Source organism: Anas acuta, chromosome 16 (assembly GCF_963932015.1).
Source record: "Anas acuta chromosome 16, bAnaAcu1.1, whole genome shotgun sequence".
Taxonomy (NCBI): Eukaryota; Metazoa; Chordata; class Aves; order Anseriformes; family Anatidae; genus Anas; species Anas acuta.
This window is the reverse complement of record NC_088994.1, coordinates 15386651-15624515: the sequence shown is the minus strand read 5'-3', so window position 1 is coordinate 15624515 and position 237865 is coordinate 15386651. Positions and strand designations below refer to the sequence as shown.

The 237865-nt window shown below is 49.7% G+C and overlaps 10 protein-coding genes across 31 annotated transcripts; 5 read left to right on the top strand and 5 right to left on the bottom strand.

The window, feature by feature from the left end:
• Positions 1-226: 226 nt before the first annotated feature.
• Positions 227-24258, bottom strand: HELZ2 (helicase with zinc finger 2). Of its 5 annotated transcripts, none has more exons than XM_068701063.1 (20): positions 24240-24258; positions 16934-18071; positions 16668-16851; positions 16122-16229; positions 15109-15626; positions 14130-14762; positions 12343-13126; positions 11825-11900; positions 7038-10545; positions 6133-6218; positions 5605-5739; positions 5202-5369; positions 4813-4954; positions 4214-4330; positions 3453-3645; positions 2559-2693; positions 2086-2307; positions 1638-1794; positions 1066-1233; positions 227-558 (listed from the first exon to the last, which is right to left on the bottom strand). In XM_068701063.1, the coding sequence occupies exons 2-20, from the start codon at positions 17932-17934 to the stop codon at positions 422-424; spliced, it is 8472 nt and encodes a 2823-aa protein (XP_068557164.1). In that variant the 5' UTR covers positions 17935-18071; positions 24240-24258; the 3' UTR covers positions 227-421. The 5 variants fall into 5 exon arrangements, with proteins under 5 accessions (XP_068557164.1, XP_068557165.1, XP_068557162.1 ...); XM_068701064.1 differs by lacking the exon at positions 24240-24258 and adding an exon at positions 22875-23065 and having other exon boundaries at positions 5605-5736; XM_068701061.1 differs by lacking the exon at positions 24240-24258 and adding an exon at positions 22875-23064.
• A 3153-nt stretch (positions 24259-27411) lies between these two features.
• Positions 27412-44531, bottom strand: GMEB2 (glucocorticoid modulatory element binding protein 2). 4 transcript variants are annotated; one of them, XM_068701066.1, is made up of 10 exons: positions 44308-44531; positions 41469-41649; positions 37242-37339; positions 36388-36518; positions 35367-35470; positions 32667-32824; positions 30930-31001; positions 30256-30393; positions 29458-29580; positions 27412-29329 (listed from the first exon to the last, which is right to left on the bottom strand). In XM_068701066.1, the coding sequence occupies exons 2-10, from the start codon at positions 41597-41599 to the stop codon at positions 28695-28697; spliced, it is 1590 nt and encodes a 529-aa protein (XP_068557167.1). In that variant the 5' UTR covers positions 41600-41649; positions 44308-44531; the 3' UTR covers positions 27412-28694. The 4 variants fall into 4 exon arrangements, with proteins under 4 accessions (XP_068557167.1, XP_068557169.1, XP_068557168.1 ...); XM_068701068.1 differs by having other exon boundaries at positions 36388-36515; positions 44308-44528; XM_068701067.1 differs by lacking the exon at positions 44308-44531 and adding an exon at positions 42763-42783.
• Positions 44532-49245: 4714 nt separating this feature from the next.
• STMN3 (stathmin 3) lies at positions 49246-63388 on the bottom strand. Its single transcript, XM_068700508.1, has 5 exons — positions 63071-63388; positions 56302-56397; positions 55757-55932; positions 54623-54814; positions 49246-54282 (listed from the first exon to the last, which is right to left on the bottom strand). Exons 1-5 carry the CDS (start codon positions 63087-63089, stop codon positions 54223-54225), a joined length of 543 nt encoding a protein of 180 aa, XP_068556609.1. The 5' UTR covers positions 63090-63388; the 3' UTR covers positions 49246-54222.
• A 4501-nt stretch (positions 63389-67889) lies between these two features.
• RTEL1 (regulator of telomere elongation helicase 1) lies at positions 67890-113912 on the top strand. Of its 6 annotated transcripts, none has more exons than XR_011102027.1 (37): positions 67890-68016; positions 68266-68386; positions 69297-69495; positions 69868-69961; positions 70844-70925; positions 71568-71628; positions 72102-72177; positions 72898-72982; positions 73337-73402; positions 74189-74342; positions 74645-74683; positions 75393-75471; positions 76022-76119; positions 76586-76641; positions 81559-81633; positions 82622-82700; positions 86169-86301; positions 86461-86574; positions 88860-88900; positions 89339-89424; positions 90175-90252; positions 90719-90796; positions 92564-92707; positions 93433-93548; positions 94322-94445; positions 95573-95726; positions 96680-96843; positions 99689-99784; positions 101424-101634; positions 103915-104052; positions 104532-104648; positions 106562-106804; positions 107748-107924; positions 108443-108631; positions 109162-109265; positions 109986-110167; positions 112960-113912. XR_011102027.1 is itself a non-coding variant. In XM_068700820.1 (36 exons), exons 2-36 carry the CDS (start codon positions 68285-68287, stop codon positions 113029-113031), a joined length of 3924 nt encoding a protein of 1307 aa, XP_068556921.1. In that variant the 5' UTR covers positions 67937-68042; positions 68266-68284; the 3' UTR covers positions 113032-113912. The 6 variants fall into 6 exon arrangements, 4 of the variants coding, with proteins under 4 accessions (XP_068556921.1, XP_068556922.1, XP_068556923.1 ...); XR_011102026.1 differs by having other exon boundaries at positions 67937-68042; XM_068700820.1 differs by lacking the exon at positions 109986-110167 and having other exon boundaries at positions 67937-68042.
• A 2869-nt stretch (positions 113913-116781) lies between these two features.
• On the top strand, positions 116782-125810 carry TNFRSF6B (TNF receptor superfamily member 6b). 3 transcript variants are annotated; one of them, XM_068700829.1, is made up of 6 exons: positions 116809-116921; positions 118987-119091; positions 119964-120151; positions 120643-121021; positions 123099-123296; positions 125056-125810. In XM_068700829.1, the coding sequence occupies exons 3-6, from the start codon at positions 120110-120112 to the stop codon at positions 125343-125345; spliced, it is 909 nt and encodes a 302-aa protein (XP_068556930.1). In that variant the 5' UTR covers positions 116809-116921; positions 118987-119091; positions 119964-120109; the 3' UTR covers positions 125346-125810. The 3 variants fall into 3 exon arrangements, with proteins under 3 accessions (XP_068556931.1, XP_068556930.1, XP_068556929.1); XM_068700830.1 differs by lacking the exon at positions 118987-119091 and having other exon boundaries at positions 116782-116921; XM_068700828.1 differs by lacking the exons at positions 116809-116921; positions 118987-119091 and having other exon boundaries at positions 119673-120151.
• Positions 125811-137739: 11929 nt separating this feature from the next.
• ARFRP1 (ARF related protein 1) lies at positions 137740-148625 on the bottom strand. Of its 2 annotated transcripts, none has more exons than XM_068700831.1 (8): positions 148489-148625; positions 147517-147616; positions 147033-147120; positions 146456-146538; positions 145897-145978; positions 145376-145446; positions 140153-140253; positions 137740-138633 (listed from the first exon to the last, which is right to left on the bottom strand). In XM_068700831.1, exons 2-8 carry the CDS (start codon positions 147607-147609, stop codon positions 138546-138548), a joined length of 606 nt encoding a protein of 201 aa, XP_068556932.1. In that variant the 5' UTR covers positions 147610-147616; positions 148489-148625; the 3' UTR covers positions 137740-138545. The 2 variants fall into 2 exon arrangements, with proteins under 2 accessions (XP_068556932.1, XP_068556933.1); XM_068700832.1 differs by lacking the exon at positions 148489-148625 and adding an exon at positions 148148-148453.
• A 132-nt stretch (positions 148626-148757) lies between these two features.
• Positions 148758-155580, top strand: ZGPAT (zinc finger CCCH-type and G-patch domain containing). The gene is made up of 6 exons (XM_068700825.1): positions 148758-149559; positions 150475-150608; positions 151311-151469; positions 152489-152620; positions 153403-153820; positions 154255-155580. The coding sequence occupies exons 1-6, from the start codon at positions 148922-148924 to the stop codon at positions 154391-154393; spliced, it is 1620 nt and encodes a 539-aa protein (XP_068556926.1). The 5' UTR covers positions 148758-148921; the 3' UTR covers positions 154394-155580.
• Positions 155581-156096: 516 nt separating this feature from the next.
• On the top strand, positions 156097-162921 carry LIME1 (Lck interacting transmembrane adaptor 1). Of its 2 annotated transcripts, none has more exons than XM_068700826.1 (6): positions 156097-156954; positions 160754-160908; positions 161256-161307; positions 161401-161488; positions 161593-162014; positions 162378-162921. In XM_068700826.1, the coding sequence occupies exons 2-6, from the start codon at positions 160790-160792 to the stop codon at positions 162774-162776; spliced, it is 1080 nt and encodes a 359-aa protein (XP_068556927.1). In that variant the 5' UTR covers positions 156097-156954; positions 160754-160789; the 3' UTR covers positions 162777-162921. The 2 variants fall into 2 exon arrangements, with proteins under 2 accessions (XP_068556927.1, XP_068556928.1); XM_068700827.1 differs by lacking the exon at positions 156097-156954 and adding an exon at positions 157657-159048.
• Positions 162922-166909: 3988 nt separating this feature from the next.
• Positions 166910-171608, top strand: SLC2A4RG (SLC2A4 regulator). The gene is given in 9 exon segments (XM_068700612.1): positions 166910-167046; positions 167955-168118; positions 168850-168959; positions 169058-169176; positions 169179-169304; positions 169609-169709; positions 169806-170061; positions 170145-170266; positions 170370-171608. Coding segments are annotated over 8 exon segments (1023 nt in total). The 5' UTR covers positions 166910-167046; positions 167955-168041; the 3' UTR covers positions 170482-171608.
• Positions 171609-175715: 4107 nt separating this feature from the next.
• Positions 175716-229427, bottom strand: ZBTB46 (zinc finger and BTB domain containing 46). Of its 6 annotated transcripts, XR_011101941.1 has the most exons (12): positions 229300-229427; positions 222418-222545; positions 220557-220695; positions 218633-218789; positions 212067-213036; positions 196767-197048; positions 190998-191170; positions 189841-189892; positions 189442-189753; positions 182718-182893; positions 182423-182548; positions 177129-177268 (listed from the first exon to the last, which is right to left on the bottom strand). XR_011101941.1 is itself a non-coding variant. In XM_068700607.1 (11 exons), exons 4-11 carry the CDS (start codon positions 218690-218692, stop codon positions 176879-176881), a joined length of 2415 nt encoding a protein of 804 aa, XP_068556708.1. In that variant the 5' UTR covers positions 218693-218789; positions 220557-220695; positions 222418-222545; positions 229300-229427; the 3' UTR covers positions 175716-176878. The 6 variants fall into 6 exon arrangements, 5 of the variants coding, with proteins under 5 accessions (XP_068556708.1, XP_068556711.1, XP_068556709.1 ...); XM_068700607.1 differs by lacking the exon at positions 182423-182548 and having other exon boundaries at positions 175716-177268; XM_068700610.1 differs by lacking the exons at positions 182423-182548; positions 218633-218789 and adding an exon at positions 214019-214130 and having other exon boundaries at positions 175716-177268.
• Positions 229428-237865: the final 8438 nt, after the last annotated feature.

Below are 237865 nucleotides of genomic sequence, written 5' to 3'. Positions count from 1 at the left end.
AGAAGCTTTGGTCCCATATGGCAATTCAGTTTGCTGTGCAGATCTGCCACGTGCAGTTATTCCACCTGCAGTGAAAGGGCCGTGTATTTGATCCCCAAAGCACATCTGCACTGACAGATAGGATGGTGGCTCCACTGAGCATCTTTCATTTAAAAAAAATATCATTAATAAAGTCACACGCCCACCTACCCACTTCCAAGTGCTTTTTGGTTTGCTAGAGCTGAAAATTCCTGTCCAACGTTGCAGTAATATAAAAAGAAAAGACACCAAAGCTCACACTGAGGCTGAGCTGTCAATGTGCAGGGAAAGACGCTGGCTCCCCCAGTGCATTTGGCTCAATGGTTCATGTTCAAATAATGGAAAGATTTGCGTCCTTCCCAAGGCACGCGTAGCACAGTTTTGGTGGAGACGGACGAGCGTATTAAGACGTAACCGTCCGGCGCACGGCTGACATCTTCCTGACAGAAATCTCCTGGGCTGTGGTATAGCAGTTACGCTTCATGTAATGCTGAAGCAGTCTCCTCCACAAGGGGTTGCACTCCAGGAGGTACCGGTTCCCTGTTGGCACAGGGATGGGAGGCAAGAGGTTAGTAGCCAGAAGAGGCTCACACGACACCATCACAGACCAGTAAGAGACACTGTGGCCTAACATTGCTAGCTTGATGGTGCTGGGTAGCTTGCAGGGATATTCTGTTCAGCCAGAGCTCTGTGAAACCACAGCTCCTTTTTCAGTGCTGCCACATTTGCGAGCAGCTTTCCTACACATCACAGCCTACGTCTGCACAAGTAGTAGGAAACAGAAGCAAAATTCTGCCAGGAGAGAGCTCTAAGATGCAAGTGATGGCAACAACATGGTCCAAACTAAAGAGAATATACATGCTGCACATGAGCCACACATGCTCTCTGCTTTGTGCAGATTGCCCAGATAAAAATCACAAAATCACAGACAGTCTGAAGGGCAAAAGAATAAAGCAAGCCCCTCGGTTGTACCAGTGCAGACCTCCATCCCTTTCTCCAAAGCACCCCGTTCCCCTGCAGGCTGGAGCACGCTCCCAGCTTACCCACCTAAAATGCAGAGTCCTTCCTGAGCTCGGGTGATGGCGACATTGACCTGGTTTGGGTCGGTAACGAACCCCAGGTGCTTCTTCTGCCAGCTCTTCGTGGGCTTCCTGTCGATCTCAGATCGAGGGCAGGAGCGTACAGTCGACAGGATCACGTACCTCCATTCGCTTCCTAGAAAGCACGGACGACCACACTGTTTAGAAGGAAGCATCTGGCCACCCCATAACACACTCATTTCTCTACAGCAAGACCCACAAAACTGTCAGCCACAGTCTGGATTCCTCCAGCGTTGGAGGCCATCCAATTCCCAGCTGTTGCTTTCTAAGGAGCACTTGCTGCAGCAGTTCTTTGACACCCCCTTCAGGCATCCTCCAAATAAACCCTTCCTATCTTCACCAGCCTCACCCTACCTGGGCACTCCAAAAGGTTTATCATAATCCCAAATCACTCTGAATCCAGGCCCAGGGATGCTTCCCGCAGGGCTGAACCAACCCTGCTATCAGATTTATCTCCGAGAAGTTGTTTTTGTCCTCAGGAGAGGAGAGGAGCAACCCAAGCCGCCCTCCTAGCCTCACCTTGACTCTTCATGATGGTGCAGACGGTCACGTCGCAGATGCCCTCTTTCAGCAGGCGCTTGTTGATTTCGGATGCCTGGGCGTTGTAGGGGCTGAGGATGGCGATGCTCTCCGGATGGATGGTGCCATCTAGTGTCAGCTGCTTCGCCAGCCTCACCTGGGGAGAACGGGGTCCTGCTCACCTGGGAAGGCGGCCAGAGGCAGTAGGCCTCAAGAAGGCTGCCCCAAGGGCAGTAATGGTGCCTGGGTCATGGTCCCACACAACTGCTTCTGACCAGAAACAGCACGGCCAGCACGCTGTAGACCCGAAGAGGAACTGCACCCTGCTGATCTTCGTCCTGTCTCATCACTCAATGTAACCTTCCTTCCACAGTCCCCATACCACCCCCCCCCCCGACACAACATCCTCCCTTCTGCAACTCCAGCAATTCCCCAGCACCCTGCTCACCGCCTGCTCCGCTTCTTCTGGGTTAGCTTTGGAGTTCTCGTTTCCTTCCTCGGTAGAGATCACGAGGCTCTGCTCCTTCCCCTCTACGTGCCCAAAAATGATTGGGCAGCAATCATTTTTGTCTCTGTGGTAGAAAACGCTGTGTTTGTGTTGAAGCTGGGGGCACGTTTTCAGCCGATGTTCATAAAACTCCTGGGATGGGAACTCACAGATGTTTTTGTGCTGGCAGAAAAGAAAAAAAAAAAGAGAGAAACTGAGGTGAACAAATTAAAACAAAGAACTTCTCAACCGGCAGCATCATTTTAGGTAGGTTTCATCTGTGATGCCAGCATGCTAGAGCTGGTGCTGGGCGAGTACCTGACTCGTTACTAGGAAGAGAAATGGGGAATATGTTTCCTGGTGGCTTGGAACAGACCCTGACAGCAACATTTTCTGTTAAAGAATAAAGATAATCAACCTGAGGAAAAGCTCACCATGCGGTACTGGGTATCCAGCATCCACGCCTGTTCCCGGTAGCGCTCAAAAAGCGATGTCTCCATGCCAAGAGACTTGCAGAAGTCGTTGTTGACCACAGGCCGCAGCTGTTTGTGATCCCCAAGCAAAACAACCTGGAACAAAGAATGGACACCTCAGCTGGGAGGGTGGTGAAGGCCATCAGCTCTGTGTAAGGCTATTTGTATTCAGGCATCTCTTGCTATTTATTTATGTTAGAGTTACAGCAACCTCGATCAGGGACCGTGCTGGGTGTTATATAACGATCCTGACCCAGATACTGCAGAGCCTAGCTCCCATCTGGCAGGAGAAAGTTGTCACATAGCAAGTCTGCTCCATGCTTCTTGTCACACTGACACGTTGTACCCAGGTCAGCGCATATTCTGGTGGCAGTGATGCCCACTCTGCAACGAAGCACCAAAGCCACATCCACACCACGTATTTTCCCCTACAGAAAGTGCAAGTTCAGAGGAGACCATATGGGTGTAACTGAAGACAGGGAGCTGAGCTGATCCAGCAGAGCAGCAAGTAGATGCAATAGTTCTCCACTGTAACTTTCATGCCTGCAGCAGGTCTTAATGAGTCTGCTTTAAGCGACACAAACAGATAACATAGCTCATGTGCCTGCTGAGCATCCTCATGCACTTTGTGTACCTCTCTGTGCCTCAAGACTTTAATTATAGCTGGCAGAGTTGCACACCAGAGGAAAAGACTGCCTCGAGGCTGAAAAATTGGTACGCCACCACAGATACTACCAAGAACAACCTAAAAACTGGCCAGACTTGGAAGAGCACTGTGGTAAAAGGTGGAAGGTGTGTAGAGACTCAAGAGCTCTGAGCAGCTCTCCTAGAGACAGGTCTTTGGAAGGAACTTACCTTCTCAGCACGCGGATGGCTGACCAAGGGGATGAGGGTCTCAGGCTCTGTGGACATGGCACACTCGTCGATGAGTATCTGCTTGACATTGAGGTCCTCCAGAGAGTTGGAAGACGCGGCGGAGCACGTGCACAGGATGACATCGTGGCGCTCCAGTTCGTATTTACGAGCTTCTGTCAAGTCACGTTTGTAGCTGATGGTCAATGAAGAAGATACCAGGTTATGGACAGGAGAAACATCTCCAGGTTCCCAAGCAGGAACCAGGCAGAGGCTATACTTTCCTAAATGCCTCTGGCTCTATTTTCCTCCCCAGAAAGAACTCATGTTCCCTAAAAAGGGCTTGGGACAGAGAGCAGAAAATGCATTTTTTTCTGAATTCAACAGGGCAGAGGCTCAGGGTGTAGGATGCAAGTGTCACAGACATACTGTGACGTTCAGACCAGAAGGCCTACAGCACTGAGCAGAAGTGATGCTGAGGCTCTGCACTGTAGCACTAACCCTGAGCTAATCGCTGTTTATTATCATTCTAAATGCACAGCTTATTCACCTTTTTAAATGTTTTTACCTGACCTTGGTTTGCGTGAGGCAAGGCAAAATTGCTGACTTTCACAGAGCTCTACCAGCTTGCATCAGTTGAGGCCTCAAAACCACAGCCCAAACCTCTTCTCACAGGGAAAGAGCTTTCTGCACTGTGATACTTCAGGTGGTGGTGGCACATGGGCAGACTCAGACATCTCTCACCAAGGTCTCTTTCTACTCACCTCTTTATTTCGGCTTCTGTTATCTCCTTTCCTTCCTTCACTCGAGTGTCAAAGCTACAGATAACTTGCCAGAAAGGGTTTTGTGGCCGTCGGATTCGATGATGCAGGATTATCTCCCTGAATAAAGAGACAATACATAAATATCTTCCCCACAGAGACCCAAGCAATTTCTTCTCCAGTGCAGCACACCACACATGTCTACATGGAGAAGTCACATTAGCTAAAGAAGTCAAAGCCAGACTTCTCCATCTTTATAGACCTGACACTTAGTTCACCCTTGAGGACACAAAATATAGCAACCGCCTGTTAACAGCTGCAAGCAGGAATGACGTCTGAGATGTTTAGGGCAGTTCGAAAAAAAAAAAAAAAAAAGAGAGATGAAAAAATGTAGGATGTTTTCAATCACTGGGGTTTCTCAATTAGGTGCTATGTTAGACTATAAACCCTTAGTTGAAAAAAAATAAGTACAAAGCAGGTCATTAGTGCTGATCGGCAGCAGTGTAGTGAAACCCACGTTTGTTCTGGCTTGCTCAGCTTTATGGGTTCAGCAAGCATCACTCCCCAGCGCTCGCACAGCCTGGGGTGCCATGTCGTCCTACCTGAGCTCAGGCTTTGATTTTGCATCCCGCAAGGCTTTGCGGGAGAGGTGCCGGTTGCTCCCTGGGTACGGGTATTCCAGTGTCTCTATGGCCTCCCCATAAACTCTCAGGGGTTTCAGGTCCTTCATCTTCAGCAGCATCTCTGGGGAAGGAGAACAAGTCTGCTCAGACAGCGCCAGGTGATGCTGAGAAACCCAGCGTTCACCATGCAAAACCCCTTCCTTCTCCCCACCCCTCGCTCATCAACCCCACCGTTACTGGTCCTCACCCCGCAGTGAGGAGTCTTCTGTGAGGACCAGACCCCATTTTCTGTCTCTCCTAGCCTCCTGCTCACAGCCTTTCCCTTCCACCGGTATGAGATACTTCAAGGGCTTAGAGCAGATAATTACCAGCAACAACATCAACAGACTTGTTGGACGGGCCACAGTACAAGATGCACTTTCTCTTTTGGGGCTTGTTTTTATCAGAGGGAGGCGATTGTTCATTCTTGCTGGTCTCCTCATTCAGCTTATGGAACCAGTAGACAATGTGACTTCCAACAACAGTTTTCCCTGTACCTAGAAAGACAAGAATGCTGCTCAGAACACTTCAACAGGGACACCCTTGCTCTAGATCAGTATCCAAATGACCAGCCCTGAAAAAATTCAAGGACCAAGGGGACTGCCCTGAACAGCCCTAGGCACTGCCAACCTGCGTGACCTTTGCCTGTCTCACTGAGGGTCCCGTGGAAAGTGACAGACAAGGTCCCAACTCCAAGGTGACCGTGTACACGTGCTGTCCCCACTGCCCTACCTGGTGGGCCTTGGATGAGCGTGAAGGGTTTTTTTAGAGCATTTAGAATAGCTTGTCTCTGACTGTCGTTGAGCTTCCTCTTGCTGCCAGGGAGATCAAAGGATTTTTGCTGCAGGAGTTTGGACTTTGTCACTGCTACAGCAAAGAGACAAGAGAACAAGTTTAGAGAAGGTTACTGGAGAGAGCACACAAGCAATTCAACAGGAGGTACCAAGCGACTGCGGCAAGTACCAAGCAATCACAGCCCAGCGACAAGACCGCCCAAACGTAACCCTTGTCCCATGCCAAGAGGCTCTGCCCCTGAGGCTTCTCTGTGAGCCCTGGGGATAAAATCCAGGCTGCACCCACTCCAGCAGGACAGCCTGCACCAACACCACCTACACGCCACCGGGCTAGCAGCTCTTCCCTCCCCTTGGCAGGGAAACCTCCTGTTTTGGCAGCAGGATCCCCATGGAAGGGGCCCGCAGAGGCTGCCAGGTCACCAGCCTGGCTAGAAGCACGTAGGCAAAGGAGAATATTTGCACCTACCTTTTTTTGGAGGTTCATGGCCTAAAGCGATGCTTTTAGCAAGTTCGGAGGCATGCTGGAGCCTCCAAATTGCGTTTTCTTTCCGTCTGTCAGACAAGGAAAAATAAGAGTGAGTGAAGTGCAGCATAAAGTAGTAAAGACAGTAACACAGCTTTGTACAACTGTCTTGTTTATTCTTTCTCCTTTGGTGTTGCATTAAATCCTCTCACAAAGAACTTAAAACAATTTTCATACAAGTCCTATTCTGCTTTTTGTGCCTCTCTGAAGAGCTGAGCCTGCAAATATGTTGAGAGCGAGGAGCACAACTTCTGTCCCAACTCAACTTTATTATGTCCCAACTCCATTTTATTGGATTAACTTTCAATTTTTCCTAAAATTTACAACAAACAAGGAAGCACATTCTGCCCTGGAAAAGCTACAGCAGTCACAGATGCAATTAGCAGTCTGCACTGTGAACAGAGAAGGGCAACCGGGTCATCAGCTGTGCTTTGGTAAGTGCAGGTCATGCTTCACAGCAACACAGGAGGATGACTGGAACATCAGGGAGCACATGTTTGCTCAACAAACCCTGATCCAGTGCTTCACGCTGCCTTTTATGACACATATTGCAGCAATTCAGGAACGTAAGAAACAGATGTTCAGTGAAACCTCACCATGGCACCCTTCCTCTACCTCCCCAGCCCCATCCTCGAGGTCCACCAGCAAGGAACCACCTGGAGGACAGGTGGGAGAAATGCCACCACCCCCACCAAATGGCAACAGCCCAAGGGCATGGCCGGTTGGAGCTGAGCAATGACAGATTTTTGGGCAAAGCAAAGCCTGCTTGAGTCTAGCAAGGGGTCCCCTGGGAAACCATTACGCTGCACTGGCAGGCTAACGAGAGCATGAGCACAAAGCACACTTACATGTCTGGCAGCATCTTGGGTATGAGCTCCACTGTGAAGCTGGCAGAAGGCTGTGAGATTTCTGCGGGGACGTTCTCCATGGACATATAGTTGATGTAAAAATTCAAAGTATTCAGACCAGTCCTGTCTGACTTCTGGTTGTCGCTGAACAATTCGGTGACCCCATGAGCCACCCAAGTGTACGTGTCTGGATCGACCACAAGTCTGTTTTCTGATTTGTCCTTGTTATTCAAAGACATGTTCTGGAGGCCATGGCTAAGGCATTCCTCATCGTTTTCAAGGCTCCTAACCTTCAGCCCACTTAGGCGAATGCACAAGTAACAGTGGTTAAAGTCCACCTCAATGGAGCACTCATCCAAAAACCTTTTGTTTAGGCAGAAAGTCCCTTGCAGCTGCCCTTTGCTTGTCCTTTGCTTTGCCCAGGTGATTTTGACATCGTGGAGGACAATAGAGTCATTCTCAGCCACAGCACACGAGGCAGACTCCATGGCACTCATCGGCATCCACACCTTGCTGTACTCCGCCGTGTGCTTGTACTTGTCTTTGGACGGCAGGGTGGCGTACGCAGAGAAGCAGTCGATAGGCTTCTCCGTGTGCTGCAGACAGACGTCGAAACCCGGTGCCACGCACCACAGCTGCACGAAGGGCACCAGGAAGCCCCTAAAGACGTCCGTGGTGAGCTGGAACTGCAGCGTGTCGCCAGCGCTCAGCTCCAGGGTGATCTCCGCGTAGTGTGAGCACTCGCTCTTCCTTACCCAGCCCACCCGCCGCTTGTAGAGCTTCTTGCTCTTCTGCAGAAGAGTGGCCAGGCTCTCAAAATTCTCACTTCTGATGGCTGTGAGCATGTCCTGCCACATCTGGGTCTCGAAGAGGGTGATGCTATGGTCATGGAGAGTGCCTATCTGCAGTCTGTGTTCCTTCATCGTCTCCACAGAATACATCCTCCTCTTCCACGTCAGCCTAACACTCTTCTGCTTCTGCAAGAACATGGGCTGCTCTATCAGCTGAAGAGCCCTGTAGCTGATTACCTGCGGATCTGGAAGACTCTCTTTATTCAGTGGAAACAGGGCTTTAAAGTACCTGTCCATCCCTTCGATATCCACCACAAAGGCGATCTTCTGCAGGACTTGGCTCTTCAGCTGGGTGGCCATCTGCATGGAGCGGGCTCTCTTCTCGTAAATCATCGCCTTGGAATTCTTCCTGTTGAAGTCATGACAGAGAAACTCGATGTCATCAGAAGAATAGGTGACGGGCTTCTTGCGGAGGACAGAATGAAGGTGCCGCTGGATCACGACGTCCATGTACCGGCGGATGGGAGAGGAAGCCCAGGTGTACGAGTCAACATGCAGGGAGTAGTGGCCCATTTTCGACAGGACAGTGGAGTTGGAGCGACTGAAATAGGAGCGGCTGAGCAGTCTCCTGAACTCCAGGACCACAGGGGCCAGTTTTGGGTGGATGTCATCAGTAACGATAAGGTCTAGCATCTTATGGAGGTTACATTGATGTGCAGCTGACTGTAAATGCTCCCAGATTGGGCCCAGGAGACTGAACTGCACATTTTTAGGGGACTCTGGATTAGGAGATGCAAATCTCAGGTGGTGTGAGAGATGGAGGGACAAAGGGATGATATGGCTGTACTTGTCTTTCATGACTGAAAGCTGCTGAGAGCTTGGCTCGCTCTGACACCGGAGAGGAGTGACGTTTCTGGTGTTCTCCTGGTTGGTGAGGAACTCAGCCACGAAGCTGTTGAACATGATCATGAACTCCTCTATCATCTGATGGGAGCCCCTGTTACCTGGGGAGCTTTCCTCATCCAGCTGGTCATAGAAGCAATCCTCCTGCAGCCGAAACTTGCGGTGGATCCTGGAGAAGTGATAAGCCACAGCTATGCAGTCCTCCAGGGTATCGAAACAAAGGGCATCCCCACCTCCCTTGTAGTGCTTCTTAATGCAGAGCTCTGCCTCGCTGTAGGTCAGCTGCCTGTCTGACTGGATCACAGAGAGGGCGAAGATTCCCTTCATCACCATGTCGGTCTCCTTTTCTATGGTGATGAACAAGGAGATCGCACGGCGCTCTTTCTGTGGCAGGAGGCTGCAGATGTCTTCACTGATGCAGGGTGGGAACATGCACACAGGCTCCTGGTCAGGGGGGTAGTAGGTGACACCGCGCCTCTTTGCTTCCAGGTCCAAGGCGCTGCCTTTGGGAATGATGCCAGCCACATCCGCGATGTGGATCCCAATCTCGTATTGATGTCCGAGATCCCTGACGCTGACAGCATCGTCCAAATCCTTAGCACCTTCAGGGTCAACAGTGAAGGTCAGGTAACTCCGACAGTCCCTCAGATTCTCCTTGGTGAGGTTTGGTTTGCTGGAGGTGTATTGGGAAAGCTCCCTGGTAACATCATCTGGGTATTGCCTCTCTAAGGCATACTCCAAGTTGAGGATCTTTAAGCTTTCTTCCAAAGTCAAGGCCACACGCAAAATCGCAGTTACTATCCCCAAAGGGTAGTAAAAACCTTCCCGCCAGGAGATAATCTGGACACAGAAGACTTGGCGTCTCCTTGTGTCCTGGCTGATCTTCTCGCAGCTGACCACCCTGAACTTCCCATTAACAAACCTGCGGATGGGAATGACGTTGGGTTTCTCTTTCAGGCCTGGGACAAATATTTTGGTGACGGTGGGATCGATGGGTATCATCACCCGGGGGTCGAACTCATCCATCCTGCAGATGAAGGTCCGTTGGCTCTCCGCACGCTTCAGGATGCCCACCACCTTCCCCTGCGGGCGGAGGCCGCTGCTGTCATCCGTGCTGTCCTTCAGGATTTCCACGAGCACTTCGTCGCCAGTGAAGGCCGTCCCGCAGTGAACCCTGCCTTTGATCTGAATGGTCATGGCAGGAGAGTCGTTGAGGGTGATGGCAGAAGCCCTGTCAAACCCTTCTTTGACCAGCTCGCACCTCTTGTACACATTGGGGTCCGTGCGCAGATATTTCTGCATCACCTGAGAGGAGAAGCTGACGTACTCCTGCCTATCTTCGCACCGGTTTGAAGTCTCAGGCTTCACATTCAGCAGCCCTTCTTCGGACACCGTCACCAGCATGTTCTTGCTCTCATCTAAGAGCTCCTGGAGGATGGGATCGTCGGGATTCAGGCTGTCGGCCTCAGAGCTCCCGGAGTCCGTGTCACTGTCCTCGTCGTCCTGTTGTGGGCTCCTTCTCCAGCTCTCGTTGTCATACGCGGCCTGCTTGATCTGCGCCATCGTCAGGTCCTCCGGGAAGGCGCTCTTATTCTCGATGCACTCCTGGATGAAGCGCTTCCACACCTTGCTGCACTGGCCGTGGGAGCACAAGGCCACCGCATCCCCCACTGCAATGACCTGCGACTGAGCCCTGGTCATGATGGTGTTGAGCACTCGGGCTTCGTTGAAGAACTCGTGGTTGTGGGAGGCCGAGATGCGCAGGCTCTCGCTGGTGTGGACGGTGCTGATGATGATGACTCGGAACTCCCGCCCTGCACGGGAGGGGACAAGGCACAAATCACTCAAGGGAACGCTCTCGGGGATCGCGACGGCCTCCAGGCACGAGCTGGGATGGACGCCGCCGGTCACCGTCACCCACACACCAGGGAGGGAAGGGCGGTGTGGAGACAAAATGGCAGAGCACAGAAGCAGCCCTGTGGGCCTGGTGGGGATGAGGACAGTGACCCTTGACAAGTGTCCCTCTACCCTCAAGGACAGCGCTGCCGGCTGATGGCATGACAAATAACAAACAGCAAGAGGCACCCTGGTGATTTCGGAGCTGGGAAGAGAATGTAAAGAAAGGGTGTGGAGAGCAGAAACACACCCCAGGGGTCGGTTAATTCTCACCACGAGGAGTCCCAGCTGTACAGTAAAAAATAATAATAATAATATTAAAAACATGGATGAGTCATAAACTGGAGAACAAAAACAGCCCTATCTCTCTCTCATCATCCAGAGCAGCGGACTCCTCCTTCAGCGAAGTGCTCTGCAGTTTTGGCTGCAGTGGGTACCCACGGGGCACGTTAGTTTCAATTCCCTTCTACTCCTGGCCTCCCCTGCTGGTACGTGGGGCTTCCTTCACGCGATTCACACGTGCTGACATCTCTGGGACGGCACTTCCAGGGTCTCCACCCTCCCACCAAGCAACATCCCTATGTTTGAAACGACTTGACAGTTGGGTGCAGATTTAATTCAGTGTGAAATCGTATTCACGAAGGCAAGGGTGAACTCCAAGAATTACCAACCAGACGGGGATGGCAATCAGCCAGAGGATTTCCAGGAGCTCCCTCCTAGTCAGCGCCATGTGGGCCGCATGGGGAAGAGCAGGGAGCTCTGCCTGAAAGCACCCCAGGCATTTTCCCAGAGGGTATTTTGCCGTGAGACCACCCTGGGTATCTTGCAGGGAAATGCATGCATGGGCACTCACTGAGTGAGCTTTAGAGAGCCCGGTTATCTGGCGTAAGAGATGCACACAAATGCTGTATAGCAGGCACAGCAAGCAAAGGCAAACCACCCTGCCCACCAGCCATGGGGAAGTGCCCACAAAACCCACTTGCTCCATCAGCTCAGCCCTGGGCATTTTAGCAAGGAGGACAATGTCAAGATGTTTTCTTCTCACCACCCAGCATCTCTTCCCCCTGTTCATTACACAGTGGCAGTAGCTGTGATCGACTCTCCTGTCCACAGATGTGACTGGAAAAGTCCTCCCTAGCACGCAGGAGACCTCAAAACACAACCACACATTATTCAACTATTGCAAAGGGCACATACCTGGCAAGTTTTCATAGTTTTCCACCATCACTTCTTGTAGTTGCTTCTTCCTCAGCACTTGCCGTATTGCAGAAACCTGGTAAGGAAGAAAGAGGCATAACTGAGCCCAGTTTCAGCTCAGGAACGTGCTCCCCCAACTCCAAGGTCCCTCACCCTTCTCAGCTGCTGGTTCCCCAACAAGGTTACTCAACAGCCATCTCACATCCTGGGCTGACTTCAGCCAGTGCTCCCAGTCTGCCCTCCAGTTAACCCGCTTAGAGGAAGCTGAAAGACATCTTCGACTAAAGCACCCCACCACGAGGCATCTCAGGCGTAGCCACCCACTGCACACTGCTTTACACAGAGAGCACCTCGATTAAAAAGTGGTGGCATGCAAGACCCCAGGTTCCCCCTCTTTGCTAACACAAGAGATGGGTTTATCATAAGCAGAGCCCAGCGTTTATTAGGAAGGGTTTAGGGAGTAGTCAGCAGCTCATACACACTCCTCCAGCTAGGGAAAGCGTGCTTTGCCTACATACCTGTCCACCGTGGGAGACCACACAGATCTTCCTCAGATCTTGGGCACCCCACTCATCTGGCCACCTCCAATAAATCTCCTCCACTTTCTCAGTCACTTGTGTTATCTCGGAAGCATTCTGCCACGAAATCAAGGACATATCCTTTTCGGCCACACCAGGAACATGGCAGAACACAAGCGGGTAGATTTCAGGGTGGGGGGGAATGTTCCCACTGGCGTGGATAGCATTGCCTTTGCCAACATAGAAGTGCTTGGACACAAACTCAATTATGCCTGCAGTAGAACGATAATTCTCATTGAAGATGATCCTGCTCTTCATGGCCACGTCGTGCTTCTCTTTCTGGTAAAACTTAAAGAGTCTGTTCAACATGGTGTGATCCGCGGACTGTGCCTCCCCAACACAGAACAGCTTTGGGGTTATCTGCATGTGGTCCCCAGCGAGGACAATCCGGGTCCCAAGAGTGGCATACGAGAGTGGGATCAAAGCTTCACATTCCAGCATCTGAGCGGCCTCATCGATCATGATGTGGGTGAAGTGACCCGGGGAGACCTTCAACTTCTTGGATAACATGGAGGTGGTAATAATTATGCGGTGCCTGTTGAGATCTGTCTGCGTGGGGTGCCGGAAGGAGCGCCGGTCTTCAGAGAGGCAGCAATACTTCTGAACAATGGGGTCAGTCCCGTTGACGGACCGGTCAGTGGAAATAATCCTCAGGGGAACATCCTGCAGACGCCCGTTGATCACGTAGTTGTGGAAATACTCCCGGATGTAGATGTCAGCAGCGCTGGAGGGGAACAAAGGTGGAAACTATCAAGGGACTGTAAGTGGTGCTCCCAGTGCTGTGACCATTATCCCAGTCTTCTCTTATCACCCACCCACCAGCAGCCAAACCCTCCCCAAGCTGTGGCTGACAACACACCCTTCACAAGAGATAACCATGTACGTGCAAAGAAGTCGGTGTTTACTCAGCCACCAAGTCCAAGCATATTTTGAGAATATGGTTTAAAGTATGATCTGATACACGAGACCAAGGCATCAATCAATGCTGATACGGAGAAATCATTTCAAATGCAGCGTGCCCAGCTAAATCCGTGGCCCTGCTTCTCCCTGGAACCAAATCACACAGCCGTGAGCTGGCACACCTCTCCTCTGCTGACCTCCCGGCATCCCCAGCCCAGGCGGATGATGCAAGATCTGCACAAAAAGTAGTTTCAGGGCGAGCAGGCAGCCTGAAACAGGCTAAGATTAGAAGTCATACATTTATTATACATTGCAAACTAAGGCAGTAACAGCCTGCAGGATTGGACGTGGACACCTCTCAGCATAACTGCGCTAATTTTAACAAGCTTGGCCTGGATTCTCTGGAGGCAGACTCAACAGCAGTCAGACCAGATCCTGCATTTCCCTTTCCCCAAACTCCCCATGGAAAAGTCAAAACAATGACATATGCATAGAGCCTTCAAGGGCTCCACTCCATTTCTTCCAGTACACGTTCAAGGCTAGAAATACTGCTCTCTCCATCCCCACTTCATAAAGGAGCAGGAATGTGCTACCTCTTCCGCCAACACTTCCACCCGTGCCAGGCTTCTTCCTAGCAGGAGTGCCAGAGCAGTTTAAGACATATTAAACGCAAATGAATTATTTATTTAAACAAGTAATTGAGACGCATACTTAAAAAAGGCCAGCTCAGCTCCCTCTCGTGGACTCTGGCTCCCTCTCATCACACGAGGCAAGCACTGGCCCAGTGCAGGAGCCTGTGGCTGCCTTTTCCCTCGTCCCCTGCTAACCTGTTGGTGTGGGTGCAGATCAGCACCCGTGTGTTGGGCTGCCTGATGATCTCCAGGGTGGCCATGGCCAACGTGAACGTCTTCCCCGTGCCGAAAGGTCCGTAGATGAGAAGAGGTGGGACCTGCCGGCTGCTGGTTACCTGGCCAGTGATGAAGGAGATGGCGAGTTTCTGTTTGCTGTTTCCTTCCCGGGGTTGTCTGAGGCAGTAGGGGATAGTGCAACTGGCGACATCAGGTAGGACCAGCCTCTCATCCAGCAGGCTTTCGACAGCCTGATGCCACTGCCGGAACTGCAGCTGGTCAATTTGGAACTGGATCTCCACGTTGAGGGAGGTTTTTGGCTTCAAGTTCAGCTCTGAGCAGCATCTCTTTGGTATCAGTAGCCAGATAGTGTTCTCCGTGGTGGCTTTATTGCACACGCCAACCTCGTAAACCCGATTGTCTACAGGTGGGTCGAGTGCCAGGAAAGCGGTGGGCACGGACCTGTTCAGCAGATACCCCTCATCTGTGTCCGGCGAGAGGTTGTACGGGGTAGGCACTTTAGCAAACAGCTCACCAGGCGGGGCAAACTCCATCCCCACGGAGAGGCTTTCGATCACGTTGTTCAGCGAGATGAGGACCCGCAGGCTGAGTCTGAAAGGAGGAAAGACCCGAATTAACAGAGAACCAACTCGTCACTTACTTCATCAGCAACCGCCCTCCCCTCTGCAAAGAGGGGATTGTCACCTACACCCTGAGCACAGGGACAGGAACCGTGCTTTGAGCTGATCCACAGCCACGGGACACGACACAGCCCTTCCCCTCGTATCACAAGCCCTCTCGCTTTCCTTTTTTTTTTTTTGGAGGGTTTCACAGGAGCCCGAGGACCCAACCCAGAAGAGACAGGGACTTCACCAGCAGCACGGCCCCAAGGATGGGGCTAGCAATGGGTGCATGGTCCACAGCTAGGAGGACTTTTGGCTCCACGCCTGGCACTTACTTGGCAATCACAGCCTGTTCGGCTTCTTCCTCGCAGAAGAGGAAGCTGTGCATCCTCTCACGGTAGTTGAGCCGGGTGATGGCAGCGTTCACACCGCCCTCAGGCCGGTAGTCCAGCGAGAGCGCCGCGGGTTTGTATTTGGCCAGCAGATCCATGTCTTCGCTCGTCCTTGGCACGCTGTGAACGATGATCCGGTTGCCTCGGTCCCACCGCACGAAGTCGACGGGGCGGCTGGTGGCGGCGGGGACGTGCTGGGGGCCATCCCGCCGGCCAACCTTCACCTTGATCTTCTGCAGGAGGACGGGGCGGCTGCCGAAGTCGAACACCACCCACTGCTCGAAGACGCCCAGCGTGCAGCACTCCATGGAGACCTCCACCAGCGCCGTGGGCGGCGAGGTGGGCAGCGTGGCCACGTGCTCCCCGCGGAGGTAGTGGAGGCCCCGTGCCAGCCCGTTCCCCGAGAGGTAGAAGTTGGCTCCTGGATCCCGTTTCAGCAGCGCCACGTGCTGCAGGGGCATCTGCCGAGTGAGGAGAAAGGAATATGGTGAGGGAGACCCAAGGCATGAGCTCGAGGTGCTACCGAAAGCTGCTGCAGGAGCCGAGTGCCACCCTGGACCCAGTGTTCCTGAAATTCTCCTGAAAGGAGCTTATTCCTCGTGCAACCCCAGAGCGATTTCTTTAAGCTTTTAAGAACCTCAGGTCGCAGTTTTATAGAGTGTCTGCTGTAAGCTTGGCAGAGGGGAATTAGACCTGGCCTCTTGCTCCCAGTGCCCACACAAAATTCAGGGCAGGAAGGTGGCTGAACGTCGTTATTTGTGATGAGAAGCAGGAGGCGCTGAGAGCAGCCAGGTGCACACCAGCCCTGCTGCAGGAGACACGGTGGCTGCACAGCCACTGCCAAATACCCGACGCACATCCCCTCTCAGACACCCCCAGATTCCTGTCCTGGAGCCGAGAGCCTCCTGCAGGGGTGGGCAGGCTCTCAGCCTTCTGTTACACGGAGGTGGGCTTACCTTGGAGTGGACCCTGAACTTCCACTGGTGTTTAAACCGCTTGTTCTCCGACTCCACGTGCAGGGGCTGCGGACACACAACCGTAACGCCCTCGACGTACTCAGACATCTGCAGGAGAGGCATAAGAAGGGGGGGATGAAGGCAATAACCCAGGGACAAGCTCCAGAGCCCACCACGTTGCCATCTCCATCCTTTGCCATCCTGCTACCTGCACCATAAATCCTCACACTCAGCCCCCAGCGCTGCTGCTCAGCGTTCCCGTGCAGCACCCTTGGGAAATAAAATGTCCCAGGGCAGAGCAGCGCGGTTGGGTACCTGGAGCAAGCTCCTGGTGCTCAGGCTGCCTCAAAAGGGGAGAAGAAACAGGGATGCTACAACGGTTGGACTTGGTCTTAGAGGTCTTTTCCAACCTGAATGATTTTATGATCCCTCTCTGCATCACCTCTGGCGATGAGACTGTTGGAGGCTGAGGGCTTCCTTCCCAAGCTCAGAAAACACACCGGGCTACCATAAACTAATGCTCCCACCCTGCCGCCCACGACTTACAATCAACACCTCGTTGGAGCACTCCCGATACTCAGCAATCAGCCGGTCCTGGTAGGACAAAAGCCCTTCCTTCATGGCCTGCTTCTTTTTCTTGGCGGCAACCTTCACCCTCTGGATCCACTCCTGCAGCTCCTCCACAGAGTGCGCCTTGGTGCAGCTGCTCCCCATTTCGCACAGCTCCGCTCTGTCGGGAGAGAGCCGTCCCAGGTGCTGCCCGTGCCCGCTGCCCACGGCCACCCTTTCCCGGTGCCGGCATGGCCCCTTACCTGCTGCACAGCGTGAAGTTCTTCAGCCCGAGCGGTGGCGCACGGTGGACCCACTGGACGGAGGTGTCGACCGAGAGCATCTGCACGTGCTCGACGGAGGAGCAGTGGTCCTCGAAGCTCTCCTGCGAGCTGAAGGTCACCAGGCAGACCCGGCAGTAGAAGCTCACCGGCGCGGGTGCCGCCGGCTTGCCGTTTTCGGCACACAGCCCCGCTGCCAGCAGCAGGTCGGAGCGCAGCAGGCCCTGCTCCCTCTCGGCCTGCCAGACGGCCATCTCCACGTCGCTGTGCGCGAATTGGCACCGCTGTATGCTGTGCCGGCAGGGCTGCCCCTTGGAGACGAAGTAGCAGTAGTTGAGGGTCGGCATGGACTCGGGGCAGGGGCGGATGGCGATGTACTGCTTCTTCAGCCGGCTGTCGGACACCACGTGCACCAGCAGCGGGTCCCATTTGCGGTGGAACTCGCAGAGCCACGCCTGGCCGCCCGCCGAGATGCGCTGCGGGCAGCCGAAGAAGCATTTCTTGCAGATCTCCTGGAATTGCCCCCCAAACTCGCTCAGGATCTCGCCGGCGGCTGTGGCCATGGCGGGGAGGTGAGCGTCAGAGCCGCCCCCCAGCTGCGCCTGCAGCACCGCCGCCTTCAGCTGCCGCCTCTCCAGCTGCTGCTCCTTCTCGAAGTTCCACACCATGGCCTCCTCCGGGCTCCAGGCGAACGTGCACTGGTTCCCGTGCTTGCTGCAGCCCAAGCCCACCCTGTAGTACCTGCAGACGGCGTAGCGGGCTGGGTTGGGGAATCCTGGCCGCCTCGATATCTTCCTCCAGGCTGTGCTGTGCCGGCTTCGGCAGCGGGCCAGGAGGATCTCGTACATGCACTTGTGCTCCACCTGCCGCAGCTGGTAGGTGATCTCGTTCTCCTTCACGCTGCACTTGGAGCACACCAGGAGCAGCTCCACGTGCTGCTGGAGGGTGCCCAGCGGCACCGCGGGGCCGTTCGCCGTGGGCATTGTCAGCGGTGGCTGTGTGGAGCGAGGTGACCCCAGGGAAGTTCCTAAAAAGCGATGCGGGGCGGAGGAGGTGCCATGGAGCCGCTGTGTCCTAGCTCGCTACGTACCTGCCGGCCATCGGTGCGAGTTCCCAGAGCCTGACAAAGAAACAAGCAACGAGTGACTTAGCAGGGAGCATTAGCTGGTCTCTCTGCTGCACATGAGCTGAGGCATCAAAACAAAGCCTCCTGCGACTAGCCAGGAGCCTCAGCCTGCAGCAAAACTCAGCCGGAGCCATGCTCGCCCCCAGCACCCAAACGCTTGGGGTCTGCTCCTGACTTGCTCGGTGGCTGAGTGGGTCCCGAAGGACCGCATCCCATAAGGGGAGGCTGCTGAGCTGCAGGGCACCAGGAGGCTGAGCGCAATCCTCAGCGTGCTGCAGGCTGCAGACCTTCATCCTGTCCTGCACAGGGCAGGGGAGCTGCTTGTGGCAGAGGCTGTCCCAGAGGGTGGATGGCACGGCACAGCTCGGCTTGGAAGGGTCCCTGCAGCGGCCACTGACCTCCCAGAGCAGAGCCCAGCAATCTGACTTCCTCTTCCCTCTCCCAACACCTCCCCCATCTCCGCTTCCTCCCTCCAGCTTTCTCTTTTTTTTCCCTGCTCTCTCCACCCTGGGTCATGCTGGGGCACGGCAGTGCAGCCCCATCACCGTGCCGAGCGCCAGAACCCCCGGCCTTGCCCCCAGCCCTCCTTCCCGTGGCGCACGAGATTAATTGGGATTAATCAACACAACGACCGCCCTCCTTCCTCCCTGGCTCCAGCAGCCAAGGCCAGGAGCTGCTTGCTGGGCATACTGGAGCGGGGAGCCCGCCGGCATCTCGTCCCGTAAACATCCGGCTCCAGATGCGGGGACGGTGACTCACTGCTCCGAGCCCGTCCCCGTGCCATGGGCGAGAGCATCTGCGAGCAGTTTCCTGGGTAACCAGGGGCAGGGAGCATCCCTAGAAATGCTGCTGTGGGGTTTCGGGGTGTGTGCAGGCGCCGGGGCTGGCTGGGTTGCGATGCTCGGGGCACAGGGTGCGCTGCCAAGCAGAGCCACCAGCCTCGTGCTGAGCGTCTGCCTCGGGAACCCAACCCACAGCCACGAAGGAGCAGGGGAAGAACTGTATTTACGGCTGAGGTCCGACAAACAGCAGAGCAGGGCTCAAACTTTGTTCTGCTTCTGCTTAAATCCTTTTCACTGAGATTCCTTTGCCTCCCTCTGAGTGAAGGGGATGAGGAACAGCGAGGTGCAGCCAGCTGGGTGCTGGTGCTGCCTCTTGGGCTGGGATTGTGGGCAGCAAAACACCAAGCAGGGATGGCAGCAACCAGAGCATCACCATGCACCATCAGGGAGCAACCAGCATCACATCCCCGTGCCAGCAGGAATAAATCACCTCCTCCTACCTCTCCGCCACGCATCGGGCTGGGCACACGCCCGGTGGATACACACGAGCCCTATTTATCTTCCCAGGTCTGGCAGCAAGCCCGGCTCCGTGCACCGCTGCCACTTGCTGTTTCCCTAAACTGCAAAGCTCCCCATCCCAAAAAGGGTCTGGCGAGCACGGGAGCTGGTCAGGAGCGCGTTCCTGAGCGTGCCGGGATCAAGGCTAACATCCGTGGCTTTTGGCCCACTTTGGTTTCCCTCTGATAGCAGTTTCACCTTCCTTCCTCTGGAAGCAAATCCTCGGGGGGGGGAAGCGCTCACGTCCAGGCTTTGTGCAACATCTGGCATGGAGGAGACTCGGTCATGGGCGAGAACTCCAAAAGAGCTCAGTAACACAAAATCGAGCTGAAACCTGATCGCTGGTTCTCAGCTCGGTCAGGGCAGCGCAGGAGGAGCGCAGCTCCCCGCTCCCAGCACGCCCCCAGCAGCTGAGCCCAGCAGGGAGCAGGACAAGGTCCTGCAGCGCTGCAACGACTCCGACACCGACCCACTCCGTGAAGCAGTTTAGGAACTACTAATAAAGAGCGCACGGGGAAGCCGGGGCGTTACTGGAATTCATGCCAAAGGCAGGACATCCCAGCTTAAAAAAAGCCACGAGGGAGTATTCTGGCTTTAAAGGGTCAATTCTGCTGCTGTTTATTTTTTTAACAAAGTGTTTGATTTTCAGCAAGCTCTTGGAACAAGCTCCCTGTCCGGGTCTGTAAGTAGGAGGGAAGAGGAAAGGGAAGTGCATCCCCCTCTTAAAGTCTCCGTGGATCACCAGCATTAAAGCCAATTCAAAGCTTTTTCATCTCCACAACCACCTTACAGCAGAACAGGGAGGAGGAGAAAAGAAAAAACGCAACAGGAGCTTTTGAAATCCAAAAGCTGGTGGAGGAGAGATGTGTGGCACAAGGAAGTTCAAGGAAGGTGCCCCACAAACCAGCCTTCCTGCTGACAATAAAGCTCTGATGTCAGCAGGGCAAAATCCACGTGGCCTCGAGGATGGTGGCAGCTAATCAGGAGGAACAGATACCTGCGAGCCACAGACCGCAATTTGCAAGTCGGATTTTGTACATTTTCCAAACCCCCCTTCCTTGCACGAGCCCCGAAAAGCACAAACTGGGGCTTAAAGCCACTTGCAACCCGCTGATGGGCGAAACGAGTCGCTCGAATGGCATGGACTGGTACACACCTGCTCTGGAGCCCAGCTCCACCAGGAGCATCTGCTCCTCTTCCAATTCCTCGTACCCTCAGCTCCACGAGCACCCTCTGCCCAGCACCGCTCTGACCTCTGAAAACCAAAGCGAAGCACGCCACCGCCTCGCCAAAAACATTTCCTCCATGCTCAGGAAGACAAACACTTTGGGTCAGGGCTAGGGCTCGCTGCATCCGAGCATCATCTCCTGCCCTCGGCGGCCGCCTCGCAGGGCTGTGCTGACGCGCGGGGTAATCACATTTCCCTGGGCATGGCGAGCAGAAGCGCGGCCGCCTGCCTGGCTGCAGCAGAGGAACGCTCGGCGTACCCGCGCCGCTGGTCCTGCTCGCACCCGGAGCAGAACTGGGGGAGGAGGGCGGCTTTTTTGTCAGATCTCGCCTCAATTAATTATTGACAAGAAATTAGGCAACCCATCACACTGGCGTGAGCCAAATGCCCCTCGGTCGCAGCAAGCAGGGTGGCTCAGAGTGCCAGGACTGCCCCCTGCATCTCCCCACTGCCAGCGGACATGCGCGCCTCGGGGGACTCTGGTCCTGCACCCCGGTCATCCGTCCCAGCCAAGGTTTGGGCACCCCAAGACTTTGTCTTCTCACAGCTGAGGATGCTCTGAGGAGCAGGGCGAGATTCGTGCAGCATCCCTGAGCACCCCACAAATGGGTGGCACAGCTGGGATGCCGGGAAGGGTTTGCACCGGTGCTGCCCCACGGGTGCTGCTCCGTGCCGCTTGCTTCCCCATCCAGCTGCGCTTATCCTCGCAGCGACACCGGGCTGCCCCCTCCCCTGCATTTCCCTCCTGAGCAAATCCAACTTTTGTAGCTGCAAACCTCCTTTTCCCGGCCGCTTTTACCACGCCAATTCCCTCCGCGTCCCAAAGAGCCGGGGGGATGGAGGGCTGGCACTCTTCTCCCAGGGGGGAGCCCCCGGGGTGCGCACAGCCCCTCGCACGCCGGTGCACGGTTGCACGGAGCCCTCGGCATCTGCAGCCACAGCCACCGCGTTTGCCTTACCCAAACAGGAAAAGTTCACCACGAGCTGCAGACCACATCCCCGAAGCTCAATGAAGAGGAACCGGGGGGCTGCTGCCGGGGGTGGGGGGGACACAGAACGCCCCTGCCAGCCCGGCTGCTCCCTGCCACCCCCGGCCAGGACTTTGCACCCCAAAAGCCGCACCTTGACCACCATCCCCTCCTCTCCGCCGGGGCTCCCGCACGGGCAGGGAGATGCTGCGAGCTCAGGGGGCTGGAGGGGGGGGGCTGCGCACCCTGCATCGCCCCCACGAGCACCCCCGGAGCACCCCAGGGCCCCCCTGCGCCCGGCATCTCCCCAGCGCGCACCCAGCCCCGCGCTGCGTGCCAAAGGGATCCCGCAGCACCCAGCGCACCCCGTGCCCCCCCCGGCACCCCCAGCACCCCGGGGTGCCCCCCAGCATCCCGCAGCACCCCGGGGCACCCCGCAGAGCCCCCGCTCCCCCCAACCCAGCGTCGCTCTCACCGTTGCCGCGGCCGGGGATGGTGGGGGGGAGCCCGGGGCGGCCGCCCTGCGCTCGGGGCTCCCCTCCACCGCCGGTGGTTTCGTTTCTGGGGCCTCCCCGCATTCAAAGAGGGGCCGGACTTCGCGGAAATTGCATCACGGCCGCCCCGCCCCGCCCCTCCCGCCGGCACCGGGGGGGAGCCGGCACCGGCACCGGAGCGGGGGGAGCCGGCGGCGCCCGGAGGCAGCGGGGCGCGGGGAGCCGGCGGCACCGGGGGGGGATGCACCGGCACCGGGGGTGCATGCACAAGCACCGGGGGGGGATGCACCGGCACCGGGGGTAATGCACCGGTACCGGGGAGCATGCACAAGCACCGGGGGGGCATGCACAAGTACCGGGGGTTACGCACAAGCACCGGGGGGCATGCACCGGCACCGGGGTTCATGCACAAGCACCGGAGGGGGATGCACCGGCACCGGGGGGGGATGCACAAGCACGGGGGGTCATGCACAAGCACGGGGGGGGGATGCACAGGCACCGGGGGGGGTACCGCAAGGCGCTGCCTGCACGGGACACCGAACAGGAGGGGAGCGCCCTGCCCGCCCCCGCTCCCTCTGCACCCCCGGGAACCGGGCTGCTGCGTCTGTCTGTCTGTGTGTCTGTCCGTCTGTCTGTCTGTGTGTCCCGCTGCCGGTCCCGGTCCCCGTCCCCTTGTCAAAGCCCCCCCAGTCCCTCCTCCTGCACCCCGGGGGCTGCTCCCGGCCGCCAGCCCCCCCTCTCCCCAGGTTGCCCCGGCCGCTGCTCACCGGGTCCAGCAGCCGCTCCGCGCCCCGGCGGCTCCGGCAAACAGCGAAGGAAAGGAGGGGGTCGTGGCGGGGGTCGTGCAGGGGTGGCCCCGGTCCCCAGCCCGGTGAAGGTTTGCCGGGAGGGAACCCGACGGCCTCTGTTTTTAAAGGGCTTCCGGGAGGGGCAGGGCTCGTTCGTTTCCTTTCTGTTCATCATCCCGGCAGTTTCATTTTCCATTCCTTTCCCTGCCTGGTGAGGTGCACCCAGCCACAGGAAGTTCAACCTCGAGCCAAAAAAAAAGAATCCAGCCCCAGAAGCGAGCGCGCTCGGAGCTGAGGATGGGATCGTTGGCTCTGTGCAACGCGGTGGCTGCGCCAGCACCCGGGGCAGCAAGAGCCCAGGGCACCATCACCTGGACCTCAGCACCTGCAGTTCAAGGGCTGCTCGGCTTCCCAGCCTTCCCCATCCCAGTTTTGCCCCTTCCCCGCTCCCTCGCAGCTCGCCCAGCCGAGCCAAAGCAGCTCAGGACGTCCCCAACCCAGCTGCGGTTTCATCCTCCCGCTGCACCATTGGGTGCTGCCAAAAGTCAGCAGCAGCCTGCACGGGTAACCGGCGAGCAGAGCCTGCCCTGCTGACCCTGCTGACACCCCAAAACCACACAGACCCAATGGAAAGGCCAAGGAGGGTCCCCCAGGAGGCTGCCCCAGAGACAGCCCCCCTCCAGCCTCACCAGCCTGGGCAAGAGGCTTCAGGGCGCACCGGCACGCACAGCGGCTGGTGCACGCAGGACAACGTGGCCAAGCCCCAGCCCCGGCTTCCCCAGCTAATAAAATGATCTCTGTGCCAACACCCAGCAAGTTCTGGAAAGCAGCCGGGCAGAACGAGCACGCCCAAAAAGTGAGGGGCTGTAAAAGGTTGCGGGCACGGGAGGGTGAGGCTCAGAGATGGCAGCGGTGGTGTTAAAGCCGGCCGTCACGGGCTGTGCATCGTGCCCGGTGCCTGCGCTGCAGCTGGTGCCACGCAGGTGCCCAGATGCAAGCTCTCATGGTGAGGGGAAGAGGGGAGCTTCCTCAAACAAGCAGGAGCTGGAAATGCAAAGGAGCCCACAGCCAGCCCGCCGCACTGGCGGCAGAGCAGATGGAGAAGGAGGGGCAGAGGCTGTTTTCTGGAGTGTTTGTCAACACGGGAAGGAGAAGGAGGAGGTGGAGGAGGAGGAGGAGCTGTGCTTTCTGCTTTCTGCTTTCTGCTTTCTGCTTTCTGGCCTTGTGTGGTCGCACCCTGGGTGCCTTGGAGGGAACCCCAGCCTGGCCAGGAGCCCCAACCCCACAGCACACAGAGGAAAGAGGCTCTCACACTGGGGATGGGGGCAGTGGAGAGATCCTTACCCAAGCAGCAGGTCCTGGGGTCAGCGGAGATGCCTCGTCCGTGTGCCAAAACCCAGTCACCACCAGACCCACGGCGCGATTGCTGCTGGCAGTGGGGCCACAGCTACGGGGCCAGGCTCTGCTCTGCGCATCCCCAGCAAAGAGCAGGGCTCAGGTGGCAGCAGGAGAGAGCCCTGGGAGCTGAGAAAGGCATCAGTCCCCATCCCAGGGGGGCTGCGCTGCCTGTGGGCACGACTCCTCTGCCTCCCCGCAGCACTTGGCTGTCACTGCCCGGCACGTGGCGAGCTCTGGGAACTCCCCCAGGCGTTATCGCCAGCGAGGAAACAGCAAAACCCCAACAATTCCCCTGCAAGATGCCACAGCCTGGGCAGCCCTCAGGCAGGGCTGGCTGCGCTCTGAGCTCTCTTTCTGTTACAGGGGGGCTCTTTGGAGGTTTGGCTTGAGCTGATTTTACAGGTGAGATCCACAGAGACACAGCTCCGGGAGCCACGGCGAGGAGAAAGTGGCTTTCAGTGCCTTACAAAGCTTCTGGTCCTGCTCGGCTTGCATAAAGAGGGGACAGAAAAGCAGCAGAACCCCAGAGGAGCAGCCGGCGTTTGGCTGTTACCTAACATCAGCCCAGCGGAGGGGAGGGAGCGCGAAACTGCGTCACCGCATCAGCAGGGAGAGGGCGAGGGGAGAGCGAAACCAAGCGTTTGCTGATTTCAGACAAACAAACCCAGCCGCAAGCCCCGACTTTCGCTTTCCGTTCCTCTCAGCAGCTCCGCAGCGCTTCCACGGGAAGCTGCTGGGGGGGGGGAATTGGCTCATCCACAGCCCCCACACACAGCCAGGAGCCTCCCGCCTGCACCAGGCTTGCTGCTTTTGTGCTCATTGCAGCTGCTGGGGGCCAAGCTCCAGCCTTGGGGGAGTCTCTGTGGGGCTGGAGCATCTCCTGAGCTGGCAGCTCCTGCGGCACCATGGAGGTGCTTGGGGACTGCGGAGGGGCTCGGGGGTCCCCCAGGAGCTGGCCAGGAGCGGGCTCAGCTCTGCGTGCTCACACCAGGAGGAGAAAAAGACCCAGGGACCGTGCGTGGGTCACCCACAGCCCTTGGGGAGGTCGGCCCCGGAGGCGAGCCCTGCTCTCCTGCAGCAGCGCAGCCCCCAGGGTGGCTCCCCCCAAAAACACCCAGGCAGGGAAGGGGACGTGACCGAGCACCCAGCGGGGACGGGGAGCGCAGCACCGGCAGCGTGGGGCTGGCAGAGCGGGTGGCTCTGCCCAGCTGGTGGGGGGGCTGCCCCCTGGGATTCACCCCCATGGTGCGCTTTTGGGGCACAGGAACCCTGGAGCAGCCCCAGAGCCCCCTCCCCAGCTGTGATGAAGAGCCCAAAGGCGAGGGCAGGAGGCAGGGACTGCAGCAGAGGCCCTTGCTTCTACTTCTCAAGTCCCAAACCCAGCCCTGTCGCAGCTCACCAGGGCCCTGCCCAAGCCATGTCCAAGCCTCAGCTGCGCAAAGCCCCCGGATGCCCGTGACCCCTCTTGGCAGTGAGGGGAGACACCAAGGGGCTCCCGGCAGCGAGAGCTTTTGGGGATGGGGCTCTGCTGCTGCGAGAAAGGCATCGGTCCCCATCCCAGGGGGGCTGCGCTGCCTGTGGGCACGACTCCTGTTGCCTCCCCGCAGCACTTGGCTGTCACTGCCCGGCACGTGGCGAGCTCCGGGCACTCCCCCAGGCGTTATCGCCAGCGAGGAAACAGCAAAACCCCAACAATTCCCCTGCAAGATGCCACAGCCTGGGCAGACCGTGGCAGGCTCAGCCAGGCAGGGCTGGCTGCGCTCTGAGCTCTCTTTCTGTTACAGGGGGGCTCTTTGGAGGTTTGGCTTGAGCTGATTTTACAGCAGAACCCCAGACGAGGCAGCCTTCCCCTTTTGGGGATGGGGCTCTTCTGCTGCAGGACGGGCACACACCTCGCCGAGAACAGGCTCGTGGACTGTTCTCCTGGGGACGATGTCCAAGGCTCGCTGCCCCCCCAGGTTCTCCCTTTCCAACACCCCGAGCTGACCCCTTCAAACCACGTCCCCAAGCCCATGGGATTGTGCAAGGCAGTGGTGGCTGCAGGACCCTCATCCTGCTGCACCCTGGCCCCGTGCCACATGGGCAGGAGAAGCCAAGGGTTATTGCACCTCTCCGTTCCTCTCTGGTGTGACACGCTGGGGCTGTCCCAAGTACAAAGATAGCCAGAAAGCAATTAGTGCCCTACCTTAATGACAGGCAGCCTTGGAAGGGAAAAACCTCTGATTAGGAGGGACGTGGCAGCTCCTGGAGCTGCGGCCCCGGGTTCAGACTCAGCTGAAAGTGAACAGAAGCTGATACCGCGGAGGGATGAGCAACTCCTCCTCACGGTCGCCTGCCCTAACTCCTGCAAACAGCTCGGTGAGCTCGCTGCTATCGGGCAGAGCACACGGGGCGCCGAGCAGAGCTGGAGCCGTGCCACACACAGTGCGGCACGTGGCCTGTCCCAGCTTAACGCCCCAAGAGCAACGAAAGCAGAAAGGGCTCGGCACAACTAACCAGCTGCCCGCTGCGTTATCACCTGAAAATTAAGGCTGGTGCTTCGGGCAGGACATGGCTGGTGCAGGAGCATGGCCTGTGCCAGGGTAGCAGGCACCCAGGGTCAGATTTGCTGCTGGAATCAGAGGTGGCAGCAGGAAATGTCAGGTTGGGGACGCAGGAGGTGCAAACAAACCCCAGGAAAACACCCGGCTGCAACTGCTTGGGTGCCTGCACCAGTGGCTTCTCCTCCCAGCACCAGGAGCCCCTCTCCCACTCCAAGCTGCTGTTCATGCCTTCCTTTAATGAACCCGTGAGGTTTTTCCTTGAGCTTCACACCGCTCGGTGTTTTACCACACCAACACACCCAGATAGAGCCAGACTCACAGCACACAGCTTTTATCTGTCCCAGGATCACAGCCCCCAGCTGCTCAGAGGAAAACCACAGCACAACCCCGATCAGCTCCTTCAACACCCAGACATCACCCTGTGCCCACACTGCTCGAAGGATCTGGAGCAGCTCTTTGTCCCGGCGAGCACACAGCAAACACACGTGGCTATTTGGTTTCGCTTCACTCAGCGTGTGCCTGCCCTGGTTTGCAACCCTAGCCGTGACAGCCAGACGCAATAAACCAGCCAGAGACTCTTTCAAAAAAATATTTATTAGCTCCTTGAAGTGACCTGTCATTGCTGCTGCCAGATCGAGTTCATAGAAAACCCCACACTTCAAGCCCCCAGCTCCTCCCAGCCGGAGACGGTGTAAACACGGCCGCACGCAGCCGGCGCGCGCCTGCACACGGGAACAGCGGGGAGACTCGCAGCAAGTTGAACCCTCAAAAGGCAGAGCTGAGCTGAACACCCCCCTTCCCGCAGCCCCCAGAGCACCTTCTTCCTAGCAGGGGGGGGAAAAACGACAGCAGGGCCTGCAGCAGAGACACCCGGTGGGATAATGCTGGGCTCTGGGCACCGGGCTGCAGCCCGCTCAGCGCCGTCGCTGAACTCCTCTGCTGCACCCGACCCCCCCTCCTGCCTGAACGTGGTGCCGTGGTCACAGCCAGGAGGGCTGTGCTTAAAAAAAAAAAAAAAAAAATCCCCCTTTGAGTAAAAAAAAAAAAAATAATAATAATAATCCCAAACAATGTTTTTTTTTTCTCTTTTCTTGAAGAAAAATAGAAAGAGACCCCTAAGTCCTCAGAAGCTACAGCTCTTCCCAGCCCTCTGCGTTCCTCGGTTCCTTGGGGGATCACAACCTGGGACAGGTCCCTCCCCTCTCCTTCCCTGCTCAGGCCCTTGCTGTGGCCGCAGGGTTGTTCGCAGCGCCCGCACCCTGTGCCGAAACCAGGCTCTGGCTCGGGCTCACGGCCACACACCGAGGGCGGCCCCAAACTCACGGCTGCAGGTGACCCACGGACAAAGCCACCCCTGCTCCGCTCCCACAGGGGAGGGAGAGGGAAAGCAGCCGGCTCCCTGCTCAGCCCATCACTTCCCGCCGGGCCCTCAGCAGCCAGATTTGTGCCTGCTCAGCACTTTTGTGTTTCCTTAATCTCCCTCCTGCCGCCTTCGCCTCCTCGCCCTGAGCCCCTGCTCCTCCGACACAGCTGCTCCAGCCGCGGCCGGGCTGAGAGGCGTGGAATAATTATTCCAAGAGAGCAGGGAGGGAAGCTTTATAAAAACTTCAGCCTTTTTTTTCTTTTCTCCTTCCTCCAAACGGGGCAGAGCGTTTTGCCTCCCTTCTCCGGGCATCCTTCCTCCCCCCCCGCCTGACCTGCACACCTCCTCGTTCCCAGCTCCAGCCGCTCTGAGTCTCGTTAACCCGTGCCGCTCGTTACACCGCTCCTCTCCCTGCAGCGCAGACAGAGAAAAAAAAAAGGCAGTTCCACCCAGAGCGCCGCGACGAACGTCCCTCCAGGCAGGTCCCCCCCCTTTTCACTTCTGCTCCGCCTCGTCGGCCAGCGCCGTCACCTCGATGGTGGCAGCGGCGTGCTCGGCCACGGGGCCCTCGGGGGGCACGGTCAACACCGCGCTGCCGCCGGCTGCGGCCACGTGCGTCACGTTCTGGATGGCGGTGCCGAGCCCCGGCAGCGTGAGCAGCTGGAAAGGGCTGACCACCTTCACCACCGTGCTGCCGTCCTGAGCCGCCGCCGTGCTCAGCACCGTCAGGTTGGGAGCGTCCGGGTGGATTTCCACCGCGCCGGGGAAGGAGGTGCCGGAGGAGGCCAGCACCGTGTAGCCACCCAGCAAGGGGGACGCCGGGGAGCTGGCGGCGGGCGGTTGGGACGGGCTCTTCCCCAGCACCGAGGGCGTGAGGGTGGAGACCACTTTGCCGAGAGGGAGGCTGGCGAGCTGGGACACGGTCGGGGTGACGGCGATCTGCGCCGGCTGGGAGAGGACCTGAGAGGTGATGGCAGCTGGTCCGGAGGTGGCCCTGGTGAGCCGGGGGCGTTTTAAAGGCGCGGGGACGGAGACGGGAGTGAGAGTCATCAGCACGTTGTTGAGGTGCTGCGATTTGTGCTTCAGCTCCTTCGCCCGCTTGCGGTGCTCATCACACTGCTGCTCCAAAGCTGCAAGGAGACGAGGATCAGCGGCACACCCCAGGGCGAGCTGCCCCAGGGCTCTGCCACTAGCCTCAGCTTTAACACAAAGCCTTAGACAAAAAGGAAACACCCCATCAGACATCCCTGGGCTGTACCTGCCAAATCCCGCGTGTACTGCTCCCTCGAGCGATCCATCTGGCACTTGTGGCTGGCCAGGACCTTCTTGACCAGATCCAGCATCCCGAAGTTCTGCACGACGTTGTTGAGTAGGACGGCGTCTTGAAAAGAACACACAGGTCTTTGAGGAATGCAAGATTCCCACTGCCAAGTATTTATGGTTTTTGTAAGAAGCCAAATGAAAGCAAAGACATTCAGCCGAGACTGCCAAAGTCTGCACGAGGGTAATGCGAGAGGCTGGGCAGGAGATGACAGAAGACATAAGAAAGGTCTCTAGCAGATAAGCAGCCCTCTCCTACTTAGCAGGGTTTGATAAGAAATCTGGCACGGTAGCTGCCTGCTGTGTTGTTATTCCAATGGCCTCAATTCCCACTTCAGTTCCTCAGCCAAAGATTTGTCTGGAGACCTCAAGCCAGCGGATAGGAAACCCCAGAGTGCCGGGGGAATTCTGACCACGAGGCTCGGAGCCTGCCCGCAGCCACCAGAAGCGAGCAGCTGTGGCAGGAGCCATGCAGCTGGCAGCCTCGCTCTCCCCTCCCACACCTGCAGCGAGCTGAGGGGGTCATTCCAGCCTGCATTTATGAGAGTGATGAGCTAGAATGAAATTAAATGCGTTTCCTTTTTATTTCACTTTTGATTTCTCTGCAATCTGATTAAATTATGACAAACTGCCTCCCTCTAGTGTCATCCAGGTGTCTCCAAGGGGAAAATCCACCAGCCCCTCTGCTCAAATGTCTCTTCCCGGCACAGCCAAGAGCCCAAGACCTGCTCCTTACCACCGAGCTGCAGCGGGGGATCCTGCGCTCGCTGCTGCAAGCCCTTCATGGTCTCCACTAGCTCCTGGTGGAACTCATGGATGATGTCGTCCAGAAGACCCACGTCCTTCAGGCCTTGCCAGAAAGCAAACGTGTCATCTGGAGAAAGACAAAGCAAGGGAGACCCACAAAACCCTCAGAGATGGGAACGGGGGTTTTATGGCTCTCTCAGAAAAAGGGGCTGCACGTCACAAGCCTCCAAGTGATAGCGATTTTCTCTGCAGGACAGGGGTGCTGTGAAGCCCAGCTCCTTCTCCAGCTCAGGATTCAAGCTGGGTGTGGGGGCAAGCGAGAAATGAAGCAGGAGCCCCTCCTGCCTGGGTGCCACATCTGCTTCCTCAGCTCAGATTACACCAGAGGAGCACAAGAAGCATTTTACAGCCACTCTGACTCTTCCTTCCCTAGAGCCACACCACGGCTGGACATTTCAGTGCTCAGAAACAATTTCATCTCAAGCCGACGCCGCGGTCAGACCGCTGGGCACTGGTGAGCAGCAAACAAATAACCCCAGGGGAGGTTCGAGCAGGGCTGCTCCTGCCAGAGGCTTCCTGCTCCTGGTCCCTGCCGTTCCCCTCCTCTCCCAGCATCGCCTCCAACCTCTGCCCCGGATGCTTTGCGCCGAGCTGAGCCGTTACCTCCGATGCTGGTGGTCCAATCGCTGGCATCCTCGCACGTTTCTATGGTAATCGTGGCTGGGGACCCGTTGACTGCAACCAATAGCAAGAAAAGAGAAGAAAAAAAAAAACAAGTCCTGATTTTTCTCTGCGTTTCTCAGGGGCTGGTTGAGGGATGCGCTCCCTCGCTGCGCTGCTGCGACTGCTCTGTTGTTATTGCAGCAGGGACGCTTTCATCTGATCCTTGCTCTCCAAGCCGAGCAGAGAGGGACGCCCAAGGGGCTTGCTGTGCCTGCAGGACTTATTTTTCCACCCTGAGCGTAATGCCACAGAGATTACTTCTGCAAACCTTGCGCAAGACGCAAGGCGCTCTCCTCCCAGTCCCCTCTGCACACACGCTGTTGTTGCTTAGAGCAAAAGTCAGATTTTGAGCCCGATTTCCTTGCATCCCTTCTGGGCAGCTCACTGCTTGCCAGACCTGCATGCCCGTGGGGTTTCCAGAGCCTCGCAGGGACCGGCTCCCTCCTCGCTGCCCACCAGACCTCGGGGATTTGTGTCCCCAGAGCCTGGCAGCCGGCATTGTTCCATGCACAGGAGCTGGGGATGGGGAATCTGGGCCAGAGACGTGGCCGTGAGCGCCCTGGCAGCGCTCAGCTGCTGACACCAAATCCAATTACTCTCCCTTTCCTCCGCAGCCTGCAGGGCTCTGTTTATTCCAGCACACCAAGCGCAGGAAGCACCCCCTCGTTAGCCAGCTGTTAATCATGGTGCTGGATTTTAGGAGGGCTCGGAGCAAGCTGCAGCTCTGGAGCCCAGGCAGGCTGTGCCATGCACTGAAATCAGCATCAGCTTCCCCAGCTGCCGCCACCAAAGCGCCAGGCTCGGCCACGGCAGGCTCCCTGCAGGGCACAGGCACTCTGCTGCCAGCACCCTGCCCCACGGGCACCATCAGGAGCCCTTGGGGGGCATTTCTTAACTCTCAGTAGCCAAAAGAGCTAGAGGAAAAAAAAAGAAAAAAAACCTACATTGAAATTTAAAAACTTTCTAATATAACAGTTACCTGTAACTATAGGTCAAATTAAATCTAGGGCTAAAGCTACGCAGCCACAAAATCATTTACGTCCAGTTTTATAAACTACATGCACGAGGGCAGATAAAAATCTGTTGTATTCCCTGATTCTCTTTAATCTTTCAGCAGACAAAACCAATAAATAATTCAGGCAGGGAGCGTTAAATGAAAGCCCATGAATTATTCAGGCCAAAGTCAGTTTACAGCTGGGAGAGGCGCAGGAGGACTCCTGCCCCAGCACCACTGCGCAGCCGGGGGCCGCGCAGACCCCAGCTCCTGCAAGGAGCAGGACACGGCACCGACCAGCAGCTGGGACGGGGGTGACTTCATCAAGCAACGACTATTGTGCTCTTACAGATTAATTGCGGTCTTCTGCTTCAGCTACACAGTTTGGGGCAAGCCAGGATGGCAGAAGGGCGGCTCTTCAGGTCATGCAGTGTTACAGAGCAACTAGGTGAGTTATTACATCTCTGCCAGGGTGCACTAACAACGACTCTGCCTAGCTCTGCTATGGGGAATCCTGCAACAGAGCAGGGAGAAAAAAAAAAAAGCAGAGAATAAAAACAACCCACAAAGCATAAACTAATAAAAAAATAGAGGCAATGTGAGGGGCGGTCGGTACGCGGCGTTTGTTACGCTTTAATTCTTCAAAGCCCCTGCTGCAAGGGTGCTCGGATCGCTGCACCTACCATCTGCAGAAGCGGGAGTGAGAGGAATGTACTCTGTTGAGGTCTGGCTGGTCAAAGACACCCTGGCTCCAGTCAGGTCGATTTTGGTGCTCCGGCAGGTGTTGGAGCAGACCTTAGTGTGCTGGTAGAAATCCAGCTCCCCCGAGTCCATGATCTTCCTGCAAGAGAGAAGCAAGAAGGGGAACACGCTCACGTCAGGAGCTGGAGGAGCAGCTCCTGACGGGGACAACCCGCGGAGCATCTCCCCAGACATCTCAGCACCCCGGGGCAGAGCAGCTGCCAGGCTCTAACACTCAGCTTCTGCCTTCCTTTAACACGATGCCTGCCAGCAGGATGGAGAAGGAGGGAGGAGCATTACCCTGGGGACAGTCAGCTCGATGAATGAGCTCCCAGGCTTTGCTCAGCACACCAGCACGAGCTGGAGCAGGCAGAGGCAATGGGCTGAGGCCCCTTGCCAAGTTCTCCTGTCCTTACAGGCAGCATTAACAGTCCCTTACAACAGCATCCACAGCCTGTGTCATACTGGCCACATGCACAAATCCAACCACTTCTTGGTGCTCCAGTGGTGGGGAAGCCTTCAGGAGGCCAGGGTGGTGAGGAAGAGCCCCATCGAACACATCGTGCTGCATCTCAGGTGCAGAGATGGCACCAATTGGATTTCCAAGCCCTCCTCTGCCACATCTCAGAGCCTCCTGCCCAACCGAACTGCCATCGGAGCTTCTTTGACACAAACAGATCTGAGAAGTGACGAGCACGTGGCTGCTCCTCCCAAAGACCACAGCATGGGCAAAGAGGTCATTAACCACTTCAGCAAAACACTGCCTCGTGAAAGCGAAGGGAACTTGCTTGCTGGCAGGCTGACGGCTTTCAAAGAAAAATTTACTCAACAGCTAGAGTGAGGAAAGAGGAAGGACCAAAAAAGTAATCACTCCTCCCAGAACACCACTTGGCCTTCCTCTTTTTCATAGCTGCACACAGAGATTCATGTGCAGAAGGGGAAGACAGAGCCGGGTGAATTTCTGGTGACCTCCAAGGAAACGTTTTCTTCACTCAACTTGGGCTGGGAGCCTGAAGATGCACACGAGCTCTTTCCTAAGGATATATTCCTGTAAAACTAAGAACGTCCTTAGAAGAATTGGGACAAATCTGCTCCCAGCAGATCTTCTGCTTGGTAGAAGCAAGCCTTCAACATTAAGAGCCCAAACACTGCCATTCCCCTAACAGCTGTGAGTAGAGAGACCTTTCCCTGCCACCTCGGGCAATGCTCTGTTTTGATCAGTCAATGATCAGTTTTGATTCCTCTGTGACGCTGAGCATCCTCCTCCTCTCCCCAGAGCTCCATGGGCTCTGCTGCCCTGCTCTGAGGGCATCCCCACCTCTGGACGAGCTCACCAAGAGCACCCACTTGCACCCCTGAACATGCCCCCGTAGGAAGCAGAGCTGCCTGTCCCACTGCTCCTCCACGTGCCAGGAGCAGGGCAGCACTTGGCCTCCAGACAAGCTTGCCTGGGAGCTGGTCCCACCTCCTGAGCAGATTTTTCAGCACGGGGTTTGTGGTTTTAGCCAGGGACCCTCGCTGGTCTGACAGACGCCTGGTTCATGCAGGGAGGACAGAGAAGAGAGGTCCCAGCCTGGTCCCGTGAGCACCCACCCCATGCACGCACACAGACTGCAGCAGAAAGGAAATCTCAGCTCGGAGCAGAGATAGCAGGAAGCCTGCTCCTTCCCCTTTTTCACTCGAGAGCACATAAAAAGAGATGGGACATTAACTGAGGCTTCCAATTTTAGTTTATAAGTAGGGTTAAGCAAAGGATGTGGCACCACTGGTGTACATCATCTCCCCTTAGACCGCCCTGAGTCGAAGCAAGCTGCTGGCCAAGCACAACCTGAGCTTCCTAAGATTTGTCTCCATGGGCTGCCTGGCTTGCCTTCAGACATTCCTCGTGAAGATTGTTTTTTGTCCCTTGAAAGACCTGCCTTGCTGAGGCATAAGCCTATTATGCAAAAACCTACGTGGAGCAAAAGCTGCTTAGAAGGAGTATGAGGGATGCCTGCACTGAAGCAGAAGAAACCAGGCAAATGCAGCGTCACCCTGTGACAAGGCCAGGAAAACACTGACAATTCCTAGGGAAAGAGGTGATGCCTACAGGCAGAGAGATGGATTTTAATTGAACCAACATCAGGCTGGTGTTAAAGACAACCATAGAAGAATTCAGTAGCTGTAGAACTGCAGAGAAAATAAATGCTTGTATAAATAAGCTTTAAATAAGCCCTTGGGGGAAAAAATGATATAAAGCAGACATAATGCAGTAGGAGTGTTGGTTCATGACCAGACTGACAGTGAGCAGCTCACACTGAGAACCAGTACGCAGCGCAGCTGGACCACCAGGGGCCACTAAAATTTTCACTGACCTTATGGCAGCTGGGAACCCAGCTTGGTTTGAGTTCTAAGAACCCAGGGAAACACGTGCTGCCCAAAATTCTTCCCTATGCACAAGGATACTCAAATTCTTTGGATGGGTAACACCAGGGCCAGGCTGTTATTGAGACAAGTGTTCAGCAGCACACTCGTGCTCTCCACAGAAAAAAAAAAAAAAAAAAAAAAAAGCAAAAACAAGTGTTGAAGGCTCCGTCCCACCCCACCGTTCTCTACCAGAGAACAGAAATTGCTGATGTTGCTGCATACAAACAGAGACTGACCGGAGCATGATCCCATTCATCCGGATTGCCCGCTTCCAGTCCTTCAGGGTCGACTTGCCCGCCAAGTGGACAAACTCCTTGGGACTAATGAGGCGATCGTTGAACTGCAGGAGGGAGAAATGCAACGTCAGTGGGAATTGGCCCCCTTTTTTTTTTTTTTTTTATTGCCCTAAACACCCAGCTCGAACTGAACCCGTGAGCTGAACTTAAAGCAACCTCCAGAATGAGGAAGCTCTCTAAAGAATTGTTTTATGACCAGTCTTAGAAAGTGTTTCCCAAGTTCAGGTCTCTTTTCCATCGATGTTAATCAATGTTATCATGAGCACTCTCATTCACAATTACTGCACAAGAAACTGCTTCTCTTTAGCAAGCGCATGGGTTTCAGCACAAAGGTTGGTTTCAGGTAGCAGCAGAAGCAATCACCTGCACCAGTAGCTGTTCTCCTCTCCTACGAAGGAGGAGGAACATCTTGTGGAAAGCCCTCGTGCAGCCCAGCCCAGCACAGATGCTACCCCAGCAGGGTGCTGTGTAGTCAGCGTGTAAATGCCACGGATGCCTTACTACAGCATCACACACAGCACGTTCCTGGAAATGAAAGTTTGGCCCTCCTCCCCAGATCCATGCAGGTTTTAACCATGAATCCTCCAGAAGAGGGGAGCGACCGTTCAATGTTTTATTAATTTCTCAACAAATCCTCAGTTTCTCTCAAACTGAACTGACAGGGAAGTTCCCAAACTCTCCAGTAATGCAGTTAAATTGGGACAGCATCTCTCGAGCAGGTCGGATCAGTTTGGCCAAGCCAACACGTACCAGGTACTAATATCCCAGAAATTTCTCCCTCTCCCACCATGACATGGTTGCAATGCAAAAAAAAATTGCCAAAGCGTACTGAGAGGGACCAAACCGAGAAAAAGGCATGCAAGGCTGCGATGCTGTCACAGGAGCGCTCAAATCCTTCATTTGGGAGCACATCAGGGACGCTCCCCACTCGTGTCACAGTGTCACAGCCCACCACCCTCACCTGCACACACTTCACATTGATCCCAGGGCAGACAAATTTCCTCCAGATGAGGTTGGCTTTGCTGTCTCCGCAGGTGATGGGGTACACAATCTCTGCCTCCAAAGTGTCCTCATCTTCAGCCATCTTCACTTCTCACAGGGAACAGAGGAAGGGACAGATCAAAAAGAAACGTGAGCCACAGCCCCCAGCTGGCAGCACACGCAGTGCTAAAGCTCAGCATCAAAAAACACTGATAATGCACACGGGGTAGGGGTGGGAATGGGGTTTTGTGGCCACAACTCACTTGCATGTTTCTACTAAAGCATCCAGCTACCCTGGGAATTAGTGCAGAAAAATTTACAGCAATCCAGCCCCAGCTGAATGCACAGAAATCAGTGGCCAGGGCTGAAAATCCAGTTCTTGGTAACAATGAAAGGAATGGTGTTGGTAGGGCAATTACACATTCACCCGTGTTTTCAGAATACAGCTGATTTTAAAGGCATGTCCAGCCCCACCTTGCTCACTGAATTCATTTTTGCTTGTAGCCAAAGCAGGTGGCAAAAACAAAATCCCTGCTTGTGCTGGGTGGGAAAGCAAGAGCTGGAGAGGGCAGACAGCAGGCACACGGGTCTCAGCCTGCACCAGGAGAGGGCAGCAACGCTCCAGCAAGCATCACCCAGCCCCAGGCTCCTTCCCAAGCCCAGCACAGAATCCCTGCTGGGGGGCAGCCCAGGGAACACCCCTGGCACAGGGCAGCGATGCAGGTGTGCCCACAGAATCCCCCTGGCTCTCACCAGTCCCCTCCCCGAGCCCCACGCTGCAGCAAGCAGGGCTGGCTCCTGCTGCCAGGGGGCTGCAGCTCGGGCTGAACCTACCTAAGACCGCTTCCTTCAGGTGTGTAGATGCTGTGAAGGCAGCGGCGGCCGCAGCAGCCGCATTTTCCGTCTCCAGAGTGTCTTCATTTATGTCACCGCTGGTAAGAAAGAGAAAAATACACAAAATTAAGCGACGTGGAACTGCGACCTCCATTCTGATGTTTTGAGGAGATGCGGCTCCAGAAGTCATCCCTGCTATGTCATGCCTGCTATGTTCTCCCACCAAACTTGGTGCTGGTTTTGAGAGGCTCGGCTGTTTTCCTTTACAAGGACAAGAAGCTGCCACCAGCCCGGGAGCAGCAGCCGCCTGTCTCAGCTCTGTGATCCCGGCCCCATGGCACTGACACCGACACAGCCCACGGCACAAGGTCCTGTGGGTGCAAAGGAAGGAGACACAGAGCTGCCACCACAACCGGGGTTTGGGTCAGGCCCTCCCTTACGAGTCTCTGCCAGCTTTGTCTAAGAAAACTCCCCAGAAAAACCTGTGTGAGGTGCGCGTGCTGCCCCCCTGGAGCAGGACCTCAGGGAGCGACACAAGCACCGTGCCAGAGCTCATCAAGCCTCGACAGCAGATCCATGAACAGAGATAACCCAACACAAGCTACAGACCCACCGCTGCACTCTCTCCTCCTCTTACAACCCCATCTACATATAATATTAATTAAACCAGATCTGCTTCCAGCAGTGAAGACCGCTTTCATCTTCCCTGCGCCAGAGCCCTGAGACTTCACTCGGAGCTCTGCTGATGGACTCAGAGCCGGTTCCTCACCACACCACATCCTTCCTATGTGCCTGACTCAGCTGCAGAACACAGCCAAAAGCCCTGGACCCTCCATGGGACATGCTCCTCGCCACCAAGGCTTCCCAAGTGGTCACATCTGCAGGCACGGCGTGCGTTGGAGCTTTCCTGGAGGGGTTTAATGGGGACATTTGTTAGTGGAGACATCTGATGGCTGCAGGAAGCTTGCTGGGCCTCTGGGGTCCTGCAGGAGGGAGAAGGGTGGAAAAAAACTCTTCTTGCCACATGCTTCCATGTGTTAACTTCCCAAGAAAAGCTGTCTGGAGAACCTAAGCCTGAAATCTGTCCTCTTTGGGGTGAATTAAAATAATAGCCCCAGTGACTCACCAGCAGCTGCGCTTCCCACCTCCGGTGCCACAGGGACCAGTTCAAGAGCAACTGGTTTTTCAGTCCTGGCCTCCCAGTGCAGGGCTTCGGGGCAGGACTGGGGCTTCAAAGGATCGCTCCCCTGCTCCAGCCTGGGGGCGAGCAGGGCACAGGAGATAAGGAGCCCACGTGGGCGGCATCTGCAGCACCCGGTGAGTAAGCTGGGAGATCCACAGATCGGGCTGCAGTGGGGTGAGAGCACAAGGAGTGGGAGATGGGGCTGGTTTGGGGAAGGGAGGCACCACGGGGATGGTCCTGCTGTCTCTGTGGAACACCTGGAAACCATTCTGATAGCTGTAAAGTGATGGATAATGCAAAAGGGTGCTGAAGGGTAAATCCTGAGCTAATGTGCCTGCACATGGGTTAATATTACAGAAGCAGCAGTTTGATGCAGGAAAGTGAAGAGTTTTAACCTGTTTTTTTCATTGTTTTGCTACTTGGTTTTTCGTTTCTCCAGGTTCCTTCAGGGAAAAGCCAGAAACGCCACTTCTACAGCACCCTGGGGCAGCAAGAAGGGCAGCAGCCACTCCAGACACACAAAAACCAGTGCTGCCCAGTCCTGATCCTGACCTTCCTCTGCCTGCAATCAGGTAAAAAACTGCCTTATCCACCGACTGATCTACCAGAGTCACCCTGGCAGAAAGTCAGCTTCTGAAACACAGAGCCTCCTGCAGGGCTTCGCTGCACTCACACCACTCCTAAAATGACCAAAAATTGTTATTTGGTTGGGAGAAATAACCCGGCCCACATCCTCAGTCCCATCCTTCAGAGACAAAACAACCAACTTCAGCAGCTTAGAAGAAAAAAACCAAGCAACTACGAAAGTCTGTCAGCTCAGGAGACATAACTAGAGGAAAAAAAGGAGAAAAGCAACACAAAACAGGGTGGTTTCTCCACCCTGCCTCCCCCCATCCTGTTCTGGAGAGCCTCGGGCAAACGCAGGAGGAGCAGGAGACCCGAGGTACCCCCACGGTGCATCCCACCACTCCGGTCACCATGACAAAGCCGTGGGATGCAGAGCCCTGCTCACATGCCATGGGGAGGCTCCGCTCCTCAGCACCCGGGGAGAATCCACAAACCAGAGGGGAGAAGGCAGAAAAAGTGCAGGGAAAGCCATGGCCTTGACTCCCCTTTCTCCTCCGCTCCTGCCTCCCCTGGAAACTTGGGGAAAAAAAAAGAGAGAGGTCTCCAAAACACTGCAGCAGGAGCGCTCACCAGAAACACAAGCAACGCATCGGGGCACGGGAGCCCAGCCCTTTTCCAAGCAGCTCTGAAAGCAAAGCTTCCCGCTGATTATTAGTTTCTCCATTTCCCCCCTCTGCCTTTTCCAGTCAATACTAAAATGCTGGAGCTAATTAAGCTCCCAAGCCTTGCCCGTGTTACTTTTCCAAGCAGCGAAAGCAGACCCAAAAGAGCACTGGAGAAGTGCACCAAGCCCCAGCTCTGTCGGGCTGGGCTTGGCCACTCCTGCAGCCTCAGGGGCTCCAGCACCACATAAGAGGAGTGAGGAGCTCAAAGCCTCCCTCGTGCTCCTGCCACGACCGAGAGGAACCCCAGCTGCTCTCCCTGCACCAGCTGGGGCTGGAGAGGGAAAATAAGAGGGTGAGGAAGCCAAAGCCAGCTGCTGAGGCACCCCAGGAGGAGCAGGAGCCCAGCAAAGGCAATCCTCTGACTTGAGGAGCCCAGGGGTGGCTCCTTCTGCGACACAGCCTGGCCACCAGCACAGTAGGAGCCTCATGGGTCAGGCTGTACGAGCCTGAGGTCCAAGCCTGTCCCACAGCCCTGCAGCGATGCCCCAGTATGCCAGAACCAGGGTTTGGGATGCTTCAAAAAGCCCCCGAGGAACCTCCTGGTGCCTGCAGAGATTTGCTGTGCTCGTAGGCACAGCTACAGGAGACATCACCTCCTGCTGTACAGCGCTGCTCCAGCCACATGGGGAACACTGCGGGGTGAGGAGAGGTTTCTGAAGAAAAATAGGAGGAAAAAAAAAAAAAAAGAATTAAAAAAAACAAACCAACCAAGCCAGTCCCTGCCACAGCTCGCGTTGCAGACAGCGTGGTGCTGCGAAGACTCATAGCCACATGACAAACAGCAGCCGTGCTGCCTCCAAAGAGAGCCACAGCCCCAATTTCATGTCTGGCTGCTGCTCTGCCAGGGAAGCTGAGAGTCACTGCTGGCAGAAGTGTCCGGGAAGCAGGAGGGGCTGAGCTGCCCTTCCCCAGGGCCCCAGCGGGGAGGGAAGGGGCTCTTGGAGGGCAGCAGAGCAGGGATGTGGCGGAGAGGGGCCGCGCGTGGCATCGGCCCCGCTGCCAGCAGAGCTGAGCCTGCTCAAGTTTGACAGGCGCCGCAGCACAGCGGCCGTTTTGTGTTCTAAAAGCTGAAACATGATGCCCCTCCCCAGCGCCGTGACACAGAAATAGCAGGGCATATTTGAGGAAAGGACACAAACGTGCTTTGTGGAGAGAGCAAAACAGAGCCGCTCGCTGCCTGCTGGTTTCAAGCCTGGCAACACCTGAACGAGGCAAACCTGCCCAGAGCCAGCTCCGAGGGGGAGCGAGGATTTTGTACCTGCTCAAAGAGCTCTCGGAGCACTGAGGAGCGCTTGGGTACAGACCAGAGAAGGACAGGAGACAAAGTAAACAGCCCACTGCTACGTGGGCTTTCCTGGGACCCCAAACATGACCGAGCTGCTCCGAATAGAGCAGGATGAAACAAGGAACAGGCCCCAAAACCAGCAAGCAGGGTAGGAACTGGGCACGGGCACACTTTTAAAAATCACAGAGGCTCGCTGCTTTTGGAGAATTGTCACCCATCCAACACCACGGTGTTCGAGGGGAATCTCTGCCATTTATGTGCACACGAGCCTGACCCCAAAGCTCAAACCTCACTGCACTGAGACCGCTTGGAGCTCGATCAATCAGCCGTGAAAGAAATAATGGAAAAAACAAACAAACAAACAAACAAAAACCATTGGTTTAGTTCCTGGTGTCCTACTGGGACCCCAGTCGGGGCTGTTCCAACAGGTTGGCTCCTCCACACGTGTGCTGGAAGCCGTCTCTTACCCGTGCTGGGACAGGTTGGTGGTCACCAGCACCGTCTTCACCTCTTCCACCCCGCTGCCATCCACGGCGTTGTCCGGCGTTGTCACCACCACCACCTCCTCCATGTGCACGCTGACGTCCGGCGTTGCCATCGCTGGGACGGGGCCAGCCGGAGGTGCAGGGACCCTCGGGGACCGGTGGTCTGCGGAGAAAGGGCAGGGAAGGAGAGGTGAGGAACAATTCCCACTAGGAGCAGAGGGGCTGCAGGAAATCCTGCTGCAAGGGGAGGAGGAGCACCCCCCGAGCACCCAGCCTGAATGAACTTTGCAAAGCCACCGAGGGCGCAGGAGGAGGTGGGGTGGGATCAGGGTACGGGCAGCAAGAGCAGCGTGTCCAGGTGGGAAGAAAATAATAATTAAAAAAAAAAAAAAAAGAGAATTGGCCCACCATTCACCAAAAAGCTACGTGAAGAGACACAACACGAAGCTGTGCTTCCCAACGCATTTCACATCATCTGCTAGAAGGCCACGAGCTCCTGGAAGCTCCCCCCAGCCTCACCCACATCGTTGCTGGGCCGTCCCCGCAGGAACAGGGGCAGCGGGACGAGGGCTGCTCCCCCAGAGCCACGCACAAGCACGACACCGACCCGAACCCAGACTTTGAGCCGGCAAAAACACGGCGACATCCGAACGTTATCTGAGGAGCACGTTTCTGAGAAGTCAGCAGTAGATTTAAGATTGTGTTTACAACTGGCTTCAGCGCTGGCACCTCTCCACGGAGCTGCTGTCCCCATCGGGACACGGACAGGGACCTCCCCAGGAGTTTCTGGTGCCCAGCCTTGCTCGAGGCATCACTAGGAACGTCCCCAACCCCAATGCAGCGCTGCACGTTGCAAGAAGTGGCCTGGAGACAACCCCCAGATGACCAGAAAAGCAGCCCTCACTGGTCCCAGCACCGAGCCACTGGTGTGAGAGGAGAGGAGAGGAGAGGTAAGAAACAAAATTAAAGGCGGCCTTCAGCAACGCCCAAGCACCCTCCGTTGGCGTTATCACCAGCGACAGCGCGCTGCAGTTGGCACATGGAGCCCCCGAGCACACCTCCAGCCCCAAGCAGCACCCGGGTCACCGCTCCGATGTGACCACCAGCACCGGGAGCAGCTTTGGGCACCGCGTTCCTCCACCAAGATCCCTTCGTCCAAGCCCAGGCTGGGGCCGAGCCCCGGCCAAAGCTCCTGCCGTGCTCCCAAATTTTTTGCTTTCGGCGCAAAACTCCAGGAGCAGAAACCCCGCTGCTCCCCCGCAGGACTCTTCCTTACCCCGCTCCACGCCAAGAACCGCCTCGTACAACGCTTTTGTCGCACGGGGGAAAGAAAGGAAATTAATTTTGGCAGCAGCGAGGTACAAGGCGCGCGGGGCCGAGCGGGCAGGAAGAGAGGAAGGGGAGCCCTTACCTGCCACAGTTTTTTTTTGGGTGACCCCTCTCCCTACACCCCCATCCTTTTGGGGTGACCCCCCCAGCACCCCAGGGAGCAGCACCAAGCTCACAGCTTCCCGCTGCCCACGGTCTTTTTTTTTTGGGGGGGGGGGTTCAGGGGGCGAGGTGGGCTGGGGGGGCGCCGGGCCCAACATGCCAACAGCCATTGCAGCACCTTTGCTGCTTTATTTTTATATTTTTATATTTTTATATATATTTTTAATTTTTTATATTTTTATATATATTTTTTAATTTCTGGGGGGTGTTTTCTCCCCCAGACCACCAGCACGACCTCAGCCACCCTCCTGCTACCTGTGGCACTGCAGACCCTTCCCCCCCCCCCCCCCCCCCACCCCAAAGAGCAGCCCTGGGGGGGACAAGGCCTTGCTGGGGGGGGGGGGGCACTGCACCACCCTGAGAGGAGGGAGAGGGTTTGTTTTTTGGGGGGGGGGGGGCTTCTGCACAGGATAGGGGGGGAGAAAGCAAAGGTGGGGGTACAGAGAGGGGCATGGCAGCAGGGGGGGCACAGACAGGGGGCTGGGGGGGGTTGTGTGGGTGGGGGGCAGGGTAAAGGGGGGGTTGCAGAGGTGGGGGGGGTGAGGAGAGAGAAAATAGGAGGGGTACTGGGGGGGGGGCACCACATTGACGTGAGGGGAGTGCTGAGGTGAGGAGGGGGGGGTGAGGATGAGGAAGGGGTGTCTGAGGGGGGTGAGGATGAGGAGAAATTGCCCCGGGGGGTGACGATGAAGAAGGGGGGGGGGCTCGGCTGTGACAGGACCCGTGCTAGGGGTGGGGGGGGCACCGCAATGACGTGGGGGGGGCTCTGAGGTGAAGGGGGGGGCCCTGAGGTGAAGGGGGGGCTCTAAGATGAAGGGGGGGCCCTGAGGTGAAAGATAGGGCCTAGGGTGAAGGGGGTCTCTAAGATGAAGGGGGGAGGCCTCTAAGAGGAAGGGGGGGCCCTAAGATGAAGGGGGGGGCTCTAAGATGAAGAGGAGGGCCCTGAGGTGAAGGGGGGGCCCTGAGGTGAAGGGGGGGCTCTAAGATGCAGGGGGGGGCCCTGAGGTGAAGGGGGGGGCGCGTGGGCAGCGCCTCCAGCGCCGGCCAGGAAGGAGCGAGGGCCGGAGAGGGAGGAAGAGGAGGAGGAGGAGGAGGAAGAGGAAGGCCGTGAAGGGTGTGTAGGGCGGGGGGGGGGGGCAGCCGGGTGCCGTCCCCGTTCCCCCCCCACACCCCCCTCAGCCCCCCCCCCCCCCCGCCGTAACGTCCTGACGCTCCGCGGGGAGGGAGGGGAAGGAGGAGGAGGAGGAGGAGGAGGAGGAGGAAGGGGAAGAAGAGGAGGGGGGGGTGGGGAGGGGGGGGGAGGCCCCGCGGCGCCGGGCTCGCCGCTTACCTCAAGAAGCCGGGAACGGGATGGGGTGAGGAGGTGGTGGGGGGGGGGGGGGAGGCGCCCCCCCCCCCCCGGGCGGCTGCGGCTGAGGGCGCCGGGTGGGTGCGGGAGGGGGGGTGGGGAGGGGGGAGGGGGGGCAGAGCGGGGCTGCGCCGCGCGCGCGGCTCTCGGCCCCCCCCCCCTCCTCCCCTCCCTCTTCTTCCTCCCCCCCCCTCCTCCTCCTCCTCCTCCTCCCCCCGCCCCGCCGCCACCACCGACGCTTCCGCGCAAGCGCGTTGAGGGTGGTTTTTTTCTTTTTTTTTCTTTTTTTTTTTTTTTGGGGGGGGGTGAGGGGGGGCCCCGGGATTTATTTCGCGAAGCCGCCCGTGAAAAGAAGTGCCCCGGCCGCGGCACTGCGCGTGCGCGGAGGGCGGGGGCTGGGAAGGGAGGGGGGGCAGAGAGGAGGGCCCTGCGTGGTCGTGGGGGTCCCCACGGGCTTTGTACGGCCCCCCTGTGCCCCCCCCAGGCCTTTTATATCTCTTCTATGTCCTTCAGTGTCCCCCCCGTGTTCCTCAGTGCCTCACCATATCCGTCAGTGCCCCCCCGTGTCCCTCAGCGCCCCCCGTGTTCTTCAGTGTCCCTCAGTGTCCCCTCGTGTTCTTCAGTGCCCCCCCCGTGTCCCTCAGTGTCCCCCATGACCCTCAGTGCCCCCTGTGTCCCTCAGTGTCCCCCCATGTCCCTCAGTGCTCCCTCATGTCCCTCAGTGCCCCTCCGTGTCTCTCAGTGCCCCTCATGTGTCCCCCCCACATGCACACCCCCAAAAGGCAGGGCTTTTTGCACCTGCCTTTGCCATTGGGACACCACATCGTTCCCCTCCACATTTCTGGGGGGGCTTTCTGCACCTGCCTTGGTCATGGGGACACATCTCGTCAGTCCCCACCACGTTTTGGGGGGGCTTTCTGCACCTGCTTGGCCATGGGGCCACACCACGTCAGTCCCCACCGCATTTTGGGGGCTTGGGGTTGCACCTTCCTTTGCCATTGGGACACACATCAGTCCCCACCACATTTCTGGGGGGCTTTCTGTGCCTGTCTTTGCCATGGGGACACACCGTGTCAGTCCCCACCGCATTTTTGGGGGGCTTTCTGCACCTGCCTTGGCCATTTTGGACCCCACCTCATTCCCCTCCACATTTCGGGGTGTCCCACACCATGCACAGCCTGAGGTGTTTGTGCCCCCCTTTGCCAGGCCGTACATGCTGCCCACGCTGCTGCGGGGCCGCAGGCTGTCCCCGAGGTGCCATCGGTGACCTCCCAAGGTCCGGGTGCCGGGGCTGGCCCCGCTGCAGGCAGCTGGTTCCCAAAATTCGCTTCACCGATGTTCGCAGTGCATGCAGCAGGCCTGCAAGAGCCCTGCAGTGCTGCTGTGCCACCGATTCAAAGGCCCAATAAACGCTAAAAGAGATAAAGCAGCTCTCTGAGGATGCTTTTACTGTCCTTATCAGCTACGAATTATAAAAGGGGAGAGAGAAAAGTGTGTTTTGCAGCTGGAGGAGAAAGGGGCCATGTCTGTGGCCGTGCTAAGACTCCATGGCCGTTCTCATACTGCCCAAGAGCACTGTGCACAGCTGGGCCTTTCCTCGGCCACGGGGGACACCTCCCTCGAAAATCTCTGTGCTGGGGGGTTCCCTGGGGGCCTGGGGGCTTGCATGGTGCTCGGGGGGGCTCGATCCATGGCAGTGTTTTGCTGTTTGCATTGCTGGAGGCAGCCCACGGTGCCAGGAGCTGTGTGGTAGCTGGGCCCGATGGCACCACACGTCGCGTCCCACCCTGAGCTTGGGGCACAGGCAGAGCCCAGGAGCCGTCCCTGAGCCGCTCGCAGGTTTTGGTGCAAATTCTGCTATTTCTGGGCCTCCCTGGCTTGTGACAGCCGGGGTCTGCAGAAGCACTCAGGGATTTTCCGGGGAGGGCTCTTGAGCAGTCTCGCTCCATCTCGGTTTTTCTGCTGGTGGGTGGGTGACACGTTCTGAAAAAGCCACGCCAGGGGCTGTGAAAGTCACAACCCGCTTCTTGAAGCAGTCTCGGTGACTTTTTGTTGTCGGCTCTTCCCAGCTGCTTGGCAAATGGCATTTTCTGCCTCCCGGTCCCTGCCGCGTTCAGGTGACGTGGCCGTCTGTCTGTTCGCATTTGGCCTGGTGAGCTGTGTTTTTCACACAAATTTCTGATGAACCCCTCTGATGGCTTTGTGGTGGTTTATTTAGTGCTTATTTTGTCCAACGCTCTTCCTTTTTCCGTCCTCCCCATCCAGACCATGGCTGCCAGATAACTGGCTGCCAAAATGCTGCTTCCCTCGCATCCCTTCTCGCTTTCCAGTTTCCTGAAGCTAATTCTCATTAACATGATATTGCATGAGGAGATATATTTCTTTTGCTTCTCCTCCTGAATAACCAAATATAACCAAGCAGCAATGTTAATTCACTCACTAGACATCACGAAGCCCTTTTCCATGGGATCCTGCCTGTATTTCTACCAACCCACGGGCAGCAGCAGCCCAGGTTGCTGTTCCACCAGCTGCACCACCAGACCTGAGCGTGGATGGTTGGGGCAGATAAAAATTCCCTCTGCCACCCTATCAGTCCCTGATACGGGAGAGGTGTAACGAAGATGGTAAAAGAGGGCAAACCCACAGCAGCGCTTCTCTGCATGAGTGCTCCTGGCACTCTGTGCCCTATTGGAAAGCAAAATCTTCCTTTTTGTGCCAGAGCTGGACACCAGGAACCCCCCAGCTCCTCCCAGGGGACCACAAGGGCTCGCTCGGTGCCTCTTGCTGCCTCCTTCCCCAGCCACCGGGCTCTCATGAGTGCCCACAAGGCTACTGCTGCAGCACCTACAGCTGCTTTTCAAACCATAGCAAATTGCTAAAATAAAACAAAGTGTTTTACATTCATCTGCCAGAGCTGCTGTTCTCTTCCCTTCCCCCTGCTCAGACACAACTTGAGTGTTTTGTAGGGATCCTCCAAGTTGCTCGCATTTTATTTATTGGCCAGGTTTTGACCTTTACAGAATCACAGAATCACAGAATCACAGAATTTTCTAGGTTGGAAGAGACCTCAAGATCATCGAGTCCAACCTCTGACCTAAAACTAACAGTCCCCACTAAACCATATCTCTAAGCTCTACATCTAAACGTCTTTTGAAGACTTCCAGGGATGGTGACTCCACCACCTCCCTGGGCAGCCCGTTCCAATGCCTCACAACCCTTTCAGTAAAGAAATTCTTCCTAACATCTAACCTAAAACTCCCCTGGCGTAACTTTAGCCCATTCCCCCTCGTCCTGTCACCAGGCACATGGGAGAACAGGCCAACCCCCACCTCGCTACAGCCTCCTTTAATGTACTTATACAGAGCAATAAGGTCACCCCTGAGCCTCCTCTTCTCTAGGCTGAACAAGCCCAGCTCCTTCAGCCGCTCCTCGTAGGACTTGCTCTCCAGGCCCCTCACCAGCTTCGTCGCCCTTCTTTGGACCCGCTCAAGCACCTCGATGTCCTTCTTGCAGCGAGGGGCCCAAAACTGAACACAGTACTCGAGGTGCGGCCTCACCAGAGCCGAGTACAGGGGGACGATCACCTCCCTAGCCCTGCTGGTCACAGTGTTTCTGATACAAGCCAGGATGCCGTTGGCCTTCTTGGCCACCAGAGCACACTGCTGGCTCATATTCAGCCGACTGTCCACCATCACTCCCAGGTCCTTCTCTGCCTGGCAGCTCTCCAACCATTCCTCTCCCAGCCTGTAGTTCTGCTTGGGGTTATTGCGCCCCAGGTGCAGGACCCGGCACTTGGCCTTGTTGAACTTCATACAGTTGACCTCAGCCCATCGGTGCAGCCTATCCAGATCCTCCTGCAGAGCCTTCCTACCCTCGAGCAGAAGAGTTTGGACAAGTGATGTGGCTGGTCCAATACCTCAGGATCGTGCCTTTGAGCAGCCCTGGTGCTGCCAGCAGCTTGGTGCTGTGTGTGGGTGCCCTGGGAGCACCCCACCAGCCCTGCACCAACGCATCCCACCCCTCTGCTGTTTGCTCCTTCAAATCACACCGGGATAAAGGATCTGGCCTGGAGAGGATGGCCACGCTTGGTCTTTCTGATATAATTTTTATTATTTTATTTTATTTTATTTTATTTTATTTTATTTTATTTTATTTTATTTTATTTTATTTTATTTTATTTTATTTTATTTTATTTTATTTTATTTTTTGTGGCAGAGAGGCAAATGCAGAGGCTCAGGTTACCGGGATCACTTTGTTAAGAGTTCCCAAGCCTGGGTTTGCAGATGGCGAACGTCTGAAGAAAACCGAGCAATGTTGTGTTCCCAGTAAGGATCTTATCTTACGAACCACGAAGGTCACGCTGCAAAAATAGAATTCCTGTTTGTGCAGGCAGCGGCATCCTGCACACACGTGGGAAGAGCATCGGTGCCGGGCGGTGCCTGCGCAGCATCGCTCCCCCTGATCCTACAAAAACCTGCCCGGGATGAGGGCCCTGCTGGGTAAAACCCCATCTGCCCTCCCTTCGGGTCAGCTTCTCCTACACCGCCTTGTAGGGTCACAAAATGCATCTCAGTCCATAAGGATGCTGCTTTTTAAATGTTCCTACAAGGACGGTGGGGCTGGGGACACAGGCAGGTAGGGCCAACTGCTGCAGCTGCTATGGAAATGGCCACACGCCTTCCCTTCGGGTGTCTTTAGGGGGTTACAGACCCTCCTGTTGCAGGTTTTGGGGTGTTTTTGTGCATCGTGGCCCAGGGAAATGTTGGCCAAGGCTGAGGCAGTGTCCTTTTGGGGCTGTTCTGGGGAACCCAACCCCGCTCACCCCCACCCGGCCCCGGGGGGGGAAGGCCGTGCAGCTGCTGGGAAATCAGGAACACAGGCACAGGGTTTCTATTAAAAGAAAAAGAAGAAGCTCACAAGTTTTCCAGAACTGGATTTATTGTATTTGCAATTGTCTTATATCTTTTTTTGATCCTCCTCTGTAAAGACGTTGCATGCCCTCGCCTTTCTAACCACAAGGCTTGGTAGTGGTGCCTCCATTCAAGCGTTTTATTATTATTATTTTTTTTCCTCTGAGAATAGTGATAAACGATGGGTTTCTGCATCTTTTATATTGGGTGCAAAGTACTTACTTAACATACAGAGGCTTAAATTCTGCTTTGTTAAATCTTTAGGTCAATTCAATGCATTTTATTGGTATTCTCACAATACAAACAGGAGCCTTAGAACTCAAACAATCTATTTATGGAGAGATGGACACACATGGTTTCATACCAAGTTTTTTTTTCTTTTTTTTTTCTTTTTTTTTAAACTCATTTTTCATCATCACTTCTTTTTGCACAACGACAACCTCAAGCTGACAATGAAATGCACGCGGGAGAGCCACGGGAACCAGACCGGGCTCTGCTAGGGATGGGGAGCCCTTCGCCACCCCGCTGCCCCGTCCCACCAGAGCCACGGCGGGTGGCGATGCTCAGCCCCGAGCAGCTTTTGGGGACAAGAGCATGGCTGGGAGGTGACAGCTCACCCGAGGGTGCCGTGCCACCTCGACTGTCCCCGTGCTTTGGTGCTTCCCATTCTCAGAGCACTTGGCACCTCTGCCCTACAGCTGACTGTGGCGGTGGAGGTTACTGGCCTTACTGCATCGTCTCGTCCCTAGCATGGGTGGTGAGAAGTCTCTAGCACCATGAACAGCCGTTCCCTGACTCGTTTCAAGTGGTAGGAGGAGTGGATGTGCATAAATGGTCTCCACCTCTGCGTTTTGGTGTGGGGTGCCCAGCCCAACGGGGTGAGACGAGCCGTGCCAGCCAGGCGCAGGGCCGGGGAGCCAGCTGGGCTCAGCTAAAGCGAGCTGAAGTTTGCCTGGCAAGAGGGGCAGCAAACCAGCTGCCCCCAGTGCAGGATGCCTGCGTGAACGGCCGCTGTCCCCAAAAGTTAACTCAGAAGTAACCCCACATTTGCTTACAGCATGTTCATGGCTCACGATTGATAAGACAAGGGAAAGGCGCAGCTCAGAAGCAGTCTGAGCATCCTTGAAAGCCCCCATGTGCAGACAGAGCTGAGCACTTTGCCACAAAGGATAACTGTGCAGAGCTGGAATTGGGGCTCTCAGGCCCCTTGTTGCAGCTCTCGCACAGACCCACTGATTACCCAGCAGCTAATTTAGCTTCAGCTTTCCTGCCTTGCTTGAATCAGAGGCTCTTCAGGAGAGCTCTGTGCAAGGTGCGTGCACACCAAGGAATTGCCACCACCTCATTTTCCTCCCTCGCACAGCCACGGGTCCTCTGTCAGCTCGAGGAGCCTCGAGGAAAGGCTCCTACCGAGCACAAAGTCCCGTGTCTGCCTCTGCAGAGCTCGGCTACGGAGCAGCCATGGGAAGCAGGGAAGAACCCGGCCCTGCCACCAGCACCATCGCCCTGGGGACTGCGACCACGGGGTGTGGGAATGGTGGGGAAGTCACAACCAGACAGACAGGGGATGGGGCTGTGAGGCTGTTAATGAGGACACTTAATTAGTTGCAGCTGAGGCAGGAAGGATGCTGCAGCACACAACCACCGGCAGCCCCAGGAGCAGGAAGATCCCGTGCTCACTGCGGGCGTTCCCCCGATAGTACCCATGGCACGGGGTGAGGATCGGGGTCCCCTTGTGTCCCTCATGCGTTCACCTCCGTGTCACCAAGCACATCCAGCCCTATATGACATTGCACGGCGGTGACAGTGCCAGTCCCCGATGTCACCAGCACAGAGCTCAGCCCAACACATCCCTGCTTGAATTTCCCCCCGCAGCAACACATCTGCCAGCCACATCCACTGAACCTCACGGCACCAACCCAACAGAGGCGAGAAAAATGGGTTTCCCAGGGCCTACATCCCGGGTTCCCCGCTTGCCAGGTCATTCTCTGCACTCCCTGCGGGACTGACTGCCAGGAAAACCTGCAAGAATAAGCCTCCACCCGAGGCCAAGGCTGGCCTTAGGTGGAAGAGGGCAGGCACAAAGGACTGAGCTGCAAGACCAGGCAGGGACCGAGCCAGGGGCTCAGGCACCGTGGGGAGGGGGGCTCTGACCCAGTACCAGGCTCTGCTTTTGTACCCCAAGCCTCACCCTCGTGCAGGACCTCACGCTACGTTAACCGTACCTAAACACAGCACACATCCCAAACATCACCTTCATCCCATCCCTCTGTCCTCCTCCTCCTCCTGGTACCCGCAGCACCCAGCCCGGGGCTGGATGCGGGCGGCTGCCCCCATCCCTGCTCCCCACCTCCAGCCGCTCGTGCGCCCCGCTGACAGAGGGACAGGGGTCGTTTCTCTCCTTCTAGACTCCTGCTCATGAGTACATTTCTGAGAAGAATAATAATCATAGTACTAAAAACAGTATTTACAACAAGCTCCAGGTCAGAATTACACACCAAGCAAACACTCAGCACCACAGAGAGCAGGACGGGGTTAATATCTTGCAGATACCTTCTCAGATCCCGCCAGCGCGGGACACAGACATTAGACAGCTTCAACCATTTCTTACACACAAACATTTCGTTTAAATTACTTTGTAAATTCTTTTTTTTTTTTAAACTTTTTTAAAATTTCTTGTCACTATATGAATGAGGTGATGCTGGCGGGGACGCCGCGCTCTACACAGATGCTTATCTAAGACAGCTGCTACTATAAACTGATCGTTAGCTACTGATTAAGAAATTCAACCCTCAGTTTCCGCTCCTTTTCCCTCTCTGCCCAAAATCACGTTTTGTCACTGGCCGGGGCCGGGGCTCGCTGATAACCCCTGGCAGAGGGGCTGGGTGGGAGGCAGCCCTTCCTTCCAGGAGCAGAGCCTTCCCCGGACATCGAAACGTGCTGCGGCCACGGAGGGGTCGCTCCCAAATCTGGCCAGGACTTCTGGGGGATCAGCAAAGAGCCCAGGGATCTGATTTCCAGCAGCTGCTCTTTGGCTTTCTGTCGGGTTTCTGTGGCCGCCCGATGCTTACTTCAGGCCCTAACGAATTCTTTGCACGAGTAAAGCACAGGGTAGGCTGAAAACATCAGCTTCTGAGCAGACTCAGCCGTGGTTTTCAAGAGGGGGGGAGAGGCAGGCGAGGCAGCTCCTGGTGGACCATCCTCACCCGCTGCCATCCCTCACCCCAGCCCCTGTGCCCGCTCCCTGCAGCATCTTCCCCAAGGACTCAAAACCCAGCGCAGGCATCTCCCATCTCCCCCCCCAGCACAACACGTTGGCCACACGCCGTGCAGAGGGCACCACGGCCCTGAATTAGATGTCTCCAGCCCTCGCATGCCCCTTTCCTCGTGCTGAGACAGCAGCCAGGGAGAAGGGGAAGGATGCCACTGGTGCCGTGCCCCAAAACCACCGCTCTGCTCTATCCAAAGCGCACCACCACGGCGATTTGTAAGCTCTGCTCAGAGGGGAGTTCTCACTGCCCTCTGCCCCAAACAAACGCAGCCTCCACCATCCGTCTCCTCCACCAAATCCTGCCCCGAAACCGTGCTCACACAAGGACTGACCGCTCTCATGAGGCCCCACAGCGACCGGGTGGCGATTCCCGCAGGGCGTCAGATGCAACGTTGCCTCTTTTTCAGTTTTTTCGAGCCAAAAGCAGAGCGGGCACAGGGTGGGCAGCGCTGCGGGTGGCAGCCCCCGCAGTGTGCTTGGTAAGCGGTGCCATTGCAGCTCAGGAAGGCTGTGACAGCCACCTAGCCAGGTGACGTTACCGTCAGCTGCTAACGCCACGCTTGCATGTTCCCTGCTCATCTCTACCTCCACGGAGAGACGGAGTTGGCTTAAAAATAGGCCTTGGAAAGCTAAAGATAGACAAGAAACGAGCATGGGAACATCTCTTCCCCCTTCCTGCAGAGCTGCTCCTGCTCAGCTCTGCCTCACCGGAGGCAGCCGGGTGGAGAGGACCCCGCAGGAGGGTGGCGTGTCCCTGCCCTGCCATGCTCTGGGGCTGTGCCCGGTGCTCCCTGGCCTCAGCATCCATCCCACAATGGCACCGAGGAGCCACGTGCATCACTGGGAAGAGGGAAGGGTGGTTATCATCTCTGCCATCTCACCATCCTGCCCTGTCCCTGCTGGAGCTGTGTTCCTACGGAGAGAGGTCTCGGGAGCACCGGGCAGCTGCAGACCCCACGTCCCCTTCACCCCCGTGCTGCCTGTCCAAGGCTTCTGCCGAGGCATCAGCCAGCACCCATGGGGACAGGGACAGTGGGGACGTGGTTCTGAGCTCTGGGAGAGCCCCTCAGCTGTTTCCACACAGGCTACCAAAGAAAAACCCAAATATGAGGATTTTTGGGTTGCTGCCTGCCTGGGCTTGCCTCGGGTAATGGCCAAGAGCCGGGGGCTGCATGCCCCCACTGCCACAGCCAGTCCCTGCCTCTCCCACACCTCTCCTACCGCTGGCAAACACGGCTCTACTCATTGCTCCACTACACACACAGAAATCATCACTTCCTTCCCATTATCCTGAAACTGAGATTTGGCTCAGAGCAAACACCGAGAGTACTAAAAGCCCCGGATAAGAAATCCGTATCTCCGTGACACTGCTGGTTGAATTTATTAACATCTTCGTTTTTACATTAGTTTAAGAAATATTTTTTTAAAAAAAGGACAAACCCTCCGAAGAAGCTGATTGATCGACTGATCCACTGATTCTCTATTTCGTGTGAGCTAGTTGCTATTCTGCTTAGAGGTCCCTATCATCTGTGAACCCCCACAAGTACCGAACGATTTAGGATGCAGAGATAGAGAAGCGTGTAGCTGGGGGACGAACACCAGGGGATGGGGGGGATGGAGAACCAAACGCTGCATCTAGACAAACAAAATAAAATGTGTTGGTTGGTTGGTTGGTTTGTTAACAGGAATCAGGTGCTAGGTGTGTAGAAAAGCCCTTTATCCAGAGATCTCCTCCCGCTGTTCCTTGTTCCTGCGCACTTCGGCTGCGTGCAGTTCCTGCAAAGACAGGAGAGGGGACACCAGGCAGGTGAATCTTTAGGGCAAGCCAAGAGCTGGGGGTGTCTCTCGACAGTTACAGGCTGACAGTTTCTGCTCTTGCAAGCTCTGTTTTCCTCCTGTCCTACACACAGCATTGGCACCAGCCAGAAGAAAAGCACCCAGAGCAGTTTCACGCCCATTGCAGCCCCGGGGTCTGCAGCCTGCAGCACCCATGGGTGCTGGAGCCACAGGCATTAACCTGGAGCCCTGTGCATTTCCCTGGAGCCCCACACATTTACCCAGAGCCCCACACATTTCCCTGGAGCCCCACACATTTCCCCGAGCCCCGTGCATTTACCTTCTCGCGGAGCCGCTCCCTCAAGGCGGCGAGGTGCGCCTCGCGGATCTCCCTGCTCAGCTCCATCTTGTAGTTGAGCTTCTCCTCGGCCAGGCGGCTGAAGTTGTTGTTCTCCTCCAGCGCCTTGTGCAGCACCTCCCGCTCGTGCTCCCGCTTCTCCGCCAGCTGCTTCAGCACCTGCGCCTCCTGGGTCTGGCGAGGCGCCGGGAAAGGCGCGTGAGCCGACGGGAGAGCCTCTTCCAGCCTCCCCTCAGCCTCCCCCGAGATGTTTGGTCTCCAGCCTATTTTCACCTCCCTCCAGCCCATAATATTCTGCCGGGAAGGCGCTCGGAGCAGTTGCCTCCTCACTGGGATGGGGCAGTGTTAGCTCAGCCGGGTGCCGGGGGCCCTCCCGTGCTCAGCCGCATCACGGGGGTAGGCATGGGGGGCACAGAAGCCCCCTGCCAGGTTCCCCTTGGTCTTTGGACAATTTCAGCTTTCCTCCTGCCCACCACCCTTTAGAATTATGAGGGTGAAAAAGACATCAAAGACCACCAGGTCCAACCCAGCGCCGAGCCCCTCACGGAGCCACGTCCCCGAGCACCCCACCAGAGTACCTCCAGGGACGGTGACTTCCCTGGGCAGCCTCTTCCAATGCCTCCCAACCCTTCTGGGGAAGAAATGTTTCCTAATATCCAACCTAAACCTCCCCTGGCACAGCTTGAGGCCCTTTCCTCTTGCCCTAACAATGATCCTGTGCCTTACTCTGCAGTTTTTCTCCTTTTCCGTATTTTTCACCGGAAGATATTTCATGGTAAAAGGTAGAAAGTAGCATAGGCAGCTGTTAGAAAAGCGAGGTTTGAAGCTGAACTCGGGTGAGCAAGAGCTCTGTCACAGCCTGGTCATGCCCACGAGGTCAGACAGGGCTCCAAACAGCTCTGCAGTTGTAGGAACAGAACAACCATGGACACCGAGCCCAATTTCCTGCCCAAAACAGGCTGCAAACCTTCATCACCCCCATGTCTTACCTGACTATTTACAGCTGAGTAATGCTAAGGGTAAGAACACTAATGCTGGCTGGCTTAGATTGCTCCTGAGAAGCCTGCTTTAGGGTTTGGTGTGATCGGTACCCTCCTAAAGGCCCCGTCTCGTTACCTTCCTCCTCTCCTCTGCAGCCTCCAGCCTCCTCTGCAGCTCCTCCAGGGACAGGTCCTTCTTCTTGGGGGGGGAGGAAAGGATGGGGCTCTCGGGAGATAAATCTGAAGGCGACTTCAGGATCACCTCGAAGCTCTGACCTGATGCCCTCTTGTCCAGCTGCTTCACCTCCATATCTTGGGGGAAAAAACAAGAGTTCTGTGACTGTGACACCCAGGAGAGCGTTGGCCTGAGGGCACTGGGATCTTCACGTGGGAATAAGGTGTTAATTCCCCTGTCCTGACCTGGGTGGTTTTGGTTTATCCCCAGAATTTCCTGATTAGTTGGCTTCATCCCCCCCCCCAGGTCAATTCAATTATTTTAAATTCCCAGCATGTCTTAATGAAATTAACTGGGAAGGAGGCTAAACTGAAGGGCCCGGGCTGAGATGTGGATTGCTGCCCTAGGAGGGGATGGGGGGGGTACTGGTGAGCTCCCACATCAACCAAACTGCCAGCAGGGGCATTTGGGAACAATTTTGCAGCCCACAGGAGCAGGTTACGTACCTCCATACTGGTAGATGGTGTTAGGGTGCGGCTGGGTGTGGAAGCAGGAGCAGATGAGGGAGAGCAGAGACAGCTCCTTCATTTTCTCCTTGTAGGCTGAAAAATAAGGAAGAGCAATGAGGAGGGAGTCTAACGGCAACGGGAGCTCTTTTTTCATGGAGAAAGGAAGCAAGTGGAGGACAAAAAGGACCAGGAGGTCTGTTTGTAGCTACCAGACTCTGTGGAGGCTTTGCCAGGCTGCCACAGGTTGCCAAAAAGTCCCCAAGAGGTATCTGCTCTAGAGTAGACTAAATTAGAGACCAGTGTAGCAGCATCATGGGAAGATATTAGGATTTTACCACGTCTGGAGGTGTAAGTTCCCCCGGAAGATTTTCCCTCCAACAGATCTGACACACTCTTGGCTGCTCTGGCAGAAAGAACGGTGCTTCCATACGCCTGCTTCATCCTCACACTTATTTTTCCTCCTAGGCACAGAACTGCATCCCAATTTACACCCCCCTTGGGCCAAGCAGCAGCCCCTGCAGCTCAGATTTTTACCGAGCTGATTTTTTTACTGATTTTTACATTTCTGTTTGCCCCACATTCTGGTTTCAGCACCCTTCCCAGTTCCGTGGCTGTGTGTATACCCAACAGGGGCGGTTTAATCAGCGATGCAAGCCACAGGGCAGGACATTTCGATTCTGTTCCTGGTGACAGGGACTTCGGAAAGCCTCTGGGAGCGCCGCGTTGTGCTGGGCTGGTGACGTGCAGCAAGAAGCTGGTGCCTGGTGCTGTGCTGCCAGAGCCCAGAGGGGGGATCCCTGGCCAAAATGGGAGATGTGAACACTTAGCAGAAAGCACTGAGGTCCTTTCTTTACCATTTCGGCTGGTTTTGGTGTAACCAAGACGTTAAGCAGATGTGCCACATCCCCGACCCACCAGGCTGTCTCCTAGCACTTGCTGCAAACCCCAGCGCTTTGGGTTTCAGTCCTTGAACTTTGGCAGCTGTCCCCAGTGCTGGTTTCATGGTTCCCTGCGTAGATGGGTGCAGCCCTGCCTTCCTGGAGGTCTGCTGTAGGGATTTCATTTGGTAGCAGCTTCCTTAATCCCACCAGAATCTTCCAGGATCTGGCAGGATCCAGCCCCATCCCGGTGGTGCAAAGCTGTCCCTTCAGCACCGCCACCCCCAGCCCTGCCAGGTGCCACAGCGGGGGCTTGGGGACAAAGGGGGGCAAAGGACCCAGCCCTGGGAAACAGCTGAGCACTGGGAAAAAATGATCCCGACCCCTGGGAAAAAAAATGACCCCAAACCCTGGGAAAAAACTGACCCCAGCCCCTAGGAAAACAACTGCCCTCTGGAAAATAATCGACCCTGGAAAAACATCCGACCCCTGGGAAAAGAGATGACCCCTTGGAAAACAACCGATGCCTGGGGAACAACTGACCCCTGGGAAAAAATCGACCCCAATTCCCACCCCAAAAAATTAATCACTCATGAGGGGCAGCCCAGAACAGCCCCCAGCACTGCGAGCCAGCAGCAGCCACCCTGCTGCCCCCATCCTCATGCACTTTTTGATCTGACAGGCTCAGTGACAAAAGAGAGGTGGCCAACACACCATTAGCGGGCTCAATAAGCACAGGCGTCCTGCAAGGAGAGGAGGGTCCTGGCTTTGTACATTTGGGTCTGTCTGGGGCTGTACAGGCTGGGAGCAGGACAAGGAGCAGTGGCTGGGGGTGGGAGCGGTGCTGAGCAAAGGGAACCACGTCCCATGGGGTGGTGAGACCACAGGGCTCACCAGCTCCAGCCCATCACCACCCAAAAAGTTTGGTTCTCTGCTTCCTAACCAGATAAATCAAGCTGAGCAGATGTCTTTTTGCGAGGTGTTTTAGGATGTCCAGCAAAACATGGGCTGGTAAGGCACCACACCACTGCAGGGTGATTCGGGAGGAACCAGAGGCACAGCGAGGCTCATTTGTGTGAATCCAGACAATTAAAGGGATGGGACCGAGCGTGCTACATCTGGTAGCAAGGTCAAAGGAAGGTTGTTACAAGAAAATCGCTGGTTTTGCAAAGATAACTTTGGAGAAGTAAAAATTGCTTCCATAAAGCATGAAAATGTATTTTCATTTGTACCATGAAAAGACGAGAAGAGTCCAATTATAAATGGAGCCAAAGCACAAACCGAAGGTAAAGGAACCAGAGAGATGGGGACTGGGGCCCTGCAGCACAAATTCTGCCAGGCCACAGACACAAGAAATGAAGCCACAGTCCCCGAGGAGCCTTCAGAGCACAACAGAGTGCAGATGCTATCACCTGGTAAGAATGCTGCCATGAAGATGACAGAATCACAGAATCAATCCCAGAATCACAGAATCCCAGAATCCCAGAATCCCAGAATCGCAGAATCCAGCCCGTTGTCTCAGAATAACTCATTTCCATCTTCCTGCCCCACAACATCCACCAGCACAAGAGCTCACGCAACCACAAGAGGAAGGGGAACCAGTGAAACCAGTGGGATCCAAAAAATAGGAGCAATACAGCTCCATTGGTGTTGAAAAGGGACAACAAAGACCAGGAATTCACTGGAGGGATCGTGCAGATGAGAAGTTGCACCCCACGCTGATGCCAGGCAGCATCTTGGAGATGCGATGAACTTGGACCCATTTGGAGCCATCCCTGAGGACAGGCAGATGTGAGGCTCACTTTGCCTTCTGTGGGACATCTTCTGAACCACCCCCCAGCAGGGGTTTCCAATCACCTGGCTCATTCCCTCCTAGGTTTCATTTGCAGCTCGTGTCCACCCCATCAAGCCACATTACAGGCGGCCAAACGATTGGCAAATCACTCAGGCTCCGAGGCTGGAACATGTGGGGTGCCTGCAGGAAAATAACCCAGGCAATCTCCCCTCTTCTCTCTCAGCAGGACAGCAGGGGCCAAGCCGGGCAGCAGAGACCCAGCAGCCTGGGCTTGGTCTTTGATGGGTCGCCAGGAGGGAGAAGCACAGGCTGGGTGCTTGATAAAGGACTGGAAGGAGCCGAAATGGAGGCAGCAGTCCCAGTGTGTTTATGGGTTTGGGGCAAATACAGATTTGGGTGGTCAGGTTTGGATGAGACAAAGAGGAGATGGGAACAGGATAAGGATAAGGATAAAAGTTCATCGGTGCTGTGTGACACCAGGCAGACATTTGGTCCCTTTGGATCTCGGTTTCGTTTTCATTTCCTGAGGGTTATTGCACTTGTCCATTATGCCAAATAGATTTTATTATTCATATATTTATTTATTTATTTTTATAAATACACGCAGAGAATGCAAAATTCTCCACGATGGCACTAAACATGTAGAGGTACTTCAAACGCATAAAAGGGCTGTTTGAAGATATGCTGAGCAGCTCTTCACCATTTGAGGCATGCCAACGTGCTACGGCACATACCCATGGTCTTTCATCTAGCTCTTTTGTATTTCTAAATCATATATATATATATTCTTACTTATTATTATTTTTTTTTATCATAGGTTTATGGCTGGAAGAGTAAGGCCCATGTCACTAGGGCATCAGGGAGGAAAAGGCTCGGAGAGAAGGGGTGAGGCAGGAATGTTGCTGCCAATTAATTAGCAGAGGATGGTGTGGAAGTTTTAGTGAGCTTCAGGTCCCTCTGCGTATTGCCATCCATAACCATCAGCCCTGCTCACCCCAATACAGCAAGAAGTTACAGTCCACACTGCTGCCCCAAAGGCCTCATCTGCAAGCCTTCGACCTGCCACATCAGAGCACTAAATCTCAATTTTTCCTTTGCAGAAGGAGAACACAACACACTCATCTGGCAAACAACACGTCCACCAGCTCTGAACCAACACCAGTGTACTCCAAGGAAGGGCTCTTCTGAGATATCTGAGGGATCATCACAGTGTCTACACGCTGCCATTAAGGACGATATGGTTCATATTTTAGAAAAAAAAAAATAATCAAGGATTTAGATGCCTTGTTTGGGTACATTGGTAGGAGTATAAAAAGACCTAAAACAGGTTCTTTTGGCATGTACAACTGAAGTCCCAATAAAGGTACCATAAACATCCAAGTCAGGCCATATGCACTCTACCAACAACTGAAGAGAAGGAATATTAATAGTGTATATTATTAATAGTATTAATATTACTGTTTCTTGATAACAAGGTGATGGAGAGGCTGGGTGGAAAGGGGTCTGACTGTGTCCAGCACCAGCCATAGAAATGGTGTGGGACAGCACTGAGCGGTGTCCACCAGCCCCAGAAAAGGGAGGCAGAGGTGACCCCAACCCACAAAAAGCCATCCTGCCCCTGCAGCTCAGTGCAGGAAGGGGAAAACCCCAGGATCCATCCGGACACCTCTACCATCCCCTGCTGCGAGGCCGGGAATGACAAACCCGAATTCCCTCCCGGCTCCACCTTCCCAGCCACACCAGCAGGAAAAAAGCCCCACGAGGCTTCCTCCGTACCGCATCATTTCATAACCTCCATGCCTGCTGCTGCTCAGATCTCTACGTTGAGCCCCAACACCCATGGGTGGTGGGAAAAACCCCCTTGGGGCTTCAGCCCCCGGGGCTGCCTCCCGTTTTGGGGTGCCCGACGGCACCAGGGCTTTGTCCAGCCGTGCGGGGAGGAGGCGTGAGGGCTCTGCCCTGCAAGCTGTGCCCGTGCAGCACGGCCAGCACCGCAGCTGAGCCTGCACTGAGCATGTGCTGCTGCTTCCTCCGCTGCACACACAACGGCCACGGCCGGGGGGAAACGCCTGCGGAGGAAGGTGGGAGCCGGAGATGGCTGCGGGGTTGAGGGAAGCAAGCCCCCCCGGCTCTTTTTTTTCATCCCCGGGGGATTTGGGGGGTTGAACAAAACCCAGGGAAATCTTCCCAAGGTGGGGATCATCGCCCCCCCGGGCAGCAGCTGCAGGCAATTAGAGCCGCTCTCCTCTCAGCACGGATTTGCTTTTGCTGGGGATGGAGCAGAAAATAGGGAACACGAGGTTTTTTTCCTTAATTCAAGGATCTGCTTGCCTTTTTCCTCCGTGCCCGTGGCTGAAGGCAGTGGCTGAGGGGCGGCTGCTCCCTGCAGAGCTGGGCGAGGCTCAGCATCGCTCCTACCCTGCTCTGCCTCCCCCTGCCTCAGCCCTCATTCCCCTTCACATCCTCCCCCTTCACGTCGCCCTCTCGGCGTGGAGGGAGCCACAGGGAAGCGTGGTTCCCCTAAACTGAACGCTTCGTGATCCCCTTTGACATGAGAGCAGCATCTTCCTGCAGGTGGAACATCCCAGCTGGGCTGGGAGGGCGAGGATGCACCAAAAGGAGCCGCGTTTTGTGCCCCCACGCCCCTCATCCACCACCTCGCCCCCATCACATCCGATGCAGCCTCGGTTTCGGCAGCTGGGAGCCCTGCTCTGTCCCCAAAATAGGGACGGGGGGGCAGCAGGGTGGGCCCACACGGGGACACTCGTACAATCGCTGCGGGTTGCCTGTCTCCGAGACGCATTTTCACGGCGCTGCTTCACCATTTTTTCTTAATGCAAAGCCCCCTCGGGATCTGCTGCACCCTCACCCGCCCCGCGGCACCTCCCATCTTTCTGTCCCTTTCTCCGCTGCCTTTTAAAAAGGAGAAAGGGATGGAAAATGCATGGAGGAGACACGGGCACAGGCCAGTGAAAGGAGCAAGGGATGCTGCCTGGTCTCCTTCTGGCTGGTTCTGTGGCTGGGAGGGGGCACAAAGCACTCCCCACTTCTTTTTGTCTTTTCTTTATATCCAGACCTACATCCTGACCCTTTAGGATTCAGCTTCACACCCCCAAGCCCCTCTTTATGCACTGAGAAATGAAGAGCAGTTTCAGGATAAAACTCCTTTTATTTTGAAGGGAAAGAAGCAGAGCCCCCAGCCCCACCCCCTTCTCATTGTATCGTTCCTGGATTTTCTCCTTCACCCGAGTTCCCAGTCCCAGCCCTTTGAATTCCCACTCTTCACTTAAAAGGGGCAAAACTCGTCTTTAGGAAGCAGTTTGGATGAGGAGCATCCTCCCTGCAGCCCGGGATGCTGCAGCCAAAGCAGCAGGCTCCCCGGGCTACGCTATTATTCCCATTATTACTGCAGGGGGGAGGAAGGGCTTCCCTTGCAGCATTTGGTTTCACTCAACGCCATCAGAGGACCGCTCCCCTGAAGCATCTCCTGATGGAGAAAAAGCGAGCTGTGAAAGACATGCAGGGCTGGGGAGCTCTGAGAACGCACTGAAACCCACCCAGGTTTTTCTGGTTGGGCGTGAGGGGGGATATTTTAGGGCATTACCATCAGCATCTTGTCCGCATCTTTTTTTTTTTTTTTTCCCCCAATATCCATTTAGGAAATCTATCACCTTCACACAATAAAATGCATTTTCTAATTTCTCTGCATCCAGCTACACAGCAAGCACATTTTAAATAGGAGAAAAAAAAAAAAAAAAAGCTGCATCACGCTACAAAAATAATTATTAATTGGCATGCAGCAGCATCTTCCGATGGTGCACCGTAATGACAGCAATATTTTAAACCGGCAAGTTTATCGCCTGTGCATTCGTATTAAAATAAAAAAGCCCACCTGCTATCTTGCATCAGAGGGGTGTGTGCCTGGGGGAGGAAGGGGAACAATGCTGCCGTGGCAGCTGCCGCCTCATCGAACTCCCCCGAAATGCAAGGAAAAAAAAAAAGAAAATAAAAAAATAAAAAATAAAAAATATATAAATGAGAATAAGGATAAAAAGGAGCCGGGCAGCGTGGGGCTGACCAGGTCTTGCCCTACCTGAGACGGTGCTGGCCATGCTGCCGTGGGGCTGCAGTGGTGGTGATGGGGAGCGGGCTCGGCACCCGCGGCGGGGAGGTCGGAGAGCCCGCAGCACGGAGCAGGTGGAAGGAGAAGGAAGGGTCACGGGCTTGGGAATGGCACTGAGCGGCTCAGGCCTCCTTTCCTGGGTGGCTTTGACGCCGGGTCCCTCCCAGTCGGACTGCCTGCCAGAAATGCAGCCCCACCGGGGAGGGGGGAGGCGAGCAGACACACCCAGCCGCACGCCAGCAGAAGATGGCTTTTTCCTCCTCTTCCTCCCTTTCTTGTCTGCTCCACACAACTCGGCTGCTTCTCCTTCCTTGGCCCTTGAAAGCAGAAAGGAGCCGATTCTCTGGGTTTTATTGTTGTTTTCCTCAAAGCTTCCCCAGGCGGAGGCAGCCGGGGGCTGCGGCTGGGCTGTGGCTCAGCGAGGCAGGGCTGCAGCCCCCAGACCCAAATCTTGCCGCATTTTCAGCCCCGTGCTGTAGGGAGGAGGGGGCCCAGCAGCTTTTGGGCTCTTGTCTTTTGGGGCACAACAGGGGCAGCAGGCAGGGGGTGACGGTGCTGAGACAGACAGGGAAAAGCAGAACACAGCCTGCTGGATTCAGTGGCACTTTTCTGTATTTATTTATTTTTTTTCCAGGACATCTTTTCTTTTTCTTTGATTTCCCATTTTCTGTCATTTCGCCATTCGTGGCTGCTGCTAGAGGCTGATACCTCTGTGCTTTTGAAGTAGGTATCGCAGCACCTTCAGGACCAGGGAAGCCCCCCCATTTCGTGCTGACAGCAGCAGCAGCACCCCAGTGTCACCCCACTGACCAAAACTGCACAAACCCACCTCGTTTCTCATCGGACACACTTTACACGAGACTCCCATGCAATCCCCCAGCCGTCAGCATCCCCCCCGGCTGCCAAACCCCGAGTTTCCCAGCGCGCTGCAATGCAGACGCTGCCAAACCCTTCCAGCAGCTGCAGGGAGCCATGGGCTCAGACAGGGCTGGAAGCAGCATGCTGTGCCTACCACATTCACTTAAGAAGTCAGAGATTTCCCTTTTTTCCTATTTTTTTCCCCTAATCTCTTAGTGTCCTGTTCCCTCAGCACTGTGCGTAAAATGGAAAAGCCTTATCACAGAAAAAAAATATATATAGAGAGAAAATAAGTCTGATCAGAATAATACTAGCAGTATGTGTCCCAGTGGAGTACGCTATACAAGAACTGGTGAGCAAACTAGATTTATGTGTGCAACACATCACACACTTCAGCTCTGGTGTTGTTCATACTTCCTAGATAATCTGTCATATAAATAACTTTAATATAATTAATTCTGGATCCGTCTATAACACCACGAGATATTTCTTCCCTGTTTTAAGCTTAACTGTCTTTTTGAGTTCCCTCTGGTTTTTACTAGGGAGCTTCTGAAAGCATTGGTTGTTCTTCTCCAAGATGGGGATTAGGGAAAATTAGTGACTATTTGGCTAAATCGTCCTCTGCCTGACATCTAACCAGGCAGGCTCTCAGGAAACAACAGATTTTCATGGAGAATCAGCAAGGAAGTTAATTTTATAGCACACACTTCTTTCACTACTCCTTTGTGATTTTTTTTTCAGCATTTTAAGCAATCAAACATTCGTAGATGTCTTTTAACATAGCAAGGGCTTCTGCCAATAACTCTCGCTGTCAAAAATGCTGAAAAAATGCAAGTCTACAACAGTATGGCTGTGCATACCACTAAAGGCAGCTCTTCTGTTAGCTCTGAAGCACGGGAATGTCCTTTGAATAAAAATAAAAATAAAAATTCCAACCTGACAGAAAAAAATCTCTCTTTAATACCCCCAAAAGAGGGACTCGTAGCAACCCTCCCATTTCATTACAGGACACCGTCATCTAGAGCAGCTGAGAGGAAGATTTACAAGTTGTGGTTGTTACCAAGAGGGTCGCAGGCCTGGCACACTTCACATTGCTCTTTGTGGCTGCCAGCCTGAGAGAAGTGTGGCTTGCAATGAGAAATATTTGGAGAGTAATTTTACCTAGTGACTAATAAAGCCATTTGGAAAGTTACTGGTCTAAAAGGAAGAGATTGAACTGCAGTACAGGAGACAAATACCTTACCAGGCAATACTGTAGTCATGAGACCTTCCAGCACCATTGGCAGCCTGAAGTTGGGAGAAGCTGCCTTAGTTGGCAACAAATAATAAAAATTCCAGATAGGGCAGCAGTAAACCCCCTGAAATTGTTAAATAATACAAGGAGAAAAAGAATTGAGAGAGAGAAACCTGTGACAACACCAGCACTAAATCAGGAAAACGATTCCCTGAAGGCAAGGGAAACAACAGGGTTAGTCTGAAGTTTCCTCTTTAGTATCTATCATGTGCACTTGAGAAATGAGGTCAAGTTGTACAAAGGGTCTGGATGGGGAAGAGGAGTTGTGCTAATTCAGTCGCATAAAGGTGTAAGGCAAGCCACGAATTCAGGTCACCCCGGGGTGCTCAGCTCCAACTGGCAGCGCGTGTACAAAAGTTAGCAGCGCAAAGGCAGATGGCTGAGCAACTACAAATGGTGAAGAAGAAATTTTGAAAACATGAAGCCGTGAGCAATGGTCTAGTGATTGCCATACAGCTTCCACCAGATCACGAATCCCATCCGCTTCAGCTTGCGGAACGGGCATTTACTTACTTTCCTAATGACGGGATGATTGTGTGAAAATTGGAGCATCAAAGAGGAAAGCAGTTTTGTTGTTTTCCAACAGTGGAGAGACAGCAAGGCTCTGGATTATCTGGACTCAAAAGAACCCAATAATTATGTGGCCAAACAAAAGTTTTAGATGGTTTCTATGGGAACCATCACATATGCCCAGAAGGACAAGGCATGGCAACTCAATCCTCTCCTATCTGAAAGGAGAAAAACATCCTTCCCACCAAAAGCAGCACTTTTATGGTCAGTTGCTGCTGCTCTTCAAACTCTCTTGCCCCATTCCTCAAGATTCTTGCTTGTCTGGGAAGGGAAATCCTGTATGGGTGGCCTCTGAACAGAAATGAGGATTATCCCCTTTGTACTCCTGCTCTGTACAAGCCTTCTGCCTGCAGGACTCTCTGCAGTTCAATCACTCACACACCCACTCTCCTACAGAGTTTCAGGATCACCTTTTCCAAGGTTTTTCTTTTGTACATTTCTTTCCTTGACGGCACAACTTCAAATGAAAAATGTTCATCCAAGATCACCATCCCCTAATTTGAGCAAGCAGGGAGGAACCCCAGTAAGCCTGTATTTCCTTGTCTTAGCATGTAGAGACTGCTAGAGGTGTTGGGACTGGCCTGCCGTATAATCACCGTTCTGACCTTTCTTTTCACTTTAAAACCTTCCTTTTCTCTCTCTTCCTCCTTCTCCAAACTCTTGCTTTGGATTTTGTCCTAGGGAGCCAGACACCAGCGTGACAGTCTAGGTATAAAACCAATGCCTTTACTTGCCCTGTCTGTGTCACAAAGTAAAGAGTTTCAGTAAACCTTCACAATTCTTCAGCAAACTTAATTGAGAAAAAAAATGTATCTCTCTAAACTCGCAAAATCTTTTCTCTCTAAACTTACAAGATTTTTTCTCTTAGTTTTCTGAATGGTTGGGTGCAGCACTGACAGACAGGCTTGCCGGTGCCGGCACTGCAGACTTGGTCAAGTAAGGTAAGTGGTGCAGAGAAACCACCCTCCAGAAGGATAAGGAGCACTCAGCCAGTGCTGACTCATTTGCCCCTGGACACCGGCACATCTGCTGACTCACGCTCCTTTTTGGGCTTGGTCGCCTTCCAGCTCCTCTCTCTAAAGGTAATATTGCTTAAATCAACATTACTTAAATAGCAGTTAAAATAATCAGATTTGATGCAGTACTGATATTATGCTTCAGCATAGTAAAGCTGTGTTTAAAGGAAATAATGACAATATTCCATGTATCTGTGATCAGTTTTACACCTTTATTCTCCATGATAAATCTCATTCACTCTCATGGCATTTTACAGTTTTTACGAAGTCATTTCATTTGCAGCTTTATCTGGCACGATGGGTATCGAGTTAAAGAGTTCACACGGTCAGAAACACGAACAAAATCAGTTGTTACATTAGCACGGAGCGCCGTGAAGCATTGAAAAAATAGCTCAAAACTCTGTAGCCCATTAGCTATGATTAAAGACAATTTTCAAGCCAGGCGAGTTCAGCTCAAGGAATTTAAAGGCTGCTAACCAAAACACACCAGCAAACCTGCAACTGAACAGAGGGAAAACACAGAATATACCAGAAACTTGAGAAAGAGATCAGATTATGTAATGCTTGCATTTAAGGTCTGCTCCTTTTAATGGACAATTTTAAATATTTGAACACTTTTGCATACAAACGCTACCCTTAGCAGGGGGTAGTGTTTTTTGGTTTTTGTTTTAGTAGTGAAAATCACAGTAAAAACAAGCCGCCTCCTGTTCTTCATCTCTTCATGTTCTTCGTGTGAGGAGCTGCGCTGACACAGCCGGGCAGGAGACATTGGCTTCCCACCTCCCCCCCCCCTCACAAAACCCTGCTTTTGTAAACCCGGGGACACCAACACCCTGCTCCTAAGAATTTATTCCCACACTGCGCGCTTTGCTGGACCCCTACACGCACAAAAACCCTTCGACGGCCTCAGAGAGGCCGTGGGGCTCGCAGCAGAGCCCGGCGGGACGAGAAGACCCCGGGATGGGCCGGCCCCGAGCCCCCAAAACCCCCGACCCCAACCCCTCAGGGCCCAACCAGCGCCCCCCCCCCCCCCCCCCCCCCCCCCCCCCACAAGGCCCCGTTGCCATGGCAACGGCGCATGCCGGGCGGCGGCGCCCCGCCGGAAGTGGCGCAAGGACGCACGGGCCGGAAGTGGAGCCGTGAGGCAGGCGCGGGGATTCCGAACGGCGGAGCGGGGGGTGAGCGGCGGGCGCGGCGCTTCCGGGTGCGTTGCCATGGCAACCGCGATGGGACCGCGACCGGGGACCGGGAATGGGGATCGAGAACGGGAATGGGGGTTGGGGGGTGGTAGAGGGGGTCCTGGGGCTCTTGGCTGCACCGGCCCGGCCCGGTCCCGGGTGTCCGCGCTCCCCCAGGGCAGGCCCGGGGCTCAGGGCCGGGCCCGAGGCGGGGCACGGGGCGGGTGACGAGGCTGCGCTCCGCTGCAGGCCCCCCTCTTCGGTGAGGATGCCCAGGATCACGCTGAACGGCGTCCCGGTGGATTTCCCCTTCCAGCCGTACAAGTGCCAGGAGGTGTACATGACCAAGGTGCTGGAGTGCCTGCAGAAGGTGAGTTCTGCCCCCAGGAGTCACAGAATATCCCGAGCTGGAAGGGATCCACAGGGATCATCGAGCCCAGCTCCTGGCACCCCACAGGTCAACCCAAAAATTCAGATAATGTGACAAGTCTCGGTGCCTGCCCGGGTCGCAGGGCAGCTCCACAGCATTTTGCTTCCTTCATTGGTTCATCTGCTAAAAAAACTCACTATTCAGGTTTCCTTTCTGTTGTCTGTATGATGCCTTTTTAAAGCCTTCTCTGACTATTTTACTTCTCCTGCATACCACCTTTTTAAAATCGATTTCACTCCTACTTTTATTTTAGCATACAGTTATTAAATGCTCAGCAATGTGCAACTGATGGTCACTATAATCTTAGCTAGGATATTTCATCCTAACCCGGAACGGTAAGGGAATACTAAGTGAGTAGTATTGTAAACTGTAACATTGCTTTGCACTTTAAAATTGTAATGTTCAGTAAGATCAGGTGTTTAAAAATGGACCCGCTTGCAAAATGCTCTGCCTAAGCTGTGACGTGAGGCGTAGTCTTCATTCTAATGGAAATAAGCAGTCTGCAATCTGAGCTGTTTCTGGGTTTTGCAATAGCATCAAATACCTTCATGTCTTTTTAGCTGAAATATAATTCATTCTAGTGGCTCCAGGAGTGGAGAGTTCTTCTGCTAAATAGAGGTTAATAGGTTGGGCTTTACAAAGTTGATTCTAATCACCTGCAGGTTGGGCATTTATAAAAGCTCTGTGTGAAGTACGTATGTTTCTTTTGTGTGGTGTAGTTTACCAGGTAGTGATTGCTCTTTTACTGAGGAAAACGTAGTCTAGCACAACAACATGTTCTGGCTGAATCTCGTGGCTAGTTATTCATTATTTTTTCTTTTTTTATTTCTTTTATTTCTCTTCAATACAGAAGGTAAATGGCATTCTGGAGAGCCCTACGGGCACAGGAAAGACCCTCTGCCTGCTGTGTTCCACCCTGGCCTGGCGGGAGCACTTTAAAGATACTATCTCAGCCCGCAAAATTGCCCAGCGTATGAATGGAGTCGAGCTCTTTCCTGACAGGCCCATGTCATCCTGGGGTAACGCTACCACGGATGCTGATGTCCCAAGTACGTACTTTGTCTTTTATGCTCAGCGGGAATGATGCAGGAATATTAATGAATGCTTGCTTTTATCTGTCACTCCTAGAAAGTATGGAATTATAAAAGCCATGGGGGCATTGTTCAGCAGCTGCAGTGCTGTTTCACACTTTTACAGATTTCAAAGGTGTTCTGTGTTTTTTTTTTTAATTTTCTTAGAGCACTAGAAATCCATTTAGCTCATTTTGTGTGTGTGAATAGTTGTATGACAAAAGTTCTTGCTGTCTCTACAAGGCAAATTGTTACCAATAGCACCAGCTGGGAAGGGAGACTAATAGAATCTTGTGTTCTTCTTGGTGTGTTAATAATGTTTTTCTGATTTGTTTCCCCTCTGTTTGGCAGCTTATTACACGGACATTCCTAAAATAATTTATGCATCCAGAACGCACTCACAACTTACACAGGTCATTAATGAGTTAAAGAACACAGTCTACAGGTAATTACAATTTAGGATAATGCTGCTTTTCAAAGAGAAGGTGGAGAAAATCCCTGTTTTAATTGTTGTCTGAATATATGCACATATAAATTTATGAATGTATAAAAAAAACAATACTCACTGAAATGTAGTTCTGTTAACATGCATGTGTACAACCTGGAGTTCTTTGATTTATTTTTTTTCTCATTCAATCCTAGAATTTCCTGAATTCATTCTGTTTTTGTTTATTTCACACATTTGCTTCTAACATTCATTTTTTTTCCCCATTTTCAGATGGGGGAAGATAGTGGGAAGCCTATTACAAAGTTGAACTCAAGAATGAAGTAAATTCAGGAAGAAATTTGTTTTGTTGTACCAATGTCTGTCACAGCATTCAGCTGTTGGCATGAATGACAGAGTGCAACTGAGCTTTTTGGATCTGCAGAAATAATTGGTTTATATGCTCCTTGTGAAGATACAACCTTGTAATAAGGAGGGAAAAAAAGTGTTATGAATGATTATTGCAGGAATTATTGCTCTATAATCTTTTTATAACAGTGACTGCTGCCTCTTGAATGGCTTGTAATAGGTGACAGCCCCAGCTTATTTGGCTGAACTGTCATAACAGAACCCAGATTCTACAGTGGATGATGTGAGCTGCTACTCGTTACCTCCCACTGTTACCAGGAGAAATATAGTACCATAAAATCAAATAAACATATATATATATAGCTGTTACAAACATGCTCTTATTGATTCTGATTCTGACCCTTGTTTTATTGCTCGTCTATTTCTCGTGAACTTTTCACACTTGAGCTATTAAACTCAGTCTAGACATGTACAACTGTGTTCTTCTTTCTTGCTCTATTTTTAATATCAATTTTGTGTATTCTGTTTGAACAGGCCAAAGGTATGTGTTTTGGGTTCCAGAGAGCAGCTTTGCATCAATAGTGAAGTGAAACGACAAGAGAGCAACCACGTGCAGGTGAAAATAAGCATAATAAGAACATGTGATTCTGTTTGTTTTTGTTTGTTTTATTATTATTGTTATTTATTTATTGACATAAAGCGTGTAATTTCTAACTGTGACATTCTTTTATTACACTGTTTTTATTATTAGGCTGTAGTGAATTGTTTTCCATGCATTTGGAGGAACTTGCCATATCTATTTTTATTAGTGCAAAATTTAATTCTACACTTTTGGTAGCATTTTCCATCCAGAGGACAATGTGATTGTATAGAACATGAGAGATGATTAATAGTTTGCAGTTTACTGGTCTACCACTGAAGTGTTTTTCAATGACAGTAACAATTTCAAAGTAATGCTTCGGTGATTGCTTTGCTTGTTATTTTTACCAGTAATATCAAAGACTACTCTTGTGAAAAATATTTGTGGCAAAATATAACCAAATTCCCTCCAAGCTTGTGAGTGTTCTGCGCCACATAAAAAAAGAATGTAACTTTTAATGTGAACAGAGGGATTCATATTTTTGAGACTAAAGAATTGTGACTACCATATATTTATTAGCTGGCATTATAGAAAACCAATAGCTCTTTATCCCTTAACTTGCTTTTCAACACTTGGCAAGCTGTGCTACTCTTGGATAAAATATGTGATATTTTACAGATCTATATGTGCCGAATGAAAGTGATGACTCGTTCTTGTCATTTTTATAACAATGTAGAAGGTGAGTTTGGGTGTGGAAATAAAGCCCTATTTTTTGGAGAGGGAATTATTTGCTAGGCAGGTAGAGAAGTTTGAAAGAGTTGGCATAGTCTGCATTTGTGTGTGATATACATGCGTGTGTGAGTTTTGCTCTGCATTGATGTCTTTCAAGAACCAAATAGTAAGAAGTGGATGAATGTGGTAACAGGTAACAACAAATCTTTGTGTGATATTGTCATGTAAAGAAAAAGGTTCTTTGCTGAGAGGGTGGTTGGGCACTGGAACAGGCTCCCCAGGGAAGTGGTCATGGTAGCAAGACTACTGGAGTTCAAGAAGTGTTTGGACACTCAAACATGATTTTTTGTTGTTGTTTTGTTGGATGGGTCTGTGTGAAGCCAGTAGTCAGACTTGATGATCCTTTTGGATCCCTTCCAACTCGGGATATTCTATGACTTTTATTTAAGTTTGTGGTTGTAACGTTATAACTTTTCACAGAAAAGAGTACAGAGAAAGAACTGGTCAACTCAATCATGGATATTGAAGACTTGATTAAAAATGGAAACAAACATAGGTAAATGTTCCCTCTGACTTTCATCCTTCTCGTTGATGAAAACTGTTCATCAGATTAATTTTATTAATGCCTTGGTATGAACTGGACATCCACTAAAGTAGCAGAGCAGCAATAAGAGCAAAGTGAAGCGGATAAATAAAAGCACAATAAATAAATAAAAAAGCACAGAGACAGCTTCCGACAAAATCCTGTCTACATTAGAGCTGTTTTCATCACACAGCAGTTTATTTCAATTCTTACTTCTGTAAAGACTGAGTCAGATCAGCGTCAGGCTCACCAGTATTTTAATTCTCATTTGAGTAGAGGCTGCCAATATTATCTGATATGACAAATATTGCAATTGCCTTTCAGACTTAAGAGGATGAGATGACTGACTTGTTGAGATAAAATAATCTAGCCCAGCATTTACTTTTAGCTTTCACGGTTGAAAGGATAATGGAGTAATGAATGCCACTCTTTTTTCTTTAATTTCTTTTTATTCTCTTTGTTTTTCTGAGCTGTATGCACAACTAGGCGTTATTTTCTGTGCTTCTTTTTAGATAAGTTGTATGAGTAGAGCTAATCATTTGCCCTAAAACCAAGCATGTCAGTTTCAGTTCTTGTAGAAGCTGATCAGAAATCACTGAGAGCATGAAACATAAAACAGGAATGTTGGATGCATTCTAATATTTCTGGAAGTATTACCTAATAACTTGTGCTACTTTTTTTTTTCTTAAACAGAGCTTGTCCTTATTATCTCTCTCGAAGCCTGAAGCAGCAGGCGGATATTATTTTTATGCCTTACAACTATTTATTAGACTCAAAGGTAATGTATTAAAATGTGTTTTTTTTTTCATATATTTATTTCATATTGGCTTTTAGTGGATAAGCTGTGAAGAATGGATGCATAGCAAGCAAGTGTATTGCACAAATGTTTTCTTCTTTATTACAATTTCAGTTTTAACCTCTACGAACTTTGATGTGATGCATTTTATCACCTTCATTTCTGGATTAAGTGGTTCTGCGGATTGTATTTTAGGTAGCCACAACAATTTGCTGTTTTCTTAAATAAAACAGAACAAAAAACAAACCTATACCTTGAGCTACTTTCTTAGTTAATCAAATCTGTATTTCTCTGTGGCCTTTATTTCCATTCCTTCATTCTCTTTCTTATCTTCAGAGCCGGAGAGCACACAACTTAGACCTGAAGGGGACTGTGGTAATACTTGATGAAGCTCACAATGTGGTAAGTTGTTTCTTCTCTGTTAACCATTTTTCAAGCTTCATCCAAAAAGAAAAACAGACCACTGCTGTATTACAAATAGTCTGTAAAATCTGTACCCAGCTATTTCTGTTGTTAACGTCAAATATCTTGAATATTTCTTGTTTCAATTACAGTTAAAGTTTTGTAGTTTAATTAACAGTCCTTTGACACTACTGTGATTTTTCTACAAAGTGGTAGTTTTTTCCTGAAGGGTAGATCTCCAGATTTATATGGGTGCTCATTTTCTTGTTTAAAGAGTTCTTGAGGGTGTAAGAAGACATAGAAGCTCATTCTTAAAGCTCAACCACATCAGTTGTCCAAGTGCAGTAGATGACAAGCACGACTCTTGTCGTATTTCCAAGTCTTCATTCCTGGAGACAAAAAAAAAGAAGTGCTGCCTTCTGAGATCTTCCTCTTTGTTGGCTCAAAACTTGACATCAAGGGATGTCAAGAAAAATCTATGAGCAGCAATGTTAAGGACATAAAGGATGTGAGGCCTATTAAAACCAAAAGTGATTCTGATGGTGCTGATTTGCTGCTATGTGGAAGATGTACAACTATCAGTAATGCAGAAAAGGGAAAAGTGTTTGGCAAAAAGGATGCCTAGTAGTAATCAGTCTTCAGGTATTGGAAAATGTCCTCTGGCCTGAGCTGGAGATCAGAAAGGAAGTCAAGCCTGGTCATCTATTATCTATTTATCTTTGTAATTGCCTGAGCAAACAGCACATTGTGCAGTCCAAGTAATGCCTCCATTCCTTGATATTTTAGGAAAAGTTGTGTGAAGAGTCATCTTCTTTTGACTTGACAGCCTACGATTTGGCTTCAGCAATTGATACTTTAAATATACTACTGGAAGAACAAGCCAAAGCAGTTCAGCAGAAAGAAGTAAATGCTGAGTTCAATATGGAGATGGACAATTCAGGTGTGTTGACAACCACGAACCACTGCTTCTCTGGGAAGCTAGAAGTTTCTGGAAAACTGACTCTCAGTAGTAGATAAATTATTGTTCATTACTAATGTCAGACAAACATGTAAAGCTTTGGCCAAACCAATGTGATGTAAGGGGTCTTTCACGAGAAAGAGAGCAGTGAGAGGAATACAGGAGATGTCTTTCTGTATGCACAGACCTCAACTTCGTATCCATAATTTTTGAAAAGGCTAAAAGAAACTAGGAATGAAACAGGCATGAAACATCCTTTTTGAAACCTTTCATTTCTTTACCAGGGCTGAACATGGAACTTGAAGATCTAGCAAAGATAAAAAGTAAGTTTCCTTTTTGTGTGTGTGTTGTTAAAAATCGTTGAAACAATTTCAAAAGGTGATTTGGTCAACTATAATCAGGTTCATGTAAGTTTCTGTTGACATCTGCACATAACTGAGAAATTCATGTAAGTTTTAAGTTGTCTCTTTTTTTTCTGAGCATTTGGTGGAATGTTTAGTTGCAGTCATTTCCACTGAAGGTGAGAGCATTGCCAAATGAAGGCATCACTCCTTTCTTTGCCAGAAGTTCCCTTATTTTCTAATCTTGTCAGTGTGCTGGCAATATATTAGTTGCACTCTTCTGCTGTAAGAATGTGATGCTAAGTAGCAATCATAGCGAGAGCTTGAGATGTCTCATGTTTGCAAAGCATTTCCACAAACAACTTTCCCCATCTATGGAGAAGAATTTAAAATGTAGCTGACAACTGTATTTTATGAGTATCACAGGCAATTCAAGAGTTGAGGTCATAAGAACTTGTTAAAGTTCTGTAAAGTATTTAGACCTGATATCTAGGAAATTGCTCTTAATCATCTTGATTTGTTTTCAGCATCAAGAAAACAGCTAGGTTGCTGTCTCTAAGGCAGTTCTCACTTGTTTCGGTAGAGGGAGCCAATAACTTTTGTAATAAAGTCTGATTGAAAAAGGGGTTCAGATGAATCCCTAAAGTGAGTTTATGAACCCTAATTTTTTTCTCTTTTCATTCCCTCAAAGAAATTCTTCTTCAGCTGGAAAGTGCTATTGATGAAGTGGAGTTGCCACCAAATAAAAATGGAGTCACCAAAAATGGAAGGTAACTTCATCTCAGTAATATGTTTGCATCTTAAAAGAACAATAAATTCTAAACAAAGATTAAACTTCAGTCTAGTGTGAGCTTCTTGCCTATGAAAGTAGTTCTTTGTGTTTACACAAAGAAATGATTTAAACTGAGGTACTAATGCTGCAGTGATTTGGTTTGAGGTATCCCAGAGCTCTGTAAGTCCACTTCTTTACAACGTACTACATGCATTAGTTTAGAAATTGTAGAAATTGCATGTAAACCTTATTCTAATTTAATGTATTGTAGTTAGTTAATTAGATCATTAATGCATGAGTTGTAGATAAATCTGAAAAATGTGAAGGATGTGGTCAGTATGCCTTCTGTCATGTCCATGTTATCTGCTATCTTTATAACCAAATACTTATTTACATTCCCATAGTTTTTTCATTTTTACAGAGAGACAAGAACATGTTTTGCTACTACATGGTGAAATTGTTCTAGCTGTAAAAGAATAATAGTAATTGTGTCCATGTGATTATTTACAATGTTTACTGATTTGAGCCTTTTTCTTTCTAAATTGCAGCTACATCTTTGATCTGTTTGCGAAGGCCCAAATAACATTCCAGACCAAATCCTCACTCCTGGAGTCACTAGAGCAGATTTTACAGTTTCTTTCAAGCCGTAAGTATAAATTTGTTCGTCATTTCACTTGGACTTTACTCTCTAACTTAAGTAATTGGAAGCTTGTATAGTTTGGGGGGAAGAGAATAAAGTCATCATTGGATTTAAATTATAAAACTCTTAAAAACTAAAATCTGACCCTGAGGACCTCTGTCATTTTATTAAGTTTGGCTGCTAGGTCCTTTTTTTTTTTTTGGGAAATTTAAGTCTGTTCACTCAACAGAATTTTAAGAAACTGAGTTTAGTTGCCTAATATGGAAGAAACATGAAACTTACTGTGGAATGCCAGTTTTACGTTTCTTCTTGCATCTGGAATAATGATGAAAAACTTGAAATAATTTATTTGCTTCAGATAATATTTTCAAGTTGTGTTCACCGGGAGCTGTGCTATTTAGATACGTGCATTTGTATATATCCATACGGTATATTTGTGTTTTAAAAGTGATCATGGTGTTCTTCTCTGCAGGTACTGGGGTATTTGTCAATACATCTGGACTGCATAAACTTTCAGATATTATCCAGGTAAATAACTAATGTTGCAGCTACATATTCCTGAAAGATATAAGAGTTGGTTTTAAAAAATGTGCAATATCATTAAAGAGATCAATTTTATTCTTGATTATATGTATTTCTGAGCACTGATGGAAATGTACAGGTTTTTAGTTGCTGCCTAATGACATGATCTACTTTGATTTTTACCAAGGTTATTCTTTTTGTAGTTCTGAGGTCCGTTAAATTTATCTGGTTTTAGCAACCACCAGGTGGAGCTGTACTATTGAACAGTGCACATTTGAGCAGCAGCGTTTGGGAATGTGAGATCTTGTAAAAGATCAAGACAGGCTAAGGTAACAAAGCAAACAAAAATTGTTGTTTTTTTTCTCCCACTTAATTATTAAATTAAAGGATCAGTAAAATAAAACTCCTTTCAGTGCCACAGGAACTGAACCTTCAAAGTGTGTGGGTACATGTATGGTGCTGTCAATACTCTCACTATTGTGCAATTAAAAACCATCAATTATGGGGTCCAGTTTTTCACATAAAGTGAGAAAGTGCAATGGACCAGTGGCCTGAAGTTCAATTTCTGGTTTTCCTGTGAAGCTGATCAAAGCTCTGATGTTTTTGAGTCATTCTTGAGCAATAAAGTTTGGAGAACTTAACATTCAAATAGCATTTTAGCTATACCGTTGCATATTAGAAAATCTGCTGACATTTGGATACAGTTGACCGTATTCCCGCAACTTGGTAATTTTAGAGCCTGAAATCTGTCACTGCCTGAGTCACTGGCGGTCTTCGGTTGAATTAGACATTTCCTAATAAGTGAAATAAGACCTTTTCTTTCCAATAACTTGTGTTTCTTTTGGATCAAAAAGGTCTTTCTTCCCTTAACTTGAATAGGTAGGTCACAATAATAATAATGACATTTTAATGTGTTTTTTCATTGCTCTTCTGTCTTGGTTTAATGTTTGTTTTTTTTTTTTCTCGTTTGGTTCGGTTTTCCTTATTAAAAATTATAATTGATACAAGAAATCCCAGTCTTCAGAGACTGTTGTGGCTGTCAATATTCAGTCTCCTTTTTTTGTAGTTCCCTGGTTTTGTTCTGTTTTGTTCTGTAGCCTGCTGTCGTGGTTCCGCTCGAGTGGGCAGCCGAGCTCCACCACAGCCGCTCTCTCACTCCCCCTCCTCAAAGAGGAATGGGGAGAAAATATGTGAAAGGGGCTCAAGGATTGAGATAAGGACGAGAAAATCACGCAATAATTAGTGTAACGGGCAAACCAGACTCAGCATAAGAAGACAGATAGTAAGATTTATTGCTCATTACTAACAAGCTAGAGAAGTGAGAAACAAAGGAAAGAAACCAAAAGCACCTTCCCCCCCATCCACCCTCTTCCACCTCCTCCCCCCCGAGCGGCGCAGGGGAACGGGGGAATGGGGGTTATGGTCAGTCTACAGCACTTCTTCTCTGCCGCTCCTTCTCGGTCACTCTCGTCCCCTGTGCTGTGGGGTCCCACCCACGGGATGCAGTCCTTGACGAACTGATCCGGCGTGGGCTTCCCACAGGCAGCAGCTCTTCCAGAACTGCTCCAGATATGGGTCCGTACCACGGGGTCCATCCCTCAGGAGAAAACTGCTCCAACCTGGCTCCCCTACGGGCAGCAACTCCTGCCAGATCACCTGCTCCTGCGTGGTCTCCTCTCCACGGGCTACAGGTCCGGCCCGGAATCTGCTCCGGCAGGGGTCTTCCACAGGCGGCAGCCTCCGTCGGTGCAGGGCCACCTGCTCCACCGTGGTCTCCTCCACGGGCTGCAGCGTGAAACCCTGCTCCACCGTGGTACTCCATGGGCTGCAGGGGGACATCCTGCTTCACCATGGTCCTCACCACAGGCCGCAGGGGACTTCTGCTCCGGCGCCTGGAGCACCTCTCCCCCTCCTTCTACACTGACCTTGGCACCTGCAAGGCTGTTTCTCACTCCCTTGACTCTCCCGGCTGCTGTGTGGCGCAGCGTTTTTTTCCCTGTCTTAAATATGCTCTCACAGAGGCGCAAAACAACATCGCTTATTGGCTCAGATCTGGAAAACAACGGGGCCCTTCCCAAACATGGGGCGGCTTCTAGATCTTTCTCACAGAAACCACCCCTATGGCCCCCTGCTACCAAACCTTGCCACGTAAACCCACTACACCTGCCTAATAGGTTAGCTGACGGACTTCCAGAAATACCTCATCTTGTAGATCTTTCTGCTGGAAAATATGCTGCTTAGAAGTGTAATCTGTGTTCCCTGTAAACACAGAAGTGACAAAAATGGTGATAAAATAATGTAAATACAGGCAAAAGAAGAGTGAAATCTGTGACAGCAAAATGAGGAAAACCATAGCAATTTATTAAATCTGAAAATTGAATTACTTCTGTGTCCAGCCCTGCACTCAGCAGCATGCAAATGAGCTCTTGCTTAATATCCTTACTTATTTTCAGAATACCTAAAAAACTTGCTATGTAATTATTTTCTCTCTCGGTGCACTAGCAACTATGTACTTCAATTTTCCTTTTTTTTGCTGAAGGATTTATAACATTCCCACATTTATTTCCCTTTATACTTTCAGATTTGAATTTAGCCACATTCTCTAAAAGTTCTAGCACGATACTGGATTTGTATTTATTTATTTTGAATGACACAGCTCAGGTTTGTCATTTGTGCCAAAATGTACTGATAGCATCCATGTTGTCTTCCTGGTGATTGCTAGGAAATCTTACAAGGAGTGAGTTACACAGCATTTAATTTGTTGCTTTTCACCTAAGATTTTACTTGCTTAGCTGAAATGTGAATCCTTGTTTTCACGAATTGAAGGTTAGTAGAAAAGAGTAATCTTTAACCTTTAAAATTTTTCCAAAAAACATTATTAGGCACTTGCAGGAGAACAGTCAGACAGTGAACTTGTTAGCAAAGTAATCCAATAGATGATTCACTTTTTTACTTAATAAGATTTGCTGAGCTCTTTCTCTCCTGGTGGTATATGGAGTCATGCTCCAGCCAGCTGTGCAGTTGGAGACAACACTTGTCCAAAAGGAGTTGCCTGTTACCAGATTCCAAAAACGAATCCGCAGAATTACACCCATGAAAAACTACGAAGTAGTTGAAGAAGTGCATTCAAACTTTGCTGCTTTCTGAAACCATCACTATCAAAGCAATCCCTGCTAGTTTAACTGGTGTGGCTGGCAAATGCCTTGTTTTCCTGGCTTTCCCCAGGTCACTTGGAGGTCTCAGAATCCTCCTTATCTCTGAGCAGCATGTGTATGTGGTCTGCCCTGGCAAGTTCAGTGCTACTACAGGGTGTGGATTTTTTAACTTCAGTGCCATAGGAATGGGTCTTCTAAGAAATTTTGGAATGTTCTAAAAGAATTCCGGTCAAAAGAGGTTATAGAAGAGAAATCGCAGTTGCATTTTTTGTTCTTTTTTTTTTTTTAATCACAATCCTTGTGTTGTGGGTTGATCAGATTCATTACTGTCACCTGAAATATCTCTTGGAATTTCTTGGCACTGTGCTTTATCATATTCTAGAAGCTAATAAGAGTTACTTCTGCTTTTGTATGTATTCTGCTGCTCCAGATATGTTTGTCTCCGTGGTTATCTCTGGATTTTGTTCACCAAAACTTCTTACATTTTAGAAGTTGACACTGAAATCAGTGAATCAGAAAACGTTTGGTTCTTTCATGGGGAATGGGAGGTACCCTTAAATTTAAATTAGTTTTTTGGTGTTTCAAAGCTGCAAGGTGATGAGAGTCAGCAGTAGAAGCCAAATGCTACTGACTGGAGCCTACAGATTACAGGGCACTACGGGGCCAAAGGTAACTGTGTGTGCTCTTCTAGCTTGTGATAGATGAAAGATTATTTGAATTGGATGGTACATCTTTCAATGAAAGCTGAGATCTCTTCATCTGCTGCTGAGAGTGTGCACATGGACAGTTACTGCCAAATCATCTGGCACATACAAATATCTCAAGATAACAACTTGATAACAAATTAACACTATGATTAGGTTACAGTCAATGTCTTGCTTGGTAAAACAGCATTTTCTTCTTACAGAGCTCTGACTTCAACAGTTAACTTTGTACCAGCCTTTTTATTATTATTATTTTTCTTTTAGAAGAACACTTAATAAAATCTTTCTTGTACATAATGTCTTTGGCTATATTTTAGAAGTTTGTTTTTCCAGGAATTCTGTTTTTTTTTCTGACTAGTGGAGAACATCATTCTGATTGTAACTAGCTAATATTTTTGTGAGCTTAGATAATTCCTTTTAGAAGTCTGAAGAAATTTTGTTTAGAAAAATTAACAGAAGTTATAAATATTTGAGAAACACAGCTGTTTTCATGAAATGCCATATGTTTGAAAGATCATCATCCTTAGTCATAAGACATCATGTACAGGAAAAGATAAGAAGCATAATTCTGTTCAGGACAGTTGTTAGATTTCTTTTTCATTTAAATTATGGACGATTAAATATGCTCACAACTTGATTTTTCTCTAGGAAGAATATTGTTAATGTAGGGTATCATGAATGAAATTTTTAACTGAGGGAATTCTAAAAGTTCTTTTACACATGGTTGTGACTCTGATCTCTTGAGCATGCAATGTGGTTATGTTCATCAACAGCCAGGAGTCAAGTACAGTGTGAATAATAACACTGTCATTTGTATGGTTTCAATATATATTTAGATACTGGTTTGTATTGTTTGGAGTAATGAGAAAGTCAAGTGGTTAGCAGAAATTGCCTGTAAAAATGTATTCAATATTTTCCACTTTAATTAGTTTACAGAAGCAAGGAGATATATTTAGTTATCCCTACAGTGATTTTTCTGGAGATACTTCTCATTACAAAGATATGTTAGGGATTTTGTTGGCAACAGTTGTTAAAACTTGTGTTTCTTTATGTCTGTTTTCCAGATAGTATTCAACATCGATCCTCCAGAAGGCACAACAAGTTTTGTGCCACCTCAGTCGATATCCAGATACTATAAGGTATGGAAAGCTGTGTGAGTCCTGCCTTTTTCCATGGTGGCATTTCATGCTTGTGCTTAGTGTATTCAACACTGAGAAAGACGCGGACAGTATTGCAAATTATGGTGTTGGCTACAAGGAGGGTATGTAAGTTCTTCCAGGAAAAAAAAAAAAAAAGGAAATGTGGTTAGTTTAGGTTCTATGGAAAAAGGGGATCTACACAGCAAATTTTAAATAACCTTTTTTTAGTTTTACCTAAAATGAAATAAGAAGTGCAGTAAATGTGAATTATTAAAATGTTTATACTGCAAATTATGCAAGAATCAGTGTATTCTGCCAGCAAATTGATTTCTCGGCTGACTCATATTTTGCAGTACCATTTTTGAAGGAGTTCTTCATAAGGCTTGAGTGAAATTTCCTCCTTTTTTCTCGATAAAAATAATCAGAGTTTGAAAAATTATTTGACTTTAACCTAATACCAACCAAGTACAGTACAGCCATTCAAAAAAAACCAAACCCAAAGTCCTTATTTAGATAGAGTTTGGGACTCAACAACTGTGGTGCTATAACGAGTTTAGGAACAGATCTTGTTTTAAGTTAAAAGTAAATTTCATCTTAAGTTGGAGACTTGAGGCTGTTTTTGTTGTCAGATAAAGGAAGTCTTTCTAGTGCCATAATACTTTCTCTAGCTTACAAGTTATAACCTGGTAGACAATACCCAAGTAATTGTGGTGTTTGTTTTTGTTCAGGGCAGCCCATGACATACTGCTTCCATAAACTGACTGAAAATGGCTGTTTGTCGTGATATGCTTCTGTGCTCCTTGTCAGGTGCATTATGACAGACTAGAAACAAAACGTGAGAGACAGATAAGAAGTTATATGACCTTATTACCATAAAATGGCATTAATTACATTAACTACCCTTAACATAACCTAGCTTTTTCTAGGGATGAAGTGTAAGTTTGTTTCTGCAGCAGTCTCTAGGAATGTCACTGTTATTTTCCTTCAGGTACACATTCATCTGGAAAACAGTAATCAGAAGAAGCAAAAGACGAATGTCTGGGATTCATCAGCTGCAAAAAAACAAGGTATAGGACTCGTACTCTGGCAGGCTTATGCAAAAGCTACATTGAAAACTACTCAACTGCTCCTTTTGATTCCAATAAGGGAACGCAATTGATGACATCCTGATCTGCGTTTTAGTCATTTACTGTAATACAAGGAGACCTGGGGCATTCGTGTTGTCCTGGAGCTCTCTCTCTCTAGAGCAGGGTAGATTTTTAAGGCTTTGCGACTTTGATAAGTTTGAAGAGTTTTAAGATTGCTTCAGCATGTTACTTTCCAGTTTTCTAAGTACGGCTCTGCTGTGGATATGATGACTCTAGGAGGCACTTGTCACTTGTGTGGTTACTTCTGAAGGCAAGGTGACGTAAGCAATCTCAATATAAAATACACCTCTACCAGTGCTGCTGTGTGCACTTTGCATTGGAGTTCTTCTAGTTCAGTTATTCCAATGAAAGAAAATAATCTTCATTATGGAACAGCTGATTGAATGAGTGTAAAGAAGGTCTTCAGACCTGTGTAAGAATAGGAAATCCTTGAGGATCAACATTGAAGTTTAGGAAATGTTCTGAGACCCTCATATGAGCTATATTTCTCTCTATTACTGTGTTGTGTTAAATGCAAAACTAGTGTTGCTAAGGCTGTAACTACCTTTTTACAAGAAGAGCCATGCATAAATATGGTACTGAAAATGTGTGCCAAAGGTTTTATATGAGTAAATTCACTGAAAGTTCTTAATTATTGAAAGTTCTCTGTTGAAATTGTTCAGATATAGTGGAGGAGCTATAGTTGGTTGGCTTATTCTGAAGCTCTGTAACAAAGAGCTTTGTGTTTTTTTTAGTAGTAGTAGTAGTATGTATTTTTAATTTTTGTTAATAAATAGTTGTCTGGAAAACATTCATAAACCATTTCCGAAGGATTTTCTGATTAAAGAAGAGAGATGCAGATCCTTTTGCCTAAGCCTTCTTTAACAGAATACTCTCCAAGGACCTTTGTAAATACCTTGCCCCATTATCTACCTAATTATTCAGTGAAATGCTGTTGAGAACGTATTTATTCATTTCACAGAAGTCCTTTCATAAGTGCAAAAGTGACTTTTTCAAAGAATGCTTTTCCAGATTTTTTTTTTCCATGTAATGTCCCCATAAGTTTTTCCACAGCGTAAGTGCTCCCTTCACTGTTCTGAACAGAGAAAGTGCTGTTTGGTAATCTGCAGATACCATTTTCCTGAGGTATTGCTTAATCAGAGTTTCAAGTTACAGGAATAATTTTAAGTAGACTTTTCGAAGTATGTGTGCAGGGAAGGGCTAAGAGAAACACTAGACTTAATGCATAATTGGGAGGATTTTCAATCAAAAAGAAGTGACACAGTTCTTCTGTAATCTAGCAAGCACATACGGATATCTCTGCTTTTCAAATCCAAACAGTATTCACAAATCCATACGCAACAGCTAGCAATGTGTTGAGACTTGAATTATATACAGAGGACATCCAGGACTGATCAGATCCCATTTCCCTGTAGTGGTGTAGGAGACCCTATAAGAATGCTGCAAACCTCTTCAGAATAGCTCTTTTTAAGGGATTTTATACAAATGATGCCCTTGGGCCTAATTCTCTATAAATTGTGACTGATGAGGGAAAATGACATAGCTTGGGATAGTTAGAAACATCCAGAGTCCTAGCTACCTGTCCTGGCTACTGATGCCACTTAAAAACGTGATACTGAACTGCATTTGTACATTAAAATAAAATGCTTTTACTTCTGGTTTGCTCTAAATCACCGTGTCATAAACTACTCACAAATCATTTATCCCTGGATTAACTGTCCTTGTACTAGGAATGGAACAAGCTGCTGCAGAGATCTACCTTGTGTAGCATCCAAGCTTCCTGGTAGTGATTGGGACTTCGAAAAACAGTTTAACATTGTTAACCTTAAAGACATAATAGGAGAGCACCAGGCTGAAAAATGTACTGCAGTTCCAGCTTCCCCAACAACTGGGGAATTGATGCCTGGCAGTCCTCTTGCAGGGTTGTAGAGAAGTATATTTCAAATCGAGTGCTGGTGAGGCAAATGTGAGTGGTTGGTGTTCTCTTTTAGGCCATCCCATACCAGTTGCTTTTATGCTGGAATTTCTTATGCTTCTGACACTTCTTATGCTTTCTGTCCTGGAGCGTGTCCAGAGAAGGGCTACGAAGCTGGTGAAGGGGATGGAACACAAGTCCTATGAAGAGCAGCTGAGGGAACTGGGGTTGCTTGTTCTGGAGAAGAGGAGGCTCAGTGGAGACCTTATTGCTCTCTACAACTACCTGAAAGAAAGATAATCAGTGATAGGATTAGAGGGAATGACCTCAAGTTGCACCAGGGGAGGTTCAGGTTGGAAATGAAGAGACATCTGCCTGGCTTTGTCCAAATGAGATGGGAGGATAAAGCTTTAGCTTAAAATAAATGTTCTCCGTTGTAAATCTAAGCAGTAAGTGACTCACTGGGGACATATTACTGGGGATTTCCTGAAGCTGTCAGCTCCTTGTTGGAAATAGTCTTTGGAAGAAGCATGTATATATTTAAATGACACACACATGATACGTGGATACTGGATTTCTTACTGAATTTAGCTTTTGGATTCTGTTTTACATGATTAATGTTTCATTTGTGTGCTCTTGTTCTTGACGTAGGTGATCATTTCCTTTTTTGGTTCTTTTGGATGTCTCTGAAAAGCTGATGCTAAGTTTTCAGCAGAGCCACCAATTGTACAGCTATAAGATGAGCAATGAGAAAAAACAGTAGTAGGGTTAACCTGCTTTTCTTTATATCCTTTGTGTTGATAATTTATAGTATGCCAGATTTTCAGTGTGGCACATATTTCTATATCCGTATCCCACAAAAGATTTGAGCAAAAGTTGAAGGGTTTGGTAGTTGGGTGTGAGAAAATGGAAAGGCTATGGAAAGACTATGTGAAAACTTTAGCCTTTGGAAATTCCTGATGAAGAAAGATTTCTTTTCAACCAAGTGCAAGGGTGGAAGTATTTTTGAGTAACTTCGGTCATTTGTCCTTTATCCCAGTATTCTGCAGTTCTCCCACCATGCTTCCACTTCCAGTTGTCAGTGACAGCAGGAGATGGATCAGTGGATGGAGGATGAAGTAGTTTTATCTACTCAGTCTGCCTATTGCTTTCTGACAGAATGCTCTGATGCTCTGTCTTTTCTATAACAATCTTCTGACTAAAATGTAATCTACTTAAGGTGTGAATGAGCAATGATCTTGTAAACTATTTTGTGAATTGCCATAATAATTAAATTTGAAAAGAGCAAAGCAAAGCACACAAACATCTGGAGTTTTAGCTTCATATGCTGGTCTTTTTAGTTTTAGAAGTTCGGATGCTGCTGTGTGCTATATCCATAGAATTAGTCATGAATTATAATATGACTAATTCATATTCATGATTTTTCCTCCATACAGTCTTGCTTCTTAGTGTTTTCTCTTTATTTGATACAGGAAAGACCTTAAGCTATTGGTGTTTCAGTCCTGGATATAGCATGCATGATCTTGTTCGACAAGGAGTCAGGACGATTATCCTTACTAGTGGGACTCTCTCTCCACTCTCATCATTTACAATGGAAATGCAGATGTAAGTACCTAGGTGTGTGAACAGTTATAGTACTGAAAATGCATCATTTGAACTCGTGATTTTTTGTTTTCTCTTAGGATTTCTGAGTGTTCTGGACTGGTAGCTAGTAGGGAATCATAGAGTGAGTATGACTTGGGTCTCATTTTCCTCTTTCTTCAGCCCTTTTCCTGTTAGCTTGGAGAATCCTCATGTTATTGATAAACACCAGCTCTGGGTTGGAATCATTCCCAAAGGACCTGATGGAGCTGTGCTCACTTCTACCTATGAAAGGAGGTAAAGCAGGATTCCACGTAGTTCACTGGGGTCATGGGTTCTTACGGTTTTGGTTCTTGAAGGAAGACTCTAGTGAAATAAGTGATCTCTGTAGTTGTTTTCTTAGATAAGCACTGTGCTGAATAACAACATCATTTAACCACTACTGTAGCAAGTTTAGAAGTGGAAGGCTGGAAGGGACTGAGCATCAGGGCACTGAGTGCACTAAGAGTCCTTAATGGCCCTGATCAGCCTTGAGGGGCCTCCACCCACAGATCAGGAGTGGAGCGTGGGCTTAGGAGTTCCACTTAAGTTCAGGCCAAGGCCTTCGGTCCATGCCCACGCTGCTGTAGAAGTATGTCTCCAGCTCTGTCATAACCACACCTGGCTGTCAGCCCTACTGATCTGACCCTGACTTGCTGATTGACTTCCTGACCTTGTCCTCCTTGTCACTGGACCTTTCTCACCATCACAGGACTGTGACAGTCATTGGACCTGATCCTGGTTTACTGACTTCCATTCCTGGCTTGACCTTGGACCTTCCCCATCACCATGACTTTGCCTGATGATCTGGATTTGAGCCTAACTACTTCCTCTGAGTCTTTCCTGCTTGCCTTGCTCTGTTAGTGTGGCAGGGCCCCTGCCCTGCATGCCTTCATATTGTGCTCAGGTGCCACCTTCATTCCTGTTACAGAGCAGCCCACACTCGCTGACATGAGTCCCTATTCTAAATTTATTTTCTGAAAGCTTAATTGACTTGAAAAATGGCTGGCCTTTGTGACAACTATTTTTGTATTTAAAGTTTGTTGTCATGATCAGTCTCCACCTCTGCAGTGCTTCCTAAAGAAAAACATATCCAAATTGTTGTCAAGCTTTTCATCATTTTTTCTTTCTTTTCTCTGGTCTTTCATCATTTTGTCCATGTCTTTCTTTTCTTCATAATAAACTGCTTCTTCTTCTGCAGCTTTTGCTTTTTCCATAGAAGAAACAAAAATGCTGCCAGTGAGGAATGCCAGAGCATATAAGTTCATTGTATATTGACTCTTGTTCCATAATGTAATGATCTCATTGGCATCTCAGCATATCATTTTAAGATGTAGCTTCATGCTTTGCTGCACATATTAGACGGTTCTGCGCTCTGACATTACTGAAGAGCGACATGGCCTTTGAGCCAGTGCTGTGTTTAGGGTTGTCATCCTTCTATAGTACTTTGAAATGAGGATAGTTCCCTCCGTGTGATATACGTGTTCTTCCATTTAATTTTCTTCCTATTTTTTTAAGATATCACATTCGTAAATCTCTTCCAGTTTCGACATTATACCTAAAACTCTGCCTGAGAATTCTGTAATTTTGCCTGCTGCAGGCCTGACTTGCTCTTTTTCAGCAGTATAGAGAAATCCAAAAATGGATCTAAAAAAAGTTTTTACTACAAAAAAGGGAAAAAATCCCAAATGTTCCACAGAAGTGGAAAGGGACTCAACAATTATAACTGATTTTTCACAGAGAAGCAGCAGCAGTCTGGAAAACCCTTAGATTGTCTGTTTCATTTGCAGAATCTTATCATGACATTTCATTTAATTTGCTGAAGATACTGTCTCTTGAGTGGGAATGGCTGGGGAATGCACAGTGTTAGGTGTGTCTTGACAGCAGCTGTTTGGTGATATTGGTATTTACAGCTCTTGCAAACATAAATCTGTGTTTTTTTTTCCTTGCATATTTAAGTTTCCTGGGAAAACCAAAAAAAAAAAACGTATGCAGATTTACGTGGAACTAAAAAGAAAAAAATGTAGAGGCATGAGGGAACAGGTGACATTTTAGTCAGGACTGGAAGAAACAGATAAATCCTACTCGTTGTAGAGCAATACATTAAATGATTCACTCTGCTTATACCCCAAGTAAACAATAACCATAGCAACCAAATTCACTCTTTTTGCCCCCCCAAGCCTCACCACACCTAGTTCACCAATAATTATTTTTAATAGCTGTAATGGTAGTCAGGCTTCAGAGCATCTACAGACTTTTCTGGCAGAACTTTCACTCCTAACGTTAGTATTAATCATAAAACTCGTATGGCTGCACGTTTCAACTTGTTAGATGTTGAATATTGAAGCTTAGATCATCTTCAGTGCGGAGGATAAAATTTATAGTAATAGCATCGTGTAGCCAGTATTACTAATACCGTGTGTTTGGCATGGGTGATTGGGAGTATGGATGTGCTATTTTAGATGAATATCAGGAAGTAAATTTGCATAAAAAAATGGAGAGGAGGAAATACAATGATGGTGCTTGACTGTTCTTGTTTGTAGGTTTTCAGAGGACTATTTATCTTCTCTGGGGAAAACAATTGGTAAGTGAGGTGTGTGGATTTCAGAAACAGACTGTTGTACAGCATTTCTAGAAAATTATTGGAATGTGTTTGAAATGTTAAAGATCTGAAAATAGGTCCTGCTGTTGCATTTGAAAATACAGCAGGTAATGTTGTATCTCTTTGTCTAGGCTTTTGTTGTACTTGTAACATCTTTTATCCTGTTAAAGCTACACTTTAGAAAACCTGTAACACTGACTTTTGCAACAACAAAGTCTGAAGTTTATACCTTGACAACAATGTTATTGAAATGATTTATTTTTTTTTTAATTAACTTCTAATACACCAACTTTAATGTCAAGGAAGCAGAAAAGATTATGGAGAGAAGCCATGTTGTTGATCTACTTTTCTTGCACAATCTATGCTCTCTGTTCCAGGAGAAAACTGCTTTGAACTCTACGTTTCCCTATCTTGTTGCAGGTAATCTTGTGCGAGTTGTACCTCATGGACTGTTGGTGTTCTTCCCATCGTATCCTGTCATGGATAAGAGCTTGGAATATTGGAGAGTATGTTAATTGTTGTCCGTTTATAGGTGACTTAGTTGCACACTTCAGACCATTTGTATTTATGCTATCTAACAATGCTCTTTCAAAATTCTTTGTTAATAAGTAATTATTAAATCCAGGAAGTAAAAAGTCTGAGTAAGGAGGAATAATACATTAGTACGTTGTCTGATCTGGTCTTAGAGTTCACTTAATTTCACCACACTACTTTTTACTAAACCTCCAAATTATAGTTTGTTCAAGTGTTTCAGCTTTTGAGAGGAATAAAAATCCCAGGATGAATCTTTGTTTAATTTGTAGCCATTGCAACTGTAATTTTTTTTTTTAAAACTGCTTTGTTCATGACTTGAGCGTCTCTAGTGAGATTTGACAGAACAGTTCTGCTTTATACTCTCCTCCTCCTTAAAAGTGAATGCTGGGACAAAGATATAATAATTGTTTTAAAAGTGAATTGACCCCAGAATGGGTGGGTCTCTGAGAGGTCAGTGTTGGGAACTTGCAAGTTGGAAGGAAAATAAACGGACCTCTGTTCAGTGTAATGTTTGAGTTACACCACCTGTGAAAAACCACTGCTTTCTCGGTGTCATTAGAATTGTGTGTTTCTGCACCCATCTCCTCATGTTTAGCAAGAGCAGAACAGATGGTGGGAGGCATCTGTGATGACTGCCCCTGACCGTTTCCTTTCCCATGGTCATTTCTGGTATAAGTGTCCTTTCTCATGGGCATTTCTCATGTTCACTATCTGTTTAACAGGAGCATGATTTTGCTAAAAGAATAGAAGAAGTGAAGCCAATATTTGTGGAACCCAAGTATAAAGGAAGCTTTGCAGAGGTTGGTAATTCGCATTACATACCTGTAACGTTTCCACAAGCTATTATGATATTTATATACCTTCTCTATCATGTGCTTTGGTGCTAACCGCATGTTCCTAGAATAAAATCAAAATGCTCCAAGAGCTTCTTTGAACTATATTTTTTCTATTCATCTTTCCTTTACTCTTTCACCTAGTTGTGCAAGGTAGAGTCTTCCTTTGAAATCCAGTGATGTGTAACAGCAGCAAACATGCACATTTATTGAGTAATTGACGTAGTAGAAAGCTGTCACTTCAGTAGCTGGCATCTTTGGTTTGTGGACCATTTCTTCCCACCTTGTCATGCTTTGGGTGTTTATTAATTTGTGCAGTTAATTAATTGTATTTTACATCTTGGTGGACAAGTCAAGTTTACCTAGTACAGGTTTCTATTTAGGCAGATGCAAAAGTTAATACCATTTTTACTTAAACTAGTTTATCTTTTAGGTAATGGATGCATACTATGATAAAATTGTCTGTCCTAAGTCCAACGGAGCTGCTTTTTTTGCAGTATGTCGGGGAAAGGTAATGTAAATGAGTATTTATTTTATCTGAGATCAGATTATGTAGTGGACATGATGTCATTTGGGATTTAAGAAGAACATTTGCATTGTGTGACTGTAGTTATACGTGGGGGGAAAAAAAAAAAAAAAAAAACAAGAAGAAAAATGGGATGCCCTGAAGCCTTTTCAAATTTATGTCATTATACGTATATTTTATTTCCTGTTCTTATCAAAGGGATACACCTCTGAGTTCTTTAAGGGGAATGAGCATCACGATACATTTCCTGTTGGCTGCTCACAGCAAACTTGACTCATCGGATGAGAACAAGAGTTTAGGAAGAGGATTAAAAGAAAAAACTGCAGTCAATCATGTTATAACAACATTGCTGAAAACTAAAAAGTATTGCTCAGTTTTCAAGATGGAATTTTTAGTATGTTCAGGTCCCCATGGAATATTTGGTGACCTTTCATTTACGATTAACAGTGTTGATAAGTTGATCTATGATACCAGTGGAAATACTTGCCAAGTCATGAATTACTCTGAGAGTCTTTTTGCTGCTGCCTGCTGTCTACCAAAAGAAACTTGACTCAACATCTTTTGAACCTTCAGTCCTTTTCGTCAAAGCAGTTGTTGGATCAATTCAGAAAAGCTATTGTTCTTTTTGGCTGGGACTCTAGTAAATGGTCTCTATTGTCCTTCCAACAATACTGTGTCACCCTCAGAGGAATGGAGTCTTTGGAGAGATCATGCTTTTCAGTAGTGCGCTGTTTTGTTTATTGTAAACAGAGAGTTAATAGTATGACTTCAAAATTGGAAATATCTGAGAAGATAAACCAAAAGAGCCGTGTTGTCAAAAGCTACCGAAAACTAGCTCCCTTCTCAGCCATTACTTCAAGGTTCCCTTTGATATGGTTGCTCAGCTTCTATGTTGACAGTCGGTTTTAGCTAACATTTTCTGTTCTCGCTTTTCTGAAAGAAACCTAGAAAACCAGTGCTTTTCATAAAGAGGAGATTCTAGGACAGTTGCTCTAGTTTTTTTAGTAGTTTAGGGAATGTGATAAAATTGATAGCTCCAGGTGGGTGACAGTGCATGCTGCGCTTTCTCTTCTTGTTGATTGTGCTGGTTTAAGCAGACTAGAGTTGGTCGTTCTACCCCATCCATCTGTGATATTACACTCCACCACAGCTGTTTATGCAGCATGGTAAATGAGATGGGAAAATGATTCAGCTGAAGAACAAACCAACTTTTTTTCCCCAAAATTATTTTTGTCTGTTCAACTCTGATTTTGTTCACTGGTTTGGCAGCATAGCATGAGACATAAGCATGCACAAGGCCATGAGTGACGACAACTCCTTGTACAGATGTAAGCAGCACATCTGGTGAATATGAAGTTAGAATCTGGTGTTTTCTGAGCAGATTTCTGGTAACTTTCCATTACTGCTTTGAAATGATTCTGTTCATTTTTAATGTCAAAGAAGGTTAACCATGTTCTTATTCCATCTTGTTAACAACTCAGGGTATGGAATGTTTAAACAGAATCTTCTGAATAGGGCTGTTCTACTTATCCAGGAATAAGACATTCCTTAATGGTATTGGCAGAAGTATAATTCAGGGCTTCCTAGAGGATAAAGCCAAGTTTAAAGTCCTGGTAATAAAAGCAAAAAATCTGGTTGATGTATTGCACTTGGCTAGGAATCTAATATAATGGGAATAAAGGGCCTGTGACTGCTGAACATCTCTGAAATGTCAATTCAAATCCTGTTGGTAATTAAAAACACTCTTTTCAGGCCAGTGAAGGCTTGGACTTCGCAGACATAAATGGACGAGGAGTCATCATTACTGGGCTTCCATTTCCTCCTTGTATGGAGCCCAGAGTTGTTTTAAAGATGCAGTTCCTGGATGAAATGAAAAGAAGCTGTGTGGGTGCACAGGTAATAGTGGGCAGTTCTTAACTGTTGGCTACTTGTAGGTTTGTTGTGTCTTTCTTTCTCCCTCTGTGGAACTTGGCTTTTCTTATCCTTCCAGCCTTGTGGGACCATGAATATCAAAACAGTCAGACAACGCTGGGAGTCTGTCACAAGCATATTCACATTTTTCTGATAATGTTAAGGGTTCCAAATTCTGTCTCCACTGACATGGTTGCAATCAAATACAGGCTCCAAAAAATGGTGTAATTAAAATTTCAGTTGAAGTCTTTGCGTGCATGTCATCCGTGCAGCTTTCTGAGGGAATTGTTTCACCTAGAAAGAGGGTGGGCAAGAAAAAATGCTTGTGCTGTCTGGTTTGTTTGTGGGTTAATTTTTTTTGGTATTGCTTCAGGCATAAGAATTAATGGCATTATAAATTTAGTATATTATCCTGCAAGATACCTCTTAGGTATTAAATAATATGGTCAGTCTATTGTAGTACAAAAGCTCTCAGTGCATCACATTCTAAATATATCCTGGAGCTGTATATTACTAGTTGGGTCTTCTGTGTCCCGTAAGCCAGGTGTGATGTTTGAGGCAAAGTATTCTGCTTTCCCAGTCTTTTAGAGATTGCTCAGAAGATCTTACTGATATATTTTTTTAGTGATTTAGAAGGAAATAATAACTGTACATCATGGAGAATGTTTCGCCTGGTAAATAATGTTAATTCTTTTTCCCACCTATTGCAGTATTTATCTGGGCGTGAGTGGTACAATCAGCAAGCTTCCCGGGCTGTTAATCAGGCTATCGGCAGGGTCATCAGACATCGCCAGGACTATGGTGCTATTTTCCTGTGTGACCACAGGTGAAACCTTGGTTCTGGAATATAAATGTGTCAATATCTTTGTAACCCAAAATGTGTTTGTATATTGTATGTAAATGTGCTGAGGTTACTGTTAGGAGAAGGCTACAGTTCATAAGTAGTTGAATGACTTTATTTAGTGGGTAAGATGATTATTTTCTTAAAGCAGTTCAGTTATTTGTTATCTTCTGCTCCCAAAATATACTGTCTTGGAGCTGCAGAAAGAGCTTAATGGTATTACTGCAAAACAAGCTAACTTGCTGAATTTGTTTGTAAGTCTTTTAAAAGAAAAAACAAAATGTGCATGGCAAGAGTTAGATTTTCACCCCATGCTACTGGAAATCGTGTGATTGCCACTTAAGTTTTACATTTTCTCCGTCTCTCATTTGAGACGGCAGATACCAAAACTGCAGTTTTGGAGAGGAGGAGGAGGAAAATATGGAAAGATTATATTGCTGAAACAATTCTTCAATTGATAGCCTTCAGCGTTGAGGCCTGACAGGGAATACTGAGCATGTCACAGTTCAGTACTGTGCAGTACTTGCATGGTTAAAGACTTCATGGGCAAAAGATACAAACTGGGTCATTGCATAGTATCTGGTATCAACAAAACCCTTTTCTCCTGAGTGCAGACATCATTCCATTATATTTACTTCACTGTTGCAATCCCTTTTGTCTTGCTACTCCTCTCTTGCCCTTTTGGACCATAATCTTGAATTTGTTTAATTCATTTAGGCCATCTGGCAAATAATTCTCTCCTTTTCTAATCCTACCAGGTTCACAACCAGCGATGTAAGAGGCAAGCTGCCTTCATGGGTCCGCCCTTATGTGAATGTTTATGACAACTTCGGGCATGCAGTCAGAAGTGTCTCCACGTTCTTCCGTGTTGCTCAAGAAATTGCAAGTATCTTTAAACAAAAATAATAATAATAATAATGGATTTATTGGTAATGTTGGAAACTGGGAATTCTAAGACATGAGATATGTGAAGGAGTCACTTGTTACTGCTAAGCAACCTTTCTTTGGGGCATCGTCTTGCATTGGAAGCTTTACGGGAAGGGAGGTATCCGTTATCTTCCTCCAAGAATGAGCTGTGACAGGATATGTGGTCATGCTGTGCAACTCCTCAGGTTAGATCACAAAAAAAACTTCCTTTTCCAGTCCCTCCTGAATAAACAGTGCCTTCACTGGATGGCATACAAATACCAAAACTGATTTTAGCATCAAAAAAAAAAATTTGTCTTCTGGGAGAAGGCATATATGTGAAAGAGTTAAGGGTTTGACAACCCTTAAATTTAGATCTAAGCTGACTGGTGTAAAGAGTGAGACAAACTCAGCAGTTATTACATTTCATCACTGGCTCATCTTAACTATTATGATTTCTCCCTTAGCATTAAGAAGCTCTCCTTCTCAGTAGTAGTTCCTTGATATAAATAGCAATCCTTGTAAAAGACTTTCTAATGCACTGGAGAAAGGCATAGCCAGAAATGGGCTGGAAGCCAGAACAGGGAATTCTTTGTTCTCCAAATGGAGACTAAGACTAAAATAAACATATAAATTTTCACAACAGACTTGGATTATTTCCTGGAAGATGCTTTAGCCAAATGAAATGTTATTCAAAATAATAAATTACAGATTAAGGATTTTGGATGAGTTGATCTTCTCTGATCATAAACAGGAGTTTTGTGGTACGTAAAAACGACAACCCAATGTGCATCGCCAGAAGGGGCCGTGTTGCAGGAGTAGTGTTAAGAAGCAATTGTTCTTCAACAGTGGCACAACCCCTTTTCTGTTACAAGTCACTTAGCACTAAGCCTGCTTGCTATTCTTCATCTGTGTGTGTCACCTTATAGTTATTTGAGCCTGTCATCAAAAACACGTCAACCAGCATGCTTAAAAACTCTTGACAGCAAGATTGTTGGGAAAAAAGAGATGCCTTCAGGTTGTTGCTGAGATTTTGGGTTGCAAAGGAAGTGGTGTGGAAAAGTAGATTTTGCCCGTTGTAACATTTTGTAAACTGCTTGCAGATGCCCCCACCCCAGCCACAATGCCTTTCTGGCTCTGCTGATTTTCGCAATGAAAATGATCTGGCACCATCTACTTCATCAGAGCAGATCCTCTCCCTGGCAAAAGCCAAAAATTTGGATGACCATGTTCCCAGTTTGAAGAGGAAAAGAATAGGTAGGTTTGGGTCCTCACAAATGCACTTTGTTGTTGTTGCCTTAAGACAAACAGAAGAAAAAAGAAAAGGAGGAGCAAGGGGCTAAAAACTGGAATGGAAGACAAAGCAAGGAAGGCTCAAAGACCAATGTATGAGTCTGATCAGAAGGGATATAGCGTGGCATTAGGAAACAGGAGAACCTATTGCAACTACAGAGCAGGAAGGCTGATGTGCCCTGAGTAGGCGTCCTGCAGAAGAGGAATTTATTGGAGTATCATAGATACTTTTAAAAATAAAAACTGGAAAACTGTTCTGACTAACACTGACTTTCACACGACCTTCCAACCTGTTGTTCAAATGACTCTTACACAGCTAAGAAAATAGAAAGAGGGTGTTGGCCTTGAAGGAAAACAGTGTTTCAAAATTTGTGGTACGCTAATGCAAAATAATAGTCTTTCTTGTATCAGATATTTGTTCAGAATGTTCCACTCTGTTTTGTTCCCTGTTTCTGAACAGAACAATGAAGTTGTTTTTAAACCTGTGGTTCCAAAACAGTTATGACTGTGAGATTGAGTGTGAGATTTCACATTACCTCCAAGCCAAATATGACAGCAGACTGTCATTGAAAAGGAGTTACCTTGGCCACCACCTTTTTCTCCCTCAATTTTCAACAGTGCACCTATGCTTCTTCCCATAAGTTGAATCCATGTATTGTGCAGTTGCAGAGCAAGTCAGATGAACTCGCTGAACAATTTACCTTTCACACAACTGGTAGACCCATCTCCAAATATAAGCTGGAATATGTTATAGGGGGAAAAAAGCTGTTTTCCTTCTTTCAGTATGGGTTTTCAGTTGCACTAATGAGCTGTAACACCAAACTCTGGATTGCTACATAAGATTTTGAGGCATTGTTACATCAAAGACAATGTCAGAGATAATGTGAAAAAGTTTATTTGTCATCTGTGTTATGCAGTAATGCCAGTAAGTGGAGATGGAGCATCTAGCCTGTGCATGGAATATGAAGAAAAACTGTTCTCACCTAGAAAACAACGTCTTGGGCTCTTGGATGCCTTGGAGCGCAACGAGAAGAGCAGTGAAGCTGCAGAGGAGGAAAGTGGCTTGCCAGGAGAGGAAGAGGTAATGACCATGCTGTAACAAAATACTTAATTATAAGTAAAAATTGTAGGCTCTAAAGCAAAATGGATTTGGTATTAACATAAGTACCAGTTCAACCCTCTCTTAAGAAAAACTCAATATAATCAGCACTAGAAACTGCAAGTTCTTATAATTAAACTTAATCAGTTTCATTGCCGCATTCAACTGGAGGGCCAACAAGTGCACACTTGTACTGTGCTCCATAACTGCTGACCGTTTAGATTCCTGGAAGTTAACCATGCTCTCGGAAGAGTAAAGAGCCTTCAAAGAGGTTGGTAAATATGCAGGTCCACCTGGGTGGAATCTGTGTCAGTACTTGATGTCTGACCAGATACTGAACTGAAAAAAATAAAAGAGCGTGTGTTTTTGTATGAGTACTTGTACTTTCAGATGACAATCTCTTATATGTCTCAGAAAATTAATATTTCAGACTTGTGGAGTTTCTTTTCAAAATGAGAAATCTATTACTGCATCAAGATCAAGAAAACATCTGTGCTGTTTGATTTCTTTCCTCTTGGATTGGGGTTTCTGATACATCACCATCTGAGCTGTGTTCTTGCTTTCTCAAAAGTCCTAGTTTGCAGTTGTTGTGGTAGCTCTGTATTGCCTGACTACTATCAGCGTAGTTAACTGCTGCCTTGTACACTTGGTTTGGCTAATGACGGGGTTTAGACTCCAGAAATGTCTAGATCAGCATACCTAAGCAGTTTGCTTCAGGGAAAGCGTAGGGTCTAAGGAACATCTAAAAAGCCCTAAGGGATGTGTTCAAAACAAAGGGGGGATGTGCAAGCTTTGAGAAACAGGAACAGAAAACATTTATTTGTGTGCAGCTGATGAGAAATCAGATTCATCACCCATGGGCAGCCTAGGCGTGACATGGTAGGGACACCTGAACTTATTCTTTGGAAAGCCTGACACATCTCTAGGGTCACTCAGATCCAGTGTCCTATTAACACAGCTGTACTGTTTATGGTCTAGTTCAGGATTTCCTCAAGTCAGATAAACTGATGGTCCTAATGGCCTGACAGTGAGTCAGCTCGTGTCTGCCTTCTGATACTGCATTACTACTCAGCTGTGACTTGCAGAAGACCGAGGGGGTCATCCTGTGCTGCACCTAAATTGATGACCACCGGCACCAGAGATCTGGGGTGTGTGGTGCTGATTTGATGCCTCTGAGGGAGCCAGATTTCATTCTACAAGTCTTGTGTTGAGCTGATTTTACTAACCACTGGATTTGGACTGATAACATGGCTGGTGTTCTTTCGTATCTTTATTCGCCACCCATCGTAGAGTCTGTATTACCATTTTTTTCCTTTATCAAGGTTATGCTGTATCCTTAAGTATGGAAATCAAGCTGCTATCATTCTGAAACAATTTCCTGGAGGAGGAAAATGCCCTCTAAGAAAACAAGCCTTTGTCATCTCAAATCAAAATACCAGAAATAGTCTCTGATTCCATTCAAAGAACAATTCGACAGTTTCCTTTGACCAGTTTCCCTTCTGATATATGCCTCGTGGAAGCAATATTTCTTCTGCATCGTACTACTAACGATGCAGGCTGTGTGTAGTCTGGGATTAAAAAGATGTCTCTGGGCCTTTTTGTGACTTACTGCATGTGTCATGCATGGCTGACTTGCAGCTTGCATTCCAGTTCTTCATTCTGTTACGTGACACTTAAAATATATTTAAACGTGAGCGTCCCCTGGTCAGCTTTGTCTGGAGTTCATTATCCTTGCAGTGTTATGAGTGCACTGAAGGCTGTATTTCTGAGTATCAGCAACTTGCTCTACAAACTGTCAAATCTGAGGTTGCTGGCTGACTTAGGGCTTTGTTTGTTTTTGTTGTTTTAGGTGTGTTTAATTTAGTTTGTCTCGGAAGCTTTATGATCTCAGTAGACATTTAGAAGCCACAGTAGAGTACAGGAATACTATTGTATAGGAATACTGTTGTGTTTCACTGGTTTCTCTTGCAAATGAACAACGAACGCTATTCTGTAAATGCACTGATGGTCACGTACTCACTAAGAAATTGTTTTACTGGGCAAGAGCAAAGAAATAAATCAACTTGATACTACCTGCTTTCTCAACAGGTATGGAGAAATCAACTGGCAGTATGGGGCTATCCCACAGCTTTATCTGTTGCTCAGATGAATGCTTTTAATGTGGTTGATACCGGCTTGTGCTAGTATTGGGGAGACTGCCATTAAGCAATTCCACTCCTCTTGCTTATGCCCACTCATCTTTTAGAGCCTCGTATATACCAATATTCCTTGTCACTGCAGTACAAGTGCAATTATTTGTTGCTGGGAATGGGGAGCACTAAGAATTGGTCAAACCACAAGTGTTTTTAATACTACCTTATCCCATCTGCCCTGATATTGTTTACAAGACTGCTTAGGCTACTTTTCTTAGTATCCCAGGAACCCTGACACAGGGTTTCTTCAGAAGAGAAGTACTTCCAGGCAGGAAAATGAAGGGGCATGTGAGGCATCAGGAACACACAGCTATGTGTACACTGCCAGGCCCACGCTGAAACAGCTAGCCTTAAGTCCAGTTTTGCTTCATTAGGAATCTGCACCCTCAAGACCAGCTTTTTTTTTTTTTAATTTGCTCTCTTTTGGTCCCTCTTGCTGAAGCATCCAGTGTATGATTGCTTTCCAGAGAGAGGTAAGTGTCCCAGGCTCTGTTGCAATAATTTAGGTTGATTTGTTTCACTTTTGAATGGTGTTACAGGCTGGGTTAACAAGCTTTAGTGCTAGAAATGGCTAAATTAAGTGGGTAATAACTTTAAAAAGCAATTTTGTGAATTTTCTTTTTTAATCTCTGCAGGCCCAGCGTCTGTCAACACTCTCCCTACAGTATGAGAAGAGGTTAACAGATGAGCAAAAAGGAGGAAGGAAGAAAATAAAGCTAGTCAGCAATCCAGTATGTATTTTCATGTGTCTGTGCCATCCTTTTGATCTGCAGAATGCTGTAATTTGAACTGCAAATTTCCAGGCAGACAGATGACTGATGTAGACTGACGCTGATTCCAAAACAATTACGTTTTTTCTCCAAATTGTAAATATTCATCAGCGCACATCTGAAATTTGTTTGTCATGCTCTTTCTCAAATCTGGACGTCACAGGTCCAATCAATCACAGGTTCAGGTAGGGTTAGTAGGTGAAGAGAATTGCTCTGACTGTGACTACCTTGTAAACATCACCTCCCCTTGACCCGGTGTGGTGGGTAGTTCATTCTTTTTTATTGATGTTGGAACCTCAAAGAGTATAACTGTCCTGTTTTGTTTGGGTAAGTGATTATATAGTAACAGGACCTGTGGTGGGTCATTGTTGTGCATTATGCTTGCAGCTGTGCATTATTGTGCATTGTCTCCAACGAGGATTGAGACACCATAGTAAACTCATGATGCATCGTGTTGTCTGAGAGCCATGATAAATTCGTGAGGATTCCCTGGGTGATGGTGGATGCCAGTAGTTGTCCAAGGTACTGTCCTAACTGGGTGCGCTCTCTCTGTCAAAGAGGCTATCAGTCACTTGGCATCCAACACTCATAAAAGTATTCACAGATCCCGAGGCTGATGGTATCCAAGGTGTGAGAAAGGAAACACCTTCGCAGAAGATTGTTTGCAGTTTGTTGCTATCTGATGTCATGATGAATCAGCCTAGCCCTCAAGGTTGCAGTACATCTCGTTTCTCTTAATAAGGCTTCTCCTAAGAATAGAATTGTGAAATGAGTCTTGGCTGCCTTCTCTAGGAAACATTCCTCCGAAGCAGTCAATTTTGTCAGTGGAGTAGGTGTATAACAGCATTCCTTTTCATTCCCTCATGGAAAAATGTTCACAGTTGTTAGAGGGACTGATGTTTTACAAACAGGTAGGGTAATCATCTGGGGAAAATAATACACTCGTGCCTCAGAGGATTGCCCCAATGAGATTTCTTTTGGGCTGATGCGTGTCAAGGGTCATGGGTGTATATGTTCAAACTGTGTAAGCACGTTATGATGCAGTCTCTTTCATAAAGAAGGGTTTGTTTTGAATCTCTTTCAAGTCCCTGCAGCTTGTTATTGTAGAACAAAAATGTTTCCCAATACTAGACAGCAATCTAGCTTGCATGTGTTTATAGTGTCTTAAAGAAATTTTTAGAGGAACAGAAATAAGTAAACACCTTCCATTTTTTGAATCTCGTGCTTTGTATAGCCAGAGATTTACGTTTTTTGGTTAATTCTGTTCTTAGAGGAGGCAGGCCCTGTTAGATTTGTATTTCTTCTGTGGCACTGAAGCTTTTTTTTTTTTTTAAGGGAATGCCACATGGATAGATGTTTTTTTGGATGACTACAAATATTTCATGAGACACAGTAGTATATTAGTTGAAAGCATTGCATTGTTCTATGTGTAGTCCAAGGCACACAGTTATTACTTCATGTTTAAGATGTCTTCTGCCTCCCTAAATTATCAAATGTTTAAAGAATCTTGTGGAATGTAAATTTGTTGCTTCTGTCTGAATTCGTGTGAGAGTAGTTTCTCTTGTCATTGTGTCTACTGAAAATCTTCCCATCTTTGCAGGAACCTGGTAAGATAGCAGACCCAACTGAGCCAAAGAAAGCCAGAGCTACATCCTACATTGCAACAGTGAAGCAGACCCTAAGCCAACAAAGCTATGATCTCTTCTCTAAGGCTCTTCAGCACTACAAGAAGACAGATGACTTCAATGCTATGTTGTCTCAAATGACTTCCCTTTTTATTGAGGATGAAAAAAAACACATCTTGTTACGAGGTATGACAAGTTCCCTAGTAAGTTTATATGACATGACCTTTGTCTTCCAAATAGACTTGTGCATTTCATGAGTAACCATTTTACTTTTGAAGTACACATCAATTAGGGCAATAACCATTAGCAGTCATCACTTTATATTCTCAGAACAAACAAAAAATACACTCTCGATCTAATTATTATGGCTTAGTTTGCATACTGAGAGGCTTGAAATAAAAAATATATATTCAATGGAAGCTTATGCTAGTTTTGAACTTTGCCTAAAAGAAGGATAGTTTAATCCCTGTGATTTGGAAGGGAAGGAGGTAAGATGAAGTTTTGTCTTGAAGGTCGTCAGGAGTTGTCTGTACACATTCAGAAGGGTTCAGTGTTAAAGCTGTAATTAAGTAGTCAGGATATCTAGAGAAGTCTTCTATTAAATAATGATGAGTATAAGTGATCTGGACAAGCACGGATAGTTTACAGGTTTACCTAGTATTTTCCTGGCTTCTAATGTCTGGCCTTTCCGTACCTAATGGGGGCTTACAGGAGAACTGGGGAGTGGCTCTTTATCAGGGACCGTAGTTATAGGACAAGGAGTAATGGCTTTAAATTAAAAGGGGGTAGGTTTAGATTAGATATAAGGATGAAATTCTTTACTCCAAGGGCATTGAGGTACTGGAACAAGTTGCCCAGATGTGGATGCCCCTTCTCTGGAAGTGTTCAAGGCTAGGTTAAGTGGGGCTTTGAGCTACCAGATCAAGTGGGAGGTGTCCTTGTCCTTGGCAGGGGGTTGGAATTAGGTGATATTTAAGGTCCCTTCCAACCCAAGCTATTCCGTGATGACTGAATTGACAGGAACTAGACTTCCACCAACATTTATTCTAGTTTAACAGAGTGTTTCCTCTGTGAATTTTCATTTCCCTCTCAATGTTATCAAATTGAGAATGATCAGCTTTTGAATAGAGGAGGGAACTGGAGTATGGCTGTTCAGGTTTTGAGAAAACAAGATGGAAAGTCTTTATGGAGTGAAGCTGGAGACTCGATGCGTTTACTGACTGAAAGTCAACTACCCCCTTAATGTTTCTTTTTCAGTAGATGATGCTTCATAAGAATAGTGCATATATTGCAATAGGAAAGTGAAACGCTGAAGAAGACTTTACTTCTAGTGACCTGCAATGTCTTAGCAACCCATGCAAGATTAGTGTATTTACTGAGGACCACCTTTGAGTGTTGCTTATGTCCTAAAATAAGTGATGAAATCTGTCACTCTGCTGTGTTCAGGATAATTTAGCTATCTGGCTTATTTGAATCCTTCTGCTAGTACATTAGAAATAATTTCGATCTGTGGAAATGCAGAAAGAAATGGAGTTCTGTGAAAGTCAAAAGGAATAATGGAAGTTTTCTGTACATCCTCTTGCTTAATGAGTCTGACAAAACTTTCCTGAATTTTCCCTCATTCATTTGTTTCTGTGGTTTTGTTTTGAATGGTAGGGACTTTCTTTGTTTTTTAAAAAAATATTTTAAAATAAAACATCTGATTCCGGCTCTCTTGCTTCTACTTTACAGAAAGTTTCCTTATAACAGCACGGTAAGATTTGAGTGTAAATTATTTACTCATCTTGTAATTAGCAAGGAAGCAGGAGAGGACAGAGAAGAGATCTGAAACAATCATTGATTGTTTGCTGTGCATAGAAGCAAATGGACAGGTTTTTCTGTGACTTTGTTCATCTTTAAAAAAATAAAATAGTTACTCATCTTGTAAATTATTTAAGGCTAACTTTTAAGGTTAAGAAATGAGAAGCTAAATACAAGCTCTTAGTACTAACAGTGGCCACAGTCTGTTTCCCAGTTTGCCTGTCTTACTAGTCAAGCTTTCAAAAGTTTTAGGCACGTGAAATCTAAAGTTCATTTGACTTGCAGTGAGGTTTAGGCTTTTGGCTAGTAAGCGTTTTACAGTGGAGCAGGGTGACGTATGTCAGCTATTTTTTGCTACCTGCCTAGCAGACACTTTGACCCCACAGCTTATGAGGTAATTTACGACATTTTACAGCAATTACCTGTTTCACTGAAAAGTAACCTACTTCCATTTTACATTGGAAAAATTAATTATCTACTGCTTCCTTGGATGATTGCACTATAATTGACCTCTACGCGCTTTTTAACTGTGCTGATTTGTTATTTGGCTACACTTCATTTTCTTGGTACCTAACCCAGGAGTCCTACTGTCATAAATTCCTGTAGCATTTGTTACCTGTTGTAGATTTAATTCCTTGTTTTTCCTCTCCCTGTCTCTAATGGAAGAATTTTACCAGTTTGTTCGACCTCAACATAAAAAACAGTTTGATGAAGCATGTTGCAATCTGACTGGAGTGGGCTGTGGCTACAAACCTGAACACAGCCTCCTGCAGGAAGAGAGAGAGAGACTGGCAAAGAAAATAGGTGAGGAGCTTGATTCGGTGCTGTGCAGTTGTATCCTTTGATGGGCCATGTCCAACCACAGAGCAAGATGCATCTACTACATAGATATGCAAGGGTGGAAAACAATTTTGATGAATCAAAATTTGAGCTCAGTCTGCTCTGCATGATCCTCTTGCCCACCTTCCTGTGAGCATATACAGATGCCTGAGCTTTAGTTACTGCATAGTTAGTAACAATGCCATCTTATTTCAAAAGGGCTTTTGACAGATCTGTTTAGATCTTGAATCTAGTCTGCGGGTTTCAAAACTTTGTTTTGAAATTTTTGAAATCCTGAAACATTAAGGTGCGAAAAAAGCAGGGTGTTGGCTCTTCTCCTCTTAGCAAAGAAATGCGTCAACATCCCCTAGTGTTTTCAGCACAAAGCAATGTACTTTGAAACACATTGTTCTATTTTCATTCTTCCCTAAATTCACTGTTAACATACTGGCTTGATTTAACAGAAGGAAAAAAGAGTCAGCAGAAAACAACATTCTCAAAGGACTCATACACGCAGCTGAACCCTGGACTCCACTTGAACCAGGGAGGATTTCACTTGGCAACAGGACTGACTAGTGCAGGTACACTTCATGTTAAATAACATGCACTACCTTGGTATCGTGTTTTTATGTTTTATATTGTAAATTCCGTAAATTCTGTTGGGAACCAGTGTTTCCTGTGTTCACAAAGTATAGCGGCTCTTAGTCTGCAGATAGAAATTATGGTAATTGAGAGCTTTCAGCAAGGATTGTGCAAAACAAACACAAAAGCTCATAAGTTAAATTAAGGTGAACATGAAAGAAACCGACTAAAACCAGAAACTTGCACGAGAGACTGACCTGGCATATCTCAGTGAGGGAAAGGGCGCTTTGTCATGAGACTGCTGGGGGTTTCCTGTTTGTCCAGAGTTTGTGAATGAGAGTCATTTAAGGAATGTAATTTTAGCTGAGGTCAATGTGAATCCAGGTATGAAGAAAGAAACAGTTCCTGCTTTGTTATCAGTAATGTGTACACTCCTCATATGGACAATCTTTTTTCTGCAGAAATGGAGATTAGCAAACATATTCTCACAGTTGCACATAATCTCTGCATGTATCCCTCTAATCTTGTACTGTCCAGTATTTACCTTTGAAGTCAAAGGCTCAGTTCTCATTTGATTATAGATCTTCCTAAGAACAGCTGGGAATTTTTTGTATTTCTCATAAGGAAATGAGTAGGATAGCTGGACAGCTTAGATGTCTTTCTTTAGAGAATGAAGAATAATCAAAGCCTAATCCTTTCTTTTTAGAATAAATAAGTAAATAAAATAAAAAAAAACAACCAATGTTTCCTGGCAGGCTTTAAAAGCTTTTCATGTATGAAGCCATGTTGTTTCTTCTGATTTATTTCCTTGTTTTGCTTTTGAATTTTAAGAACACTTGCATGAAATAGGGCCTTTGTGCTTTTTTTTCCCTGAGGTCTGTGAGATTGATTTTTCCCAGAAATTTGTGTAATTGAAAAAATAAACGTAATTGAAAAAATAACAGTAATAAATGTATGTCCTATTTCTATGATTCACTCCTTAAGTGGGGTATGCTACTGTAAGAAGCTGCAGATTATAAAATTCACGCCCGTGTTTTTCCCCTTTCCAGGAATGTAACTAAGTCCATCTTTAAAAAGTTCATTATCTGTTGAGAAGAATAAATATTTAAATACCAGACGATGTGATTGGTTAATTTAAATCAGTTTCTTATAATACATTTTATCCATATGTACATGCCTTCACATATATGCATATATGTGAAACAGAACTTTTTCAAAACTAAGACATATCAGAATCCACGGACCGACACTTGGAACAGAAGTCAACTTGGAGTTTAGCAGGGTGTTCTTAGCTGCACATATCTTGTACTCCTACATTGCTCGTGTGCTATCTCTTTTACTACAATTTTAGATTGGTTATTCTATTTTGACATTATGCTTTCCTGTTGCGGGGGAGGGAGGAAAGGGCATCTTTTCTCTTTTTAGTAATAGGAGGTGAGAAATCTATTCCTTAAGGCTGCTGTCAAGTTTACTTGCCCTTGTGCCAGACCATCTGTTGAAAATGCTCCTACTCCTTTGAAGCGTAGCACAAAACATGGTTTGTTGCTGACCTCCAAGAACAGCATCCTCTGTGTTTTTTTTCTCATCCAAAGTGACTATCTGGCATATTTCTCCATCTCAAAGATCCAGAAACTCCCAAATACACCAAAAGGGTTCCCAAGAATTAATTTGCCCAGTTGCTGTTGCCAGGAGCAGGTCTTGGCTCTGCCTAAGGTCAGGTTGGAAGGGGGGGGCATTTGACTATGCAAGCAGCGTTGACTTCACTACATTGGAGTAATTCAGGAAACCCCTCTAGAACTCCCCTCTGGAGTAATTCAGGAAAAGGGAAATTGATAGGAGAGAAATCAAGGCTCACCTGTTTGCCTCTGTTCCTCCCCCAAGCCCTACTCATCTTGTCTTCTCTGTTTCTCAGGGGATAATGCTGGTCAAGCTCCAAGTAAAGATCCTGAGAAAGCTTCAGGCTCTAGGAAAGATCACCTCCAGGTCCTCAGGACTACCTATCTCAACGATGTGAAAAAGACTTTGGACAAAAGCACTTTCAGCCATTTCTATGAAGCGCTGTTAACTTACAAGAAGACAGACGACTATGATGCTATGATACCAGTGATAGCAGCCCTCACCACTGAGAGGCCAGAAGACTTTCATCTCCTACGAAGTAAGGGTTATTTTAAAGCCATTATTATTTAGTTGAAAATAACATATAGGTGCTATGAGCTCCTGTGAGCAATAATCTTTCACTGTTCATAGCTAGTTTGCAAATAATAGGCTATATGCTGCCCTTGATTGCTTTGATTGGGGCCTCTCTTACTGTGCTATGTAACACCTCGGTTTCACCTTCTCCCCTGCCTCTGCTGTGAACTGCTCTGTGGGAAATAATGCATACAGCATATTCTGGGAACCACTGGTAGAGCTTTATTTATTTGTGCGAAGTATCTCTTCAGGGTCAGTGGGATATTGTTGTCTTAATGTCTCAAAATTTTTAGAAAACCACGTTTTTCTGTTGTGTTAACTAATCGGATCACTCCTGACAGTGAAGAGAAAGAGGGGAAATGAACTGTGTGGCACTGTGAGTCATAATCTCCCCCTGAGTATTCTTACAAACAGAGAGTCAGTGTCCTTACTGAACAGATGTTTTGACTGGAGAGGGCTTTATGGTGGAACTGTGTGCTTGGCAATAAATTGTAATTGGGATTTTTTTAGAATTTTTATATGTGGGTTGTGAATCCTTGTCAACCAAAGTAATGAGAAGTTTCCTTTTTGAGAACAGTTTTTCAGATATTACGTATGCTTGATTTTTGCTAGATCAGTTGTCAGCTGAAGGACCGGATCAGTTGTTTATGGTTAGCTGTAGAGGATGGAAAAATTTCTGGGTCAGTTGAGATTGTTTTCGATACCAAATGCTCACCTGTCTACTGGCAAGGAAAATCCTGTAGTTATTAAAAAATAAAAATAAAAAATCAAAAAGATGAAGTTTTTCACAAACCTGAAGATACTCTAAGGAACAAGGGTGATATTGTTCAGCTTCCAAAGAATTGCCTCCAAAACAACAAGTCTTCCATGGCCAGGCATTTATGTTAACTGTACTTTCTTTTGGGCAGGGTTTTACATGTTTGTGCGCCCTCATCACAAAGAGCAGTTCAAACAGATGTGTAAAGATTTGACTGGAACGGTCTGTGGTGGGAAAGAGAAGCAATTGCAACACACAGTGCAAGGTGAAAGCAGCGCTCCGAGTTTGGAGAAGTGGTGTGCTAAGGCAGAAAACAGCCATGTACCAGGTAGGGCATGAACATTTCTCTGAAGTTTAGATTCTTATTTAGTTACTTTGATGGGTAGAGTCCAAAAACCTTAGCCGTGGGCTAGGGCCTTCTCACAGTAGGTATCTAAAGGAAGATCAAAGCAATTGGCCATGTCCGAATTACATTTAAAAATAAAAGTATAAGATAGAAGGCAACAAGAGATGGGGGGGCACAAGGAAACAAGAAGAAAATCAATTATTGTGCCATCTTCTTTAAGCTGTGAAATTGCTAATGACAGAAGGTAAAACTTCTGCACCTAAATTGGGAAGAGTGGATCAAGATCTACTGTGTCTAGGAATAATTTACCACGGAACTTTTTCAGCGTAAAGAGACTTTTTCAGTAATGTTGTGTAATACCAGAAACTTCGGTTGCCAAGACAAAAAAAGTTGTTTTTCTACAATGAGAACTTACTGAACTTACTGCTAATTGTGTTTTGTAGAGCCTGTATGTTGTGTTCTGCGTTACGCTGTGTTGTATGCCATTGTTTTATGATCAGATGCAGCTGTTCCAAAGAGTGAGGTGCCAGAGAAAACTCAGAGAGAGATTGCCTCCTTCTGCTTTAACCAGGAAGATAAACTTGAATTGCCAAAGACTGAAGAAGATTCAAAAGAAACCAGTAATGTGAGAGCACCCACGTGCTCTGAAGTTGTACCTCTCTTTCCCCTAGAGATGGAACCAGAGTGTGGTAAGTATAGATGAGATTACCTAGATGCAGCTCCCTAATTCTCAGGAATTAGGCTAAGTTATAGGACTGAGAATTATGCTGATGTTCCGTTAAATGAGGATTGTTTCATGCCTATATTTGCACAGGTGCAATAATGTTTTGTATGGTTTACTAAGAAGAATTTGTACTTTCTGCTACTTGCATCTCCTATATCAAAGTACTTTGCTGTCTTTATCACAATGATGTAATAGTTTCCCGAGAACTTAGAGATTTTTCTCAACAACTTCCTTGTAAAGCAAGGATGTAACCTCAGTTTCTAAATGGGGTTCTGAAGCACTGAGAGATTGAATGAGGTCATATGAAAGAAATAATGCAATAGGGCCATGTATTGCATTATTAACATACAGGAACCTCTTCATAAAACTCATGGTCATTGGCTTCTGGACAACACTGGAAGCACACAAGCATGAGAATTTCACAGGTGCTAACTGAAATTTAGTCATTTCTCCCCTCTCTTTCTCTCTCTCTCTTTCTCTCTCTCTGTGCTCTAGGAAGATACCAGTGCTCTGCCTGCAAATCTGAGGATGACGTGCCTTTTAAATGTCCATTCTGTGCCTTCACTCGCTGCAAAACATGTTGGGAGCAGTTCTTAAAGGTTATCTTGTTTATTAGTTTCACTTTCTTCCCGAAGCTGCTAGGGAATCTTGTGCTTTTCAAGAGAACTGTGTGGACAGCTGTGGAAACGGAATTCCTCTGTTTACAGAGAGGACACACAAATCCTGATGGAAGTCTTAGCACTTGAGCATTTCCTCTGTCATCTTCCTTTTCCATGTTCTGCAGTGTGAGTGGAGGCAAACCTTGTCCTTACACTGTGGTTTTGACACAGATGCAGCTCCTCCCGACCTACCTTCAAATGTTTTCCCCTCCAGAGTTATGCAGGCAGCAGGCTGGGGAGTCAACTTTTTTTTTTTTTTTGACATTAATGTATTATATTGCTTAGTTTCATAAATTTTTGCAATCTAAAAACCTCCTATAAGACGCTACCATGAGATGATGCAAATTCGTGCTTAAGTATCTCCTGTGTTATCCTTTAGTTTAATTGTTCCTTTTCTGCCAAATATAATAGGGCTGCCACGCTGTCTTGGATCTCAGAAGCATTCGCATATTCTTTCTTGATTCGAATAGAAGGTCTTTGTTTGTCTCAGTTCTGCATCCTGAGGGCATTTAATCTTTGAAATGAGTTTACTTTAATTCCTAAATTCTGTATGCCATTCTCACAATTAATGGCACTTCTACAGCTCGCAGTACTTCTAGTATTGGCCCCTCTTTCTTTTCTCTAGGTTTTGCTAACTGTATATTGATGTTCTAATGGCAGTTTTCTGAGAAAGACTATCAGCAGCTGCTGCTTCATGAACAACATACTGTCCTTCAGAAAAGATTCCAATTGTAGCAAGAGTCGTGCCAAGGATTTTACTAGCATGCGTTTTTAATCTCTGCTGCTCAAGACTCAAGCTGGCAGAGGAGCAGAATGAGATCCCTGGGGAGTTTGTAGGTTAGGTAAGCATTTATAATCCCATTCTTAGACATTCTTAGAAATAAGAAGAGAGGTTGCTGTGCTGTCTCAGCCCATAAAAATCTATCTTGTAAACACCTGGGGAAGAACTCACTCCTTTTGCCAGGAAGATGTAACTTGTAATTGTGATTTTGTCAGCTTAAGAAATCACAGAACTAGAGCTATTTTATATTAAGCAATTGTACTGCTGTACTATGGTTTTCGTCTTGAGAAAGTTGGTAATTCTGAGGTTTGGCTTTCTCCTTAATCACCAAAGTAATGCGCATCACAGGACTTGCTCAGCCTCGTTTTTTTTAATTGCCCCTTTTATGATTACCTCTTAAGCTGGGGATTAAAACTGACCTGTTAGATTAGACGGTATTTCAGGTACTCAGTACAAAACTGTTTGGGGAAGTGAGTCATTCCCCGTGGGTCATTCATTACAACTACCACATTTGCAATTTACCTGAACAGTCTCACTATTTAATGTGAAACTTCTTCCCACATTTGTACCAGATAGTGGCGGGACAAGAGTATGTGTCTTGCTTAGCAAGATGAATCAGAGTTTTGCCTTGTGGTAGCTTACCACCACCCTTTGGAGTGACAGAGTCTTGGGATTTGTAAAGATGAGAAGGAAGAGACAGTTTAGAGCAAATCATAAGGGTACAACAACAGACATACTGAGTCAGAGTAAAGGTACATCCAGCCCACCATCCTGTCTGTGATGGCAGCCAAAAAACTAGGAGAGGACATAAGAACCATGGCGTGGCTGATGATTCTTGCAATTAATCTCTCAGCCCTGAAACTATTTGCAGCACAAGAACTCCCTGAACCAAAGGTAGCTTCTGTATATTAAGAAGCTTCTGATGGATTTCCATTGCTGTGTCCAATAACTTTTTAAGACAAATGAACATCTATCATCCATATCCTATGGCAGACACTTGCACAGCTTAGTGAGATGTTATGTGAAGAACCTTTCTTCACTGTCATTTTGAACCTCTTCTTGTTCAATTTAATGCTTCGCTTGTTTAAAAGGGACAGACGCAGTGTTCTTCCAGTTCTCAAGAAAACTCACTGTGGATATCCCATCCTTCATGAGTGCACCTTGGGAACTTTTGTCTCTCTAAATACAACAATAGTTGGATCCACCTACCTCCTCTGTAGACCACATAAATCAAAATCTGCATTTCTGATAATGTTTTTCTTGCTCTGAACAACCTGTTCTGGGGGGGGGGGGGTAAGAAGCATCCTTTCACCAGCTGAAGCCTTTTGTTCTAAAGTTCAAGCACCGCTCACGGCTCAGCATGAGGGACATTCTATCGTCTTTGTTGTATAAATCATTAAACTATATGGTCTTGTCACTTTTTCTCATCTTACTCATGAAATATCATTCTAGTGATAATTTAGTGGTATATACCAGTATACAGTAGGTTGTTTCTGATACGACTCAAGTGCAGTTTGGTTACTGAAAAGCCAAATATCCTTGGGTATTACCTTAGGACCAATGCAGATAAACATTTCTCCTGGCAATCAGGCAAAAGTGTATTCTCTACCAGTTGTGTAGAAGAAAGGGAAAGATGGCTCAGTGGAGAACACAGGGTTGCAAACGGGAAGATTGGTCCATGTTTACCTGAAACCAAACGCACAGAAACCTTCTCATGATACTTTCATCCTCATTTCTTTCCACACACTGGTTCATTGTACAGACAATTGACTTCATTCATGGCAGTGGCGGGGTTTTGTGACAGGTCGTGTCTGTAGTCTGAGCTCTCATCCGATGGTTCAGAGGTTTGTCAACACTGACTGGGCTGGATTTACAAACTCATCTTAGACGAGTTACTCACTACATTTCTTCAGTTCAAATTCACTTCAGTGCCTTAGCGAGGAAGTGACTAACAGACTGTCATTCAAAATGCAGTGACTTGGGTTTTGCAAATTGTTTTTCCAATTTATGGTATTGAAACAGCTTAGTGCAGTGAATAAGTCCTGGAATATATCCAAAACTTTTGGAGGAGCAGACAGAAGTCACTGCAGCTGGAGAGGCATTAGAGGTTAGTGCTGGTGCGAGGGAGGTAATTGTCAACGTGTTAGGGAAAGCATCGCGTGGAGTGTGCTAGTTCACGCTTCATTTGGTTTTAGATTTCTGTGCAGAGGCCTACTGCTGTGTTTCGATGTTTAAACACGTTGTTTATTCATGGGCCAAATGGCTAAAGGCCAGGCATTTTCAATTTTAAGATTAGTATAGAAGGAAACTGAAACCTGGGTGAAGAAATGGTTGGCCACATACCCAGTCTCTTGCTGTTCAATGAGAAAGATGTGTGGTGGGATGAAGAAATAAATGTATTTCTTACGTCTGCAAAAATCTTGAACCCATGTGTCACTGATATCCTAGTATGCCCACTTCCTTCTCATCTGTGCCAGAGGAAGCAGGAGTTCAAGGAACTCGTGCACGATCTTACAGGGTTTACTGGTAACAAGTACTTCACAACAGCTCTTGCAGGTTCTGTGTTTCCTTATTCCTGTATCTTAGTTTTCCAGGTATGTTGCAGCTGTAATTAATCTGGGACAACTGCTCTAAAATTTGTTGCTGTTTCACTGAGCAGCTTTTTTGTTTTCCTCCATTTACTACTAGCAATCAAATAAGTGACTGAGTGGTAATACTGCATCTAAAAATAGCAGATACGGTATCTTAAGGACTATCAAATGACTATCATGGCTCGTATCTCATATTGGGCAATTGCAAACTTGACAGAAAGTTAATATATAATCTAGGCATTTTGTTCGTTTACTTTCGTAGATGAAGAGGTGCCCGCAATGCCTGAGTGATGTGAAGAAGAAGCGATTAACCCAAGCTTTCTTCTGGTTATAATCTCACCAACAGAAAGGGCAAGTACTTCTCAGCAGGAATAAATGACCGGACTCTGAGTCTGAAGCCGAAAGCAAGCTGGATGAAGGTTCTTTTAAATATGTTTGATCCTGGAGTCTGGATTACAGGCTGTGCACCAAGATGTGTAATATTTTCCTACAATCTGATCAAGTCTGAAAGTTCTCCATCTCTCTTACCACTGGCAGAAGACAAAGCAGTATTGTCCTCTGCTGGAACTAAGATGGTAAATAATCTATTTTAGCCTGTAAATTCTATTGTGTCTTTTCTTAGACCAAATTTTATGTCTTGGAGGAGGCTGTCATCAGTTGGCCCCTTCAGGTAATACCAATTCCTGGAAAAAACCTACAAGAGTACTACAGCGGAATTGAGCTGGCTACATTACCAGGCCAGAGGCCAGACTACCCAGACTTACCACAGTGGTGTTCCTAGAAGTGATTCACATTCTGTTGGTGTTCCTCAGCAGCTGCTGTCTCCCAATAGCAGAAAATACAGAAAGGAAGATTTTGTTTTAAAACAAATTCCAGTAGTTGGATAGTCAACAGAGATGCTCCGCTGTGCCCGCAGTGCACCCAAAGCCCGACTTCCTTCCATAGCGCTGGAATTTTTGGAAATATGCTTCTACGGAGGTTTTGTTTTATGCTTAGTACTGATATTCGTGTCAGGCCTGTGTTATTTGACCTTTACCTTCCAAGAAGAAAAATGAACTACCTGGTTTTAATCTTCAAAATAAATTAAGTTGGATGAGAAAAAAAATCCTTGATACTTCCACTCTCTGTGAGTAGTGGGAATAAGTAGGTAACTTTTTTAAAAAAATGTATCAGTAGCTTCTTTTAATTAAACTATAAATAAAACCATTTTCATGTCTTGGTTGTTGTTTTTTTGTTTTTTTTTTTTTGTTTTTTTTTTTAAATCTCTTTTACCACATAGAAGAACAATGGCAGCAGAGTCTCAGTGCCCCTGTAAGTAAGTTTTCCTCAGCCTGTAGGCAGACTTCATACCAATGGAATTTTGGCAAATTTAATATAAATAGTTGATATCTTAAAACTGAAAGGTGAGCCATATTTTAACAAAGACTTCAAAGATTCCAGATGTAAGTGGGGAAAAATTACAGCAAATATCAACCTGCAGGATTTCTGTGTTTATATATAATTTGGTAAAAATGAACCGAAAAAGATTTGGAGATATGGTGTCAAGAAGGCAGTAATGCTAACCTCTTGTCCTTTAAAAGGACTCAGTTTTTAACAAGTATAGCAATAACTATTGTATTACAGGAGTGTGTGTGTTTTGTTTTTCTTAAAAACAAAACAAAAAGACTCAGGAAAAGCAGACTGGGTCAATGCTAATGTTTTGCTCTCAGCAGTTTTGCAACCCCCTTAGCTTCTTCTGAGCAGATCCCAGCAACTTCTTTTTGGATTCCTGTCTCAGTATGTGCTCTAGGCCTGGGTGAGCAGTGGACTAGGAGGTGAGTGAAGGCTGGGAGCTGCAACCAGTACGAAATTATTAAATAAGATAGCTCAGTGCTTGGTCTACTCTCCAAAAACCTCCTCTGGGAGAACTGCAACTTACTGCTTGTGCCACTGGAGGGAAACCACAGCACAGGAGAGGCATGCAAGTGTTCAGTAGTGACCAGAGCAATGAAACTCAGCTGCTTTCTTGTGTCGTGGGAATTGCATTGCACCAGCTTCTCAAATCTGGTTTTGTGCTGCTGCCTTCTTGCAGGCAGGACAGAGGAATGTAACGCGTGTAACGATGATGTGAGAGCAGCCCTCCCTCACGAGCTTGTCCTCGTCTGCAGTTTATCTGCTCACTATTTAATGTTTTAACAGCAGAACTTAAGAATTCTGTCAGTTTGAATCTTCCATGGCCCCAGCGTGGTCCTACACGTGCTTAGTGCCGCTTCCTCCCCCGAGATCCCTGCTTCCCCTGGCCCCTTGGAGAGCAGGGTCTCCAGGAACCAGCTGTCAGGATGTGCTGCAAGGGTCAGGGAGCAGTCCCTTGTCATCTTGAAACAAGTTGAATTTACGAGAAGAGACAGAGCTAGTACCTTATTTGATAATGTCCAGAAAGTGAAAACAGGACCGGTTACTAAAATATCCACATTAATATATGGTGAGAGGAACTGATGCAAACCACTGACTCTTCGTGGAAAGGAAAACCTATGCTGGGCACTCCTTTCGGGTTTTGGGAAGCAAGTGACATAAGAGTTACACATCATGAAGGAAGTAGATATTTATCTCTTTATTGCCCCTGCTTTGCAGTGCTATGACTATATGGCTGTCCTCAATTTTATCGTGTGTCACCGAAACCCCCCGCCTCACACACACTTTTTCCTAAATCAAGCTGAAAGAATTCAGAAACAAAACAACCAGCTCATTAGGAAAGAGATTAACTGTCTTCTTGCTTTGGTAAGTGGCTACTTATAGAGAGTGAGGCATTTCCTTGCTTTCCAGGCTTTTCTCTGAATATTAGCAAGAAACCCAATTTTGCAAGAGCAGTTACAGAAACCAATGCTTCTGCACGTCCTGCAGCTCTCTAACGTGTGAAACAACACACGGATGAAGTCAAACCCATGAGAGCATGATGCTGTATTTTATAAAATATCTCCTCGGGTCAGGAAGGCAGGGCTGAGCAGAGCTGAGCTTTCCCCTGCTCTGGCAGCGATCCCACAGAGCCCTTCTCAGAGGTTCCTTGGTCAAGCAAAAGAAGGAACAGAGGATGAGCAACTGGAGGTCCTTGTGTCACCAAACTCTTGTCCCCCCGGCAGGAAGAGATTGCCTGGAGAAGCCATTTCTGCCCCCTGGCCATGGTATTCCCCTCTCTAAGAAAATCCATCTGGCACATTTTTGCCATTATTAAATTCCAAACAGAAAGAAATGGTGGTGCTGCCTGGTGGTACGGCGAGAAGCAGATTATTTTCTGCTTGCAGGCTGCATCCAGCACACGGGGACTCCCGTAGCGTGCCACCCCAGACCTGCCACCTCCAGCGACTCACTCACATCCCAGGAACAGCTGTGAGCAGCTTCTCGCTCCGCTTCGTCACCAGCAGCGTGGCACAGGGTGTTAACGTGGCCTTTTTCTAATCCGGGCAGAATGCCGAGGGAGGCAGCGCAAGAACCAAAGCCATTCAAACTATTTTGAGTAATCCCTCTACGAGTGCCGCGGTGTGACTCTTCATCATTTCAACCAGCTCATAAGTTTGCAAAAGCCCAAGTGATCCGCTCTCTGTTGCAGCTTCTTGGAAAAGTCCAGATGTGTCAGCAAGAGGGCAGATGGCAAGCCAAGGAACCACACGAAATCCATGGCAGGAAAATTGAGCTCAGCTTTCTGGCCACCAGAAAAAGGAAAGGCGAGGGAAATGCTGCTGCACTTTGAAACACCAGGCTGTGCTCGGATGGAGGTCTTGGTTCTCCTGCTGGCTAACCCGTACTGTGGGACCCCGTGCTTGATCCAAACTAGTGAAATCGGAAATTAATTGACACACGGAACTGCTGAGATGCTACACACCAATGAAGCAGAGCCCCCATAGCCCGTAGCTCGGAGACTATTTCACAGGGCGTTAGAAATCGCTGGGATTCCTTTGGGGCACTACACGTGCCTGAGATAAACCCGCAGTAAAATTAAACCCAGCTGTAGCGTGTTCCCTGACAGGCACATCACTGTTCTGGGCAGACTGCACACGAGCACAGCCCACGGCACGTGGTGCTCTCACCGAACGGCGCTTCCTGCCCCAAATATTGAACCCTCCGACTCTCGCTGGATTTAGGCTGGAAGCTTGGCCACGGCTTTTTCTGCAGCCGGGCTGGGTAGAAGCTGATCCTGCTGGAAGGAGCTTTAGATTCCTTCTGAATGTTGGCGTTTGCTTCTCTTCCCAGGTAATCACGAACTGTTTTGTTTCGGTTTGTTTCGTAGATTGTGGGTTAGCCCTTGTAGGTTCGATCTCTTGCTGCATTAGGAGCAAAACCCCAGCGGCTTCAGCACCCAGGAGAGGAGGTGCAGGAGCTGAGAGCTAGGTTGGGGACAGCTCTTGCCTCTATCCCAAAACATCAGTTTTGGGGTTACAGAAGGCGAATGCTCAAATGTGGTGAAATCTCTGTGATGAGTTGAAAACGCATTGGGCTGCTGGCTCCTGGGGAGCAAAACCCCAACATCCTCCAGCTTCCACACCGTGACCCCTTAACGCCCCGGTGTGCTTCAGCAACTTCACGTTTGCTTTTTGGGGGCAGCGTACGTGATGCAGTTTTGGCTCTTGCCAAACACCTGCTTGGAGAGCCTCTGAGGGTCAAATTCTGCCTCCTCCTTTGGGCTACTGGTGGGGGAAGAGGGCGTTATGGGGCGTATATGATATTAGTTAGATTAGCTCCCCTCAAACCACGTACACCTGGGTTAGATGCAGCACAAGCGACTCCTTAGTGCACCTTCTGGACGTGTCTGTGTGTAAATGAGTCCAGGCAGGGGCAGAAAGAGCCCAGCACTTGCAGAAGTAGCAGATGCTCCTCTGTAGGATTGCATTTCAGACCTGGAGGCGTCATTTGGGTAACGCGACTCTAAAGCTGTAACCCTTGGCGGTGGCGTTGGCCCTCCTGGCACAAGGGGGAGTACAAAACTTTCCGAGCTTTTTTTTTTTTTTTTTTTTTTTTTTTCTGCGATTCTGTGGAATATCTGGGCTTTGATGCTCAGAAATGCTGAGTGGCGCTGGCTGTGTGACACCGCAGAGGATATCTATGGAAACGGGAGGCGCTTGAGAAAAATACAGACTGTGACAGATGTTGGGAGAAGCCTATTTTGAGAGCGTTGGGCTGCTTCTGGAAACAAGCCCTATTCCTGAGTGGAATTCCTCACAGCAGCTGAGACAATGGTGGGAAATGGGTTCAGAGCCCCAGCGTGGGGCAGGCGTGGTACCGAGCGCTGCAGAGGAGGCTCCGGGCCCCTCCACAGACATCAGCCCTGACCTGGGAGCAGCGAGTCTGTAAACAGGAATTCCACAGAAAACGGCTGCCGGGAGGATGTTTTAGCCCCTTCGTTGTCTCCCCATGGAGATGGTTGAGCGTTAAGCAACCGTGCTCGCAGCCTGCCCGGTGTTTTAGGACACGACGTGCACGCTTCTGAGCGAGGCGGCCGGTGGCTCGCTGCCCTCCCTGTCACTGTCACAGAGGTGGTAGGGGTGGTGCTGGGCCCCTCTCGGAGACACCCAGGGATTGTTAAAGCTGCTGAGCCCACAGTGGCCTGAAGGACGGGGGGGCTGCACGATGAGGGTCCTGGGGGGGTCCCACAGCATCCGCAAGGAGGCCACGGGGGTCCCAACTGAGAGCCGGGGGCCTGAGGGGTGGGCAGGGGAGGAGGATAGGGGGCAATTTTGCCACTAAAAGGGGCATAACACGGAAATGTCAGACTTCTCTGTACCTTAGGATGTGCTTCGTGTGTTTGAATTGGGTGGAAAGTTTAAAAAGGAGGGAAAAAAGCTCACCTTTTTCTGAAGTAGCTGCCTGCCATCACTGGCGGCTTTGCCCTTCCTCTTCGCAGCCTTTCCCGGTAGGAGAGAAGGTGTCTGAGGGGAAAGGGGAAGGCAGGCTTCCAGGACGGAGCTCGCTGCGCTTTGTGGGGGCACAACGAGGGGCACCCTTGGTGCACAGCACCGAGAAGGCAAAGGCCACGCTTTGCTTCCCCCTGTGCTTGTCAATTTGAGGGGATTCAAGCAGTGTCAGCACCCGCAGCACTTTGTGGTGCTGCTCTCTCGCCTCCCAGGCAGGGCAGGAGGACAAAGTCCACCGCTTCTGATGTTTTCCAGCAGCAGCAGCACCAAAAGCAACTCCAGTGTAGCTCTGCTCAGCTGTGCACCGCTAAGGCTGCGCTCAGCCGCCACCAAATCCTTGGGGTCGGGGAATTGAGGGCGATGTGCCACCCCTGAGACACCGGGATGCTGACCTGCTCCCCTGCTAGGGGCTGCAGTCCTGCAAGATTTTGGCTTTTGGCATCGCAGCGGGAGCTGGATTGGCATCCGCAGAGCTCCGAGAGGGGAAAGCCCGAGCCGTGAGCCCGCTGCAGGCAAGTGGGGGCTCGGAGAGGGGCTGGCAGCGGGCTCAGCCCGGTGGGGACCCGGAGACCGGTGGGGACCCGGAGCCTGGAGGGGACCCAGAGCCCAGAGGGGACCCAGAGCCCGGTGGGGACCCGGAGCCCGGAGGGGACCCAGAGCCCAGAGGGGACCCGGAGCCCGGTGGGGACCCGGAGACCGGAGGGGACCCGGAGCCCGGTGGGGACGGCAACAGCGACGCTGGAAGGGGTGGAGGGAGGTGGGGGGGAATTCGTCCCCGCATTTACATCTCGGGAACCGAGCGTCCCCGGGGGAATTCCCTGCCGTTCCCCCGGCAAACCCAGAACAAAGCCTTGCGCTTATCGCCCAGAGCTTTGCAGCTGAGCAAACCCCACCTGCTTCCTCGCTCGGGCAGGTAAATAGGGCTGGGGGCTCCTGGAAAGGGGGGGGGGGACGCTGCTGGGACCCTCAGAACCGTCGGACGGACCGGGACCGGGACCGGGACCGGGACCGGGACCGGGACCGGGACCGGGACCGGGACCGGGACCGGGGGCAGGGGCAGGCAGGTGCCGGTGCCGGTACCGGGATCCCAGCAGGGCGGGGGGGGGGCCGTGCAGCCGTTCCCGTTGAGCAAGAGGGGTCTTCCCCGTTGGGGCGGCGATAAGGGGCTGCCCGCCAGCCGGAGCGGAGCCGGGCGGGGCGGGAAGGATGGGGCCGGCACCGGCACCGGGGGCGGTGGAGATGGGACCGGGGCGGTGCCGGGTCCCCCCCCCCAACCCCCCCGCAGCCGGGGGAGGACCGGGAGGAGGGGGACCGGGGAGGGGAGGGGGTGGGGGGGCGTCCCGGCAGCCCGCAGCCCGCAGCCGAGCCTCTTCTCTCTTTAAAGGCGGGCGGCGGGGCCGGTGCCGCAGAGCCGAGGAGCCCCCGGGGGCAGCCGCTTGTCCCCCGTGCCCACCGCTGGAGATTTGTCCCTCCCCCTCCGTTTTCTGACGGTCCCGTTTCTCGTCGCGGTGCTCGGAAGCCCCCGGTGCTATGCTGGCCCCCCACCCGCCGAGGCTGATGCGGCCGCTCCGGGTAAGGTGCCCCCGGGGGGAGATTTGGGAATTTGGGAAGGGACGAGGGGGAGAGCGGGGCTCCGAGTCCCCCCCCCCCCTCCCTCAAAGCTGGGTTTGGGGGAAGGCTCCGGGCACACGGGAGTTTGAGGAGCTCCCCGCTGCTTCCCGACTTGCCGAGGAAAGCCTGGACCTTGCCCCGTGCAGCTGGGAGCCTCCTGGAGGGAAGAGGAGGAGAGAGGGCTGCGGGTACTGGTGGTACTGGGAGGCAGCGAGGGGCTGGTGAGGGCTGGGAGGTGTTTGGGGAGGATGCTCAGCTCCCTGGCTGCATGGTGGGGGGGCTCCGGGTCCCGCTGCTGCTTGCCTTGGGGGCTGGGGAGGGAGAGAAGCAGGTGGGAGAGCGAGCCCCGGCTGCGGGGGTGCGCACAGCGCTGGGGGCGCAGCGGGCGCCTTTGTGGCTCCTGCTTCTGCCAGAGGACGGGCAGAGGCCAAGAGCTCCTCGCTGTGTTGCAGTGGGTGTTTGCCCCTCTCCTCCTCCTCCTGGCTGAGCTGAGCTCCGGCTTGCAACCCACCTACCAGTGGAGGGACGCCGAGACGAACGAGAAGCTCACCTGCCAGCAGTGCCCGCCGGGCACCTTCGTGGCACGGCACTGCACCAGGGACAGGCAGACGGAGTGCGAGCCCTGCCCGGAGCTGCACTACACTCAGTACTGGAACTACCTGGAAAAGTGCCGCTACTGCAACGTCATCTGCGAGGAGAAGCAGGTGGAGGTGCAGCAGTGCAATGCCACCCACAACAGAGTGTGCCAGTGCCAGGAGGGCTACTATTCGGAGATGGAGTTCTGCATCAGGCACTCCGAGTGCCCTCCGGGCTCCGGCGTCGTGAAGCCAGGTATGTATCCTCGCATGACTGCAGCCGTCTGCGTGCTTGCAGGGCTCCTATTGCATGCCCAGATCACTGCTGGAGATAAAAAACAAGGAGAAAAACAGCAGCCAGCGATTCCCCGCAGCCTGTCTCACTCCCTTTTTGCTTAGCAGCGCAGCGCTGTCCTCGCAGGTGCAGGAAACCGCTCGTGGCCAGCTCTGGGGAGAGATTTGCTTGGCTTTCCTCTGCTTTCCCTTGCTGCCTCTGCACACCCCAGCAGCATATTTAGGAAGGACGTGGTGATCCCGAGCTGCTGGCTTCACCTGCTGCCGCAGGCAGACCCAGACAGCTCTGGGAAGTGATTCACGATTCCTCTCGCAGCAGCTTGCCCGGGCGCATGGGCTCCGAGCAGGTGGAAAGCTTTTGGTGGCTGCTGCTGGTTTGTCATCGTTTGGCCCGTGCTGGCGGGCAGCTGAGGAGTTGGAAATGCTAATTACCTGGACTAAAAAGGGCTGTTTATGATATAATGGCAGGGCTGGTGGACATATGTAGTTCTGGAGCTGGGCCTTGTGGTTTTAATTAAGTAATTTGGATGGGCTCCATTTAAAACACAAAATAGATCAATGGGAAAGGTTCCAGGACACTTACATGAGTCTTGCTGCAATCCTTTCTAGGGGAGATTTGCAAATCTCCAATTCTAGCCCCTGACAAGTTGTGAGTCATGGTGTTTTAGGGGAGTTATTTTTCCATTGTTTGTCTGGTCCCTTGGTTGCCTTCATCTGCTTGTGTATACACCTTCTAAAAATACAATTTACGTGGAGGCATATGTTTTCCTCTCACTCTCCCCTGAGTCACCAGTGTCTGGTCTCTGGAAACCACAAACGAGCATAATAAGATCAGCAAAAGCAGGAGCCTTACTTCATGCTTTGAAGCATGGAGGCTTTTGGAGTCCTTCCATGTGTGACACAGGAGAGCCGCGGGCTCGGCTGCTAGATAAGGAATACCTCTTGTCTTCTGACGGTGATTAAGGTTGAGTTCTGTGGTTCAGTTTTCTCTGTAGGACGTCAGCGTTACAAAATGTGGTGACTCAGCAGAGATGACCTAGGTCTCCAAACAACGCTGGAAAATCCTTTGCCTCATGCATCAGCTTAGGCTGGAGGGCTGGTTGTGGGTCTGAGGACTCGTGTGAGCAGGCTGGGACATTCGAGGAGAAGCAATATTTTTAATGATTTACTATTAATTTGTTTGCAAATGGCCTCCTCTGGGGGGAATTATGGCTCTGCAGGAAGCATCCAGTGTGGGGAGGCCAAGTGCTGGGGCCGTGAGTGCTCCTGTCTGGCCAGGGACACCAGGGCAGGGGGACATCAGGGTGGACCTTGTAATTTCAGAGCGGTGGCTCCAGAACTGTGGGCAGACTTTGCTGGCCTTCGGGCTGGATGAGTTCCGTGGTCCAGGCAGGGTTCCTCTGGGGACATCGCTTCTCTTGGATTTCCCATTTGCAAATCGTGCTGGGGTCACCTCAGCTGCCTGGGACTTCCCTTACAGCCAGAGCAGTGGTTGGGACATGGTAGAAGCCTTGCTCTTAACTAGCTGTGTGGTTGGAGGTGCAAACGGGGACTGATGTTGTCCCCATTCGGGCCGTTCCCTCCAGCAGCACGAGGGCAGCCTGGGCGCAATCCCACGAGCACGGCGCTGCCCCTGGGATGCGGCGCTGGCTCTGGCCCCGAGCCCTTCCTGGGAAACTGCAGCGCTGCAAAACCAAGCAGAGCCTCTGAGCTCTCAGCAACTTTTACTTTCACTTGGCCAGCGGCCTCCCAGCCTGCAGTGAATCAAAGAGCTGCTTTGGCAGCCAGCTCCCGGCCGCCCCAGCTGGCGGCGGTGGCCCACGAGGCCGGTGGCCCCTTCCAGCAGCGGATGGGACATCGTCTCCTCCCAGCACCTGCCGAACCCTTTGGCATCGCTGCCTGGGGATGGTTGGGATGAGCATTGACTGCTCTTTGCCCCGCAGCTGGCTGCACACCTTCAGGTGCTTCTGTCTTGCTCCACCTCGTGCCCCAATGCACGGTCTGGGGGCGCCTCCTGACGTCCCCGTGTCCCCCCGCAGGTACCCCCTTTGAGGACACCCAGTGCCGCAGGTGCCCCCGTGGCTTCTTCTCCTCCAGCTCCAGCACCGAGCCGTGCCAGCCGCACCAGGACTGCGCTCAGCAGGGGAAGGTGATCAACGTGCAGGGAAACGAGTACCACGACACCCTCTGCACCTCCTGCAGGGCGCACGGGAGGAGCAACAGCACCCAGGGGCCAGGTGAGCGCCAGGGGCCGCGGGTGGAGGGGGAGATGCCAGGAACAGGGTGGGAGCGAAATTCCTGGCTTCTTTTACCACGTGGATGCAAAGTGAGGCCAAGTACCTTCTGTAAAAGTACAGAGTGATCTGTGATTCAAGTACAGGGCGCCAAAAACAGCCTGTCCTCCCTCCTGGCCGGGGTGAGCCGCGGGTCAGGTTCAGGCAAGGACGGAGCGTGGGGCTTAGGCAACAGCCACGGCTCAGCCAGCGCACGTGCGGGCTCCTCTTCCCCGGGAACAAAGGGTTGGCAGCGAAACCCTCTGGGCTCCGACAGTGGCTTCGCTACCCGGGGATGGCAGCGCGTGGGCAGCGGCGGCGGTCATTTGCCTGGCGGCGGCTGCTGGCAGCTGTGTTAGCAGGCACGGGACACAGGGTGCGCCAGTGGAGCTGCTGTCACCTCCCTGCCCTCCTGCCAGGTTTTCGGGCTGTTTCCAGGAAGCTGTTACTGCAGCCTGACCCTTGTCACGTGCGTGTCAGATGGAGCAAGAGTACAAGGCTCCGCGGAGCCGCAGCGTGGCTTGGATTTTGGCCTGTTGCATGAAAGAGGAGAGGCACGTGTGGTCACGGTGATACCACGATGTGGTGCTGAGCCTCAGAGGAGGCTGCTGATGGGGCAGGAGCCTTCAGTTATAGCAGAAGAGGGGGAGAGAGTGACACACACCCCATGGGTACAGGGAGCGAGCACCCTCGTCTAAGTGACTTTTCACATGCAAGCTATCTCGGGGGTCTGGAATTGTGAGTAGGGGGTGGCAGGATGCCATTCCCACCCACCCATCCCAAACACCCAGCTGATGTACAGGGAGACGAGGTTGAGGCGGGTGCCCGCGAGCCTTTCCCATGATACAGGAGCTGCTCCTGCTGTGCCAAGGCGGCGTGGGAGAGGAGTTCCCCTCTTCCAGCTCTCTCCCTCCCCGCAGCTGGCACAGCTCTCGCCTGGCCGCCCTCGCAAGCAGCTGGGCTTGCACTGGAGCAAGCGGGGGGGAAATCACTGTCGGCGCAAGCACCGAGCGAGGGATGGAGGGAGGGGGGCAGCCAGCTGAGAGCTGCTTGAGCAGCATGTGCACTGCCTTGCCTTGAGCAACGGCACCCACGTCTGGAGCAGGCTTGGAGCTATTTATAGGGCGAGGAGAGCCCTGAGCAATGGGAGCAGGGTGGTGCCTCCAGGTCCCGTTCCCTGGGTGAGTTCACCCGGCGGGGAAGGCGTGCGAGCACTTGCGTGTGTCTGCTGCAAGGCAGTTGCTGCAATAATGAAATGCAACCGGTGACGCCGTGCCCAGTTTGCACTGGCGCAGAATTGGGTCTTCTTCTCCCTGTGCAGTGTCTCTGGGTGTCTGCATTTTCTGGAGCAGCCTCCTGGGGTTGGGAAGGGGGCCGGGAGCAGGTCCCTTGGCCAGGCTCTGGGCTGCAGAGCTGTGCCCAGGTCAGGACAGCCACCCGTGGAGAGGCTTGGTGGCACTGCCGGCTTGTCCCTTGCTTCGACCTGGTGACAGAGCCCCGGCACAGGCTGCCCAGAGAGGTTGTGGAGTCTCCCTCCTTGGAGATCTTCAACTTGGACGTGATGCTGGGTGCCCTGCTCCGAGTGGCCCCACCTGGGCAGGGGTGGGACCAGAAGCACCCAGGGGTCCCTTCCCACCCCAGCCATGCTGGGACTCTGCAGCCAGCTCTCCTGGTGCCCCACAGCCACCTTTCCCCTAACCTCCAGGTGTTTTTCACCCCCCAGCTCCAGGAGACGAGGACTGCGAGCAAGCCATGATCGACTTCGTGGCGTACCAGAACATTTCCCCGAAGAAGCTGAAGCGCCTGCAGCACATCCTGGACGGCTCGCTCAAGAAGGAGGTGTCAGAGAAAAAGGCGCTCATCCAGGAGAAATTCAGGGCCTTCCTCACCCACCTCAAGGAGGGGAACCCCGCGGTCACCAAGGAGCTGCTCGAGGCGCTGCGGGCCACCAAGCTGCATGCGATAGAGAGGGAGGTGCGGAAGCGCTTCCTCTCTAATGAGAACATAGACTGAACTCTGAGGGTGTTTTTTGTTTTTTAATTTCTCCCTTTTTGTTGTTGTTGTCTTACTGTGGCTTCGTTAATTTATTACTCTTTCCAAAAACTAACTTGAAATGCAGCACAGAGCTGAGCGAGGGGCGAGCTGGGGGGGTCCCAGCTCATCCAAAGTCAAACGCCAGCAGGGTCATGTTTCTGGAGGAGTAGCCTGGTCCTGTTTCAGGCTACTCTCTGGCTTAGCTTTAAAGTGTGTGGTTTTGGTTTTGTGATGTAATTATTTAACAGTATTTCCCACAGAGGACTCACTTGCTTTCATCACGCTCTGAGAAAGCAGTCGGCTGCTTGAGGCGCGGGGCGTGGAAGAGACACCTCAAGTCTGTGGTACAGCTGGCTTTGAATTTATTTCTGAACTACCTGGTTTTATACTGTATGTGAGATGTTTTCTAAAGAAACAAACCAAAGAAGTTATTTTATTACATGATTCTCTGTCACTGGAGTCCTTTCCTGGCCTCGGTTGGAGGGGAGAGGCGGTGCCTTTCCCCTGCCCAGGCTCTGCCTGTGCCTCACCCCCTGGTCACACACCACCAGCCGCTAACAAAAAGTGGCCGTGTACACAAAAAGCCACTGCCTGCAGCGTGGCGTTGCCCTAAGAGCAGCTGTGTGCATAAAACACCCATGGGTGCAAAGCAGCAGTGCAAGCGCAGTGACCCTGCACACAGAATGGGGCCATCCACAATAGGATTTGCACCTCCAGCGGGGCCGGGACCCAGCACACCTCTCAGGTCACTGTGGCCGTGTCACCACACAGCCAGGTCTGTCCCCACGGTGGCCCATGCGTGCCTGCTGACTGCGGGGCTCTTCCTTCAGCCTTGCGGTGTCGCTTAGGGAAGTCACCAAGGGTGACCCTGTCAGGGTGACCCACCCTGTGACAGCGATGACACAGAGCCTTCATCTTCCGCCTCCGAGAAGTTTGGCTTTTTTTATGGCTCTTTTGCAGCTGAGCGCTTGCCAGGAGTAGTTTGTGGTTCAAAAGCAGAAAATTCGCCCCCGGCCCGTTGCTGTTTGAAGCGCCCTGAAACACGTGCTGGGTGTGACTGCCCCCACGCTTCCCACACGAGGGGAAGGCTGCCCGAAGGGATGGGGAGGAGATTTTGGGCTCCCTGCTGCTGCCCACAGCCGTGGCTCTTCTGTGCCGACACCAAGTGTGACTCCTGCTGAGCCCATGGCAGCAGGCGTTTGGTCGAGGCACTGGGCAGAGAGGCGAGGAGGCCGTGGTGGCACCCAGGGCTCCCCGTGTGGGGACACGGAGGTTTTGTGGCAGGTCAGGGCACCCAGAGGTGGCAGGGAACGGCCTCCCTGCGCTGGCCTCACCACCCCGGCCTCCTGAAAGGTGTGTTTGAGGTCTGAGGGATAACGAGCTGGTAATGGTTATCAGCTGCACAGCCACACGGAGGGCAGCCAGCTCAGGCCTCAGGCTCCTGCTTCTCACAGCCGTGACGTGGCTCCGTGCGAGGCCAGCTCGGAGCAGGCCCCAGCAGCTTGAAGGCCGAGCTGCTTGGCCCCGGCCATGTCCAGCCCCAGGCCTTCTGCTGGCACAGAGTTGGGCTTTTTTTCTGAGTTGTCTGTTTTTTGTTGGTTATTTTTGGACACCAGGACTGTTCTGTCTGCACAAACCCTTTGCCCTTTCCAACAGAGCAAATGCAGAAGCTGCTTTCGTAGCCTTGCTGTCACCCAGGGGGCTGCGAGACCTCAGGAATCTTGCAAAAATCCCGTGTGCAGGTGCTTGAGGAGAGCCGTCCCGCTCACCCCATGCCCCCTGAGGCCCCAAACCATGTTCCCTGCTGCTCCATGGCTGCAGCCTGAGGACGGTGAGCTGCTGCCATTCCCACCACCCTGCTCCAGGGGTTGGGAGAGGCAGGGGATGCCCTGCAGCACCCAGCAGCTCAGGAGCGTGGTGCCTGGTTCTGGCTCTTCCCAGCCACCTTCCCAACACCTCCATGTTGTTGATCTTGCCCCATTGGGGTGCCCTGAGCTTGCTGGTGCTGTGCCAGCCCAGCATGGGGAGGCCGCAGCGTCCCTTTGCATATTTTCCAGGCAGGCAACGTGTGTGGGGGCACCGGGACTGCTTCCAGGCTGTTTATGGGAAGCGCGAGCCCTCCCTGCTGAGCCCCATGCTGATTTAGTCAGAACTGCTGCGTGATGAAGCGTCCCCTCGTGTGGGCTCGCAGATAACGTGATGGCGTGGGATTTTTCTGGTAAATCCTGACCTTTACTACAGTGCCCAAACACACCAGCACGTGTATGTGGGCCGGTTTCCAGGAAATCTGCTTTGTTGCAAAATCCTGCACGAGTTTCGTGGTGCCACAGCGGGCGGCACTCCCCGCACGCCCGGGTAACACCGATTTCCTGCTGCCCACCACCAGGCACGGACCCCGTGAGGACCTAACCATAAATGTAATTACTCACAAAGGTGAAATAACGCTGAGGATAAAACCCCCCTCTGGTTTTCACTAAAGTTTCCAAAGCCCAGAGAGAGAAGAGGAACCGTCGGCAGCGGGCGCGCTCTTCTTCCTGGTAATTTAAATGACTGTTTTCCTCATAAGCTGGGGCCAAGGATGAGTACATGGTAACATTTAAATGTGGCCATAGCTCTCCCCCAGGGATGACTCAGATATTTAGCACACAGAAGACAATTTTCCCAAACACCGTGAGCACTCCATAAAACCCCCGAGGCCGTGCCGTTCTCCGAGCAGGGCTTCCCTATCGCCCGATACTGTTAAAACAGGAAAAAAAAAAAAAATCAAAAAACACAAAACACGTCCCGTGGGATGGGGCTGAGGCTCGTGGTCCCGCCGCAGGCAGGTGAGGCGCTGACTCACGGGCCCAGAGCCCGCAGCCCTGCTGCAGGAACATACTTGCTCGCCGCAGGAGCGGCTCGAACACGTCTCGGCTCCAACGCAAGAGGAGCACCCTGCGTGTGCTGGCCTGGAGCTCAGGGGGGTTGGAACGGGGCTGGGTGAATGATTAATGTTAGCTGAAGGAGTCGGTGGAAGTTTTTCTAGTGAGGTCACACACTGCTGGCCTCCATCCTGACATCGTTGGGGAGGGAGGCCGGGAGTGCTAGCGGAAACCCGGGGGGAATTCTGGAGGTGTGCAGCTGGAATGCGAGTGGGGCGGGCTCCTAATCCTGCTTGTCAAAACACACACCAACCGGCCCCGGCCCTGAGGTTGCAACCACATCACAGGTTGGTTAAAGTCACTCTCCTGCCTGCCAATTTCCCCACATTCTGCTTCTGATGGAGGTGGCTTCTTGCTCCCTGCATCCTCTCCTGCTGGATGTGCTCAGCCCTTGGAGCTGCTGTGCGGTGCGCTGAGCCCCCCGGATCCCGTGGGAGGGGACGTGAGGCATGTGGACACACACCACGCTCCTCCAAATCTGCCCACTGCAATTCCAAAGAGGCACTGATTTTATCTCTTCTAAAAGTATGCATCTTTGTTTTTTTTCTTCTTTTGATCGCAGGGTTTTTTCTCCTGATGGTTATCACCCACTGCATGCCCACGCTCTCCCTGCTGAGCCCCATCACCCCAAGGTGCCAAAGAACAAGACCCCAAGGACCATGGCGTGGGTGCAGATCTTCCTGCGCTTGTTTCTGTCTGAGCCTCCCATGGCTTTCATCTTGTGGTCTCAAAACAAGCAGGAGAGGCAGAAAGAATCATCCCTGCTTGTACCAACCCCGCCGTGTCACCGGTGAGCGCCTTGGTCACGTTGCCACCAGCCTCGGGCACGCATGGTCACCCTTCATCCCTCTGCCCCAGTTTCGTTCCCTTCTCAGTTTATAACTTTTGTTCCCCTTTGTGTTCAAGGAGCTTCCTGAAAGTGGGGATGGCTCAAAGATTGAATGAGAGGCAGCACAGCAGCTGTGAGCTGTTCCCAGCCTGGGGGGGTCGGACAGACGGAGCTGAGGCCTCCAGGAAGCTCCCAGCAGGCTCCACGGGCCCCCCAGGTAAGGGGAGGAACCAGCCCCATACCTGTAAACCCCAGCCAGCCAGAGCCGGGTCAAACCCCGCCACCTATTCATTTTCCTCGTATTTTATTTAATGAAACAAGAATTTTAGCCTTGTGTTGACCAAAACTGAAACCTGTCTGAGGAATCCTTTTTATGAGAATGAGAAAGCAGTTAATGAGAAGGAAACAGTTTGGTATGTTGATGTTACTCCCTAAAAAGAAGCTCAGGCACTTGGGCAGCCTGAGGACTTCACGGGCATTGCTGAAGGGTCCCCACTTTGGATCCGTGTCTGTATTTCTTTTTCAAAAAAGAAAATTTTTGCTCTCTGCTGCAGTGTAAATCAAGAACAGGTGACTCTCCTTCATCCACGCTCTCCCTAGGTGGATTCAGCTGTTCATTTGCGAGTATTAATACCCAGCAGACTCGGTCACACAGTGCTGCAGCAGTGAGTCAATAGCTAAAAAGGGAGCTAAAGAAATATTTGTGTAACGTTTATTTTTAAGAAGTCTTGGATCTGTTTTCTTGCAGCAGCTACAGAGTGCAGTGCTGCGGCTCTCACTCATCTCCACTGAGCTTCCAAGCGGGTGCTGGGAGTACAATTGTCCTTTACAGAACCTCCTGCTTTGGAAGAGGTCACTTACAGGATTTTGTCCAGCAAACAGGGTCACATCTGAAGCAGATTCCTTGTTTTTTCAGCCATTGTTTGGATCCCCTGTTGGTTCCCAAGGTACTTAGCTCATAACACTCAGGTCTTGGTCTGGGCACTGTCTCCTCTTAGCTTGAATAAAAACAGAATACATTAGTAAGCCTTCTGATGCCCTTTAGCTTACATCAGTTTTCTGGGAAACACGCTCAGAAAGCTTGGAATGACTACAGCTACAACATCCTTACACAACACCCTCGCTGCTTAGAACCACAAGCGCTTCATGCACTGCATTCCAGGTCAACACAAAACAGGGGTCTTCCCAAAGCCATTATTTGCTTAGCCTTTAAAAACATTGGCATTTTCCAGCTTGCACCACACCAGGGAGCCCAGTGCTACGTGACTAAGCAGCCCCACGAGCCAGCGAGCTGGCATCGCCCCGCTGCCGGCCCTTGCACCACTGCCGGGTGCCAGCCCTGCGCCCACCCCGTGCCAGCTGTGACCCCGGCTCATTTTGGGGCTTTCCCAGCTGCTCTGGCCGTAGCGGAGCTCCAGCTGTGCCGTGGCTTAGCTGTGAGCCAGGGGAGTGGAGCCGGGAGACTTGGTCATTTTTCTATGGAAGCGCAGGGAAGGATGACTTCCCAGCTATCTCTACAGGCGCATGAGGTCAGCGGGATGTGCGCCGGGCGGCCGGCGTGCTGCTGCTCTCAGGCTCGCGGGCTGCAGGGTGTTCTCAGCTCCAAAGTCTAGGTTAAGGTTTGGAGAAGTCAGCCCAGCCTCAGCGACACGCTGTGAGCTGTGGTGTGATCGGGGAATCGAGCAGATTCCCCGATGCTGGTTTCTATTTCTGTCCCTACTTCCTTCCGCGACGCTGGAGGTTTGTAGGTGTTATTGGACTTTGCTCGGCCTTCCCAGAAGCTAAACGGAGGAATATCTCATTGGGGAACTCGGCAGATAAGAATAGCCCGTGTGCATTCCCCACTTTGCAACTCTTGAGCCTCAAGGAACAGATCCGACCTGACGAGATCCAAAACAAAATCCTTCTTCCCCTCGGTTTCGTGTCAGGCGCTGAGAGTGACACCAACGCACCCGTCCGTGACTCAGCACCTCTCCTCCGAGATCCCCTGCCCTCTGATACAGAGGCAGCACTCATCTGCTTATTAAGTCTTTCCCAGGCTGGGACATGGAGTATCTTGTGATCCTGCCTCTTCTCATGGCACAGAGATGAGCTGTCAAAATTTCCACTGCTCTGACAACGTGGGTGCGGGCTGGGGAGCGCTTCATCCTTCAGCGGACGAGGCTGCGGGTGCTCGGTGCTTTCAGCCCTGCCACAGGTGCCTGGCTGCCTTTGCTCCCTCTGCAGGAGGTGAAATCCAGTGAAAATGCAGAAATCCAGGCTGGCTGCCAAAAGCGTGATGGCCGCTGGATGTGGGTGTTGCACACAGCCTCAAATACGAGACCTAAAACCGAGCCTTGCTCAGCGTCAGAGGAGCGCAGGCCTTCACCAGGGCAGGATAAGCCCTGGCTGTTCCCTGGGCACAAAAGCAATGAGCACTGGGTTTTGGTCATGGAATAGGGGCACCCCATAAACCCCATAAATCCCAGAGGGAAACACAGGAGCTGCTGTTGTGCTGCTCTGAATCCTACTGCTTAAACGGGGAGGCAGTGAGGAGGTGCTCCTTGTAACTCTTGTTCCTGGCGACAAATTCCTTATTCCTCTTTATAGCACCCAGTATTTTGGGAGCGTGTGACTCCAAAAATAGTGCTGAAGGAAATCAGCAGGAGCAGCAGTGCCGGGTTAGCTGACTTCTGAGGACTCGGAGGAGTTCCTGGCTGGGAACTGAACCAGAGCACAGGGAACCCTGCAGGTTTCTGCTTCAGGAAAACGCTGAAGGACCCACTGAAGCTTACGGCGAATGCAGTTTGTCCTTGGAGCACTCCTTACAGTGCACACGAAAATAAGCTTCTTAAGGCTGGACCAAAGTGGAATTAGTGCCTCCAAACAAAAAGCAGGCCACAAAAATCAGAGGGCTGGAGCCTGGGGGTGACCTGACATTAGCCTGCCAAGGCCTGAAGGGGCTGCAGGAAAGGTGGAAGACGGCTTTTTATTGGGGAGAAAAACGCTAGGACAAGGGGTAGCAGTTAAACCCAAAGAGAGCAGCTTTAGATGAGGTACAAGGAAGAGATTCTTCCCTCTGAGGGCGGCGAGGCCCTGGCCCAGGCTGCCCAGAGGAGCTGGGGGTGTCCCAGGCCTGGGGGTGCTCAGGGCCAGGCTGGATGGGGCTGGGGGCAGGTGGAGGGGTCGTGTCTGTGGCAGGGGCAGGAGCTGGGTGGGTTTTAAGGGCACTGCCAGCCCAAACCCATCTGTGGCTCTGTGAAATATGCAGCCTGCCAGCCCTCTGGGTGAAGGAGGTATGCCAGGCATGCTGGAGCTTCTACTCACAGCGCCGGGCCGTCCCCGGGCAGAGCAGCAGCACCGCAGCACCCGTGTGGCTGCTTGCTTTGCCCAAAAATCAGACACCAGGCGAGGATGTAAGGAGCTGCAGGAACCCTAGGAAGCAGCAGGACAGGGCTGGAGGGAGACGTGCGAGCTGTACGCTCCTGAATGGCTTTGCAAAGCCAGTGCCATCTATGGCCATGCACCGAGCCATGGCATTACTCACGAGCTGGGAGTGTTGGTAAGGTCACACGTTCTTCCAGCAAGGATTTTGTTTTAAGGAAAGAATTTTGCCAACCTGTGACTTCTGAAGCAGACAGATCTGCTGCCTCATCCTCACACTTACTGGTTGGTGGCACGTGCAAACTTGGTTGTGGGGAAGAGGAGGCTGCTGCAAAGGCGTCGGTTCCTCCTGTGTTCCTGACATCCTTGAAAAAAAAGATGGGGGTAACGTGGGGTTTGTTCTGAACCAGCAGCCTTCAGCTTTAAGGAAGGACAGCACAACTGACTAGGAACGAGGAGATTCCTTCTAAGCCCAGAAAGTGTGCTTTTTTTTTGTTGTTTGTTTGTTTAAAAATAAATGTCAGGCAGAATTCCACAACCGAGTAAGTCATTGCAAATCCTCCTCATTCTTGTCTGATAAGAACCCAGCTTACGGAAGAAATGTGGGTCACTTTTTCCCCAGTGACGTTGCAAAGTGCGCTCCCTGTCCAAGTTCAGTGCGCCAGTCCTCAGTCATTTTCCTACATGAGGTTCCAATTACTTTAGCACCGAGTTGCTTTCATCAGAAAATGTCATTTGCACTCGCTTCTGAGGTAAGGAGTGTCACGGGTGAAGACTCTCGCGATTAGCTTGAAGCTGTGCAGATGAAATGGAATAAAAGCCGAGGGCTGGGGCTACGTTCTTGTGAACTTGTTCTGGATACAAAAAGAAAACAAACAAAAAAAAAGCCTAAGAATGTCTACAGAAACTAATGGAAAGCCCCCAGTAGCTGTCACGGAAGCTGGTTTTACCAGAGGAGCAGTAAAACAACTCTTTGACGTAGTTCAGAAGCACAAGAAGCAAAACCGAGGGGCGATGCTGCAGGAAATGCCTGAGGTCCCGCAAACAAAGCAACGTGTATGCTATATACCAGGAATGTCTCGCTTGGGATTTCCAACTTCAAGTAAGTTAATTACAAGTTCCCAGTGTGAAAAAGCACCTGCTGTAGTTTCTCTGGCATTCTTTATCCTGACGAGAGCTCTCCACTGCCTCTTATCTCCCTGGAGACAAACTCGAGCCAGATTTTAAGAGCAAACTGTGCCAGAAAGGATTTAGGGGAGGGCATCCAGTCTACACCCTGCCTCCGTGGCAGGGTCAGTCCAGCCAAGTTTTTTTTGTTTGTCACTTCTCCAGGTTGTTTTGGGGAAACCTGGAGACAAATCCTTGGGGGCACTTCTTTCAGTCTCTGAAGACGGGCCCAAGACTGAAGGCAAACCCTGTGCTTTTTGGGGGAAAAGCTGACAAAGGCAGCTGCAGGCAGAGGCAGAACCCGCTTCCCTCTACGCCTGGGCACCGCTGCCAGTCAGATGCCATCTGTGTTATTGGGATTTTTTATTTAACTGATTATTTGAAGGGACAGTGATGAAGACCAGTGACAATTCCACCCTCTGCTTTTCCTAGCAGATCCCTTTAGAGGTTCCCTCCCTGAATAACGCTTGCCAGCAGCGAAGTCCCGTGATCCTGATTCAACAAGTGAAACGCCTAAATCAAGTCAGAACCTTTTAGGAACTTTGATCTACGATTTTAGCCGAGGACTGTTTTAACTGTAAACCCACAGCGGGGGGGTTATAAACAACTACGCTAACCTCAAAGTTATTTACGAGCACATTCTTCTGGAACTCACGACTAACCCAGCAGTCTCATGTCCATCTACAGCACCATTGCAAAGGAGAAAAAAACTTCCAGACTCATTAAAAAACCCTTTTGTTTGAGATCACTGTCTGTGATGTGGAAAGGCAGATCCTTACCCTAACTGAACTGGTGGACGTGCTAGACGTGTAGGAGTGATGTTATAGGACACGTCAGCAGTACAGAAGTAGATGGTTAGGAAGAGAAGACAATAGCTAAATTAGGAATAAAACCACCCTGGAGCACTCGGAAGGATATTAAGTCCACTCCAGTATCACAGGCTGGTTTCATTTTGGTAAAAAAGGAGAAAATATGGCCTGGGGCAACATACTCCCCATGAATGTCTCTGTTGCTTCTGCAGTGTGCTCTGTAACAGCTGGTGCTGGCCAGAGCCTTAAAGAAAACGATGGATTTAGCTTGAAGCTACGGCTGCTTTGTCCTGGTGTTTCCGCCGGTTCTGCAGGACGGGATGACGTGGCGAGGGGGGTGAGACCCGGCATCTGCATAACCCAGAAGAAAACCACACATCAGGCCACCGAAGCCAAGCTAACACACTGCTGCTGCCTTGCCCTGGGAAAGGATTAGCTAGGACCAGCAAGAAGGAGCTGTAACCCAGCTATTCCTCATCTTTCATCGGTTCCAAACCAAGCTGGAATTGCCACCACACGGGTAGCGCTATGATTCACAGAGTTCTCAAAAACATTGTTTGGTTTTTGTTTTTTTTTTTTTGCTCTTTGTTTTAAAGGAACATTCTTGCGTTCTGCTGCTAACAGCTAGTAAATATTTGCTTAGCAGGGAAATTCCAGAGGGGTGGCAGAAAATTAATCTTCCTGCAGCGTTCAAATAAGGCAAGCGGAGTAACTACCACGGTAATTAGCCACTTAGCTTTATCTCAGTGTATGCATTTCCTTTAACAAAGCATGTTAAAGGAAAGAGCGATTGCTGGGATGAATCTGTTTCACCTTCAGAATATAAAACAACTCTTCAGAGAAATGAATTGCTGGTAATGGGTATGGTCAAACCAGGCCCATCTCGAAAGCATCCAAAATCTGACAAACTGTTTACAAAAATTGATCTGCTTACAAATATCTTGGCATTGCTCAGAGGTTTTGGAGGGGACTTGTAATGCAAAAGCATTTTAAATAAGTCTGTGCTGCATTAAGGAATTAAATAAGGCATTATTCTAAAATACGGTGAATTACATTTAAATTACTCATCGGAATACAAAATTGGTATCAGCATACCATCTTTGACTACCTCAAGGGGATTTTCTTTTAGCAGTGCTTACGCACTGAGTACCATTCCTTTTCCGAATGCTTTTTTTCAAATTAATTTGTTCCTGTTCCTTGGGCCTGTACTGCTGCATCACTAGCTGTACAGACCTGCTTCTACAGACTAAAGCAGCAATAAAGCCAGCTGGAGAGGAAGTCATCAGTGGCCTTTTGAAGCCATTTATGGCCACACAGAGCAGATGGAACCAAAAACCCCAGCTGACTTCGCAGCGTTCCATTTCTTTTGCTGTTCACGTAAAGGAACCGTATACGGTACGCGATCAGGGAGATACACGTCCAGGTCATGCTTGCACAGCAAGATATTTATCTTGCACCTGTCAGCTGATCAAGCTGAATTCTTTCAATGCAGTCATGCTGCAGCACGGAGGACACACCAAAGCAATTCAACAATAGGTTTGACCGTGCTTGCCTGCTGAGCTCACCAGGCGCCCCGGAAATCGTTTGACAGTACCAGGTAGGTGTACTTATCTGTAATGCTTAAAAAAAAAAACTGTCTGCTAAGCTCTTTCCTAGAACAGACCTCGGAGGCAAGCAGCTGCATCTGTGTGACCTGTGAAATAATTGCTGTCACTGCACTAGAAGCTAACTGTGAATGACATAGAGGCTTCCACTACCACTTTTGGAGAAATCCTCCCTGACTTTTGTGGGCATCAGTCCATGCTCCTATTGATGCATCACAGCTCATTCATCTTTCGGGATGGAAGATGCTCCCACGCAATAACTTTGTGATTTTAAGTCAGAATGTTTGCTTTACTTGAAGAGGTCCCATTGATACATGCTACAAAGCAGTCTTTGTGTCTAGACACTTGTGAGAACAGCTGTGTCCTTGGGCTCAGAACTGTTTTTCCTCCCTTGTCTCCCAGGGAAAGGAAGAGATATGATAAGAGTATGGAGATGGCTTGGGAAATGATATCCCATTAAACAGACATTGCACGTTACTTGACTAAAGCATTTTGTCTCTTAGCAAGGCACTTTTCTCCACCAGCCACCGTTTCACATCTTCAGTTTAATTGTTAGCATCAACCGTGCCAACTGAAACAATAGCCAGGTACCTTGAAAATCCTTAGGCTTTCAGAGACAGCCAAATGAGGGATTTCCGTTCCAGTTAATAGCCACTGAGTAATATTCTCTTGTACACCTGAAGCTTTCAGCCTTGTAACACATGCAGTGCCCAGAAGAAGTGCCACTTCTTTCAGCAGATGAGTCATCTTGATGTCATCCTCTATGTCCACAGAGTGCGTAAGAAACCTGAGATGGGTTCCTGGATCTACAGAACCTTAATGAAATCTGGGTTCTTGTTGGATCTGCTGTGGTTTAACTCTTCTGGAATGCGGTAGTGACACTTACACCACACAAACTCAAACTCAGGTATTGTGTTTTACCTACTGTTCTAACAAGAGCAAGTAACCGCAAGTAATTTGAACCAGGTACTGGAACCACTTCAACTCTGTACCAATTTTCTTTTCACTAAAATCCCATCTGATTGGTCGCCTAGCCTTCTACTGTCTTAATGTTATGGAGAAGTAAGATTCTGTTTTTCAGTATGAAGTTACTCCCACTAGATTCATGCGTTTAATGACGTATTTTAGCTCCCTTTAATTCCGTCATTAATTCCCTCACGTAAGCGTGAGGGAATTGATGTTCTCTTGCGGAAAAAATCAGCAGTAAGTGGTAAATTCAAGTGGTAAATTTAGCACAAAGTTCTTTGTCAGATGCCAAATACCATATATTTAAACAAATACCACTATCTAACTTGCTCAAACAGAGCTTGAATAATGTACCCTTACTCATATGAACAAACACTCGAATGGTCACCAGCGCCAGGAGTAAATAAACACATGAAGAGCAATGCCCACTGCCAAACCACCACAAAATGCATCCAAGTATTTCCAAAGAGGTACTCGGAAAAATGTTAGTGATATGTCAGCTAAACCAGCTAAATAGGCTACATGAGAAGTGAGCACTGGCTGACGTTGAGAGCTGCCTTCCTGTTCTTTCTTCCTTTAAAAAAAAAAAAAAAAAAAAAAAAAAAAAAACACCTAGAGGGTTAAGCACCACTGTTTCCGAACTTAAACACCTAGAGGGTTAAGTGCCACTGTTTCCGAACTTAAAAGACTCATCAGCTGTTTCAGAAAGACGAGTTCAAAGGAGCAGGAAACTTTATTGCATACTGATTTCTCCCTGCCTAGAGGTTCAGCTTTTGGCCTAGAAATTACACAAAGAGGGCCTCAATTCGTTCCAGTTACAGAAGATGATCAATTATTCTTACAATTAAAGGGAACGCACAGCAGAGAGACTGGCAGTCAAAGCAAGGCAGTGCTTCTGGAGTTCCCGTACTGTTAACACCCTTTTTAAACAGTGTCCCACTGTGCTGTTGCTGGCTTCCATTTACCACAGGTAAAAGTCAGGAATCAACGTGCCAACTGAAAATTGAGTTATAATCAACACTGTCTCTCCCCATTATACAAACGACAGCATAACAGGGACAGTAACACCACCTTTAGTAACCATGGGGCTGGAGCAGCAAGGTGTCTTCTCAGGCAGGAGGGACAGGCGTTCCCCAGACTCCCTCCCCTTTCATATTCACCTGCCCAGTTCCTTCAAGGGAGGAGAGTTCCATGTCACTGGCCTCTAGCCCATTAGACTAATAAACCACGAATCACAAAGTAATACAGTAGAAAATTAAGTCTTTCTCATCTGCAATAAAGTGTGGATTGCCACATAGTCTATGATCTTAGGCCAATGACTTAATATTTGATGTAGGAGATTCGCCCTCCACCCCAGTTGGAATTCTTTGCTCAAGTGTTTTAGACACAGGAAGAGAATGTTTGTCTCCAAACTTAGGAAAGAATCAGGTGTAATAGAAATCTGGTGGACCACCTTCTTTGAAGAGAACACTAAATTCCGTGGAAAGATACTGTCCATTTCTTGGCTGATGTGGAAGTTCTTACGTTATGTCCTTCTTTCTTGGAGGTCGGTGAATGTTCCTCACCACACACTTCACCATCCATTCAATTCCCTCGTTCACTCCTTTGCTAAGGAAATAAATACACAGGGAAGATTAAAACACAAAACCAGGGCTCATGAAGTCCCTAACTGACCACTTACATGAGCAAGCGAAGGGTTCTGCCCTGCACTGATGCATTACTATGATAGTTTCTCATACACCCAAACAATGGGGAAATAATTTCTTTCCATTTGGTATTTACACTTAATCTTTTATTTTTCAGTTGTTTCTCTAAGTCTACATCCAGTTTAGTTAGTCATCAACTCTGTGGAAATGTTGAGATGAACAAGCATCAAACGACTTGACAGTCAGCTGGTTTGAGGTTATTTTGCTGCAAGTCTCAGCAAACTTTTATCACATATTCCAATCCTGGCTCCAAACTTCTACAGTCATCTGTGCAAGGCTGCCAAGCAACTCACTGGCCTGTACAGCTTCCCAGCCAGGACTTCTGCAAGTCTTTTATTACTGCAAACTCAAAATGAAATTTTGAAAGGAAATTCCACATCGATCAAAACCAGAAGTGTTTGTACAAGAAAAAAAAAACACATGAGAATGGTAAAGGTTACATTTCATAAGATTATTATCTAATTGTTCTTTTCTAGCCAGTGCCTAACAATTACCCTTGTGCTCATCATCTGCTTAATGACATTTGATTCTCAGCAATGCAGACAGCAGAGGTTTTTCTCACAGTTTAAAAGGCTTTGCTCACCCCTTTGCAGTAGCTTGTATTATATTACAGCTTTGTTTTTACATTAAAAGAAAAGAAAATTCAGAGCTCTGGATTCAGTACAGGCAGCAATTCAAAGAATATTTCTAGTCATCTGCAACAGTACTTTTGCCTTAATGCAAAAAAGCAGTTTTCACTCAAAGAACTAAAAATGCAACCAGAGTAGTGCAAGACACAACGTGCAATAGTGATGCTAAGATGTTGAGAATTTAGTGGCTTGGTCGAGGTCGTGGTAGGCAGCTGTGTAGGCATGGAGAATCGCAGTCTCCCAAATTTTGGTCTGTTCTAGTCACTGCATCTTAAACTGCATGCTTTTCTAGTGTACAAACTGTTATATGTATGGTGTTATCTACATAACAAAGTTCATCTGCACACCAAAAAATATGAAAGCAAAAGCTTAATTACTCCAACAGTGATGGAACACCCCTCACTGCCCTGGCAGTGTCATGAACAGCTCTGTTTCCAACTGACTTCTTACATAAAAGCTGGGAGCTGTAGCAAACCAACCGCTGCCAGGATTATTTTGTAGGGAAAGGGGACAATAAAGGAGAAGAACCAACAGCTCCAAATGCCTCCAAGTCCCTTTGCTCTGAGTCAATGAGTAGACCAGGCTTGTACATTTTCATCAGGTCTTACAGAAGGAATCTACACGTGAAATTGCTGACTTGATGTGAATGCAATGTTCACAACCACGTGTCTGTCACTGCTCAGAAGGAAGCACAGCTCCCTTCAGTGGTTATTACCCTGTAATTATCGTTCTGCTTGTGTGATACCCTGCAGCTGTTCAGGCAACCAGAACACCATCCATTCCCATACTCACCCAGTAAGAGCAGAGCAGGCTTGTGTCAGGCAGTCTCTCTTCCCGATTTTGTTAATGCAGTCACTAAATGCTGTCTTGATGTCAGGTATTGACAGACAAGTCTGCAGAGGAAATCAAAGAGCTACATTACAAGAGACAGTGACCTTCCAAAATGAATCCTCCTACGTCCACAGTTCTGCTTCAGTCAAGATGGCACAATGTATTAAAGCCCCTTATGCACTAACATAGAAAATCCTTTTCTGATCTCAGTGCTCGCTTGCTCTCAGAAGCCTTGGACAAGCCATATAAGGATTTTAGCTAGCCGTGAGCCCAGCTTTCTTCCTCTCTTTGCAAAGAGATTTTAGCATTTCTGTGAGGCTCAAACACGTTTTAGTCAAATGCCACACCAGATCCTCATGAGTCTTAAGGATTAGTCCATGTGGAAATATACTTTGGAAGTACAGATTACATACAAACAGAAATTCAGTCTTCTCTAAGCCTGGGCCTTAACTCAGCGGAAAGTTGGAAATTAATTATGGCAAGTATTCCTTTTGCAAAATACTGGTTCTGGAGAAATTAGATATAGGAAACTACTGCGAGGATGACTGTGTGATAAACAAGCACGTTTCAGAGCTTATAACTAAGAGCGGTTCTTAAGAAATGGCTTGAGAGGAGTTTAATGACACCCAATTCACCCAGTGCCCTTAAATCCAGACTTGTGACTTTCCATCCTGAAGAATCCATTGGTTGTGCAATTTTTGATGACTGTACTTTCTTATGACCTAAGTTACATTTCAAACTAGCAGTTTCAATTAATAAGCTTGACATCGTATCCAGAAACACTATGTATTTATTGCACCAGAGCCATAATAACTTATTTCAAGATTTCTGCCAAATGGAAAGTGTGAAATTCAAAACGATGACCTGTCATCCATAGGATAAACGGTTCTAAATAAATTTAAAATGTATATATATCAAATACTGACTTCACAGGAGTCACACTGGACTTGGGAGCAGGAATTCATACCAATACGTCTGGAAGATGGGCAAGAGATTACTACCGAATGATCGTTCTCTGCAAGCTTCTAAAAGATGATATTTACTTTTGACACTATACTCACTGCCAAATAAGAAAGGCAGGACCAACTAATTCTTAATTAAAGCCAGAGTTCCAGACAAATCAATTACCCAATAACTGGGGAGGAGTGTTTTTTTTTCTTTTTTTTTTTTTCAGTAAATGACACTTGGCAGCAGGAAGGTTAAACCCCAAAGGAGTGAAACTGAACAAACATTTCCTGAAATATACTTTCATGTGTCACAGTTTAGTGCCATAGAATATTTTTTCCTTGTCTGGATGACGATATGTGTCAGAACTTTTAGAAAGGAAATCTGAGAAAAAGCATAGGAAAGGTAGAAAATAATGGTGCAGAGCATTGCAACACTGTTCTTTACTTCTGTTTGCAAAGCAAACGGGCAATGAACTTCCCAAAAATCACCAGGAAACCTGCACATGTCCAGCAGCACAGCAAACCTGTCTCCTTCACCTTGTCACCTTTAAGACGTCCACGTGTAGCTTACAGCTGCTGTAATCATTTTCTTTCCACCCTAATCCCTCCCAGTCCCTTCCCTTTCTCACTCCCTGGTGCACTGGTGGCCTGCTCTAACCTCCACGAAGCTGTCCAGCTGTTGATCTCCGTAGGGATTTCTTTCAGGAAGGGTTTTGCTTGAAACTTTGCACCATTTACATTTGCTGTAGTACGATGTCACTGCATTGTGACACTACACGTGTCCTAAGGCACATTTTTTTCCCTGTGGGATGAAGTACAGCAGCACTGCAGAGAGGACAAGGCCACTGAGCTGATTCAGAGAAGCTTTGTGTTACTGTTCAAGGGGAAGCCATGGGCTGGAATCCTGTCTTACAGCTGAGGAGGAGGCAGCTTGCCCATCATTTCAACAAGGAGCATTTGAGCTTCTCGTGCTTAGGAGAAAATGTCATCTGTGGCTTCTAAGTTCCCCTCTTCTCCTCCTCCCTGTCTCCATTACAATGTATTTATTTACAGATGTGTTTCATTTCCCAACTGAAACCACATAAGTCAAGAGCAAACTAGGCAAACGGGATCTGTGATAACATAAACAGCATAACATTACAACAATAAAATCCACAGATGACCTTTCTGGAGCAATGTTATCTGCCACACCAGGGAAAACTCACAACTCGAGGAGTCATACTTCTATCTCAACTTCCCCTAAAGAATGAACTGTAAATCATCTTTCCACACAGGCTCTTCAAGGCATAGTCTATCTAGCCTGACCTAGTCTGTGCTACATTTTTTTTTATAAGCTTATTTGAAATTAAGACTAATTTAGCAGGGAAGCTGTAGTATTTCGTAAGTTGGAACTTTGAACGGCCATTGTGCAGAAGGCTTATTTTCTAACACCTGCACCATGAACATAACACTATGAGACTTCAGGGAGAGGCTGCCAGTCACCGTGACTCCTTCAGTTTTTCAAAGACACAATTCCTTCCATCACTCTGGGGATTTCAGATTACATTGCCAAAATTTATCTTACAGCTAGGAAGGCAATGCTTCCTGCCAGAGAAATCACACAACACTTAATTTTTTACATAGACTATTTTCTAGCCCACTTTTTCTACTATTTTTAACAGTATTCCAAAATTGGTCATTCTATCCCCAAATTTTAACTGTTCATTTCACAGCTCAGAAATACGGAGCTTGTGGAAACCTTTAAGCAGCTGTATTCACATCAAAACAGCAACGGAAAATTCTTATTTTGCAGCTTTCTCTGCAGTAAACAGTAGGCAGAGCAAAACCACCTGATGTTTTCAAAAATGGCGCTCTGACTTGGGAGCCCACATGAAATATTAGATATCTACGTCCCCAGCAAAGCTGTAGCTCTCTTAGAATACAACAAACAAAACCCTCCCACAACACACATTTGACTCAGTATTTGAATGAATTACAAAGTGATCTAGTACTGAAGCCTCTGCTAAACACAGAGCACATTCCTTGTATGAGAAAATTAATCTATGTTATTATCAGGATGTTAATTTTTTCCTAGTCTGTGACTGTATTCCACTCCCTGATACGACCACACACCACTCAGGCAGTGCTGCATGGATGCATTCTACTCTAGCTGTGACTATTAACGGAGGAATTTTCTTTCTACGAGGAATTTAGCTTCTGAGCCAAAAAAAATCTTACACTTCATGATTTCAGGCACTGAGTCCGAATTTTTTTAGCTTGCTGTCAGGAATGTAAATCTCTGTCACAATTCTGATACATTTCACCACAAGAATTCTTCTGGCCTTTAAAGATGTAATCAACGTAAACTATCTTGCATCCACAAATACCAGTAAGGTTAAGACATCATTTATCTTCCCTCGCTATGATCCCTGTTAAAACAGAGGAACCGTGGGGAGAATCCTCTGTCATAATTACATGTCTGGAGATCCAGAGCAGAAAAATCTCTGCCAATGATAATCCTGCAATGGGCGATTTCCTTCCAGGGGTCTTCACTTCTGTTCGGTCAGTGGAAGAGAAACAGACCTTCCAGTTTCCTAAACCTTGCTTAAGAGAGCTTGAACAATTATTCAAGAATAATACACTATAGTCCATTTAATATTTGTTACAAGCATCGGTGTCCCTTTGCTCTGTGTTCACTTGATCGTTCTCAGAAGTACGCTCATAAATATGGAATTTAGGTATTTCTTGGAAACAGATCTACCTCCAGCCAGTATAGCTTTGCTGATCTCATCACAGGTCTGTGACCAAATAAAGGCAGCGAATCTGCGGGCTGGTCTCGGAGCCTCTAGAGGGGGCAAGGAGTCATTCATAATTTTTATCCTGAGAGCCTGTTCCAAATACCTCTTTCTAGTCATGTAAATAAGTCCATTTGTTCATTAGCCCAGCTAGGGTGCCAGAAGAGCTGGCCCTTGTAGAATGCCCACAATAAAAAAATGCATATACGGCCATAAGGAAAACTGAACAGCTTTCCAAGTCACTGCATGTAGCTTAATTCTCAAAAGCTAAAGGTGAGAGTGCTGCTTACATCTCAGTGCTATAAAGCTGCAGTGTGGCACGGAAACATGAGTCAATATTCTAGGTTCCACATAGAAAAGATCATTAATTTCCCCAGATATCAGAGTTCACAGCAATGTCAGGAGCAGAAATCAGGAGTCCTGGCTCTTAACCTCATGCCGTCTCTTAAGTGCAATTACATTTATTTTATTTTTACGGCTAGTTAACCTTATCATCGTCCAAAAGATCTATTGTGTTGTACAACAATATAATGAAATCCTCCTTTATAGCCAAAGCGATTTCTGTGGAACTCCCAAGTACTTCCCACAAGTACACTCCCTGAGATAGGTGTAAAGTCCAGAAGCTGGGAAGCACTGGCACACTTTGGAAGAGATCCTGATCACAGCCCTACAGGCTGGCACTCCAAATTCTACAGAAAGCTTCTAGCTCCATCTAGAGACTGATCTCCCAAACTGCAGTCCTGGAATTCCAGTACAATGCATGAAAGGAAAAGGAAGTAAAAGACGGGAGATACCACGACCACTTCAGGCTCTCTCTTCCCTTTTTCTTTCCCAATTCTCTTTCCCAGTGCTGGGAAGGGCAGGGACTGCCCTGGGTGCATCACCTAATGATCACACCACAGCACCCACAAACTGGTCGAGTACAGTTTTACAGTTCTGGATATGCTAGAAAAAAATATTAAATTATTTTCCAAGAAAAAGGCATTAATTGCCAATTACTGCTGTCTGTGAGGGAACGCTCCACAACAAAGAGAAGGTTTCACTGAACAGATGTTATCTGATTAAGGACGATATTTCTTCACATACATTTGCTGTGCTGTTACTAGGTAATAGCAGAGCAGCATAAACACAGTTCACTAAATATTGTTTTGCTGAATAAACAGGAAAAATCGCTTCAAGACACCAAGTCACAGCACGTGAAAGCCCTCCCATGGCTATATCATCTGCTTATGAAAGGCTGAAAGCAGCTGGGATGGATGTCTCTGCAGCAAGCTTACCTGTGCCACTGGGAAAGTGGTGGAAGAGAAAGGAACAGAAAACTAAACTCAGAGCAATTACTGCCAGCAGCAGCAAGGTGCTATACGGACCAGTCCAGGAATGTCACCTACATTTAACGCAAATGCAGAGCCCAACTTCTCAAGGCCAAGTTGCTCATTTAAGAAGCATGTCTGCAATAATTTTACCTCTACGTCCTGCTTGTTAGCCAACACCAGAATGGGAACTCCTTCCAGAGCTTCACTTGTAATCATCTTCTCTGTAAAGCAGAGAAACAAAACCAGAGATATTTAGCCAGTTTTGGAAGACAAAGTTGCATAAACATAAGACATCTCTTGCCTGACGAAGCAGGAGGCTCCTCCTCGTCTTATAGTTTCATTTGTAATGTTCAAAGCACTTTACTGAGAATTAAATAGATAGTAAAAACAAAATAAGGAAAAATTCCAAAATAATTAATGTAAGCACAAAAAGTGATTCAAGGTCACTATAGGCGATGAAACCAAGTCTTGTGCTACAGACCAGACAGACTTCCAACACTTTTGCCTCAGAAACACACTGATTTATTATGCAAAGGTACAGAAGTACTACCAATGGGTCATCAACAGGCCACACGGCGTACTTCAAGCACAAGGAGCAGACAAAATAGCGATGAGAACTGTGCCACAACGCATGATGAAATCACAGTGCAGCTAAAATACTGCGTACTCACCAAAAGCTCTTTTAGATTCGGAGAGCCTCTCCTCATCAGTGGAGTCAATGACATAGATCACTCCATGAGATTCAGCGTAATACTGGAAGGATAACAGGTATTAGTGTATGGAGCAGCTAGGACCATTTGTTCCTCTTCTAGATTTTTTTAATTTGGTAAAATTTTGCTAAGCATGAAAGAGATCAACCAGTCAGAGCCAGCTGTTTTCATCACGTATGTCTGGAGAAAAGAATGTTGGCACACAAAACACGTTGCCTGTTCTGTTTGCAGCCCTACTGAATGAAACAGGAAAAAACACACCTGGCCCCTCACCCCTGAAAAGCTCCTCTCTGCCACCACAACCCTCATACACAGGTTGGTAATTGCTGTCTGTAAGCAACAATGCAAATACTAAGCACAATCCTTGCTAATCTTGCACTGATACACTTGAATCTCCTAAAAAAGTTGTTAATGCTGAAGACTAAGGTTACCAACAAAACTGTATGATTATTAAACGATCATAATTCTGCAATTCTGAAAGAGACAAAAACATGTATCAAAGAAAAAACACATCTCCAACCTTGTCCCAAAGAGACTGCAGCTCCTCCTGGCCTCCCAGATCCCAAAACATTAGCCGAGTTTTGCCAACATCGATAGTACCAACTAGAGGGAAAGAAGGAAAAAAAAGCAATCCAGTGAAATCTGAAGGTGTTCCCTAAAGCACCAACACTTGCACATCCCCCTAAGAGTGCTGGCATGGCACAGTCTTCTCGAGGAGCAAATCACATCCAGTGCTACTTCCAACAACAGAACTATACCTTAGCAAAAAATGACCATTAATATCAGACAGAACTGTGTCAGTGCAAATAACATCAGAATCAGGCCAAAGAACTCCAGTAAAATTTAACTTAACCTCTGAGCTTAGCACTGATGTGGGATACCTGTTTTTATTTTATTTTTGTAAGGCTTTGAGTTTTCTTTCTCAGAAGCTAAGCAAGACAACTTTATTCTCTCACAAAAAGACATGGGAAGCTGTGAGACAGGACCTCCATTTCCAGGAACTACTTTGATCTTGTCAACTTTTAAACACCTCAAACATCTAAGAATCAGCTGTTGTCTAACTGTGAAAAAGCTGAAAAAAATCCAGATTTACTTACTGTTTAAGCCTACAGTGGTTGTGATTTTGGATAAACTCATCCCTTTGTAGTTCTTGTTAAATCGAGTTTTAGTTTGTTCAAGAAACGTCTGAAAAGGAACGTGAAAAAGTATTTACTCTCAAATATTTTACTAGCTTGGGAAATTCTACCCCAAACCTGCCTTTTTGTTACTGCAGAATCCTGTTCCAACAGATACTGCCCTACCTTGGAACAAAACACTCTTCTTGCTCCTTATTTTAGCAAAGCAAGAAGGGATCACGGGTGATTACGGGATTATCAAAGCCTCAGCTCCACACCCCCCCCCCCAAAAGATAATGCTGCATTTGAATACATGGTAAAAGTTGATTCTTTGGGGGTAACGTCACTAAAATAACTCACATTCCAGATGAAGAAACACTGACCTGCCTGTTGCAAGTTTTATCTTTGGAGGACGGGGATGTTTAGAATTGCATGCGATCCCATGCAATCGGTGATAAACACTCACCGTTTTACCAGCATTGTCCAAACCAAGGATCAAGATGCAATACTCATCCCTCTGGAACATGTATTTATAGAGCCCAGACAGCAAAGTATACATCCTGCTCCTGCAACAAATACCAGGAAATCGTTAACAAACATGATCATTAAGGTCATTTCCAGAAACCTTTCATTTCACAACCTAATTTCTTCCCAACACAAAATAAATAAGTTATGCTTTTTTTTTGTTTGTTTGTTTTTTAATCAGTAACCTTTATATTTATGGCAACCTCAGGAAAATCACAGACCCAGGAGAGATCATATTTGCAAACGCGTGCAGGTGAGGGATGATCTCCCAGGGAGCTCAACCTCTGTTCCACCTCACAGCACACAGCGCCCTCGGTGAACTCTGTCCTCAGTTCAAAACTTTCTTATTTGCTTTGGGGGCTAAAAGGAGAGCTAAAGACAGACTTTAAGTCGTTTATAGTTAATATTAGACCTGCAGAAAGAAGGAAGGCGATGGGACACAGCCAGGAGCAGAGTTTTGGGCAGGAGCGAGCAGCTCGGCGCCCTCACACCTCACTCCTGACCCCTGTGACAGCGCCGTGGGCTCTCAGCAGGCCCAGCACCCTGTGAACCCCCCCCTACCCCAACCTTACCCTCCTGTGAGCGCACCCTCAGCCCCTGTGGTGCTGTTATCTCCCAGCACCACACAAAAAAAAAATAAAAAAGATGAATTTGCATCGCCAAAAGCGCAGCACAACCCAAGGCGACGCCTACACGGGCAGCAGGCGCTGCTGGGCCCGCTGCAAGGCCCACACCGGCTCCGGGCCTCTGCGGCCGGTTACCGGAGGGGCCCTGAGGCCAAAATAAAAAATAAACGCTCCAAAATAAACATAAACGTTAAATAGACATTAAATAAACATTAAATAAGCATTAAATAAACATAAAACAAACACGGGCCCCGCCACCCCTCAGGGCTCAGGGCCCGGCCCCTCACCGGGCTCCGAGGCCGCCTCCCGTCACCCGCCGCCTCCGCGCTCCCCCTCGGTACCGGCCGCCGCCATCCCTCGCGGGGCACTCTGGGAAGTGTAGTTCAGCCACGGCAGCGGGGGCTGGGACGCGACGAGCGGTCGGACTACAACTCCCAGGATGCTCAGCGCACGCCGAGCGCGCAGGCGCAGAGAGAGGGACGGGGCAGCCGGTGGAGTGGCGAAGAAGCCGGAAGTGACGTTGCGGGAGGGCGGAAGGCGGCGGGGTGTCATGGCGGCGGCTCCGTAGGGCGGCGGGGGCCGTGAGGGGAGGCCGGGGGGGGGCCGGGCCCGGGCTGAGGCAGCTCCACGGTGGCTCCGGGGCTCCCGGGAAGGCCGTGAGGAGCCCCGGGTGCCCGGCGGCGGCGGGAGGCGGCCGAAGGAGCCGTGAGGGTGCCGGGGATGGACGAGGAGAGCCTGGAGGCCGCGATCCGCGCCTACAGCGCGCAGCTGAGGCAGGTGGAGCTGGCGCTGGGCGCCGGCCTGGACCCGTCGCAGCAGTCGGACCTGGCGCAGCTGCAGGAGGATCTGAAGCAGCTGATCGAGCTGACCGAGGCCAGCCTGGTGTCCGTGAGGAAGAGCAAGCTGCTGGCCACGCTAGACACAAATGCGTCCTCGTCTTCCCTGCCGGGAGGTGTGCAGGAGCTCGGTGCCGACCCTGAAAGCTCTGCGCAGGATGAGGAGTACGCTGCCTTCAAGGAAGCCATCGCTGAGCTCGGAGCCGACGACAAGGCTGCGGCTGAAAGCAGCGAGATATCTGCAAAGGGAGATGAGAGCAAGGACAAAAGGGAATCGAAGGGCAGCGAGGAGGAGGAGTCTGATAGAGAGGAGGAGGAGGAGTTGAGCGGGATGAAGGTTAAAGCCCCGTACTACAGCTCCTGGGGGACGCTGGAGTACCACAACGCCATGATTGTGGGGACAGAGTACCTGGAAGATGGCAGTGCGGGAGTCCGAGTGCTGTACCTCTACCCGACTCACAAGTCTTTGAAGCCGTGCCCGTTCTTCTTGGATGACAAATGCAGATTTAAAGAGAACTGTCGGTAAAGGAGAAAAAGGAGCGGGAGGGGGCTTGTGGCCTGGCTGTTGCCAAAGGCCTTGTTCTAAGGGAGGAAATTCCCCTGAATGTTCTGCATTTGGGTTTTGAAACCAGTGGAATTTTGTCTTGGCCATGGTTTTAAAGCGTGGTGTGTGGTGGTGAGCAGCAGCATCAAACCGTTCAGCTGCTTTCCTCAGTGAACGCAGAGATGAAAGAGCAAACCCCGTGGGCAAGTTGCAGAGGTTTTATCTGGCCATTTGAATAGCTAAATTAATAACGTGTTAATTGGTTAAACAGAACCACCAAAGGCTGATTGTTGATAGTGTGTAAGTTGCCCCAAATACATGAAGTTGTGGAGGCTCTGTCTTTTGAGCCCTTCAGAGCTGAACTCGATGAGGCCTTGAGCAACCTGGGCAGCCTCTGGAGCTGGCTGTGCTGTGAGCAGGGGGCTGGGCTACAAACCTGCATTTCTGTGTGATCCCATTCATCTCAAAGGGTCTTTTTTTTTAAATGGACATCTCACTAGCAAAGAAACCTTAAATCTCTGGGGGTGGGATGTCTCCTTTTTTACACGGCGTAAAAGATACGTTTAAGATGAAAAATGAGTAATTTGTGTCACTGAAATAACACGTGACAAACCTGTAACTACTGGTGCAGATTTACCCCTGCTGACAACTTGTTCCCCTTCCCTTTAATGGGGGAGACATTTTAATTTACAGAATCATTGAGGTTGGAAAAAAAAACTCGAAGGTTTTGTAATCCAACCATCCCATACCCTAAACATGTCCCTAAGCACCACATCTGCCCCTAAACACCTCTGGGGACAGTGACTCCACCACCTCCCTGGACAAACTGTTGCAATTAATTTAAAAGCAGTTTAAACAAGGTAGATCTAATTCCTACTCACCTTCTCTGGCAGGTTTTCGCACGGGCAGGTGGTGTCCGTGGAGGAGCTTCAGCCCTTTCAGGAGCCCAACCTGAGCACCCTGGAGGTGGGCTCGGCCTGCCTGGCGAAGCACAGCGACGGGATATGGTACACTGCAAAAATAACTGGTGAGTCGTGTTTGAATGTGTTCCGCCAGGATTCTGCGTGGAAATTGAATGCCCATGCTTAATTAAACAAAACTGGACTGTTTTGGTTGATATTAGAAAAGAGTTGAGTACGTGGTTCCAGCCTGAAACTGGAAATCTTGAGGTGGCTGAGAGAAAGGTCTGAGCTTGGGGAGGGAAAAGAGGAGGAAACAGGAGAGTGTTGGACAAAAACATGACATAAAGAGCAGGAATGCATGGAAATGTGCAGAAATGGTTATGTAGCTGCGTAGTGCACTGAAAGGAAAGAGGTGATGCAGGAACTTGCATGGTTATTAGGTTAGAATTGCAGTAAGCTGTTCTTGCTTAAAAAAAAAAGCCTGGGGAGCTGGCTTTGCCCATCAGCTGTTGATGCAGGCTCCCCTCTGTCCTGAGAAGGGAAGGGTGAGGGTTTATCACATCTTTCCTTCCTTTCTTTGGCTATTGCTAGGACAGAGGGAATAAGTCAAGCTTCTCTTTAGTGCTGTTTATCAGCGATCCATCTTCATCTTAATTTAAAAAAAAGCTTGAAGTATCAACCCAGACGTTGTGAAATAGCTTCTCATTGCTTTTGTCTCCCTTCTAGGCAGAAATCTAAAGCAAAAGGAAAGACCAGTGTTTTTTTTTTCCTAAACATGTATTCCTTGGGCCTTCCTGAATGTTTGTTCCTTCCTTTTCCCTCTGTAGATATCGACAGTGGTTATTACACTGTGAAGTTTGACTCCCTGCTGCTAAAGGAAGCTGTTGTGGAAGGGGACAGCATCATCCCCCCACTACGGAGCGAAGACGCTGCCTCGTCTGCTGAATCTGATGAAGACAGCGTTGATGATTCTGGTTACGCCAAAGGTGAGAGCGGTGAGGGTGGGAGCAGAAGTGCCCTGTGATCTCTGCCTGCCTGTCTGGGACCTGGAATTGCTCTCCTGAAGCTTTCATTACAAGTGTCTCACTTCTGATGATAGAGTGGGTAATCTCTTCTCTCTGTTGCTGAGAGATAGAGACCATTAAGTATCCGTTGTGCTACAGCTGCAAACCCAGCCCTTTGTTTTCTGCCAATTACGTGTCTTAACGAGGGCTGGACGTTTCCGTGGGAACTCCCAGCACGTGGAAGTAGAGGGCGCAGTGTTTTAGAGCAGAGTTCAAGCTCTGAGTCTCTTTTTCATGTGGGTGGCTGAGCTGAGCTAATAAGTATAACGAGAGACTTTTAAGTCTCTCTGGGACCTTCGTGTAGCTGCATGACACCAGAGCTCAAGGCTGCAGTCGTTAGGAGTGTTTGAACCTTCCAGTGCCTCAACAAGTACCGGCCGTGTCCTGTTTGACTGCTGAAAGCTGACACAGCCCAGGTGGCTTCCCTGAGCTTCCACAAAGAGCCGTGTGCCCGTGCTCGTGTCCCAGTTATGTCACAGGGACAAACTCGTGTCCTAGAGCTCTTTAAATTCAGCCTAATAGAGATTATTGGATCCTAATAACACATCGTTAGCGTGCTGCCCAGAGGAGTCTCCTACTGGAGACGTGAGCTGGAGGCACGAATAACTATTAACATGTGTCAGTGCCAAACTTTCCTGGGATGGCACATGTTGGTGTGACCATCCCAGAAGGAAGGAGGGAAACATAAGGATGATTCTCCCTGGAACTATGAGGTGGTGCATGCGTTAAATCAAGCGAGATCTCATTTAGGTAACTCACCAGGCAGTGTCTGTAAAGGTGCCAGCTCAGTAGGACCCACGTAAGGCTGGAGGATGACTCTGAATGACTCTGTGGTGGGAGAAGTAGGTTGTGCTGCCCTGTGAGGGGTTTCACGCTTGTAAAGGTTTTGCACAGCAGCTTTGTTTCTGTTTTTCACTTGTTTTGTCTCCTTTGTGCCACAGTGATAGATTCGGGGGGCCCGGAGAATGGGGAATGGGCTCCTGCGTGCAGCTCCTCCTTCGGTGGCTGGGAAGCCCACGCTCGCGGCATCGGCTCCAAGCTGCTTGCTCAGATGGGATACGAGTTTGGGAAAGGTAAGAGAAGGTGGTCGGGGTGGTGCGAGGGCTTTGCTGCCTCTTTATCTCAGTCTCGTGATGGACCCTAAAGCTAGTTGAGAGGAAAAAGATTTTAGACGAGGCTAAAATGTTAGATAAGGCTCAAGCTCTGTGAAGAATCCCCCCAGGTGGAAGTGTTAGCAGGCGAGAAGGGGTAAGTGGTTAATCTGTGCACCAGCCCCTGTATGGTAATAGCAGAAACTGGAGGCATTTCGAGCCATGGTCAAGTTCATGATTAAAGCCGTGAGAACTGTTGTGTGAGATGTTCAAAGGCTTCAGGAAGAAGAGAACTGATCTACGAAGCTTCTGATGTCTGTGTTAAGGCATCTCCCGGCTCTAGACACAGACTTCAAAGCCTGCTGAACTCGCTTCTTACTCCACAAATGGCATTGAGCCTTGGGGGCTTTAGGAGGCCAGTCTGCTGCTTGTCTCCAGTTCTCCCAGAGGAACCAAACCAGTTTTAAAAAAGAACCTGGCTTGAGAAGCTGAGGATGTAAGGCTGAACCTTGTTTCACAGAAACTGGCCTGATGGATGGCCTTGGGGCTTTTACTGCCTATCTTCTGCAGTAAAGCTCCTGCTGTCACATCCACCGACGTGCTGTGGTTTGTGCTGCTCCCCCTCTGCTGGTGGTTACAGCATTTTGTACCCCAAAAGCCTGTTTTGAGTAAGCTTGTCACTGAATTTGTGGTGGGAAGTGGCTTGGAGAGGGGATGTCCTTCCTTGGGTAATCGCTCGGTGTCTCATGGTCTTTGCTTTTCAGGGCTGGGGAAGAATTCTGAGGGCCGAGTGGAGCCGGTGCAGGCCGTGGTCCTTCCTCGAGGGAAATCCCTCGACCAGTGCGCCGAGGTGCTTCAGAGGAAGAAACAGGGGAGGCTGGACCCTGGCAACTCGAAGAAATGCCGGGCAAAGGAAAATAACACTGGCAGGGCCTCAGCAGGCAGCCGCAAGCCACCCCGCAACGTGTTTGACTTTTTGAACGAGAAACTGAGAGGGAAAAGCAGTGGGGAAAAGGCTGGAGGTGTGGCGCTGCCCGAGAGGAACAGCAAAGAGATCTACCATGCTAGCAAGAGCACCAAGAAGGCCCTGAGTGTCCGCCTCTTCCAGACAATGGAGAAGATTGAACAAACGCAGAAGGATATCAGAGGAATCCAGCAGGCCCTGGCACGCAACATTGGCCGGTAGGAGGAAATTCTCTCTGGGGCTGCAGGTTAAAGTGAGGGCTCGTGGTGTGTCTGAGAAGGGATGGGCTTGAAATGAGGTGCAGGGGGAACAAATGTGTAGAGGAGAGCTGAGGGGAAGCAGAGAGAAGAGCTTTTAATGTGTGTTTCAGCCCAGCTTGGGCACTGACAGATGTGTCTGGGGTCCTTTGCCTGGAATTGAGGCTGTGGGGAAAAGAGGAGCTCTCTGAGGGAAGGGGCTGGGTCCTTTCCTCCCCACGCCCAGCTCTGCAGCATCACACAAGGACATTTTCCAGCCCAGGTTGTGCTGAGCATCAGAGCCTTCCTCTCTTCCTCGTGCTAATCCCCTAGGAAAGGGAAAACCCTCTGGGATGGGGACGAGCCTCTGGCTTTACCGTGCAGGGTGACGTTGCTGTCATGCTTTTTGCTTTCAGGCACAGCATTGCAACTGCTCAGCTGGAGGAGAAGCTGGCTAACGCTCACAAACAGCTGGGGCAGCTGCAGGCGCAGGAAGCCAGTCTGCAGCGGGAGCAGAAGAAAGCAGACACTCACAAGAAGATGACTGAGTTCTAGGCTCCGAGGAAGGCGGTTGCCTGCAGTGATTATCTTTCTAGCCAGCCCCTGTGCTCGTGGCCTTCGAGCCTGGGTGTGAGCCACCCTGCTCTTCTGGCTCTCGGTCTGCCTGCCCAGCCTGAAAATTGGGCTGAAAAGCAGCGGTTTCCAAAACTAGCTGCTTCTGAGCTCTGCTGGGAGGGGGAAAAGCGCACATCCATCCAGCCCTGAGCCTTGTATAAGGACCAGCTCCCAGAAATACGGTTCTCTGCTGTCTTGCACACTTTTTTTCCTGTTATCACTGCAGCAGCACCTCCATCCAGGGCGCGTAGCTGCTCGGGTGATAACGCTGCTGGCAGCGAAGCAGCCGAGGAGGGGCTTTGAAAGCCCCACATCCTGCCATCAGCTGTGGCTTGTGTTTGCAGCCAACTGATGAAGACGAGCGGAGGCAGGGTCCTGGGCACGTTCTGGCAGAGCAGAAAAAGGCGCGTGCTGGGTGCAAAACAACAAACCAGCCATGGCAAACCGCTTCAGCTGCGCTCTGCCATCCCTTCTGTGCTCTGGGATTTATCTGAGAACTCTGTTTTTTAAGAGCAGTTTCTTGTAAACCTGGTGTAACGCCTAGACAGAGAAGTGGCAGCTCAGGTGGTACCGGGGGCCTCACGAATCATATTTCTCCAGTTTGACTGTAGGAGCATCCCTAGGACAAGCTCTAGCCTAACTTGGCGTAGAAAGCTGCCTGGTTCCACAAGCAGAGTGCCAAAAAGGGGAGAACAAGGCAGCAGAGTAACAGGTCCTCAAACCTCCGAGATGGGAACATCTCTACGAGGAACTTTGTGCTTCTGCCGCTGTTCCTTGAGTTTTTCTGTCCCAGGCAGCGCTCTGAACACAGCTCCTTTTATTAAAAACCCTCAGGACCCACTCCCAGCTCAGACCAGGCCCTGGGTGAGCACAAAGATCGGGAGGTCTGCGTGTGCTGAGCGCACGGCTCTGCCCCGGGGAGAGCCTCGGGCTGTGCTGGAAGCAGGACACAAGCCAAGTGCCCTTCCCTGCACCACAGACAGTCCTCGGCCACGAAGGATGTCTTCTCCCCAGGGTTGTATTCGGGGTTAGCAGTAGCCAGCGCTCCCCACGGGGGAGCTGGTGGTTTCATCAGACTCTGGTGGGACTTGTGCATCGTAATTGTGTTGTGGTTTGGTTTTTTTTTTTTTTTTTTTAAAAAAAAAAGTTAGCGATTTCATGCCAGTATCTTAAGGACACTTTTTTTTTTCTTAATTTAAAAAAAAATAATCTGTTTCCTTTTATTCTGTGAGTCATTTTTTCTCACGAAAAGTTCTGCTCCCTTAATGCCGCCTCTTTTTAATCTGTTTCTAAGAAAATTCTGAAGCTGTCAGCCTGGGCAGGGCTGCACCACCTTGTAGGGCCAGACCTGTCTGATTCACTGCCAAGCCAACCAGAAAACCTAAGGCTGAAGGAGATACGATCAGAGCTGCAGAAGCCCTGTGTGATTGAGCATTACTGCAGACACACCTCAGAAAACACAGAGCGATGGCAAAAATAAACAAGGTGAATGTCTTCAGGAAGCCTCTTAGTGTCTCTTTCCTCTCGATGAGCTTGGGTCCTGTTGCGATGGGCACTGTGCAGATGTGAAGGGCTCGTGGAGCGCGTCGAGCACGTGGGCATCCACAGCTTTCTGTCTGAATTGGCTGTGGTGTATTCATTGTTCTGAATTTGTGCTCTCCATGCTCTGGGTTTAACTCGGGGTGTAACACGGGCTGCTCAGTGCCCTTCCATCCCTTTCGTTTCCCACTCTCGAGTGGTGACGGGGATCACGGGTGCTTGCTGAAGTGGGCTGTGCCATGAGCTGAGCCAGGCAGAGAAGTTTCTTGGGTTAATTTTGTGCTCCAACACTGTTCAGTATCACCTTCATAACAGCTGGGGGTATCAGCTGCCTCGTGTTTTCATCCTTTTTGGATTTCCCTCAGCTTCCCTTGTCAGACTTCCATTCCAGTGGCTGCTGCCTCCCACCTGGGACAGTTCGAGTCCCTGGTGAATAAAGTTTTGGGTTTGTTGGGTTTTTTTGTGTTTTTTTTTTTTTTTTTTTTTTTCCCTCTGTCCTCGTTAGGCGCTGTTCATTTGCAAGGTAACGATCACGTGTAGCAAGTTCCTTGCCTTATATCCACCTGGGGACAGGCGGCTGCCTCCAAAACCAGCTGGGTGGGAGCAGGGGGAGCGGCAGAGGGTGCTCGTGCGTGCTGGGTGCCTGCAGAGCCCGTTTGCAGCGCTGCTCACAGAGCCAAGGCGGGGAGAAACCCAGCCTCCTGCCGGGTGAAGCAACAACCTCTGCAGGCCAGGAAGCGAGCTGTGGTATTGTGCTGCATGGTATCTGCACAGAGCTGCCTGCTCGAGAGCGAGCTGAAGAGGAGCGGGAGAGCTGGCATCGAGATGCTCAAAATCTTTGGGAGCCGCTAATTAGGACTAATTCCACGGAGTAGAGGGAACGAAGCTCTCCGGGCTGACTGGCAAAGAAGAGAACATGACTGGATTTCTGTTCCTGCTCACCAGCTTTTGAGTTTCTGCAAGTAAGTGCTGGTTACTTTCTCGCCTGGCAAATTTGGGTGCCTGCATCTAAACCAGGGGCTGGAAATATCTTTAATCCACGCTGCAGCCCCGGCGGAGATGCTGCTGCAGCTAGCTGGACTCAACAGGCAGGCTTCATATTTTTAATGCTTTGGGGTTGAAGCGTTGGCCGGGTAAAAACTTTGAGCCAGCTGCGGGGCTTGGTGGTTTGTCGCTCTGGTAGCATCTGGGCTCGGAAAGGAAGCAAAAGGGCTCGAACGAGGCAGCAATGCTGGGATCCCAGGGCTCAAATCCTGGGGCTGAGGGGGAGCGGAGCACTTCCATGGTGAATTAGTTGTTTAGTTCAGGAGTTATGGGATGGCTTTATTATTTTTTTCTCCAAAAAAAAAGGAAAATCAGCTACTTTGTAGGGAGGGAGGCTTAGAGCTTTTGCTTGCATCCGGAAGAGCTCTTGGGGGGGGAAATGCTGAGCTCCTGGCTGCAGGTGGGGTCTGCAGAGGCTTGAGAGAGTGCGATGGCTGAAACGCTGCCTTCGGTTCATCTGAAATTATGTCAAACTGTGCTGAATTTGTGGCAAGCAAACCACAGAGGTAGGCAGGCGATTCTGGAGAGAAAAAAAAAAAAAAACACCAACGTGCATCTCCTGCCTGCCCTCGTACTGCCTACTGGAACCTGGCTTCCTCCCACTGCAGCACCGAGCAGAAAATCCGCCTGCTTCCAGCGGGCACACGAGGCTGGGAAGGAAGGAGAACGCTGAAACGATCGCAGCCTCAACCGAAACCACATGGCGTGGACAAAAGGGTCACTTGCCGCAAGATTTTAGGATGATTTTTGTTTTCTCAAAAGCCAGGCCAGCACATCAGCAGTTGGGACTTTGAGGAGTTCATCCAAGTTTTGTGATGTTTGGGGCTGAAATATTTTTAAGATCTGATTGCATCCCATGATCTCGGGCAGGTTAAGCATCGTTGAGTAACTGCTACGAGGCTTTCACTTCGTAACTGGAAAAAAAAAAAAAAACAACAACACCCTAAAATCTACTTCTGCTTCTCGAGCCTTTTTTCGGTACAAGTCCCCAGGGTACCAAGGCTGTGTCAGCTGCAGCCCCGGCCACCATCACAGGTGGAAATCGGCTCCGAATATTTGTCCTGCTTCCCTGCAAACGCGCTCACAGCGGTTTCTTGGACTGCCCTCCCCTTGTGCCGAGCATCGCCCGCGCTCTTATCAGCCTAGATGGATCGCTGTCAGCAGCACAGCTTTGAATTTTCTAGGAAATTTAATTTCTTGGTCACGAAGCCCAGCGAAGAGACAAATGAACTCGCACGTCCTGCAGTCACGAGCCCACTTCGTGCTCGGCTGTCACGAAATGGAGCCGGGCCTCCCCGGGGCGCACCCACGGACCCGCTGCTATCAAAGCCATCCGGGCCCGTGGAGCCAGCGCCTTGCGAAATGCCGTCTGCCGAGTCTCCTGCCCCAAAGAATGGCCCCGGGACGTGGAGATCCACGGCTTTATTGGCAGGAAATTCAGTTGCACGTTTCAGGAGCGCTGTCGAAATCCTCGCCTGGCGAACCTGCTCGGTCTCGTCTCAGCAGCCTGGGTCGGGCACTGGGTTTTCCAGCATCAGGGCTCCGGTTTGTAATTTTGGGGAACCCACACATTGTCCCCAAAGTGCCTTCTCCCAGTGACTGCTGAACCTGAATGTGCCGGAGACATTTTCTTAGCTCGAGAGCAACCCCAGACCCTGCTGCACAAAGGCGAGGATTGGCAAAGTAGGTCAGGAGAATTTCTCCGCGTTAACCCCGGCTCAGGAAGCATCCTCGTGTTTGAACCTGAAAATTTCAAGGCTGGAAAACCCAGCTCTCTGTGGGACCGCCTGTCCCCGCCTGTGCTTCCCTCGGCCTTCAAAGTTCACGCTTCGACTCCGATTTGCCGTCAGCCTCCGGCCCTTGCACCTCGTTGTAATTTTGTCCGCCCAGCTTGGGAGCCTGCTCTTCCCCCCTGCCCTGGGTGCAGCTCCTTTGGCAGCCTGTGATCCTGGGGCTGTAATGAGCCAAACGAGTTCAGCCAGGATTGTCTCCAGCGCCTGCCTGTGTTGCAGGTAATCCGAATAATGTATGCTCAGACAGAAAAGCCGTGTTGTCTAATTAAAACGTCGTTGAGCAGAGTGCAGGCTTTCCTTCCCAGCTCTGATCTAAGCCAGTCTGTCCAGCCCGGTTGGTCCCCTCCACGTCTCTGTCTCCGTTTCTGCGTTGGGATAATTGCTCTCCAGGGGTTAAGGCTGCGAAGTCGGCGAAGTTTCCGAAGGTGTGGGAAGTTCTCAGATAAAAAAGGCTGAGACTTGCCCGTTTATCTGGGTAAAGGCGCACCCAACGTGCTCGTGTGTGGCACCAGGAGCACGGGGGTGAGATGTGTCCCTCGGTGGGGGCAAATCTCAGCTCCCGAGGTCCTTCCCTGGCCGGTGATGCTCTCGGGGGATGAGTGGCACATCTTGGGGAGAGGAGCCTGAGCTTTGGGTGCGTTGCGGATGCCCCTCGGTGCTGGGCTGGGCTCAGCGAGCAGGAGCGGGGCTGAGGGGAGCAGCAGGGCCTGGATCAGCGTTTGGGATTCCTACAAGGGGGCCTGGGCTTCTCGCCAGGCTTCCTCTGATTTCTGGGGACAGGATTAAGAAAGGGATGAAGGTAAGAGGCCTGGAGGTGCCCCGTGGGGACCGTGCTGCCCGCCTCCCCGATGGCATCATCTTTGCACCACTTCTTCCTGCGTCTCTCTTTTCACACCGTGCGTTTCCCGATGCTGGCACACGCGTCCCTAGGAGCTCACCAGCCCTTTTGGGGACACAGGGATCAAGGAGCAGCCCCCGCTGCCATCTCTGACATGGGTGCGGGTGACGTGGTGGCCGTTTTTGCTCTGGGCTTTGCAGCACACCAAACACCAAGCAGGGACGGGGACGTTGGGTGTTTTTGGTGCTCGGTGAACGCCGACGGATGGGTTGAGAGCCCCGCTGGGATGGGTGGGGGCTCCTGGAGGGCTAGGGAGCCTCTGCTCTGCGTGCAGGGCTCCCTGACACCTCCCCACCTTGTGTTTTTGGGTGTTTTCTGCTCCTTTGCAGCCGCAGCAGCGAGCTCAGGGTGCTGGTGCAGGAGGGTGCACGGGGGCTGTGTGTGCGAGGAGCTGGCGTGGGCGCAGAGCCGCTGCAGCAGGGGGGTGCCCGGTGTGTGCCCCCCCCCCAGGATGCAGGGATGAAGCTCTCCCCCATTTCGGGAAGCCCAGTCCTCCCTTCTCTGTGTCCCCTGGGCCACCCCAAGACCTGCACCCTCCCTGTCATCGCAGCCAGCCTCGGGGGCCCTTGCTGTCCCCGGCGTCTCGGTGACCTCGCCAAATATTTCCCCACTTTTCTGCCCCAGTTCCGTGGTCAGTGCCCGGCCCTGGTGTCCCCAGAAAGCCCCGTGGTGCTTCTGGGGCGTCTCCTGCGAGTTTCCAAATTAAGATCCTGGGAGTTTGAGTTCTGCGTTGGTTCTTCTCTAAAAAGAACCAAAATCTAGAGCTTTGCCGTCCAGAAGCAGAGCACCCGCTGTGGGGCGTTTACACCTTTCTGGGCAGAATTGGAGCCTCCAGGAAGGCAGCAGCCGGCCAGAAAACGGGGTCCCCAGTGCCTGCTCCCCCCGAACCCCCCCAGATTTTTGGGAAAGCCTCCGGGGAGCCGGCTGCTCGGTGGGGCCCCACAAGGAACGGTGGCAGGGGGGTGGGAGCGGTGCCTGTGCCGCAGCGCAAGACACGTGGCCCCCACTGGTGTTTTCTCTCCCCAGGGCTCGATCCACGGCGGTTTCGGAAGCGGCCCCCCCATGGCTTTAGTCCACGGTGAGGGGCTGCCGGGACCCCCCCTCCTGCCGGCCCTGCTCGCTGCCCTGGCCCTGCTCGGCCTCCTGGTCTACGTGGGCGCCCTGTGCGCTGCCTGCCGCCGGTACGCACCTCACCCCCAACACTGGGGGTGCATTTTGGGGCTGCTTCCCCCCCCCCCAGACCCTGCTTCAGCTCTGGCTGCCCACCGAGGGGGGGTCCTGCACCCAAAGGAGATGGTCTGGGGGTGAGGCTGTGGCCTCGGAGGAGCCCACGAGGCCGAGCTACCCGCGGGGAGGTGATGCTGGGGGGGTGCTCGGGGGGTCTCGGGGTGCTGGAGCTGCGCGCCCAGCAGGGTTTGGGATGGAGGTGGAGCAGGGGGGTGGATTTGAGGGTGCTGCTTCTGGAGGGGGGGCGCACAGGGTGTCTGCTGCTCAGCCTCCTCCCAGCTCACTCCTTCTTCTCCCACAGCCAGGGCAGGAGGAAGAAGGTCCCTCCGGATGGGGTGAAGCTGGTGGACGAGGTAAGCTGGGGTGGGGTGGGGGGCAGGCTCGGAACTGGGGGGGCTCCGGGCATCCCAGCCAGAGTCTGATCCCTGTGTGTCCCCCCCCCCCAGTCCCTGCTCAGGCAGACGCAGCTGCGCTCGCTCAGCAAGTCGGACACGAAGCTGCACGAGCTGTACCGGGTGAAGGCCAGGGATGACAGTGAGTGCCCCCGCAGCTCGGGGTTTTGGGGTTTTGGGGTGGGGAGGGGGACACCCCACGGTGCCTGCTCCATCCCCGTGCCCCCATCTCCGCTCTCCCCGCAGACCAGCGACCGGCCAGCCTGGATTTCCCCCCACCCTCAGCCCCCCTGGGCTCTGACTCCCTGCACAGCTCCGGCATCAGCGTCCTCCTGCACCGCGAGCTGCCCCAAATCCCCGTCCCCGAGCCCCCGGCCCCCGACCAGACCTACTCCAACCTGCTCTTCGCCCCGCCACGACGCCCGGCTCAGGACACGGTCTACGAGTGCCTGGCAGTGGGGGGGGGGGAGGACACCCCCATGGTGCCCCCCGCGCCCACGGGGACCCGGGGGTCCCCCCCACAAGCCAGGCGCGGGGCCGGTGACTACGCCTGCGTCCGCAAGGTGAAGAAGACGGCGCCCAGCGAGGAGCAGGATGGGGCCGTGGGGGGGCCCCCCGCAGCCCCACGGTGCTGGGAGGGTGCAGGCAATGCCCCCCTCCAGCTGAAGGTACGGTGCTGGGGGGGGTTCACCGGGTGGGGGGGCACGGAGCAGCCTCCCCATTAAGGCCCTGTCTGGAGAAGGGTAGCCGAAGGCTGCTCTGTGTTAACAGGAGCTTTTTTTTGGGGGGTGGGGGGCGCAGGATGGAGCTGGGGGGGCAGGATGGAGCCAAGATGCAGGGAGCGATGCCTGGGTGCTGCTCCATGCCATACAAAAGGTTCCCAGGTGGTGCACAAAGCAGGGGACCCATGGGTGCCGTCACCCCGCTGGGGGCTGTGCCAGGCACTGGGGGTCCCGGGTGCGGGAATGCCCTGGGGGGGGACACTCTGGGGTCATCCCCCCCAAAAAAAACCCACCCCCTTCCCTCCGCAGGTGGAGGACATGTACTCCACGGTGTGCAAAGCCACCAAGAAGAAGAGCCAGGGCCCCGCTGCCTCCCCGAGGGCTGCGGGGCAAGGGGGGGCCGGGCAGTTGTCCCCAGCCCAGGAGGAGCCCCCCCAGGCTGGCTGCTGGTCCGCAGCCCCCCTCCCCGAGCCCTGCTACGAGTCCATCAACGAAAGGGCTTGGACTGCCCGATCCCGAGGCCCCGACCCCGATTACGAGGCGGTGGACGTGAGCTGGAAGAAGCCGGCGAAGCGGGACAGGGCGGGGAAGCCCGGTCCCCACGAGAACCTCTACGAAAGCGTGGGCGAAATTTGGGCAGGGGGATCCCGGCGAGCCTCCGGCAGGCCGGCTGCCAACGGGCTGGAGGTCTACATCACCAACCTATAGTACGGACGGACGGACGGACAGACGGACAGGTGCCATCCTGGCACACGTCCCCCAGGCTGGGCTCAGCCCTGCTCGGGGCCGGCGGTGGCTCGGTGGGGCCGGGCGTGCTGAGATCTCTGTATATATTTTACGTTATTTTATGTTATTTGACGTTAATTTTCCTCAAGCATCCTTGTCCCGTCCCGCCCTGTTCCTGTGGGGTGGTGTCGGGGTGCCCCAGACAGGGGAATTTGCAGGGTTTTTTTTTTTTGGGGTCGCTGCTGGCAGGGCTCCGAGCCGGCCCCATGGTGGATCTGGGCTGCAGGATCAGGCCACCCCACAGCAGGGCTGTGCCCTGAGCGAGGACGGGATGCTTCGCTCCGTCCCCCAGTGCTCCCAGAGCTGTTTTTGGAGGCAGGCACGGTGGTTCTGGCCATGTTCATGGTGCGAGGCAGAGGTGGCCGCGGGGTCTGCTTTGGGATGGCCACATGTGCCCGTCACCATCACTGCCCCTCAGCCACGTGCGATGTTGCCACCCGGAGCAGCATCCCCCACCTCACCCCTAAAAAAACACCCCTAAAAACCCCATCCCAAGCCCTGCCTCGTGCTGGTGCTGGTTCCTTGGGTGCCTACGGGGCCGGATCCTGCCCTGGCTGTGCCAAAGTCACGGCTCCGGGGCTCTGCCAGCTCCTTTTGGCACCGTGGTGGTGGCACCTCGGGGACCCGAGGGCTACGGGACGGGATGCCCGGCCGGGGCGCCGCGGCGCAGCGGGGAGGAAGGAAACCGTGCGCCCGCCTCCGCCGCCGGCTTCGCCCTCGATCGAAGCAGGCGAGGAGAGATGAAAAGCGAAAAAGGCGGCACCAGGAGCCGCAGGCTGGGGACGTTAAACCCCCGGCAGGCGGGGAGGCAGCAGGGTGTTCGTGCCGGGGCTGCGCTAGATGCCAAACCACAGGGCTGCGAGATAGCACGGTTGGCCCCGGCAGCTGCTCCCATCCCCCTGCGAGATGGGGGCCCCGATAGAAAAAGGGCACAGGATGGCTCGCGGTGATGCTGCCGCACGTGGGCTCGCCCCGCCGGCTGCGTCATTTCCCCGTCCCCCCTTTTTTTTCCATCCCTTTTTTCTCCATCCCCGTTTCCCCGTCCGATTCATCCGAATCCCCCGGGAGCTGCGTTTGGGCATCACATCCTATTAGGACCAGAGCTGCTTCGCCCCTTGGGAAAGATGGGACCCACGAGTTTGGGGTGGTTGGGATGTGGGAATCGCTGCGCTGCCTCCCCAGGAGCGGCAGGCTCACCAAGGACGGCTTTCGATCGCTCCTAATGACCTCGGGGGCCGAAGCATCCCCCAAACTGCCCCGGCAGCACCGTGGCAGCCAAAAAAAGCCCCGTTGGCAGGGTGCTGTCACCTCTAAATCCCACTCAGCCTGGCATGCTCCCAGTGAAATGCAAGAGCATTTCCCAGTCCTCGGGGCGATGGAATTGGGCCCCACAAAACGGGGTGGCAAACGAAGAATCCTAAAACATCACCTTGGGGGCTGACAGATGGGGTCCCCAGCGTGGTGTCAGGGGAATCAGGCAGGGCTGGCAGCACCGAGCACCCTCCCTGCCCGGGCACAGCCGGGCCCTACAGGCTCCTGCCCCTCTGCGCCACCCCACACTGGGCTTGGGGTCCCCATCCCGCTGCAAGGGGACGGTGCTGGGCGGTGCTGTTCCCACAAGGGGGAGCGAGCAGGAGCCCAGCGAGCTGTAGGGAGCTGCAAGGAGGTTGCAGGTAGGAACGGTGCTGGAGTAGGGTGCTGAGCTGCAGGCTGTAGGGTGCTGCGTGCTGTAGGGTGCTGCACGCTGTAGGGTGCTGCACGCTGCCCTGCACGCTGTAGGGTGCTGTGCTTCATCTTGTAGGGTGCTGCACGCTGTAGGGTGCTGCAGGCTGCGCTGTGCTGCACGCTTTGCTGCACAGGGTGCACATTTTGTGGTGCTGCACACCGTACTGCACACTATATGGCCCGGCACGCCGTGTGCCTCCCCGCCCCATGCAGCCCGTATGGCTTCACACACCGTATGGTGCAGGCAGCCCCAGGGCTCTGCACCCACAAAAGCCCCACACCCAGAGCTGTGCCCGCTGAGTGGCTCCGTACCCTATATACAGCACCGCAGCCTGTAGGGCTCCAAACCCCATTTAGCCTACTCCCATACAACCCTATATCCCGTACAGTTTGCACCCATACAGCCCCATATCCTATATAGCCCCATATCCCATACATCCCCATATCCAATACAGCCTGTGCCCATACAGCCCCATTTCCCATACACCCTGTGCCCATACAGCCCCACATCCTATACAGCCGTTTCCCATACAGCCCCATATTCCATACAGCCCTATTTCCCATAGAGCCCCATATCCCATAGAGCCCCATATCTCATACAGTCTGTGCCCATACATCCTGATATCCCATACACCCTCATACCCCATACACCCCACATCCCTTACACCGTGTCCATACACCCCCACATCCAATACACCCTCCATACACCCCATATCCCATACACCCTGTGTCCATACACCCCCACACCCCATACACCCCAATACACCCCCACACACCCCCACATCCCCCACAGCCCCACACCCCATGGCAGGGGGGTGCCGCGACATGCAGAGGGGGCCGAGCCCGGTGTGCCAGGAGCGGTGCCCGCGGTGCCGCCGGGCGTTGTGCCATTTGGGGTCAGCGGTGTTAACCATTAAACCAGGCCGGGGGGGCAGCCGGTGGGAGCCCCCACCCCACTCCCGCTGCCATAAACCCTAATAACACATAAACCCTAATAACTCATAACCCAGGGTGCTTGGTCGTTAACTCCCAAGTGCTAACGAGGGCTGTGGGGTCAGGCTGGTCCCGCAGGCTGGGGATGCCCCAAGCCCCCCCGGGTGCTCCTCAGCCCCCATCTGTGGTGTGGGGTCCTGGACAGTGGGGCTGGGAACTGGGGGATACTGGGGGGGGGACAGATAAGGAATTTGGGGGGAGGGACAGGCGGGGGCCACCCGGGGGTGACCGCACGGACTCTGTCCCGTCCTTTAGGCTGCGGGGTGGAAAATCAAACAGCCCCACAGCGGCACCTGCCCGCGGCCCCGTGGGTTTTGGGGTACCCCAGGACCCTGTGGGGCCGGGGGCTTTTTGGTGGGGTCTCCCCCAAAGGGGGGCACCGTAACTCCCAGGGGAGCCCAGCAGCCAGTGGGGCACCCCCATAATTTTTGGGGACCTTATTGCTTTTCTGAGGGGGCTACCAGGATATTGGGGAACCCCACAAATTTGGGGGATCCCCTGTAACTGTGGGGTGAGTAATTTGGGGGGGGTCCCATAAATTAATTTGGTCAAACACTGTGTGGGGTGCCATAGCTTTAGGGGAGCCCTGTAAATTATGGGGAACCCTATAGCTAATGGGGGAGCCCTAAGGCTATGAAGGGACTTTTTGGGGGCCTGAGGGGGGGGGTTAACTTCGTGGAAACCCCATAATTTTGGGGGGGGGGGCATAAATTTTGGGGGAACACTATAACTTATGGGGAGCCCCCCGACTTTGGGTGGCGGGCTACAACTCTTGGGCCCCCTTTGGCCTTTAGGGGGCTCTGCAGGCTTCCCTCAGAGTTAGCAGAAGCTTTATTTTTTTTTGGGGGGGGGGGCACAACTTTTTGGGGACCACTTCACGTTACGGGACACTTTGCGCGGGAGGGGGCGGCAACCCCTTGGGATCGCCCCGTGCTTTGGGGACGGCACAATTTGGGTGTAGCTCGGTGTGTGTGGGGGGGAAACGCTTTATTTGAGGTGTGGGGGGAGCGGTACTTTTGGGGCCATTCCTTCAACTTTCGGGGCACGGGGGCGGGGTGGCGGCGGCGGCGGCGGGGCCGGGGCGGGGCGGCGAGAAGATGGCGGCGGCGGGGCCGGGGCTGAGGGGCGTGGCTGGGGGAAAGTGGGGGGGGCCAAGTGGCAGCGCGCCTCAGCCAATCAGAACCCGAGGAGGCGGCGGCCGCGTTCCATCCCGGTGCGTCGTAGCCAATGGCGAGAGGCGGCGGGGCCGGGGGGGGCGTGGCCTCCGCCGGTACCGGGCCGCGCGGCGGAGCGCTCCCCGCCGGGCCCCCCGGCCGCGGCCGCCCCGCATGGAGCCGCAGCGCCCCCCCCGCCCCCCCCCCCCGCCGCCTGCTCCCTGCTGCTGCCGCCGCCTCCCAGCGCCTCCTCCTCCGCCGCCCGCCGCCGCCGCGCTCGCCGCCGCCTCCCCCCTCCCGAGCCCGACGGGGCCCCGCAGGTACCGGGAGCGGCGGTGCCGGTGGCGGTAGGGGGGGGTTTGAGGGGGGTTGGGGGGGGTTTGGGGGGGGCCGTGCCCAGTGCCGGTGCTGACAGCGGCCCCGCCGCGCCCTCCCCAAACTTTCCCCGCCGCTAAGATGGCGCCGGGGGGGGGTGGGTGGGAGGGGAGGGGGGGGGGGGGGGAGAGGACCCCCCCCTCCCCGGTACCCCCCCCCCGCATCCCCCCACCCCCCTTCCCCGGGGACCCTCCGGTAACCGCTGGGACCCTCCCGGTGCCCCCCCCCCCCGCCCTGTCCCGCTCTCGCCGGTGCCGCCCCCGGGAAGCGCGCGCTGCCGCTGGGCCCCGCCCCCCCCGGGAGGGAGCCGCTGGCGGCCGGCCCGGCGGACACGCCCCCCCCCCCCCCACCCGGTGTGTCCCCCCCCCTCCCGGTGTCCCCCCCCCCCATTGGGATCCACCGGGGGGAGGTAGGTGGAAGGGGGGGGGGGGGGCGGGGGGAGCAGCCCCGTGGTGTTTTTTTTTTTTGGGGGGGGGCTGGGGATGTTGTAGAGCTCGGGGGGGGTCCCCAATTAATCCCAGTTATACGGGGGGGGGCTATTTGGGATCTATTTGGGGTCTATTTGGGATCTACTTGGGATCCACTCGGGGGGCACCAGCGGGATCCCGCACCCCTCAAGCCCCCCTTATCCCCCCCAAACCCCCAAAATCCCCCCCATACCCCCTTACCCCCCCCCACCCCCCTCACCCCCCCCCCCATACCCCCTTATCCCCCCCCCATACCCCCTTATCCCCCCCATACCCCTCCTTAACCCCCCCCCATAGGAATCAGCTCCCCGCAGGGATCAACCCAGAATCCACCCCCCCCCTCCCCATATACCTAACGTCCCCCCCCTCCTTTTCTCTCCCCATAGGGTCCGCTGCCCCGCCGGGGGGGGGCTCGGGGCTGGCTGCGGCGCCTGGGGGAGCCCCTGGGGCTGGCCCCCCCCGAGCAGGAGGCGATGCTGCGGGTGCTGGACGCGGGGCTGGAGCGGTGCCTGGCGCTGCACGCCGCCTGCATCCCCTTTCCCCCCCCCAGGTAGGAACACGATGGGGGGGCACCACGCTCCGATGGACCCCCCACCCCCCCCGGGGGGGTTCCCTGCCCGCCACGGGGGTCCCGGAGCTCCAGCGGTGGCCCCGTGCCCGGGGTTGAAAGCGGAGCCGGTGGTGGGGGCAGCTTCTTGGCACCGGGGCTCCCCCCCCCCCGGTCCTGCTCTCGGGCGCGAATTTGAGGGAAAAGGGGAAAAAAAATAAAATAAATAAAAATCTGGGCTGGCTCAGCGCGCGCCGATTCGGTTTTCGCGGGAGCTGGGGGGCGGCAGGGCGCTGTGTCCGTCCGGGTGTCCGTCCGGGTGTCCATCCAGGAGCCCCCCCCCACCCAAAATTCAGCCCCCCCCCCAACCCCCCCCGGGGCCGTCCCGCTCCTTCCTGCGGGGCTGCAGCTTTGGGACGTGGTTGCAAAATGGCTCCTGCGGGCTCCTGACCTCCCGCTCGCGGTTTGTTTTTTTTTTTTTTTATTTTATTTTTTTATTATTTTTTTCTAATTTTTCTATTTTTTTTTTAATTTTTTTTTTTCCACTTCAGGAAATCGTTCGGCCCCGGCTGAGCTAAACCCACGTTTACTCAGCAGGATGCAGGTGCCACTTCGGCTTAAGGGGAGGGGGTGGGCTCACCCCGACACCCCGGGTGGGAGATGGGGGGGCACGGGGAGAAATGAGGGGGGGTCCGGCCGTGCTGATTGCAGCCCCCATTTGCTCTCGTTGGCAGAAAGCCCCTGGGCAAGGCGGGCATCGACGAGGTGATGGCAGCGGCGGTGCTCACCAGCCTCTCCACCAGCCCCCTGGTGCTGGGCCACCCCCCGGCACCCCCCGCCCCAGGTAAGAGCAGAAATTTTGGGCCCCCCCCCTCCCCCCCCCCCCAAATATCCCTGGGCGTGGTGGCTCCTCACCCTCCTCTTCCTCATCTTTTGGGGCAGATCCCGGTGGCGAGCCCTGGCTGGAGGCGCCCCCCATGTCCTCCAGCTGCAGCAGCAGCAGCAACACCAGCGGGGACTGGAGTTGGGACCCCCCCAGCGACCGCTCCACCCCCTCCACCCCCCTCGCCCCCCACTCTCCGGCCATGTTCCCGGTGCCTTCCTGCCCGCCCCGCCGCCGGACGAGGGTCCCGACGAGCCCGACGGCACCCACTTCGTTTTCGGGGAGCCCATCCCGCGGAAGAGGAAGGTGGGATTGGGATTGGGATTGGGATTGGGATTGGGATTGGGATTGGGATTGGGATTGGGATTGGGACGGGGATGGGGATGGGGGCGGGGATGGGGCTGGTTTTGGGGTTGGGGCTGGGGTTGATGGTGGGTTTGGGGCTGGAGAGTTTGGGGGGCTTGGGGTTGGAGGTGGTGGGCTTGGGGTTGGGGATAGCGGTGAGTTTGGGGCTGGAGAGGGTGTTGGGATGAAATTCGGGGTGGCAGTGGGGACGGGAACGATGGTGGGGCTGAATTTGGGGCGGGGGCTGCCCCCTTGTTCCCCGCAGCCCTCCACCAAGGTGATGTTCAAGTGCTTGTGGAAGAGCTGCGGCAAAGTCCTCAGCAGCTCCTCAGGGATGCAGAAGCACATCCGAACCGTGCACCTTGGGTAAGCGCGGGGGCTCCCCTCACCCCACAGCCCCCAAAACCTTTATTTTTATTTTTTTTGGGGGGTATTAATCCCCCCCCCATGCCGTCCCCCCAGCCGCAAAGCCGACCTCGAGCAGAGCGACGGCGAGGAGGATTTCTACTACACGGAGCTGGACGTGGACGTGGACTCGCTGACGGACGGGCTCTCCAGCCTCACCCCCGTTTCTCCCACCTCCTCCGTCCCCCCCTCCTTCCCGGGCACTGAGGCGCTGCCCAGCCCCGAATTACCGCTGCCCCCCCCCCGAAGCCCCCCGGTGCCCACCCCCTCCCCCGGCGGCCTGTGCCACGTCCACACCGACCACGCGTACCAGGTGAGGCCTAGCCCCGTGCCCACCCTGCTGCACCCATGGGTGCTCTTTTCAACTTAGGGGGTGCCCCTATTATCTCCCCACAGGGCTGCCCAGCCCCCCCGCGGCTCCCGGGGGGGGACAAGCGGCCTCCGGTGCCCCCCACCCCTGTGGCGCTGACGCCGCCGGTGCCCACCCCGCTGCTGCCCAAGCCGCCCGCTGTCCCCAGGTGAGTCGGTGCCACCATCGTGGACCCCCCCCCCGTCACCCATCCCACCGCACCCCACCCCGGGACATCTTCGTGACCCCCCCCCTCGTTCTTTTTCCCTCAGGAAGCCGCGGGGGGAGGCCAAGAAGTGCCGCAAGGTGTACGGCATGGAGAACCGCGAGATGTGGTGCACGGCCTGCCGCTGGAAGAAGGCCTGCCAGCGCTTCCTCGACTGAGCCCCCCCCTCTTTTTACCTGTCCCCCCCCCTTTCTTCTTGCACATTTTGCACTTGAGGTGCCTTTGCGCCCCCCCCCCCTTTTTTGTCTCCCCCCCTCCCTCAAACCCCGGGGCCCCCCGCCGGACTCAGGGAACGGCCCCGCGCTGCCGCGGCCATGGGGGGGGCCCCATGGGGCATGGGGGGGCCCATGTGCACCAGGGCCTGACCCTGACCCGCCAGCGCTCCCCCCACCCCCAAAAAAAAAAAAAAGCTTTATGCACACAGCCCCCCCGCCCCCATCACCACCACAGAGCTTTTCCCTCTTTTTTCCTTTGAAAATAAGCTAAATCTTTCTCTGTCCCCCCCCCTCCCCTTTGCTGGCACAGCGGTGGGGGCTGGCTGGGGGGGGCTGGCCAGCTTCTCCCACCCCCATATGGGGTTGGGGTCCCGTGGAGCCCCCCCCTTTTAGGGCAGGGGGCTGCCCGCTGCTCAAATAAGCTGTGCCTGGGGCCGGGGGGGGGCCTCACCGGGGTGCCTGTTCCTGCCCCCCACCCGCGTGTCCCTGAGCTGGGGCAGGCTGGGCACCCTGGGGTGCCCGAGGTGGATGTGGGTGCCCCCCCCCCGGGGGGTTTTTACTCTTTGTATCGTATTTTTTCTCGATTTTTTTTTTGTAACTGGGGAGCAGCCGCTCCCGCCGGGGGCCGTGCTCCGGGAAGTGCCTGCAGGAACGCGCCCATTTGCACTAAGCCAAACTGCACAAAGACGTTTCTTTTTTTTTTTTTTTCTTTTTTTTTTTTGTTTTTTTTCTCCTTTGTGTGTTTTTATTTTTTAAATAAAATATATAAAAAGTCCTATTTTTTAAACTACTCCCTCCCCGGGTCCTGCCCCCGGGGCTGTACAGGGCTTTATGGCCTTCACCCCCTCTTTTTCCCCCATCCCGTCCCGCTCCAGGGCTGCTCCCCCTTGTGTTTGGGGGGGGGTCCCCATTGCAGGGTGACCCCCCCCCAAGCAGGGGGTCTGGCTGCTTTGGCCCCGTGGGCTGGGACGGGCCCGTGCCAGGCTCAGCCCTCGCTCAGTGTCCGGCTGCGGCGCAGAGCTGGGATGTGTCAGATCCAGAAAAAAAATAAAAAAAAATTTGGATTCTTTTTTTTTATTATTATTCTTTTTTAATGTTTTCATTTACCTGCTTTTTTTGGGGCTTCTGCTGTTGAAAAGTGATACAAGGGGGGGGTGAGGAGGGGGTTTTGGTGCACCTCTCGCCCCAATCCTGCAGCATCCCCAGCACCGGGGGGGGCTGCACAGATCTGTCCCTGGCCTCCTGAGAACCAGGAGCAGGGCCTGAGGCAGCGTTTTCATGTCAATAAAAGCCCCAAAAGTGAAGAAATTGGTGCTGGGAGGGGGCTGAGCCACAGGGGTTTGTAGGGTCCTAGAGTGGGAAAGGCAGCAGAACCCCGACGGCACAGCTGGGGGCAGGAGGGAGGGTTAAAAAACGAAAGAAAAAAAAAGATAGAAATGAGCCAGACCAAAAACTTAGCAGCAATTTCCCAATTTATTGAAACTGATTGATTTTTGCAGGTATGTCTAAGCTAAATCCCATCACAAAGTAATTATCATCAAGAGGCACCACCTCCGGCGTGCCCAGGCAGACAAGAAACTGTGAGATCGACTAGAAAATAAGGGCATAGTGACCTGAACTACATTTACAGGCAATCAGTACAACACAGCCATCTTCTCCCCCTGCCTTCTGGTTCCGAAAATCTCCTCGCCTCCCCCAAAATATTAAACACATCTTCAATACAAACACAGGTTTTATAATAATTAATATAAAGTCAGTATAATATAGAATATTCCCGGCAAAAAAAAAATAATCGACAATCTTCAAACGCTGTCCTTTTTTTCGTTTTGTTTGTTTAGCTTTTTTGCAGACAGGTTTAAAGCACGTTGAAAAATAAATATATATGAAAGCATACACACAGCACTCTTACTATGCAGGACTAAAAAAAAAAAAAACAACAAAAAGGCAGAAATTTAAAACAATATAGGAACTAAGAATAAAAAGAACCATTAAGTATGGCTTTTGTAGGAGTCGCACATGTCACAGAATGAGCTAAAAGAAGATTATCTTTCAGGATATTGCAAAAAATTCCAGTTTTTGCATTTTTTTTTCTTTTTTTTTTTTTTTCATGGAGTTTCTTTCCTAAAGGGCGATGTGCAAAACGGGAAGCGGCGGGGGGAGAGGGGCTGCAGGGGCTGCCAGAAGTCCTTTTTATTCCCCCCCCCCATCCGTACAAAACACCGAACCGATGCAGCTTTCGCTTTGGAAAAGCAGAGAGTTAAAGGCATACGTCGAGGTACAAAAGAAAAATGGGACCTAACGCTAGAGCGGGCTTCCCTTCGTACGAAAAATATTCCTTTTGTAGTCCAAAACACTGACTTTTGGTTAAAAAAACGAAAGAAACGGTCACTTTGGGATCCTTCCTTAGCCACCCCCCCCTTGTCACCTCCCCACCGAACCGTCCCCGAGCTGAGAGGTCTGAGGGTGACCTTAACGCGTCCACAAGGGACAAACCTATGCAAAAAGAGACAATTTATGATAGTTTTGAGGATTTTTTTTTGAAATAAATTGATGGGAGATGCCAAGAAGGGAATTTGCCTTAAGGCGAGGACAGCGCACGGATGCTTTCACACCCCCTGGCGCTGTCCTGCACGAGAAGCTCTCAAAGCACTTTTTGAAATCCTTTTCCAATTCCTGGCACTCTTTTATAAAAAATAGTAATATAAAGAAATTCAGGGAGCAACGTTTCCAGGTATGAATACTTAAAAAAAAAACTCGTCAGCGGACTACACGGATCGATTTTTCATCTCTAAGGGAGCTATTTCTGGAAACTAGACCTGGGTGTGCGCATATCGTGCTGGATATACACACATGGACACACACAGACATCTATACAGTTAGAAAAAAAATTAAAAAAAAAGGGAAAAATTAAAAAAATTAAAAAAAAAAAGGGAAGCCCGGAGGGGACGTACAAAGACGCGGTGCCGAAGGCCACCCGAGGTGGGCAGGACGGGCAGGGCGAGCGTTTTGCACTGAGTTTGCATAGGCAGGGTCCAGGCACAGAGCACGGCCCCACGGGGCTGGGGGCTGCAGCCGTCATCCCCCCATCACCCCCCCAAAATCCCAAGCCCCCCGGCACCGGCTGCTGGCAGCAACCGGTGGCGTCCTATAAAGTTTCAGCATTAAAAAAAACCCAAGTGCCCTTTTTTTAACTACTGAGCCTCAAGAAGAGCCCTCCGGAGCACGGAAGAGTCAGAAGTTCTCCAGGACCTGCGTTTCCACGTCTGCACACCTCCAGCAAAACAAAGCACTTAAAAAATATACATCACATATTAGAACGCTTTTATTTGGTATATATAGTGTACGTTAGTAATATAGAAGCATGTGCTATATTATAATGGTAACATTATAACAAGTTAGCTTTTCTGTGGATTTTCCTTTTTTTTTTTTCCTCTGTTTTTTTTTATTTTATTTTATTTTTTTTTGCATTCTCAGCTCAAAGAGCTTCAAAAGTGGCACTACTAGGAAAGGTTTCGGCAAGCCGCGTGGCTTACTGTCCGCCGTTAAAAAATAAAAAAAAATGGAAAGGAAAGGGGGGAAAAAAAAAAAAAAGGAAATATTGGAAATATTTCCCAATGCCAAGCGAAGTCAAGCTCCGCACCCCGTAAGCGATCACGGAGATGGAGCCACCGAAGTGCCAGGGAGAGGGAGGAGAAGGAAAACCCGGGGGGAGTGCTCGTGGCTCCCCCCCCAGGGGCAGGGGAGCGAAATTCTTACTCTGGAATCGGAAGAGATGAGCAAGATGGAATGTGACAGAAACAACGGGGGTTGAAGGGTTTGGGTTCAAAAAATAAAAGAGCTCTCAGGTATAAAAAGCAAAGCTACAGGTATCTTTGAAGTACTGTATGTATTTGTCTACACGTAACAAGTGAGGGCCCCCAGCCCACCCCTCCACATTTACAGGTACAATAAATACAGAGCCCGTGCAAGGCAACGCCCCCGGGACCCCCCCCCAACAGACGACCGCTGATTGGTTTTGTATTTAGGGAAAAAAAAATAAAAATAAAAGCATACAAAGGTCCAATCGTAAAATACCGGTTCTGTTCACGTCTTTTAAATACAGCAACGGGGGCTTGACAAGAAGCTAAAATGCAAAAAACCAGGTTTGTACAAGGTCAATAAAAACGTTTTCGACGCCCCCCCAGCGCTTTCTGCTTTCAATATTTCCAGGAGAGGGTTGCAGAGGGCTGCCCGTCCCGGCTCAAAGCGACAGGGTCCGCTTCACCCCCCCGATCCTAAGGATTACAGCAGCAGCAGCGATGGGGATCCCCCCCCCGAGCCCGATGCTGGAGCTGGGGCCAGGAGGTGGCTCGGGGAGAAAGGAGCCGCCGAGCACCCAAAGCTGGCAGCCAGGAGGTGCTGGAGGCTCAAAGGGGAAAAAAAAGGCAGAAAGAAGGAGGAGAGCTTCTGCGGGGAACCGGAGACGGCTGCAGAGAAAGGGACTCAAAAATAAAACCCACGACCCCTGGATGTGGCTCGTGCCATGGGGACGAGGGAGAAGCAGCTCCTGCAGGGCCAGGAGCAAGGATCCCGCCTGGCCACGCTCCCCAAAAACAAGCCCTGATGCTCAGCAGCTCAAATCCTGAAAGATCCTTTGCTTTCCTGGGGTTTATTGGACAATAAACTCTTGTTTTCTTGGCTGGGGGGAAGCATTTCATTAAGGAAACACCACCTGCGACAGCTCCTTCCCTCCCCACAGAGATCGCCTTTCCCACCACTGGAAAAAAAATATGAAATAAAATAGCACCTTTTAGTCATTTGGCTTTCTGGCAACAGGTTTGTCTTTTGTGGCAGGTTTCAAGATCCCGTCATCACAGACACTGTATAAAATTGCTCCACGGCAAAGAAACAGTGAGGTCTTCAGCTTTTTTTTTTTTTTTCTTTTCTGTTTTTTGTTAAAAAAAGCACCAGAAGCAAAGAGGTGAAAGGTCAAAGAAGCTTTCTCGCAGGAACAAGACACTTCCAATGCACTTTGTTGTCGTTTCCCTGTAGTTGGAAGAAGGCAACAGTGGCCGATATGGACAGGGAGAATCCAACTACCTGGAGCAGACCCACAAAACCTTTTTTAGGAGACGTGCTAGGAGAGAAACCTGGTTCTCGTTTTTTAAAAAAAAATTGCAAAGTTACATCAAATTTGCATCTATTTGCAAATTTACATCAAACCAGTGCAGCTGAAACTGAAGGTTTCCTTCGTGAATTTGATCCCTACCAAGGATGAATCGAAGTTTGCAGCTTGGCAAGGAAAAGCAACGCACCCAGGAGAAACCCCGGCCCCGCAGGAGCAGAAGGATTTCCCCTGCCCTAGGATTTCCTCACCTTGGCTTCCTATATTTCACAGTCCGTCCTGCACTTTGCTAAATGCCTCGGTTTTGTGTTTTTTGTTTTTTTTTTTTTAAACTACAGTTTGCATATATTTATGAAAAAGGCAGCTGAGCAAAGGGAGAAAAGTGGAAATATCCGTGGGAGACGATGACAGGGAGACAATTACCCGTGGCCTTTATAGGAAAAAAGAGTTCTGTGGAAACACCAGCACTCGTTTGGGGGAATGCGGTCAGCAAGGCTGGAAGACGGGACACGGGTAAGGTGCCAGTGGGTCCAAGAAAATGCCATGATCTTTTCTGATGGTGATTCTGTTTTGGAAGCTACGAATCTACTTGTATGACGAGAACTCGTAAGGCTGCAAAATCTGACTTGCCTTTTGATCTATTTGGCTCCGTAAAAAAAAAAAAAAACAATAAAAACTCTTTACACAACTTTGCAAAAAAAAAAAAAGGCCCGCATCGTTAGGGAAAGCCCTCAAAAACACGCCCAGCGATTTGGTTCCACGTTAGTTCCACCGCCGCAGGGATTTCGTCACGCAGAAAAGGTGTTAAAAAATTAAACAACCACCACCAAAAAAAAAACCTGCTTCGGATACAAGATCTCCCCGGTGTTGGGCTCGGGGAGGGAGAGGTACAGGGGGGAAGAAGCTTTACGCAGCCTGCGAGTCGCCCGCTCCTCCCCGCGGACACCGTAAGTCACTCGCAGGAGCCCGGCTCGCTCCGGGTCGGGTTTCTTCCCGAAGGGAGAAGGGGGAAGGTGAATTCGGTCGTGTCCCTGGAAGCGACACGGCTCAGACAGTATCTGAGTGGAACAGAGAAGGGCTCGTTTAGAAAACACAGAAAATATTTTGCACACATGGACGACAACAAGGCTACTTAGTTTTTTCCAACATACTCCTTTCCTCCCCCGCCCTCCCGCCCCCTACAAACAACAGAACGAAATGAAAAAAAAATATATAATAATAATAATAATAAAATCCCTAAGAAATCCAGGTAAAATCCTTGTCGTTCTCCCCAGAGTTCTCCTGCTCCTGCGGAGAGTCGACGTCTTTGTCGTCATCTAAAATCACGTCGTCTTGCGCCATGCCTACGTCGTCTTTCCACTTGATGTCCTCGTCGTCTCCCATCTCCTCGTCTCCCTCCACTTTGATGTCGTCTGGGTCTTCCATGTACTGCCCCTCGCCGGGGTACAGCTCGTCCGGGGAGCCTTCTCCACCGTTGTGGTCCAGGTGATGCCCCGCGATGCCCCGTCCCGAGCAATCGGCGCAAACCCCGTGGCGGCGAGAGCCGTGCTTGATCCCCACGCTGGCTGCAGACATGAACACCCGGTTGCACACTTTGCAGACGTATTTTTTGTCCTTGCTGTGCACCTAGGAAAGGAGAACGATCAGAAAATGTAATGCCAGCGAGGACGGAGTGGGGGTTTTAAGGACAGGCATGCTCCTTCTCTGCGAGGCACAACGCCAAGAACCAAGATCCCCACGGATCTTCACCGCTGAATTTCAGCCCATCACAATTAACTCAACTCCAATACTTTGATACAGCAGGAAACCCTTCCGAGGAGGCCTTTTGATCAAACCAGCAGTTTTGAGAGGAACTCCCAATCCTTCCGGTTTTCTTTTTTTCCTTTTTTTTCTTCTTTTCAAACCTGGGGCGCAACCACTTTACCAAGTCGGTAGAGTTTTGGCAAACTAAAAATAACCTCGATGAGACAAGAGTTCCAAGCTGCCAGGAAACACGCCAGAAAGTTTCACCGATAAGACTGAACCGTGAGGTTTTCTGCTGGCCTGCCAGAGGCAGTAGTTCCCTCTGTGAAATTCTCACCCACAGGGCTGTGAAGCTACACCCAGGGATCGTAACAAGGGGGAGCTGCACCGTGCCCAGCAAAGCACGGTGCTGTGTGGACCAGCGCTACATGGACGCAAATTCAGCTGATACAACACGATGAAAATCTTTAAAAAAAAAAAGAATCAGACCCAATATCACCCCAAGCATCAGTTCTCTGCAGAGCAACGCACAATCAGACTGGTGTTACGATCAGACTGGTGTTAATGTCATGTTAATTTAATGGTGTCTCTGTCCCGAGCCCGCTGCTCCCAAGAAGCAGGGAGCAGGAGCACTGTGAGTGTGCATCCCGCATCCCAAAAAAGCAGCCGAATCCACTCCTAAGCCTGCCTCTGAACTACTTTGCTGGCTGAAAAGTGGTTCGTCACAAACGTCTGCTCTCCCAGGCGTGCTGTATTTTACCTCTGAGGACTGCAGGCATATGGAGCCATCACACTGCCAGGGGAAGCTGTAAGCTGCAAAATGCTGTGCGGGGTAGGAGGAATCGCTTAAAGATCCAAACAAAACTACACAACGAGCAGAACTGCCTACTTTGAGGAGCACGGGAATGCCTGATTAAAGGTGAGCTCTCTCTGGCTGGTTTTGCCTTGTTGGAAGGCAAGAAATTGGCCCAAAATATTCACCTGCACCTCTCTTAGAGGGAATGGCCAAGTGGTACAGCGAAAATGCCAGAATTTCATATATGTACACACACACACGAGCTCCATATATGTAGTATATACATGTATGTAGGTGTATATATGTTTTAGACATACACACGCATAAATATAACATATAAAAATAAAAGCAGGGAGCAGGGGCCAGGTAGCAAGCCCTTGTGGATGCTCCCAAAGCAGGGTGAAGCTTCATTTAGGGACACCACGCTGGGACAGCCCAAAAGTTCACCTTTCCACTGCCCTCCCACTGGCAGTGCCCAGCAGCACAGGAACAGCATAAAAATAGGGAACGATCCATCTTGTCCTAAGTTCCTGCAGCCCATGATTTAGGGTCATCCCGAGCAAGCTGCTCCGTGCAGACCAGCAGCTATCGGAGCCTCTGGGCACGGATCACCTGCGTCTAATCCTTTTTTCAACTCATTTATTCTTTTTATCTTCACAATTGCCTCTGCGAAAGGTTTCGCCGGTTAAATGTGCCTCAAAAAAAAAAAAAAAAAAAGAAAAAAAAGAGCTTCCTTTTATTTTAAATCAGCTGCCTGGTAGGATTTTAACAGCCTGCACATCGATGGCTCCGCTGCCTTATTCTCTGTCGCTTGCCCTCAGCGCGAGGCTGCCTGGACCCCGGCTCAGCAGGAGGCTGTTTGAGCAAAATGCAGCTGATGAGCCGAAAACAGGCACAGCTCTGCTCTGAGCATGTGGGAATCGACAGCGAGGCCAGCTCCTGCCTCCTGCCCCACGTACAGGATAATCTGCTCTCACCGCTGGCTTCCACATAACCCCGCACTCGCTCTTCACACGGCACACCCAGCTGGGCTGCAGATATTCGGAAAGAGGACAAATTGAGTGATTTTACCCCCCAGCACCTACTGCTGCCGAGCACTCGCTCAACCTTTTGTGTTTCCCCAGCCCCGGCTGTGCTCAAAGCCTCAGCGCTCCTCTGATGCTCTCCCACCTCAGGCTTTCCTCGCTCTGAGCTGGTCTCCGCGTCTCATTCTTCAACCGTATCAAGCAAAGTCATTGTATTTTGTATTTTTTTTAACCTACGTGTAAGCTTTTTCAAAAGCAGCTGGTCAAAGCCATTGAACAAGCTCAGTGCAGATCACTCGTTTTGAACTGAGGGCAGGGTGGTTTCCAGGAACCAGAAGCTGAGCGCTGCTGCAGAAGGCAGAAAAAGGGGCAGAATTGGGGCTAGAAGAGCCGGATAAAAACATACAAAACAGACACTACGTAATTGAAACATCTTGAAATCGAAAGATAAATTTCAACATAATTGGAAGCATACATTTCAATTACGCTGAAACATAAATTTTAACGTAATTGAAACATCTGTTAAAAACCCGAGCATCTCCCTTCCTCTTTCCCAGTGCTGACATTAAGTCATCGTGTTCAAAGTGAGGGATAGTTCTGGGTGCTGATCAGAAAGTAGCCTGCTTACTGTAGCACTGAATTATTAAGTATTAAACGTAAAAACAGCATTTGGCACTGGGTATTTTAAAGTGTCGTTAGGAAAAACACATTCTAACTGGATACGACTATTCCTTTGGGCAGGGGAAAAATAAACGTGCTGACAATATCCCGAATTTCTGAAAATTACTCCTGGCCACAAGCTGAGCGAGGGACAGCCCTGCCCAGGATCAGGCACGTGCCTCTGGGACAGCATCAGGGACAAAGCTGGCTGGGTGTGCCATGAAATCCCTGCCAAAATAACCAGGTTCACTGCTCTGAGCAGTCAGCAGTCCCGTGGGATGCTGCAGCAGAGCAGGTTACGAAGTCCTGTACACACGGAGACAAGTTATTTTGAACTAGAACTGGATGGATTTTAGCTGAAAACCCTGCAGATATCACAGGAGGGGACAGACTTCCTTTTGGGCACAACCTGTTCACTGCAACGCGTCCAGAAACCTCAGTTTGTGCTCTAAAACCACACAGAAGTATCATTTGGCCTGAAGTCTTTGCATCTCAAAAGTCCTGAATTTACTGCAACATCCCAATTTAAAAAAAAAGGCATTTATATTTAATTTAAATTTATGTAAAGACTAAAAAAAAATATTCTTTTAAACTTGAGCTAAACATAAAACTAAAATAGTCCCCTCTTGTCTTTGTCTCTCAATTGAGGAACTGAAAGAGAAAAAAAAGATATATTTTTTTGGTGATAAACCCATTTCCTTTTTCTACGTGTTATTTTTGTAACGTATTTTCACTTGATGCGTATCAGCACTCATCTCTGCAGATTTGCCCGAGATTGACAATTAAGCCTTAAAATGTTATGCATAACGGAAACGAGATTACCAGAGAAGCAACGCGCACAGATCCAGAAGTTAATCTCGCCACGAGCACTTCACAAAGCCTGCGCTGCCTCTTTTGCAAACCAAGATCGCAGCGTCACTTGGGGATAACAAAACACCCTTTTTCATAGCTTCATTTCAAAAGGAACTGCAGCTGAATGCCAAAACTGGCATTTTTCTGGGGTCTCGTTTAAAATAACCCGTGCGAGGCTCCCAGGTTCCCGAAGTGAACCACAGCGTGGCAGGACAGGACCACCTACTGCCTTTTTTCACAAGGAAATATCTCAAAGCCAAATCCAAACAAAATTCAGGTTCATTTACTTGCATTAACACCTCCCTCCCCACCAACAACAGAACAAGAAACCAAGCCAAACCGAAGTCCTCTTCTCCTTACTTTATCTCTTACAAGATACCTCGGAGTCATCTATGGCTCCTTGACATGAACACAAATTGGTATTATCAGCATTGTGCTTTTTTTTTCAGGAATTTCTCCTGGCATGAAGATTTGGTAATCCAGCTGGTATTTTCTAACCTAGCTTAACTCCTGACACAAAAGTAGTCTGAGAGAGAGATTCAGCTATAATACCCTCTCATACATTTATTCACATTTATTCATATCTGGCTTCATTTCCCTGTGTGTATAATAAAAGAACTTGAACTGCGAGCTCACTGCACCAAATCAGTGACCCAGAATGATTCCAGCAGCAAAATCCAACACCTAAAATTAATTTGCGGATCACCTCAATCTCCCTCCTGAAGGATATAGTGCATTCTCCTGCCTTTGCCACAGCATGTAAAAATATGCTGATTTTCATGAGCATAGGACTACTTTGTAGAGCAGGAGAGGAATTAAAATTTATTATTTTTTTTTTTTTTTTACACTTGAACCGAGCTGCATCACTACTATTAAATTGCCTTTAAAAGAAAGTACGCAAGGGTATGCACGTGCTTGCAGGACTGGGATGAGGGCAATGCATTTCTTTGTGGCTTTGAAAATTCCAAGCAGGAAAACTCTAATTAGCCTAAGCATACATCCTCTGGTGAGATATTCTTTACATTAAAAATTCAATAGGTAATGTAAAAATTGAAAAATAGTCGTTTAAGTGACTTCCGCAAATTAATTCAGTCAGTGAAACTGTCAATCCCGTAGATTTTTTTCTTAAATCTCTCATTGTAGGAGAGCCTTACAGTTACAGTCTCCAGTATTTAAAAAAATATATCAAAATTTCTCTGCAAGCCTAATTAGAGGGCCAACAGAACTTGCTGGCGTGCATTACTGGGATAATTACACTGAAACCGTGCTCTTCCCCAGGATCACCTTTATGCTAAGCTTTGACAAACCATTTTTGCATGGCAAATTAATTGTTCCCTGTAAAAAAAAAAAAAGAAAAAAAAAAAAACTTATTTATGAAGAAGTTGTGAAAAGCCAACAGCCTCCTAGACAGCTCTGAGTAGCAGCCCTGAATAAAGCACTGAAATTTTTTTGGATAATTAATTGCTGCCAGACTACGGTAGCATTGGCTTGAATTTTTCTTGCCTAGTGACATATTTTAAGAATCTTTCTGTACCGAATCACGGAGAAATTTCCCTTTTCATCCTGAAGACGCCAGCAGGAGCTACTTTACCTTCAGGCCCTAACGCACGGGCTCTCCGCGGCGGGCAGCGGCGCACGAGGAAAGGAGAAAAGTCACGCTAGGAAAGCGAGGCCGAGTTTGAGATGCTCGGTTCAATCCCTCACCTGCGGGCTAGCAGCACTAAGCGGGGAGTGCAGACTACTTCGGGTTGCTCTTCAGGAACCCCTCGGGCTGAGTTAGGAGAGCAGCTGTTGGTTAGCTCTGGATGAACAGGCAGCAAAACACTGGGCCTTTGAAAGGTGGGGAGAAAAGATACTAGAGAAGTCTTCAGAGGCTCCGAGGAGCCCCAGAGGGGAAAACAAAACACAAAACCTAGATGAGACGCAGCTCCTCTTATCTTTAATCTCAACAAGCCACCTCCGGTGCCAGCCAACACCCCCCCCCCGGGGGCCTCCTTACCAAGGTGTGCCGCTTCATGTGCTCCCGGCGCGTGAATTTCTTCCCGCAGATCTCGCAGGGGTAAGGGCGCTCTCCCGTGTGGGATCGCATGTGTCTCTTCAGGATGCACTGGTGCATGGCGGAGAAGCTGCAGTAGGGGCACTTGAATTTCTTCCTGATCACCGTGAACTCGTTGACTGCAAGAGAGCAAGGAGAACAGAGGGATTACTCTCCCAGCGGTCAGTTCTTCTGGCTTCTTATTTCACTATTAGATTAATTCGCTGGGAAATCACCATCCTCACCTCTTCACCACCTGCAGTTTCCTAAACCTTACTTGCACTGTCCTATTAAAGCTGAGAACTTGGAGTGCCTTCATCCCAGCAGCTTCTGAACGTGCCAGTGCACAAGCATTTAGCGACAGCCTGACACGCGCTGCCTAAAGCTCGTTAAAGAGCAAATAAAGAGGGCTGGCAACCTGCTACGAGTCTGATTTACCATAAGCAACCACCCTAAATATTAAGCAACCACCCTAAATAACAACATATAAAATTCCAACGCTTATTTGGGGAAGAAACAGCTAGCCACGAACAGCAGACCCCAGATGCAACACCCTGACAGCGCCGCACGCTTTGCTTTATTTTGCTTTATTATTATTATTTTTTTTTTAATTTATTAAGTGCTCCCTCACGTGCTCAGTGAAGGTGCAAAATTGAGCTTCATCCAGAGCAAACAGGAAGCTGTGACACACACACGCAGCATCACCCCACCTCCTGCTGGTACTACTGCTGTGGCAGATACAGGAATACAAAAAAATGCATCATGTTGAATTACAGCACGAGCCCTGGAAGCCTCCTTACGAGCCAACTGCACAGGCTTTGATGGTGTTTTTATTTTTTTTTCCCCAAATCGTATTTTGCTGAGCTAGAAAATGATGAATTTTTTTGTTTTTTTGAAGCTATTCTGACATTGTTGGTTCTTTTCTTCTTGTCATCTCCTTAGAAGCGCGGGGAAAGCAGACTCGGGGGATGCACACAGTGCTGACAGCCCAAGGGTCTAATTTGTCAGAAGCATGCACACAGCAGCTGTGTTGGTATTTCCTCCTCCAAACAAAACGAGAGCGCAATGTGCAAAATCCAGCAGGTGAAAGCAGAGGATCTGCCATCCCCCGAGGACATCCACCCAGCAGAAATTTGGAACCGACTGTCCACGTGGACGTGACCTTAAATCTCTACCTTCTAATAATTCTATGGCTTTCCATTAATATGTTAATTTTCACCCACTTTTGTCCTCATTAGCATAATTTCCCAAAGCAATATATTGTTTACATAACAAGGAGGGGAAAAAAAAAAGAAAGCAAATTCTAGTTAATCATCTTAAGTACGCTAACATGTATGCTAATGGGGTTTTGTAAATGAAAGTCTGTGCAGGAAAGGGAACGAGGGAAACACCGTAACTACTGTACAGACCTATAACAAACTGAGCACTTTGCAGTATTTTTGGATGCTTCTTGAAAGGTTATCCCCTACAAACACCCCACTAGCTGAAAGCCCACTGCATGCTCTTAGCATACCACAAATAATGCCCAGGGAGTTGAAATGTGTGCTGAGAAACAGAGAGGGCCTGTTTTAAAGAACTCAGTAGGGCTGTGTGCTCGGCGTTATTTACTTTAGTGCCAAATTTGTGGGCTTTTATTTTTTTTATTATTTTTTTTACGGTTTACTTTGCCTTGTATTTTCAACCCAGATAAAACAATGCCGTAAGTAACTCCACGTCCTGCTCGTGTAGAACTAGTGAGAACTCCAGGATGATGCTCCTGACATCCAGACATCCCTGAGCAAGCTACAACCACCTTTAGCCATCGGAACAGACACTTCAACACAAAAGAAAAAGAAAAGTATTCCAACAGGATACGAATTTTGTCCTAGCATTTGACTACTTGGAAGAAAACGCACGCGCTGCACGCTCCCAACTAAATCCAACACTTTTACAATCCTCACTCGCTGAGCCAGGCTGCTCAGCAGCTCCTTCTCTCTGTCCCACAGATGCCTTTCTCTCTAACAGCACGTTTGTAAAGCTGTCAAGAACTTTCTAGCCCAAGGAAAAAGAAAAGCCTACCTGCCACTCACCTGGCCACGGCTGCGGTACAGATGATGACAGGGACAGCGAAAGCCAAGAATATTTCATTCACCTGTCAGGAAGGATTACTCACTGCAGCCAGGCAGAATTTTACAGGGCTGGTTTCGAGTGATCCTACACACACAAACTTGGGAACCTCCGAAAAGAGCTGCATGAACACGATTAATGCCCAGAGCCCTGTGCAAGCTCTTGCTGATACCCCAACAACTCAGCTGGCCCACACAGACCTTCTCCTGCCACAAACCTTCCCGGTTACAAGGAAACAACCAGAATATGGAACTCTATTTGCTCCCTTCCTGGGAAAACTTAAATTACAGGGAAATAATTTTCAGTTGCATCCTCTCCTTTGGATTTGACACCCCCCCCATCGATGTGCTCAGAGGCAAGGAGCCCACTTGAAGTCATCAGCAAGTTTCAGGTTTGTTACAGAGCTACTTATGCTAAACGTGTTTCCAGTTTGATCTTGTAACTGCTCGAGCATTGAGGCCACACAAGCACTTATATTCCCCAGGATCACTGTAAACCTATTACCGTGCAGTCTAGACGAGGTAAGCAAGCTGTAAGCTGATCAAGCCAAGCCACCAGAGGTCACATAGCGCTCCTTCCTCTGCTCCACTCCACCCCAGTGCCCCCGACAGACAGCGAACGGAGAGGAGCTGCTCTGCACACCAGGTCTAACCCCCTCACTTCAGAAAATAATGACAAGGAGACCACCAGGACCCACGATTACAAAGGAAAAGTGCTTACGAGAAGGGAACGCAGCAAAATCCTCCACTTCCTACACCACCAGATGTAGCCGATCCTGTCCTTTCCTAGACGACCGGCTGCCTTCTGCCCCTTGCAGCCCCCACCTCTCTCTTCAGTTTATGTTTCAGCTCCTACAGCAGCTGAAAAGGCAACTGCAAAACCCTCAGGTGCACAGCAGCAGCACTGACACGCTGCTTTGGTGCACGCAGAGCCACTAAAAGTGGCTATTAGTTCACACTCATAGGGTGTGTAACCACACACCTGTCCTGAACAGCAAAACCATTCATTTCCAGAGAAGTTACAAACTCATCACACTGATTAACTACTTCCATTTATCAAGTGGGAGAAGCAAATCTTTAGGTCAGACTCAAAATGTGTTCCCAACATCACGCCAGTAACACTGATTCCAACATCCCTCGCGCTTACTTTCTCCTGCATCACCTGAAATCCCTACAGGATAACGTTGTTAGCTTCTGGTATGCTCACGTTTAAAAACAGTCACAAGCATTTGTTGCAGCTGTAGTTTTATTGAGAACTATTTTCCACCAAATAGCCATAGATTTAGCTTTTGTATCTACAAAAGTAAACAGCTGAAAAATAACAGCATTGTTAGAAAAATCACTGCACTGAGGAGTTCACACTTTCACAGTGTCGCTGAATATACGTGCCTACGAGCACATATATTTGGTGAACAACGTACCAACTTTGGTATACGTATAGTCTTTTGTCTAAATGACAATATTTCATAGCAGCATTAAGGTCCTAGGAACTAATCTTTAACAAGATCATCGAGACCATGAAGAGCAGCGCCGTAGGGGGCTAGCTACCGGACACTGTCTGCAGGACAGCACCAAAACCAGGGAAAGTAACGCAAACAGGATCACAGTGAAAAGCTCTGAACTTCACTGAAATGTTTACAGATGGGCATTTGTAAAACCAACCCAATAGTGCTTGGAAAGAAAAAAAAAGTCTTTGGTATTGTCATCTCCAAAACTGATTTCACTGGGGCTGTCAAATGAAGCAGCCTCTGATGCACGAATGATTTTCTGCCTGGTAGAGTTACTTTAGCTGTGTAAACCAATAAGAAGTTAATTAACACTGAAATACTACGCTAATTTGTGCATTATGAAGAACTCGAAAACTTTAAGACTGGTTTTGCTCACTTAACCCTCGTAATATTTAAGATTGCAAACAGAAATATGCAATTTGTCAAATTTTCAATTCCAATTATCTTCCTATTTTCTACCACAAAAATCCTCCTTTTAAAAAGTTTTCTATGCAGACACCGTTGGCCATACCCTATGATTCTAACGCTAAAAAACAAAGAAATCTGCTGCTGAACCTGAGGGTAAACACTGCAAAACCTCTGTGCTGAGGGCAGGAAGCGCCCCGACACACAGGCAAGATAAAGCACTACTTAAACCTCTGCTAGAGGCCACGAATTATCCTGATTGCAGGAAAATAATTCTGCATTGAATTAAGTTCTCGAAAAAGTTCTATGAGCACTTTCATATAGAGTTTGAGGTTCATAAGTCACAACCTTAAAATTTTTGATTTTGTTGAAAATAAGTTGATTCTGCCAGATTTAATTAAGAATGGTGAGGTGCGACTGGGCAAGCACACGTGCTGGTGCTGGACACATCACATCTGCGATGATGACTGCGACTGGGTTTCCAACACCATCCCTTTTGTCCCTTGAATACCTTACAGAAGTCAGCCTTGTTACTGATATTATCATGGCATCAAAATTTGCAGCATAAAAAAAAAGTGAACCAACCTGGAATGTCTTTGAAACTCTCACGGTATGAACAAAACCTTTTACAACTTGCTGAAATTACTTTTGCTGACACCTCGCTTTTCTGATTCACACAAATCCCACCGTGCTGCTCCCAAACTACCAGGTAAGACTCATTTTAGTAACAGCTTCCTCTTCTCACTCACCTCTCTCCTGTCTCACTTTGCTGATCACTGAAGAGCAAAGTAAATTAGGAGGCAATTAACGAGATGACAACTGTAACAAGCACAGCAAACACACCACGAACTAGACACGATGCCAAAGAAGTTGATGGGAACAATGACAAGAGAAATGAATGAGACATTGACAAAAAAAATAAAGAAAAAAGTACGGTGTGCTGCAATGATTACGCATGAAAGTATTCTCAGCTCTGACTACACCCTTCCTAAATGAAGAGTAAGAGCTAAGGCGGGCTGGGAAACTCTGGCTTCCCAGCTCTCAGAAGCTCAGCCTTTGTGCAGCATGGAGCCGCGTCCCTAAAGCTGAGGTTTCCAGCAGGAATGGGCAGAGCAGCCCTACACCAGCATAACCCATCCCTCTGCAGGGACAGGGCAGAAGGGAACAGCAAGTTTTTCTCATCCACCACTCCACAGGAAAACGCCTTGCAAGAAATTCCCCACTGGGGAGACCTCCAGGCTGCTGCAGTCCACTTTGAGCCATCATTTTGCATTTTTGTCTCCCTGAGATGCAAGGGGATGGAGAGAGCTAACTTTTCTGAAGACCTCTAAAGAAATTGCTTTCGTCTCCTTGGTTGTACGCCCTGCACACTGAGGAAAGCAAAGCTACAAGACGTGCAACACTAAAGCTCAAACTGCTGACGAGCTGTGCTTTGCACAGCGCAGCTGGAGAGCACTACACTTAATTATGCTACTTTCATTTAACAGTTACTATAATCTGGTTTTGCATGTAAATATATAGCAAGAGACGTAAATATTTAACTGTTAAAAAAATAAATGGATTTCATGTAACAAAATATGAATTACAGCAAGATTTCTACCTTCCAGTAACAACCACTCCTGATTTTGTACGTACACCACACCTTACAGTTAGATCTATAAAAATCTTCATGTTCAAAAAACACGGATTCAGCTTGGCTAACATAATTATATTAAACAAATCAGTCAAAAATTACAGAACTCCAGAAAGCCCCAGCCCTACTCCATTAGTTTTGAGAACTCCTAAAACGCTCAAACATATCCAGTATTAAACTATATAAGCCTTGTGACAGTTTTGAAGCCCAAATGCCATACCCTGTTGCACATGTGAACGAGCAGCATGCTTTCCACCCTCTCCCTTAATGAGACAGAAACACAGACTTCATAAACAACTTCCAGTGCTAAGCAACCCTGTGCTTTCACAGCTCATCATGAGCTGAAAACCCCTGAAATGTCTGAATTCTCTAATGGACAGAGCACTAGAGCAGAACACTGCCGACTGAATTCTGTTATTAATTCTCCTGCTAACACATGCTCACAAGTTTCGGTATGTTATTTTTGTAGGGAATAAGAAAAAACGTCACCATTTCTTTTATAAAGCACTTTGAGATCTACTGATAAATAAAGTTTACGACACTAAGTGCACCGTATTACCATACCAATAAAGTATCCCAAGTGCCATTATACAGACTGACAGAAGTTAAATTTACAGAAAAGTTGCGCCGTGGCTGCAGTTACACAGGATCTGGAACCAGCACGTTATCAACCTGATGGGTTTTGGGGAATTAACTCTACTGTTACACCTGGGGTAAGTTTATTTGCAGCAAGAAAACAAGGAAACAATTTGCTTTTCCTAGTTTAAAAGCCAGGTCTAGCACACACGACAGCAGCTACACCTCCTCAGGCTCCTCATTTTGCTCTACGCTGTCCAAAATCCCCAGCCCGCCCAGCTGGGCAGAGGCCAGGCAGCACACCTTCACGTGGTTCGTGAGGTTCTTCTGCGTACCAAAACCCTTGCCACAAAAGAGACACACAAAGGCACGCTCATTGGAGTGCACAGACACGAGGTGCCTCTTTAAGTCTGTCTTGTCACGAAACAGCTTGGCACAGTGAGGACACTGCATCTTCTTACAGTTGAAGTGGATGGTCTTCTCGTGCCGGTCCATGTTGGACTTCAGCGTGAAGCTGGCGGGGCACTTGGAGCACTGGAAGCGGGCGAGCTGGCCAGCAGGCACCCCCTCGGCGAGGCCAGGCCAGGCGCAGGCAGCCAAGTCGAAGGGGAAGATCATGGAGAAGGCGTGCTCGTGGATGTGCTCCTTCAGCTTCTCGGCACACTCGAAAACCCTCCTGCAGAAGCCGCAGGTCAGCCTCTTGGCTAGGGCTGAATCTAGGAACAGGCCATCGGTAGCTAAGTCCATGTCTTCAGACCTCAAAAAGCAGGGATCTGGAACAGAAATGCGCACACACAAATCACTGTCTCCTGGCATAAAATAAGGGTAATTAAAAATAAGTGTTTTTACTCTCTGCTTACCTGTGTCAGAGTTATTAAACTGCCAAAGTGCTAAAAACCCATCGTAAGCAGCCTGCAAACGAAAAGCACACTGAGGTTAAGGTAAGTAGTTACAGGGCATCTTCATAGCTAATGCTCAGCCTCCCCTCTTATCAGTCCCCTCGTCCCTTGTTTAAGGGGGCTTCACCCCCTTATTCACCTTTACCAAGCTTTGTCCAAGCAGCTAAATTAACCGGGCCATATTCTACAAGATTTGGCGTTTAAAGGCAGAAATCAACGTTTAAGTCAGTAACTGAGTCACTCCTAGGTTTCCAGGGCCCCATAGCATCTGTAGCTCCCTCTCAGGCCAGCAGGAGCCCAGGACAGATTTCCAGCAGCTAGGAAAGGAGCAGAAAACCTTCCCCTAGCCCCACACGGCTAATCTGCCTGTCCACACAGCAAAGCCCAGAGAAAACAAACCCGTTCTGCTCGCTTCCCTTTACGCAACGCTCCCTGGCATTGCTAATCCACATTATAAATAAAAGCTGAGTTTTTTTTTTTTTTAATTTTTTTTTTTTTTCCCTAACCCATTTGCAATATGCCAGCGTGCAGCAGATGGCAACCCTGTGTGAGGGAGGTCTGCTGCAGCCCGGGGAGGCGGCTGCCAGCCGATCTCAGCGACCCGCTGTGCTCTGCTGCGACTGCAAAGGAAAATCTCTGCTCCCCTCACGTGCCTGACGGGACTAAAGGCTCGCTGAAAAAAAACAGGAAAACTAAGGAAAGCTACAGAAAGGTATGGATTTTATGTCAAACTCCAGACTCCTAATAAATGCAGTCTGCTGCTAACCTGATCTGGATCATTACAAGAAACCCAAATTCGAAACACCAGGAATGGACAGAGGAGAGCTGGGTGCTTGGCTACCTTTATGCCATCATTAATATTCTTAAACATTATTTTCTTTAAAAAAATAAATAAATACAGTTTTTCGAATGTACATTCTGTTGAGGTAAGGCTGAAAGGGGAAAATGAGGACTATGCCAGCCCTGACCTCAAAGGATTTCTAGTTTTAAAATTACCTTATCTTTTTAAAAAACAGCTAATAGATCAAATAAAAGCTATTACAGTCTTTCCAAGTGCCCCTAACTGGGGATTATTCAATTACACAGATACCTTTGGGTTTTTTCCCCCACGATCTTACCTGGGTTGAGGCAGGCATCTCTCCTTTTGTCATGGCTTCTGGTGACATGTCACCAGAGCAGCAGACCGCGGGGGGGCTCTGAGTGGCAAGGTGTGCTGAAGGCAGCGGGGGAGATGGTGCTTCCACTTTGCCATCACATTCGCCCCTTGAACGATTCAAGTTGGTGCCAGGCCCTGGGGAACACAGGAAACGAATCTCACCCACGTGAACTAGCACCAGCTGGTGGTTTTTAAAAAGGCCTCGAAAAGGCAGGGAATGAGCACTCGCAGCTTATCTTCTGGCAGTGGGAGGGAATGCAGCAGTACAGTGATGCCAGGCTTTTTTTTTTTTGTTTTTTTTTTTTGTGTGTTTAAACCCAGCCTCCCCACCCAAAACGTCTCGTCTGCGTGTGAGCTGCATGCGGTGGAGTTATCCCATGGCACGGCCACTAAAGGAGTCCGCCGGGAGACAGGAGCACGGTGCGGCACAAACGTCCAAGAGCAATCACATTTCTGGAAGACACTTCTTCAAGAAGCACCACTTCAAACGTATACATTCAAATCTTTACATAACATACACACGACAAACGTTCTGCTACCAAACCTTCTCGAAAATTTAGCTTCAGATCTGAAGATTTGACCTCAGTGTTTTATTTAACACAGTGCTGTTCATCCTTGATCTCAAAGTGCTTTACAAAAGATGAAATATGTGTATTTATGTATGGTTTTGACTCTATACCTAGCAAGCATGGGAGTTCAAATAGTTGGACAAAGCTGCTGAATCCTACCCAACAGTTGTTACATCCTAAAATCCTGCTGTAGTTGCAAGGAAAACATGGTTTGTCTGATGGAAGCAGTCATAGCTGCTCGCCTATCCTGTAGCAAGAGCCAAATAATGTATAATATCCCCAAAACGACGCTGGCAATCAGTGACAAATCCATAGAGAAATGAAGAGCGTGTAATCACGACCGGCGTACATTACAAATAATTGAACAGACATTAACAAACACCTCGGCTGTACGTTGCAATGATGCACTGAGCAAGGTTTGGTGGTTTGTTTTTTTTTTTGAAAAGCAAGCAAGCTAAATCAGAAGTGAATATTGCACAAAAATAAGCAAATTCGTATTTGAAGCAAACTGCGCCCTCAAGTCTTTTTATTTCTAATACAAACGAGTACGACTGAATTTTTTATGCACATAAAAACCCACAGTCTTTAATGCAGCTGTGAATAACAAGTCAAAGTTTATACTTTGCCTGAATACAATACACTGTGATCAGGGTCCCAACAAAGCGTTCAAGTGAAACTGCACAAAGGTTTCTAAATCTGAACAATCCCAAACCTTTTTTTTTTTTTTAAATCAGCTCTCAAAGGAAATTCTCCTCTAGTGCCACAAGCTGGATGTTTGATTTGCCTTCCTCTGCTTTGATCACAGATTGAAATCTTTCACAACTTAGATAACTCTGCTGAAGTGTGATAACAAGACTTGAAGGTTTTGTTCTGCTGGGGCTCATCTGTTGCTCTTTTAGTTTAAAGGCAGGGGACCAAAGTGCCAAGACCCCATGAAGGGAAGATGGGAGAAAAAAAATGGGGGGGAAAAAGTGAGTTTATCATTATTCCCTGCCAGAAACCATCACTGCATCCTTCTTAAAGCGCGAGTTAATGGATGAGCGATGAAACAGAGCAAGGAGAAACAAACCCAGGCATCCACAACGAGCCACAAACACGTACAACGCAGCAAAAAGGTACAAATGTGGTTTTTAAAACAAGCATTGATATTTATTTGGTTTCAACTAGAACACAAGAAGAGAACCCCACAAAGGCGAGCCGTACTTCGTACACAGGAACGCGAGCAGCACCCGAATTCACATTTTGTTCCACTCAGACCAGAACTGGGAGAAACCTTTTTCCCTTCAAAATTTGCATTCATTAGATTTTAATGAGAAGTATTCTAACTTCTAAACCATAAATGGAAAGTGCTTTCCTTCAGCCAGCTTTGCGTATGGAGGATGATGCACTGGTTCAGCAGCATTTACATGAATACAGGATTCTCTGGCAGCTGGACAGTGAGCTATTGTGGCAAACAAAGGCAAAGGTTATAATATCTCATTTAAAATTACACCCATTCTCCCCTAAATCTGGGTTTACCGTGTACAAAATCGTCGTGCCAAAGTGAATACCTTTAACTCCCACTTGGGAGAGCTGACCACTGCGTAAAATGTGTTCCTTTAACATCCAGTGCAAGGATAAATTATTGGCTCCGATGAACCGCTAACTAAAAATAAAGTATTAGCTGGGCTGCCCAAAAGAAAAGGGCTCTGTGCACCATGTAATCACTTGGACAACACGCTCCATAGGAATTGCTTCTATAAACAGTTTCAGTTGCAATAGGGTAAACAGGAAAAGCCAAAGTTAGACATATAAAGAAGTGTGCAATGTACTGTTCCCAAAATGTGGAAGAGTTGCTCTTTATGGCAGTCAGACCCAATCCCCCCAAAATCTGAAAGGCTTCTTTTCTTAAACGAGAACACAAGGATGCAAAGTAACCGACTCGCTTTCTAATGAGTATTAAAATCCTCGTCCTCTTGATTACACTTGGCAGAAACTTCTGAGAACATTCAACTAAAGCCTCTGAGCGTTGTGTGGATGTGGGGGAACCGCACGCAACAATGCCACCAAAGTCCAGGACCATCAGTGAAATAAACCAGACGTTCTCAGAGGCGAAGGATAACCTTTTGCAGACAGCCCACAAAAACATGTAAAGATGAGGAAAGCTGAACAACTGACATGGTCTTATCCAAAAAAAAGCTCCAAAAAGAAGCTGCGCAGGTTCGTTAACTAACAATACCCAAGAAGACATCAGTGTTATCCATGAACATCTGATACTTACTTTTTCCTGCAAAAATTACATTCTTCAGGTTTCTGACTGGCATGATGATAAAATCAATCTCGACCATATGCCACGAGCTTCATGAATTCTCAAAGCTGCCCAGCCACAGGTTATCTGGCAATCCCATCACCGGGATGGCAGGATACTTTTCTCTTTATTTTTTAAATCAGTTTGAAGCAGTTAACGTTAGAAATGCTGTATTTAAGTTTGACTGCGTTGCAGCGATGCTCCTCTAAAAGAAGCAAACAACTCCCCACATCCTGTGCTTCACTTTCCATTAACTGAGTGTTAAGTAATTTCACAGCTCATATATTGTTACAATATATACTGAATTAGGAAAAAAAGAACACGAGGCAAAATGAAAACCTTGGGGTATCCTCTATTAACTTTTATAACAGTAGGAACTATGTGGAAGAAAAATTAAAACTTGTAATGTATGCGGTAACTTTGAGATTTACGGCCCCTTTACAATCCTGATGAGCCGTTTCTAAATATGCATAATATACTCTCTGATCTCTCCACTTCAACTAAGTCTTTTCCTCCAGAAAATAGATGTTAAACCAGCTGCTTGAATCAGTTACTCACTGCATTGGCTTCTAAGAAAACACAGACAGTCTAGAGACAGCAGTTAAGGTCTGAAATACGTTTTACATTTTTTAAACTCCAGAGATTTGTCACTTAAAATTCTTGAGATCGGCGTGTTTCCTTTTTAAATCAGGCAGGTGAGAACTGCCACGCACTGTGCTGGTTTTTGTAGTTAAAAAAAGAATCTCGTTCGCTGTGTTCCTGCCCTCCCCATCACCCCCGTTTTTTTGGGTATAACCCAGGACTTAAAATGACTCAATATCCTCAAATTGTGTTTGAAGAAAAATGTGAAAAACACCTAACAAAGCAAGCACCAACCTAGGCTGTGTTTTCAGAGCTCCACGTTCTTCTCATCACTTGCTTTGCTGTCATTTTTATGCTGAAAATTCTCATTAAACTGGATGTCCTATTGTATTCAATAATGACCACTTAAAAACAAGAGAGTCATATCTGAACATCTTCTTCAAGTGATTAAAATAAATAGATAGCTGTGATCTGAATCACATAAAAGAAAAAATACATCCCCTAATTCCCTGCTTCTGTAAAAATTCTCTTAACAAGCCACAGCCACATCGACTTACTGTTGAGAGCTAGGCACGAAGTGAGCAGTTTATCTTTTTGTCTTAAGCAATTCTCTTCCAGAAAGATGAGCTAATTAAAGCTTAGCTGAATGAAATCCGAGTAATAGGAAGAAGCCTGGAAAGCAGGTACCTCAAATATAGACTGGAGGGCACCTCCTGAGTCACCGCATCCATCAAACGCTTACCCCGACTTCTGAGTCTCTCCTGCTTTATTTCAGACCCAGTTGGAGTTCTGCCTACACCGTGCCTGTTTGGGAACTCCACTTCTCAGCTGGGTGGGCAATCTGTAGTTTCCAGCCCGAATTTATGGCTGCTTTACACTCATTTGTCTTTAAGCCAAGTGGTCCATCAGCTTTTTAAGGAAAATCTAAAATCCTCCAACCAAGGAGGAGATGATAGATGGAGCGCAGTCCCGTCATTGTTCCACTTTATCATGACAGAGACAAAACCGCTGATTTCATCTGTCATGAATCACAGATTCTAACACCCTGCGCATAAATCTCGCAGTGATCTGTGCTCCTACCCCAGCCTGGTGCCAGCTGAGGGCACTCTTCTCCCTGCACGCCAGCCTGCCACGGAGGACCTTTGCCGGATCATTGCAACGAAGGGATTTTCAGCACAGCAGCCTAGCTGGAACCTTCTAAATCTGATTTAATTGGAGATCGTTCAGTAAGTGAACTACTGTGGGAATAACAAGAATGTTGCACTAGCAATTCCACCCAGACATATAAGCTGCAGAATAAGGTACAAAACCTTTATTTTCTCTCTAAATTTAGACAGATTAAAATAAATAAATAAAAATTCTCCTGTTCAGACATGTAAAGGGAAAAGAGGCTCCAAGACTGACATTATGTCGTACAGTTATTTCCCTTTTTCATGCAACCCAGGTGACCATTACGAGTTCTCTTTTTTGCCATTGAGGAAAATAAAAACGTTATAGATATCTTAGGTGAACTTTCGTTCTATTTAATTGGTCAATTTTCTCAGTGTAAATGAAAATACTCTTTTTCTGCTGAAAATGAACACACAGTACTACAACTCACTGCTTGTTCTATACTATATCACAGAAGATATCCCCATCTTTTGAGATTACTAAAATGCAGCATTAATAGCTTCTCTTTCTCAGAGTGCTAGAGAATCCAAGCATTTTACAATAGCAATGAAGAAAATGTGCTGGAAGATAAGCTGTCCACACCGGCTGCTGCAAATCAGCTGCATCTGACATATCACCCACGGAGAAACACTCATTTCCATGCACGAGCGTAAGAAAACAATTTAATAGCTGCCCGTTACCTAGAGATCCTGCCAGAAATAGGAGAAAGATCGCACCATCTACAACATCATAACTGTTTCTATGAACGTTCCAGTTTCCCCCTTTTCAGTTTCAACATCAGTCAGTTTTGGATTCGAAACATTTGTAGCTACGAAGGGACGCAAACACGTGTGTTTGGATCGTCACTTCCTTCTGCCAACACGTAAACCAGGCGTTTGACACCAAGAGCTATGCACACACTGCGTGATTGCCTTCCACAGCTTCAGCACTTCGCATCGAAGTTGGATCAATACCAAAAACACGCTTCCAAATTTCACGGCAAGTGTGACTGAGCAGAACTTAAAACCAGATGCAAATACATTGGCAGTAATAAGACAGCGACCTGCGTTTTCTTCTCGCTAACGACTCCACGTAAAGCGTCGATAAACAAAAAAAATAAATAAATACAAAAACACAAACTTACGAGAGAGAGAGTGCGTGCCTTTGGGTAGGTACTCGAACAGCAGCGAGCTGTCCTCTCCCAGCATGTCGGCCTTCAGGGACAGCAAGCTGTTCTTACTCATCAGGGCGGCCCGCAGGTTGGCGACGGTGGCGGCCTGAAGCGCGTCCTCCTTGTCGGGCGTCAGGGGCTGCGCCAGGTAGCTGGCCTCGCCGCCCACCAGCGCCTCGTCCACGTTGCCGTAGGGGTCCGAGCGCTCCACGCGGCTGTCGGAGCTGCTGGGCTCCGTCACGGCCACGTCGGCACCTGTGGGGAAGAAAGATTGTGTCAGAGAGCCTGTGGTGAATTCCTGAGGTGAGGCACGGTGAGAAGCGCGTGCGTGGTGGGTATGGGTTGAAACTACCAAGAATCAGCTCACAACCCATTTTTGCCTTTCAGGTGAGAGCACTGCTCTCCCATCTCCTCTTCCAAGAGCCTGAAGATGATCTTGGCCACCCACAGGCCCCCATGGCCAGGGGGCTTCCAGCCATCCCCATCCCCCCAGCGAGTCACCCCACACGCCACAGAGGTGCCTGCGGGCCCTGTCCCCATGCCCAGGGGCCCGATGGCACCCAGCCCTGCTAGCCTCAAGGGTTTTGAAAGGGATAAACAGCCTATAACAGAGGAGTGCTAATTAATATAAATTCCAAGGGGTCATTTAAAATAAAATAAACAGTAATCAGTGGTTTCCAGTGTATATCACAGTGTAGGTTTTATACAGAAGTGAAGCCATAAACAAAACACAAAGCCACAAAACAGATCAGCCAGCTGCCTTACGAGGGCTAGCTACCAAGGAAATATATAAAAATCACAATGGACTACTAACAAAAACATCATTACTAAACCCAAACACAAACGAAAAGGTTGTAAGAAGGTAAATCCCTGTAAATGGGGGCATTCGGGCGCTGTCCCCACAGATCACGGTGGTAAGTCCTGTTCCTGCAGAGGGCTGCAGGGCAGCACAGGGTTTATGAGGCAGGAGGACAAGACATCCATTTGCACGGCCTTATTAAAGCTCGTTAACGAGGACCCCAGCACAATGCCTTCCTCCTGTAACCTCCAGCAGGGCAGGGACCATCGTTCCCAGCCATGTTCTCCAGGAGGCAGCGCCTCGCTCAAGGAGCCAGCAGCAGCCCCAGCCCCGCGCACGTCAGATCCTCCCCAGGTCCCGATTTACTTCACTCTGCCGCCACTCCCTCTCGCTGTTCACTTTTTCCACCTCCTTTAAAAAGCAGAAAGCCTCAAAGGAAACAACGAGGGAAGAGCAATCCCTAGCAGAGCAATCCTGCACTCAGGGCTGGGGGCTCCACACGGAGCGACCCCGCACGCTGCCAGAGGTGCTCTCTCTTTAAAACAAATTGTTTCCCTGCTCCATCTGCTGCTGTCTGTATAATACAACAGCGAGATTAACTCCTAGCCAGGCTGAAGAACTCATTGCTTTGATTTTTATTTACGTATTTAAGGTTAACTGCGGCGTCATGCCTCAGGTAGCAGGTATATGCATTTTTCCTGGAAGATCACGCAGTTTGTTTTCAAAGCAAACATTTCCGCATAACGAGAAGTTACAACAACTTAACAGCTGTTACAAGAGATGGTGAAAACACTAAATTCTGCCCCATTAACCCAGTAACTTACCAGCTGGCTTTATCAGCCACCACGATAACGATAACCCCGCTGCTCCCGTGCTCCTCGCCACCCCAAGAGGCAGAAACCCCTCGGGCCACAGGGGGTGCCTGCCACCACGTCCCTGCTGCCAAGTCACTGGGCAGTAACTCACCTGCCCTTTTCATGGCTCTTTTCAGGCTCCTTTCCCTTTTCACGGCCCATTGCAGACGCTGATTGACAGTCGCCAGAGCCTGCTCCTGCCTGCCGCACATAAACGCTAATTGCTAAAACACACGCAGATTAATTGTAACCACAATGACACATTAAACGTTCCTCAAAAGCCAAGATTAGAGACAGACAGCGAAATAGAGGCTTTAGAGCTTCCAGTATTTATAGCTAATCAAATACACATTAAGGCAAAATAAATATCCACTTAGTCACGTAAGTACTGAAATACTCGCAGTACACCAAAACCCAAAAACGCACGGAGATCCCCTCCACGGAGCCTCCAAAACCACTTCTCTCTTCTCTCCAGGACCCAGCTTCACTTAACGAGATTGAGCCAAAGAACTACACGGATCGGAAGCATCCGTCACTGCCCCGTAATCTAAACTGTTTACTGAAGTTCTTCAGAAGTACGTAAACCAAGCTTTACTAGATGAGCTTCTATTTTGTAACGACTCAAGACAACGGGGTCAGGGGCATCCTCGGCCGGCTCCTACCCCGTGCACTGAAACCCCTTTGGCTGCACGGTTTCGGGAGCCACGAGCAGGAAATCCCGCTCAGTGCAGCAAGTTCAACACGGGATTAGCGCCGCTCCAAAAACTGAGCTCATTAGTCTCTTCAACAATTAATTATTCTGCAGTTATTCTATTACACCGAGGCGACTTTCCAAAACGCGGAAGCCTCAGGAAAGCTCGATGAGTTCGTTGACTCAGATGAGCGGTTTGCCTTCAGTTGCGTTTAGAAACCAAATGCGGGGCTTGTTTCTTATAGTTTCTGCAATGATGCATCCCTGGAAGTCTGAAAGCAAAAATTGGCCAGGAAATTTCTTATCTGTACACAGAAGCCTGACACAGAAGAGCGCTGAGGGCCCGACCACCCGCACAGACCACAACAAACCGAGCGGGTGCCTGCTCTGGGGACAAGGTAGCGACACGTCTACAACATGAGAAGGGCAAACCCAGCCCAGAAACCCCATTCACCAGCAGGCACGCCGCTGCTAGCATTTGAAAAAGAGAAGATTTGACATCATATAAGCTCAGATCTTGTCACAAATCCAGGCATCGGGAGCCCAAAACAAAGGCAGGAACCTACCGGCTGCAGGGGATCAGCATCAAGATTGTCACCGGTACAAAATTCAGCCCTAGGCACTTTTTAGCTCAGATTGCACTATTCAAAGATGAAGCGGCACTACACGTGCCTGCCAGCTCCCTGGGAAGGGCTGTAGCAGAAATAAAGGTGATGCAACTTAACTGCAGCACCCAAAGAAAACATTAACACAACAAATTGGTTTTCTACATCTGGGAGAAAAGTGACAGCAAAACTGACAGCAAAAAGCATTAAATCTGCTCCAACAACTGAGAAATACGTGTGCCACCTCAGAAAGACCAAGGAAAAGCTACTTCATATTAAAGGAATAACCCATTTGAGTACCTTAATTTGATGCACAATTTTTTATTTTTTATTTATTTATTTATTTATTTTTAAGTCTTCTCCCTGTGTTTACTCACTGCAGCCCCGCTCCGCAGCCAGCTCCCCCTCACCACCCGTTTCCTGGCTGTACTCACTGGTTTTACCTTCTCAGCACATCCCCAGCTCCTTCTGCTGTTTCCCAGACTCCTGCTGCTATCCTTCTCTTCCATAATCTGCTTTGCAGTCATCTCTTCTTCCAAGTTTTACTCCTGCTCTCATATGTACATGGCCGAATATCTTCTGGAAGCCTGCATGTAGAGGTCTAACCCCAGTTATCACGTGGAAGAGAGGTGTGAATGAAGGCCATACAAGATCACATCTGCTGCTGGACTACATATTCTGTAGGAATATGTAGATATTCTTCTTTTCATCCCCATCTCCAGGTAAGAGGGGATCCCATGCCTCCTGCTCAGCCTGCTGAGCTCCCAGCCCTCTGGCTGCATGGCACATCGGCCACCCAGCCGCAAACGCAGCGCTCCGTGAGACGAGGACAGCAGCATTTAGCTTATGGTTTGCAGCCAAAGCCTTCAGCCAGTTTCTCAGTTTTCTTTATCACCCTGGCAAACATCAGGAAGCTTTTAGGATGCTTTCCAACCCGTTCTCAGCTCTCCTCGCCGTCGGTGCTTCGTCATGCAGAGCAAACCCTCCATCAGGAGCACGCTGTGAGCTGGAGGTTAGCACCGTGTGGCACCTGGGGACCACACTGCAGCCCCACAAACCGCCCTCCATCCCTCCAATATCCCCAAACAGCATCAATTCACAGCACCTCCTGCCCGTAAAACACACCTTTTACCCATTCTGCACAGCTCACCTGCTTGCACAGCTCCGCTACCTGCTTTGGTGGAATTAAACCTTCACCAGCATCGTCCCCCTGCCTGCCCCAACATCAGTAATGCCATCTGCTAAACCCAGCCAGCCCCTGGACGCTTGTGTTTTGTGGACACTTGCCAAAGGTAGGGGTAACAGCGACTATCTGGAGCTAATTAAAGAAACACCGGCTAATCTTACATTCCACTAACTCAGAAAGCACACTTTACAACCATAAACACTCCGACCCCCCCGTGCTCCCCAAAATTATGGCTGTGATTCTCCAGAAGCTGACGCAGTTCACTCCATAAAGAGGTAGAAAAATCCACCTACATATTTCTTATCGCTGCATTTGGACAACAGAGAGATAACAGACTTTTGCCACTGCTAACAACAAACCAGTTAAGTGATACCTTCCAGCAAGTGCAGCTTAGTATAGCCTCTGAGCTACACGAACCAAACCGTGCACGTGGCTTCTCTGGCCAAGGTCACCGCATGCAGCGTCCTAAGTCATCTTCTCTTAAAGTGGAATAAAGGTTGGTCAAGGTGAAACAGCACTCAAAAAAAAATATCTATACAAGAATCTTTTATACAGAATATTTCAGCTACAATACAAGTTATCCAATTCTTTATATAGAGCGTGAATACTGCAAATAACTTCCAACAAGTAGTTTGCGAGGGAGAGAATGCTCTCGTTATATAAATTAGGGTGGGAAGATGAAGGGAAGTAAAGACAAGCTCTCATGCACACGTGTCCCACTGTCGGAAGCAGAAAGGCAAGCACCAAGGCAAGTGTTTGATGTTACGTCTCAAGCGGTGTCAGCAATCAGCAGCAGTCCTGACTTGTGGCTGCGTGACTGCTGTATTCTTATACGGCTCCACTTTTAAAAATCACAAAATCTATTAGGTTGGAGGTGACTTCAGGGCTACTTCTAGAGTTACCTGGTTGTTCGTGGCCTTGTACAGTCACGTTCCGAATATTTGCAAGGGGAGGGACCCCACAACTTCTCCGGGACTCTGCTCCATCATATGGCCGCTCCGTGAGGAATTTCCTCCCTTTATCCCGTGAGAATTTCCCTTCCCATAACTCACACCCATTTCTTCGCATCCTTTCGCTGTACACATCTGAGTAGGGTCTGGCTCTGGAAAACCCCCCCACCTAAACCAAACCTCACACCCAGCACCCTGTAGCCCATCCTGGTGACCTCTGCTGGGCTTGCTCAAACCCAAAGCCCTTGTACTGGAGATCACCACGCCGGGTCTCTTACTCCAGCTGTGCTCTCACTTCCCTTAAACAGGGGAGCTGTGCAGGGCCTCCAACACTTTAGTTGTACAACTTTCAGTACAGTGGAAAACTGAACTTTTTTGTATACAAGACAAGGAGAAAGGGCAAAGGGATGCGAGGGAAGAGGTGCCAGCGCTACCCACATCTGCTTCTACCCCAAACTGCAGCCCCCCGCTACCCCCTCGGTTGTGTCCAACTGTTTGCGTAGTTGTGAAGTGAAATCGAGACAGGAACTAAGATATGTTAAAAATAAACTAGGTTATTAAAAAAAAAGTTTATTTTTAAACCCAGCTCAGTTCCCCAATCTGATTCACTGCAGGGTTGCACAAACATCGCCACCGGAACAACTGAACAGAGCGTGGGGGTGGAAATCAAGGACAGGGGAAAGTGGGAGCCACTTCAACCATGATTTTCTTTCAAGGACACTGCCCCATTCTGACCTGAATCAAACTGTTTTGGTTAGAACAGGTAAAATCAAAGACGGATTTTGAGGTTCTTTTACGGATTTGTGCGGAGTACCCACTCAGATCTCCATGACAGTGGATTTCATCTAAAACTTCACATATCATGTTTCTAAGTTTATAGAAGAAAGATTCAGCTACACGTCCTTACACGTAAAAGGCTTGAAGTAAACTCACGGGAAGGAAAAGGTTTCATTTCCTAGCGTTTTCTCTTGTCAGTAAGGAAAAAAGGGGTACCCAGGTTGATAGACAAAATGACTTCCTTTTACCAGCTGCCAAAAACATCCCTGAAATTTGTATTTTAGATCCTCCCCATTTCTACGAAAAAGGGTTTCAAAACTTCGTATTTGTCAAACAAAACCCAGCGTTCTCACATACTGTAATATTTACACGGAGCATCGAAGCCATGAACTACAGTGGTTTTGATTAGCAACGTTTTACTGACATAATAGTATGCACATGGACATAATCCACAGCACATTCAAAATAAGTTCCAAACCCCAAATCCAGGCGACTGTAGATGTTTAGCCACGACATACACGATCATTACAAACCGCCTTTAGCTTAATAACAGACACCGTAAGTAGATCCTCGTGGAGATGAAAATGAAATCTGCTTCAGGCTGCGCTCCCTCACCTTCATCTTCCTCCAGCTTTGTGCTCTCCTTCAGCTCCTTGACTGATACAAACCAGAGCTGGGATGCTGTCCTGTGCTGTTGGATTTGAGGCACTGAGGAGCACCTCCTGTATAAAGCAGCAAGTTTCAGGTGCTGGTAGCTGCTTCTGGAAGACCTGGGGGGAAACTGCAGCCCTGGGACCCCTGCAGGTGAATCTTAACCTCTAGGTGCTAGCCTATAACCAGCATGGATTCACCATGCATCAAAAGAAACTTCCCTCAATGCTTCTAGAATAGACATTCTAACAAAATATTTTAATTCTACACAGATACAACCCATTTTTATACTGATACTTCCACAGTTCCACAGTGGTATGCTGGAAGCAGAAGCACACCTGGATCTTAGTTTTCCTCAACAACAGGCAGCGTACAAAGGTCGACTGGAAAATTCCCTCTGCTCCTCCAGGCATCTGATTTTTTTAATTTTATTTTTTAATTTTTCAGTAGACTCTTCTATTTTTTTTTCCCTGTAGGCTGTGTCAACAAAAGGAGCTCCCGGCCCCGAACGCCGCTGCTTGGTGTCACTGTCACCGCCTGCAGGTGACCTCGACTCAACTGTCTGTGGGGCCACGAGGTCAGCCTGGCCACTGCCCTGACCGAAGCACCTAGACACAACAGAGCACCCACCTCCAAAGATGACAGAAATGGTTAAATTGGACAAGTTACTTCTTTCTGAAGTTATTGGATCGAAGTGGTCTGAGCAGGAGAGAATGGCCAACGCAGAAATGTCTGAAACTACTGTTGTTTCCCCAAAATATGCAGAGATTCGTGCACTAACTTCACACAGACCATCACTTCAAAAATATTACGCTTGACTGTAAGCTTAACCTCTTTTTTTTAAAGAGTCAGAACTCAGTACAAGATCTGATACCATTTTCTGTTGCTCTTCAGCACGGAGAAGTAGTGAAGCGCAGGCTGACAGCACAGACACGAAGAGACAGAAGCACAGCAGTCAAGTACCACATTCAACATGAATGGTAGTGCCCATGAAACGTCAAAAAAAGTAAAATCTGAGACCAATGCAGCAAAGTAAGTTTTCATTTCATTCTGACGCTGCATCCAAACAGCGAATCCCTACCGTGTGTGAACGCAAAAGCAGCACTTCAAATGCAAAAGTGAAAGTCCTGAAGAGAGATGATCACAGAGAGCTAAAATTCTGAAAGCTTCCCTTCGTACCACTTCCAATTCCAGTAAAGAAACGAGAGTAAAAATAAATAAATATAGAAATAAATATATTTATTTTTGGATAAGAAATATCTGTGAAGCTGAGCCTGTTAGCCCTGGCACAAGGCACAAAACACAGGGAGAAGGGCACTGCAGAGAGGGAAGTGCCTCTGATCTCCAGGGTTAAGCAGATTAGCAGAGCTGGGGCTGTTACCATAGGGAGGAGGAAGAGGAGGAGGAGGAGGAGGAGGGCGGCTCTGGAGCCTGGGGAACGCAGGGCGGGGAAAGGAAACGGACACAGAGCTTTGAGCTAAAGCTGGGTTAGGGTGGAACCATTTTAAAGGCAGGGTGTAGCCACGGCTAAGTGTCTGGGTTTAAAAGCACTGATTTTCGTTTCCAGCCTTCAAAATAACCCGGCCTCACCCTTTAATAACGGGAACTCAGAATAGTTATTCCTGCAAGGACCGCATCCTAATAATTTCGTTAGCCTCTCGCTGCGGTGATAGGCAGGACCCGAATTCTTCACCGAGCACCCTCCACGACCCTTGTGCAAAACCCAGCAGACGGACACAGAGGTTTGGTTGCTTTATTTTTTTGTTTTAGGTTTTTGGTTTTTTTTTGCATTTTGCTGCAAGCAGCAGCTGCTTCCAGAAGGCAAACTGCTGGCTTTCCGTGCCGGCAGACAGCACCGAGGACAGGCTGGAAACCTGGGCAGCTCCGGCAGCCAGCGGAGGAATGCAGAACAGGGGCTAAGCTGATTTCGGCACCAAGAAAGAATTCTGGGGGTGGCATTAGGGCAGAAATCCCTAACCCCTGCAGGCCTGGCATCCCCGACTGCCGTGGCATACAGCATGGAATTGCTTTGTGATTAAGAACATCATTAAAACCCTCTCAGCAGCAGAATATCTTGCGCTGTAACTACAACTTCTCGTAAAGCAGGTGGAAAAATGCAGTAAGTGACTTTGTTTTCCAAGGTGGCGAGCTATTTGGGATTTACTGATGCTTATCCTCAAGAATACTCAACGCTTCTACAATAATCTGAACGTTTGGATTCAAAACACCTGCCCTGATTAAAAGGCGATCTTTCCAAAACTGAGCCCCAAACAATGAACGAACAGCAGGAACCTATTAAAGTTCAAGCCCGTTTTTAAACATCAGACATCATTTTGACAACTAAATCATCAACCACCCTAGTTTTCATTCATTGCTGTAACAATATATTTGCTTTTGTCCCCCCCTCCCCAAAAAAAATAATCTACAACTCGCCAATAAAATCTTGTTTTAGGGAAGATCTAAAGGATCTCAAGAAACACCAAGGACGTGAGCAGGGCGTTGCTTTCTGATGTCAGTGTGCAAAAGTGGAGAATGGCTGGACAGGAGGGAGTTCAGTTAGGTAAGGTTTATCCATCTCCAGGAGGAACAGGAGGGTAGGAAATTGGAAATAAATTCATGCACCGTGCCTCAGTGCTCAGCAGGTACTCCCAACACAGAGATGTTCTCGTCTAATCCTGCTCCCTCGTCACTTCAGCCTCTCTCAGATGCTACCACGGATGTTCGCTGGGTTGTCCCTTACTACACCAAATGCAAGTTTTTCCTTCTCAGAACTTGTTTTCCATCCTCTGTTGTCTCTCTTCCCACTCCTTATTCCTTTCTTCTCATACAACTGCTGCTGCTCCTTCCCCTTCTGTATCTCCCGTCTGTGTCAGCACGCTCCTTCGTGCCAAAGAGCTCTGTCCCAGACTGCAAAGCCCCAGCCCTTCTGAACTCATTCATGCTACATTTTCCTTATGCCTTCATTAACATTCAGTACTAGCCCGTGCATCTTCTTTCTTCCTCTTTGTAATACCAGCTCTTGAGGACGGCAATCTGATTGTTTATAAAGTAACACGTAAAGCCACAACGATTCCGTTTTTGCAAAACACAAATCTCGAGTTCCTTAAACATCCAAATCCTGAACACAAACACTACGTTCGTTTTTTTTTTTCCCCCTTCTCAATATTTCAGACCTTTATTCCACCACATGGACCAAAACGCTTGCCAAACACCACAATAAAAACAATGCAGTTTCCACTGTTTGAAAAATAAATAAATAAAAAGGCAAGGAAACGAGGAGACTGGGGTTAAGAAATGGATTTGCAGCAACTTAAGTTTCCCTGAGCAGCATCTATTGAAACCAGATTTTACTGTGCAGTAGCTGCATCTACAGAAACCACCAAACAGCTGACGATTCCCCAAACGCTGGGCTGGCTGCATCTGCTGGCTATAGGGCTACGTACACACGGCTTGTCTCACTTTTGGCACTCATCACAAAGCCGTTTGCACGCTCCAGTCACCACTGTCCTCTTCTCAAGAGGTCTGCCCTTCTCTCTCTCTAGGAAGAGGCATGCAAACACGCGTACCGCACACCAGCCCACAACCAACACCCCGGCTCAAGAAAGTGATTTGGTGGTGGTTTTGTGTTTGTTTGTCTTTTTAAGGAGTGTTTGGATCATGAAAAGAATGTGATAAATACACAGATGCTTACAATGCACACAAACCTGTAGCCAGGGCTCGAAGCGTGGCGTCATTCTGAATACAGCAAAAGCAAAAATAATTACCCAGTTCTGCTTCGGCTGTCATCACTGCCCCATTAGCATGTCTACACATTTTTGGCAGGCAAGCAGCTTCCTGCCTTGTTTGAGTATCCCCTCATGTCCTAAAGCAATCGAAGGAATTCCTGGTCCTCGCTGCAGCAGACGCCTTCCACTGACGTTGACAAAAATCTGTGGTTTATCTCCGAAGATGATGCGACAAGATGAGGATTTGAAGATTTGCACGGAAAAGAGTTGAAGATTTGCACCCAGAAGCTTGCTGAGAAAGAGATTTTTTTTTGCAAGCATAAATAATTCCATAGGAGACCCCCTACACATTCAGACAGGCGCTGAGGCCTCACCTGCACCGATTCGGCTGAGCCGACCTCTCTCCTCTCTCCGAAGCCTCCCGAAATGTTTCTGATCTACACGATCCGACCGCTCGGCATCTGGGCTCGCCAACAGCTCCTGCAATCGTAACTCACTCCCAAGGAACCAAGAGAGGAGAAAGGGATGGGAAAAAGCTTACGACACCAGCTGTCTCCAATCTGTGCCGGGAGCCAGTAGCACGACTCGTGGCGCTGCAATCAGGTTGCGTCATCCAAAAACACGCCCGAAATTCTCCTCGCCACGAGGGAGGAAACCTGTGCAAATCGGAGGATTTTGAAGGGAAATATTGAGGTAACTTGGAGCTCCACAAGGGAGGGCACAGTGCAGTCCTGTCCGTCCTTCCCGTGAGGATTGTAACGTGAATCCTGAAGCTCCTCTTGCAGAATACAACGATTTCACTACGTGTCACCAAAATAAAGCCGAAAGATCCTAAGCTAAAATGTCTTTATAAATGACTGTTCTGTTTTGAAAATAATTGGCTTCATTTCACAGTCAATTGGCATCCAAAAAAAAAAAAAAAAGAGATTGCTTGCAGCTTTCGGGTGCAAACACTCTGAAGACGTGTGGGAGTATTTCCTTAGAAATAAATTCCTGAATCATAACTACTAGGCTTGAACTAACGCATTAATAAAACCATCAATAAATGCTTCAAAAGCCCACCCCCAAGTGACACGGATCCCTATTATATGGAGAAGCAAAACCAGCAATGTTTTGCTAGCGTAACAGCTCTTCCAGTGAGGATAACCACCCTTGTTGGTGAGAGCCTTTATAATATCATCCCATCCTACAGGGAAGGCCCTCAAAATGTATAGTCCTGTACGAGCTTCGTCCACAAATGTTAACTGAGAAGCAACCCAAGGAAAATGAAGGTGCTCAAGACACGCGACTACTTCAGAATTTCACTAAAACCTCTGGTATTGCAACCAATAAACAGCAACGTGTTTCTTTAGAAACTGCACGAAGTTCCAGAAAAAAAAAAAAAAAAAAAGGTTAGAATAAAATGCAGACCTGTTATTTTCGCAAGTCTGCGGAGGAAATTCTTCTTGGCTCAGTTATGAAGCAGCGCATTATTTATAAAAGCCCATCCTCGCGTTTACTTTGGAGAACTGCTGTTCCAAGTGAATGTGGCTTGGCGAGGAAGACATACATCTGAATGTTTCATATAAGGAATGACAGAGCGACATCCTGAACAACCCAAACAGGATGAGAAAGAGAAACCCCAATGTGTTCCGTGACTCAACAGAGAACCCAAATTAACGAACTGGCAGCAGCGTGAACAGAGGGCCCTCATCAAGCTGTGAGCCCGACTGACACCACCCTGCAGAAACAGAGCTTAAATCCCATCCTCCATCCAGCATCCTGACTTAGTGGGGATTCTTTTGCAGATCTTGTGGGATCGTTCTGTCTTGGAGAAGGAAGCTGCTCTTCGTGCCAGATATCAGGAACCTTGCTTCGGTAGCTCCTTCCATGATGTTAGATTATTATTAACAGGATTACTCCAGACACTCCTTTTTGTGTTAATCTGTGGCATAATCAAATTCAAAACCTTTGAGCATCATCCCACCAGCAACTGGGAGAGACTCAACTGATTTGAAAAGAATTTTACTGTCCTTTTAGTTAAAAAAAGGAAATCTATGCCTGTTTTAGGCCCCACTACATCATGTCACACACACAGCTCAATGCACCTTTCTTGAATCAACAAGTTTCCCACCAAAAGAAGCACCACCACAAAATGAAAACGAGCTGCCAGTTGTTTCAATCCAATGCCCAGCGAGCTTCCTTGAAACACAACAGATTAAGTACTCCCATATAATTGCCTTTCTCCCCCAAATCACTGAATTTAAAAGGTTACACCAGTTATTTCCAGATACACCTTCCGAAACGCTGCATGAAAAAAAGCCAAATGATTACCTGGAACAGTTTCAGGAGGAGGACACTAACACTGAAGTTTTAGGATGGATTCTCCTGAATCAGCTTTATATTATGCGAACAGAAGCATTTGCCAACGGCACCCGAATTATCCCCTAATCAGGGCTTTCAGACTTAGCAAGCAGCATCTTAAAATAACCGATTAGATCAGAAAAGTTAATGAGTTTCAGAGAACAGAGTTCTAGGTAACTTTTTTTTTCCCAGCATATTCACAGAGGAACACTGAGCCATTTCCTCAGAGGGCACCTTTTCATCTCAGCCATGAACATACGGCTAGGGACACTTCTAAATGAGTGAGGGAACAAAAAGCCCAGACCATGAAGTTTGTTTTAAAGAACGAAGCCTGACACTACCCAATTCGACAACTTTAAGCTGAAATGTACAGAATGAAGCCCTAAACCACATCCCAAATACTCACTACAAAGTATGTTCTCTTTCACACAAGAGAATCAGCATTTCTTCGTGTATTGGAGCTACGTTTGCAGCACCCCCAGGCTCCTCCTGAACTCCAGCAGGGAAGGGAAGCACCTGGGGCACCCCTGCATAACCCAGCAGCACCCTGCAGCTGCACAGCTGGAGAGCGAGCACTTCGCAAGAGGGTTGCTTCCACCTGCTGGAGATGGGAAACATTAATGCGAGACCACGAGACCCCACTGCTCGTGGGGAGAGACCCATGCTTTGGGGTAGCAGGGATGCTTCTCTTCTTCTCCGTGCACTAGAAGAGAAGCAACCCCTCCTGCGAGGCCCACGGTGACCTCCCAAAACCACACACCAAGGGACACAAGCACACAAGGCTCGCTGCTCCCACACACCTGAGTGCAAACTAAAACCAAATGCGCACGGATCTGAGATCCGCCTACATCACACCCCAAAAATCTCTCCCTAAAAATCAGAGAAATCAACCCAAGGCACATGCAAGGCTCCCCCTGTACTGCAGGGGTGTCGGAGCACCACAAGTGCTGCTGTTCGGTTCTTTTTGCTCTGCTAGGGCTGGTGGAACACGAAAACCCCTCACCCAGCCTCCACCGTTCATTAGGAACACCTCTTTTATCGGGAACTGTGTTTAAGACAAGATTTGGAATAAATAATTTGGTTGCATCTGCAGCACTGAGTTGACACCAGAAGTCATCTTCTCATCTGCAAACAGCTGTAAAGAAAAGGGCCACCTCTATTTAATTCCTTAACAATTGGGAATTAATTGATGCAGCCATCGCTCAGCCTCCCGTAACACAATCTCTTACGTTTGGCACTCTTTTCAAAAGCATAAAGACCTTCTATTTATAGACAGTTGGCTAAGATCAGTGCTACATTTCTGCTTCTGGAGTCACCGCAACACGTGTGGTTTGCCTCGTATACCTATCCAAAACCCGCACACCTCGTAGACAGCACAAGTGGTGGAGTTGTTTTTATGGGATGCTACCAAAAACCTGTGCCAACAGCATCCTAAGCAGCCCACGGTGAGACTTCACTAACAACAATTCTAGAGCACAGGCGTTGTAAAGCCAAGATTTATCATAAATCACTGTTATCTTAAGTTATCTCACATTTTTTCTTCTAACTGAAGTTGTTTAGATTTTATCATCAGCCAATTAGAATAATTACATGCGAGCCGACTGCAGTAGATAACTGTAAAATGTAATGCATCCGAAGATATTTGTCGAGTTACCCATCCATTTAAATACCAATGAAAGCCACATTTAAACATCAGTCTGCAAGCAACTTAAACATCCTTTTCCAGCCCATAAAGGCTCCTCAGACTTTCAGTACTGCTTACACACTTATTTCAGCCGAATCTGACACCAGAATCTCACACACCCTTCTCCTGGCTGGCTCGGAGTCTGGTGTGCAGGGAAAGAGGCTAACTCACATCACAGACTAAATTCTTCAGCCTGAGGGGGTACCACACCACGCTGTCTTCAAGTCCTTAGGAAAAAAAAAGAAATCCACACCAAACCCCCTACATCACCAGCGTTCCTGGATCTATTTATTGCACACAACTAGCGAATCAAAAAGCACAGTCATCTTCATTTGGAGACAAAAATAACTACCAAAAGGTTCAGAAGTCAAGAAAACACCTCCCTCCCTGGCTATAATTTTTTAAAAAGCAGCCACTCAGACTACAAATAATCACACACCGAAATACATTTTTAAGCTTCGGAAATACCTCAAAAAACAGAATCCTGAAAGTTATTGGCCAGCCATCCTGCTACTACCAGCAACAAGCTCTGGTGGCTTCCCTGCAGATCAGAGTGACACCTGAGCATCACAAAGTACTGAACCTCGTACCATTAAGAGTCACTAAATCACACCTCTGCGTGGCTAATTACACCATCAATACATATGCAAGGAAAATTCCTCAACGCTGACACGAAGTGATGAGCTTTACAGACCTGTCAAAATAAATTCTAATCTTTCATCTCATTAATTCCCGTGATTATAATGGGGTTTGGGGGCGATGTAAGCTGATCTACATTTAAGGCCGAAAAAGAATTACCACCTTTTTTCACAGCAGAACCAGCACGGTTGCAACACGGGCTCCTGGCTGAGCTGCACAGTGCCTGAGAATCGCTGGCAACGCAGGTTTTCACATTTCTCACACTCCGACAAGCTAATACATCTCAGAGACTGATAAGATCATACCATAAACAGATATAATTAACTCAGCATTTCCCATGTCAGCGACGGAAACGGAAGAGTGACTTACTTGGGTCTCGACTGCTGTACGGCCATCCCGAGGCAGGTAAAAAAGACGGCATGGGGGAACTCGTCCTGCTGTCGTCCTCCACTTGCTGCGTAATGTGACGCACAGTTTCTTTATTTTTCCTGTTCTTTCTGCGCCCCGTGGGCTGCCAGCCATCCCCTACTCCTTGTTCCGAGAAAGTGTTCTGTATTGCACTATCCTTGGCAGAATGGAGTTCGCTCCCTCCGTAATGCGAGGGCGAAACCTGCTCCTCTTTGATACGTAAAGACCCGTAGCCCATGTCGCTAGACCAAAGGGACTGGGATGAAATGTCTTCGTGGCTGTCTGTTTTTGGTTCTTGATCCTCTTTGCCGTAACTGCTCCCTCCTTCGTGGCAGCTGGCGATCGCTGAGTCTCCGGAAGAGTTGGCTGGACTCGTTCGCCGGGCTAACCAGGGCGATATACTCCTGCCAGCCACCACCGCCGAAATCAAAGCATCCGTGCTGCTGCTGGAGGGGGCTCCCAGTTCGTAATCGACGAGGTCGTCCGAGGCATCGGACTTTATGCTGATGTCGAGAGCTGCTTTGATGAAGTTGTGACAGGCTTGTACGATATCCGTCATCTGCAGGTAGCTGGCAGCCGACATCACCTCGATGACGTTCCTGCTGGTCAGCGCGAGGTGCGCCGAGTACATGAAGTCAATGATTGCTTTAAAGCCCTGTGCAGTTACAATGTCTAAGTGTGTGACCGTGGCCTGGTCGGAGGTTTTCTGTACCTGGCAGTACAGCGTTTTGAAGTAGCGACTGCTCCCGAGCAGAACGTTTTTGTGAGCCTTAAATATCTTGCCCTCCACTATAATGCAAACATCGCAGAGGATGCCGTGCTGTCTCTGCTCGTTGAGCTCACGAAGCAGATGCCGGTAGTGCGAAGTAATCTCCATATCTTCCTTTCGGTTATTCATTTGGAAATCTTTGTGTTTCCTCTTCCACAAGTCCTGTAAGGGGAAGGAAACGACTGGATTACAACACCCAAAACAAACTCACAGACAGGCTTTTCTAAGACTCAATGAGACCAACCCCACAACGCACCAAATTAAATAACAGGTTCCTCTTGAAAGAATCCCACAAAATACAACTGCCTAGAAAGATGCTACGTGTATTACACAATGAAGCATATTTTTTTTTTTTTTAACCAGACTTCAAGTAATTTACATTAAAAGAGACTAGATTTGAAGCTCAGTCTCCAGCATCTCACAGCATCCCAGAGAAATGTTTCTTTAAATCACTGCAGACTTGTAAGAAAACCTGCCTGGAGTTACTCGGGTAAAACAGCTGCCAGTTTTCACTGTTTGGGTTCAGTAAAGTTTGGTTTTGACAGAAGTACTACACTTGAAACCACGCTGATGGATACAAACTACTGAAGAGCACTCTGAAACACAATTTCCTCAAGGGAAAAAGCATTATGCGTAGCACACTGAATAGCTGAAATCCTCAAACAGCAGAAGCCAATTGAAACCAGCTATTTCCCTTGCTATATTGCCGTTGAGGGGCTATAAATACTGTTTTCAAGCCAGAAGAGCAATAGACAAATCCAAGACCACAGATCACAAAATCTCAAGTCCCCACCCAAACTAACTGGCGACGGATCAGAACTATGAAATTAATGTTATTTGAAGCTTAACTACTTATAGGCACAGCATTTTTAACTTCGCAATAAAACACGTTATTTCCTTGGCTTTATATCTCCAACTTTACCCCACAGCCACCCTAAAGCATTGGGTAAAGAATTCTAATAAATCACCTAAACAGTCATTTTTAGCAAGGATGCTTTTATGCCCAGAATAACAAGGCATCCATCAAGCTGATACGAATTCTTAGGACTTTTGATCACCTTCCATAACATTTGACAGCGTGCTCAAAAAAAAAATGACTAGTTAGTGCTAGCAGCAAGACAGACACTTGTGTCGTGTAACTTACATCCAAAGTGATCTTCCTTTGATATTTCAAACCAGGGGAAAGAGAAGCCTTAAATCTGGATAGGTTAACAGTAATCAATAACACTATATTTTCAGACTGAATTTTATTCTCCCTGCAAAGCAGAAGTAAGAGAAGCGATACATCAACACGGACCAGTGCTCACGGGCTTTCGGCACAGCTTTAAGTCTCTCCTGTGATGCAGTTTGGTCGGTTCCCCGTTCAGCATCTCTCAGGAGCTCCTTGTCCTTCTTCTCCCAAAGTAGTGCTCGGCTGACACCCCGTGTGCCAGCTCAGCCCCCCGGCTCACAGCATCCCCGTGTTGGCCACGGGAGGAGGCTGCCAGTGCCCAACAACCCCACCAAGTCCTCACCACACCAATGCCATGCTCGCCTTTCCTGCCACAACTTCACAAATCCCTTTACCTAATTTCTGGCATTTCACCTCGCTTATAGCAGCTCCTTGGAGCTTGTCGTCAAGATTTATATCCCACGTCACAGTGGTTTAACTGTCCAACTAATTAAGAGTGCCAAGCTGCCATACGGTGTGAAGGATAACTGGAACTACTCCTTCCTTTCAAAAGCTTACATTTGTTCCAATAAAAGGAGTTCTAACTGTAAAGCTGATGTGGGAGCCTACATCTCAAGATACAGCTGTAAAATTGGTATGTGCTGACAAGACCAGATTTGGAGTGCAATTATGGGCAGGCACACACATCGGAGGCCTGCATTCGGGATTCTGGTGGTTCCTGATAAAAACAAAAATCACCGTGAGAACAAAACGCTGAGGTCTCCCAGGCTTAAAGCACACATGGTTAAATATAAGCACTGTCAGTAAGGAGGCTGCTGAGAGCTCGAAGCAACTTCTGAGCACGCCTCAAGTTCAAGCACACACTTGGGCCCATCTGTTCGAGTCGCCTCACAGCACGGGGCCGGCCTAGGACAGCCACAACTCCGAGCTTATTGACACGTGCAAACGGGTTCCCAGTGCCATGGGGCACAGCTACGTAATGCCTGTGCCCCCTTCCCTACTCTGTGCTATTAATACCCCCCCCCAAAAGCAGAACAGCTACAGCTTCACCGACACCGTTGGTTATGGAGCCGCCCCTCGGCCCACAGACCATACGGCGCCCAGGACCTCTCCTGCAGAGGATCCACCTGATGATTACACAACTTCTGCCTGCACAGGCTTCCTCGGCCTGCACGAACCCAGCTGTCTCCTCAGCAGTGTCAGAAATGTTAATTTGCCAGAGCAGCTGGGCCCTAACCATTGAAAAACATTCGCTTTCCCCAAAGAGGAAGGACCATCTTCCTTCCTGCAGCGCAAACAGGCTTTACTGGTGTTTATGTATTTCAGCTCTCTGCAGCTTTTCTAGAATTAAGCACAAAGAAGCTTACCCTTTTTATTTGAAGGGGAAGAGGTCAATAGCAGCGTAGCTCTACGCTATGTGAATAGCGCTACCCATGTAATGCTGAAATCCATCTGGGGACTTCAGTCAAGGTCTGACATGAAAGCCACCTCCACCTCAATAAATGGAAATAGCCAAGCAAGAAACAGTTGAGGAGCAAGAACCAGAACTGATATTCGAAATGGCCTTTGGAAAGGCCTGAAAAGATCCTGTTAGACCCAGCCAGAACTGAAACTCCCTAATCCACGCTCTGAAGGTGGCTGCCACCGCTCCCCAGCATCTTCAGTTTTGAGAGAACCACCGATTAAGGCCGAGCAACAGTTCAGTTTTGTCCTTATTCCAGGAACCACTACTGCATCTACTTTTAGGAGCTGACGAGTCAGCTTAGTCCCCTCAGGAAATACGAATTGCCACACAGCATAACGCGAGTTGTCCGTCACCGATTCTGTCTTCAACAGCTGCCGTATCCACACGATTCAGGGGAAGAGGCAAGAAATCTCACAGCACACAATTAAGAAATGATCGGAAGGTTTTTAGATCTGGCACTTCCTTCTGTTCTTCCTTTACAGGTATCAAAATCCATGCTCCGAGGCAGCATCTCCCTGGAATTGGTTGAAAAAAAGAATTGTTTCCTGCAAGGATAATTTTCCCTTCCTCAATTTAATACAGATTAGCGTCAGGAGTATTCGTCAATGTGGTCATCTGCTTTTGTGGCTTTATGCAACAGCAGCTTTTCCTGGATTCCTTCTCGAATGTCTTTCAGCTAGACATTACGCTGATTCCTTGAGACTTCATTTATTTACTCTTTTGTATATTTATTCAGCTTAGTTCAGCGCATGGTTGGGTTCCCCTCAGCGTTGATAACAGCCTGCTCTAGATACACCTCAGTCTTTGTTCAAGCTGTCTGTGCCAGAAAACTGGCTTACAGCATTTGTTTTCTTCCTCCCTTTGGTTCATACTGGACCAGTTTGAGAAACAGACAGCGACTAACCCGGTGCTTCTTATGGACGAAGCACTCGCTAGGCTGTTTATGAAATAGCTTCTCTCTGACTTAATTTCCTATCAAGAGGTTTTTAAATCTGTGCAAGATTCCTTGCTGGCTTCCCTCCCACCCACCAGGCTCTTGACAGCAGCCACCCTCCAGGCACGCCGGGAGCAGACAGAAGCGTGTCACTGCGGCAGCATCGCGCAGTCCCCGTGCCCTACCTGCCCACGCGTCCAAGGGCACGGGGGACAGGCGCAGAAGGTGGGTAGGTGCCTTCTGGACCAGAAAGCCAAACCAGCTGACATGCTAAAATAGAATGAATATAATAAAACAAGTGAAAATAATGAGAGCATACGTTCCTCTGTGCAAAGGGAAGACAACTTATCCTTCCAAAGGGAAGACAACTTATGTTTTTACATCCTTTTGAAGCAGGGTAAGTATAAAAAGAGAGAGGGAGGTGAACAAAGACAGCCACCACAAAGAGCAGCATCCCTTCCCCTGACAGGTGGCCACGTCACAGCATTTTCCAGCGTGCAAAGAAAGGGATACTCGTGTCTCCAAGCTAATCAATAAGTTAACATCTACCAAGCCAGCAATCGTTACTGGAGATGTCTTGATCTTCCCCCGCCTAAAGGTCTGCCACCTTATACACATCGCTCCACATTCGACATTTGTCACAGCGTTGTACCTTTTAAACGAGAGGTCTTTGGGGGAGAAAATTAAATATGCCTCAAATTCAGAGGAATTAATTAGTTTTCTGTCTACCCATGTCAAACCAGAACACCCGTTTAATGTCAAGGATCTCTAGGGAACTAATCCAAGTTAAATTTAAGGCAATTTGCTAGTAGTTAAAAATTCAGGAAGCTTCAAAACCCTGTGCTCTTGTATTCCAATTTCACATGCTGTTTTGTGGCCTGTTGTTGGGTGTTTGTTCCCCCCCACCCCATCCCTTTTTCCTGGTAATGATAATTATCACTCAGTTCTTTTCCATATTCTAAAGGATTTCAAAGCTGAACACCTCCTCAAATTCTTTTGGCCTTGGCCTCTGATGACAGCACATGGCCACAACAGTTTTCCAAGAAGTCAATGAACCATAAAAGCTCATCTGTAGATTTTCCACAAGCTGTAGGATATCAGGTTTTCTCCATAAATCAGTTCACAGATAGTACAGTAATTGAATTCCATTACTTTTCAAAAAAAATAAAAAATAAATCCCTAAACAAACAACATGTGCATACAACAGCAAAAAAAAAAAAAAAGAACAAAATGTGAGCAGATTTAATCATCACCTTCATGCAAACTTGTGTCAAGCTACAGCACAGCTTTTTGCTTTTCCGTGCTGTCAAAAACCTGGTCTTAAAGTAAGCATTAATAATTTATATAAACTTTAACCCCAGCTAGAACGAGCCTAGTTCTGCAAATATATCATTTATGAAAGCTGTTTATTTTACACTATCAGCGCCGTTGTTTGAACATGAAAATATCACCCGATGGCATAATAGCAGTCTAAATAAACAAGATATTCACCTAATGTGAATTTCGCCTACGGAGAAAAAGAAGAACCAGTAATACTTACAGAGCCAATCTCTCAGCATGCATACCCACAATAAGTCCTCTGGCCAAAATCTCAACGCCAGTAAAATTAAGGGGTTCAAATCAGTCGCACCTAAACTCAGTAAATTATTTGAATTCTGACAAAAAGCCACAGCCAAGAAATGCAGTACACAGATGTAAGCCTCTACCGTACCGTCCCTTGGGAAATCGTGGGGACAAAAATAAACTCCAAAGTGCTTCGTTCCCTTCACTCAGAAGGAAAGCTGCAACTGCAGAAACTGGACTACAGTTTTTCTGATCAGTTGGAAGTCCTGCACAGGGGAAAAACACTTTTTGCTCTCTCGCAAAATATAAGCTAACCTAAAAACTGAACTACATGACACTTATTTTGTCATAATTTTCTAAGCTGAAGTTGCTGCACTTAATGCTAAGGCCTCCCGTGAGCGAGCACCAGCGCTCCCAGCAGTGCGCTGCTCCATCAGCCACGCTGAGCTCCCTGGAGAAAACAGGCCAACTGGAATTTAACCAAAAATGTGTTGTTTCCTCCCCCATCTCCCTCCAGAGAAAAGGAAAAACAGATTAAGGAAGAACTTAAATTCACTCCAACAGTTCATTATACCAAAAAAAAAAAAAAAAAAAAAAAAAGAAAACAAACAAAACACAAACACACCCCATTTCTCTGCTTCCCCCATGTCCTTTCCATGTCTCCACTCCCAAGACATTCCAGCATTTTTTAAATTCCTCTATGAAGGCGCTCTGTAAGGTGAGATTGGGCTTGGAGCTCCTCCTTCCACAAGGCACAGAGCGTGTACGAGTTTCACTTTTACCTAGTTCAAGACAACAGAAATAGGAAGGATTCCTCCTCTGTATGTACCCTATGCCGGAGGGGAAAAAAAGAAAAAAAAAGAAGGAAACCACAACGTAACCTTAGCAACTGAAAAGGACAGTACCTATACTTAGATTATTCTCCTAAATGAGAGAGAAAGCAGAAGAATCAGGATATTAATGGATGTCAACTCCCTGCAAAGACACCGCTCACGAGTCTTTTCAAATAGATCTCTCCACAGCTCAACTTTCTCACCAGTGGATTTGTGGCAAAAGGGCACACAATTCTACAGAAGTGTTAATTTCTTTAGACTGGACACCCCAAAACTGCATTTGTGGTTTATTCAGTGTATTAACAGCTTATGAACAGTTGCCACAAAACAAATTCTCCTCCTCTATTTCAATTCAAGAAGCCAGTTTTTCTTTGTTTCAGTTGGTCGCTCCAGCCACAGCTCTGAATTCAAAGAGCCATAGATAGATGTTTGTACACAGACCAAACCAGGCCGCTGGCCCAAGGAGGTTACTCACAACTCGTGGCTTCATGAAAGCAGCATATCACTTTTCGCTTGTGAATGGGGTTAACAACGTTTAATTATAGCCAAGCAGTGAATGTTCATCCTTATGGGTTAGGAATCACATGAAGAAATAAGTCCCGTCATTCAGTTGGAGAAAGACTGCAGAATTACAGCAAATGCAAGGATTTGAGGCATACGGTTTTCATTGAACTTAAAAACAAAAACCAAAAACACACCCCCACACACCTAGTTGTGTTTTTATTAACAGACTTGAGAGGGACCCTCAATTCTTATCGACTGTAGGACCAAAAAATAAACAAACAAACCGCCTTCCTCCCAATATTTAATTAACATCTGCCTGAAGGGGGTTCACTAAAATGTCTCTAATTTCAAGCCAATGTCACGCCACCATCAGCAACAGCACAACAGCATTTCCACTCAGCATCCCTGTTGTAGTTTCTCTCCAGAAAGCAGCAGCAGGGAAGCATTACACCCCCAGCAGCCCTAACGCTGGCAGAGCTCATTTCACTGCTGCTTGTCAGTGCAGGGGAAGGGATTTCACCCCCATCGGTCCCAATCAGATTTAGTCAGGAAATACAGTTAAGTCTAACACAATATCGTCAGGTTGTAACTGCCTCCACCGTGGAAATATATAGATGAAAATGTAATTAGGAACTGAAGGAAGGCCAATTTCAGCAAGAATAAGGACACTCAAAAACTCCGCGTGCTTCCAGTCTTTCAGCCTCCTGCTAAAGCTTTGCTTCTGCAGCCTAAACAAGGACCACGAGCAAAACCTAATGCCCGTAAGCAGAACATTAAATAACAGAGCTGTGATTAAACATTTCACAACTTTCAGCCAGTGACTTGGCTTTGAGCTGCCAAGCATCCACCTGAAGCCACTGGGCCAGATAAAGCCTGCTGAAACCGCAGACTACAAAACCGTAGCAAGATGACGGGGCTTCTTCTGAAGGTATCTTCGAAAAATTCAGATATTAATCATCATTAACTGACAGCGTGTGAAGAATTTCACAAGAAAACCAGGTTTGAAAGTGAAATCTAGGGGAAAACTGTTAGCCTGCACAGTTTGGAGGGAGAGCAATTAGAAATCAGAATTAGTGGAGAAAAACAAACAAACCCACCAGAAATTAAGTTTTTGCTGGAGTGTTGTTCGATTAATAATTAGGGAAAAGATTTGTAGTGATCTTGTTAGAGAAGACATGCAAAAAAAGAAGAGAAAACACAATTATTTCTTACCAGTAACAAACTGGGTTCCAGGTCTGGTGCTTCTCCTACAACAGCTGAGGACATCAACAGTCCTAGGGCAGCACAGGCAGTGCACTTTTCTTGACCTTCTGATAGCACTGGTAGAAACTCTTGTAGAAGAAAGGCAGAGCTATGATAAAAGACAGAAACAGAAGTTATTAACATTAAACAGCAAGATTTCTGAACAGCAGAACGATACGTTTTGAAGTCCTTTCCCTACAAACTCACCTATTTATGATCTAATGAATGATGTTGACTCAAAGCATATTAATACACTACAGGTAATTAAAGCCAGATTACCTTTTTGCAAGAGCATCATCAAGAGTTACTTCTTCAAAGTACGGCAAAAAACTGTCTAATTTTGGATACAAAAACTTCAAACAGATCCTTGAAACAACAGTGCTTCCTGTTTGGTAGCTTTTCAAAACATTCTCGCTTTAATGACTTTTTAAAGAGACATTTGTGGCCTGAAGGATACTAATTCACCTTATCTGACCTATATAAGGCCGAGGCTAAAAAATTACCGGTACAATTTCTTTAGAAAAATTATATTTGCAATGGAATATTCAAGAGAATTTCCTCTTGAGACATCAAATTGCCAGTTTCTGCTGGCCAATGCCATTCTAGGTTAAGAGACTACAAAATCCCAAGACTTTTTCCTGCGTAAAATGTAAGAGTCTAGGTGTACTGAGGCACATTGAGATAGAGTTCTGAAATAAAACATTACCATTTGTAATTATAATGCAGAGAAACCAGGAATAATTCATCTACACAAAGGCTTTGCCTGGTGAGGATGCTTCCACTGCACGTTCTTATACACCTTTTTTTCTTATATGAAAAGGAGAGGATTGTCTGCAAAATACACTCACTACACCTGCAGCATTTAACTTCAGCTAAAACTTCTGACTCTAGTTTATTCCAAACTTTATCTTGTTTATATACTATTAGCTATTACAGTGAAGCATTTTCCATCTCTGTATTTTAGATGCATCTTCAACACTAGCTCTTTTAGTGAAAATATGTTATAAATCAATAGTGTTGACTTCACGACTGACCCTCTCTAACAACAGATTGTGAAAGCAAACATCAAAAGATACAAATGAGGAAGCTTTTCCAATACAAACTAATATCATTATAAATGGTGAAACAGCATATCTAATAAACAAATGAAGTAAAAAATGAAAATCCAAGCGTTTTTATGGCAGCGAACAAATACAACCCAATTCAAGCAAATAACATCGACTTTGTTCTCAATTTCTATTTCAGACTGCCAAGTCTTGCCTTTCTCTAATTCTGATTGCTTCTCTGCAGCGGTTGTGTTGGCTAGCTCTTTTTAGTCCTATTATTTAGGCAGTTTAAAAAAAATAAAAGGAAGGGGGGAGGTTGGAGGGGCACAACCAACACAAATACATGGGAAATTATTTGGTTAGAAAAGTATAAAATTAATATCTACTTTCACATAGTCTTGGAGCTGTTACTTTTAAGGCTCTCATTTCCACCCTTGTCCCAGAGTCGGAGAATAAGCCAGAACAGCCCTGGTGAGACTGGGAAAGTTGAGACCTAGCCTATTTTGTACTGCTCTTCAATTTTTCCGTGTCTCATCAAAATGGACAAAACCCAAGTGATTGCCATTACCAGAGCCACCCTTACCAGAAGGTAGGAGCAGGAGAACAGCCCACAGGCGTTTCTTCAGCTTTTGCAGTGGGGTAACATTTCCAAGCAAGCCTTTGTAATCAACGTTAAGTCAAATTTTATTAAAAAACTGGGAGCCTTAACGACAATGTAATCTCCAGCTCCTCTTTCCCTTTCCATGACCGCATCACAAAAATATCTTTAGATGCTCAGAACTTACCGATATTTGACAGCGCTTTCTGTTAGCAAAAACACACGCCACGATGTTTCACAGCTGAGCAGTGCATGATTTAACGATCAGAGGAACACGGGCTCTGGTAACAAGCTCCAAGAGTTTCTTCAGATGTTCTGTGTTTGGGAATGGAAAGAACAGGAGGGGAAAAGTGAAAATCTGCACTAATACAAAAACTTCATTGTCACTCAATGAGAAGGAACAGTTAACAGAACTGAGCATTTACAATACTCTTTCCCATCCCGAACAGTACATAGTCCGAAATATTTCCACAACTGAGCAAAGGGAAAGTGACTTAAGACCTTGTAGGAAGTTAAAGGAAGGGTTTAACATGAAAATTGAGGACACCGAAAAAACCATGCACCCAGACCACAGTGCTTTGAGGAAGTCTCTGCCAAAAACTACTTGTTAACATTGCTTGAAGATGTATTATAACAACGGCGCACGTTCTAATTAGCATCACAAAGACCTCATTAATGTTTACATGACACCTGCAATCCGCACGCTTTACATGGGGTTAACATTAACCTAACCTCGCGGTTACACCGATACCCACCACCAGTGCAAAAAAAACAGAGAATTTGCCCAAAGTTGCAGAAAAACGAAGTGTCTGCATTGTACAAAACTACCAAATTTTAGCTCTATCCCTGCCCAACTCCACTGAATCACCGCAAAGCCAGTGCCACGCTCACGGTACGGAGCAGCCGTGCTCTGTACCTGCATGCGTGCCGCTTGTTCCTCTTTGCGAATATTTAGAAATTCTAAAGAAAACTCACTGAGACGTACCAAAAAGCCACAAGTGCCCAGGAAAAGGGAGGATTTCTACGTGCCATGCTGTGACAGCGACAGAGCAGGAGGCACCTTCCCCACGGGGCACCACGCACGCCACTCATCCTGAATGCTCCCATGCGCCCGTACTTCCACCCCGCGCTCCACTTTTCACCATTTCCCAATAATTTCCAGCCCCATCCACGTGCCCATCCCTCCAGCACGGCCGCTGGTTTCACTGCTTGGGGTCTGAGCCCTGCTCTCCCCATCCTCAGCCTGGTGCAGAAGGGGAGGAACGGACCCAGTGCCGCCGAGCGCAATAAGAACATGGGAAAGCCCACTCAAGTTTAAAACCAAGCTTATTTCGGGGTACGAGGCTTAAATCTGGCGATACCAAAAAAGATAAGAACGCAGCTACATACCTATTTGCTAGGATAGCAGCAGGGATTAAAGACACCCCAAAAAAAGCTGGCTGCCTATGGCTAGCACGAAGCTTACCTGTCCGAGCGATGCTAGCGCCCATGAGATCTGAGCTGCCACTTAAAAGAAAGGAGCCACAGAAATAACCTCTGCCAAAGACCTCACGCTTGCGTATCTGATAGCCAAAAACCAACCCAGAAAGCACCTCAGGAAAAGCAAGTGAACAGCGGGCTCACCACGCTGGGAATTGCCCTGAAGGGCGCTTCCCCCAAAATAACGCTCTCAGCGGCTTTTTCGCTAGGGGATCTTTGGTGAAGTTCCCAAACCCGGCGCGTAAGAGCAGAGGGAGGCCAAGAAGGAGGAAGCATCGAAATGTAGTTTTGAAAGAGAAGTGCCATGGGGGGAGGAGCCGAGAAGGGCACCTAAAGGCAGAAAAGGGATCGGGAATGACCCAAGAGTAAAAAATCGAGCAGCGCAAAACCGAAGATGCCGGTCGAGGGGCTCTGTGAGCAATTTGGATTTGTTTCTGTAATTCCTACCGCAAGCCCTTCGTGCCTTGGGTGAGCCCCCACTTTGTACTTTTTTTAGTATGAATCTTTTCTTTTTTTTCCCCTTATCGTAGCCGATCAAACCGAGAGGCAGCAGGAAGCCAAGGAGGACCCACAGGTAGCAAGAAGGAATTCAATCGGCTGATTTTTATATTTAGGCACCACCTCGCTCTCCAGTCCGACCGGGCTGTTGGGAGTGCTGCATCCTGATGACTTCGTTTATCAGCGCTTAAATTAGTCGGGTGTCAGGTTTGGGTATTTTAAGCGCCTAATGGCTAATACAGACCATCCATCCCTCCAGCTTCCCTCCAGCAGCGTGTTAGGGTGAAAAGTGCAGGTTTTGGGGATCCTTTCATCAAGGAGCCAGCTAACGGCCGGGAATATCAGCTCGCTTTCTGCAGAAACCTTCAGCACGCGGTGGGAAACACCAGAAAGAAAAGCAGCTGGGGTGGAATAAGCAGTTTGTTCAATACATAAAGAGGGAAAAAAAATATAACCAGGAATTGAAGTGCTCCCAGGTATAAACATATTCCTTAATATGTAAAACCCTACTCACTTTTCTAAGTAGGGTTCTTAAGCAGCTCGGTTCTTGGCACACACCCCGACATTCTTGTTACTAAGTTTATTTTAATCCATCCCCAAGCTGGTAGCTGCGTTTGTCGAATATTTCTGAGGCCTCGGTGCCTCGTTATAGGAAAAACGGAGTTGGGGTCTCCTGTAGGGCCAACGCGAGGGAACTGCCAGCGTTTGCAGGACGTTTTCCTTCTTGTCCAGGCGAATACCCGAAATAACAGGACAGGAAGGCTCATAGATGCATGGGCTGGGATAAAAGCTAGCCACGTCCCAAAAAGCAGGGCAAAAAGGTCGGGTTTGGTACCTGTTAGGTGCCTGCAAAGCCCTGCTGGAAATAATTCACGGGGTGCCCTTACCTCGTGGAGCACGTCTGCAGCCACTCAATTGGTGCCGAGGAGCTCACCCTGCCTGCAAAGCGCTCAGAAAGCGTCCAAACCTGGTATTTTGGGACCAGTCAGAACAAAAAACAAACAAAAAAAAATCAAAAAACTGCTGCTTCTTAAACACAGGGGCGTGAGAGAAACGTAAAGAAACTGCTCAGGAAACAGCTGCCCGCGGCTATCTTCGCAGGGACAGAAAACCCCCAAAAATCTCGTGGGAAATTCGGGGAGGACCGCGGGGCCAGCTCGAGCTTCCTAAGAGCGAGGAGGCTGAGCACAGCTCTGACTTTTCACGGCTTTGCCGGCCAGCACAGAGGTGACTATTTAGAAGAGGTGACTGAATGTTGGCACCCGGGCAGGGGAATCTGACGGGGGTCAGCGTGGCCCCAGAGATGGGACGCGGGATGGGAACCGAATCCCGAGCAGCTGTCCTAAAACCAGGCAGTGCCGTGCATCCCAGCACACCGAGGCAGGGCACGGGAAGGTGTTAGGCTGAAAATTTTAACCCTGAGATCTGAGAGTGTCGCTGTGCTTGGCCAAACACCAGGAAAAAGGTGGTGGAAGCCCCCCCGGACGCAGGGCTTTGGGCAGGCAGCGCGCCCCCCCCGGGACGCCTCCCTCGGCTCCTCAATGCTTCGAGGTTCAAATATCACGGGTGATAAAAACACAGGTAAAGCCACGCGCTTAAAAATATCCCGGGTGGTAAGGCAAAAAGCAAAATATAAAGCTGGTATTAATCCCTTTGTGCCAAGTGTCAGAATTCCCCAGCGCGACGCCCCCAGGAATGGCCACGAGCTTAATAAATTAAATAAAGCGCGTACGGGATACCCACAGCAACTGCAGGAGGAAGAAAAAAAAAAAAACAGGAATGGTTTTTGATCAATTTTGGGGGAGCACAGAGAGCAGGAACATCCAGGGGAAAAAAGTCCCGGGGAAGGCTGAGCTGTTTATGAAATAATTCGGCCCTGAAAGCAGGCGGGAATAGTTTGGGTTGGGTGTCAGCCTGCTGGAAGGACAGGAAACTTCGCCGAGAGACTTCAAAAACACCCATCTAAAAAAAAAAAAAAAAAAAAAAAAAAAAAACCAAAAACTCCACGCCAGTGGCTAGGGAAGGAGAAGAGATTTCAGGATATGCCCAACACGGCAGCAGGGGGGAAAAGGAGGCGAATTAGCAGCAAATCACAGATCCTTCACTTCTCCTCCCAGCAGAGGACTGGGGGGGGGCTGTTGCTGAACTGGTTTTCCTCCGAGCACTTCCAGTTATAAAGAAAAAAAAAAAAAAGCAGCAAACCTCTCGCGAAGAACATCCCCGCTGTTGTACAACTGTCCCAGAAAACAAAGACCACGGGGAGCGAGTGGCCCATTTTCCGCAGCCAGGTCAGGTTTCCGAAGGCTCGGCCGGGCGCGCTGGCGAACCAAGCAGCGATTAAAGGCTCCGGGGAAGGGCTCGACGTGGGAATTATGACAATTCCCACAATATCCCCGTTCCCCGCTCCCTAAAACCGCCTCGATTACGGCTGCGAGTTCAGCTGCAGGCGCGTTTCCCCCTCCTGGCCAAGCCGTATGAAACCCAAAGCTGATTTTTTTTTTTTTTTCTCCCCGTTTCAGTCCCATCCCATCCCACCCGTGCACCAAACCCAAAAAAACCCCCACACCAACACCACGCTCGGCACCCCCACGACGGCGCTGCTACAGCTCGCTGCCATCCCCGTGCCCGTTTTTCACCAGTTTTCCCCCAAAAAAACACCTTAAAGCAACAAATCCTCGCCGCACGCTGAAAATATTGTGACTAATAATACACTCCACCCATTTTTCCCCCCCCCCCCTCCATCACCGAGGATTTCCAAATACAAAACTTGACGAGCCGGAGAGAATTTAGGAGCGGTGATGGTAAATCCTATTTCCCATTAAAAAGCACCATAAAAAAAATATAAAATAAAAGGTGAGCAAGGGATGGAGAGAAGCAAAAAAAGCCACCCGGGCACTGCGAGCTCCTTCCTCGGTTTTACCTTTTTCCTCACTCTTCTGGGGTAACCCGAGCTTTTCCTTCCAATCCCCGAGGAGGAACCCAAAAAAATTGAAAAAGCGACCAAAAAGGTAAAATCCTCCCTTTCCCCGTCCGGAAAACAGAGCGGCTCCAGCTGCCGAGGCATTCAAGCAAGAAATACTTGGTGGAGTTGGGAGAGCCGGGATGGGATCCGGAGGCGATGCCGGGGAGCAGCCGAAAACGCCCGGCACACGGTTCGGGTACAGGTGCCCAATTAACGAAGCTCCCGTTAACGACCCCAAGCCGAAAGGTGGAGATTGCAAGAAGAAAAAGGAGGAGGAAGCCGGCTGAGGAGGGTCCGAGTCGCCTTTGTTTTCTCTCCTTGCCTGGGCAGGTGCCGAGAGAGGGGGGAAAAAAAAAAAAAATAAATCAAGCCAAGGGGGGGGGGTCCCGCGGGGCGCTCGGTGTCCCCCGCGTCCCCCGTCCCGAAAAGCGGCTCCGGGGCTGAGTTCTCAGGGACTTGGTGGAGGGTTTCGGGGAGGGGATGGGGACAGCCAGGGGTGGGCACGACCCCGCACCCCACTGTCACCAACGTCACCCGCTTTTGGGGTTGGGGAGGGGGCTCGGAGGGTGCCCCCCCCCTCCCCGGTCACTCGGTGCACTTGTCACAGCGCCGGGGAAGCCGCCTCCATCCGCCCCGAAAAGCGGAGCTGGGTTTTTAAAAAAATAAATAAAAAAAAATAATAATAAATAAAATTAATAAAAAATAAATGGTAAAAAATGAAATAATCCCAGGGTCACTTCCCCCCCCCCCCACCCCCCCCCGGCTCGGCAATTAAAATGGAGGCGAGGCCGGGCGGGCTGCGGCTGGCTTTAGGGGGAGACAATAAAACCCAAAACAGGCCTGGCTTTAAAGAGAAGGGGGGGGGGAAAAAAAAAATAATTAAATAAATAAAAGGAATAAATAAATAAAAAAGAGGAGGAAAGGAGCGGATCGCAGCGTGCGCCTCACCACTGCCGTGGGCCCCCCCCACACACACCGCGAGGTCCCGCTGCAAGTTGTGGGGTGGGGGCCGGGGAGAGGAAGGCTTTGGAGCCCCCACCCCCCCCAAAAAAAAAAAAAAAAAAAAAAAAAACCAAAAGCCCAAGCCCTGACCCCAAATCTTCCCACCCCCCCCCCCTACTCCCCCACAAGGGGCTCCCCCCGGGGGGGGGGCTCGGGGCGGGCTCGGAGCTCCCGTCGGGTGTTGACGCAGCAGAAATTACCGGCTGGAAAATTCCCCTTTCGGAGAGGGGACGGGAAAAAAAAAAAATTAAAAAAAAATAAAAAAAATTAAAAAAAAAATAAAAAGGGGGGGGGACGAGGGGGAAGGGAGGGACCTAAGGGGGTTAAACCCTGCCTGGGGGGGGGGCCACCCCCCTTCCTCTTCCTCTTCTTCTTCTTCGTCTTCTTCTTCTTCCAAGCTCTCCAAACACTGAGGGGGGGGGACACGGGGACACAGAGGGGGGGGCACAAACACTGGGGGGGGGGCACGGACACTGAGGGGAGGGGGGGGGGAAGGGGAGGGACAAGGGGACACACACCAAGGGGGGGGGGGGACAGAGGCAGTGGGAAAGGGGACACCGGGGAGGGGGGGGGGACACAGACACAGAGGGGGGGGCAACACACAGGGGGGGGTCACCAGGGAGGGGGGGGGGGGGGGGACACTAGAGGAGGGGTCAGGGACGGGGAAAGGGACACGGGGGGGGGGTCACACACATTGGGGGGGGTCACAGGCACCGGGGGGGGGGCGTGGACACGGGGGGGGGGGTCACACACATTAGGGGGGGGGTCGTAAGCACCGGGGGGGGGGGTCACAGACACTGAGGGGGGGGGGGGGGGGGGGGACATTGGGGGGGGTCACAGGCACCGGGGGGGGTGTCACGGATACCGGGGGGGGTCACACACACTGGGGGGGGGGTCTTAGGCACCGGGGGGGGTTTGGGGGGGGGGATTTGGGGGGGGGTCCACACCCCCCATGCCCCCCCCCTCCTCCCTCTGACAATGCCCCCGGCGGTAACCAACGGGGCGGCGCCCGGGCACGGCCCTTGGGGGGGGGGGGGGGTTAACGGAGATGTGTGGGGGGGGGGAAAGGGGAAATTATGGGGTGTGGGGGGGGGTCGATAATAACGGGGGGGGGGCGGCCCCGCTTACCTGAGCCCCGCGGAGCGGCCGGAGCGCGCGGGCGCCGTCGGTCACCGGGGGCGGGAGGGGGCGGGGGGGGGGGTGTGAGGGGGGGGGGGGGGAAGGAGGGGAGGGGGGGGGGGAAGCGGCTGGATGGGGAGGGAGGGAGGGGGGGGGAGAAAAAAAGGGGGAGGGGGAGGGGGGGGGGCACCCGGGCGCGCTCCCGCCGCTCCCTCGGGCGCGCGGGGCGCGGGCCCGCGGCGGGCAAAGGGGGGGGGGGGGGGAGGGGGCGTGGCCTCGCGGCGCGTGCCGCCGCCTGGCCCCACCCCCTGGTGGCCGGAGGGAGGGCGCTGATTGGCTGGCGCGCGGCGCGGGTTGAGGGGAGGCCACGCCCCCGGCCACGCCCCCTTTTGCTCCTCGGCTCCGCCCCCTTCCCCCCCCCCCCTCCCTTTCCTTGCGCCGGGGGAGCGCGGGGGCGCCGCCGGCGGCTGTGGCACTGCCGGACACCGGAAGTGAGGGAGAGCAGAGGAGATGAAAGGGGGGGGCGCGCGCGCTCGGGGCTGAGCAGCGCGGGGCATGATGGGATAGCGCGGGGATGAGCCCTGAGGGGAGCTGAGGGGCTGGGTCCTCCAAGCCCCCCCCGACCAGGCTCGGTGTGGATGTGAGGGGGCTGTGCCCGGCGCCCCCCGTGGTCCTGGCGAAGCAGGAGCTGCTCAGGGTGTTGTGCTGAGAGTCACCAAGCACCACCGTGTCCTAAAAGTGTGGAAATTAACCCCAGAGGGTGTAAAATCCACCCCCCCATCCCCCCTCAATAAACGCCCCCCCTGGGGTTTGGAGCTCCCCTCACGGTTTCTTTCCCCTCATCCCGAGCAAGCCTCAGTGTCCCTGTGGGGAGTGCCCTTCATTTCCAGCCGCCCCACGCATTCACGTCACCCCACGGGTGTTTTCCAGCCCTGTAAAAAGCACCAAAATCCCCTTTTTTTGCACCCAAAATGCTCAGTCCGTGTGGAACCGTCCCGCTGCGCCTACAGGGGTCAGATCCTCACACACCTCTTCGAGGCTCCGCACCGAAACGTGCAGTGCTGCTACAGGGATTAGTGGAAATCGGAGCTATAACTCTAGTCAAATTTATCTTTTCTGTATCAAATCCGTCACGTAAAACCTGCTGCTATGAGCCCCCTCCCCATCCCTGCTCCTCAGTTTGAGCCCAAGCCCACCCCGCCACCCCACAGCCACCCGCGCCCCTTCGGTTTTTCTTCCTGCCCCGTGTTTCTTTGCCAGAAAAGACCCTCAGGTCTTTTCTGGCAAAAAAATGATCATGGATCTCGCTGTGTTATCCAGCAGCAGCCGGGACGTGGCCCCGGCAGCCCCCCAGGAGGGCAGGGTGGTGTTGTGCCTGGGGCTGCCACCCCCACAGGCTTCAAACAGCTTGGGAAGGTTTCGTATTTTTCTGCCATTAAGGTTTTATATTCTTTTGCCATGAAGGTTTCGTATTCTTTTGCCATCGCGTGTAGCTCCCTCCCCTCCCTAATGAGAAGCGTGTATTGTGTTTTAGGTAAATACCGCAATTACTCAGCCTGTCCTTAGGAGAGAGGTGGTTTCTCCTCGTTAGGAAGGAAAGAATGCACGTGGGAAAAACGAAGAGAAAGGGGGAAAGGAGAAACTGGAGGAAAAATCAGTGTGGCTCACGTGGTTTTGGTGGGCAAATCGCCATGAACAAGGTGTGAGAGGAGCGGCGAGGAGCACGGCCATGGATATCTTTAGGAGGAATATCAGGGACCGCATGTGTCCGGGCTGAATCGAGGCCCTTTACGTGCCCCCCTTCCCAAACTTTGTCACCCATCTCCTCAAGGACTTTTCCAGCTTTTAGCCCCAGGGGAAGCAGGTAGAAGTCGTGTTCCCCGACTTCTTACCAATATTCACACGTGTTGGTGAATTCTGCTGGCTGTTGTGTGCCCGTGGCTGGGATCTTTCAGGAGAAAACCCCAAGGAAGGCGGCGGTGCCCACAGCCAGCCCTGCCGTGCTCCTTGGGGTCGGGAACGGCACCAGGGGAAAGCTGCAGGACTCTGATTGCAGGTCCTGTGTTCAGCACTGCCCTGTCTCACACCCATCTCGGTTGTCGGGGATTTTGCATTTAATAAATAAATTTGATTTCTTGTGTCTTTTTCATGTGGTTGGTTCGGAAGCGTGCTGAAAAAGCCAAGCTGCCTAATTACTCCGTTTTTGTTTTGCTTTTTTTTTTTTTTTCCTTTTGTTTCTCTACAAAATTGTGTAGAGGAAATAGAGGTGCAAAAAGATCCTGAGAGATCTGTGGTCTGCAAGCTCTGCATGCCAAGATCCCCTTTTTGTTTCCACGCGGCTGCTCCGCGTGCTGGAGATGTGAATCCCCATCACCGAAGCCTGCTCTTTCCTAACCAGGAAGGAAACAATTTCGCAGGGCTCTGCTCCTGCCCCGTGCCTCAGCCCCGGAGCCCTGAACATCCCGGGACCATCAGCCAAGCCTGGGGCAGCTCCCAGCTGCTGAAAGAAAGGGTTAAGGGACCCACATTCCTGTCCCTATTGCTCAGGACCAAAGGTCAGCGGGGTTTTTTACCACGAAGGAAGGGAGGGAGGTGGTGCACAGCCCTGACCAGGTCATTTTAGGAGTGAACCACATCTGAGGCGAGCTAATGAAGCCGTGTTTGTCTCTCTCTCTCGCATGCTCATACTCCCAGTCGGTGCTTGGCGAGTTGGAATTCCTGCCCTAGTGGGAGTGAGCGTGTCGATTGTATTTTTTCCATGATGTGTATTGAGGCATTTGCTAGGTTGTGGGAGTAAACACTTGGGGGAATTCTCCATGAGCTAGCGAGGGCAAGTCACAAGCCTACTAAATATGGTGAATGGAGCCTGAAAAAAAAAAAATAATAATAAAAAAAACAACACACAACACACAAGCCCTGGAGAATAAAACTCCCTCTTCCCACCCAGCTCCCCACCACCGCCACCCCCGCCTGCGCTTTCTCATTATCTCGCTCTGCTCTTTGACTGCTGGCCGGGCGAATCCATTCCCCTTTGCACGGCCGAGCACCCCGTGCTGCTCGGGGTTTGTGCCCTGCCCCGAAGGGTGCGGGGATCCCACAGCGGGGAGCAGCAGGAAATGCTCCCAGGTCCGTAAATACCGGAGTGGGTGAGAGATGATGTTCATGCGCAAAGTATTTGGCCCGCCGCATCCCGCTGACCTCCTTCGGTGCTGCTCTGGCCGGGGACTGGCTGGGTTCACGAGCAGTTGATCATTAATGCTCCAGAAATGCCTTCCCCTTCCAGCCCCGCAGCGGGGAATTGTCCAGGCAGGGCTTAGCACAGCTCCCGGGGCTGGTGGAGGATCGTGGATCCCGCTGCAGGTGGCACGGGGACAGGGTGCTCGGGGTGCCCAGAGCAGCGTTGGGATCCTCCAGCCCCGTTGGGGAGCCTGGGGTCACCCTGGGGATATTTTGGGTCCCACCAGAGCCACCCTTGGGGGCCAAGCCCAAGCAGATGGGGCTCTGCCCCATGCTCACCTCCACCAGGGTTTCTCCCTGCTGCATTTTACACCTGAGCACTGCTCCTTCCTTTAGCTCCCCTCGTGCTGCAGCCCCTTTGGAAATGGGGATCCCAAATGGGATCCCAAAATGGGATCCAACTCGAGCCCCAGCCAGGGACGGTGCCCTGACGATGTGCTCATCCTTAAAGTCTGCCTTGCCTCTCCATCAAGCGAAAGCATCCCAAACTACTTGATGGTTAAGAGGGGTTCAGCCGGAGTTTATTCTTCTGCTTACAAAGCTTTTGTTTTCCCGAGAACCCAAAGAAATTGCAGGGCTGTGTCCGAGCCCGTTGTTTGATGCAGGCTTTATAAATAGCGTGTGATGGAGCCGCGCTCGCAAAACGCAGAAGCAACAGTTGAAATATATATAACTGCCCGAGGCTGGGGAGTGTGGTTTTGGGTTCAGCCCGCCAACTGGTAGCTCGCCTAACAATTTAGGCCACATTTGAGGTTTATCTAGGTTAAATATGGTTAAAGCCAGATTTTACTCTCGGTTGCTCAGAGCCCTGGCTGCCCCTGACGGGCAGGAGCAGAATGGGAGACGGGAGATGGGAAAAGGGAGATGGGAAAAAGGAGATGGAGATGGGAGATGCTCCAAGGGGCTGGAGCCGCCTCCCTCCCACAGCCCCTCTGTGCCCTGCCCGAGCAGCCAGGGCTCAGCCCCATCCTTTTTCATCCCCAGGGGGTTTCATCCCCACGGCCCCAAATTTGTTCTGGGTCCCGGGGGCCAGCAGTGCCTGGAACGGAGCCGCAGGGCAGCAGCAGCTCGACGTGGCTGCTCCCCACTTGAAAACACAATAAATGAGAACCCCGGCAAGGCATCCCGAGGTGTTATTAAGGAAATAAGCAGCATTCTGCACGATATCGGAATTACTCAATCGCTCGTCAAGAGGAGCCATGTGGCTGTCCATAAACTCGTTGGCATCACAGGCGCTCGCCCTGGGTCTCTGGAGGGTGAGCACCCTGCCACAAAACGGGGTCTGACCCGATTTCAACCATCAATGGGAAATCAGCCCCCACCTGGGTAAATCCTAAGCAGGATCTGTGCTGGTGGGGACAGGGACAGGGACGGGGACAGTGCCAAACACCCCTCCTGCAAACCAGGGGTCTGCGATCACCGGGGACACAGCCCAGAGGCAATCACAGCAGCAGAGGGGCTGCGCTGGGGACGTCTTCATCTTTTTTTTCTCACTGTTTTCAGCTCTTCCAACCCCCTTTTAAAAATGTCCACGCTCTCTTCTCCGCTGCTCTCTGAGCCTAACCTACTTGCTCTCATTACTCCTCTGCTCACCGGAGCACTCGGCGCTGCGTTAACTCCTCTCGGCACAAAGCCTCCCTGCACGAGCCCCTCCGGCTCCCCGACCCTTCCCGAGCTTGAATTCCTGCCCTCGATTCTTGCATCCGACCCCGGTTCAAACAGCCCCGCAGTGCCTCTGCTCTCTGTTCCCGCAGGATCGCTGCGCGCCCGGCTGAGATCTTGCTTCATCTTTTCTTCCCCCCGGTAAAAGCAGCATCAGAGCTGCCACGCTGCAAGGGAAGAGGGGAAAAAAGAAAATCTCCACGAGCAGGGGATGGGGAAGGAGCAGGGCACAGCCCCAGCCCCGCACGGAGCGGGTTGATGCCACCTGTCCCTGCTGGTGGTACCGGGTGTCACCGCACCCAGGGAGCCCTGGTGATGCACCCGAGGGTGCCCGGAGCCACCCGGTGTGGAGCCACTGCTGTGACCCCCCCCAAAAATCCACTCTGCCTTCCCCACCCAAGCCCGGGCAGGAGAGCAGCACACGCCATGTGTTTTGGGTTTAATCTGCAGGGAAATCTTCACACCCTCCTTTGCTCTTTTCCTCGGCAGCCTGGCGGCGCGTCACCTCCGTGGGGGCAGGTGCCCATCTGTCAGCGGTTGCAGTTTTTAAACGTTTTCCTCCCTCCCTCCTCCTCCTCCTCCTCCTCCTTCATCACCGAGGGCCTGCGCAGCCGCCTCTGCTCCCCCTCTGCTGACCCCAAGGGGCACCCCAAATTTCTCCGGGCATTTACCACGGGCGCAGCACCCGCACGGGCACAGGGCAGGGTGTGGAGGTTCGGTACTGGTGCCAGTGCTGGTGCCAGCCAAAATTTGCCTCCCCCGACCTCCAGCAAGGGCAGACGCAGCGGGTTTGGGGCGCGCAGCCTTGCACAAGCGCGAGCAAACACGTGCCTGCCCCGGGGCCGGAGCCACGGCTGATAAGGGCAGGGTGAAGGCAGGTTGCCTCCTCTCCGCGCGGGGTTGGAAGGGGTATAGCCTGCATCCGTGCAGATGCGAGCTTGTTTATTCGTACCAGATAGTTTGATGGCTTTATCTGATCGCAGGTTTTCCTGAGGAAGGAAGGGTGAGTCTGAGTCACTTGAAAATGGGGGCCCTTCAGCTCTGGGTAAGGCTGGTGGGGCCACGGACGTGCGCAAGGGACGTGCCCCCGCTGCTGGCTGCTCCCCAGCCCGTGCTCCACAGCCACGGAGGGGGACGCGCTGGCTGTTAATTGACACCGCGGTCATTAACGGATGAAAATCCGTTTTTCATCCAAGGTGAACACCCGGGGAGGTGCGGGATGAGGAGGGGATGGCAGCGGGGATGGATGGGACCCCCCAGCCGGAGGCGGCGCGGGATCCGTCTGGTGCCTGCGTCCATCGGGAGCGCGGAGGGCAGCAAACGGTGCCCTGGGTGCAGCAAACGCCATCACGGGAGAATCGCAAGCACGAGATAAATCCTAGGAGAAAATGATAAAACCGACAGAGAGCCAGGTTCATGCCCTCCTGGAAGAAAACCCAGCTAATTGCACTGCCCTGCCCTGCTCACGCCTGCGGGGTTGGGCTGCAGGAGCCGACCCGCTTGGGCTCATCTGCCTCCAAAAAGGAGCTGGGAAGCATTCAGGGTGCCTGGGTGGGGAAGGGCGAGGGGTGGGAGCAGCTCCAGGTCCAAAAATTGGAGATTTGGGGCTGGGGCTGCCTTGGTCCTGCCTTGGGGCCGTGGTCCTGCCTTGCTCCGAGCCCCCTTGGGCTGTGCCCCAACCCAGCACACGACCAGCCTCCCCAGCTGGCCCTGAGTCTCCAAAACCCACTGAATTTTCTCTAAAATGCCCTCAAAACGCTCACGCTTGGCATTTTACAGAAACCGAGGGCTTTCAACCCTCTCCGAGCGCGTCCAGGCGCAGCGGCGAGGAGCGGAGCAGGCGCCGGCGCGCTGCTGAGTGCACTCACGGCAGGGCCCCTGGGGTCCAGAATTACTAGGACAGAGCAGGGGCTGTTCCCTGCCTGCTTTATTTATGGGAATCAGGCCAGTGAAGTTCCCCTAGCACACAGAAATAGGCTCAGCACCTCTGCTGCGCGCTGCCCAGCGCCGTGACCTTGAGAAACGGCTGCGAGCGGGGCCGCGCTGGGGAAAGGGCCGGGTGGGGAGCGCAGCGCCCCATTCCTCGTCCCCTGCCCCTTCTCTCCCAGTGCCCCGTCCTGCCTCACCCCGTGCAGGGGGCCAGCAGGGCTCCTCCCGTGCCACCGCCACCAAAGCCGTGAGAAAGGAGCCGTGGGAGGCCCGAAAAAAATCCCCCAGGCGCCGAGCAAACCGCGGGCAGCCCCGGCCCGACCGCCGTGCGCCCAGCAGCACCCCCGGCACCCAGGGGCCGGTCGCCTCCCACCCCAAACCAAATCCTTCGGGCTCGGGGCCGTGGCTGCTGGAGACCCTGAAACAGGAACCCAAAATGGGCCTTTGTTGTGTTTTGCTTTTTTTCCTTTTTTTTCTTAAACCTGCATTTTTTAGCCAGTTTCTGAGGCTGCTGCCAGCTTGACACGCTCACCCCGTCCCACACCGCGTCCCCCTCCCGTGGCCGCTGGGGCTCTGCAGCCCCCTGGGGATGGATGCTGAGGGTCAGAGCCCACCAGTAACACCAGTAAGGGTGTTTTTTTTTACTGGGAGGGTGCTGGGTCTGTGGCTGCTGCCCCGGCACACCGAGGGCACCCGGAGGCATCAGAAGGGGGCAGCGGGGATGGGGGTGCACAGTGGGTGCCTTTTGGGGTGAGGGTGGGCGCCTTTTGGGGTGGCTGAGTCAGCCGCGGGCTGGGAATCGCAGAGTTCCTCTCCCCACCCTGCGGCCCCCGGCACAGCATCTCCCTCCCTCCCAATTCCCTCCCTCCCGATTTCCTTCCCAGCCTCTCACGCTGGCCAGGCCGTGCCGTGGGTGGGAGCGGGGAGGTGTTTCCCGAAAATACGGGGTCAGGAAGGGTCGTGCCAAGGGGCTGCGGTGCCCTTCGCAGCAGAAAATCCCCCAAATCTTCCCCCTCCAGGCTGGCGCATGAGGCGGCACGGCCGGCACAGGGGCGCGGAGCCCGGCGAGGCCGTCCCGCAGCCGCCGCCGGGAACAAAAAGGCTCCAGCCGCCCTTCCTGCGGCTCCCGGGCGAGGGGACGGCGGCCAGGCTTGAGGCACCACCCTGGCCCTGTCCTCTGGGGCTTGGGGACCTCCAGGGTTTATGGGCCTCCACAATTTGGGGACCTCCAGAGCTTGGGAACCTCCAGGGCTCAGGATCTTCCATGATTTGGGGACCTCTGGGGCTGAGGGACCTCTACAATTTGGGGACCTCCACAATTCGGGGACCTCCAGGGCTTGGGAACCTCCAGGGCTCAGGATCCTACACAATTTGGGGACCTCCATGGCTCAGGGACCTCCATGATTTGGGGACCTCCAGGGCTTGGGGACCTCTACAATTTGGGGACCTCTGGGGCTCAGGGACCTCCATGATTTGGGGATGTCCAGGGCTTGGGGACCTCCAGGGCTCAGGGAGCTTCATGATTTGGGGACCTCCAGGGCTTGAGAACCTCCAGGGTTCAGGATCCTCCACAATTTGGGGACCTCCACGATTTGGGGACCTCTGGGGCCTCCATGATTTGGGGATGTCCAGGGCTCAGGGACATCCATGGCTTAGGGACCCCACAATTTGGAGACCTCTGTGGCTCAGGAACCTCCACAATCTGGTGACCCCCACAGCTCAGGGACCTCCATGGCTCAGAGACCTC

What these genes read in the sequence shown, in the direction of transcription:
- ZGPAT (XM_068700825.1), top strand. Translation starts at nt 148,922, where the DNA reads ATGGACGAGGAGAGCCTGGAGGCCGCGATCCGCGCCTACAGCGCGCAG. An exon ending in AGATTTAAAGAGAACTGTCG is followed by an intron (nt 149,560 to 150,474) that starts GTAAAGGAGAAA and finishes CTTCTCTGGCAG; the next exon opens with GTTTTCGCACGGGCAGGTGG. An exon ending in TGATTCTGGTTACGCCAAAG is followed by an intron (nt 151,470 to 152,488) that starts GTGAGAGCGGTG and finishes TTTGTGCCACAG; the next exon opens with TGATAGATTCGGGGGGCCCG.
- STMN3 (XM_068700508.1), bottom strand. An exon ending in CACCATCTACCAGTATGGAG is followed by an intron (nt 55,933 to 56,301) that starts GTACGTAACCTG and finishes TTTTCCCCCAAG; the next exon opens with ATATGGAGGTGAAGCAGCTG. An exon ending in GGGAGCGGCTCCGCGAGAAG is followed by an intron (nt 54,283 to 54,622) that starts GTAAATGCACGG and finishes CTGTCTTTGCAG; the next exon opens with GAACTGCACGCAGCCGAAGT.
- TNFRSF6B (XM_068700830.1), top strand. Translation starts at nt 120,110, where the DNA reads ATGCTGGCCCCCCACCCGCCGAGGCTGATGCGGCCGCTCCGG. An exon ending in CTCCGGCGTCGTGAAGCCAG is followed by an intron (nt 121,022 to 123,098) that starts GTATGTATCCTC and finishes GTCCCCCCGCAG; the next exon opens with GTACCCCCTTTGAGGACACC. An exon ending in CAACAGCACCCAGGGGCCAG is followed by an intron (nt 123,297 to 125,055) that starts GTGAGCGCCAGG and finishes TTCACCCCCCAG; the next exon opens with CTCCAGGAGACGAGGACTGC.
- GMEB2 (XM_068701066.1), bottom strand. Translation starts at nt 41,599, where the DNA reads ATGGCAACGCCGGACGTCAGCGTGCACATGGAGGAGGTGGTGGTGGTG. An exon ending in CACTCCCGCTTCTGCAGATG is followed by an intron (nt 31,002 to 32,666) that starts GTAGGTGCAGCG and finishes TATTGGTTGCAG; the next exon opens with TCAACGGGTCCCCAGCCACG. An exon ending in TTGGACCACCAGCATCGGAG is followed by an intron (nt 30,394 to 30,929) that starts GTAACGGCTCAG and finishes GTCTTTCTCCAG; the next exon opens with ATGACACGTTTGCTTTCTGG.
- ZBTB46 (XM_068700607.1), bottom strand. Translation starts at nt 218,692, where the DNA reads ATGCTGGAATGTCTTGGGAGTGGAGACATGGAAAGGACATGGGGGAAG. An exon ending in GTTTAATAACTCTGACACAG is followed by an intron (nt 189,754 to 189,840) that starts GTAAGCAGAGAG and finishes TTTCTGTTCCAG; the next exon opens with ATCCCTGCTTTTTGAGGTCT. An exon ending in GAAGACCATCCACTTCAACT is followed by an intron (nt 182,894 to 189,441) that starts GTAAGAAGATGC and finishes GCTCTCTTGCAG; the next exon opens with TCAACGAGTTCACGGTGATC.
- ARFRP1 (XM_068700831.1), bottom strand. Translation starts at nt 147,609, where the DNA reads ATGTATACTTTGCTGTCTGGGCTCTATAAATACATGTTCCAGAGGGAT. An exon ending in TGGACAATGCTGGTAAAACG is followed by an intron (nt 147,121 to 147,516) that starts GTGAGTGTTTAT and finishes GTTCCTTTTCAG; the next exon opens with ACGTTTCTTGAACAAACTAA. An exon ending in CGAATCTAAAAGAGCTTTTG is followed by an intron (nt 145,447 to 145,896) that starts GTGAGTACGCAG and finishes TCTGCTTTACAG; the next exon opens with AGAAGATGATTACAAGTGAA.
- RTEL1 (XM_068700820.1), top strand. Translation starts at nt 68,285, where the DNA reads ATGCCCAGGATCACGCTGAACGGCGTCCCGGTGGATTTCCCCTTCCAG. An exon ending in TGCTGGAGTGCCTGCAGAAG is followed by an intron (nt 68,387 to 69,296) that starts GTGAGTTCTGCC and finishes TCTTCAATACAG; the next exon opens with AAGGTAAATGGCATTCTGGA. An exon ending in AGAGATGGAACCAGAGTGTG is followed by an intron (nt 108,632 to 109,161) that starts GTAAGTATAGAT and finishes TCTGTGCTCTAG; the next exon opens with GAAGATACCAGTGCTCTGCC.
- LIME1 (XM_068700826.1), top strand. Translation starts at nt 160,790, where the DNA reads ATGGCTTTAGTCCACGGTGAGGGGCTGCCGGGACCCCCCCTCCTGCCG. An exon ending in GGGTGAAGCTGGTGGACGAG is followed by an intron (nt 161,308 to 161,400) that starts GTAAGCTGGGGT and finishes CCCCCCCCCCAG; the next exon opens with TCCCTGCTCAGGCAGACGCA. An exon ending in ATGCCCCCCTCCAGCTGAAG is followed by an intron (nt 162,015 to 162,377) that starts GTACGGTGCTGG and finishes TTCCCTCCGCAG; the next exon opens with GTGGAGGACATGTACTCCAC.
- HELZ2 (XM_068701063.1), bottom strand. Translation starts at nt 17,934, where the DNA reads ATGCCCACGGCGAACGGCCCCGCGGTGCCGCTGGGCACCCTCCAGCAG. An exon ending in AAACTATGAAAACTTGCCAG is followed by an intron (nt 10,546 to 11,824) that starts GTATGTGCCCTT and finishes CCTCCCGTGCAG; the next exon opens with GGCGGGAGTTCCGAGTCATC. An exon ending in GCTCATCCAAGGCCCACCAG is followed by an intron (nt 5,370 to 5,604) that starts GTAGGGCAGTGG and finishes TTGTCTTTCTAG; the next exon opens with GTACAGGGAAAACTGTTGTT.